General features: G+C 35.3%; 1 protein-coding gene across 1 annotated transcript; it reads left to right on the forward strand.

The window, feature by feature from the left end:
* Positions 1-89,543: 89,543 nt before the first annotated feature.
* LAMC1 (laminin subunit gamma 1) lies at positions 89,544-230,326 on the forward strand. Its single transcript, XM_031937014.1, has 28 exons — positions 89,544-89,937; positions 177,860-178,164; positions 180,859-180,989; positions 186,136-186,302; positions 189,600-189,788; positions 190,507-190,624; positions 191,766-191,864; positions 191,953-192,089; positions 192,404-192,526; positions 192,618-192,807; positions 193,120-193,232; positions 195,423-195,644; positions 195,775-195,963; positions 199,963-200,208; positions 201,075-201,228; positions 201,895-202,037; positions 202,948-203,126; positions 203,964-204,120; positions 210,942-211,147; positions 212,756-212,835; positions 214,468-214,605; positions 216,253-216,397; positions 218,426-218,575; positions 218,713-218,827; positions 219,178-219,377; positions 220,144-220,302; positions 225,158-225,257; positions 227,217-230,326. The coding sequence occupies exons 1-28, from the start codon at positions 89,544-89,546 to the stop codon at positions 227,471-227,473; spliced, it is 4,806 nt and encodes a 1,601-aa protein (XP_031792874.1). The 3' UTR covers positions 227,474-230,326.
* The last annotated feature ends 24,576 nt before the right edge of the window (positions 230,327-254,902 follow it).

Raw genomic sequence — 254,902 nt, forward strand, 5'->3', positions numbered from 1 at the left:
TTTTCTAGCTGGTGGTAGACAGCATATTTCATCTTCCATCCTTTGGAATTGTGGTGGGCCATTGTATTGATGAGAATTACTAATTTTTCACAGTTGATTATTTTTATAATATTGCTGTTATTTGTAAATTGTTCTCATTTTGTTCACTTCACTTTGTATCAGTTCATTACCTAGATTTTAGCAAAGCATTTAACAAAGTTCTCTCCTGCTATTCTTGTGGATAAGATGGAGATAATAGCTAGAGAACAATGCAATTAGCTAATTTAGTACTAGTTGAATGATCAGGCTCAAAAAGAAGTAATTCCATGTCAACTTTGCCAGTGGATTCACAGGGACTTCTGCTTGATCTTCTTGGTCCTCTGCCATTTAACATTTTCATCAGTGATATAGATGAAGGCGTAGATGGATTGTTTATGAAACTTGAAGGGAAGGTTAGTTAGTGACACAGTCACAATCTCAAAAAGCAACAGTGAGGTGACTGAGAAAGTCAGGGGATTTAGGCTAGGAATTAGGAGGACCTGAGTTTAAATCCTATTTCAGGGAGTAATTTAGCTGTGTGAACCTAGTCACATCACATCACTTAATGTCTCAGAGTCCTGGATTTCATTACTCATAAAATATGGATGATAATAATAGTATCTACCTCACAAGATTCCTGTGAGGATCAAATGAGCTAATAAATGCAAAGAGCTTTGCACATCTTAAAGCTAGTTTTTATTATTATCTGAACAGGGTTTAATATATTTAATAAGATGAAATTTGGATGGGATAAAGTATAGTCTTATACTTTGGTTCAAAACATCAACACTCCAAGAACAAGATAAGGGAAGTGAGAATTTCTCTGAAAAAGATCTGAGGCCTTTAATAGACTACAAATTCAATACCAGTCAATAGGGAGCCATTCTTATTCCAATTCAGTCAAAACCAATGTGATCTTAGGCTTGTATTATGAGAATCATAATATTCAAGATTCTGAGACCCACCTTAAAACTAGACTATTCAGAACACAACTGAAATATTGGTTATTGGATCAGAAATTTAGGGATAAAAAAGGACCTCAGAGGCCACTGAATCCAATCGTCCCATTTTTCAGATCAGGAAAAGGAGGCCCTGAGAAGTTAAATGAGTTGCCCAAAGTCACATAGATTATTAGGGAAAAAATTATGGTTTGAATTCTAAGTCTTTCAACCCAGCCCCCGCACTGTGTTACATTGTTCATTTCTGAATGGGACATTTTAAGGAGGACAAAGATGACCTCGAGAATGTCCAGAGAAGAGTGACCCCAATGGTGAAGGGCTTAGAAGTTATATCATTTGAGGGTTAATTGAACGAATCGATTATGTTTAGCCTGGAGAACAGAATACAAGTTTGCTGTCTTTAAATAGTTGGAAGGCTGTTTTATAGAAAAGGGATTAATTTTATTCTGCTTAGTCTCAGAGAAAGGAACAGAGTGACAAATTTCAGAACTATATAAAGGAAAACTTCCCAACAAATAGGGCTACTCAGAACTTTAAGAAATTGGCTGGGGAGGTAATAAGGAAAAGAAAGGAAAAGAAGGAAAGGAGAGAAAAGGAAAAGAGAAGAAAGGATGGATAGATGGGGAAGGAAAGGAAGAGGATTCTTCCTCCCTTGGCAGAGGTTTTCATTGAAGGCTAGCTTATCACTTGTTTAAATATTATAGAGGGTATTTTTGTTCACATGTGCCATAGACTAATTGTCCTCTGGAATTCTTATTCTGAGGTTCTATGCGGTACTGTGACTGAAAAAAAATTCCTTGCCCCATGACTAACCTTATAGTGATAAGCTTTTTCAAACATAGCTGAGCTGATCCTCTGATGACAGACATGCAGTAGTTCCCTTGGAGCTCATGCTCAGAGGCTTTCCAGCTTTGGAACTGTCAAAGTTCTTGCTCTAGGGGCAAAACTTTTGGGAATCCAGAGTCATCTTCATGCCAAGATGAAGCTTCAGAGTAGGACATGTTTATTTTTTTCACTGTACAACTTTCTAAATGGAAATATATATAACTTATCTGTTCATTTTCAAGAAGCTGATGAGAGAACACTCATTTTTATGAAATGACACAGACCTTTTCAAAATGGCATCTACAGTAGAATAACTGACTAATCTGTTCCTAGCCTATCTCAGCTATGTTTTAATGTGACCTGCTCTAGGATAGTATCTTGGCAGAGCAAGTTATTACACAAAAGGCAATTAATTTCTTGACAACACAGCAATCTGCCTTTCCAATTATAAATATGACTTAGCATAACTCATGAGGAGATAATGAAGAAATTCACTGGTATTGGTCAGGAGAAGCTAGGACAATCCTATACAGATGGAAGCCTGGTTATCATCATCAGAGAGACTTGTAATCTTAGGAGCCTGAGGTATTTTGCTCATATGTAAACTCTTGCCTTCATTTGAAAGCTGATGGATGCTGTTGAGTGGATAGTCCCTCCTCATATCAGATACCTGGCATATAAATGGTAGTAAGACTAAATCAAGAAATACCAATATGCTTTTTAAAAAGTCTTAGGCTTTAAGAGAATAGTGAATTAGTTGAGAGAAGAGACACATAAAAATTGTTGGAATGGAGTCCATGCAGAGCAAGGGACAAACATGATTCCAAACCACATTTTTTAGTTGTATTCAATCATGCATATTTAAAAACACTGCAGCTCTAACAGCCTCAACAGGAATTCTCTGTACACAGAACACAACTCTGGTCAAACAGTCAGGAGAGATGGATGGGAAAATATGGAAACCCCCCTCCCAACCAGAAAACCCCAAAACACCTAACAAATCACCTGGGTTTTAAGCACTGGATATATTTTCTCTATTGAATTCAATCTGTTTTCTCTACTTCACTATTTTGTGCAGTATACAATGCCCTCTTCTCCTATTAACACACATCAAGAGCAGGATTTCACAGGTATCCAACAAGGCTTAAGTTTGGAAAATAAAGCTACTGAGCTATTTTTCCATTTCTCAAGTTTCTCTTTTAGTTTTTTAAGTGACCCATGCATCTTCCTTCTTTGATTTTACAATACTTGGAGACCAGGGATCAACCCTGTGTTCCCTGTGAAGTTGGAGTTGCCTTGGTAGCTAAAAAATAAAAGGGGTTGTGAGTGGGGAGGAGTGGAATTGGAACAACCAGGAACAGATTGTTATAAACTCCTCCTTCTAAGGTATGATGTTTAACTTCTTGACAGCAAACATTTGCAGGTCACCAAAGTCACGCATCAGGAGTTTAAAACACAGCTTCAGAGAGTAAGCTAAAAGTAAACTTTAATAGTAAACTACCAGTTTTGCAAATGTGAATATCACATCTTTTTGAATTAAAAGATGCAATAGGAATTGAACTTTTTAATGGAATGAATCACCTAGTCTTTAGACTTCAGATTAATAATAAAAAGCTGAGAAGGATTTTGTTTTCTGCTATATCTTTCAATAGAATTTTTGAAGTTAATTCACACACATATAACATAGCACATTAAGAGCAACAACACACTAGGCAGGAGAAATTTGTCCAATTTGAGGGAAGTTTAATGTTACACCTTTTGTTGCCACTTAATTTTCCAGCACAGTAAAAATTCAAACAAGTTCAGTTCAGTAGAGACTCTCTGGAAATAATTACCTGAATGGAGATTAACACCTCTTCACTGGTTAGTCCTACCCTATTGTTTGTTGTTAAAGGTGCTATTCATTCATAAAGTTGAGCCCAACCAACCAAACAAAGAGACCTTGGTGCATGCTCAGGTGAACTATGAGCCAAGAGAAAAAGATTGACTCATTTCCTCATGGCTGAACATTGCTGTGTAGTCAAGCTAAAAAGTTAGGATGGAATTTTAAAAAAGGTTAATAATGGGAAAGTTTCAGAATTAGGCATCAGAGCCACCTCCATTTTCCATAGGCATCAAAGCAAAGAGAGCAACAAGTACCCTTGGGCTGGGTCTTTAATAATAATGGCTGGCATTTATATATCACTTAAAGGTTTACAAACCATTTTACATAAATTATATCATTTGATTTTTGCAACAGCCCATGATTAGATTCTATTATACATTTCATTTTACAGAAGAGGAAGCAGAACCCAGAGAACTTTAGAAACTTACCCATGCTTACACAAATAATAAGCATAAAAATGGCATTAAATCTGAGGGTCTCTGATCCAGATACAGCTTTCTGCATTTCTTTTTTCTATTTTGCTGAGACAATTTGCTGGACAAGTGACTTGTCCAGGGTCGCACAGATAGGAAGTATTACGTGTCTGAAGTCAAATTTGAACTCAGGTCTTCCTGATTTCAGAGCTGGTGCTCTATCCACGGCACTACCTAGTTGCCAGCTAGCTGCCCCCTAGATACAGCATTCTATAAACTTTAGGTAGAGAGCTGATTCTCTACTTGATCAAGATCACATTTTAAGTGCATTCTAGAAACTACAGACTAATGATTTTAACATAAATCCCTAATAAAATTATAGAATTAATGATAAAATAGGTAACCTGAGCCTGATTGAGTCAGAATAGCAGTAACTAAATTCAGTAAGCATTTGTTAAGTGCATTTTTTTTCTGCAAGAAGTAACTAGGTGGTTCAGTAGATAGAGTGGCAGACTTGGAATCAGGAAGATTCATCTTCATGTGTTCAAATCTACTCTCAGATTAGCTGAGTGACCCCGGGCAAATCATTTATCCTTGTTTGTCTCAGTTTCTTCACCTATAAAATGAGTAGGAGAGGGAAACGGGAAACTATTCTGAAGAGGTCCTGTGTCGATAATTGAGGTTGGCAGAGAAAGCCTGAAGTACTGATAAGATTACTCCTTGAGGCAAGCAGGGAAGGGCACTGATGGGGATCAGCTCAAGTTTACAATCCCACTTTTGTGGAGGTCTTGGGTAACCCCACCTTACTGTATCCAATCTGAAAGCCATATTATGTCAAAACCCCAAGGTTAAAATTTCCCTATGAATCCATCCATGGCTCAAATCAACTTGGCTGAATCCCTTTTGGGTTCGCCCTCCAAGGTGGTCTGCCTCTTGGTATCTTTCCTCTTACTCCTCTTCCCCATGCTTCATGATATCTTTCTCTTTACCCCATCCTTCCCCATGCCTCATGGTGTCTTCTCCTTTTTATAGTTAACTTAAGACTTTTAGGATGCTAAACTCTATGGATTTAGCCTGCTAACTAATGGCATACTCCCACCTCATGGTTTGTTCCCTTTCTCCACTGGGGAACTTGTCTTTTCCATTGTTAATTGTTAAAACCTCTTTCCTTACTTAACTATATGCTCTCCCAAATCTATTTCATATTTACCATTCCTGTTGTCTTTTGTATCTCTTCATTTTGTCTGTAACTTCTCATAAATAAACTTACCTTTTAACATAAAAGAAAGGCCACTGTGAATTTGTCTGAGACTAAACCCCAACATTTGATACATCAGTTTCATCAATTCCAGTATCTTTGCTAAGAAAACCCCAAATGGGGTTATTAAGAATTGACCATTACTAGAACAACAAAACTTTTTGCAAGACATCATTCTAAGAACTGGGTATACAAAGATAAAAACAAATAAAAAATGCTAAAACAGACCCACCTTCATGGAGCTTACATTTCTGTTGGTGGGATCACCAACAGCTTTTCACAGATAAAGTAATACATGATTATTTGAGATAGAAGGGAGCATTAGCAATCAAGGAGCTCAAGAAAGACTTCCCAAGGAGGCAGTGTCTGAAGTGAATCTTGAAGGAAGATGAGGATGCTAAGAGGTGGTGATAAAAAGTAAGAAAAAAAAAGGATGACCTTATACAAAGGCAAGGAGGTGGGAAATACAAGTCACAAAGCAGCAAGTAGGAAAGTTTCATTCGAACAGATGGTGTGGAAAGGCATGTGATTTGAATAAGTATGTTAAGATAAACTGGAGCCAGAAAATGAAAGGTTTAAAATATCAAACAGAGAGTTTGCAGGAGAAATACAGAGTCACTGAAGATTTTTGATGAGGGTCTGACTTGCTCTTTAAAAAGGCTATTTTGGCAATTGTATAGAGGATGGATAGGAGAAAGGAGACACTGACTAGTATGCCATTTTAATTTAATGGTCCAGGTGAGAGATTATGAGGATTTAAACAAGAATAGTAGACATATGAAATCAGAGAATATGAGATATGTTATAGAAGTAGACAAGAAATGGGATCATACGGCTATAAGGTGGCAATGAAGAAGGAAAGAAAAGTTCCTAGGATAGAGATTTATGGGATACACAAAATTATGAGTAGGACATAGATAATGATCCAATAAAGGGGGAGGAACAGTTAGATAGGTAAGAGATCGAGGTAAAACAATGTTATAAAAACCCTTGAAAGAGAGAGAGTCCAGACAGAGGGATGATCAGCAGTGTCAAAAGTCCCATTATCTTCCTCATTAGCCTGTGAGCTTGATAGCTGGGACTAATTTTTGCATTGTTTATTTATTTATTCATTCATTCATTCGTTTGTTTGTTTTTGGTATTTCCACTGTCTGATAGATGCTTTTTGACTTGATTTGACTTAAGAGATAGTTGGTAACTTGCAGAGTGCATATTCAAGTCTGAGATGGAATAAATACAAAGGGTTAAGCAATGATTGGGGAGTATGGACAAAACTTCAAGGGTTTTTTTCTAGTTTGCTTGGAAAATGGATGAGACATGTAGGAGGGTGAAGAGAAAACAGGGCAAGAACAGGTCAGGAGACAGGGAAGAGCTGAGCATATTTGTAGGCATCAGGAAAAGAAAGATTACAGATGAGAGAAGAGGTCTGGCAGAAATTAGGTTTAGACCAATATCTCATACCATATAATAAGCTATACTGGATATATGACTGAGATATCATAAGTTATATCATAAGCAGATTAGAGGAGCAAACAAGAAATTATGTTTATGACTAAACAAATAATAGAGATTCACATAAGATAAAATGGAGAAATTTGATTATATAAAATTAAAAATGTTTTATACAAATATATCTAATAGAGTTAAAATCAGAAGAGAAACAAATAACTTGGGAAATCTGCCTAAAATATACAAGATTCAAATACATAAAAGTAAGAGCCATTCTCCATTGATGGCATAGGAATATGAAAAGGCAGTTTTCAAAAGAAGAAATTAAAATCATTAATAATTAGAGAAATGAAGATTAAAGCAACTCCTGTGTTTCACCTCACACCCATTAGACTGGCAAAGATAACAAAAGAAGAAAAGGACAAATGTCGGAGGACAAATGCACATCAGTATGCTATTGGTAGAATTATTAATTTATCTAAACATTTGTCACTATATCCCAAAAGTTACAAAATTGTGCATACTGTTTGACCCAGATATTTACTACAATTAGGTCTATACCCCCAAAGAAATCAAAAAAAGAGGAAAAGGATCTATATGTATAAAAATATTTATAGCAGCTTTTTTTTTGATGGTCAAAAAATTGGGCGATGTTCTCCTGTTGGGGAATGACTAAACAAAATATAGGATGCAAATATAATGGAATAATTATTGTGTCAATAAGTAATGACAAAATGAGCAGTTTCATAAGAAAGTGGGAAAACTTATGAATTGAAATAGAGTGTTGTGTGAACTAGAAAGTAGGAAAATATTCTCTGCAAGGATAACAACATTATGTAGAAAAATAATTTTGAAAGACTAGATATGTGATCATTGAAATGATTATGAAGGAAAATGAAGAAAGTCCAAAAGAATGAAGATAAAATATGAAGTCCAAATAATGAAGTCCAAAAAAAAAAATGAAAGTGAAATATAACACTCATTTCTTGCCAGAGAGGTTTTGTTGTTGTTCAGTCATTTCAGTCTTCTATAACTCTTCATGACTCCATTTGGAATTTTCTTGGCAAAGATAATGAAATGGTTTGCCATTTCCTTCTCCAGACAGGCAATGAACCTAAAATACAGAGACATATATTTTCTGACATGACCAATGTGAGAATTTGTTTTGCCAGACTATTCCTGTATTATCAAGGGCTTTATTTCATTTATTTTTTTTTTTTTTAAATTAGCAGAGTAGAAGTTAGGGGAAAAGAGAGATGAATAAAAAGAAAAACAAAAGTTAAATAGGCTTTTTCTCTTTCATTCATGACTTCAAAGTGTAAGAATGTCTTACAGAGACTCTGTTAAGGAATAACGCTTCAGGTCCAACCCAAGCAAGTATTTATCAGTTTCTCACAGAAATAGTTCATCATCTGTGGGGTATAAGAAGGGAATGAACTCTAACCCATAGGGAAATGTGGGGACAATTGATTGTTTAGATATAAATATTATGCTTGCTCATTAGTTCAGCATAGATCTCTATTTTTTAGTTGCATCTGCAACTCAAAATGGAATGATGTGACTGTGATACTGAACAGGAAAACCTGTTCTATTATCTATTGGTCTCATGAGTTTGATATTATGCTATTATGGATGGTAAAGAAATTATCCTTTTTCATTCTTTAAGGTTTGGACAGATTGAAAGACTCCCTCCAGTCAGTCCAGAAGTAGGGAGGGGAAAGAAATTGTAAAAGTAAAACCAGCAACACAGGTCCGTGGTGTTGTTCAGTCATTTCAGATATGGCTGATTCTTCATGACCTCATTTGAGGTTTTCTTGGCAAAGATATTGGAGTAGTTTGTGATTTCCTTCTCCAGCTCACTTTATAGAAGAGGAATTATGCAAACTGGTTTAAATGACTTGTCCAGAATCACAGTTACTAATGTCTGAAGCTGGATTTGAATTCTGAAAAATAAGTATTCCTGATTCCCAGAGCCCAGTGCTTTAGCTACTAAGGCACTATTTAGCAGTTCTAAGCCCATATAATGTCTATTAAAGGACTTAAGCTGACAATATTTCCACCATGCAACCAAAAGGCTTTGCCAAGTGTTCCAATAATGATGGTCAGTTTGTATGTGACTCTACTTTGTTCACCTGGCCTGACATCTTGAGTTCTATATTGAGTTCTGCAACATAGACTTCATTTACAAAAAAAATCACTCACTATTCATAGCCAAAGCACACAATTCTTCCACACAAGTGGATATGTATTGCTCCATCCATAGCAATGCGATGACCTTGGAGATTGATGGGTTGGATTTCTTTAGCAGCTCTTTGATATGGCTTACATCATTATGATGAAACTTTTATCTTGGTAACCTGATGCTGCAAATTCCTTGAATTGTGAAAGCATGGTTCCCAGAATTAGAATAAATGTCACAGACTGCCATCATCTTAGCCAAAGTGAACAGAACAGAAAAATCAACAAAACAGTAATTCTTCATTTATCCTGTGTAGATCAGCTAATTCTTGCTCCAGATCTACATTAAACTTCCAAATTCCAGAAATATTTCTAGTACTACCAACACTAACACCATGTTGTTTCAATGTAGCTGTGACTGCTCCCCACACTCAAGGGTGATGAATCATCCTTTGGTATTAGTTGTTATAATGGACAAAAAAAGTGACCTGCTTCTTTAATAACAAGAGAATCCATTTAGCCATCTGACTCTGGGAAGACATGTGCCCTCTAATTCACTGTTTTAAACATTAAGTAAATTTGATCTTTTTTTTTCATTATTTTTTTTTCTCAAAGGAACAATCATCATGCAAGAAAATGGAAACAGATTTCTGGCAAGTTGTCCTAAAGGATGTGGGACACTCTTTCTGGTCTTCGATTTGGCAAGAGATCCTGAGAATTCTTTAGCAAACCATTCTAGGTTCTTCCAGTCTTAAGATTAATCACCTTAAGGATAACTGGAACTTGAATAATTTCTTTCCTCACAGGAGACATTTCCTGCTTGGAGTTCTAAACTAACCTTATAGAAAACTGCTGTTTTTTGGTTCTTCTGAGCTATTAAGAATGCTATCCATAAGGAAATTGGGATCTACCAGTGATCTCATTGATGGAAGATGTTCTTTTTTCCTTGTTTGCTGTGAACTGCTGAAGTGGATCAAAGCTTGAGAAGCAACTTTCATCATTTTTTGGCCAAGTCTACGTATAGAAGAATAGTGATTTGCAGCCTTTTAGAAAAATGTTTTAGAGTATTCATGACAGGAATGGGTTTCACCAAACAAGTAGTCAACAAGTATTGAATTTTAAAATGTACTAAAATTAAGTTTAAAAATAAAACAAGAAATTTCTTGTAATAAATATGCCTTAGTTATGCAAAACAAATTCCCCTAATAGTTGTACACAACAATGCACACACACACACACACACACATACACACAAATGTCTTATTCTGTACCCTATATCTATTACCTTCTATAATGGATATCATGTTTCATCCTGGAATCATAAATGATCTTACAATATTCAAAGTTACTTACTTTTACAGTGTTGTCATTGTATAAATTGTTCTACTCATCCTTTGTTAGTTTACAAAAATCCTTTGATGTTATAGGATAAATACTTCTGATCCTGCTCACTTTACTCTATCAGTTCAAACAAATCTTTCCATGTCTGTTTTGGAATCATCCATTTCCTTATATCTTATAGTACAATAGAACTTAAACACATTCATATCCTCTAATTTATTCAGCTATTTCTCAATCATCAGATATCTTCTTAGTTTCCAAGTTTTTTGTTTTTGTCACCACAAAAAGAACTGCTATAAATGTTTGTACCTAAAAGATTTTTTCTTCTTTATCTGATGTCTTTTAGGCATTGGTCTAGTGGGGGCCATAATCTTCAGAGTTGCCTCTACTGTGTGATTTTTTTTCCTATTGGGCTAATTAACATTGCTTCAAAATACCACTGCAATAAAATAAAATAACTCTGAGGCACCACCTCACACCTATTAGATTAGCTAATATGACAAAAATGGAAAATGTTAGTGATTGGAGGGGAGCTATTTGCCCAGTAAAACAACTGTATCCAATAAGAATGAATTTGAGAGTTAATCAGTTAGAGTTTAAGTTACATAACCTATAGGGAACAGAGATCATTTTCTCTAGAGATATAGACATATAAAGGAATAGCATTCTTGGCTAGAAGTAATTTCAAGGAATGAGATTCCTGGCTTCAGAGAAAAAAGCTGGTTTGGGATTCAAGAGAACTAATTCCAATTTGTGAAGTCAAAAGAAAGAGAATCAAGAAACACAACTTATTTAATGGAAATGCTACAACAAGGACATAACAAAGTATAAGTCCACTAAAAAAAGAGACATGGGGAACCTTCAGCATTGGAAGCATGAATTAGTTCCCAATATTATCATGCCACACTAACATTACTCTTAAGTTTGTTCTCATTTTCCCCATAGGCACTATGTGCAATTGTGTAAAGATATGGTCCAGGTTAAGGGATAGGGAAATTTTGTAGTTATTGTTCATATTATGTCATTTCAATAAATGCCCTTGCTTTGAGTTAATTGCATCTATTAATTGACTATTAAAGGTAACCTCTTTAAGTAGGGAATTGTGAGCTATAATTTAGAAGTAGAGAAATTTTGAACCCTAGAACCTTGAAGAGAAGCAATCCATTGGCTAATCCAATCCTTAATTTGGAGTGCAAGTCTGGGAGGTACTAAAATAATAAATCATATAAATCAAAGAAAAATTAAATGGTGTATCATATCATTGGATAGAAAAAAAAGTCTTTAATAAAAATAACATTCATATTAAATATACTATAAACAGAATAGTAGGATGTAGCTTTAATATGATAAAATATATTTAATATAATAAGGCAACATAATATTTAGCAGAGAAACAGTAAAAAAATTCTTAAATTTAAAAGCTACAAACACTACAGTCTATTGCAGTCACATTCCTATTTGTCATCCCTTATAATGCCATGAAAAAAGAAACTAGAGGAATAAATATTCCTTAAATTTAAGGAATAAAAATTTAAAAAACCCTTGTTTGTAAATGACATAATTATATATCTAGAGAATACAACTTACTCAATGACAGAAATTGAAATGATTTATTATTTTAGCAAAATAAATAAAGGTAAGATAAAATAATTTCTGAGTTTGCTTTGGAATTGCTATAAACCACCACAAAAATCAAAAGTAACCGTAACTGATAGAGAAATACTAAATACAATGAGCAAAAAAATCAGTTATTTTTATTAACATATCACCCCACATAATAATAAGCATTTACTAAGCACTTCCTGTGTGCTAGTAATAGTGTTAGGTATACAAAGAAAAAAGCAAAAAAGACATCAGATAAATATTTCTCTAATCAGAGAAATATAAATAAATTCAATCTTAAGACATTGTTGCCCCCCATTAAATTGGATATGTGTGTGTGTGTGTATCAGGAAATGACCAAATATCATGAGGCTAAGGAAAGACAGTTGCTTTATTTATATTGTTGATGTCATAAAACTGATTATACTCTTAGACTCAACAATTCTTTTGCTAAAACTTCCCTTTAATGATATAAATATATCAAAATATGGAAGAGAACTACTAAAAGGGAAAAGATACTATAATTATGAAAATATTCAGGAATTGCTTCATTCACAATAGTAAAAAGTCTTGAAAAACTTTTATATTTGAATTGGATTTGGAGAACAGCTGAATAAGTTAAATTGTTTGCAATTAACATAATGGAATAATAATACCATAAAATGGTAAGTATGAGGAATATATGGAAAAACATAGATGCCCTGATGTAAAATAAGATCAAAAGAAGAATAGGGAAAATATTGACTCCTATTAAAAAAAGTGATACCCAAGGGATTCAGACAGGAACATAGATAGAACACAGAGGAAACATATATTTTGTTTGTTATTCAATTGCTTGATCATCTTTAACTATATATAATACATTATTTCCCCCTTCCATATCTAATTATGGTAAGAATTATTCCATTTGGAGGATCAGAGATTTAGCTTACATTTGTTTTAATTATTTGATTAATTAGCACTTGTTATAAATATCAAATTGATATCAAGCAACAATACTTAATTAAATTAAAAAATAGCTGAGATATACATAGTGCCCTGATGTTTGCAAAGGATTTATATCATTATCTGAATCAGGAAGCCTACCAATAAGTGTTTATAGAATACTAACAAAATTAGTATTAAAGGAAGGAAATGATGCTTTAAATGTTTTTCTACTAATGTTCACCATAGTTTTAAACCTTAAGAGTATGTAAAAATAAACTTGCTTCCTTTTAAATATGGCAAATCCATTATATTTACTTTTTTAAAAAAAATTAGTAGATTTTGAAAGCTAGAAAATATTTATATTGCTTGGGGAAGCACTTCCCCCCATCCCTAGATATACATGGTGCCCAGAATAACTATCATAGGTTTAAGGTCCTCTGTAGATACACATCCTTTCTAGACCTTCATTCATAATACTCCAATGAGGTATTTCTGATGGATTTACTTTTCCTGTAGGTAACCAAAAGTTGTGGTTTTTTCAAAGCTAAATTATTGAATAAAGTTGCATTCTAAGTGTATTGTAATGGAGCATCCGCACACCTACTCACTTCTAAGCCAAGGCCAAACTCTCCAAAAAACACACACACAATCATTACTGGAGGGAGTATACACACATATAGACAATGCTAGATAGATAGATAGATAGATAGATGATAGTTCCTGCTGGCAATTACTAAGGTTGTACTGTCTACTGAGCATTGCTCCTTAATATTAGATAATTCTAGTGAGAGATCGAGGGCTTCTTTTCAGACTTTGGGTTAGAAGTTCCCATGATCCTCTTCAGATGTGCATGAAATGGAATTTCAGATAAAATAAAAAACAAGCTAAAAAATCAAGAGTATTCTTTTTCACATTTATAACTCTTATTCCTGTAAAATATCTGGGGCAGCTAGATGGCTCTGTGAATAATCATGTGGCCTGGAGTCAAGAAAATCTGAGTGCAAATCTGGTCTCAGACACTTAGCAGCTGTGTGACCCTGGACAAGTCACATTTGCTTCAGTTTCCTCAAACTTAAAATGGGAATATTAGTTCCCAGCTCTCTGGGTTGTTGAGAGGATTAAATAACATATTAATAATGCATAGTGTCTGACACAAAGTAAGTGCAATGTAAATGTTATTTATTATTATTTTCCTTTCCCGGGAATTACTTTACATTATCTTTGTACATATTTTATATTTACGAATTTGTATGTGTGTTGCTTTTCCACAAGAGAATTTAAGTTCTTTGAGATTAAGGACTTTTGGTTTTTGTCTTTTTATCTCTAAAGCCTAGCATAGTGCCTTGTTTAATAAATGGTGATTGAGTTAAATTGAATTTTTTTAAGGGAGTGTTTTGGGTGGATAAGTGTACTGAATTATTATAACAATGTAAGCTCCAAATGGGGTGGGGCTCTTGAGAAACAGGCACCATGTGTCAGATGTGAATATTTGAGTGCGTGCATGCTCTCAAGCCAAGGGACTTCACCACTAGCCAAGGCCTGGAAGCAGCAGCAGAAGGACTCAGCCTGTTCAGCAATGTCATGTACCCATTGACAAAACTGCACCACCCCCCCACACTGCATTCACTTTTTACCTTATTTCTCTTTCTCTCCCTTCTGCCTTCTTTTCCTCTCTCTCTTCCTCCTTCCCTTTCTCTCTCTCCCCCTCTAAAGATCTAAAACTGTATTATAAAGCAGCAATCATCAAAACTATTTGGTACTGGCTAAAAAATAGAGCCATAGATCAGAGGAATAGATTAGGAACACAAGATACAATAGTAAATGATTACAGTGATCTATTGTTTGATAAACCCAATGATTCCAACTTCTGGGATAAAAATTCATTATTTGACAAAAATTGCTGTGAAAACTGAAAAATAGTATGGCAGAAGCTAGGCAAAGACCAACATCTCACACAGTATACCAAGATAAAGTCAAAATGAATACATGATTTAGACATATAGGATAATACTATAAACAAATTAGGATTTTTGATCAAACAAGAGATAGAAAACATCATAAAGTTGATTGCATTAAATCAAAACCAATGCGCAAAAATGTGCAAAAACAAAACCAATGCAACCAAAATTAGAAGGAAAGCAAAAAGCTGGGAAACAGTTTTTACAGCCAATGTTTTTAATAAAGGCCTCATTTCTCTTAGTCAAATTTATAAGAATACAAGTCATTTCCCAATTAATAGGTAATCAAAGGATATGAACAAGCAGTTTTCAGTTAAAGAAATTTAAAATATTCACAGTTTTGTAAAAAAAAAATATAGAGAAATACAAATTAAAGCAATTAAAAAAAAATTAAAAAAAAAATTAAAGCAGTACCACCTCATCCCTATCAAATTGGTCAAGATGACTGAAAAGGAAAATGATAAATGTTGGAGAAGGTATAGGAACATTGAGATACTAATGCATAGCTGATGAAATTCTAAATTGATTCAATTATTCTGGAGAGCAATTTAAAACTATGTTCAAAAGGCAATCAAACTCTGCATACTTTTTGATCAACGATATGACTACTATATCTGTATCCCCAAGAGTTGAGAAAAAAGGGAAAAGGACCTACCTGTACAAAAATATTTATAGCAACTTTTTTTGTAGTGGCAAAGAATTGAAAATTGAAGAAATTCTCATCAATTGGGGAATGACTGAACAAATTCTGGTATAATGAATGTAACGGAAAATTATTGTTGTACAAGAAATGATGAGCAAGATGCTCTCAATGTCAGGGTGGTGAAGGAAAGAGGAAGGGAAAGAATTTGGAACTCAAAGTTTTAAAAACAAATGTAAGAAATTGTTTCACATGTAACTGGGGGAAAATAAAATATTAAATTAAAAATTAAAAAAAAAAAGTGATGAGCAGGCTGATTTAAAAAAAAAAAATCCTGGAAAGAGTTATATGAACAGATGTTGAGTAAAGTGAGCAGAACCAGTAGCACATCATACACAGTAATATCAATATTGTGTGATACTTAACTAAGATAGACTTAGTTCTTCTCAGCAATACCAAGATCTATGACAATTCCAAAAGACTTAAGATGGGAAATGTTCTCTGCAACCAGAGAAAGAACTATGGAATCTGAATGCAGATTGAAGCGTATTATTTTCATTTTGTTTTTGTTTTGAGATTTCCCTCCTTTTTTCCTGTTTTATCTTTCACAAAATAACTAAAGTGGAAATATTTTCATGATTGCATAGGTATAACCTGTATCAGATTGCTTGCCATCTTGGGAAGGCAGAATGAAAGAGAGGGAAGGAGAAAAAATATGAAACTCAAAGTCCTATAAAAAAATGAATGTTGAAAATTATCTTTACATTTAACTGGAAAAATAAAATGCCAATGATTAAAGATTTCCTCCCCCTTATATAGTTTGAGAATTAGAATATCATGCCATGTTGCATATTTCTAGAAGGTTCATAGCTTTATGAATCAGGGTACAGCATGGCAAAGTATATGCAGACCTGAGTCTTACTGTGATCACCAGACGTGTTGCTTGTATTGATAGCTCATACATGGCCTGGTACAAATAGAGGCATGAAAGGAATGTGTTTGTAGAAGGAGTTGTGCTAGTGCACCCCACTTGAAAGATTAAACTTTCATACATCACTATGACATGAAAAATCTCCATAAGCAGAAATACCACAGTTTTAACCATTACTTCAAGCAAAAAGGGTTAGTACAGAGACCAAAAGGGCATTCAAGAAACAGATTACATTAGGAAGCTCAGAAATCACATACTAGACAGTTAAACTTATAAAATGGATTTATCAAAACTCCTTTGTTTCAACTAATGTTGTCAGTGGGTATCATCAATACATCCAGGAATAGAAATGGAAACAATTCTAAAAATCTAGTCTTTATGACTATTAAAGAAATGTTTTTATTCATTATACTTTAGAGATTTCTAGTTTTTTTAGTGGGAAAAATGATAATAAAAATAATATAAGGGTAGAATTCTACCCCAACCCCCATCAATGTAATTATAAAATATTGGCTAAGAGTGATCAAAGCTAATGAAGTCTTAAATACATAAAGAAGAGGCTTTTATTCTATGATCTCTTCACAAGATATAAATTCTTTTTTAATTGGGTCAAAGGAAAGCATTATGATTAGTTAACCAAGTAAATTAGGCCTGATCCTGGAGACTTTAAATAGTGGAGGAATTTCAGCAGTCCAGCTTTGAAATAGAAAAGTGGTGAAAGAGAAGAAGATTCTGGGAAGATGGTGGACTAAATTTCAAGCTCTCTCTATTTCCTCCACAAATTGAACAAATTTGTGCCTCAGGGCTAACATAGGTTGGTGAAAAATCAATAAGACTTGAGACAGAATAAGGGTCCTCCTGATGCAATCTGAGAAAATGGGAAGAAAGATCCCAGGCTGGGGAATAATTGGTGTGAAGTGCAAACACCTTTGGGCTAGCTCCTCAGAAACACAAATAGAGAGATTGGGGCTAGTTGGATGTGGCTGGAGCCTCAGTAGGAACTAAAAATCATCCAAGAAAAACCAAAAGATTATGGGGAAAAAAGCTAAACCACTAGAAAAAGAGATACAGAATTTCAAAACTGAAAATAATTCTTTGAAAATTAGCATTGGGCAAGGGGAAGCCAGTGAAGCTATGAGAGACCAAAGAAATAATAAAATGGATTATAAAGAATGAAAAAATAGGACAGTGTAAAACATAACCAAAAAAAAGACAGATCTGGAGAACAGATCAAGAAGAGAAAATATAAGAATAATTGGACTGCCTGAAAATTGTGACCAAAACAGGACCTTGACACAATAATGCAAGAAATAATTCAAGAAAATCGTCCAGAAGTGATAGAACATGAGGAGAAAGTAATAATAGAAAAAATCCACCAATTACCTCCTTAATGAGGTCCTTTGTGGACAACACATTGGAACATTATTGACAAATTTTAAAACCCTTAGATCAAAGAGAAAATTTTTCAAGATACAAGAAAAAAAGTAAAATACACTGGAGCTACAATTAGAATTGTACAGGATTTTTCAGCAGCCACATTAAAAGAACACAGGTCCTAGAATCATATCTACTAATGATCAAAAGAACTAGACCTGTAGTCAAAAATATCATATGCAGCAAAATGATCTATAATATTGAATGAGAAAAAAATAGATATTCAATGAACTTTCAGATTTCCAGAAATTTCTATCAACGAAATTTGACCTTAATGGAAAATTTAACCCATAAAAGCCAATATCAAAGATCAATTTCAGGGAACTCAACATAGACAAATTTTTTATTTTTTTCTAGCGTGGGAAATGTAAAGCATAGTTTGATTAACACCAACAATAGGACAACTCAAAAGAAATACTGGGACAGACTTAAAGTAAAAATAGTAGTAGTAGTAGTATAGTAGTAGATTTTATTAGATTCTGTTTTATAATCAATTTTGCTGTTATCCTCCATTTTATAGGAATGTTTGTTCCATTTACATTATGATAGTTAATTGTACATTTTCCTCCATCCCATTCTTCCATGTTTTCTCTTTTCTTTGTCGTTCCCACAACCTTCTCCACATATATTTTATATCACTTGCAGGTATGTTCTGATTGAACATTTCCTGTTCACTTAATGAGTGGTGATGAAAGGCTCATTAATTGGCTACTGAGCTTTAACTGAGTATGCTACCTCTTCAGTAAATATTATTTTGTAAAAGATAATTGATATTAATTGGCTAACTGATATTAGCTAATACATCAGTTAGGGCTTATTCAAGGATGCAATATGTCCATATGACTGAAGATTGAGAGAGTCAGTCAGAGCTTGTGCTACTTAAGAATTATCCTGTTTTTCACATATACAATATAACATTCTATTTTTTAGTTTAAAAATGATTTATTGCAAATTAAGATTATTGAGTCACTTGGAGTTTATTGTAGAATGTAAGATGTATGTAGTATGAAATATGGTTCTAACTCCTTCTCCTCCTCCTCCTCCTCCTCCTCCTCCTCCTCCTCCTCCTCCTCCTCCTCCTCCCTTCTTCTTCTTCTTCTTCTTCTTCTTCTTCTTCTTCTTCTTCTTCTTCTTCTTCTTCTTCTTCTTCTTCTTCTTCTTCTTCTTCTTCTTCTTCTTCTTCTTCTTCTTCTTCTTCTTCTTCTTCTTCTTCTTCTTCTTCTTCTTCTTCTTCTTCTTCTTCTTCTTCTTCTTCTTCTTCTTCTTCTTCTTCTTCTTCTTCTTCTTCTTCTTCTTCTTCTTCTTCTTCTTCTTCTTCTTCTTCTTCTTCTTCTTCTTCTTCTTCTTCTTCTTCTTCTTCTTCTTCTTCTTCTTCTTCTTCTTCTTCTTCTTCTTCTTCTTCTTCTTCTTCTTCTTCTTCTTCTTCTTCTTCTCCTTCTTCTTCTTCTCTTCTCCTTCTTCTTCTTCTTCTTCTTCCCTTTTCTTCTTCTTCTTCTCTATTAGTTTCTCATAATCTTATTTTATGACTCTGCTAAAGCCATGTACTTCCACTGTTCAGCAAATATTAAAAGATTGTAAAACTTGTCCCCCTGTCCCTGACTCCTTCAATCTCTCTCTCTCTCTCTCTCTCTCTCTCTCTCTCTCTCTCCCCCCCTCTCTTTTGTAAAACTTGTCCCCCTGTCCCTGACTCCTTCAATCTCTCTCTCTCTCTCTCTCTCTCTCTCTCTCTCTCTCTCCTCCCCTCTCTTTGGCTCTTGCTCTCGTTCTCACTTTCTCTTCTAGCTCTTTTCTTTCTGTATAAAATTATTGTTTGGTCTTTAATATTAGGAAAAAAATTTTGAGCATCCTGCCTCCATTCTATCTTCTCTTCATCTTTAAACTTCTTGACAAAACAATATAAATTGGCTCTCTACTTCTACTCATTCTTGAAATTGTTTGTCATCTTCTTTCCTTTCCTTCCACACTGAATTTGTTATCTTTAAGGTATGATAATGTGCCTGATTGTTGTGGGGGAAAAATAAAGTTTATCACCATTATTTTCAAAAGCCCAAGATGCAGATCATAGTCAGATATTCAGAGCTAGAAGAAGCCTTAGAGATCCCCTAGTCAAGCCTCTCCATTTTGAAATGAACTCAGTCCAATAGACAAAAAATGATTTAACCAAGATCACATGAGCAGATAAGTGGCAAAGCTGGTGTTTGAACCTAGGTCTCCTGATTCCAAGATCATAATTTTTCCCACTACAAATCTGTTTTCCAAAAATAGTGGGATTGCTAAATAATAACCCTCTTGATAATAGAAATGTGTAATAAATGCCAGGAACTCGCCTTGACTTGGCTAGAATTAGGGGGATATGGAGAGGCTAGAGTTGGGTAATCAAAATATAGGCAGGGAGTGTCCACATATTTTCACATATTATTACATCAACAGGAACTAAGTACTCAGAAATATTGTGGCAATAGCCACAATTGCATAACCAAGGAGAAAATTAGGTGGCTCAGTGGGTAGAGGACTGACCCTGGATTAAGCAAAACCTGAGCTCAAATTTGACTTTGGACAGTGACTATTTGGGTGATCCTGGACTAGATACTTAATTTCTGTTTGCCTCAATTTCCTCATCTATAAAATGGGGACAACAATAGCACCCAGCTTCTGGGGTTGTCATGAGGATTAAATGAGATCACATTTGTAAATTATTTGGCACATTGTAGTGCTATTTAAATGTTAGCTATTATTATTATTAGTGACTTTCAGGGTCCATGCTTTTGAACCAATATCACCACATCAATTCCAGTGTCTGTATTCAGTGACATTCTCCTTATCTTCTTTTTTATAGTGCTAATATATTAAGGGACTGTGTAGTAAATTGGAAAGAATGCTGAAGTAAGAGTTAAGTGCCTAGTTTTGCCACTTACCAAAGAACAAGAATTTATTAAGTACCTACTATGCTTTCAGACATTGTACTAGGAGCTGGAGATATAAATAGGAAGCAAGAAATAACCTCTGTTCTCAAGGAGCTCAAATTCTTCTGTGTGGGGAGACATCATGCAAATATATTTAATTATTTAAGTGGTTCTCATTTCTTATCACTTTAGGAATTATCTTCAATGATTCAAATCACAATCCATCTATACCTCTGGGACTCTTGTCCATGTTTTCCCCAAAGTTCAACATGGGGGTCTTACCCAATCTGCCAGAGGCTTTCCTCAATTTCATGAGGACATCTTCAATGACACTATCTGGTTGTTCTTATATCATTCCTTACTCTTGTCATGTGAACTGTCCATCTTTTCTCCCTGTTATGCAATTTCTTGAGAACATCTTTTATTCTTGTTTTTGGCATTTCATCTTGTTCTTACTCTTTCCATTATGTCCTTAGAGTCCATTGACAACCATTTATTAACCATCTCTTATGAGTCAGGTACTATGCTAAGTGTTGGAAATACAAAGAAAGGCAAAAACTAGTCTCTGCACTCAAGAAGCTCTCAGTTAAAGGGGTTGGAAGTAGGGGAATTGGATTGGGTGGAGGGGAGACTTGCAAATAACAATTTATAAACAAGACGTATATGTGTATATAAACAAATTAATTATGATATATAATATATAAATTGGATATATATTAGCAATAATATATAATATACATTGCCTATGTTATATACATATGTATATATATATATATATTTATATATTTTTTTTAACCACACACACATATACATATATATGCTATAATCTCAGATGGAAAGCATTATCCTTAAGGGGAATTAGGAAAGACCTTTTTAGGTCATATTTTACCTAAATTTTACCTACCAGGGAAGCCAGGAAAAAGGCATATGAAAGAAAAGATTCAAAATATGGTGCATAACCAATGATAATGCCTGGAGTCAGGAGAGTATCTCTTGGAAGATCTATCAAGATAGTCCGTGTCACTGGACTGTAGCTGATGGGGAGCAGGAGAGGAAAATACAAGAAGACTGGAAAGTTAGGCTTTGAAGACTACACGGGATTTTATATTTGATCCTAGAGATTTTAGGGAGCCACCAGAGTTTATTTATATAGGAAAGTGGCAAGGTAAGATAGGCTTTAGTTTTAGCGAGATCAATTTGACATCTAAGTGAAGGATGGTATAGAGAAGAAAGAGATTTGGAAGGAGACCAACCAGGATGACACTCATCTTTAACCCTTTAGAAATAGTGGTATCAATTTAATCTTGCTACCATATAGCCGCACTGAAAAATGTCAGCATTGAAAAGATGCACCATTGCTTTCAGGGACTGAAGCCCTTCAAAGAGATTTGCAATTTCATAAAAACTATTCAGCCTGTTTTCTTTCTCCTTTATAGCTCTAGTCCCAGTTCAACGTTCATCTGTACTAACTAGCCCAAATATATATATTGTGGGGCAAGTGTACTTGCAAATTCTTGTTGAAATTTGAGAAATATACCTTCTTTATCCAATTGGTTTTTACTGTGTGGATAAGCAGAACAATCTCCTTTGATGATTACATATCTCTTCCAAGCACCTCTACAGTGTTTGGAGACTAAAGGCAATCAAAACAATATCATTTGCCAACAGGAACAACAGGAGGACCTGGCTAAGGAGATCAATAAGGAACTAATAAAGTCCTTGCAGGAGATTGCCTCCATCCTAATGGTAAACATATATCCCTTGTTTTTATACTCCCCACTTGAGGTTTATTTTTAAAGGGTCTTTGAGCTGTGTTGTTTCTAATATTGCATCTTCCAAAAAAATCCTAATGATCTTAATGTGTGAATGTGAAATATAGTATTATAAAGGATGCTGAAAGGAAGCATTTTGTTTTATTAAATCAAATGCATACTCAACAGATAATAAACTCATATTCCATACACATTTCATTTAATTTTAAGAGGATAAATATATGGTCTATTGTCAAATAATGATAGTAGAACCTCATTTGTTTCCTTTTAATATTCTCATTGAAGATACCCTTGATGTATATATACCCTTATAGAGATTATGTATAGAGAATACAGACGATACTGGTAGTTATTGATACTCTTTTCAGTCATCTTTTATAAGTTTTAATAAGGTCCAAAACTTTAATTTATTTATATACCCTCACAAAGCTTTACATTGATGCCTTATCATGTCACACAGAAAATATTGGATTTTCAAAGGTATTACCAACAGATGCAACACCATGCTGGAAAGGTTTGAAATATGGGCCCAATAGACCAAGTCTGTTTCCTAAGGAAAAGCTTAGCTAATGTCTTTCACCAGTAAGTTGGCCACAAAGAAAATTGAAAAATGTCCTTCAGATCGGTACAGTCCCCTTGGGGGAAAAGAAATAAGCATTCAAATAGTACCTACTATGTGCCAGGTACTTTACAAATATTACTTCATTTGATCCTCACAGCAACCCTGTGAGATAGATGTTATTACAAGTGAGGAAATTGAGACAGTGAGTAAGGACTTGCCCAAGGTCATACCACTATGTAAGGCTGAATTCAAGTCTCCAGGACTAAGACTCCATCCACTGTGCCATCTAGGCTGTACTTCTGCAGTGACAATTTCAGAGTGATGAGGAAAGGGACAGAAAGCATTAAGAATCACACAATTTTTAGATTATTAACCAACTTAAATTTAACTATTAGTACACTCTAAATATGAAATCTTTGTCCAATGACCTATAGATGGATATATTGGGAGTGGAGCTGAATTCTATCTACTTTGATATTCATCCTCTTATTGGAAGGAATCAGATGGGAAGAATAATTTTTCTTAGCTGGAAGGAGGCAGTAAAGGATGATGGAAAGGGGAAGTCTAGAGGCTTTGGAGCTCCTCAGAATGATGAGGGCCCCGGGGGCACGTGCAGATATCTAACAGCTCCGAGCCAGTGGCCAAGTGATTGAAAGAGAAGGTATTGCTGCCTTGAACTGAATGAAATTATGAACAATTGGAGCCTTGTCTGGCTCATTGACCTGTTTAAGGAGTGACCTTCCTAGTTAAAATTTGCTGCACATAGGGTATAGGTGAATTTATCTTTTCTCCACTTCCTCACCACTGCTGGCACACTGACATTGCTTAGCTTTAGCTCTTGTTTGCTTGCTTATTTTGTCTCCAAATAAAGATAAGCTGATTTTTATTGTATTCTGAGTCAGTATTTGCTATAAAAGAGTGGACAATGCAATGAAGAAAAACAAAAGGGAGCATCTGAACAAATAGCTCTAGCCTTTATCATCAGCCTATGTCCCTCTCTCCCTCCTCCTCCCTTGCCTGAGGGAGGCTTCAGTGCTATAAATGAAACCACATAAAAGAAAGAAGGAAGTTGGAGCTAAAGAAATAGCTGTCTCATAGATTCTCCTCAGAGCAATAAAGGAGCTTAAAGGCTATAGAAAACATTATTACATTAGGACATTCAGTCACTGTGTATTGCAGCATTAATCAAAAGTATTTGCAAAAAGGCCATCATGAAAATAATTGTAATATATGTTAGATATGTATATATATATATATATACATATATGTGTTTATCTATTTATATCTAAATTTATCTACCTTTCTATTCAAATGGAGTCATGAAAAGTGGGATATGAATGAAATTACTGAGCAACAATTCCACCAACAAAGGGCTTCCTCTTTTCATGATCCTTTACTGCTTTCTTCCAGTTAAGAAAAAATTATCCTTCACACCTGATTCCTTCCAATAAGAGGATGGATGTCAAGGCAGATAAGATTTAGCTCCATTATCAGCATGCCCATCTGTGGGTCACTGAACAGAGATTAACACTTAGAATATTAATAGTCAAATTTAAGTTTGTTGATAGTCAAAAAACTGTGATTCTTAATACTTTCTGCCCCTGTCTCCATTACTCTGCTATTGTGTATATATATATTTATAATTATATCTATGTATCTATCAATCTACTTTTCTAACCATCTATCTAGGACAGCTAGGTAGTATAGTGGATAGAGTGCAAGTCCTGGAGTCAGGAAGACTGATCTTTCTGATTTCAAATCCAGCCTCAAATACTTACTGGCTGTGGAACTCTGGACACTGTTAGTCTCAGTTTCCTCAATTGGAGAAAGACGTGGCAAACCATTTCAGTATCTTAAGAAAACCCCAAATGGAGTCACAAAGAGTCGGACATGACCAATACCAACAATATGCATATATATTGTAATACTTAGTGATATTAGTGCAAAAGTGGGAAAAGGTGAGAATGGGGATAAGTAATTAGGAAAGACTGATTCAGGAGAAAGAAAGAGGCCAAAGACTTGTATATACAAACATCTCAAAACTTGGTATCATCAATATTTTTTTAAATAATAAAAAAAGTTGTCTAGGCTCTAGCCATGCTGAGCATCAAATAACATCATAAATAATGAAAATCACTACATTTTAATAGACAGGAAAAGACATTATTGATTTCAGAATTAGAGTCTCTTACTCCAAATAAATATATACAAAATAATAAAAAAAGAACACAAAGAAGTTAAATACAGATCAGTGACAGAGGACATTAGCAGTTGTGGGGATCAAGACAGGCTTCATTTAGAAGGTAATGTTTGAGCTGTATCTTGAGGGATTCTTAGAGGCTGAGATGAGGAAGGAGCACATTGCAGCCATAGGGAATGGTATTATATAGACACAAAAATGGAGTGCTTGTGAGAGGAACAGAAAAAAAGCCAGTTTGGCTGGATTGTAGAGTGTAAAGAGGGCAACAATGAGCAATGAGAATGGAATGATAAATTGGGTCTAGTCTGTGAGGGGTTTTAAAGGTCAAACAGAGGAGTTTATATTTCCTCCTACAGTCAATAGGTAACCCCCCTGGGGTTTATTGAGTAGGAGAGCAACAGGGTCCAAATTCTAAAGAAAATCACTTTGGCAGTTGTGTGGAGGATGAATTGGATGAGAAGAGACAAACAAAGAGACCAATTAAGAGACCACTGCAATGATCTAAGCAAGAACTGTTGAGTGCTTGAACTAAAATGAAGACTGTAAGAAGAAGGGCTCAGATGCAAGAGTTGGAGAAACAGAAATAATAAGGTTTGACAAGTGACTGGAGTGAGAGAAAAAGCTTTGGCAAAAAGTAGCACAGTCCTATCGGAGAGTTTAGTAAAGATGTAGAGAGTGGAGAATAAGGTTCAAGGGGTTTTGAGATTGAAAAAGAAGGGATGTAAAAGGAGACTGTAGTTAATACTTCAGATAAACCATCTAACATTTCAGGGCTTCCGTTTCTTCATTTGTAAAAAGAGAACATTAGATTAGATGACATCCTTCTAGCTCTAAATCTATGTTGCCATCTGTGAAAAGGAAGAAGATTGTGTGTGTGTGTGTGTGTGTGTGTGTGTGTGTGTAATTAATGTGTACATCCTTAAAGTGGGTAGGAAGACTCACCCCAATTATTTGCCAAATCTTCCTGAATTCAAATCTAGTATCAGATCCTTACTAGTTGGGTAAGCCTGAGCAAATCATCTAACTCTGTTTGCCTCAGTTCCTCATCTGTAAAATGAGCTGGAGAAGGAAATGGCAAATTACTCCAATATTTTTGCCAAGAAATCCTCAGTGGGGTCATAGAAAGTTAAACATGGCTAAAATGACTGAACAAAAACAAAAAAAGTCACAGCTAAAGGACCAAAGGAACAAAAGGAGTGAAATTACAAAATGTTCAGGATTACAAATGAAAAACAACCTTGAGTACAGCCACAACTGTAAAGCAAAATCTCAAATGAAGAAAAGTCTAGAGAAAAGCAGAATTCATTTTAATCAACACAGATGGTTCTAGGGTACAAGGAAATTTAATCATAAAGCAGAAGAATTAGAAAGAACCATTGAAAATCAAATAAGTAAATAATACCATTTCTTGAAGACATCAATCAACAAACATTTATTAAGCACCTACTATATATTAGGCACTGGAGATACAAAGACATCCATTCTGCTATTCCAGAAAGCACTCAGCAAAAGCTACAGCCAAAGAGGGCTTATTTGAGTACAATGGGAAATCTTTAGCTAAGGAAAATAATATCTTCTGAGATTATAAAGGAGGAAAAATGATGTGTGCAAAAATATTTGTAGCAACTCTTTTTGCAGTGGCAAGGAATTGGAAATTGAGTGGATGCCCATCAGTTGAGGAATGGCTGAATAATTATGGTATATGAATATTATGGAACGTTATTGTTCTATAAGAAATGATGAGCAAACTGACTTCAGAAAAGCCTAGAAAGAATTACATAAACTGATGCTGAGTGAAGTGAGCAGAAACAGGTAAACATTGTACACAGTAATGACAAGATTATGTGAACAATTGGGATGGACTTAGGGGAGGAAGGAGGCAAAGGAGAGAGGGAGAGAAATCTGGAACACAAAGTCTTACAAAAATGAATGTTGAAAACTATCTTTACATGTATTTGGAAAAATAGAATATGATTGAGAAAACAACTCAATAACTTCTGAAAAGACATTTGTAAGTCATAAATGAAAATAACAATTGCTGTCAACAGTTTTTAAATATATATTCCTCACTATACATGAATGTGCCTATATATTCAAATCTAGCCACTATTTTTAAAAATACCCGCATGGTACAAAGGCAGTGTACTCGCCACTGGGTATACAGAAATGCAAAAAAGTTTCCTGTTCTCAGGTAGACCATCCTGGAAGATGACAAATATAACATACCTGACCTTGAGGCAATGAACCCAGGATTGTCACTGTTACAAATATATACATAATAAGTATGATATAAGATTTTTAAGGGTAAAATAAAATTCTAGATAAAATATTGTTAGAAAATGGGATAATGGAGGGACCATTTTCAGTTGGGGAAATGAGAAAAGTCTTCATGAAGGAGATGGCACTGCAGCTGGACCTAAAATAAGAGAATTTCAAATGATGGAGATGTGGAATGAATGTGGAAGGTGTGGGGGAAGAAGACTGTCAATCAATGCAAATGTACAGGGCTGCAGAAAAAGGGATCTTTATGGCTACAATTATAGTTTACCTGGAACATAAAAGCTGCAGTGGATTAATGTCAAATGGAGTTAGGAAGGTAACTTGGAACCATATTTTGGATGACCTAACTTATGTCGGTCAGTCATTAAGCATTTATTAAGTATTAGACTAAGGAATAATCATTTGTTCAGTCATTTCAGTTGCATGAAACTCTTTGTGGCCTCACTTGGGGTTGTTTTCTTGGCAAAGATACTGAAGTAGTTTGCCCATTTCCTTCTCTAGCTCATTTTACAGATGAGGAAACTAAGGCAACTAGTACTAAGTGACTTGTCCAGGATCACACAGCTAGTAAGTATTTGAGGTCAGATTTGGACTCAAGAAGATGAGTCTTCCAGGCATTAGACTAAGCACTCTGTGCCACCTTAGCTGCTCCAAAGAAATAATAATACAAATGTGTTTTATCGCATATGCAATAAAGGAGCAGAGGATGTTGGATATTCAGCAGGAAGAGAATGATTTGTGCTTATATAAATTAATTTGGCAGTTTAGATAGAGTAAACTGGAGAGGAAAAAGAATAAAGGCAGAAAGACCAATTAGGAGGCAGTCACAGTATAATAGATGAAGTGATGAGAACATGAGAGAACATGAGAACACCCACAATATGAATAGGTGCCAGAAATATAGTTTTACTATTTAGTATCGTTGACTGTATGAAGAAAAAGAAAAAGAAAATCTTCCTGCTGTCTCTAGCAGGCCCTCACTCTTGGAATGTCAGTGGGCTGGACTTTCCAAGACAAGCCTTTTCCTTCAACCACTGGACTGGAACTACATTCTAATCAGAGACCCACCCCACCCCACTCCTAAGGAGTGTCAATGAAGTCTGCTCGCTGAGTTTGAGGCACAAGCTTGACAGAGTTGTAATTAATTTAATTGATTTAATTATTTTAACTATCTGTTTAAAAAAGAAAAATCCAAAGGGACAGAAGTCCAAGCTGCTTTTGAAAATCTCTCTTTGACAGTTTATTTTCAAGTCACAATTTATAGTATTCTCAAAGACACAAATTCTTCAATAAGATAAAATGCAATAACAAAGTTCAGGTAATTCTTGGATTCATCAGATAGAACAATAGTCGCTTAGAAAGTCAGCTCACCCTGGAGAATCATTTTCTTGAACAATTCTATACAGTCACAGGTAGAGATTAGCAATGACCAATACCTTAACTAGATTAAGGTATTCCTGCTCTATCAGTTATCTCCACCCCCTTTGGTTTACCTTTTAGGAATTTAGAGCTCCCTTTTGAACTTTTACCCAGTTTCCTAACTGAAAGTCACCAGGCCTTTAAAATGAGAGAAAAGATTTAATACCTGGCATTGTTTTCTAGAGAAAGTCCATAAATTCTGATAAGATTGTTTTTATTCAGGTAATTCTGGAAAGGATTCCAGACTAAAGAAAAATCTATTCCTTACATTTTATATAAGAAAGAGTGTGTCTAAGGGGTGGGCAACAAAGGAGAAGCTGTTTTATTAGGGATATCCTCTGAGATTACTAGTTGAGAACTCAATGAGGAAGATGTGATTTAATTATGCCCATCAATGCCGAGTGACTTGCTTTATTTAGCTTGAGGACAAAAGAATCCGACTTTCCCCCTTCTCTCCCCTCCCCCTATCTAGCTTTACTTTGCTTTGGGACTTTTTTTTTTTAAAGAATATATTAAAAGCTCCTTGAAATTCTTTCTCCTTCTCTTGGAGCGCCCAGTAAGGATTTTCATTTTAACCACTGTCTGTCTTTTACTTTGTTCACAAATAAGGATATATATACCAAGAGTTTGTAATCAATCATGATTTTATATCTAGAGTGAGTTAACTTTAAATGTGTGAACTAAATCAAGAATTATGAATAGACTTAAAAAAAACCCAGAGAAACATTTCAGGAAATCAATACTGTTTAGGACTCATTGGGAAGGGTGGGAAAGCACATTTTGGTCTTACTCAGATTTCCCAGAGAGAAACAGTTCCATCTGTTCCAGCCCTACCTCATATCAGGATACCTCAGAGGGCAGGCAGAGGCAGAGGCCAAGAAAACCAAACTGCCTCCTTTGAGGGAGTCCTGGATTACTTTTTTGGAGTTCCTCCCCACCCACCTATGAGCTAGAAGTTCAGTTTGAACTTTTGAGTTTGGGGCTCCCTTTGAAATGGCTGGACTACAAGCATCTTCATGTCTCCTTCCATATTCAGAGTCTCCTCACCCTTTCATCTTCCAGCCAAAAGTTGCCTTGTAAAGAATCATCACTATACTATACTACCCAGAAGTTCTTCACGCCTGGAGAAGTCCTTAAAAGCTACCTACATAGATATTATTCAAATAGGACCCTAGAGTCTCAGGTGAATTGTCTTTATAGAGCTTCAGCTCTGTCAGTGTCAGAAATCTGGCTAGTATCAAACACAGCCACAATTAGCAAGACTCTTGTAAGGGAGAAAAAGAAATACTGGGGCTTTTTTCAGTTGCTTAGAACATTGGGTAGAGCCCACGGAAATGCTCCTATTAGGTAAGACTTGCTCAGGAAATCCATTAGGGCAACAGTATCCATTCACGTGTTAGAGAGTTTGCTTGGGTCAGTTACGCTCTCTTTCCACTGGGAAGCCAGTTATGCCTAAAGACAACAGGTTTGTAAACAATGTTAATTCTACTGGCAGTAGTCACAGTCATCATTTCCCTTTAAATAGCCCCTAGCTAAATATTGCCTATGAATGCCAGAAAGGCAGTTTGATTACTTACCGGGCGGGTCACCTGTGACTGCTAGGTCTACTTACAAAATAGCAGTTTAAGACCATTTGTTTCTCATTCCCTTTTCCTGAAAAGAGGAGTATGATCTGGTCTCCCCATGTATACTCTAGGGAAAATTTGTTCACACTGGCAAAAGCACAGCTTCCCTCTGCCTACTGGAACCCAGTGTATTGCCAGTGTATATGTAACTGGGATGGTGCTATCTGAAGAGTATTTCTAAAGGCAGAAAGTATCTTCTGGCTCATTCTCCTAGAGTCTGGCAGGATCTATTTCCCCTTCAGGGTTCTAGAGTATGCTAAGAGGTTTTATAGTCCTCCATAATGGTTGAATCAGTATACAGTTTCACCAACAATGTCTTAATGTTTTATCCCCACATCCTCTCCAACATTTGTCATTTTCCTTTTCTATCATATTAGCCAATCTGCTAGGCTCAGAGTTGTTTTAATGTACATTTCTCAATAGTGATTTAAAGTACTTTCTTCCCCCACATGACTATAGATAACTTTGATTACTTTGTCTGAAAACTGCCTGTACATATTCTTTGTTTTTTTTTTTTTCTTCGTTTTCTCCTTCTTGAATTTTTTTTTTTTTAATTTAATAGCCTTTTATTTACAGGATATATACATGGGTAACTTTACAGCATTAACAATTGCCAAACCTCTTGTTCCAATTTTTCACCTCTTACCCCCCCACCCCCTCCCCTAAATGGCAGGATGACCAGTAGATGTTAAATATATTAAAATATAACTTAGATACACAATAAGTATACATGACCAAAACATTATTTTGCTATGTACATATTCTTTGACCAAAAAAAAAAAAAAAAAAAAGATTTTAGCTATGCTAAAGTGATTTTTTCTAGTTTACCATAAATTAGAGACCCCACACTGGCTGTATTTCTCCCATTCTTAGGAACAATGACTACTATCTCAGTTCTATTTAACCACTTAATATTAATTAGCCTTTACAAAGATATATTTATTTTGAAGCAATAGCCAAGTACAAACATTTCTCCCAACATGTTGGAAACATACTTTCCCCTCTCTCATTCTCTAGGGAGAATAGGTTCACTCTTAGTATAATTTCTACAGAACATTGATCCCACCAAGTTTATGTACAAATATGGCATGAGTGCAGAGTAAGAACTTGTCACAGCTCTCATGCTCTGGGTCCAGAAGATCATTCCTAAAAATCACTCTTTACTGTGAGGGGTATTGAGGCTGGTCTGGCTGTAAAACTCTGTCTGGTTTTGACATCCCAGATTTCTGTGGTTCCCTCTCCTGAGCTCCAGATTAATCTTCCTGATCTAAAATGAAAAAGAACAGATGCAGAGACCAATTTATTTTTCATGGCCACATGGCCTTAATGGTGAGATGGCCCAAAGATGTGTCTACTTACAGCATTGTCTCTCACTGGATGCTGAGAATGAAGGCGTCTATGAACAGGGCAGCTAAAAAAGAGCTTTAAAAAAAAAAAATTAAATGCCTTGAATTAACCAAAGAAATCTGGTTAGCTAAATGGAATTAAAGAATGTCCATGCAAGTTCCATAGTCTCTCCAAGTCTCTTTCATTCTAAATCATCATACCTGCCATAAAAGGTTTGCTGAATGTGTGAGTATCCTATTATTTATATCACTATCTATTGGTGGTTGGTCATCTCTCATGTTTGAAAGGGATTGTAGAGGTGTTAAGGTCAAACATTTAGAATTGAAGAGAACTTCAGAGACCATCTCATCCAAATCTATCATTCTATAGGTATGGAAACTCAGATAGATGAAATGTTTTGCCCATATTGAGAGGGAGAACTGAGATTTGAACTGTGCTCCCTGAATTTCCTTTCCATTGTACCATATTATCTGTTCATATTCCTCAAGATATCTATCACTCTACTTTGTCTTCTCCTGAAGAGCTGATTTGCCATGTCAAGTCAACAAGCACTTATTAGTACTTACTAATTAGTACTTACACAAGATACAAGAAGCAAAAGATAGTTTCTGCCTTCAAAGAGTTTACAATCTAGTAGGAGGGGCAACTAGATACAAAGCTATAAGCAGGATAAATAGAAAATAATTAACAGAGGGAATGCACTGGAAATTAGAGAAGCTGGGAAAGGTTCTTGTAAAAAAATGGGATTTTCCCTTTTTAATATATATTTTTATTTTGTCACTAATTATATAAAAAACAATTTTAGCACTCTTTTCCCCCTCAAATTCTGAGTTCCAAATTCTCTTCCTACTCTCTCCACTTCATTGAAAAGGCAAGACATTTGACATAAGTTATATATGGGTAGTCATGCAAAACACATTTCCATATGATTCATGTTGTGAAAGAAAACATGAGAAAAAAACAAGAAAAACATAAAGACAGTAATGAAGAAGTATGCTTCAATCTGCACTGATTCCACCAGTTCTTTCTCTGTAGATGGACAGCATCTTTCATCTCAAGTCCTTCAGAATTGTTTTAGATTGTTGTGTTACTAGGAATAGTTAAGTTATTCATAGTTGATTTTCATACAATATTCTATTATTATGTACATTTTCTTGATTCTACTCATTTCACTGGGCATCTGTTCAAGTAAATATTTTCCAATTTTTCTGAGAACATTCTTGTCATTTCTTATGGCATAATAGTATTCCATCACAATCAGATATAACAACTTGTTCAATCATTTCCCAATTGATGGACATCCCCTCAGTTTTCAATTCTCTGCACCACTAAAAGAGTTGCTACAAATAATTTTGTTCTTGTAGGTCCTTTTCCTTTTTTTTTTTTTTTTTAATCTCTTTGTAATGTATACCTAGAAATGGGATTGCTTGGTCAAAAAATATCCTCTTTTAAGATAATTCCAAATTGCTCTTCAAAATTGTTGAACCCTTAAACAACTTCACCGAAAGTGAGTTAATGTCTTAATTTCCCCACATTCCCTCCAACATTTATCATTTTCCTTTTCTGTCATATTAGCCAGCCGATAGATATGGGGTGGTACCTCAGAGTTGTTTTACTCTGGATTTCTTTAATCAATAGTGACTTAGAGCATTTTTAAAAATATAACTATAAATAGCTTTGATTACTTCATCTGAAAACTGCTCATTCATGCTCTTTGACAAAAAAAAAATAGGATTTTAATTGAATATTAGAAAGGCAGGGAAGCCAATAGGCAGAGATGAGGAGAGAGAACACCTCGGGGAGAAAATATAGGGAGCTTAGAGGTAAGACTGTCCCATATAAGTAGTAACAAGGAGGTCAGTATCATAGATAAGAGTATATAGAAAGTGTAAGAAGCCTGGAAAGGTAGAAAGGGTCCAGATTCAGAACAGCTTTAAAAGGCAAATAGAAAATGTTTGATTCACTTGAATAACTACAGTTCATTGAGTAATGGGGCAACATGATCAGGCCTGAAGTTTAAGACAATCATTTTGACAACTAAACAGAAGATGAAATGGAATGGGGGAAATAGTACTAAATGTATGACCTTGGCAATTCACTTAATCCTGTTTGCCTCAGTTTCCTCATCTGCAAAATGAAGTGGAAAAGGAAATGACAAGCCACTCTAGTATCTTTGCCAAGAAAATTCCAAATGGGGGATGTGAAGAGTCAGATGTAATTGAAAACAACTGAACAACAGCAAATACAAATACAAAAAAATAAAACAAGAATGTTGCTACTATGATTCCTCTACCTTTCTCCCTGAGATTTAATCAAGAGAATGTTGCCTTTAATTTTTTTAATTTTTTTTTGAATGTTGCCTTAAAAAAAAAAAAGAGAGAGAAGGAAAGAAAAAGCTTTGAGTTCACATGGCATTAAAGACAGAAGAGCAAAGAAGGGAGGAATACAGATAATGGTACTACTTTGAATGACTGTTTCAACTCAAGACATTAATGGTTAAGTTCCAATTATTTAGTGATGAAGAGAACCATCTACATTGAGAGAAAGAGAGGACTGTAGGAACTGTGTGGTTTGCAGCATAGAATTTTCATTTTTTTTATTGTTTGCTTGTATTTTATTTTGCTTCTGATCTTTTTCTCTGGTTTGATTTGATTTTTCTTATGCAGCAAGATATTTGTATAAATATGTATGCATATATTGGATTTAACATATATTTTAACATATTTAATGTATTGGATTACTTGCCATCTAGGGGAGGGAGTGGGGAAAGGGGGAAGGAATGGAACACAAGGTTTTGCAAGGGTCAGTGTTGAATAATTGCATATGTTTTGAAAAATAAAAAGCTTTAATAAAGAAAAAATAATAATTTTTAAAAGACATTAATGGTCAGCAGCAGAGGAAGCATAGAGTTAGAGCCAAAATAGAGGCAATTGAGTCAAGCTCTCCTCCCATTTTGCAGATGAGGAAATTGAGCCATGGAGACATTGTGATTTGTCCAGGGTCACATAGCTAATAAGTGTCTAAGGTAGGATCTGGCCCCAAGTTTTTCTCATTCCAAGTTAATGTACTCTCTACTCTGTTAAGCTGCCTCTCACGTTGCTCATTACTGAGCAGTGAGCAACCATTTGGGAAGTTTCCATACTGTACTCTCTCCTTTTTTTTTTTTTAAATACTGTACTTTGTCTTGTAGCAAATGTACCCAGACTATAACATGAACACGTTTTTCTTTTAAGTCATGAGAAACCATAAAGGTAATGAGACTTTAGGGAGGTTGAAACACAGGCAAGTCTACTTAAGCTATTTTTGGAGATGTTCCCAGAGCTTTAACTTTTGGGAGGGGATGAGAAAATAAATGAAATTGTAATGTATATAGGAATTATTCCATGTGAATTGTAACGGAGTCCAGTGCAGGTGCAGAGGAACTCAAATAGCATCTCCAGATGGAGGAAGTGAGGGAGCTGCTAGGAGACTTATGATGATGTGTAAGAAAAATGCCTTGGGGAGACTCCAGCAGGTCATTCTTTAAATGGTTCCACTTGGCTCCCCATATGGTTGGGAAGAGTCCTTTTTTATTGGTTGTGTAGTCAGAACTATTGGAATTTTCAAAAAGTCCTGAATCAGCTTTGGCCATCTCTTTGCTTCCTTATCTTGAAATACATTCTAATTGGTGTGATGGTGCGCTTCATTAGGAAGTAAAGGGAGTATGCATTTATAGAGCTTCTACTATGTCAGCTGATATTCCAGAGTGATGGGCCAGTAATATTATTATATAGGAATTTTTAGCACTTTAAAAATATTACTTTATTTAATGAAAGAAACTATGTTGTATGGATCCAGGTATTCTGGAGAGCAATTTGGAACTATGCTCAAAAAGTTATCAAATTGTGCATACCCTTTGATCCAGCAGTGTTACTACTGGGTTTATATCCCAAAGAGATCTTAAAGAAGGGAAAGGGGACTATATGTACAAGAATGTTTGTGGCAAGAAACTAGAAACTGAGTAGATGCCTATCAGTTGGAGAATGGCTGAATAAGTTATGGTATATGAATGTTATGGAATATTATTGTTCTATAAGAAACAATCAGCAGGATGATTTTAGAGAGGTCTGGAGAGACTTACATGAACTGATGCTAAGTGAAATGAGCAGAACCAGGAGATCATTGTACACAGTAACAGCAAGATTATACAATGATCAATTCTGATGGATGCGACTCTTTAACAAGGAGATGATTTAGGCAAATTCCAATGATCATGTGATAAAAAAGGTCATCTGCACCCAGAGAGAGCACTGTGGGAACTGAATGTGGATCACAACATAGTATTTTCACTCTTTCTGTTGTTGTTTGCTTACATTTTATTTTCTTTCTTAATTGTTTTCCCTTCTTGATCCAATTTTTCTTGTGCAGCAAGATAACTGTATAAATATGTATACACATATTGGATTTAACATATATTTTAACATTTTTAACACGTATTGGATTACCTGCTAGCTAGAAAAGGGGTTGGGGAGAAGGAGGGGAGAAATTTGGAATGCAAGGTTTTGCAAAGGTCAATGTTGAAAAATTACCCATGCATATGTTTTGTAAATAAAAAGCTTTAATAAAATATAAGATCATACATAATAAAAATGGGGAAAAAAAGAAACTATGTTGTATAGGGAAGAGCTGAATGACCTTTTCCTGCTGAAGCCATGTGTTTCCAAGAAACAGGACTTTCTTGACCTTTGTATTTCTTCTTTTCCATTCTGTGTGAAGGAAAAAGAGTCTTTGGCCTTTGCTGAGAGTGAGAGACACAAGAATCCAAGCCAGGTTCAATAGCTGAATAACAAGGCCCCAAAGAGCCAAGAGCACTTTGATATTCCAGAATGCCAGCCAGTCATCTGACAGTAGTGCCATATCTAGACACAGACTTGATGGGCCAGTAATATTATTATATATGTACTAAATTTGGAGCCTATTCCCTACACCAAGATAAAGGAAGGAAAAGTATGTCTTGGGAATATTGGAGGAATGTTTGTAGACGTATTCTTACTGTATCTGTGAAATAAATATCCCTTTGTAAAAAATCACCCAGTGTTAAAAGTGGTTAAATAGAACTGATGCTAGATTGTGTTCTCCTAAAAATGGTGGGCTTGAGCTGATAGCAAAGATGAGGGATATCTCACAAATCCCTGAAGGTACCTGAAAACTCAGAGAGGGAAAATATAGAAAGTCTAGTCCTAAGAAAGTGGGGCCAAAGTATGTACATTGCAGACTAATTCTTTTATATCTTTTAAAACCTCAGCCTAAAGGAGTTTGGGCTAATGTGGAGAGGAGCATTCAGTTATTTGTTGTAGTAAAGATCATTTCTAAGTATCCTCCTAGACTATTTACTTCCTTTGGTTGCTGTTGTTTAGTCGTTTTCAATCATGTCTGACTCTTTGTGACCCATTTGGGGTTTTCTTGACAAAGATACTGGAGTGATTTACCATGTCCTTCTCCAGCTCATTTTATAGATAAGGAAACCAAGGCAAACAGGGATAAAAGACTTTCCTAGCATCACATATCTAATAAGTATGATGTAGAAGACTTCAGGCTGACTTCAACCTCAGCACTCTATCCACTGTGTCATACAGCTGCTCCCATCTACTTCCTTTACTTAGCATTATAATTTGAGAGCAAAATCTTCAATTATTAAAGAACCCTCCATCCTCATCAATTTATATGGATTTTCCTTTATTTTTGCATAAATAAATAAATACAAAATATACAGAATACTCCCAACATTTTAGTGTTTACTAAAAATCTAAGTTTAATCACTTCCATGCACCAAGATTTTTGAAATACCCTGTGTATAAACCACTTGTACTGCCATGTACAGATGACTTGGTTGCATTAGTTAGCTCTTCTTTAACTAGTGTTAGGTGAAATCCTGGCTTTCCCAACATCTTCTTTGGAACGTTCTGCCCCAGGCCCACTAGTTCATAATTAGACAGGACACCTCAGAAACCTAGACTGTGGCAATCCCAACTTCTCCAACCCTCAGGGGATTGTAATCTTGGACTAACACCCAAATGTGTGGGCCCAAGCTCTTTTGTCATCTGAAAGGGTTGTTTTTTATTATCTTCCAGATCCCAAGCCCACTCTCTCTTATGCTCTGAGTTCTTCCATCCTTCAGGCAGTGACTGGATCAAACAAGACTGCCAAATTCCTGGGTTTAGCATGTACTAGAATAGCTTCTAAGTTCTCATTTAAGTCCTTTGGGGAAGTGCTCATAGGTACTGCTTCCTTATTACCCAAGATCACTCTCAGTTGGCAGAAGCATTAACAAGTAAATTCTTTATCAGGGCCCAAATATGGCTACTATCTGTATTACTTCAGTAACATTTCCCATGTATGTCCCCTTCTCTCCTTTAACAAGGTCATCTGATTCGGGTCCTCATTATTTTATACCTGGATTATTGCAAAGGTCTGCTAGTTGGTCATTCCCACCTCAAGTCTCTCACCATTCCTGCTCATTCTCCACTCAGGTATCAAATTGATCTTCTTAAAAGGTAGGCAGGTCTGATCACTTCTCCCCTGTCCTCCTCTGCATCATCAAACATAAACTCCTTTCCTTACCAAGCCATCTTATATCTTACTCCTCCTCCCGAGCACTCAGCGACTCAGTTACACTAGCTTCTCTGAGGTCCCTCATTCAAGACACTCCACCTCCCCTTCCCTGTATTTTTTACTGGCTGTCCCACACACCTAGGATGCTCTCCCTCCTCATCTCTGCTCTCAGCTTCCCTAGCTTTCTTCAGGTCCCAGCTAAAATCCCACCTTCTACAAGAAACCTTTCCCCAGGCTCCTTAATCATAGCATCTTCTCTCTACTGATGTATCCAGTCTGTGTCCTGGATGTTATTTCTCCCCATTGGATTGTGAGCTCCTTGACTCCAGAGGCTTATTTTTGCCCTTCTTTCTATTCTAGTGCTTACCACAGGGAATATATACTATATACCAGGGTATATAGTAGGCACTTTAAAAATATTTGTTGACTGGCTAATTGACATCCCACTGAGTAAAGAGGCATCCCCAATGGCTTAAATTGGCAACAGTTCCCCAGCCTAGACTCTTTTCCTCTATTAAAGAAGCTGTCTGCTTCAGGGTGGCCTCCCCTGATTTTTCCATCACAAAAGGCATCTACAATAGAGCAGCAATAAAAGGTTGAGTCTTTTGGCTCGTTCCCACTGACCAAGCATGATAAGTGTCTGATCCTGTGGCCCTTTAACTCTGTAAGGCAATACCAGAGGGAGAGGGGGATCTGTCCCAGTTTGTGAAGACTCAGGGCAGTCCAGGAACACAAGCAGCCCCTGCTTCCATTCCCCTGATGTTCCCTGCGAATCTGGCAGTTTGTTCCTGTGCCTTCCAACAACTTGCATCAATAGCTCCTGGAGGGAGCCTTTCCCAAAGTGTGGGTGGAAATCTAACACCTGGGCACGTTTGGAAAGGGATGCGGCAATCAGATCAATTGCCTTTACCCAGTGCTGCCCACACAAAACTTTGATGTCATAAATCAAGAGCCCCCCAAACTCCTCCAGGGCTCTCTTGTCCATCTCCTGTCATTTAACCCTTGCGGAAATAGATGCACAGAGAGTTTAAGAGGCTTGCTGAAAGCTCTCTGGGCTGAGTCAGGAGCTCTCAAGATCATGCTGTGTCACTGAGTTACTATAGATGATACTACAGAAATACTATATAGATGTGTCATTACTGACATACTTTTAAAGACCTAGATTCCTTATTTCAATGTATCAAGCACCACCATAGTGAGATATAATATTTATACATTTATGTGTAACATGTATAATATAATGTGTAATATATAATTATATTACATATTTGTGTAGATCTAATATATGTATATTCTACAAATTGATATAGGGAGAAAGACACAGGTTTCCCTCTCTACTCTGCGCTCTTGCTATGTGATCAACAAGTCAGTGTACTGAAAAGTTTACATTTAATTTTATTCAATTCAATAAGCATTTATTAAGCACCTAATATATCCTGTACTTTGACTCAATACAATAAGCATTTATTAAGCACTTAATATAATCCTATATTTTGACTCAATTCAATAAGCATTTATTAAGTACCTAATATATCCTGTACTTTGCCTCAATTCAGTTATCATTTATTAAGCACCTAATATATCCTGTACTTTGTCTCAATTTAATTAGCATTTATTAAGCACCTAATATTTCCTGTACTTTGTCTCAATTCAATTAGCATTTACTAAGCACCTAATATATCCTGTGCTTTGCCTCAATTCAATTAGCATTTACTAAGCACCTAATATATCCTGTACTTTGACTCAATTCAAAAAAGCATTTATTAAGCACCTAATATATCCTGTACTTTGACTTCAACATAGTGATGTCATTTTGGTCTTCGTCAAGAACAAAGAATAGCAACCAAACTTCCAACCAACTACTAGCAACTGTGCTAGGTACAGATGACACAAAAATAAAAGCCTCTGAGGAGTTTTGTTTTATTGAGGTTGGGTAGTACAATGTGGCCACAGAAAAGCAATAACAAGGGAGAAGCTCTCTAAGATTCCTACAAAATTCAACTGTGCTCATCACCATGCCCCAAAGATTTTCTTGAATCAGTTCTTTTCTCTCCTAAAAACAATTTTCTCTAAACAGTCTTGACTAATATTGCATTCTCTGGCAATAATCATTGCCTTTCCTTTTTCTTAAATATATAAGCTAAATGCTACTGTCACAAGCTGAAAAAGATACTGCTACTTATCATACAATTTGCTTGCTCTATGCAATTCTGTTGGATACTTCTAATTACAGTGATTAAGCAGCTATGTATCAAAATGGGCAGAGCACTGGGCTGGGAATCAGAAGACTCATCTTTCTGAGGTCAAATTTAGTCTCAGACCTGTAGTAGCTGTGTGACCCTGGGCAAGTCACTTAACCATGTTTGCCTCAGTAAATGAGATGGAAGGGGGAAATGGCAAACCACTCCAGTATCTTTGCCAAGAAAATGGGATCATGAAGAGTTAGATTTAAAAATAATTCAACAGCAACATCAATTATAATGATATCTGAATAAAGACAAAAATATGTCTAGGAGAGACATTATAGGTGCAAAATCGTTGAAGTTGGCAAATTACCTGATGATAGATGATGTATTTGAGGTAGGAGGTAGGTACCAAATGATGACATTGGGAGAGCAATTGGCACCAAATGTTGGGGTTTAGTCATGTGATGAATTCACAATAGTCATTCTCTTTGCCAAAAAGGGACATTTATTTAGGAGAAAAGGTTGCAGACAAAATGAAGAGGTACAATAGACACAAGAGCGGTAAATATGAAATAGATTTGGGAGAGCAAATAGTTAGACACCATGAGACATAGGAGAGGGATGGGGTGAGGAGAAAGACACCACAAGACAAAACCCATGGCAGGCTAACCCAGAGGGGATTCAGCAAAGGAGGTGTGACCTATGGGGATTGATAGGGGAAATTTAACCTTGGGAGTTTGACATCACTTGGCTTTGTGATTGTGTAAAGTGGGATTATCCAAGACCTTTACAAAAGATAAAATTGTCAAGTTGAGCTGATGCCCATAGGATCCCTTCCTGCTTGGCTCAGGGAGCAATCTTATCACTACTTCAGACTTTTTTTTGCCAACTCCACCGAGTGACCTGGAACCTCATCAATAGGGAGGATGAAAGGGAAGAAGGAATCAAAGATAACTAAGATTTTTAGTCTGGATGACTAGAGAATGGTTGTTCCATCAACAGAAGAGAGAAACTGGGGAAAGGATCACTTAATTGTTAGTTTGGGATATATTAAAATTAAGTTTCATTGGGACACATAGATGTCCAATAAGCAATTGAATACATGGACCCAGAGTTCATGTAGATTTAGTAATTATTCACATAGAAGTTATAATTTAAGTAATGAGTATAAATAAGACCATCAACAGAAAGATTGGAAAAGGGAAAAAAAGACTGAGAACATTGAGTTAGAGGGCAGTTAGTTATTGGCTGAGAGAAGAAAAATCAGCAAAGGAAACTGAGAAAGAGTAGTCAGAAAAAAAAATGAAAGGAAAAAAAGGAGATAGCAGAGTCATAGAATCTGAGGGAAGAATAATTGTTAAGAAAGAGGGAATGGACTTCCAAGCAAGATGGCAGAGTGAAAATTGAAGGGAGCCAAGATTCCTCAAATTTTGTTTGGAAAACAGACTGATGAAAAGAAAAATCATTAAAAATAAGGAAAGGGAAGCCTTCCTCTATTCCCCCTCCACATAAAAACACACAATAAATTAAATGAACAAAGAATGGAAAAGTGCTAACATGAACACTCCTAAGGAACTGAAGAAGCATAGCATAGCACAATGAGTTGGCTACCTGGTAATGACTTTTTTTTTTTTTAATCTATGACAACCTGGGAATTTAAAAAAATGAGAAAGGGTCCCTCGTTCTACATGACTCTTTCTTCTGCTGTGATGGTGGGAGAATAGTGGTAAAGGAGATAAAGGGTACTAAGAAGTTCACATTTGTAAGAATGTCAACTGACTTCAGTTTGACTATTGGTAATTTAAAAGTTGAATTCCTTGTCCAGTGACCAAGTGGGCATATTACCAGAGGAACTGAATCATATCAATCTTGGCATTTTTTTGATACTAGAAGAAAGAAAGAGATAGCAATTAAATAGAAGAATGGTATCCAGATATATGTGAGACTAATGCAAAATTAAGATCTGTATTAAAACATGCTAAAATGTTAATCAACATAATCAATGTACTATATTAATATAATATCAAATATTTATCAATGTACCACCTTCCAAAGGCAACAGTGACAAAAATAAACTATGATAAAATTCAGTATTGATAGAGCTATGAAGAAAGAGTAACTCAGCTATATTGTTAATGGGCTTATACAGTAATGCAAACATTTTGGAGAGTAATCTTAAATTTAAAAACTGAGATTATCTTTTGACTTTGAGATTGTCTTGCTAGGAATTTATCCTAACATATCACAAAAAAGATAAAAGAACATCTGTTCCAAAATTTTTGTAGATGCTTTATTTACATAGCAACCTCCCCCCCAATAAGACCCCTTTAAATCCTAAAATAAGAGGGCTGAATATGTTATGATATAATAATGTAATAGAATATTATAGTACTATAAAATTATATTAAGAAGACTGGGAAATGTGGAAAGTCAGAGTGATACAAAGCAAGATCATCAGAGATATAAAAGCATAACTACATTGAGAGGTAACTACAAGAGGCAACCAAAAAGTTCTTTCTGATAGAGAACTAGAATGTTTGTGTGACTGACTCAGCTTTCAAAGATTCCATCTCTCAACTAGTTCCCGCCACTGGTTTGATGTGAGTAGGGAACAATGGGAAGTTCTGGCTGTCAGTGGAAGGAGTGTTGTTGGACCTTTCCAATCTCCTATTTCAGTTTATAGTTGAGAAGACTCTCTCATCCCCAGAGGTAGTTCTGAAATACCACCTCCTGTTTTGCATTTGAGGAAAGCATAGTATAAAGGGGGTGGAGGGTACTAAGAAGTTTTTTTTGAATTGCCTGGCTGTCTCATTTTTTACCAGCAACATAGGCCTTTCAGTTTACATCAATTGTAAATCATTAAAATTTCCTCATTGGTAGCTCTCCAAACCAATGAAATCATAGGTTCAGATAAAAAAAAAAAATCATTAAAAGCATTAATTGAGCAGCTGTGGATAACACTAGACTCTTGTGCTATAAAAAGTAAGTTAATTAGATAAAGTCCCTGCTATCTAAGATTTATCAGACCAACAATAATGACATGCATATTGATATTCCAGACATCTATTAAGCAAATAATTAAATTAAATCAGTTAACCGTTTCTCTTAAAAGCAGAAGGGTAAAGCCACACACAGAGGAACACACAGGCAGATAAAAGGCAGGGGGGAGGGGAGACTGAAGACTAAGGGTACAGTTCCTCCACTACATGATTTTAAACACTTAGCCCAATCATCAATATAGCTAGCATTTATATAACATTTTAAGATTGGTAAAGCACTTTACAAATATTATTTCATTTTATATGAAAGAAAAAATTTCATTTTTACCTTATATTAAATAAAATGTTATCTTGCTTTATAGTAAATATTATTATCTCAGTAGTATTTTAGCTGAGGAAACTAGGGCAGGCAGAGGTTAAGTGAATGAAGTAAGTATCTGAAGATTAATTTAAACTAATTCCAGGTTCCATAGTCTAACCTCTAGCTATCTAACTCCCTCACAGTATTCAACGTTAGATAGAGAGATAGCCAGATAACTTGGTCATATGATGTGATAAAGAAAATACATCAGAAAGCATATTAGAGTTGGAGTCACATCATATCTGGATTTGAATTCTATCTTTCATTATCTGTGTGACCATTGGCAAGTCACTTAGTTTCTCTTGGCCTCAGTTCCACCATCAATGAAATAAGGATAATGAATACTTGAAATAGTTGTTGTAAGGATCAAATGAAATAACTTTGTTAATTTTAAAGTATTTTTTAAAATTTTAAAAATTAATTTTATTTTGGAAAAAGCAAAAATATATTTTTTCTCCCATCTATTACTTCCCCGTCAAAAAAAAAAAAAAACAGTCTTATAAAAGATATGTATAATCAAGTAAAACAGATTCCTACATTGATCATATCCAAAAAACGTATTTTTAGTACTGTCTTCTTCATCTAACAGGAGATGGGGAGCAGGTTTCATTCTTAATGCTCTGTTAAAAGTATTTATATGAGTACCATTTGCATTAACACCAATCCCACCGCTAATTTACTGTATGACCCAAGGCAAATCACTTTCTGTTTCAGATTCCTCACCTGTAATGGAAAGGCATTGTTTCAAATGATCTTTAAGGTACCTTTTAATTCTAAAGTTCAACGGTTGGGATATTGTTACCATTCTGTTCTTGCTTGACTACTTTCACTTAGATTTGGAGTTTCTTACTCACAGTTTGAAATCATGAGATCAAGTGTAGGTTTCTGAAATTATTAATTCTCTAATTTTCTGTTTTTTGATTAGAAGCATGTCAGGGAGTTGTGTTAGGATTATCAAAGTAAAGGAAGTTTAATAGTAAATATCTCCTTTTTCCATCAAGAATGGTGATTTATTTATATCAATTCACTGGAGGGTGGAAGATGAGAACTCCAGATGCTCTTTTTATGGATGACATTATACTAATTACATCAAGCCCTATAATACTTCATGCACAGTTTTCTAGAAGATATATATATATGTGTATATATAAATTAATCACTCAAAGAAGTTTGTCTTGTTCATCCACACAAGAAAGACCAAGTGGATAAAGACTATTTATCACCCAGATTTCAGGGTACATCTTAGAAAATTGTAAGTTCTTTTACTGACCCAAACTTCTTATGAAAGCTCTAGCTTGTCTTTCTAATATTAACATTTCCCTGTGTTGCAATATAGATATGAAGAATGGAAAGCCACCATTTATGAAGAATTAAAAATGAGAATCACACAGAAGCCAAGGGAGAGGTTCATGTTGGGTATAAATAGATTATAATAAATAACCAATGAATAAAAGAAGATCAGGAATAAAGAATATTATTATAGAATAATATTACATGAAAAGAGCATTTTCTGTTCCAGGACAAGAGACAGACAAATATGATAGATAAGACAACCAAAGTTTCTCTTAACACTCTCTGGTTGGAAGAAAGTGATATTGGGGGAATGCTCTATGGAGAACTTTGGGACAAATATGAACAAGGGTTCCTTAGAATGCGCATGTAAACTGCATCACTGGGAGGAACTCAGATAAACTCATGAACCCATTTGATTATCATTGAACTTGATTATTTCACCATGATAAAAAGCAATATTAAGCTTTCTAGTTTACTATAGTATGCCATTCTATAACTGGATGAAAAGTTCAAGAATCTTAAAAGACTAATCAGTACTAATGTATCAGAGTGATCCCACTGGAAAAATGTGCTTTGGAACTGTGGAGAATGAAACAGGAGTTTTGGCTATTTGCTAAAGGACACAAACAGTCAGAGGCACCTAATTGGTCCAAAGAGGTGCTTCTCTCCTTCAGCCTTACACCCAGAACCAGAGGTTGTCTCAAAGAAGAATGGCCACTGAACCAGGAAGAATGTCCCAGATGATAGATTTTAAGAGACACTCTACTCTGCTAAACCATTTTGGGAGATCCTTGATGTAAATTCACCCTGAGACATGCTTAAGAGATTGTCCTCAGAGGTCTCCTCTAGGGTAGAACATAATGAGCTAGAGAAAATTAGGAAAAAACCTGTGATTCTGTTATCATAAGCAAGAATCATTTATTTTTATGATTTCACAATTCCACAAATTATTGTTTTTTATTGTTTTAGTTACATATATATTTAGTTTAATATAAAACTAAATTAGTTATATTTATATTTAGTTTAATATAAAACTAAAATAATCCTTTCCTCAAGGAACTTGCACTTCTACCAGACAGATACTTCCCCTTTTACAGCAAATCTTTCACAACTCATTATTAAATTTCATTGAATTGAGGGATTGATGAACATGATAACTTGAGTCACAGACTGGAAATATTATTTCAGAGAATCTTATTTTCCTATGGAAAAACTTGAGTAAGAGGTCCTAACAAATAGATTTCCACCCACCAGAGTCCAAAAGACTATTTGTTGTAACACATTTAAAACCCAAACTTACAGATGGAGAAATGTAGAAGAGGCAAATCTCATGAGTTTTTATTTGATTCATTTTCGGAGCTTGAACAATTTGGCCCTCTATAGCTCTCATTGTTTTTTGGATAAAGCATTTTGAATGGATGCCCAGAAGATTGATCCTTTGGGGCTAACTGCTCTTTCAGGATGAGAGATTATGTTGTTACCTGTCCAGTAATAACAGGAATTTAATTGTATCCCCAAATTCAGTTAAGGACATGCTAAAGAACTTATCTAATGTAAAAGAAGAGAAGAATAGTCATGTTTGACAGAATCATAATGCTTGTAGAACAGTCATTAAAAGAATACTATGGATCATAATGGAATTCTATGGAATATTATTGTCTATCTTTGTGCAATTAAGGATGTATGTTGTAACATTTTGTAGATGGTAAAATTATGAAATTAAAAAATTATTTTTACAATGCTTTTAAAGGAAGTAGTGAAGAAGTCAAAGTTTGGCAACATAACTGGGTAGATTAGTGGTACTAATGATACTATTAAAACAAATTCTATCCATAATATTATGGAGAATAAGTGTGCATATTTAATTCAAAAACCCTTTATTAAGTATTTTTAAATGCCTTACACTGTACTAGGTTCTGGAGATAATGAAAAACAGTGCTTACCCTGAAACTTACATTCTTTTGAAGGGCAAGATATTTAATCAAGAATATATACTTTGAACAAGGAAAGAGAACAAATGAATGACCATGAGAGGTTTTCCATGACCTTTGTGTTGAGTCTTCAAGGAAGCTGGATACCCTAGGAGGTACAGAGGTGAGAAATGTTTGCTCAAATTATCTGAGCAAAGCAAAGGCATAGAGGATGTTATGTTGAGTTCAGAGAATTGCATGTAAGTCAGTTTGACAAGAATATAAAATTCATGAAAGGGAATAATGAGAAATGAGTTTAGAAAGATGATCTGGATTCTATTCTAGACCATGCAACATGATGCAATGGAAAGGACCTGAGCTTTTACACTTGCTACCTACATGACTTTTGAAGTTCATATTTTATCATCTATAAAATGAAGTGATGCCTCCAAGAATGCTTTCAGCTCTAGATTTATGTTCCTAAGACCCAGATTTAAGTCTTCACACAGAGACAAAAGCTCTTTTTTGGGTAAATAAGTACATACAAGGTGTTCCAAAAGCCTCAAGCTATTAAAGATTAAAACTGCATTTTATAACACTCTGTGTATGTATTAGGATGATTATTGGACAGTATGTTGAATAGAGTTCCTTAGAGTCTTATACTGTGTGAGTTTCCATAGTTGCTGCTACAATGATTTTTATAGTGGTTCTGTAGTTGTAATGTACTTATGTTAAAGGCCTTCTGATCTGTTACCTGTTCCTAAGACTTTGAATTGTTTAACCCACATTCATTTCTCCCGTTAGAAGAAACAAAAATTATGTATTGCAAATCAACAACTCATATAAAAAATCACCTCACCTTGAATACAAATAATTTAATAATTTTATTATCATTAGAAGTTAAAAAAATATACTATACTATAGTTAGATATAGTTATTACTTCAGGTGTGTTGTTTTATCCCCTGGGGGAATGGTATACAAGGAAGCTTAGAATATTGCTACTTTTATCAAGTTATTGGTTATTCATTTTTATAAGGAAAGACTAATGTATTCACTCAATCATTTTTTTTTCAAAGAGGAATACAAAAGAAACTCAAGATGTGGACCTTGGCCCTTTAGGAATTGCCCCTATGGTAACAGAGACAAAAGTGACACATGAAATTGTTAAGAAATGATGTAAGGCAATAATGATTAAGTGCCAAAATGTATGACACAGGCTCACATGCTCATTGTAAAGAAAGAAAAATGCCAGCTAGAGTGGCAAGGGAAGGAATCCTGGAGAAGGAGGCATTTAACTCTAATTCTGAGACATGGCCAAAAGAATGATGATGGGTTAGTGCTAGGAAAGGCACTCCAGATGTGAGAAATAAATAATGTCTGCAAATGTATAGAGGTTGGAATACACATGGCATGGTTGAAGATAGAACACAAATTAGATTGGCTACAATAGGCTTAATTTTGGGGATGGTAGGAAAATAAGATTTAAAAAGTAATATGGAGCCAGATTCTCTCTGTCATGAATTCCAGGTTAATAATAAGCTATGAGCTAGCTAATAATGCTATTATAATATTATAATATGGTAACATATTGTAATGGTACTTTAACATTTGCAAAGCATTTTACAAATATTTTCTCACTAGATCCTCATGACCCTTGAAAGTATATGTTACTACTACCCCCATTTAATAGACAAGGAAACTAAGAATGAAGTTAAGTGGCTTGGCCAGTCATGTCACAAGTTTCTGAGGCTCCATTTGAACTCAGAGCTTCTTGGTTCCAGGTTCATGATTCTAGCTCTTTAAGATTTACAGAGCACTTTCCTCACAGTAACTCTAGAGGCATTGATATGAATATTACCATTTTCATTTCATAAATGAGGACATGAAGAACCAGTGACTTACCCTTGTTCATAAAGTTAGTAGATGTCAAAGCAAGAGTGAGCAGACTAGATCTTATGATGCATATATTTATTATGTATGTAGGTGGCTGTTGCAATTTGTTCAAAGACATAGTAAAAGTGTTTTTAGAAAGACTAAATTGGTAATATACTTTATTGTCTCATCATGGAATAGAGGCAACCCAGGATTCTTGAAGTTTATGCCACTGGAATCCAAACACTAGCCGGGCCAAATATTTTGAAAAGATTTTCATTATAAACCTAATGGTGTTCTATGTTCATTTTCTGAGGTCCAGTTTGGTTATGTTTTGAGACTCCTTTCACCAGCAGCTGATCATTTTTACTTATTCATTTATTTGGCACAGAAGTTACAAAAAACTATTTATTAAGGTGTGAAGATTAGTTGAGAGGATTATAAGAACTCCAGTTTTTGTACTGGAGGATCTTGGCTCTGAAACTGCTTCTCCCAACTATTTATTTTAGATTTAGCCTTTCTTTTTGACAGCTTTTCCTGGTACAAGACTATGAGAGCCCTAAATCTAACTTACAATTCTACCTTGCAGATTATTGTGAGAAGCAAATGATCTAACAATTGTAAAGCGCTTAGCATAGTACCTAGTATTTAGTAGATGCTAAATTAATGCAAATGTACAAATGTGACCATATTCAAGCCTAAATGTTGGATACCTTTATTTTTCGATGACTCCTTAGCTTCTCCTTACATTCTGCAAATTTGCTTATGGAGAATAGACTTCCAACAGTAATCAGGAAAGACCTCAAGTGAGAGATAACACTTGAACTGAGCCTTTAAGGGAGCTCAGAGTTCCAAGAATTGGAACCCCAGGTATTGGGAACAGTCTCTGCAAAAGATGGAAACGTGCAGGAATGGCAAACATACCAGTTTGAAATGAAGGGAATCAATGTGATATCAGTCTCAAAAGGTAGACTGGAGCCACATGTTAAAGATAGTTTCTATCTGAAAAAAAGATTATTTCTCTTTTATATTAACAACCAATTATTAACTGAGATTAAAGTTTCCCTTTCTACTTCTTCATTCAGAATTAAACTCCTATAGTTTATTTAGCCAGTCTCTGAAGGTCATTGTTGATGGATGAGCTTGCCCAAATGCTTGGGCTACATGCTTTTCTATCTTGAGTGGGACCTGACTCAGTTTGGAGACCTTACATACAGAATCCTTAGGAAAAAGTCCCTTGGAACCTTCCATTAGAATTTAGGATGAACCAGTTTATGGAGGAAAAAATCAACCAATAAGGTCTGAGTAGAGATGGATTCTTTTACTCAGATTGCTGAAGGTAGCTGGATCTTAAATCAGTTCACGTTTTCAGCAGGAGAAACTAAAGACTTTGTCCACCTCTTCCTTAACATGACTATCTCCTCATTGCTTGTTAGCCAGTCGGAGTTTATTTCCATCCTCAGGGAAATGTCCTTTTTCAAAAGCATTTTAGACATTCAATATCCTTTGAGGGATTTTTCTTTTATGAAAGAAAGCCAAATGACCATCCTTTTGTTAATTGCTAGCCATGATTAATAAAATGACTATTAATTACCCAGAAATTATGTCTCTCAGACTTTTCATACTTTACATATTTCATTCTAGAAGCAGAAAAGAGATCCTGAAGCTTTTATTTATTTATTTTGCTGAGACAATTGGGGTTAAGTGACTTACCCAGAGTCACACAGCTAGGAAGTATTAAGTGCTTGGTGACAGATCTGAACTTAGGTACTTCTGACTTCAAGGGCTGGTGCTCTATCCATTGCAGCATTTAGCTGCCCCATCCCAAAGCTGTTAAGTCAAGAGAGTAACAGGGTCAGATTTACTTATATATTAGGATTATCAATTTGGCAACTGTGTGGAAGGTGGATTGTAGAGGGAAGGGATAAGAAGTAAAGAGACTAATTATAATATGCTACTGAGTAGCCCAGGCGAGAGCTGATGAACACCTGAATAAGGGTGGTGGTTTTGTGAATGAAGAAAGTGTGATTATTTCATTTCTGCTAAAGCCCTATAAAAACTAATGACAAATGTGGTAATTAAAAAAAAGAAGTTTGCTGGGATTCAAAAGATAGTCTTTTTCTTGACAAAATACTGCCTTATAGACATCATGAATAACCTATTTAGTAGGCATGAATAAGGTGTAAATTTCCTAGGATTTTATTTCCCATAATGCTTCAGGCTGAAAAAACATTACTCATTACTTGAATTACATAGCCCAAAAGGTCATATTTCTCTACTTCTCTATAGACAAGGAGATTGAGGATTACCATTGGCAAGGAATGTTCTTAATGCTATCAAAATTTTTAAGTGGAATCAGAGTCCAGCCCCAAGATATGAAGAGTTAGGGAGGCCTGAGGGAGAGGTACTGCCATTAGTTATATCCTGGAACCCAGAGTCCTGGCAGTGCTATTCTTAGAGTTGAAATGAGAGTCCAAACAGAGTTCCAATTTGCCCTAAAGGACTCCTACAAATCTCCATGAGCTAGATGGCAATGAACTCTTAGCTTTTATCATAATTCTGAAATGACTGGATCTCTTTTCTACTCTGACAGGGGAATTAGTTAGGATTAGATTGCAATTCTCCTGGAACCTATAAGAAATTGAGTCCATTTGTGCAAAGGAGCAGAGAATGACTGAACTCCCTATTATCCTTCCCTGTTCTTGACATTGCTTTTCCATCATAGTTAAGTGTGTTTACTAGTAGATAGGTATTTCTTAAACAATGTGGAAATTGGGTTGTTTTAGAAGGGGGCTGATCCTGAATAACATCGCCCATAACAGCCAGATATTCTGGGAAAAATAGGAAGGGATTCAGAATTAGCATTCCCAGCGACTTCAGGGTCCTTACATTACATATAAGGCATTTATATTACATATAAATACTAGCATTTAGGTTTCTTCATCAGGACTGGGTGTCTGCAGCTGCAAAGTCACATGGGCCAATAATCATGTAAAGGAATTGTGCATTTATAACTTCAGGGCGAAGATTAAAGCTCAGAAAATAGAGAAAAACAAAAGGGAAAGGGGATGATAATCTAGAATTTTTCTTCCCGAAGTTGGGTTTAGGATTTATTATAAATAGAAGTTATAGAAAGGATTTTTTTTTTGGTATGTGTGTCAGCTGTGAGTTGGACTGGATGACTTCTGTGGTTAATTCCAGCTCTGAAATTCTGTGATTCCCTGATCCCTGATAGTTGAAATTGCCCTGTTCTCTGGCAAGGACCTATTATGACTCAGATGTTCTAGGAGTCAGCTTCCTCAACTTGAGAGGTGCATGTGCTCTTAGGTGGGGCTAGGGAGTGAGTGGGTTTTATATCTTTGGAGCACATGCAGCCTCTTTTTCTATTCAATAGGAGTTTCCAGTTCCCTATATTTTCTCCCTGAGATGTTCTCTCTCCTCATCTCTGCCTATTGGCTTCCCTGCCTTTCTAATATCCAATTAAAATCCTATTTTTTTTTTTTTTTTTGGTCAAAGAGCATGAATAGGCAGTTTTCAGATTAAGTAATCAAAGCTATTTATAATTATATTTTTAAAAAATGCTCTAAATCACTATTGATTAAAGAAATCTAAATTTAAACAACTCTGAGGTACTGCCCCATATCTATTGGCTGGCTAATATGACAGAAAAGGAAAAGTGTTAGATAATGCAATTTATGTTTTAGGCTCTAGACTACCAGCCTTGGGGGAAAGTGGAATTATGGTTACCTCTTCTGACTGGGTGTCTCCTTCTATAATAGTCCAACCTTAAAGTATGGGAGACCAATAGCATTATTTAATGGACAACAATCAATCTACAAGAATTTATTAAGCTATTAAGAATTTTTCTGTGTCAAGCCTTGTTTTAAGCTTTGAAGATGCAAAGAAGACTAAAAACAATCTCTATACTCAGAGAATATTCTACCAGGAGATCCACATTAGCATTTATTTCCCTCACATTACTATTTGAAATTCTACCATTTAAGAGTAATTGGAGTTAAAAAGAAAATACCACTAAGAGAACTAAGGGGGGGGGGGGGGAGAAGAAAATGCCAGTGACACTGTAGTTGATTCAGTTGAATCTCTTCTAAGAGCATCAGCAAGGTGGCACATGAGTTCAAATTTAACTTCAGATACTAGTTGTGTGACCCTTCTTAGGTAAGTCACTTAACTCTGTCTACCTCAGTTTCTTCATCTGCAAAATGGGGCTAATAATAACACCTACCTCCCAGAGCTATTATGAGGATCAAATGAGATCATAATTATAAAGTTCTTAGGCAGTGCTTGATATGCAGTAAGCACTAGATAAATATTAGCTATTTTAATAATAATACAGAGATGGTATGGTACGGTGGGTAGTGCTAGTTTCATAGAAAGATCTGAGTTCAACTCTAGCTTCTGACCAACTCTGGCTATATGTAAGTGCTGTAGATAATTCTCTCAGAATATACATTGCAGAGTATTGCTTCGGTAGAGGGGGTCAGATGCCTCACTGAGGGTTCCCTATGCCAATCTGGTCTAAAACTGGTCTAAACCATAGATTTGGTCTAAAACCAACATGCAAACAGACCAACCAACCTAAGTAAAACTCAGTTGCATTGAGAAAATGAGCATTTTGATGGGAGATTTTTGAATCATGGGACTCTGAGTGCAGGGGAGGACAGGGTGGAGGGAGGCTGGGCAGAGCCACTTCTTGTTGTATTGGGCATGGTTTTGCCTGTGTGTAGCCTAGAGGCTGTTATGCTCACAATGGAAGGGGAATCCCCTGGGACATATTAGAAGGCTACCACAGAAGGACAGGGCAGGGTGAGAACAAGGATAGAGTGGCAACAGCTGCATAAGCATGAGACAATGGATCAGGAAGGAGGGAGAGATTGGCTTTGCCAGCAGAATGAGGGAAATGAGCAGTAGTTTGGAAGGAGAGGTGCTGGGGGAAGCAGAGATACATGATGGGGACAGAAGGACAGTGGAGTCCAGAACCTAGTGTTCCTATGTTATCACCAAAAATGTTAGCTCCTTGTTCTGCTGTTGGCAATGGTTTTTGTAGACAGCTCCAAGAATGCTCAGAAGTTTCCTGGCAAGAAACCAGAGATCCCTGGATGCGTTTGGGAGCTTGTGTGAGAATTTAAAAGTGTGGTGAAGCAAGAAGAAAAGGGGTTTGCAATCAGAAGTCCGGGGTTTGAATTGTGAGTTTGCCAAACTTGTTTCATTTGCCTGCTTTGGAGATTCCCTTCTACCTACTTTCTATCTAGGACAACTTAAGGGTGCAGTAGATAAGAGTGCCAGGTTTGGAGTCGGAAAGACCTGAATTCTAATATGAGTTTACACTGTAGTTGTGTGTTCCTGGGCAAGTCACTTCACTCTGCCTCAGTTTCCTCATCTGTAAAATGAAATGGAGAAGGAAATGGCAAACTATTCCAGTAACTTTGACCAAAAAAAAAAAAAAAAAAAACTATAGAATTGGACATGACTGAACAACTCTCTCTATATCTTTTATGTACCTCTGTAGAAGGAACTAGGTGGCTCCATAATGCATAAAAGCACTGAACCCGGGGTCAAGAAGCTCTGAGTTCAAATCTACTCTCTATTAGCTGTGTGAGCCTGAGCAAATCAGGCTGTCTGTCTCAGCTTCCTCAATTGTAAGATGAGGATGATAATGGCATTTATTTCATAGAGTTGCTGCAAGGATCAAATGAGATAATAGTTGTAAAGTGCTTCACAAATTGTCTAACACATGGTAAGAGCTCCCTGAGTGTTGTGTTATTATTATCATTGATCACCACATTCATCAGAGTTCTTGGATCTTTCAAAGACATTTTTTGTGACAATGTTGTTATCATATACATTGTTCTCCTGATTCTGCTCACCTGGCTCTGCAATAACACATGTAAGTCTACCCAGGTTTATCTGAAAAAGCATTCACAATAACAGTAGCTAACTCTGATAGAGTGCTTTAAGGTCTGCAAAGCACTTTATGCGATTAATTAATTTGAATTTCACAACATTCTTATGAAATAGAAATTATTATTATTATCACCATTTTACAGATGGGGAAATTGAAGCACAGAGAAGTTAACTGACTTGTCCAGTATTACAGCTGAGGACGGAATAGGACTCAGGTCTCCAAGTGCAACCCTTTAGTTATTACATCACAAAGTGTCCAGTTGTCTAGATAGCTGCCTAGAACTAGAGCTAGAGACTTGGGAGGTGTACAAAAAGAGGTAGTAATTTAACTCACAAAAATAGATCAGTTATCCAAGAGAGAAATGTCGAGGGCAGAGGAGAAGAAAGGATCAAGGGGCAGGCATAAGAAAAAGAATAAAGAAAGGGTGTCATGGATGGCCAATAAAGAGAAAAGTGAGGTTCAAGAAAGAGAAGGGGGGTTAATAGTGTCAAATGCCACAAAGATCAAGGATGGTGACTTGAGAAATGAGGGGAAATACCATTGATTTGGGATAATAGCGATTTTCCATAGTGTGGTTTTAGTGGCTAATTGAGCAGACCAGTAAGTAGAAAGGATGCCAAGGAAATGGAGAACCAGAGCACTCATTTAAGAAGTTTGACATTAAAAGGAAATGGGTCCCAGGGAGAATGAAAAAGTGCCATGAGTAGCCTTGCTCCGTACTTCTACAGTTCCCACAGCTGGGTTTCCTTAGCCTCACTCAAGACCCTGGAAGCAATCCCTAAGTAAAGGAAACAGAAGAAACATTAAATTGTAACTCAGCTGACTCATCATTGCTGCTTTGGAACTGCTCTACTCCTACACATCAATCCTTTTGTATTTTTAAAAAAATAAGTTTGTATTAATCTTTTGTTTTAACTCAGCAGCATTTCCTCCCTTAAAAGCTGTTAAAGCAAAAAGGAGAAAAAATTAGCAAAACCAATCAATACATTGAAAAAAATCTGAAAAAACACATGTGGTGTTCTATATCCATATACTTCCCATTTCTTCAAAGGAGGAGGATAGGGTGAGGGTTATCATCTCATATATCTTCTTTGAGGTCATGTTTCTCCTTTCTAATTTTGCAATATTGGATTTTGGTTGTTTTATGGTGGTGGTTCTTTCTATTTACATTATTGTAGTCATTGTTTATGTTTTTTCCTTGGCTCTGCTTATGCTTCACTCTTCATGTTCCTTCCCTAATTCTAATAATGTTTACTATGACCAAATCCTCTTTTCACTCTCTGTTTCAGTTTTTCCAAGGTTTTATTTTGATTTTCCTATGTTTGGTTCCTTGCTGGATACCCAAATTGTTTCAGGAACCTCAGTCCTGTTTCTTTCCCATGATATTACTGAATTCTAATACCAAGCAGGGACCTCACTTCTTGATTCCAGACTTTTCTGATGCTAATCATTTGTCTATCAGGATCTCAGCTTGTTGTCATCTATTGTTAGACTTCCCAGCTTTTAGAATGCTTCCTGCTCTGAGATATCCTTCCACCTTTTGCCCTTTGTGAGACCTCTGAGATTCTGGGTGGCCAGTCTGGCTGGACTTCCTGATGTTCAAACCAGCTACAATTGCATGTGTCATCCCAGGGGGTTTATCTAGTCATTTGATACCAAATATCCCTGGTTGGTATATTCTATCATCCACACAATCCTGGTTCTGACAACAAGTAGTGATAATAGTATATTCACTAAAAAAAAGTACTAAAAACATGATGGATCATAGTAAATGTCCCTAAATCTAAACTTTTAAAATCGCACTAAGAACTATATTTTGTTTATTTGAAAGGACCTGAGCAACTATTTTTTCCCCTCTTGTAGATCTTTTTAAAGTTGATTCATTTACTCCAATAAAATGTTAATAAAAAGCACCAGGTTTTAATAAAAAATGTGATGTTTGCAAAATTCATTGTGATGCAGAAAACAGAACAATGATTTTATAACTAGAGAACCTGAGTTTGAAAACCAGAATTCAAATCCAGCCTCAGATATTTACTACTTGTGTAACACTGGGCAAGTCACTTAACCTCTGCCTGCCTCAGTTTCCTCATCTGTAAAAATGAGGATAATAATAATATCACCTACCTCCCAGGGTGGCAGTGAGGACAAAATGAGATGATATTTGTAAATTGCTTTTGAAACTTTAAATTTCTGTACAAATGTTATAATTGTTGTTATCATCTTAGCTTTGCCACTTACTGTATGATTGACCTTTAGCAAATCTATTTCTTTCTCTGGGACTCAGTTTTCTCATCTGCAAAATGAGTGAGTTGTAATTTATGACTTCTAAAATCTCTTCCATTTTTCAATCCTATGTTTTTTCTTTTTCTCCCAGGCAGTAGATTCATTTTCAATTTTCATGAAATCTTGTGGTGTTCGTCATTATGAGTATCTCCTAGCTATTACATACATCATGAACTAATACATCTAACGTTGTCTCTTAAGGAAAGGACAACTCAAAACTCTACCAAAAGAAATCTCCTAACTAAATTCATTAAATCTTTCTAGGGGAGCACAAAATGACAAGAAAATAATTAATCAATCAATAAACATTTATTAAATGCCTGCTCTGTGCCAGGCACTGTGCTGAACTCTAGGGATACTTAAAAAAAAAAAAAAAAAAAAAGGAACAAGATAGCCCCTGCCCTGGAGGAGCTTACAATTTAAAGTTGGAGACAACATTCAGAGAAATCCATACAAAGGAAGTTATATACAAGATAAATAGAGAATAATTAACAGAGGAAGACACTGGAATGAAGGATGATTGGGGAAAGTTACCTAGAGATATTGGATTTTAATTGGGATTTAAAGGAAGCTGTGAAGTCTAGTAAGAATCATTAACATTAAATTCATGACTGAGTTAGGATAGTATTCTTATTGTTCCCTAATGAAAATAACTAAAGAAGATTTTTTAAAAAAAAATGTCTTTAACAGCTTGTAATTTCATGTGGTTTGAAAGTAAAAATGAGTGGTTTTCCTTTCTTTCAAGATAAGAAAAGATGTCTTTTATTTCAATTGTGTATTTGCTTTTTTGGTTTCAGTAAGTAAAATTAATCTATTTAATCTGTTTGTTTCTTAAGGGCAAAAATAAGGACTGGATTATAATCAAATTAAACAACATAGAAATATTTAGTGTCATCAGATTTGTAAAAAAAATTTAAATGCTCCTCAAATCATTCATATGGAATTTTTAAGGCACCTTTTAAAATTAAGATAATTTCTTAAAAACATTTCCTTATCTGACTTTCTTCATTACCTAAGATGCAAGGAGTTTCTATACAGACATTTCAAATCCCTTGTTCAGTAAAAATATATGTTATTGATTGGAGGATCTGTGTCTTGATAGATAAATACTATCTGTGGGATCCAGGTCAAATCATTTTACCTCTCTAGGTCTCAATTTACTCATCTATAAAATGAAGGCACTGAGCTAGATGATCTCTGAGGTCCCATCAAGGTCTAAATGTTATTATTCTGTGACTCAAAGAACTTTTAGTCCTGACTAAGTTCCACTCAACATAAGTTCTAGTTTTGACAAATAGTGGTTACAAAAGAATTCACATGAATCTGATTTTTTTTTTGAATATCATGTAAATCTCATTTGCTTGAGTCTTCATCCTAACTTAAATGGGAATTTCTAAACTCATATAAACTTAATTTGTTTATGCCGGATTGGCAGACCAGGAAAGAAACATACATTTTTAAAAGTAAAACACTTAATCAGGACTAAAAACAATTAGTGAAGTAATCAGGAAAATAAATATACACATACCAATTCTAAGGATTAGGTTTCTATCTTCCAGCTAATAGTGTAAAGAACAACCTAATCTGAGACATACTTTGTTTGATGGTGAACTTGGCAAATATTCTTTTTGTGCTCAGAGGGGGAAAGAAAGGTATGTGCACTTATACAAGAATTTGAATCTCTGCCCATGCTGTCCCATGCTGTAGCATCTCCTGCCTTCTCTTATTTTAGTCACAGTACAAAATTCTGTCTATCTGTCCTTCTTCCCTCCTTCCTTCTCTCTGTTTCTCTACCTCCTTTCCCCATATCCCTCCCTTTCTGTATATCTCTCTCTGTCAGCTTAATCTTAGCAGCGTATTGGAAGGTTGAAGTACTGCCATCTCCATTTCTGAACCATGATTACTCCCCTACACGGCTCCCTTTCTTCTTCTCTTCCTAGACATTTCTGTTACTTCCATAGTTCAAGTACTTTGCATTATTAACATAGAGAGTCATGGGGATTTGAATCCTGGAAACTTTATCCAGATCTGCCCTTGAGTTCTAGAGCTTCGTAGGAAATGAAGTCCTTTTCTTGCACATGTCCCTATTATAGTTTCATGTGTACTCGATGCAGCCTCAGAGGCTGAGATGCTACAAAGTATAGATCGCTTCTCTGCTATTTGCACTCATTTTAGCCTAACAATGAATACCAGGAAAACAGGTTCTCTACCACCTAGCAAAGTGCCATCCATATGTCAAACCATCAGTTACAGCAGATGGATAGGTTCACTTATTTTGGCAGTCTACTTTCCAGGGATATACACATAGATGATGTGTTTGGGAAGCTTGGGAAAAAAAGTGTGAGAAAGAAGAGGTAATAGGCTGATTACCAAACTGAAGGTCTACAGAGCCATTGTGCTGACCTCATTTTAGTATACCTATAAAACCTAGACAGTTTACCAGTGCTATGCCAGGGAACTCAATCTCTTCCATTTGAATTGTCTTAGGAGGATCACCTGGCAAGATAAGGTACTCGACACTGAGATCCTTTCCTGAGCTGAGCTGCCAAGTATTCAAACTCTGCTCCAGAGAGCTCAATGCTGATAGGCTGGCCAGGTTGTTCAAATGCCAATCATACATTTGCCTAAAATATTATTTTATGGAGAACTCACACAAGGCAAGCACTCGCTGGAGGTCAGAAGAAGTGATACAAAGACACTCTGAAAGGTCTCTGAAGAATTTTGGAACCAACTGTGGAACATGGGAGACACTGGCACGATGTGCCCAATGGAGGAAGGCACTGCTATATGAGTAAAGAAGAATTACTCAGAGGTAGCCCAAAAGAAATGTGAGATGTCAAGTTTAGAGACATCTCCACTCCAAATGTCCATATGGATTATTGTACCTGACTTGTGGAGCCTTCCTAGCTTGTATTGGTCTGCTCAGTCACACTGTGAATTGGCCACAACATAGTGATATAATTTGATCTTCTTTGAGGATGAAAAACAACCAGTTTCAAATTGCTTTCCTAGGCCTGGAGAGACTTACACGAACTGATGCTGAGTGAAATGAGCAGGACCAGGAGATCATTATATACTTCAACAACAATACTAGATGATGACTAGTCCTGATGGATCAGGCCATCCTCAGCAACAAGATCAACCAAATCATTTCTAATGGAGCAGTAATGAACTGAACTAACTATACCCAGAAAAAGAACTCTGGGAGATGACTAAAAACCATTACATTGAATTCCCAGTCCCTATATTTATGCACACCTGCATCTTTGATTTCCTTCACAAGCTAATTGTACAATAATTCAGAGTCTGATTCTTTTTGTACAGCAAAATAATGTTTTGGTCATGTATACTTATTGTGTATCTAAGTTATATTTTAATATATTTAACATCTACTGGTCATCCTGCCATCTAGGGGAGGGGGTGGGGGGGGGTAAGAGGTGAAAAATTGGAACAAGAGGTTTGGCAATTGTTAATGCTGTAAAGTTACCCATGTATATATCCTGTAAAATAAAGGCTATTAAAAAAAAAATAAAAAATAAAAAAAAAAAAAATAAACTCAAGGAAAAAAAAAAAAAAAAAAAATCAAATTGCTTTCCTGAAATGCTTGGTCAATTCAGAGCCTTACCAATAGTACATTAGTTTGCTTTTCCTCCCATAACTACCTTGTAATTTTCTCTGTTTTTGTCATTTTTGTCAATTGTTGAGGGTGAGGTAGACCCACAGAGTTATTTTAATTTATATTTCTCTTATTACTAATGATTTGTGATCATCTGTAACACTTATTTCATCATTTTTCTTCATCTATATAATTATGAAAGGTATTTCCTAACTCATTTTTTTTTGCTGGTGATAGTCCTACTGAAAAATCCACTTACACTCCTTGGAGAAAGTGTCTTAACTAGAGAAGAGAGGGGTTCCCTGTTGATGAAGCACATGGTTCAGACTCTGGCCCTGATATCAGTAACTGGAGGTCCTAGTCACAGCCTTTGGTTAGTAGTCAGCACTTTCTAAGAGGAAAAGGAATTCCCTGTTGCTAAGGTGCCAGGTTTAAAGCCCCAAGCTTTTGCTTTCATTCTGAATCACAGCTGCCATGCTCATCAGAATATAGGTGGGGCTACCTGACTGAGTGATCTCTATTAAGAACAACAGTTCTCAGTACAGATAGAAGGCAGCAGTGAGGCTGACTATCCTCTGTATGTATGGGTGAAATGGTCAGGATGGTTAATCACAGCTCTGATCAATGGCTCATGAGCTAAAGGAAGTCACCAGCTAGTTTGTTTGCATTGGCAAAAATTCAAAGTCCCTGCAGGAAGCTTTATTAGTGGTACACGATACTCACTGACAGTGACACTACCATCGGTAGTTAGGCAGGCAATAGTGATTCCAGAGCAACCCCAGAAAAACCTAAATGAGGAAAAGGGAGAAGGGCAGAGCCTTACGCCCAGTACGAGAGGAATAAATGATTCTCAGGGCTGGGGAAGAAGATTTTTGGGCATCAACCAAGAGTGAGAAATAATCAATGATTACTCTGTTGGCTGAGGTTTCAGTGTAGTTTATACAGTGTATATATTCCCCCACTTTGGCCATTTGGAGTAGGGCATTTCTCTTCACCTCTGAGAGAGGAGGGGGTATTTTTCCCTTGAAGCAAGAATGGGCCATTTTCCTCTGACTTTAAGTCCCTTTATCTCCACATGTAAAGTGTTAATGGGCCACCCAATATCCCACTTCCTGGCAACCTTGGAGTGCTGGTTCTGTGTCCTGGATGGTCGCCTATTAAGGTACCTTGTCACTAGCTTGTATCATAGAAAATACTACCTCTTAATTTTTGATTTTTGCATTTTAAATTATTCCTGTGATATTTTTCCTTTAAAAATTTTTTAAATTGAATTTTTAAAATTATGCATGTATTTTTTCCTCTCCCAATTCCTAATCCCTGTACTGGAAGTAAGAATTGATAAAACTTTACAAAAAATAATTTCTATAGCAGACATGTCCAAAAATGTATTTAACTTCATATTAGCCTATTACCTCTCTATCATGAGATGGGAAGTATTCTTCATTATTGGTCCTCTGGATGATCAATGAAATAATCTGTTATATGAGTAAAAACTTTTTTTAATGATAGTAATATTATAGTATAAATGAAATTTTTGAAAGATATAAATTTTCCTTATTGAACTGTTTTTGCTGTATCTCAACAATTTTGACATTTTGTTTCATTATTGTCATTATGGTAGGTTAGACATGTTCTATTTCCAACCTCCTCTGGAGTACCACTGCCTTTGCAACCTAGTGGCCCCATATTTCTGAGGACTCAACACACTAAAGTCAAAATTAGTGTAGTGTAGGCATAAGATCAACTTAGCCCACTATAGCTCAGAAGTCCTGAACTCTAGAGATATGCTCTTTAGTCTCTCTAGTAGCAGGAGATAGAGACAAGTAGCATCATGTCTAGCTATCAGTCACTTATATTATTTGTTTTTTTGACCTACAAATTCTTTAGGATTAAGTACTTAATATTTCATAGTGTGTGTGTATGTGTGTTTATTTTCATTCTCTATGGCACCTTTAAATATAATATAATCTCCCTGTTTATTTCTTTAAATTATGTCTTTTTTATTGTTGCCTTGTTTGATATCTGATTTTTACCCTTACTTTTTTGAATTCACCTAAATTATTAATAAATTTTGTTCCAGTCCCTTATTTTACCTCTGTGACTCTTTATGTCTCAGGTAGATTTCCATCTAATTGTATCCATTTTTTAGTCCATTATGATCAAATGTAAAGAAAATAATTGTAAAGCTTGCTAAACTGTTTAATTAATTAATTAAACTAAACATTTAATCTCTGCTAAATAATTGTTAGCTATTATTATCTTCTATTTTATGAGTTAGTTTATGGTTATTAGTTATTAGCAAATGTTTCATCCTTTCCATCATATTCTCATACTTTTTCTTTTCTTTGTTCAGTTTCCCTTCCTCCTCCTTCCCTTCCTTCCCCCCACCTTTATCAAGAAGATAGTGAAAAATAAGCAATGTGAACAATACTGGTAATCTATAATTGAAGTATTCTGCTATCACTCCATTGGTCATTCTCTTTTCCAGACTCTAATCATTAGGTATTACATTTTTTTTCCTTTTCCTTTTAATTTATCCTTTATTATTCAGCCTCTGAAGCTAAAATCTGTTTTGCTTGTGAATATTATCTCCTTGACTGTTAAAAGAAAACTAATATTGTTCTCTATGTTTTAGGCACAAGTCTACTAGAATAATTTTTATTAATTGATCATTATTCTAAATTCAAACATTTTGTAGACTGTAAGTCTTTATCTTTTAGAATATCATATTCTCATATTTTACTTCCTTTATAGCAGTTACAACATATTATTGTATGCTATTCACTATGGTTTCTTGCTACTTAAACTATTTTCTGGGTTTGCTGTATTTTTTATTTAACTTGGAAGCTAAGGATTTGGGCTGTGTCTTTGCTGAGGGTTTTTTATTTGGAGTTTTTTTCAGGATGTAAATAGTGGATTTTTTTCTGTTTTCTATTTGTCCTCTAACTCTAATTAATCTAGGTAGTATTGTTTATGTTTTATTAAAATAGTCTAACTAGGGTTTGTTTAGGTTTTTTTGTTTGATCATTGTTTCTAAAATATTCTATTGATTATCCAATTATACATATCCTTAATTTGTTTTCTGAATCAATTGTTTTTAATAATAAATTATATTTTCTTCTATTAAAAGTTTTTTCAAGTATTTCTTGTTTTCTCCTGTAGTCAGTGAGTTCTTTTAATTTCACTCTTTTTTTTTTAAAAGAAAATCTGCTGAGTAAAATTTAATACCCTAAATCTACTATCAACAAGGTATACAAGTGCTATCTATTAGACTTCTAAACACAATCTAGCAATTTGGGCAAGCCTGAAGAAACTAGGAGATTTTCTAGAATATACAGGTCAGGTAACTTTTCATCCAAGTGATTTTTCTTTTTGGTTCTTCCAATGATTCATATACCTATTCATAAAAGATTGAATTTTGTAATTATAACTATTATTGGTAATAATTGTTTTTTACTTTTATTTTTTCACCAGACAACAATAATTTCATAGTCCTGATATTATGTTTTTGAAAGGACTAGATATTGTAATCTTTATTTCATACTCAGTGAAACAATTGGTAATGGGCCAAATGGTTTATTTGGTCGTATTGTAGGCTTAAATTAAAAAAAAAATCAGTATCATAGGATTATTAGTAAAGAATATCTCATTTTAAAGCAAATCACACAGGTGACAGAGCCAGAATTCACATTTGTGTTCTCTTAATCTAGATTCAAAAGTCATCTTGCAATACCAAATGTAGGCCTCTACTTATCATGGAGGATAAGGGTCAGGTGTGTACAGGAAAGAATCATAAAAGTAAAAGGAATTTACATAAGAATAAGAAATTGTTTTGTTCTAATTGTACTCTAGTATACCTTAAGTAACAATTAAATATTGAAATGTTATCTTATATAAACATTAGAAGATAATTTTGGGGGAAAAAAATTGAAAGCTCAAGTCTAGCAACTGCTTTTCACGTGCTATTTTTGTTTCCTACACATTATTTTAATAATGCAGGATATAACCTCCCATGAGATCTTCATGGCGGATGTGAGATAAGCAGTAGATAGGTTAACTTATTTTGGCTTGGATAAGGAAATGTGACTTCTCCAGATGCTTCCATGTTTCAAACACTTTGGCTCCAGTGGTTCAACATAAATGGGCTTAGTATTAAGGAAAAAGTTTTTTTTTTTTTTTAAGTTAACAGGAGACTTGTTTGCTTGTTTTAAGAAATAAAGCCTTTCCTCCCACTCTACTCTCCCAAATTAGTATAATATTAGATGCCATTAACTGTCAAGGACAAGTATATGTTAAATCTGAGAAAATACCTTTAGACTTAGAAGGAACTTTGCTAAGTCATAGCTAGTTAAGTATCTGAGACATTTTATCTATTATATCACATAACTACCTCTCCAGGCATAATTTTGTATACATTATAGAACTTTAAGACTTAGAAAAGGTTTTGACATTCATTGTTCCATTTGGTCTTTATAAGCATACTCTGTGTTTGGGGAAGAGAGGGGAAAGAAAATGGTATTCCTACTTTATATTCAAGATAACTAAGCAAGGAATAAGTTAAATGATTTACTAGTTGTGTAACCTCAGAAAGCTAGGATTCAAAATGTGATATTCTGGCTGCATGTTGGCTACTCTTTCCAAAAACTGTGTTGCCTCTGGAGGCAAATTAAGGAGTTACTTCAACAGCTTGTGATTTCATTGGCTATTGTACTTGCTCCACAGACATCAATAACAATCCTCTGTGATTTAGGAGGCCTAGTGATACCATAGTTAAAACCATAATTACCCTATAGCCAATCTTCTGATACTTGTCTGATTCTAGGTGAGGCTTTTCTTCAGATGATAGGTATAGTGTTTGCCTTTTTGTTTTTTAAAGACTACCAAGTAGATCGAGTTTATGAACTTAGATCTATAGCAAAAAAAAAAAAAAAAAAAAAAAAAAAAAAATGCAGAAAAAAAATTCTTCAGAGAGCCAGATAGGACCCTCCAAATCAAATAAATATATGCTTTAATACTTCCTGACTTCAATGCAAAGGAGAGCAAAGTTGGAAAACAGTGTTTTAGGCATAAGAACAAGAGGGTCAAAGACCTGTATTCTAAATTCAGGAATGTTGTGACTATATATCATGGGTGCTTTTTACAGTAAGAAAATTGGAAGGTGCTGGACAGGATGAGGACTGAATAATACCACAAAATAAATAGATTGCAACTTAACAGGCAGGAGGGAAAAAACAACCAAAACATTTGGTCATTAATGTGGGCATCATTTCTGAATTGGTTGAATATATTCAGTCAGACCACTTACTTATTAAAGGAAACATTAAAAACAATACCATTTAGAAGAAAAAAAAATGAAAAGTTATAAAGTATCTCTAACATAACTAGTAGGCAGCTGATGCTGAAAATGTGGAATGATTAAAAGACCAGAGACACAAAATATCACCATTTCTTAAGAAAGTTTAACAAGTATACAGCAATTGCCACAATGAGACCAAAAGATCCTAGAAAACATCTCAGCTGGGAAAACCTTAATCTTTCCACTAAACCACTTAGAATATAAATTCCTTTGTATGTAAAGAAGGTATTTTCTTCAACTCAACCTCTATCTAAAAAGAATTTACTCTTCCTAAAGGATTGATAGAGATAGGGTACAACTAATACCATATAGGGAGTTTCTGGTGACTGATGAGATTTGCCTTTGGCTCCTTGCAGAAAAGCAAGTTGTCCCCGCTCTGTAGGAAGGTCATAGTGGTAGTTGTTCATACAAATTAAGCTCCTAGAATAATCTTTCATCTTTCCACTGATGTCTCTTAAAGAGTACATACATCAAAGGAGCTGGAAGGGTTGTCATCCTCCTCCTCCTCTCCCATCAGTAATAATGTCTTATAATAAAAACCTTTGGGAATAGGAGATAATGCATTCCTCTTCTGTAGAAGGTTCAATTGTGGAGTTGGGAAGAGTATGAACAGTATTGCTTCATGAAATTCCAAAAATACAAAGTAGTTCTCAGTCTTCTGTGATCCTCTTTAACTTCCACAGTGATGGAAAGGTAGAAAATTGGGCAGTAAATGCTCAGAATTATAGCGCATAGGCTTTCTAGAACTACTATTTTACCTGAGATTATACACAATGTGCAATCTTTGTCCAAATCCCAATGAGTTGATAAGTTACTCTGTGAACCAAATCATATACACGTTGAGATGTTTACCATAAATGAAACAGAATAAAATAATTGTTAATAAATGGAAAATAGTTCACATGCTCTACAAGCAGTAGCAAATAAAGGAGTCCGTGGAACTGATGTTTATCCTATGTTCCAAACACCAGGAAACATAGTTTACAAAATCCTTTGTCATTTTGTGTTACAGGGCTAATGATAACCATATCTGAACAGGTCAATAGAAACATAGTTTTAGCATATGCAACAACACATGTTTCAGAGAATGAAGAAAGAATATCTATAAGGAACTCGGCAAGATCCTTCAAATTAAGTAAAAATTTTACTTTTATACTTATTAATTTTAATGTGATAGTGGGTGCAGATAAAAAACACATAGAAACACATTATTTGAAATAAAGAGAAGAAGGGGAAATTACTTAAAGACTATTGGTAACTTCCCATCTGTATCTCATGAAATTTTTTTAAAGGTCAGATTTTAACAGATTTGGCAAGGACCAAATGAACCCCCCCCCCCCCCGTCTCTCTGTCTCTCTCTCTCTCTCTCTCTCTCTCTCACTCTCTCTGTCTCTCTCTCTCTCTCTCTTTTTCTCTCTCTGTCTCTTTCTGTCTCTGTTTCTCTCTCTGTCTCTCTCTATCTCTATCTGTCTGTCTGTCTCTCTCTCTCTCTCTCTCTCACTCTCTCTCCCTCTCTCTCTGTCTCTCTCTCTCTCACACACACATAATTAAATTGATTGGGTCTTAGCCATCAATTAAATTTTGTACAATTCAATTTAAATCAAGCATTTATTAAGAAACTACTCTGAGCAAAGTGTCGCTAAGTATACAAAGCCAAAAATAAAACAATCTCCGTCCTCTAAGAATTTATACTTTACTGTGTAGGCAGAATATATTATAAGCTATGTAGTCTGCCCCTTCTCTGGGAGGGTTTATACTTATAGACGGTTTCACAGGAGATAGTTCCTCGGAGTTCAGAGTGCCCTGTAGGACTGCATTCTGCAATGATAGTTGCATAAGTTTCTATGAGTGCATTTATCTTTAACAATCAGTAGAAAAACACAATTAGTTCAAAGCAAAGATATTTACTTTAATGGAACAATAAGAATACTAGTAACAAAATGTCTCCACCACTTTAATCTTGGGGTTTTACTCTTCTGTGCAAATACGCATAGGATGGTGGGAAGAGTAGGAACATACGTAAATAAGAATATACTAGTAGAGAGACATATACACAAGGAATTCATGCCAGGTTTATACAAAGAAAGTTGCCCAGGTAACTCTCACCTCCAGCCCAGTAAGTTACCAGCATCTTTTTCTCCTCTGGTGGTATCTTTATGCTGCTTCCCCTAGATGCAGTGTATCTGTTGGGATGCTTACTCAGCTGTTTTCCTTGGTCCAGTTCCTTTTTTGCAGTCTACATCTTTCAAAATGGGTCAGGTTGGGTCAGGAAACCTTTTTCAACTCAACAATATTGTGTTTCATGTACTACTATGTGCTAGATACAGTGTTTCTTGTTGGGTAAAACTGCTACATTGTGCCTTGGCTGTTGGGGAAGGGAGGAAGTGAGGGAAATCTTCCTTTCACTTCCCCTTAGGGATATAAAGGATGATTCTCTTTGAAGGGCTAAACTATTGGTCTCTAAAGGATTATCAAGAATACAGTTTAGCCTACAGACAGCCCTCTAATTCCATTATTTAATTTGCAAACTTCTTTAAGCTTTATGAAGGGGAAATAAAGTATACACATATTTTTACACTTCTGTTTAAGAATCTAACACCACAGGGCAGCTAGATGGTGCAGAGAATAAAGAACCACCCCGAAGACAGGAGAACTTCAAGTTCAAATGTGGCCTCAGGGCAAGTCATTTAACTCCAATTGCCTCAGCCTCTCCCCCCCACCCCATAATAATAATGGCCTGTCTAATCTGCTCAATACATTCTGTAGTTTCTGGAGGGAAACGAATTGGTCAGGATGTTCTGATCATTATCTCCATTATGAATTAAGTAAATAATAATATCTAGCATTTATATATCCCATTCTAATGTTTTTGAACCACAGTGACAAATATTACCTCATTCATCTTCACAACAACTCTTCAAGGTAGATGCTATTATTATACCCATGTTATAGAGGAGGCAACTGAGGCAGATTGAACTTAAAATGACTTGCCCAGCATTACCCAGCTAGTGTCTGCAGCTAAAATTCAGCTCAAGCCTTCTTGACTCCAAGACCAGTGCCCTATCCCTTTTGCTACTCTGTTCATTATTTTTCAGGGGGTAGGAGAATACTAGATTCTGGGTTAAAAAGGAAAGGTCTGTAGATGACACCAGCACTAAGATTGGAAAGGAGCTAAAAATTCTACTACTTTGAGAAGAGGAAAGAGAAAATCCCAGGTATGGGGAATAGCTTGTGAAAAGTCACAGAGGTCAGGAGATAGGAATGTCAAGCAAGTAGACCAGCCCAGCTGGAAACAGAAATCATGATAAGGAGTAATACAAATTCAGTCTGGAGAGATAGGTTAAGCAAACCAATTGTGCAGGGCTTTGAATGCCAGTCTGGGTTGTCTTTTTTTATATCCTAGAGGAAATAGAGAACCACTTAAGTTTTTTTTGTGGGGAGCTGAGGGAATTGTTGTGGTAGAAAATGTGCTTTAAGAAAATACAATTTTGATTCTTCTTGTGCAACAAAATAACTGTATGGATATGTATACAAAAATTGTATTTAACATATACTTTAACATATTTAACATGTATTGGTCTACCTGCCATCTGGGGGAGGGGGTGGAGGGAAGGAAGGGAAAAGTTGGAACAAAAGGTTTTGCAAGGGTCAATGCTGAAAAATTACCCATGCATATATCTTGTAAATAAAAAGCTACAATAAAAAAAAAAAAAGAAAGAAAATATAACTTTGGCAGCAGCTTTGGGGAAGATAGATGGAGGAGGTATTCTCTCTTGAATCCCATTATCATATTGAAATTACATCAGCCAAGCCTCAGTCTTGGATCACCCCCACCATTCATAGCATATGCTTTTACATACAATTACAAAACCATTCTGATTGGGTTCCCAAAGATTTCTGTTATACAACCTCAATTGGGCCCTCACTGTTACTAGGTAATCCAACTATACCTTACTTATCACTTCATTATCTCACTCTCCACAGTAGCTCTTCTAAACCTTTTTACTTCTCAAACTTTCCATGGATTTTTCTCCATTCACTCTCTTAGCTGAGGACTTTGCCTCATATTTTGCCAAAATATGAGGCCATTTACTATGACCTACTGCTTCTCCCCTCTTCCTTATCTCATAATTCTCAGGTACCTTCTACCCCTCTCTCTTCCTTCATTCCTGGATCACTTTTTGGAGACCTTACTAACCCTTTTATTTGTTCTAGTGATCCCATTCCATTTTATCTTCTCCAAAAGATTGCTGCCTGTGTCATCCCAATTCTTTCACTTATTTCCATTTTTTCCCTTTCTACCAGCTCATTTTCTACGGCTCATAAACATGTCCATATTTCCTCTATCCTGAAAAATCCCTCATTTGATCCTTCCATTCCTCCCTATTATGACCCTACATTTTCTTTGCCCATTGTAGCTAAAATCCTTGAAAAGGCCTTCCACAGAAAGTGTCTCTACTTTCTCCCCTCTTATTCTCTTAATATTTTACAATCTAGCTTCAAATCTTATTATTTCCCTAAAATGCTTTTCTCCAAAGTTACTGATGATCTTAGTTGTCAAATCCAATGGCTTTTTCTCAATCCTCATTCTCTCTTTTTTTAAAAAAAATTTTAATAATATTTTATTTACAGGTTATATATATGGGTAACTTTACAGCATTGACAATTGCCAAACCTCTTATTCCAATTTTTCCCCTTCTTCCCCCCATTCTCTCTGACTCTGCAGACTTTAAAAATGTTGATCGCCCTCTTTTCTTTGATTTTCTAGAGCTTTTTTATAGTATTTTGAGACACCACTCTATCCTAGTTTTCCTCCTTCTCATCTAACCATTCCTTCTTTGTCTCTTTTGCTGGATCTTCCTCCTTTAACCATAGGTTTTGTTTTGGACTTTCTTCTCTCCTCTGTCTATACTATTTAACTTGGTGATCTCATCAGCTTCCATAGATTTAATTATTATCTCTATGCTGATGATTCTCAAATCTACTTTTCTTGTCCCAATTTCTTTCCTAACTTCTAATCTTGCATTTCCAACTTTTTTCTTAGATATCTCTAACTGGATGTCCAATAGACATCTTAAACTCAATACATCCAAAACAGAATTTCCTAAAATATCCTCTCCTATTTTTCCTATTAATGTAAAGGAGAATATTGTCCCCTTAGCACCTTAGGCTTGCAACCTATAAGTCATTCTAGCTACATTCTTCACTATCTCTCATTTCTTATATTCAATCTGATATACTAAGCCTTGCAACATCTTTTGAATATGCCCCCTTCTCTCCTCAAGCACTGCTGATATTCTAGTGCAGGCCCTTATCATTTTATACCTTGATTATTCCAACAGACTGTTGGTAGGTCTGCTTCTTCAACTCTTTTTCTCTACTTCAATCCATCCTCCATTCAGGTTATGTTCCTAAAATGCAGGTCTGATCATGAAATACACACCCACCTTGCAATAAACTCCAGTAGCTTCCTATCATTTCCTATTGCTTCCAGGATCATATACAAAATGTTCTGTTTGGCATTCAAAGCCCTTCATTCAAAGCCCCCTCCTGCCTTTCCAGTCTTCCTACATCTTATTTCCAAACAGATATTCTTAAATCCAGTGTCACTGGCCTATTTATCTTGTGTGTAGCTTGCTTTGCATATGTTTGTACATGGTCTCTCCCATTAGATTGTACGTTCCTTGAGGGAAGGAATAGTTTTTCCCCCATCTTTTTGTTTCCCTAGCTTTCAATACAATGCCTAGAACATAGTAGACATTTAATAAATGTTGATTGATTGATGGGGAAACTCAGATCATAGAGAGATTTGAAGCTATTATAATAGTCAAGGTGAGAAATAATAAGTTTGTGAACTAGATGAGTTTGTGAATAAAGAGAATGGAGAATTCTCATCATTCAAGGAAGAAATGGTATGGAGGTATGATAAGACCTGACAAATGATTGGTTATAGGAAGTGAAGAAAAGTAAAGAGTCCTAGATAACTGAAGTTGTGAATCTGAGGTGAGTGAAAGACAGAAATAAGGGAGTTAAGAAGAGAATTGATTCTGGAGAGAAATTTGGAACTGTGCCCAATGGACAATCAAACTGTGTGTATACCCTTTAATTCAGCAATACCACTGCTAGCTCTTTTTGGCTAAGATTAAAAATTGAAGGGATACTTATCAATTGGAGAATGGCTGAACAAGTTGTGGTGTATATATTGTGGCTTACAAATGTAATGGAGCACTATTATGTTATAAGAAATGATGAGCAACTCTTCTTAGAGGGAAAAAAAGGAAATTGAGGGGATGCCCAATAATTAGGGAATGGCTGAATAAATTGTGGTATATACTAATGATAGAATATTATTGTTCTATGGGAAATGATGAACAGAATGCTTTCAGAAAAAGCCTGAAAAGTCCTCCATGAACTCAAAGTGAAATATACTATATACAAAGTAATAGTAATGTTCTGGGATAATCAGCTATTCTCAGTGGTACGATAATCCACAACTACTCTGAAAAACTAATGATGAAAAATTATATCCATACTCAGAGAAAGAACTGATTGTTTCTGAATACAGATTGAAAAATACTCTCTTTCTTTCCCTCTCCCTCTTTCTCCCTCCCTCTCCCTCTTCTCTCCTCCTCCCTCTTTTTCCTTCTCTTCTCTTCTCTTCTCTTCTCTTCTCTTCTCTTCTCTTCTCTTCTCTTCTCTTCTCTTCTCTTCTCTTCTCTCTCCTTCTTTCTTTGTCTCTCTCTGTGTGTCTCTATCTGTGTGTATCTCTCTCTGTCTCCTTATTTTTCTTCAGGATTTTTTTTTAGGATGGAGATGTATGTTTTCTTTCATAATATGACTGTGATGGAAATATTTTGTATAACTTCACATGTGGTTTCCTAATGGAGGCTGAGGGTGGGGATAAGGGAAAGAATCTGGGACTCAAAAGTTTTAAAAACAAATGTAAAAAAGTTATTTTAAATCTAACTGGGAAATATTAAATTAATCAATTTAAGAAATGATGAGCAGGCTGATTTCAAAAAAAGCCTGGAAAGACTTTTATGAATTGATACAAAGTGAAGTGAGCAGAACTAGGGGAACATTGTACACAGTAACAACAGTATTGTGATAGGATCAACTATGACTGACTTAGTTCTTCTCAGCAATACAATAATCCAAGAAAATTACAAAAGACTCATGATGGAAAATGCTATCCATATTCAGCAAGCAATTTGTTATAAGGGTACTTTGCCTCAGGAAAGAGACTAGGAATGAATATATAACTCTGGGGGTCATCAGTGTAGAGATGGCAATTGAAAACAAGGGAGACTCGATAACTAAGAATGTGTGTGGGATGGAGAGCCAGATATCTGTGATTGTAAGAAAATAGAAGGAATGTAAAAGAAGATGTGAAAGGAATGAGAAAGGAATAAGACGAATGTAAGAATTCCAGCAAAAGCTTGACTGGCTGCCCTGCTATAGGTCCTAAGTCACTAAAAATCTTGGAAGGTATATTACTTTCCACAGAGGGAAGAGAAGAAATACCTGAAAGGCAGAATTTTCTCCAATCATGGCAGTTTCTAAATCTCTCTGTAGAGGAGAGAAGAAAGAGGAAGAAAGAGAGGGAAGGGGAGACAGAGACAGAAACACACACACACACACACACACACACACACACACACACACATGATACAACAGCTGAAGGCTGAATTTAGAAAACTGACCCTAAGACTCCTACTACTGGAGATTTTTCCTTAACTTGTCTTACAATTCAGCTTTTTAAGAAAATCCAGTAGAGTGTGACTTAATTCTAATATCTAGAAGAAACCATTGGAATAATGGTAAATATATTCCACTTTTGCAAGGCAGCAAGGTTCATTATTAAGAGTTTCTTTCATATTGGCTATTTATATTTTTAAACAATAGTTTACCAGATGAAGATATTTTGCATTGTATCCTGGTTGTTGGTGGCTTTGTTTTTGTTGTTCTTGTTATTTTCTTTTTTCTGTAAAGAGTGATAAGGAAGGGTAAGAAAAATCTGTGAATAATTGATTACACTAAGTTCAACTAGCTGGAAGATCAGCTAGACAATCAAGCTTGGGGACTCAGCATTTTATGAAATTTATTTATGACTTTATTTTTAATTTACATTTTAAAGCTCCTTTAATGTTGCAGAGAAAGGAAGCTATGTGAAACTGGGACCTTTGCTCTAGACTAAATCCCATTATCTCCAAGTCTGAGGTCTCTTTTAACCTAAGACCTTTGGGTCTCCAACCAGAGGTAACAGAAGGAAAAAGAATCAGACACTTCAATGAAATTTTACAGGCTGAGCCGACAGTAGACAATTCCCTTAATTTTCTCTGAGAAGTGAGTAAAAATTAGTCTTTATCCAAACTGCCCTCCACAGTGACCTCTATGCCATCCTAACATGTTAACTATAGGAGGGTAGTTGCAGGGAAAAAAATAGTAAGATAGGGCAACAGTGGCTATAGATGCTGAGGTGTATTGGGAATAAGGAGTAGACAGTAGTATCAGAAGAGATTTTTCTTGTAGGAAACTTTCAGCTTTGAGTCACAGGAATTTGGAGATTTAATCTCAGTTTTCAGTGTCTGCATTGATTCTCTGTTCAGTTATCCCACAAAGTAAAATTTCTCTTTTCTGTCTCTCTCTGTCTTTGTCTCTCTCTTTCTATTTGTCTCTGTCTCTTTTTCCTTCTTCCCTCTGTAGTCTGTTTGAAATGATGAGGGACAGTATAGTGGTGTTGGTTAGATTATGAACTCCTTCAGGGCAGATTGACCCTTTGATTGGTAGCTGTTTGAGTAAAGAGAAAGGAATATTCACACAGACACATATTCATAAATATATATATATATATATATCGCAGCAGTGTGTGAATGTGTATGTATTATGGACTGCTGTTTTGTCTTCTTGATTCTTTTTCTCTTTATTTCAGTCCATTCTCCACTTAACTGTCAAAGTAGGTTTCCTAAAGTGCAGGCCTGACCATGTCACTCCCACATACCCATCCCTCCCTTGGCTCTTTATAACTGCCAGAATCAAATATAAAACCCTCAGTTTGTCTTTTAAAGTCTTTCACAACTTGGTTGTTCCTTTCACACACTTCCAATCTTAACAGTTTACTCACCTCCAGGTATTCTAGGATCCAGCTACAATGGTCTCTTTGCTTTCCCTCCCATTTGACATACCTTCTCCTAATTTCATACATTTTCACTGACTGTCCCTCATCATGCTTTCTCTCTTCACTTGTTTCGTGGCTTCCCTGATTCCTTTAAAACTGACAAATTTCCTTATTTATGAGGTCTGTCTTGTCCCCTTCCCCCTCTTGATGCTTTACATCAAAAATTACATCATATTTATATTGTATATATCCTGATTATGCATGGTTGTTTGTATTTTGCCTCACCCATTACAATGTGAGCTCCTTGTAGCTTTTTTTTTTGGGGGGGGGAGAGGAGTATCTCATCCTTCACTATAGTATTTGGCATATAGTAAGCACCTGAAAAATGCTGCTGATTATATTTGTGCTTTCTTATTAAAATTAATGCAAAAGGTCTTCATTTCTGCCGTTAATCAGTAAGTAATAGATTTATATTCAGCAACTACTATTTCTCATTGGTTTTTGTTTTTTTTTTGATGAATTTTTTACAGTTGGAAGTTCTTTTATGATTTTATTTTGGCTTAGTCTGTGATTAGTTTTATTTGTTTTCCAATGAAGTTTATAAAAAGAAAATGGAAGATCAAGACAAATAGGAGCAAAATTTAATAGACTTGCTAATGTTTTAAAAATAATCTTTTATCATATAATGATAAACGGTCACCCTATTCTGTGATGGCCTATCTACCTTACTACTCAACTTACTATATATGGCAGTGGCAGTAACAAGATGATGTCTAGAAGAGCGACTAGACCAGATCAAGTGTACACTCTCAAATATATAAATGGAATAATAAACTAATTAATTTGGTGGTTATTTCCAACAGTGCAGATCACATCCCATCAATGCCTACCTATCTTATGTGACTCTTGTTACAAATATTCTCTTTTCCACCCAAATTTTCATCAAGAGGAGGATCCTTTCACTCTTCTCAAATGCTAGAGGACTTTCTTGCTTTCTCCTAACAGTGTAAGGATACAAGTAGAGCATTCTGGATACTCATCCATCATATCTATCCCTTAAGATATGACCAATCCATCTTCTCTTCCTATCATATTTTCTTGATGACATGTTTTATTTGAATTTTTCTTCAAAGTTTCTTATTGTTTATGCAGTATAGTGAATGAATTTACATTCATAGCCTGCCACTCTATAGCTCTCCCTTTCTTGGGACATCATTTTTACTTTTTCTGAGATTGTTGTATTTTATGTCTCACTGCTTATAACTATACATGGTATACATCAGTGATGTCAAATGCAAATATAAATAGGTACCACTAAATCTTACATAAGGATCCCTGTGGGACATATACTGACTTAGAAAACCACAAATTAGCATTATATATGTTTTATTGTGTTTTTATTTTGTTACATATTTCCCAATTACTTTTTAATCTAGTTCAAGCTGACCTGGGAGGCCACATGTTTGTTAGTTTTAAAGGAATCGGGGAAGCCAAGAAACAAGTGAAGAGTGAAAGCATTCCAGGTATGAGGACAGTCAGTGAAAATGTATGAAGTTGGGAGGGAAAACATATCTCTGATCTAAATTCAACAGAAATCTGTTTTAAAGATAGTCAAGGAAAGATTTTTTGAGGTATCTCAAAGAAGAAAAGGTCCCAGAAAAGTGGAAAGATAATAAATGAAACTTTCATTAAAATAAGAAAACATCAGCAACTCTTATCCAATATGCTCACTTTCTTACTTCTACAAAAATCTTTATGAATTTGAACAAATTGAAGGTAACGATAACAAAAATATCTAAGAAGAACAGTCTTTTACAAATAATTCTCTATAGTAAAGAACATCTTTATACTATACAATCATGAAATTATAGCAAATATTGTGTCTATTGTTTGCTGATTTGTAAAAACATAATTTGATTTACTAGAACATGTGATTTTTAAAGGCTTTCACTAAATAAGGTATCATAACATACACATTTTATAACAAAACAGTTCTGTCAGCAGTTATTTTATCTTCCTCAAGTCATTTTTTCAATGATCCCTGAGTATTAACATCATAATTTAATACTTGAAAATATTTTTGATTTTGTCTATGTGGATACTCTTTCTACCAGTGTTGATCACAAGGCTTCTAATCATTAACGGACAGTTTGCATTAGGTATTGTGGCCAGAAAATATGATTTTCTACTAGTTAACCTTCTGTTGATGAGATTAATATCATATCATACATCAAACAGTAAGGCATATGTTCATTTAACTTGTTCACAGATATTAAGGATGTCCCACACAGATTTCTTTTTTTTTTTTAATTTATCACTTATTTTTAAAATACATTTAAATTTTTGGTGTTCTGAATTCTCTTCCTTCTTCCTATCCCTCTCTACCCATTGAGAAAGCAAACAATATAAAATTATGCAAAACATATTTCCATATTAGTCATGTTCCAAAAAAGAAAGAAAAAGAGAAAAACATTTTGTTCAGACTTCATCAAATCTGCACTTAGTACCTTCATTAGCTTTCTCAAAGTGAACAGAATTTTTCATTTTAAGTCCTTCAGAATATCTTAGATTACTGTATTGATCAGAGTAACTTTTTCAGACTTGATCATTAAAATATTGTCCACACAAATTTCAAAAGAATGATTCTTCATTGATAGAAAAATACTTCAAATACTCCTACTTTTAGGTATATATTAATTGCAGTGTCTCAGAAAACTACAGTTTCCTACGTGAAATTCACAAGTATGTAAAAGAGATAAAATATAAATCTATTCAAGAAAAAACAAAGTGTATTTAAAAATGCCTCTTATCTTGATTATGACCTACAAAATAGGCAGATCATTAAATTAGTCTTTGATCTACTCTATCTTTAAATTATTTGTCTTTCGGACAGGTTTTGCAAAGAAACAATTAGCTGGGACCAAAGCTGAGGAGGATACTACATTTGAAAAATTGTAATCATATTTCTCTCCGAGAAAATGAATCTCGGTCATCTTATAGGACTTTATCTTTGATTCTTTAGTAAAATGTATACCCAGAATTCTATAAAATCATTGACTTATGGACACATAAGAATTTCTAGATCATATTTTGATTTTTACCATGTTATATTGTCTTAGTCGTGATTTAAATTGAATACCTACAATAAAAAGATGTTTAATTCATTCCTTAGATCTTTAATGAAAAATTACAATCACATAACACTATTTGATAAATGATGAAGGATTATATAAAATTATTTAACTATTTGAACTGACATAATAATATTATAATTTAAAAAACTTATGATTTAAGCGTTTGCTTCTTTAACAACCCAATCTCTCTCATGTCACTATTTTCCTCCTTATACTTTATAACTATGTATCAAGAATCATTCATATCAGGGCTTCTTAAACTTTGTCTGGATCCTTTTCATCTGAGAAATTCTTATGCAATTCTAGGTATTGAGATATATGAAAGAGGTGTACAAATCAAACATTTACTGATAATAAATCATAAAGAAATTTATTTTAAAATGTTTGGTATATGTATAATTTTACCACTTATTAAAGACAAAAGCTTGGCAAAATAATTGATATCTTTTACTGTTGCCAGATTTTTTTGTGGACCTCCCCCAGTTTGTTACACAAGCCAAATGAAAATCATCTTAAAGGGAATAAAATTAAAGTTGACTCAATAAGAAGTAATATATTACTACTATTACCAATAAATAATTGTCATATTATTAATAATGTGCATGAAGTAGCTTAAAAAACACTATCTAATACTTGAATGGCTGGGGAAAGAGTTGGGTTAGTCATGTAACACGACTGAGAAGTGACAAATGGGTAGCTCAAATGTTGCATTAAAATCCATAAGACATTAAAAGTATGAGAAGACTAGTACATTAGGTAGATCATTACAATGGATCCTCTATGAAAAACTTAAAAGGCAACAGGGCAAAGAAATTATAAGATAAGAGACATGGGTTACTGATCAACACTGGTGGAGGAGTACTCATAGCAATGAGCTCACAAAATTCACCTAAATAAGTTTGATCACAAAATCTAATTGAACTCTTATTCTCAGGTCCTAAGAAAACTAGAACTTGCTATTGACGAGCTACTGTTTGTGATTTTTGAAAGACTTAAGAAAAAGGAGAGGTCCTGTATGTGCACGAATGTTTGTGGCAGCCCTTTTTGTAGTGGCTAGAAACTGGAAACTGAATGGATGTCCATCAGTTGGAGAATGGCTGAATAAATTGTGGTATATGAAAATTATGGAATATTACTGTTCTGTAGAAATGACCAACAGGATGATTTCAAAAGGCCTGAGAGACTTAACGAAATGATCGAGGAAATGAGCAGGACCAGGAGATCATTATATACTTCAACAAATACTAGATGATGACCAGTTCTGATGGACCAGGCCATCCCTCAAAGCAAGAGATCAACCAAATCATTTCTAATGGAGCAGTAATGAACTGAACTAGCTATACCCAGAAAAAGAACTCTGGGAGATGACTAAAACCAATTACATTGAATTCCTAATCCCTATATTTATCACACCTGCATTTTTGTTTCCTTCACAAATTGTACAATAATTCAGAGTCTGATTCTTTTTTGTACAGCAAAATAATGTTTGGTCATGTATACTTATTGTGTATCTAAGTTATATTTTAATATATTTAACATCTACTGGTCATCCTGCCATTTAGGGAGGGTGGGGGTAGAGGTGAAAAATTGAACAGAGGTTTGGCAATTGTTAATGCTGTAAAGTTACCCATGTATATATCCTGTAAATAAAAGGCTATTAAATAAAAAAAAAAAAAAAAAAAAAAAGAAAAAGGAGAGGTCCTACAGGATTAGAGGACAAATGTCCTAATTTTTATTAGGTGTTTACTATGTGCAAGGAATTGCTAGGCTCTGAATGGAGGAAGGGATTACAAATATGAATTAGATATTGCCTCAGCCCTGAAAGAGCTTATAAACTAGTAGGAGCACAATGTAGGAAAAGGAATATTATAAAGCAAAACAGAATATAAAGACAAAGAAGGACCACGCCTAAGTAGCTGACAAAATCAATCCCTTGACAAATGCTATATGATTTTCATTCATTCTATATACTCTGATGTACCAGTTGCCCAGCTGCTTTGTAGAAGGGTATCTCCGTAACATTAGTTTTAGTTCTGCACCCTTGCTTTGGATAACCAATCCTATCTAATGTATCACATGAACATGTAGTAGGAAAAAAAACCCAAACATTAATCAAAGGTCAAAGGTTAGTGGGAAAAGTTTTTTTTCTCTGAGCAAAAGAGGAATTGATTACAGATTTAAAGGGACAAACTTGTAAATTGGTGGTCTCAGGGCTCAAATGGAATAATTTTCCTCCATGAATTAAAAAAACTGAAATAAAAGTATATGAAATTATACAGTGTTAAAAAAAAATGTGGCAAGGAGACATTCATTTAATTTTTGGCTAATTTAGTCTTAAAGGATGACCTTTTCAAATGACTTAAATGTGAATTATTCTTATTGAATTAAACCTAAATTTTAATGAGTTGTGTGTAGTAGTTATTCATGAAGTTTAAATTGTTTAACTTTTAACTTTTAAACTTTAATCATTTAGTTTGCAGGCATGGTAGAAACAATCAATGAATCTCATTTTAAAGACAAACTGAATTTTCTTTCCATGGTTATTAAGAACTCAGTCATAGTACACAGATCATCTTCTAGCATTTCCTTCTGTAATGATTTTTCACTTATTGTAGGATATCTAATAAGATTAAGTATACACAATTCTGTAATATAATTGGCTTCAAACATTTGTTCATTTGGCAAAGATTTATTATTCTAAAAGAATACTTAGCATAGTAGCTGGCATACAAATACTTAATGAATGTTGATTGATTGATTGTATACTTATACACTATTTTGGGTCATTGTACTCATTCAAAGTTAAGATAGGATGCCTGAAGGAATGAGATAAAAAAAAAAAAAAAAAAAAAAAAAGAAGAAGAAGAAAAGTCACATATGTACATAAATATTTATAGCATCTTTTTTTGTGAGTGTATTCAAATGGGGAATGGCTGAATATGTTATGGTACATGAATATGAAGGAATACTATTGTATTATAAGAAATGATGAAGAAGATGAGTTCAAAAACTTGGCAAGACTTGTTTGAATTGATGCAAAGTAAAATGAACAGAATCAGGGGAACAATGTATACAGTAATACACACACACATGCACACACACACATATATACATATATAATAGCTTATTTTTCAATTTTATTATTTATTTTTCAAAATACATGCAAAGATAGTTTTCAACATTTCACCCTTGCAAAACCTTGTGTTCCAAATTTTTCTCCCTCACTCTTCACCTTCCCTCTCCCCTACAAAGCAAGTAATCCAATATAGGTTAAACATGTGCAATTCTTCTAAACATTTCCCCATGTATCATGCCGCACAAGAAAAATCAGATCAAAAAGAAAAAAAAATGAAAAAGAAAAAAAAAAACAAGCAAATAACCAACTACAAAAAACAAAACAAATAAAAATACTGTTACACTCCGTATTCAGTCCCCAAGTCCTCACTCTGGATGCGGATGGCTCTTTTCATCATAAGGCTATTGGAACTGGCCTGAATCACTTCATTGTTGAAAAGAGCCAAGTCCATCATAGTTGATCATCACATGATCTTCTTGTTGCTGTGTAATACCTATATCTTAAGGAATATCAGTTGTGAAAGACTTAGTAACATTGATGAATACAATGGCCTACCACAATTTCCAGAGGACTGATGATGAAGAAATATGTTCTACACCTCTAGATTGAGAGCTTAATGGACACAATGCAGAGTGAGGTATATTTCTTCTATTTCTTTCTTGCTTGCTTCTAAAATCCAGAATAAAGCTTCAAGTGTGATGTCAATGGACATATTTACATCTTGTATAAAGATAAAGATACAGATTCAAAGCCAAAACAAAGGCTTCATACTTTACTTTGCTAATTTTGATCATGATGTCAAAATTTTTTTTGTTAGTGGTTTTTGATAACTTTAGGTAAAATTTCTCAAAAAATTATTTGTTTGTAAAAACTTGGAATTATTAGAATATTTTATCATTCAATCAATTCTGTTTTTCTCCTCACCTTTCTTTTTTCTCTCCCTCTCCCTTCCAATAAAAACTATTTTAAAAATTATACCTTATGACAAATTAAAAAAAAAATCAGCCATTATATATTATAAAGAATCTTAGTTTTGGAGCTGGAAGTGAACTTAGAGGGCATGTAATTCACCCTCATTTGAAATATTAAAAATTCACATGATTTGTCCAAGGTCAAAGCATCAGGAAGGAAGGTCAGCATCAGGAAGGTCAGCATCAGAATCAGGATCTAAACCTATGTTCTCTGAGTCCAGACTCCAGTATTCTTTTCAATGTACCATGCAAGGGGAAATTGTTCCTATTAGTTGCTTTTTAGTTTGTCAAAAATTTCCAAAAACTTTGTAGTTTTTTAAAGTTAGACAATACTTGAATAGCTATTAGCTACAACTGTGTTGTTCGAAACTATTATTTTTAAGGTTTTTTTTTTTTTTCCTAACTGAAAACAAATTATATTTTTGCTTACCAGAGAAGTTGAGAAAAAGAACAGTGAGGTAAATCCTAGATACATGACATATACCCTTTTGAAAGGTCTAATTCTCATCCCCCACACACCTTCATGTATCTCCACAAAGAATGGAGTTTGCTTAATAGACAATGGGCTCCCCAGGAAGATAAGAAGTATATACAAAGACTTAAAGAGAATTAGAATTGGATGGAAACTTTTAAATAGAATGCTCTAGCCAATTGCATTCCTGATGTGAACAGGATAGTCCTTATTGTAAACCGTTCCAATAGAATAACTGAAGACAATTTATGGAGTAATTTAAGGTATTCTTATGTTTTTGAAATATGATAAAATAAATTCTTCTAGAGGAAGAGAATAAGGATTTATGTAGTGCCTACAATGAATAAAGTACTGTGCTAAAGGTAAGCATATTATCTCCTATGTTCCTCAACACAACCCTGCAAAGTATTTGTTAAAATTCTCATTTTTTCACTTGTGAAAAGTGAGATTCAGTTATGGGGGCCATATTTAAACTCACAGCTTTTTGAGTTCAGTCACAGTATAATATGCACCATTCCAGTTAGTAGTCTTACTAGTGAAGTGATGGAGCAAGAAAACATCAGTCAAGTTGGTAGTAGTTTAGGTGTACCATAGATACTAGAACTCAACAAGGAAACATGTATTTCCGATTTTTAAGTTTTTAGGGATATTTAACTTATAGTATGTTTATAAGGGAGAAGAATAGAATGGACTTTTAATTTATTAGTGCCACTTTTCAGTAGTGATTGTAGGACACCTTTCTTAAGAAATAGCTCCCATGTCTTTTTTGCCCCTGAGAACTAGTCCAGAAACACGACTATATGACGAAGGTTGGGAGTTTCTTCCGGAGTACCTTTCAATTATTACTTGCCTAAAGACCCATAGGAAATGATTGACTTATTTACTTTGATCTAGTATGAGGTGACATTAGAATTTAGTTTGAAAGCCATCTAAGAATTACTGAATCCTTGGAGAAATTCTAGAACACAAATTCTTTCTTTCTTTTTTTTTTTTTTAGGAAAAAAGGATGACACTAATAAAAGCTTGGTGATAAACAAGCTAATTGATAAATATTATTATTTTTGTGCAAGCCTTCAAACATTTGTTCATTTGGCAAAGATTTATTATGTTATAGGATACTTAGTACAGTACTTGGCATATAGATACTTAATGAATGTTAATTGATTGTATAAATAACATATTGTATTGGGTCTTTGTAGACACCTTGGAAGATGCAAATAGATGTAATGAAAACATTATTTCTTAGAATCTAGATGAATTAACAAAATATACACCCATGAAAAGGTTTTTTTATTTTTAAATAAAACAAGTTCAAAAAGCAAAAGAATGGTTTTAAATAGATAGAATCTGATCAATTGCTTGAGGTATATAGACAAGTGCTATGAGTTCAGAAGGTGAAAAATACATTCAACAGAAAATATTATATAAACATTAGTTATTATTATGATGATGAGTGGCCTCTGAAGATTTTATGGAGAATTTGAGATCCTTTTCCCATATGGGGTTGTAAAGTGAGTTTCATAGAAAAAAGATGCTATCAGGAAATTTCTGATACTTTGAAGAGTTATGTCCACTTATTTCTTTTTTTAAATTATAACTTTTTATTTACAAAACATATGCATGGGTAATTTTTCAACATTGACCCTTGCAAAAACTTCTGTTCCAAATTTTCCCCTCCTTCCCCTTCCCCCCTACCCTAAGCTGGCAGGTAGTCCAATACATGTTAAATCCAATACACACACACACACACACACACACACACATTTATAGAGTTATCTTGCTGCACAAGAAAAATCAGATCAAGAAGGAAGAAAAAGAAAAACTGAGAAAGAAAACAAAATGCAAGTAAATAACAACAAAGAAAGTGAGAATGCTATGTTGTGTTCCACACTCTGTTCCTATGGTTCTCTCTCTGGGTGTAGATGGCTTTTTTCATCACTGAACAAGTGGAACTGTTTTGAATCATCTCATTGTTGAAGAGAGCCATCAGAATTGATCATCATATCATTTTGTTGTTGCCATGTATAATGATCTCCTGGTTTTGCTCATTTTACTTAGCATGTTCATGTAATTCTTTCCAAGCTTCTCTGAAATCATCCTGCTGGTCATTTCTTACAGAACAATAGTATTCCATAATATTCATATACCACAATTTATTCAGCCATTCTCTAACTGATGGGCATCCACTCAGTTTCCAGTTTCTTGCCACTACAAAGAGGGTTGCCACAAACATTTTTACACCTGTGGGTCCCTTTCCCTCCTTTAAGATCTTTTTGGAATATAAGCCTAGTAGAAACATTGCAGGATCAAAGGGTATGCACAATTTGTTAACTTTTTGAGCATAGTTCCAAACTGCTCTCCAGAATGGTTGGATCTATTCACAGCTCCACCAACAACGTATCAGTGTCCCAGTTTTCCCACATGCCCTCCAACATTTGTTGTTATCTTTTCCTGTCATTTTAGCCTACCTAACAGGTATATATAGTGGTATCTCAGAGTTGTCTTAATTTGCATTTCTCTGATCAATAGTGATTTGGAGCACCTTTTCATGTGACTACAAATAGTTTCATTTTCTTCATCTGAAAATTGTCTGTTCACATTCTTTGATCATTTATCATTTGAAGAATGGCTTGAACTATGATAAATTTGAATCAATTCTCTATATGTTTTGGAAATGAAGCCTTTATCAGAACCTTTAACTGTAAAAATGTTTTCCCAGTTTATTGCTTCCCTTCTAATCTTGTTTGCATTAGTTTTGTTTGTAGAAAAACTTAACTTGATATAATCAAAAATTATCTATTTTGTGATCAGTAATAATCTCTAGTTCTGCTTTGGTCACAAATTCCTTCTTCCTTCACAGGTCTGAGAGGTAAACTATCCTATGTTCTTCCAATTTGTTTATAGTATCATTTTTAATGTCTAGATCATGAATCCATTTTGACCTTATCTTGGTATATGGTGTTAAGTGCTGGTCAATGTTGAGTTTCTGCCATACTAGTTTCCAATCTTTTCAGCAGTTTTTGTCATATAGTGAATTCTTATCCCAAAAGTTGGGGTCTTTGGGTTTGTCAAACACTAGATTGCTAGAGTTATTGATTACTCTGTCCTGTGAACCTAACCTATTTCTATGTCCACTTATTTGAAATATATCAGGAAATGCACCAATTAAAGGAAACATTGAGAATCCATTTATAAGACAAATAACTCCGAAACTTAACTTTTTACAAAAAGTCTTGAGTTTGTTTAAAGGACTTTTCAAACTCTTCAGTGGATTCCTGAAGTTTTGAACTAGCAGTCATTCGACAAGCATTTAAATGCCTATCTTTTGTTTAAAGCATACTGTTAAAGTTCCCTGGCACAAGTGTATTTAGATCAGAGGTATTTAAATCTTTTTTTGTGTGTTATGCACTCCTTTGACAGTTTGGTGAAGCCTATAGCCCTCAGAACAATGTTTTTTTAGATGCACAGAGTACATGCTATTGAAAAAGAAACCACTTACACTGAAAGAAGTTACATTGAATTAGTTATCAAAATATTTTTAAAAATTATATTTAAAATCCCTGTTAAAATCATTGATTAATCTGATTTTTTGATATGTTATATCTATAGTTTTATAATTGCATGGTACTGAATATACTGGAAATTCTAAGGCCTGAGTAGCCTTATCGGGTAAGCATATAGTATTTTCTTCTTCTTTTTTTTTTTTTTGTGAAATGAAACTTTTCAGATGTTAACTTTAAATGAAGATATAGTTTCTGAATCTACTTATCTTTTTCAAACTCCAAATCACTTTCACCTGCATCTATTACACAGAAGTCAATGGAAATGTATTGTGGGAATGGGATTTCATACTACTAAAGAGGAACTTTAAAGAACAAAAGTTAGGGATGTGATCAAAGATTTGTATGGGAGAAAGAGAAGACTAACTTATCTTATGGCAAGAGAGATGGATACTTATGTGGGAGATTAGTGTGTTCCACTTGGTACTTTGCCCTTTAGCGCTAAGGAGAATGAGATGAAGGCCTCCTGCATGCTGAGACTTCTCCTATGGAAATTTTGGTAGGATATTGAGGAGAATCATATGAAAGAGATTTTGATCTACATGTTGGAAAGAATTCCTAAGTCTGAGTCTAAGTATTTTTTTTTTTTTTTATTTAATAGCCTTTTATTTACAAGATATATGCATGGGTAACTTTACAGCATTAACAATTGCCAAACCTCTTGTTCCAATTTTTCACCTCTTACCCCCACCCCTCCCTAGATGGCAGGATGACCAGTAGATGTTAAATATATTAAAATATAAATTAGATACACAATAAGCATACATGACCAAAACGTTATTTTGCTGTACAAAAAGAATCTGAGTCTAAGTATTTTCAAACTAAAAGCTATAGCTTTGTTCTGAGAAATGAAAATTCAGGCTAGAAACATAAGAATTACAAATGTTGCTATCCATAAATGAAAACCTTATTTTTTGACATAATTCAGGTAAGGAAATACCAAAAACAAATTTTTTTAAACTTTGTATAATATTTACCTACTCCAGACTCCTCCCCCAATATCCACTATTGACACAAATTTGTATAAATTTCGTTTCATCATTATTTGTCATATCTAGCTATATCCATATATGTACATGTACATATATCTATATCTATAGATACATATGAAATCAAAATCTTGCTGCTTGGTCTAGATATCCAGAAAACATTTCAGAGTTGCTGAGGATCAAATGAAACTACAAGAAAGAGCTGTGTACTTTAAAAGTTACATAAATGTAATATTTTTTCCAAAAAGTTTTAACATCATTTAAAGCAAAGTATACTTAAACTTTGGGCTCTTCCCTTTTCCTTGCAACATCAGCATTGGAAAAAGGCCCAAGTTCTGGTCTGGGACTAGAACTCATGGTCTTTTGGCGTCGAGTCCAAGAACTGAGTCATTCTGGCATAGGAACTATTTTGTGACTCAGCAGGCCTAAAGAGGAGGATGTCGGAATCTAGATTAATTTCGAGTCTTTAAAGGCAAGAGAGAGAACACAAACAACACAGTGGAATAATTTTGCAGTTGGTTTGATGTACCCTGGGGAAAAAAGTTAATTCCATTCCCAGCCTTTTCACTTCCTTCCTAGCCACTGGTAAAATGATTGAAATTACACTTTAACTCCGGGACAGGAAATCACGGCTCAAAAAGTATTGGGATGCAGCTGCAAGGTCCCGGATCTCTGGGAAACCATTTCTGCCCGTCCGATGTCCCGACACATCCCCCTCCTCGGAAAGACTGTGGGGGTGGTGACTCTCGAGCCCCGACCTCCACCTTTGGATTTGGCAGGAATCGCCCAAGATCGGGGAGGGAGAACGGGCTGGGGGACCAGTGAGACCCTTACATTCGGCTGGGGCACTCCCAGGTGGGTGGAAGGCTAGTGACAACTCCCCCCCTCCACATTTGTCTGGAACAGTCCCCTTAGATTTGGCTGGGACCATAGCAAGCGGGTGGAAGGTTAATGACAAGCCCCTTCCCCGATTTGGGGGAAACGATCCCAGAGGGAGGAGGAAGGTGTGAAGATACTGACACCCCAATTTGGCTGGGGGGAGTACCGTTGGGCAGGGATAGAAAGACGGGGGCGGAGGGGGAAGGGGCTGCTGTCCGCCAGGACTCCCCACCCCCACTTTCTCCATCCTCAGTTGGGTTCCCACCACCTAATTTAGGGGATTACGCCTCAGAAACCCCCAAGCTTTCCCCGGCCCCGAGGAGACTCCTCTCCAGCCCGGCCCCTAACTTGCCTTTACTCCCTCTTCCCAACTTTCCCTTCCCTCCCAGCATGCCCTGCGAGGGCCGACCCTCCCATCCTCCCTGCGCGTCCCTTCCCCCTCCCCTCTTCACTCCACCCTGCCCCGCCGACCCTCACAGCCCCTCCTCCTCTTCTCATGCTCGCCCCCCTGGCTGCGATCACGCGCGCGCACTTCGAGGCGCAAGACGCTTCCGAGCCCGCCCCCCCTTCCCCCGACGCGGCCGCCAGGGGCGCGGAGGGCGCAGGAGGAGCCCGAGGGCCGCCGCCGGCCCCAGCTGAAGGGCTCTCGGGCGACCTTTTCCGCCCGGCCCTCCAGGCCGAGCATCTTTTTGGGTGCTCGGGGGCGCGCGCGCGGGCACGCGCGAGGAAGTCCGGGCCGGCGGCGGGCGGGGGTGTGGGCTAGGGTGTGGGACGGCCGTCCCTGCCCGGGGGGCGGGGGGGAAGAGCGGAGGGGAGGGAGAAGCAGGAGGAGGAGGAGGAGGAGGGGGGCGGCGGCGGCGGCCCGAGGAGGGGTGGTTAGAGCGAGCTGCGGAGCTCTGCAGAGGCAGGCGCGCCGGACGCAGCTCTCCCCGCGGCAGCCTCCGCCGCTTCCTAGAGCGCCTCGCCCGCCCGCCTCCCTCGCCCGACGTCGGGCTCCCTCCCGGACCGAGCCGCGCGGAGCACGATGCGCGGGAGCCCGCCGAGGCCCCTGGCCGCGCTGGCCCCGCTGCTGGCGGCCGCGCTGCTGGCGGGCTGGGCTACGGCGGCCATGGACGAGTGCGCGGACGAGGGCGGGCGGCCGCAGCGCTGCATGCCCGAGTTCGTCAACGCCGCCTTCAACGTGACCGTGGTGGCCACCAACACGTGCGGCGCTCCGCCCGAGGAGTACTGCGTGCAGACCGGGGTGACGGGGGTCACCAAGTCCTGTCACCTGTGCGACGCCGGGCAGCCCCACCTGGCGCACGGGGCCGCCTACCTGACCGACTACAACAACCAGGCCGACACCACCTGGTGGCAGAGCCAGACCATGCTGGCCGGGGTGCAGTATCCCAGCACCATCAACCTCACCCTGCACCTGGGTAAGCCTCCCGGGCCGCCGCGGCCCGGCCGGGAAGGGCGCCTCCGTCCGGGAAGGGCGCCTCCGTCCGGGAAGGGCGCCTCCGTCCGAGGAAGGGCGCCTCCGTCCGGAAGGCGCCTCTCCAGGAAGGAGCGCCTTCCGTCCGGAAGGCCGCCTCCGTCCGAAGGGCGCCTCTCCGAGCCCAACGTCCCTCCGCCCCTTAGCAGCCGAGGCGAGGGCTTTCCCTAGACATCGCTGGCCTCGGCCGCAGAGAAGGCCTCTGCCCCAGTCCTCCGTCCGCGCCTAGCGAAACCAGAGCTTTTAAAGATTGTCTTGCTTTTCTAGCCTGATTAAGACAAAACCGCTGTAAGGGTAATCTTCGCACTAGGGACACAGGTCGGTACCTGGTAAGATGAGACAGTTTTCCATGTCCAAACGGCCATCTTACCTTTCCATGCTTTGATTCAGTAAATGGAATATATTAAGTAATCTTTGCAATCAAAAGTTGATGTGATCTCTCTATGCTTTTGAGCCTTGATTAAGGACCACAAAACCGCTGTAAGGCTAATCTTCCTACAGGGGAGACAAAAGGTCGGTACCCGTGGTAACGGATGAGACAGTTTTCCGATGTGTGCAAACTGGCCAGTCTTACCGTATTTTCCCATGCTTTGATTCCAAGTAAATGTAGAAATATATTTAAGTAATTCTTTGGCAATCAGCAAAGGGATGGCTGGAAATCTCTTCACTGCCGGGGGAGGAGGTTGGGAACGTTTTATGCTGATGTATCCGAAATAGTTTAAAATGTTTCTTTAAATTTGTAAAATATGTTAGCAAAAGAGTAATCGGTAACAGTAGTTAAAAGCATCAGTGAGTTACAAGTATCTAAATCGGTAGAATCAGAAGTCCTTTAAAATCAGAGACCCGATTGCATCATAGCTACCACTTAATGAAATTCCAGAGAACAAATACTCCCCTGACCGAGTCTTGCTGTTAGTCCTAGGCAGTCTGAATCTATAAAGCCGATATTTATAGATGTGGTATTTCGAAATGGAAGTTTGGTAGGGGAATGCCGCTTTTGCTCCTGATTTTTCTGTTCCCTTCTTTCATTAATGCACTTACTTTGGTACTCTCTGCTATCCTGAGCACCCAAAATTCTAAGGGAAAGTATCCGGAGTACAGGAAGTGCTGCCTCCCCCCCCTTCCCCCCCCCTTCCCCCCCCCCTTTTTTTAAGTGCAACTAACAAATTGTAACAAGTTGTAACTCTCGTTTTGTGAGGGGAATAGAACTCATCTCTATGAAAATAAATCGTTTTGGTTTTGAGGAAATCGAAACTTCTTCTGATAATATTCACCAAAGAAAAAGAAATCTAAGACAGATAGAATTTCAGAAATGGAGGAAGAGCTTTTTGAAATGCACCAGAAACATCTTAAACTATGAATAGATAACTTTCAACAGGTGCTTTTCGGATAGTCTAGGGAAGAACTCTTACACTTGTCCTTTATATTATTAGTATTGATTAGTTTTTTTTCCTCCCAATGGCATTCTTGACTTTACACAAAAGCATGTTTCTGTATTTTTTTTAAATGTCATTTTTATTTTAAATTTTAGCTTAAGGAAATTCTAAGGTTGTTTTCAGTAACAAATATAAATCTCTGCTTGTCCATTTGTGGATTGAGAGATATATTGTCCTCTTATGAAAAGGACCAAATTTATGAAGTTCTTTGTTGGAATGCCTTTTCAAATTGAAATATTTTGCCAAAGTGAAAATGGGCCTATGTACATTAGTAGATTTGGGTTTTTTATGTTAGGATCTATGTAGACTAAGGTTTTTCATTCAGACAGAACTAAAGTTATTCTGTTGATTGCTTCATTACTTATTGATTACTTAAGGTTGGGTAGAGAAGATAATTGTTCAGCTGTTAAATGACTACTTGGAGTTTGATCAAAAATTGGTTAACCTTTTAGATTGTTAATATAACATTATGCTTATTTAACTCAATATAATTTTTGGCATACCTTGGACTAAGATTTTTCATTTTTTGAGGGTGTTACAAAAATCAGTACAGTTTAAAATGTTGTTAAATGTAGTCTTTGTATATATGAATTTAAGATACTATTTGCTTACTTGTGACTTTTCATCCATGAAATGTTTTGTCTCCATGTTCAGAATTATTATTTTACTGATTGATTTGTGAAAACATTTAATCCTACACATCTATGTTGAGTAAATTATGGGAAAAAAGCTATCTTGGAAACAGTGTATTCTTTAATATTTATAGTTTTAAAAACTGGAGTTTAAAATTAGGAGGTAAGAGATGATTAGCAGGATAAGAATGGAAAAAAATAACTGGACAAGGAGTCAAAACCCCTGCAATCAGATTAGACTGTCTAGTTTGACCCCTGGACCACTCTCCTTTTAATACTCCTTGCTTCTTTGATGTAAAATTGTTATACTTTAGTGTTTAAAAAATGTTTGGGTTGTGTTTTTTTTTTTTTTTTTTTTTTTTGGTGGGAAGCAAAATGTGGGGTGAAGAGGGGAAAATTGTATTTATTAAGCATTTACAATGTGTGATCAGCATAGTACTTATAGTCACATAGTAGGTATTCAGTGTTTATTGACTGAGAGACAGATCAAAAGGATTTTTTAAAAAATGGGAATGTATAATTAGGTATTGTGTTTTAAAATTAGTTTGTTAGAATTTGCATTGAATGTATGAATTCTAATATTGGATTTTTGAGACTCCTTTGGGAATTAAAAAAGTAAAATAAGAAATTGCAAATGAATTGAACATTAGATTTTATTAAATTGATGTTAAATAGAGCTTTAGATGCCAGCTTTCATGTTGATTTTAAGAGCATTTGATATACCTTATGAATTTAGGTTACATGACTATTTGACTATGCAATTATTAAATCTTCTGTACCTTCAGACAAATGTACTATGTTTTTGAAAACATACAAATTTGAATCCTTCTAGATCCTGAAAACTTATTTTTCTATTATTTCAACTGAGACTTATTAAACATTGAATGAACAACTCTGAAGTGAGCAAAATTGGTTTCTTGGTGGCCTTGGTGGCCACTGATCACAAAGTTATTTGAATTGGTGCCTTTTTTTCTTAGAATGATACAATGTTTCCCAAAGGAAAGCAAGTCCTAATTATGTTATTGTCATATTCATCACCACCTGTTATATGAAAGCCAGAAAATCAACAGTTGATTCTGCAGGAGCCTATCTTAAATGCCATATACAGTAATCCATAGAGCTGTGTATTGTTGGATATAATTAGCTACCATTGCTGTGGGAGCCAGCACTGTACTTTCTTAACTACTAGATATTAGAACTCTCAGGCAGACGCTGTTCTTTCATAGGATTCTTTTTTAATTTTTAAATTTAATTTCTACCTTTAAGAAAAGTTGACCTCTCTCTTTTTTTAAAAAACCCATATCAGAAACATAATTTATAGATAATATAACTGGAGATTTTCTATTATAAAATAACCCCATTTGTTAATGTAATAGGTCCTGGATGAATACTTGGGATAAGGGGTCATGATCTTTGAGAGAATTCTAAAAATAATGAAAAATGAGGCTCCTTTTTAAAGATGAAAGTTTTGAGAGGTGGTGGTACAGTGTAGAACTGACATCTGAAGATTAGGAAAAAACATTAAAGCTAACATTAAAAGTAGATCAAAATGCTTTGTAGATACCTATTAAACATGGTAAGGGGATGAGGTATTTTTAGCTACATCTAAATGTCTCTGAGTTTAAATTGGAATGATTGATATGTAACAATGACTTATTCTGTATTTGGTTCAAGAAATGTTTAATTGTTGAAGAAATATGATTTTTCAAGAAATCTTTTGGAATCAATCTCGGTTTCAGAATGACTTGCAGAGCATTTTAGTAACTTCACTGAAGTATTTGTAGAGCCCTCAGGGAAACTCTATTTTTGTTAGTCTCACAAAAGCTTGATTTACATTTTACAGGTTTCAACAGGAGTAAAGAGATCAGCTTCTTCAATGGTAACCAGTTCAGTGTAGTTATATAAAGCTGTTTTAAGATTCCTTCTCTTCTTTGATTTATCATTTTCATTAAATTTCCTCATTTTTCTAAGTCAGAAAGACATAGCTGGGGGGTGGGTATAGAGCCAAACATTTTATTTCTGATGGGTTAGCATAGCACCCCTTCACTTCCAAATAGCTGCATTATTCTGCATTCAAAATTCATTAAATATTTGAAGTCTCTTTACATGCATGTGTTTGTAGTGTCTTTGCAAGACATTGAATTGTTTGTCATGGGCTCCTGTCCTTGAGGAGTTTGCAGATTTAATAATCTGATTAATAATTACAGATAATAATCAGAAGACATAATAATATGCCTTCTTTTACTATTTGCAATAGCCATTTTCTAAACTAATACTCAGCAAAAAAAAAAAATAATCTTTATTTATTTATTTTGACAACAGATTGGAATTTTAGTCCCAGGCTAATTAAAATACTATAGAGCCAGACTTTTGAACATTTGGTTTTTGATTTTGAAATTTCTATGTGGTTCTTATTTATCATATTATTGAATTAAATGCTTTGTTATTAGCATTATCTTTCACTTAGATTTTTCTGAGATTCACCATCTATAATGTCTAGATTAAATATAGATTGTAATAGATTTGTAATCTATTACATGTAAATAGATGTAAATAGATTTAGTCATAGTTAGTAAACCTTTTTTGGCAAAAAAATAATTCATGTTGACATAGAACTTTTATATCCTTCTGCTCCATACCCTTAAATCTTGATGTTCGATTTGAGACTATTTTTCCTTAAAAATGGACATTACAGAATTTTATTTTTATGGTTCACTCATGCTCAATTCTTGAAGTAGACACTTAACAGGGCAATGTTGCTTTAATTATATATTGTAAATGATATTGCTTTTATTTTGTTTATAGGTAGGATTTAAGGGAAGTCTAGGGTATTAACTTATTTTAAATTTCATCACAGATAAGTTTTAACGTTCTGAAAGAAGTACTTTAAATTTTATAGTGCTTAGTAATTTCCACATGATACTTCCTGATTCATTAAACAAGTCTTACCTTTGCTCACTCTATTTAGCTGTGTCTAATAAACACTCTTGAACTACCTAATTTTAATTTTAGGGGGAAAGTGCCAAAGCTAAGAGATGTTTTCACTTTAAAAAAATTCTCTAGAGAAGATTAAAAGAAAAGATGATTTGCTGTCTTTAAGCATACCTTGGACATGTTAAGGAAACTCTTTTTCCCGTTCTAATTCTGTTATCCTCTTTTGGAATAACTATTTCTAAATGATATTTATGTAGTTTTTGTTACTTTACCTCTCATTTGCAGTAATGTACTAAAAAAAATTACTTATTTGGTTGGATGTCATTGGATCATAGATTTAGAATTGGATGAAGATTTGGCTTGAGTTCAGATCCTCATTCTGATGGTTATAACTACATGTATGAGCCCAAGTTTCCTCTTCTGTAAATCGAGGGTGTGGGTTAGGTAGCCTTTTCGACTCCTTCCTAATCTAACTCCATTTAATCTATGATCCTTTCCTTATCTCATTTTGCTAGTGAGGAAACTGAGGCCAAGAAAGATAAGTATTAAATTGGCAATCTGGATTCCAACTCTGATCAAGTTCAAGCTTTCTACTATTTTCCTTTCCTTTCTATAATATTCGTAGATAATAAAATTAGATGTTTGCTCATTTTGGGCTAAATTTGACAGCTGCTAAATTAGTAGAAGTGACCAGAGAAATCATTTATAGGATTGTCTCTGAATTCTTTTAGTGTTGTACCAGACTATAGTGTGACACTAACTGCATCTGCTTTTCTTTGAGTAGAATCTGCCATGGAGCCAGACTAAAATAACCAGCGGCACAGTCACGCTTATGTTCCAAGTTACATATTCACAAAACAAAATAAAACAGACTATCTTTTTCTTAGAGGAGCTCCAGTATCTCTATGGGTAGAGAGGAGGTGAGATGATGGCAACAAAGGGAAATGAATCTGAAAATTTTATTTTTTTTCTCTTAAAACTTTAAAGAGTGATAGACTTCCTTGTTTTTAAGTTTATAGTTTTCCCTTGGTATTTTTTTCTTTCTAAATGTGTTTTAAAATGAGTGTTTTCACACTCAGATAGAAATTGGGACTACCAAAACTGTATAGAAAACCCTGGTCACTTAGAAAACTACGTATTAACATTCTGTTTTATTGCATTTTTATTTATTTTATTAAATATTTCCTAATTACATTTTAATCTTGTTTGGTCTTTGCTTAGGAATATTGTGGACATGATGCTTGATACCTCTGCTTTTGTAGTATGAGGAAAGCTTTGAATCCAAGTTAGTAAAATTTGTACTTCATCATGTGAAAGGAAATGCAAGTATAACTTTGTAATATTCTTGATTAAGAATTCTCTTTAGTGTGGGAATCACATGGGAAATTGGGTACTCATTTGCTGACTGTGGAGGTGACAAGACAATTCACAGGATGCTTTCTGTCATCAACTTGACTTCCACAAAATAGGGTCTGTGGACATGTTCTGTTTTCTGCATTAATTTTCCCAGAGATGAATTTTAGCTTATTTCTTTCTTACACAGAAAATAATTTGGTAAGCATTCTTTGTATTAGCAATGCTTTCCTTTGTGTAGTATGGATAAATTGATCTCTACTTGCTATCAGGGGCAGGAACTAAATCATCTTTTTGATTTGGGGACTGAGGGGAGGGAAAGCTGAAAAAGTTATAAAATGAAATATTGGTTAGGACTGGAAAGGTAGAAGAAAGAAGTGTAGAACAGTAAGTCAACTATATACTCTTCATTTACTCCTTGAAAACATTGTATAAGCTCACTATTTATAATTTATATTTATTTATAATTTTCTCATTTCTCCATCTTTTGCAATGTGGCTTTTGACTTCATCACTCTACTCAGCCTCTCTTCAGAGTTGCTAAATCTGATGACCTCTTCTAAATTCTAATTCTTCTTGGTTTTTCTCCTATATTTGGCATTTTGGCTACCTTCTGCTCTGTAGAGTGTTTCTCTGAGTTTTTGAGATTTTATTCTCCCCTATCTTGTTTTCCATCTGTCTGACTGCTGGTTCTCAGTGTGTCTACTTTTTTGGCTCATCATCCTTATCACACTGGCTAGCTATGGATATTCCCCAAGGTTCTATACTTGTTCTCTTCTCTTATATACTCTTAGTATCATCATCAGCTCCCAGAGTTTAATTATCTATCTGTTATCTCTATGCAGATTGCTCTCATAGTCTCTCCTAAAAGCATCAGTGGCACCAACTGCTTATTTGTCTTTTTAAAATGGATATTCAGTAGACATCTAAAATTGAACCTCATTTTCTTTCCCTCTTTCATCCTTGAAGACATCACCATTTTTCTAATGTCTCAGGTTACTAATCTTGGCATTATCCTTATCTCTATGCTCCCTCATTCCCTATATGCAATCAGTGAAGTCTTGCCATTTGTACTTTCAGAATATTGACTCCTCTCTACTTACACAACTACTACCATAATTCAGGCCTTCACAAACTGTTGCTCATATTATTGCAACAGTCTTCTCATCGGTCTCCCTGTCTCAAGTCTTCGTAATTCCACCTAAGGTATTCACTGTTAACAAAGTCATTTTCCTTAAGTGCAGATTTGACCATGTGACTGCCTTGCTCAGCCAATTCTAGTGGCTTTTTTTGTTGTTATTGCACTTAATATAGTGATTTTCTATTCTAAAATAAAATAAAAACTTTTGTTTCTTGCTTTTTACAACCTTGCCCCAACCTATCTTTCTAGCTTCGTTGGACAATATTCCACCTCCTGCACTCAGCATTCTAGTCTAATTGGGCTTTCAGTCTGTTCATCACACATGACAGTCCATCTCTTGGTTTCGTGCTTTTTGTTCTGACCCTTCCCCCATGCTTATAACATTCTCCCTCCTTATCTCCACTTCACACAGTGTTTTAAAGATTGAACTCGGGCATCATCTTTTTGCCTGAAGCCTTGGCTGACTTCTTCCTCTCCAACTGCTTGTGTCTTCCCTCCCAAACTACCTAGTATTTACCTACTTGGTGTGTGTATATATTTTTGAATTTTATGCTTTGTTATATATTTTTATATTATCACCCTCATTGTGAATTTATGATTATTATTATTATTTTTTGGTAGTGCATAATGCTTGGCTTATAGTAAGTGCTTAATTAATACTTGTTGATTGTGATTGAAAAGACAAGTTGAGTTTGAGTGATCAGTACATTTTAGAGTTTGCTTTTAGAAATCTTATCCCATTTTTGAGTTTTCTCTGTTTTCTATATAGTATTGCATCAGAAGAGGAAACCTGGGATTCACAGTTAGCTATCAAAGTCATCTAATCCAGCCCCTTACTATTACTGATGAGGAAAACTTAAAGAATTTAAGTGATTTGCTCAAAATTGTGGGGCAAGTTAATGATAGGACTCCTACTATAAATTAAGTCTCTTGCTGTTCCTGCAGTCTACTCTTCTTTCCGTTATACTATGCTCTTTTCTCTAGCTCCCTACTGACTGGTGTTTTGAGAATGTACCTGGAGAAAACTTATGGAAAAGAATTCAAGGTAAGCACCAATTTATTGTTGAGAGTTAACTAGCTGAGGCAAACCACTCTATATTCTATGTAGGAAGCTGTGCTGAGAGTACAGCTGCTTTTTGTCTTTTTGCCTTCCTTTAAGCAGGTTATGGCTTTAGTTGATAATTGTGGTTTGAAGTGGTAAAATAACAGGTTTCTCTGTGGTTTCGGTGCACATTCATGAGATTCTTTGAGACTGTTTCTGTTTGGTATGTGTTCTGGTTAAAATTGTGGCTTTTATATGACTTGTCATTTAACTCTGTGGTTAAAGCCAAAATATTTTTTTCTCTTAAACTATGGAAGATGCTTTCCAGACAATAATTTTGTTCACTAGTCAGTCAACTAACATATATTAAAAGGTACTATATACTGGGAATATAAAGACAAAAATAAAATAATACTTGCCCTCAAGATGAGTATAGTCTTTTTTTTTTTTTTTTTTTTTTTTTTTTTTGGAGTAGGAAGACATGCCATAAATATGCGAAAAGTAAAATGTAATATTTTTCGAGGAAGACACTAGCAGGTAGGGGATTAGAACAGACTTAATGTAGAAAATAAACCTTGAAATGAGTTTTAAAGGAAATATAGGAGTTCTTTTATTCTGAATTTAACCAAGCTATGAATTAGTCCAGCATTTCCATATTCCTCCCACATTTTCTCCAACTTTCTTTCCAAATTCCATTGAAATGACAATAAAACCTTTGTATACAGTATGACTTTATTGACTATGCCTGAAAATATATGCATCATTCTGTATCTTAAATTCTTTACCTGTCAATCATTGAGGTGTAGGTAGCTGGTTTCTTCATTGGTCCTTTGGAATGGTGCTTGGTCATTGGATTGATTAGTTTTTATTTATTATGTTGTTATTGTATAAATTGTTCTCTATGTTCAATTCAATTTACTTTCTGTAAATTCATATAAATCTAACCAGGTTTTTATCTGAAACAGTTCCTCTTGTTTATGTCATAGCACAATAATATTGCATTACATTTCATATAACATAATTTGTTTAGACTTCAGTTGATGTTATTCTCTTAATTTCCAGTAGAAGGAGACTTAGGGTCAGTTTTCTAAATTCAGCCTTCAGCTGTTGTAGTGTGTGTGTATGTGTGTGTGTATGTGTGTGTGTGTGTGTGTGTTGTGGTGGTGGTGGGGGGGTTTCTGTCTCTGTCTCCCCCTCCCTCTCTTTCTTCCTCTTTCTTCTCTCCTCTACAGAGAGATTTAGAAACTGCCATGGTAGCAGAAAATTCTGCCTTCCAGGTATTTCTTTTCTTCCCTCTGTGGAAAGTAATTTACCTTCCAAGGTTTTTAGTGACTTAGGCCCTATTAGCAGGGCAGCCAGTCAAGCTTTTGCTGGAATTCTTACATTAGTCTTATTCCTTTCTCATTCCTTTCACATCTTCTTTTACATTCCTTCTATTTTCTTACAATCACAGATATCTGGCTCTCCAACCCCCACACATTCTTAGCTATTGAGTCTTCCTTGGTTTCAATTGCCATCTCTATCTACACTGATGACACCCAGAGTTATATATTCATTCCTTGTCTCTTTTCTGAGGCAAAGTACCCCTGTAACAAATTGCTTGCTGGATATGGATGGCATTTTCCATCATGAATCTTTTGTAATTTTCTTGGATTATTGTATTGCTGAGAAGAACTAAGTCAGTCATAGTTGATCCTATCATGATACTGTTGTTACTGTGTACAATGTTCCCCTAGTTCTGCTCACTTCACTTTGTATCAATTCATAAAAGTCTTTCCAGGCCTTTTTTTGAAATCAGCCTGTTCATCATTTCTTAAATTAATTAATTTAATATTTTCCCAGTTACATTTAAAACAGCATTTTTACATTTGTTTTTAAAACTTTTGAGTCCCAGATTCTTTCCCTTATCCTCACCCCCAGTCCCCATTAAGAAACCACATGTGAAGTTATACAAAACATTTCCATAACAGTCATATTATGAAAGAAAACATACATCTTCCATCCTAAAAAAAAGCCCTGAAGAAAAATAAGGAGAGAGACAGAGAGACCCACACAGATAGAGACACACAGAGAGAAACAGACAGAGAGAGACAAATAAAGAAGAGAGAGAAGAAAAGAGAAAGAGGGAAAGGAAGAGAGAAGGAGGGAGAGGGGAGAGGGAAGGAGGAAAGAGTATTCTTCAATCTGCATTTAGACACAATTGGTTCTTCCTCTGAGTATGGATATGATTTTTCATCATAAGTTTTTCAGAGTAGTTGTGGATCATGTGCCACTGAGAATAGCTGATTATCCCAGAACATTGCTATTACTTTGTATACAGTATATTTCACTTTGCTTGAGTTCATAGAGGACTTTCCAGGTTTTTTTCTGAAAGCATCCTGCTCATCATTTCCCACAAAACAAAAATATTCTATCATAATTACGTACCACAATTTATTCAGTCATTCCCTAATTATTGAGTGTCCCCTCAATTTACTTTTTTTTTTTCAGTTCTGAGAAGAGTTGCTCATCATTTCTTATAAAACAATAGTGTTCCATTACATTTATACGCCACAACTTGTTCAGCCATTCTCCAATTGATGAATATTCCTTCAATTTTTAATCTTAGCCACCACAAAAAGAGCTAATAGTAGTGTTGCTAAATTAAAAGGTATACACACAGTTTGATTGTCCTTTGGGCACAGTTCCAAATTTCTCTCCAGAATCAATTCTCTTCTTAACTCCCTTATTTCTGTCTTTCACTCACCTCAGATTCACAACTTCAGTTATCTAGGACTCTTCACTTTTCTTCACTTCCCATAACCAATCATTTGTCAGGTCTTATCATACCTCCACACCATTTCTTCCTTGATTGAATGATGAGAATTCTCCATTCTCTTTATTCACGAACTCAACTAGTTCACAAACTTATTATTTCTCACCTTGACTACTATAATAGTTTCAAATCTCTCTATGATCTGAGTTTCCCCATCAATCGCATTTATTAAATGTCTACTATGTTCTAGGCATTGTGTTGAAAGTTGGGAAAACAAAAAGATGGAGGGAAAAACTATTCCTTCCCTCAAGGAACTTACAATCTAATGGGAGAGACTATGTGCAAACATATGCAAAGCAAGCTACACACAAGATAAATAGGCCAGTGACACTGGATTTAAGAATATCTGTTTGGAAATAAGATGTAGGAAGGGGGACTTTGAATGAAGGGCTCTGAATACCAAACAGAACATTTTGCAAATGATTTTGGAAGCAATAGGAAATGATAGGAAGCTATTGGAGTTTATTGCAAGGTGGGTGGGTATTTCATGATCAGATATGGCAAGTAAGGGATCATTGGTAATTTTTGAAAGAGCAGTTTGATTTGATTCAAGGTTGGATGGAAATCAGATAATCAAAAGATGGAAAAGTAAGGTGAGGGGGAAGATTCCTCTCCCCCCCCCCCCCCCCCCCCCCCAGCACTTTGGCTGTGGAAGGAAAAAGAGATATAGGATGATTATTTTGAAGAAATGGAACTGTTTAGTGAACTTTGCTAAGTAATAGTTCTTAGACATTTTGGAGGCAGGCACTCTTTAATTGTGAAGTTTTACTCCAATGGGCTTCCTCCCCAATTCAGCTTTGTTAAACTTTATTTCATGTCCAACAAGATGCTTTTAGGATTTCCTCTCATCCCACATTACATGTTCTTTATTGTCTTAGCTTGTAGTGACAATAAAAATGGTGGACAAAAGTCTTTGGTTAGGTATTTAGACAGCTGGTGTGAAAAGTTCTTCAAGAATTTGTATATAAATTTATGGACAAAAGCTTCATAGTATATAGTGTTGTAGATGGTTGTTGTCCTTTGTTCTTGAAGAGGACCAAAATGACATCACAATGTTAGAGTCATGTTATAGTGTGTCTGACTGTGGCTGATCAGATTAATAGGAGTTTGGAATGCTTTGCCACAGGTCAAACACAAATCGTCCTTATGAACGTTTGGGGCAACTTCTCTAACTTTGCTCATCTCACATTTCTTTTGGGCTAGTAAAATTCTGCTTTGCTTCTAGAGCATAGCACCTTCTGTGATGAGGGCATGCCATGCTGCGTGGTCCTGTGCCAGTGTTTCTCATGTCATACAATCAATTCTAAAGTTCTTAAGAGAAACCCTGAGAGTGTCCTTGTATTGCTTTTTCTAATCATTTTGTGAGCTTCTCTATTGAAGATATAAGTTGTAGCTTTATTCCTTACCCTTCAGGAACTTACAATCTATTTTGAAAGGTAAAATGATCTCCTCTAAGTTTAGTTACTCTAGTCTTAGAAAGGTCATGTAGTAAGGACTTTATAAAATAATGAAAATTAAATAGCATGGATTGAGATTAGCCAGAAAACACATCTTGGGTTGACTATTCACTTGGTTTTAGAATAACTAACAAATAGATCAATAAGACATTTTCATAGCACTTAATTTGGGCTGGGGCTTGAACAAGAATGAAACAGCCTTTTCTTTTAAGAAACTTAAGTTCTAATTCTATTGAGGGAAATGACAAATATATACAAAGTAAATATGTGGTAATTTTGAGATAGGTAGGAAAAGGAATTAACTCTGGTGGAGTGGGGTGGGTTGGAGAATCAGGATATTCTTTTTTGTAAATAGAAAGCATTTGAGGCAGCCTTGAAGGAAACTAGAGATTTACTAAGAGGTGATAGTGAGGTGGCAGTCCATTCCATACATGGTAGAAAGACTTAGTAAAAGCATAGTGACAGGAGATGATATGTTGTGTGTGAGAAGTTGACCTGGCTAGATGGAGTATGTATCTGTGGATAGGAGAAATTTCAAGCAATTAGTTTTTTTTTTTTTTTTTTTAAGGAATTTGCAAGGAATTCCTTGAACTGTAGTTTAAAACTTTGGGATTTGTCAGCATATGTTAATAGGTAAAGGTGTTACTGTAATCCATTTCCTGAAGGGTACTCAATGCTTTTATTTTAGCCAAGGAAATGTTACCTTATCTCCTTCCTAACTTATCCAAGACTCCTTCCTGACAGTTAGAGTTGCAGTCTAGTTCAGTTTCTGCCTCTTATCTGACATCGCTAAAGATAAAACCACCTTACTCTAGTGCCCCAGGATCTATTTAGTTAACTCTTTATTGCAAGTTAATTCCAATTCTTAACACAGTTTCAGGCAGTTTGATGCTACTTTTCTAACTGGAATAAAAATGGGGAGCAGGAAAGAAAAGAGGAGAGAGAACAAATAAGTGAATAAAAAGATCTACCACTATGATCCCCAAAGACTTGTACTAACACTGCCCTTCTAGTTTTATTCTCCCCCCCCCCCCATTTCTATTGTTCAAACTAAAAAATCATGAAAAATAGTGGTAGCCTTGTTGTGTATATAAACTCCATAGAACTGACAAGCAAAGAAAAGACAACAGAAGATCTGACTCCTTAATATCCAGTTAATGTTCAGCTATATTTTGTGTATTTTAAAATCATTAGCTATATTTTTGATATAGTTCTCATTGCTAAAATTTAATTATTAGTTTTCTCTTTCTTCTCCACCTTATCTTACTAGTAATCAAATATGTCTTTTTCCTTAACCTTTTTTAAAATTAGGAAATAAGACTCGAGGACTGTTGGTTGTTTTTGTTTGTTTTTTTTTTTTGGTAGCATTTTCTTGTTCTCCCATTAGCTTCTTTTCAACAGACTATTACAAGGCCTGAGTTAGCTTATTGTATGTCCAGCAGTATAAGAGTCAATGATCTGCTTTTAAACAAACAAGCTATATGCATATTACACATACATTTGTGATATATGCTGTCACTTTCTCACTTCCTAGGGTAATTTTTTTTTTCCTTTCGAATCTCTGGACTTATTTTCCTTTCCTTCATTTTGTGGAGGAGGATGAGATGTAGGAAGGACATGAGTAAGGATGCCCATTACATACAGTTGAAAAAGGAGTGCTGACCACTGAGTATCTGCATAAAAAGTTTGCATCTGAAACACTAGTTATAGAAAACTATGTTGATTTTCATAGAACTTTTTCTTTGGCTTTCTCAAAAGAGAACAAAAGTATTGTAACTGATGCTTTTACCTAGGATTGTGAAATAATTAATGGCTGTAAAGGATAGTAATTTAATTTTAATAAAGCCTCATTTCATTAGGATTCTGTTTTTCCAAAATTAAACATTTAAATTCCTGAGGTTCTACAGTATTAGGCACCATCTATATAAAGATGAATAATGCTTGTTATTTACGTAGTGTTTTAAGATTTACAAATCAGTGTACATAAATTCTATTTGGTTCTCACAATGGTCCTTTAAAGTCATTATCCCTATTTAGGGAAACAGACTCAGAGAATCTCAAAGTCTTGTTGGGAGATATAAGACAAGTGTACAAGCAATATATAAATTAAATGCTTAAAAGAGGTACAGAGTTTGTTGATTCAGAGAGAGAGAGAGAGATCACTTCTGGTTAGGAGAAGATTGCATTAGAGATGAATGTTCAAGAAAGAGAAGAGTTTTACTAGGCAGAGATTTGTTGTTGAGAAGTTGGAGTTGGTAGAGGGAGTTCATTCCAGGCATAGAGTATAAAAGAGCCACCTGCAGTAGAAAATTTAGGGGAATAGCAGGTAATGCAATTGGGTCTTAAGAGAGGAATGCATGTGTGAAAAGAGGTAGCACATGAGATACTTCTCTCTCTTTTTTTTTTTTTTTTTTTTTTGGTTTCTTATTGACAATGGAGCTCCTGTTCTAGACACTTAGTAGCTGTGTGACTCTGGGAAAGTTATTTTACTTTTTTTCAGCTTTATTTTTCTTATCTGTAAAATAGGGATTATTGCACCAAACTGACAATTGTTATGAGGACAAAATGAGATGATATATCTAAAATGCTTTGCAAACCTAAAAGCACTAAATACATGCTCATTTTGACTCTTCTATTATTTGAAATCTTGTAATTATTATCAAATATTTAGGATCCCCCATTTTTATGAGAAATTAGGAAGGTTATGTGTGTGACATAGCTTTCATAAGGATTTTTAAATTTATCCTTATTAGACTTCGATTCAGTATCTGGCCAATAAGTTATTTTTTGAAATAGGATTGGGGTTTAAAAGGAATTTATTTAATTTAAAGAGATTTTTGTGATTTTTTTTAAAGGAACATTCCTTAAATTTTTATATTTGTTAAATAATTTTCCCTGGTTTGGCTGCCTTTTTCCAAGTAGTACTTAATTTTGCGAAAGCCACAGTCATAGTGATTTTTCCTTTGTTTTTGGTTATTTGTTTATAAAGAGGAAAAGTTAAATGTAAAAGAAAATGGTTTATTTTATTTATCTTGATTTTGTGACAGCCTTTCCATAGAAAAAGGATTATATTTTATGGGAATAAGTTTCTGGTAGAGCATGCCTGTGAAGAGTTTAGGTTTTGACAGAAAATCTCACTCAGATCAATTCTTGGGTTAGGCAATACAGTTGTAACTTGTATGCATTTTCGTCTGCAACAAAATATCAAAACTTTTTTGAACATCTGCAAAACAGCTGATATGAACTTTTGTTTATTCAGTATTGCTTTAGAAACTCAAAATAGTTTGTTTATATCTTTTACAGAAACTTAACTTACAAAACCAAGAAATGAGCTACCTATTGGGGCTCCTGGTAAATGCTGGCTTAATTGTATGAACATTGGTGAAGAATATAGATTTCGTTCTGAATTTGTTCATTTAAGAAGAACATCTATTCTTGGTTTATGGTGCTAATAATGAGTAGTTTTAAGTGGTTCTAGATATCACCAAACTGGGCTACTTATGGCTTTTAACATAATTTCAGGATGTTTGGAAAACATAGAAAGGTTTTTGATGATGGATCCTCTATATGTGTATGCATTTATGTTTTCCTGTTTCTGTACTCATGTACTCGTGGCCCCGTGGGAAGTCTCTATTTAAGCTGGGGGGAAAATTTTTTATCATTTAGAAAAATAAAGTCATTTGAGCTGGTACTGATATTGCTATAGGAGAAGGGGGGAGACAGCTTTTGAGTTCCCAAGGGGATATTGTTGGAAAGGTAGAACTTTTTTTCAGGAATGATTAGGAGCAAACAGAAGTCATTAACTAGATGAAATAATTTTAGATTATTAAATGTGCAGAACATGTATAATGATAGTACTATGAAGAAAAAACTTATACTGTGTATTAGCAGTCTTTAAATCATGCCTGACTAAATAGACCTTGTCTTTGAAATTCACAGCAATGTCTAGATCCCTGCTGGCTTTTTGTCCCTCCTGCTAACACACATCTGTTTTTACTCATTCACCATTGTGTGTTCAATGACTTGGTCACTTCCTTAAGTCTCTTTTATGGGAAACAACTCATGGCATTTAAGGACTTCGAACACCCAAGTGTGTGGTTAGTTGAACAGGAAGTCTCAGGGAAGCACAAGGTAAGCTTGCCAGAGGAACAAATGATGGTTAAAGAAAGACTGTGTATTAGTGTTACACCTCAAACTTGGGAGAAAAGCAGCATGGTAGGTTTTTTTTTTCTGGACATTTACAGTTTGCAGAGATTCTGGGTAATTTGTAAATCAGTAGTGGAAGTCACCACGTGTTTGTTTTTTCCTTTCTTTTTTGTCATTACAATCGTAAAACAGATTTATAAATTAGAAAAATAATAATACTAGTACATTGATATGTTGAGTAGGCTTTTTTGGGGTGCAGAGTTCTTAAAACCTGTTGTCTTTGACATTGCTGTTTATAATTTTCCTGCTACTTAAAAGTTTCTTTTACCCCACCTTTTCCCCACCTTTCCATTGAGCAAACCTAAAAAAAAAAAAAAAAAAAGAATAAAGCTCTCACTACATGCATGCATAGTTCAGCAAAATGAATTCCCATATTGAATTTGTCCAAAAAATGTTTGTTTTTCTGCATTTGAAGTTCATCTTCTCCCTGATGGGTGAAGAAGAGCATGTTTCATTTTTATTCTTTTGGATTCCTGGTTTATCATTGAGTTGATTCAAATTATAAAATCCTACAAAGCTGTTTTTTCTTCATAATGTTATCACTGTATATCTTCTATTACCTTGGCTCACTTAGTGCTGCCTTAGTTCATAGAGATATTCCCAGTTTTTTCTTAAACTGTTCCATATATTCATTTCTTGTGATACAGTAATATTTTATTATATTTCATAGACCACATTTTATTTACCTGTTCCCCAGTAGGAGGACATCACTTTAATTTTTCCTCTATTAAAATTCTTTTGCAAGGTAGAAACCTGGTAAAGTTGTATAGCTGGGTGATTGGTTTCCAAGCTAATCCACAAAAGCACGTTTAATCTGTAACTATATTATAGTTGACACGGAAGAAAAATAAGAGAATACATTCTGTGCTTTTGAATGTAAGAGTGTGTGTGTGCATGCATATATATATGTGTTTATAACCATATATTAAACTGCCGTGTGGATGAGGATTAGCTCTCTGAAGAAGCAACCTGTATTTAAATTCAAACTTGGGAAGCTATTTAGGCATAGGAAGAAATGCTTTATGATGGATTCTGCCACAGGGTACATAATTATTTAGGTCTGAGATGATTAACTAGGAATTGTGCTGTACTACTGAAGCTTTTTTTTTATTTTTTTATTTTTTTTTATTTTTTTATTTTTTTATTTTTTTTTTTTTTATTTAATAGCCTTTAATTTACAGGATATATACATGGGTAACTTTACAGCACAATTGCCAAACCTCTTGTTCCAATTTTTCACCTCTTACCCCCCCACCCCCTCCCCTAGATGGCAGGATGACCAGTAGATGTTAAATATATTAAAATATAAATTAGATACACAATAAGTATACATGACCAAAACGTTATTTTGCTGTACAAAAAGAATCAGACTCTGAAATATTGTACAATTAGCTTGTGAAGGAAATCAAAAATGCAGGTGTGCATAAATATAGGGATTGGGAATTCAATGTAATGGTTTTTAGTCATCTCCCAGAGTTCTTTTTCTGGGTATAGCTAGTTCAGTTCATTACTGCTCCATTAGAAATGATTTGGTTGATCTCGTTGCTGAGGATGGCCAGGTCCATCAGAACTGGTCATCATATAGTATTGTTGTTGAAGTATATAATGATCTCCTGGTCCTGCTCATTTCACTTAGCATCAGTTCGTGTAAGTCTCTCCAGGCCTTTCTGAAATCATCCTGTTGGTCATTTCTTACAGAACAGTAATATTCCATAATTTTCATATACCACAATTTATTCAGCCATTCTCCAACTGATGGACATCCATTCAGTTTCCAGTTTCTAGCCACTACAAAAAGGGCTGCCACAAACATTCGTGCACATACAGGTCCCTTTCCCTTCTTTATAATCTCTTTGGGATATAATCCCAACTACTGAAGCTTATTATTGGGAGTTTGCCATCTCCTTAGGTTCTGCTTCAAATTATGTCTAGAAGATATTTGAAATGTTATGTCTAGTGATTTTAAAATTTTGGTCAGATAACTAAAGGAGTTGGGGCCTCAGGTAGTATTTTCGTTTCCTTAAAATGTGTGGTTGTGACTTTGGAAGAGAGGAAAGAATGGGGAAATGAGCAGCTAGATCTTTAGATTGTGTCAAACAACAGGATTTTGTTTTCTGGTGCCTATCTTCTGATGGGAGCAAGAAGAAAAAAAATTGAGTGAACCTTACAATGACTAGAAGAAAGAGCATGTTTGTCAGTAAAGACTCATTGACTACTGTTCAAGAAGGCTGTTAGGTAAAATCTGAGAGAGGAGGAAAAAAGGACCCAAAAAAGTAGTAAACGAACTATTACAAAAGATATTGGGTATAGCTATAGAAGGGAAGAATCAAGACAAATTTTTAATAATAATAGTTGGAGGATGGAGATCCAGTAATTCTTAGTTATGAATAACTGGTAAATGGGATAAGAGCAATATTTCTGACCTCATGTTCTACAGAATATGGGGGGGGGGGAAATGAACATTTTAGCCTAAGGAGCATATTAATGGGATATGAATAACATTGGAATTGAATTTGACACTATTTTTTTTATTGAGGGAAGAGATTTTTTTTTTCCTCCTTTCTCTTTGTCCTCAACATTTAGCACAGTGTCTGGCACATACTAGATGCATGGTAAATATTTGTTGACTGGTTCAAATCTTATTCTCTCTCTCTTTTTTCTTTAATTTAATAGCCTTTTATTTACAGGTTATATGCATGGGTAACTTTACAGCATTAACAATTGCCAAACCTCTTCTTCCAATTTTTCACCTCTTACCCCCCACCCCCTCCCCTAGATGTCAGGATGACCAGTAGATGTTAAATACATTAAAATATAAATTAGATACACATTAAGTATACATGACCAAAACGTTATTTTGCTGTACAAAAAGAATCAGACTCTGAAATATTTGTACAATTAGCCTGTGAAGGAAATCAAAAATGCAGGTGGGCATAAATATAGGGATTGGGAATTCAATGTAGTGGTTTTTAGTCATCTCCCAGAATTCTTTCTCTGGGCGTAGCTGGTTCAGTTCATTACTGCTCCATTGGAAATGATTTGGTTGATCTTGTTGCTGAGGATGGCCTGATCCATCAGAACTGGTCATCATCTAGTATTGTTGTTGAAGTATATAATGATCTCCTGGTCCTGCTCATTTCACTCAGCATCAGTTCGTGTAAATCTCTCCAGGCCTTTCTGAAATCATCCTGTTGGTCATTTCTTACAGAACAGTAATATTCCATAATATTCATATACCACAATTTATTCAGCCATTCTCCAACTGATGGACATCATTCAGTTTCCAGTTTCTAGCCACTACAAAAAGGGCTGCTACAAACATTCGTGCACATACAGGTCCCTTTCCCTTCTTTATAATCTCTTTGGGAATCTTATTCTCTTTTAAAGCCTTTTTTTTTTTCCCTTTCAACTTAGTGTTTCGTTTTTTACTTTACAGAGAAAATTCAGACTGACTTTCAACATGACTTTAGTCTTCCTTTCTCTTCATCTCAGAATTTCTTGGCATTCATCATTCCTCACCCTCTTCTCCTTTTCTTACACAGATAATCCATCTACTCGACAATGTTGAAGAAAATTCTGTGCTTATATCTTAATTAAGCACAAGCTCAGTGGAAAGAATTTTCACCAATTTAGATTATTATAGCCTTAAGTAGTTTTGCTTAGAGAGGATAATAAAGATGGACAGAGTTCACTCTATGGGTCTGAAAATCTCTTGATGATGACATTATGGAGTTAAATTTATATTATTCTCAGACAATAGATAAAATTTTTTAGTTAGGATTGAGCAAGGGTTCAGTTTAGGTAATAGTTCAGCTAACAATTTGCTTCGTCAAAAAGAATAATAGTCACCTAACTTTGCACACATTTTTTTTTAAAATTTAAATTTAAATTTTTTATTTTATTAAAGCTTTTTATTTACAAAGCATATGCATGGGTAATTTTTCCGACATTGACCTTTGCAAAACTTTCTGTTTCAAATTTTCCCCTCCTTACCCCCACCCCTCCCCTAGCTGGTAGGTAGTCCAATACATGTTTTAAATATGTCAAAATACTTGTTAAATCCAATATATGTATACATATTTATACAGTTATCTTGCTGCACAAGAAAAATCAGATCAAGAAGGAAGAAAAAGAAAAACTGAGAAAGAAAATAAAATGCAAGTAAATTACAACAGAGAGAGTGAGAATGTTATGTTGTGTTCCATACTCTATTCCCACAGTTTTCTCTCTGGATGTAGATGCTCTCTTCATCACTGAATAAATGGAGTGGTTTGAATCATCTCATTGTTGAAGAGAGCCATGTCCATCATGTATAATGATCTCCTGGTAATGCTCATTTCATTTAGCATCAGTTCATGTAGGTCTCTCCAAGCCCCTCTGAAATCATCCTGCTGGTGGTTTCTCACAGAACAATAGTATTCCATAACATTCATATACCATAATTTATTCATCCATTCTGCAATTGATGGGCATCCACTCAGATTCTAGTTTCTTGCCACTACAAAGAGGGCTGCAACAAACGTTTTTCCACCTATGCTTCCCTTTCCCTCCATCTTTCTCTTTGGGATGTAAGCCCAGTACAAACACTTGAATCAAAGGTTATGCACAGTTTGATAACTTTTTGAGCATAGTTCCAAACTGCTCTCCAGAATGGTTGGATTTGTTCACATAGTTTCACCAATAATGTATCAGTGTCCCAGTTTTCCCACATCCCCTCCAGCATTCATTGTTATCTTTTCTGGTCATCTTAGCCTATCTGACCAGGTGTAGAGTGGTATCTCACAGTTGTCTTAATTTGCATTTTTCTGATCAATAGTGATTTGGAACACCCTTTCATATGAGTAGAAATAGTTTCAATTTCTTCATCTGAAAATTGTACGTTCATATCCTTTGATCATTTATCAATTGGAGAATGGCTTGAATTATCATAAATTTGAATCAGTTCTCTATATATTTTAGAAATGAGGCCTTTATCAGATTCTTTGGATGTAAAAATGTTTTCCCAGTTTATTGCTTCCCTTCTAATCACGTCTGCGTTAGTTTTGTTTGTACAAAAACTTTTTAACTTGATATAATCAAAATTATCTATTTTGTGATCAGTAATCTTTAATTCTTCTTTGGTCACAAATTCCTTCTTCCTCCACAGGTCTGAGAGGTAAACTATCCTATGTTCTTCTAATTTGTTTATAATATCATTCTTTATGTCTAGATCATGAACCCATTTTGATCTGATCTTGGTATACGGTGTTAGGTGTGTGTTTATGCCTACTTTCTGCCATACTAGTTTCTAATTTTCCCAGCAGTTTTTGTCAAATAATGAATTCTTATCCCAAAAGCTGGGGTCTTCTTTGCACACATTCTTGCAGAATCATTTTTCTAAAATTATTCAATCTCTTTTCAACCACTCCATTTAAGAATTCTCCTTTTGATCTGGTCCAAGGTGAATTGTAGAGATACTTCCCTAAACTGAAGTAATTAAAATTTTCTTCTACCTTCTTTTGAATTAATCTTTAATCTAACGCAGTCAAGATTTTGTCATGGCAGTGAACGACTTTGATTATATTGATCTATTTCTTCTTCTAAATTGGGTTACTACTCTTAATCCATTTCTGATATGTTCTTAAGATTTTTTAAAAATAGTCTCTCAAAAAAGTGTGGTTAGTTTTTAAATTAGCACATTGTTTTTTGTTTGTTTTTATTTTCAATTCTTCTCCCTTTACCCTGCCCTCACCCATTGAGAAGAGAAGAAATATGATAACCATTATACCCTTCTGCTTGTACAACTACTACCTTAGTTCAGTCCCTTGACACCTGTTACCTAAATTTTAGCCTCAGCTTTGTAATGGTCTCTCTGCCTCGAGTTTCACCTTTTTTTGATGCATTCTACACACGTTTCTGCCAAAAATATTTTTCCATAAATTCTGATCATATGACACCCCCACACAACCAATTTCACTGAATGAATGAGAATAAACTTTTCTGTTTAGATTTTAAAGCATTTCACAACTTAGCTTCAAATTACTTTTATAGCCCCATTGAATATGATTGTCCCTCCTATACTGTGCAGGCCAGCCAAGTTGTCCTTTTTTCTATTCCTCACATATTACCATGGGTGAAAAGGACAGAGAGAGAGAGGGAGAGGGAAAGGGGAGAGGGAGAGGGAAAGGGAGATACAGAAAGGGAGAAAGAGACGGGGGGAGGGGGGGGAGAGATGGGGAGGAAGAGAAAAGAGAATAAGGGGGAGGGAGAAAAAGAGGGGGAGAGAGACAGAGAGAAGGAAAAACAGATAGAAAATAGGATTTTAAAAAATTTTATTTTTTAAAAATTAAATCCTATTTTAAGGAAATACACAACTAGTAATCATGAATGAATGTGAGTGCGTTGAACTGACCCATAAAACAGAGGCAGATAGTAGAGTAGATTAAAAACCAGAATCCTGTAGTATGTTGCTTACAACAAATACATATGAAGGCGAGAGACAGAGTGAAAATAAAGGACTAGAGCAGAATCTGTTATGTTTCAACTGAAATAAAACAGTAGGAGTAGCAGTCATAATTTCAGATAAAGCAAAAATTGATTTAATTAAAAGATACCAGCAAGAAAAGTGCCTCTTACACCCACACCTATACCCCAAATGTATATATACATTCTTATAAGAAATGTTAAATGAGTTACAAGAAGAAATAGATTATAAAGCTAGTGGGGGACATCAACTTTCTCTTCTTAGAACTAGGTAAATTTTAGCACAAAATAAGCAAGAAATAAATAAAGGGATGGATAAATTTTAGAAAAGTTAGATGTGATAGGTCTCTGGAGAAAACTGAATGGGAATAGAAAGGAATACACCTTTTCTTAGGTGGTGTATAGCACCTACACAATTAACTTCACAACCAAATGCAGAAAAGCAGAAATATTAAATACATCTTTTCCAGGTAATAACACAATAAAAAGTTTCAAAAAAAGGTCATGGGAAGATAGGATAAAAATTAATTGAAGACTAAGTAATCTTATAGAAAAGAATCAAGAATCTGCGACTTTCTTCTTTTAGTTCTGCTTCCAACTTTTCCATACTCTGTTACTTGTACTATTTGGCTGTCTTTTTACTGAATTTCTCTCAGCAACTGGAGCCTTTTCACACTAGAACATCCTTCTGTTCTCCTATGGTCTTTTTCTTCCATTGATGAGTTCTCCAAGGGCCTAAGAAAGTCATTCTTCATTCTTTTAACTCTCTGACTCTGGATTTCCCTGTCTTCCCAACCCCAACTTTCCAGTTCCCTTTTTTGTGTTATCTTCCCCTTTATAATGTAAGCTCTCTAAGTAGAGGAACTGTCTTTCTTTTTGCTAGCATCCCTAAGCACTTAGCATGTATACACCTCTCCCCTCCCTTGCGGGTGCTTAACACTTAGTAAGTTTAATAAGTATGTTCTTATTGACTAGGGTTAAAATTGACAGAAATAAGTTCAGGAAGAAACAGGTTTGGGAAAAATAAGTTATATTTTTAGATAGATTGAATTTTAAATAACATCTAGTGAATATGAGTTCAATATCAGATAAAAAAATGTGTAAATGATAACTATAGCCACAAAGAAATGAAGAAAAAGAGAAAACATTCAATATGAATGAAATCTAGAGAAAACAACAGAGATATTTCAATATAAAACCTGTGTCACACTTTGGATGTGACAGTACTACTTCAGTTAACACAGAATATTGATTTCATGTTGACTATCCCCTTGAAAAAGAAAATTTAAGATAACAATTATTTTGAAGGCAACTGAAACAGCTATTTTTTGTTTTTGTTTTTGAACAAAGAGAATAAATAAGTGCAAGTATCATTGGGAGAAAAATAGGGATATTAATAGTCAAAACTGGAAGTGTCAGAAATGTAATATTTATAAATTTTAAAAGATTATTTAGGATTTTAATAAAAATTACATGTGAAAAGCATAGACAACCAATACTTTAATCTGACGTTGATTATATTCTTCAAAGAAATTAGTCTAAATTTTGGGCTTTACAATTTGATATGGAAAACTTAGAGCAGAACTTAAATGGAATTTTTCAAAATAATTAAGGCTGGAAGAATCTAAGATGACATGGCAGTATAGAAAAAGCACTGGATGTGAAATCAGGAGACCTTAGTTGTAATCTAGGAGTTAAATACCTCGTGGATAGGTTTGGGGGACTGAAGTTCAGAAGATATGAATTCAAATCCAACCCCAGATACTTACTGGCTATATGAGTCGTGTATTCCCTGTTTTTCCTTCATTTCCTCAACTATAAAATGAAGAAAATAATTGCACCTACTTCTCAGGGTTATTGTAAGGAACAAATGAGGTAATATTTGTAAAGCATTTAGCACAGCTCCTGGCACAAAGAAGGTGCTATATAAATGCTAGTTATTATTGTTGTTATTAATCTAGATATACTCTACTAATTAGCTTTGTGAAAAACTCACTAGACTTTACCTGGATCTCAATTTCTTTATAAAAAGGGAAAGTGAGAACTAAGAGATAACTACAGTAGTATAATCTTATGAATTATTTAGCCTAAAGATACGGATCAAGATAAAGCCTGGTCCCTTTAGGTCATTTGTACAGGTAGTTCTTAAGTTATGAATCTCCTCTTAAAGCAGATCAAGGCTGTCTCTGCAACTAGGCAGTTTTAAAAATGACTTAAAGTACTGAGAGGTTGACTTGCTCAGTCATACAGCCAGTACCAGAGGCAGGACTTAATAACCCTAGGCCTTCCTGACTCTTAAGGCCAGCTCTCTGTCCATTATGCCATATGGCATGAGTCAAAGAATAAAGGACAATATTGGAGTACTTCATTATTTTAGGTGCTCAGAGACAAGTGAGCAGAACAGAAAGAGTTGCCAGAATTTGTCTCAACTCTATATCCTTTCCCTATGTGATAATTTTTATGTAATAAAGACAAACCCATTTTTAGTTAATTCTCAATACATAAGAAATGTCTAACAATTAAGGATATATAAAAAGAGAATATAGGCTGCTTACCAGGAGGTAGTTCATTCATGGCAGGAATATCTTTTTTTTTTTTAATATTTTTTTTTATTTAATAGCCTTTTATTTACAGGTTATATGTATGGGTAACTTTACAGCATTAACAATTGCCAAACCTCTTGTTCCAATCTTTCACCTCTTACCCCCCACTTCCTCCCCCAGATGGCAGGATGACCAGTAGATGTTAAGTACATTAAAATATAAATTAGATACACAATAAGTATACATGACCAAAACGTTATTTTGCTGTACAAAAAGAATCAGACTCTGAACTATTGTACAATTAGCTTGTGAAGGAAATCAAAAATACATGTGGGCATAAATATAGGGATTGGGAATTCAATGTAATAGTTTTTAGTCATCTTCCAGAGTTCTTTCTCTGGGCATAGCTGGTTCAGTTCATTACCATGGCAGGAATATCATAAAAGGCTTTGATTTTTTAGGTTGAAGTTGGACTCTTGACAGCACCCAAGCTTTCTTCCAAGTGTAGAATTCTCTTCACTTGTTCGAGATGTCAGCCTAGCATTATTCTCTTAAATTTTTTTTTTACCATCACTTTTCCTTGGAGAAAAGTCCCATTCTGACTGGAGGAAAAATGTTTATGGAATTCATTTTAAGGATTTCCCCCTCTTCCTCCTCCCTCCCCCCAATATTAAGCAGTTTATTATAAGTTATGTATGTTCAATCATGTAAAACATAAATACTCTATCAGTCATTTTGGGGATTTCTGGTGGTGGAGCCAAGATGAAGGAGTGAAGCCAGGAAATTTTTTGAGTTTTCCAGTTTCCTTTGAAAATCACATGAACCAATCCTTTGAATAGAATCTAGAACAACAAAATCTATGAAGACATAATGAAACTCTTCTGTAGATGGATTGGAAAGTCTTCAAGAAAAGTAGTTCTCACTGGGGTGAAAGTGTGTTCAGCTCAGCTCAGACAGTTTCCAGAAAAGCCAGTAAGGGGGTCTTTAATGCTCAAGCAAACTAATGGGACAGCCACTAGTCCCAGCGTAGAAGACAAATTGCCAGCCCAGGAAACCAGGCAATAACAGCTGGGACTAGATTGGACTGATTACCCCTTGTTGTGAGCAGGACACCAAACATTGGGAACCCCCATGCTCAAAGCCAAGGCTCAAAGCTGCACAAGAAGCTTGGGATAGAGCTCTCTGTTCTCAGGAACAATGCTTGATCTTAAAAGTCACAAAAAATGGGGAAAAAAAGAAGAAAATGACAAAAAACAAAATTTTAACCATAGAAAAACTACCTTTGTGACAAAGATCAAAATACCAATTTAAAAGAGAACAAATGCCCACATGTGAAACCTCAAAGGATCTTACGTCCAAAGAGCCTTCTTGGAGGCTCAACTCCTCAAAAAGGGATTTTTAAAGTCAAATAAGAGAGGTAGAAGAAAAATTGGGAAAAGAAATGAGAGATATGCAATAAAGAATCAACAGCTTGGAAAAGGAAGGGCAAAATTGAAGAAAACAACTTTTTAAAAAATACTATGGACCAAATACCAAAAAAAAAAAAAAAAAAAAAAAAAAAAAATCCACTGAAGAAATCAATTCCTTAAAAAACACAGTTGACCAAATTAAAAAAAAATCCATGCAAGAAAACACTTTGAAAAGTAGAATTAATTAAATGGAAAAGGTGATACAAAAGCTAATTGAAAAAAAAAATCACTAAATAAAAAACTAGAATTGGGCAAATGAAAGCTAAGAATCAGTTAAATGAAAAAGTGGAAGAAAATGTAAAATAACTATTGGAAAAACAATTGCCCTGAAAAATAAATCTAGGAGAGAGAATTTAAAAATTATTGGTCTACCTGAAGAACATGACCAAAAAAAAAAAAGAGCTTGGATAACATTTTTCAAGAGATCATCAAGAAAAACTGCCCTTGATATACTAGAACCAGAGGGCCAAATAGTCATGGAAAAAATCTATTATACTCCTGGGAAAAGAAATCCCACAAGAACCCCACCCCCACCCCCCATGCAAGCATTGTTGCAAAACTCCAGAACTATAACCTCAATATAAAAATACTGCAACCTGCCAGACAAAAGCAGTTCAAATATCAAGGAGCCACTGTCAGAATTACCAAAGATTTGGCAGTTTCTACAATAAAGGATCAGAGGGCCTGGAAAACCATGTTCCAGAAGGCAAAGGATCTGAGATTACAAGCAAGATTCAACTATGCAGTGAGATAGCGCGTCATCTTTCAGGGGAAGAGATGAATCTTTTAAGGAAGTAGAGGACTTTTAATCATTTCTGTTGAAAAGACCAGAACTAAATAGAAACTTTGATTTATAAGTACAGAACTCGAAGCATAGAAAAGTGAATAGGAAAGAAAAAGAAAATTACTTAAAGGTTAAACTGTTTACATCTCTAGATGAGAAAATGATACTTGTAATTCTTGAGAACTATATCTTTTATTAGGGCAATTAGAGGGGGCATACAGAAACAGGCTGTGGATATAAATTGACTGTGATGCGATGTTATTAAAGAAAAAGATGTTAAGGGATAGAAAAAGGGATGTAATAGGAGAAGAAAAAAGGGGAGGTAAAATGGGATGAATTAGATCACATGAAGAGACACAAAAGACCTATTATATATTATAGTAGAGGGAAAGAAGGGGGACAGGGATGGCATGGTCTGAAGCTTAATCATATCAGTCCTTTTGTGAAAGAGAACACGGACTCACAGGGGAGAAAACCATGAAAAAAACCACAGAAAATTAAAAATAATTAAAAAAAAAAGAGCATTTAGACTCCATAAGTTTGTTCTCTGGATATCAATAGCACTTTTCATCGTGAGTCCTTGATGGAATGATTGGAACATTGTATTGCTGACAGTAGCTAGGTTATCACCAGACAGTATTGCTGTTACTGTGTGTGATGTTCTTCTGGTTTTGCTCACTTGACTTTGACTTCCACTTAAGTATTTCCAGGTTTTCCTGAAATCTACATGCTCATCATTTTTATAGTACATATGCTACAATATGTCCACAATTGATAGACATTTGATTCCCCAGTTGATCAACATCTCAATTTCTCAATTCTTCGCCACCACAAAAAGAACTTATATAAATTTTTTTTTGTACAAATAGATCCTTCCCTTTTCTGTCCTCTCTGTCCTTTTGATCTCCTTCGAATGCAGATCTTAGTAGTGGTATTGCTGGATCAAAGGATATGCCCATTTCCAAATTGCTCTCCAGAATAGTTTGATCAGTTTACAACTCCATTAACAGTGCAAATAATGATCTTTGTTGCCATATCCAATGGCCTATATGATTTTGCCTTTTTTCTGTTCCCATTGCTTAGGCATCATATGCTGAGACTATTAACATTTATAAGTGGTTGATTTTGTTTCTTTTCTTCTGTTTCAGCCTTCAGGCTATGCATTTTTGTATGAGAATTATAGCTAGGTAAAAATCCAGGCTGACTGCCTAGTTTACTGAAGGAATCTGGTGCCTGAAGGAATAGCTTCTTCTGTGTAGCAGTAATAGTCCTCTCTTGTATCTGTTGGAGGAGGAGCAGGAGCAGGAGCAGGAGCAGGCTGTCCCTGTCTCCCTCTCAAGTGGAGGAGAAATTAGTCTTGACCTTTGAGGAACTTGAAAATATCAGCAGAGTGACCTAGTTCTGTGGTCTCTTAAAACAGGATCAGAGACCCCGAACTGGAAGAGATCTCAGCAGCCATGGAATCTCACATTTTACAATTGAGAGGCCTGAGTCCTGTAGATACTAAGGAACTGGTTCAAAATCACAAAGTTGGAATAGTGGGGATTTAAGTCTAGTCTCAGTGGAGAGAGTGCTAGGCCTCAGGTCAGTAGGACTCAAGTTCAGATGTGGCTTCAGACATTACTCAGACCCTGGGAAGTCACTTCACCCTCTTTGCTTCAAATGAGCCTGAAGAAGGAAATGGTAAACCATTCTAATAGTTTTTTCAAGAAAATTCTGAAGAATAAAACATAGCTAAACACAACTGGACATGTTTTACTCCAAATCTCCAAGTATTCTGTAACATATAACCCCTGTAACCAGTTTTCTTTTTCTACTTATTTCATTCTTCACCCTTATTCAATCTTATTATTTTATTTCTGGACTATTATCTTCTTAATCAGTTCCTACTCTCCATTCCATTCTTTTTTTTAAAAAATTGATACATTTACTTTGGTACTTCAGTTACTTCCTAACATATCTCCTCTTCCATAGTGTATTCTCAGAAGAATTCAGAAAAAGCATGTAATAAGAGTGTGTATTCCATTTTCTTTTCTTTTCTTTTTCTTTCTTTCTTTCTTTTTTTTTTTTAACAGATACTGATCTTTGAATTCTGTGGTCTGATCTTGTCACATAGTCCCTTGCTTAAAAAAAGCTTCTTTCTTGCCTCAGTACTCAAATGGATTATGTAATTTGGAATAGAATAGAAAATTACATTTCACTAATTTTTTTTTTTTTACTGACATTAGGTTAATTTACACTAAATTATTCCTAAAGTTAAGGTTTTGTTTTTATCTTTTTCCTACCCTGCTTTATTGATTTTTTTTTTTTTTTATAGCTTTCTTTATGGAGAGAGAACCATGAAAGGTATGAGGGGAGATGAAAAAGTTTAGAGGAACTTATTTGGTGAATGGGAAGGTTGAATTAATTAAGGAGGTATAAAAACTTTTGTCTTAAAGAAGTAAGGTCCCAGTTGAAATTATAAGATAAGATAAATGTGTAGTGGATCCAATGATAGTGTGGTTATATGAGTTTTCCAGCAGGATTATAGGAGCTTAGAATGCTCTAGCCATGGAATATTGGATCTGGAGGAAGACCCTTCTTGTAAAAGGTAGGATTTGATCTGAGTCAAAGTGTGAGGGCTGAGGAGAGGGCATCCTGTGAAAAGGTATGGAGTTCTGAGAAGAATAATAAGCAAGCCATAATAGTTAGTTGGTCATTAAGTGCGTGGAATAGGGTAAAGTCTGGGAAGCTTTTCTCAAGTAGTAATGGACCAGGTTGTGAAGGAATTTTAAATTAAAATCAGAGGATTTTATATTTTTGAGTCCGGCAATAAGAGGGAGTCATTGGTCTTTATTGAATAATAGAGTGATATGGTCACACTTTCCTTTTTACTTTTGGCTATTTTGATATTGAACCTTATGGCAGTTTCATGCACTTTAATGAAAACTTTCTTTTTAATATCTTCCATGACTGCTATGGAAACAGCAGAAGTCACACCCGCAAAAAGCTTGCTACCTTAAATGTGACCTTAGGGAGTTGAGTCCTAGGAGTATTTCCGATATAAGAGTATCTTCCATCTCCTAGTCGGTTTTGCTGAAGTATTTGTTTGAAAAACACAAATTTTTTTCAGCATGATTAATATATTAGGGGACATTCTGAGCATAACACAAATTTTGATTTTTCTTCTGCATGGTTATTTTCATGAGAAATAGTGAGAATGAAGAAAGCTGTATTATTATTATTAATCACAAACTGCAAGCTTTCCCGAAGCCCACAAGCAAAAATCTTCAGGTCTTTGTCAAGACCACTATACACACTTATTGTATATTTTCTGGTAGTCTGCCCAACTCATATAAGTCTTTGCTAGCTTAGCTCATGAAAGGCACCTGACTAGCAGCCTGAGACTATGTTACCACTATTTATGTAGTATTTATGTATTTCTTAAGCACTTAACATAAAAGTGTGCTACTATTTTTATTAGGTTCCTATCTTTTTTATGTGTTACTGACAACAGTTTTGAAGCTATGCCCTTAACCTCATTTCCCTCATAAGCTCTGTAGCTTTTATTGTATGATTTTGCATACTGTGGTGCTTTTTGAAAAATCCCATACAGCAGAAATGACTGTACCAGTACAGTAGCTTCTGAGCTTCCTTCGGAGTTTCTCACTTACAGGCAATGTATTATCATGACTCCTTTAACTCTTAAATGTAAAACATTTACTAAGCAGTGTAAAAGCAATAATAATAATCATAGCATTTATTCAGTAAAATGAGTTAAGAACAGGAAAAATCATGAGTCTACCTAAACTGAGTAATGTTCTATCAATGCATACGAAAGAATCTATGGATATATCTTTAGAGAAACCTATCAAACAGGCACATGAATTGGGATTGCAGATTTTGATGTCCTTGGTGCTGTTAATTTGTATCATATGAAATTGCTTCTCTGCTAGTTGTTCTACTGGTCTTTTGGGCAAGGCTGGCTCATCTGCTCTTGAACTAATGAAATTCAGGTGACAGGGTCTTTTAGTTTACAAGCATCTTTAATAAGAGTTTGAACAAAATGGCCTGATATTTTAGTAAAACAAAACAAAACAGCTTCTCACCTCCCCCAGTTAACATTGTAAGTGTTCAATGATGATCAGTGATATTTTAGTAAAACAAAACAAAACAGCCTCCCACCTCCCCAAGTCAACACATTGTAAGTGTTCAATGACAATCTAGATATTTTAAACTAGATAACTACAAATTTCAACTCTGCAAACAGCAAGGGTTTCTGCTTTGTCCTCTGTTGTAAGTGCAATGTCTATGAAATTTTCTTTTTTTCTTTAAATTTTGCTAAATCTAGTTGATTAGATACTCAAGATTAATCCTATCATTCATTATCAGATATTTATTGATGAGTTTCATGAGAGAAATGACTTGATTATTAGGAGAAGGTATTGTGGAATAATCATGGTAGGATCCTACCAAGATTTATAGCTGAGAGGGAATTAAAAGCTCATCTAGTCCAGTTGTCTCATTTTACAATGAAACTGAGGCTAAGGAAAGTCCAGCTAAGATTAAGGGTTGGATTAATATTCAACTTCAGGGACTTTGGTTCTGTATTTCATACATTCTAAACCATATTCTCTCCAACTTTTAATCTGGGCACATAATTCTTGAAGATTTCTGGTCCTTTTTCCAAAGATATCTTCCTGCCTTCTCTATTTTTCCATGAAAGAGATTGATTCTGAATATATGAATTTCAGTCATCTGCAGGAGCCAATGAGAAAATGTGTAGACCAAGAAGAAAATGGGGAGGACAAAATATTGCATTTAATTGGGGGAGATAAATAATACACATTAGAAGGGACCTAGAGAGAGTTGTCACACTGGAGGGAGCAATGTCATAAATGCCAAGAAATGAGAGAATATTCAGGACAAAGGAGATAGTTAAAGTTGTAAGAAGCTGTAATGAATTCAAATATAATGAGGACTAAGTAAAGATCATTGAGAGATAATTGGTAATTTTGGGTGACCACTTTCAGTTGAGTCATAGAATATTAAGCCAGGTTTTAAAAGGATGAGAAATTAGGAATGGAATGAAAGCAGATAATGGATATAGAGAACTCTTTTAGAAGTTTGGTTATGAATAGGTGAAGAATTACAGCATGGTGGGCTAAGGTGAAGTAAAAGTCATTTAAAAAGAGGAGACTTGACCATATTTACAGGAGATTAAGAAGGACACAAAGGCTGAAGAGAGAATAATTTTAAAAACGGTTTCAAATAGAACATAGCATACTTCTAGTAATGACCAATACACAAGAAAATGGTGTAAGGAATAATTGAGAAAATATGATTGAAAAAAGTGGTGGGGCAGATTCTTGAAAATGAAAGATAATGCTGGATAATGAAACCTATAGGAAAACCATATGGGGCACATCCTCTTTTGAAGATGCTATTATAGAAAACCATAGCCCAGCATTGCATGGGATGAAATAGTTTGGATTTAGTCACCATCAGTGAAGGTAGTCATGCCCATCTCAGTGAAAGCACAGATCCATTGAAGTATTGGATGGTTAGCTTAATGGAATGAAAATAGTTCCAGAACTGAACTCAAAAAAGATTTTGTTGTTCCATCGGGTCTGACTTTTTGTGATTCCATGAACCATAGCATTCTTGGTTCTTTTACCCTTCCCTTGTCTCCTGACACTTGTCCAATCTTGTGACTTTTAGTGACACTTTCCTTATCCTCTACTGTCCCTTCTCCTTTTCCTTTCAGTTTTTCTCAACATCAGGGTCCTTCTTCCTAAGTCATGTTTTTTCATTATTTGGCTTAAAGTATTTAAACTTCAGTTTCAGTATTTGACCTTTCAATGAATAGTCTAAATTAACTTCTTAAAATAATGACTTTTTTGGTCATATATATTATACATATGTTTGTATTACATATGTCTACATGTATATGCGTTTGTGTGTGTGTATGTTCTTTAAGGAGAACTTTTTAGAGAAATCTTTTTTAAACATGGAAGGTAGCTATTTTGTGTCTGTGATGTTTTCTAAAAATTAAGTGCCATTTGCTGTTTTTAATTTTGAAAATTTTTACAAGTTTGCTAAAGGAGGCATTTTAAGTATAGTTCTACCTGTATTTTATCTGATTTTTTTCCACAATAATAACTTTTGCCTTGTTAATTTTGGGCATGCCGCCCTTAACAAATTCAGCAATGTCACAAAATGGTCAGAGTTTATTTTCTTTCTAAATTGGTCCATTATTATATATGTTATAGTGAAAACATATTTGTGCTTTGCAAACTTACCTATTTTCCTATATGCAGTTATTTTATGGTGGAAAACCATGCTGTTCTTATTTTCTTTTATTGAATTCAAGATTGTAATTCAGTTGGTTGTGTAGTCAGATAAGACAGCTAAGGATTTAAATTTAACTTTACTACTTATACCTCTTTCCCAATCCTTTTATTTCTTATTCCTTAAAATATAACTATTTTTCTTTCCTCTTATTAATATCCGTTAACTAAATTGTATTAGAAGATTATTTATATAAGTAGACTTGAAATAATTCTACTTGTAGGTGTGGGTGTTCTAAGTACCTCCTAGAAGATTTTCAGGAATTTCTGCCCACCTACCAAGTTTTCCCTGGAGGGTGTGTGAGAATTTTTTTAAAACAATCAAACATACAACACACAAGCAAAACACCTATTTAGTCTGGTTATTCAGATATAACCTATTGAATGTGAAAATACTGACCAAGGGCTCTTTTGATAAAGACTTCTCTTGAAAAAACTAGGAGAAAATACCCACTAATCACAAATGTTTTAATTGAAGTTGATTTGAAAACTGTTAGAGCTGTTGCTTACTTTATCCCCAAGGTCAGAAGAAGCTATTGCTTTTTATTGTGCTGTATATCCTTTATATTTTCTTAGTATTAGATCTCATTGAAGTGGGCTCTCTTGATGTAAATACAAGTTCTCACTAGCTCCTCATGATAGAATAAATGATGTGTTCAGAAATGTAGAAACAAGGCTCAGGATAAGCTCTTTGGTCTGCATGATTGAGGGGATAATAAATTCCATCTTAGTGGGCCAAGGCATCTTCAGAGTCCTAGTAGAGACTGCTACTAAGGAAATTAAAACAAGAGAGGTGAAGTTCAGGCTTGAGAAGATTTTAAAAAATTGAATTCAGGTATTAATTTAACTTATTTTATGTCTAGTACTGCTATAATCTGTCAAATATAAAGAAAAATTATGTCATGGAGTTATTTAGAACAGTGGTGTCAAACTTAAATAGGAATGAGGGCCACTAAATCATTTATAGGAATTTTCAAAGGCTATATGTTAACTTAGGAAACCACATATTTTATATTAGCTGTGTTTTATTCTGTTTTTGTTTGTTAAATATTTTTGCAAATGCATTTTAATCTCTTTAGGCCTCAGTCTGGAGTGTTGTGGGCCTCAGAGCCTTGTGTTTGACACCTCTAATTTAGAATATTGGTATATGTTGGGAATGTTAGAGGACCTACTCTTACCTCTTCATTTTACCAAAAAAGAAATAGATATAGAAAAGTTTTGCCTTGCTCAGGACCACAGTATCATTGGTGATTATGTTGTGTAGAACCCAAGTGTCATTGCTCATTTCAACACTCTTAAAACACTATCAGTACTCTTAGTACTCTCTGCCTCTCTCTTTGGAGGACTTCAAGGAAGAGCAAAGAATTCCTCCCAAAACCTCCATTTAAAGAAGGCCTCCCAGACCAGCCATCTTTTAATTTTCCATCAGCTATATTCTTTTGGACTGGACACTGTTATACCCCTTTTGATGAATATTTCTTTCCCTACCTTTTTCTCAGCCTCTTATTTAGTTTTGTCTTATCCTTTTAAATTGTAAGCTCTTTCAAGGGCACTGACTCTTTCATTTTTGTATTTGTATCCCCAGTACTTATGAGCACAATGCCTGTTATGCTATAGGTGCTTGATAAATGTTTATTCACTGACTGGTTAAGGGACCTAGATTCTCTTTGAGAATTGACACACCAGGAATATTTAGAGAACAGTACAGCAAAGTATAAAGTTAAATGTTAAATTGCATGATCCTTATACTTTAAGGATCTTTGATATTCTTTTTATTAGTAGAACCTTCTTGGTTCTTTATGTAGTTGATGGTCTTTTTAAAAATTTTTAATTTAAAAAATTTTATTGAAATTTTTTATTTTCAAAACATATGCAAGGATAATTTTTCAACATTGATCCTTGAAAAACCTTGTGTTCCCATTTTTCCCTCCTAATACCTACCTTTTCCCCTAAGTGGCATGTAATCCAATATCTATTAAACATGATAAAAATATATGTTAAATCCAATATAGACATACATATTTATACAATTATCTTTCTGCATGAGAAAAATCAATCAAAAAAATCAAAAAGTAAAAAAGAATGAGAAAAATAAAATTCAAGCAAACTACAACAAAAAGAATGAAACTGTTATGTTGTGATCCATACTCAGTTCCCATAGTCCTCTCTCTCTGGGTGTATAGATGTCTCATTCCATCACAATTCTATTGGAACTGGCCTGAATCATCTCATTGTTGAAAAGAGCCATGGCTATTTGAATTGATTCTCATATAATCTTGTTGTGCATAATGATCTCCCGATTCTGCTCATTTCACTGAGCATCAGATCATGCAAGTCTCTCCAGGCCTTTCTGAAATCATCCTGCTGGTCATTTCTTATAGAATAATAATATTCCATAATGTGCATATACCACAATTTCTTCAGCCATTCTCCAGCAGTTGGGCGTCCACTCAATTTCCAGTTTCTTGATACTATAAATAGGTCTGCCACATACTAGTCAGTGGTCTTCTTGAGTTTTCTCTTCCATAAATTTATCACCCGAGAGTCAAAATTCTAGTTTATGAGCCTATTGACAATCTACATTTGAATTCATGATCTGAAATCAGATTGACATTGAAAGCCTTATAGTTTGGTGGGACATTCTAGAGTCTGGTTTCAGCTGTTACAGTAGGACATCTATAGTTAAAATTGTATAATACTAGACTGCATTGTAGTTCAGAGAAGGCCAAGAATCATTTAAGAAAGGCTTAACAGAGGTGCTATAAATAAAAAGTGATTTTTGATTTTTAGTTTTACTTGGGATTCCTGTTTTTGTAGGTTAATTTGGAAGATGATGAAGGGATAGTTTCCTCTCTATGCTGCCTTAAAAAGAAAAGACTTTAAAATGTCTTCATAAGATTGCATACCCACAAAATATGCATCTCTATTTCTTTGTTGGCAGTAGCATTTTTATTAAATGTTTATTTTCTCTTACAAAGATCTTCAGGATCGCCCTTATTTTTTGATATTGGGAATATTATAAAGAGTAGAAAACTTTAAAAACTATCTTTTTTGGGTAGATGTGACAGGTGGAGCTGTTAAGATGAAATAACTGTCAGAAAGAACTTTGTTTTTGAAAATAAGAATTCTATTAACATTTACCAAATTATATTTGTTTTAAAAGATTAGATTGCATTATTAAACTAGTTTCCTGTAGCTGAGTTGTTGCCTGGTTCCTTATTTCTTAGAGAAATATAGCATGACCAAAATATAAAGAGTAATTTAACAGCCTAACCTTGCTTGTCAGAACACATATTTCCCTCATTTTACACTGGGCTTGTTGTCATCTCTTACCCAACTCTTAGATTCTTCAAGCGACAAATTTACTTCATGAAATAAATGACAAAGTCAAAATAAAGTGAATGGTATATATTTATTGAATACCAAGTTTGTACCAAATTTGCTTCTGCTAGTGAATGAGCTTTCTTTTTGAGTGAGTATTCATTTCTTATTGCCTGAACTTATGAATTTCCATGGATGGGTCCATTGTGTACCGTGGTTCAGGTGAGTGAAGAAAAGAACAGGAGATTTTTCAAACTATTCATATTTTTCTTCGGATGCCAGCAGAATTTAATGTTTGAGGTAGTTATTTTTAGGCATTTGAAAACACTGACATTTAGCAGCTTAACAGTATAAGGTAAACATTTAAAAAACCATATAATTATAAAGGACAAGCAAAGGAATAATTGTATATATGAGGTTGCTAGTAAAGAAGAAATTAAAAGATGTGTTCAGAATTCTGTGGGAGAGAAGGGCTTCTTTCCCCTAGTCCACCAAATTGTCTGTAATTGTGGATGAGACTTTTAATGAGGGAGATTACTACTATGTGATCCAAGTTGAAGTATAACATCTCTAAGGAATATTAAGAAATTTTTTTGACCTGTGTCCAGCGTTTGCAAAATTGTGTCATTGGGAAAGGCACATTTAAATTAAACTTTTTGCAATCCTTGCATCACCACCCTCTTGTAAACTTTTTCAGACCCAGATAGATCAACAAGACTGAATTGATTTTTATAGAACTCTGTGTCGTGGTCATAAAACTTTAAGAGAGAGTCAATACTTTAAATAGACCTGTGATTTCCCTAGTGTGTTTTTCCCCCAGGGGATATCACGAGGATCATTTTTTATCCTGTGCTGTTGTTTTTGAATAACCTTGTATGAATCCTATTAAAGATCTACCCAAGTAGTAGAGACCTGCAGATACTGTGAAGTATTACTATTTTGCAGTGCTTATTGAACCATTAAGGTCAATGTTTGGTAAAGAAAACTTAAGATTTAACATTTTGAACTTTTTGTTTTGGCATCCTACTATAAGCACTAGCAACTCTGGGATGTTTTGGATTTAAGGTTAGGCTCAAGCTTAGGTTTTTAACTTTAAAATAACACAACAACAACAATAAATAAAATAACACAACTTTTCTAATTAAGTAAATTAAAGATGAATTTTTCCTTCTTTTTTTTTCAAGCTTATCTGATTAAACTGCATTTTCAGTATTACATACAGATATAATTCTGGAAATGCTAGAAACCACATTGAGAGGTATAAAGGTTTCAAAGATAGGTAGAAAGAAGGTAAAACCATTTTTGCTTGCTGATGGCATGATATATACTACAACGCCATACTTGGAAAATCTCTTCAACACAGTGAATTTTAAAAATTCTCCTTTTCCTTAGGAGATTTTTTTAGGAGGCACAGAATATTAGCACTAGTTTGTTACAGACATATTGTCTTTAATTACATTACATTACATTACATTAAAGGCATTTTGTGTTTTAAAAGGGATAGCTAGCCTTGCCTTCTAGAGGAAGCTTTGTTTTTGCTTCTGGTTTTGTCTGCTGTTCTCAGATCTGATCCTCACACTTTCCTTCTCCCCTTTCCTTTAATGAGGAAGACCTTCTGATTTGTGGTGAGAAGGAAGGAGAAGCACAAAGGCAGTATAAAGAGCGTAGATCTGACTGGCAGCTCTCTTGTTCGTGTGAAATAAGACTATTCTGGTCTTGGATGTTGAAGGTTGAAAAATAATGTTTGAGGCTGAGAAGTAATTTTGCAAGCATGAGAAGTTAGGGAGAAATGGAAGAAATGTGATTAACGTGATGGGGTAAGGCCACTTTCTTTGGAGCAGTTTTTTATGTCTGGTTATTGGATGCAGTCCCTTTGAAAAGTAGACTTTTATCCAAAAACCTTGTTCTCTCTTCCTTATATAACTAACAAAAAGGGAGGGAAAATATTCTTAATTATTACATATTGAAAATTGGTAAAAGCAATTTTGCTATTTGTTAAGCTCTATAACTGCATATCTATTTTGAAAAATAAAATATATTTAAAACTACATATAAAATGAGGAAAAAATCAAATAGAAAAGAAAAAAAACGAAACAAAACATTGTCATTGCCCAGCAGAACCAAGAAGGATTCAAAATATGTAACAATTAAATTTCCATTTCAAGAAACCATATATAATAATAAAAGAAATTATTGTATCAGTTTTTAAGTAGCAGATTAAAAATTTTCTCTGAACTCAGATTGCCAGAGAATTGCATATGATTTTGTTTTTAATGTCTAAATATTTTATGGAACATCTAGTAGATTGATGCATGGAACAAATAGATATTTGAACTATTAATTAGAAAATTATTTTCATTAAATTATCTTAGAAATCATGATTTTGCTTTTGGAGGTGACCTTTTCTCAGTAGATATAATTTAGAATTTTTAAAATTTATATCCAGATTTTGGTTTTACTTCATTTCTGAGTCAGCAACTCTGTTCTTTACAAATAATGAATATTTGAAAAGAAGCTCAGTCAAGCAAAACTAACCAAATTAATCAATTGTAATTGTATATATAGTATTCAATGTCTAGTCCCCCACCTCAAGTAAAGAAGGTTCATTTTAAAATTTCTCTTCATTCTTTGTTAGACTATTAAGCTCTAATATAGAACTATGTCCAGAGGGCTATAGTTGTATATACTCTTTGATCCAGGAGTAACTTTACTGAGCCTGTATCCCAAAGATACTATAAAAAAAGGAAAAGGATCCACATGTGCAACAATGTTTGTAGCAGCTCTTTTTGTAGTAGCAAGGGGCTGGAAACTGAGTGGATGTCCCATCCATTGGGGAATGACTGAATAATTATGGTATGAATGTTAAGGAACATTATTGTTCTATAAAAATGATCAGCAAGATAATTTCAGAGAGGCCTGGAGAGACTTACATGAACTGATGGTAAGTGAAATGAGCAGAACCAGGAGATCATTGTACATGGCAACAAGATTATATGATAATCAATTCTGATGGATTATCAATTCTGATGGACATGGTTCTTTTCAACAGCAAGGTGGTTCAAGGCAGTTCCAATGATCTTGTTATGAAGAGAGCTATCTGCACCCAGAGAGAGGAATGTAGGAACTGAGTGTGGATCACAACATTGTAATTTCACTTTTGATGTTGATGTTTGCTGGCATTTTGTTTTTTCTCATTTTTTTCCTTTTTACTCTGATTTTTCTTGTTCAGCATAATTATGGAAATATGTTTGGAAGAATTGCACATATTTAACGTATATTGGATTACTTGCCATCTAGGGGAGAAAGTGGGAGGGAAGAGAAGGAGAAAAAATTTGGAACCGCAAGATTTTGCAAGGGTGAATGTTGAAAATGATCTATGCGTATGTTTTGAAAATAAAAAGTTTTAATTAAAAAATTAGCTCCATGAGACAACTTTTTTTTTTTAAATTTAATAGCCTTTTATTTACAGGTTATATGTATGAGTAACTTTACAGCATTAACAATTGCCAAACCTCTTGTTCCAATTTTTCACCTCTTACTCCCCACCCCCTCCCCCAGATGGCAGGATGAACAGTAGATGTTAAATATCTTAAAATATAAATTAGATACACAATAAGTATACATGACCAAACCGTTATTTTGCTGTACAAAAAGAATCAGACTCTGAAATATTGTACAATTAGCTTGTGAAGGAAATCCAAAATGCAGGTGGGCATAAATATGGGGATTGGGAATTCAATGTAATGGTTTTTAGTCATCACACAGAGTTCTTTCTCTGGGCGTAGCTGGTTCAGTTCATTACTGCTCCATTGGAAATGATTTGGTTGATCTCGTTGCTGAGGATGGCCAGGTCCATCAGAACTGGTCATCATATAGTATTGTTGTTGAAGTATATAATGATCTCCTGGTCCTGCCATGAGACAACTTTTAAACTACCACATATAAATGAGATGTAAACAGGATTTCATGTCTTTTAAGTTTTCTATATTTTGAAAACTTTCTGTTGTATTTAATAACACGCAGTTGCTGAAAATTTCAGCAGTTGGCAAGATTTGAATGAAAACCAGAATTTTCTTGGCAAGTTATAGAAAGCACCAAAATCATCTGTGTCCAGGAAAAGAACTATGGAGACTGAATGTAGGTCAAAGCATAGTATTTTCACTTTTTTGTTAGTTTACTTTTTCTTTCTCGTGATTTTTTCCCTTTTGGTCTGATTTTTTTTGGTACAACATGACTAATTTGGAAATATGTTTAAAAGTATGTATGGCCTATATCAGATTTATTTCCTGTTTTGGGGAGGAAAGAAGTAAGGGAAGGAGGGAAAAATATTGGAACACAATATCTTACAAAAATTATCTTTACATGTATTTGGAAAAATAAAATATTGTTGAGAAAGCAGTTATAAATAGTATAGAGAACAGTATAATAGAAAATAGTATAAATTGCTATTGAGAATAAAATGAAAACAAAACAAAAATTAAAATGTTTTTCAATAAGCTTATCTTATTTGATCTCATAGTAATTCAGTGAGGTTCACAGACCAGGCATTATACCTGTTTTGCAATAGAAGAAACAGATTCACAGAGGTTTTAAGATATATATATATATATTTACATACACACATACACACACACACACACACACACATACACACAATAATCAAATTGGGATTTGAAACCCAGTTGCTTTTCTGATTCTAACAACATTTCAAGTAAAGTACAAAACAGTTAAATATCTCTCTAGAGGAGTTTTTTTTGGCATTAAAGATGTGATTTTAAAAAACATTATTAAAAAATGTCATTCTACATGTTGTGTCCTAGGTAGTTCTACCTTGTCTATTTCTAGTCTTTTGTCAAAATCTAATTTCTGTCTGCCTGTATCTGATAACGAAGACAAACTTTTGTTCTTATTATGAATTTTGTCTTTGGATACTAAGCTGTAGACAATAGGCCAGAGAGTAGATCTGCTTTAAATTTATGAACTTTAAAATTATGAATATGAAAATTATGAACTAATTTTGAACATCAGTTGACTAGTGGATAGGAAAAAAAGAAAGTTTTTACTACTTAAATGTATGAAAAGATTTGGGGAGTTAAGGTCATAGGTTTAGAGCTAGATTGACATGTAGTCAGTCATCTTTATTTTACATAGGGGGAAACTGAGATCCAGGAGATTAATTGATTTATCTTAAGTTCACACAAGTAGTAAATGCCAGAGGCAGGATTTGAAGACACATCTTTGACTCTAACATCAGGTGCTGTTTTCCCAGATGTGTTACCAATTTCATTTGGTCTTACAAAGCAAAATTTTCTTATAGTAGCAATTTACTATGCTCTTTAGGCATTAGGAGCAAAATTGGTATCCACCTCAAATTTAAATTTTTTGACCCCCCCCTCCCCTTTATGTATAAGAACATTGCACTTGAAATCAAAAGGAAATGTGTTTTTTTTTTTATTATTTATTTATTATAGCTTTTTATTTACAAGATGTATGCATGGATAATTTTTCAGCATTGACAATTGCAAAATCTTTTGTTCCATTTTTTCTCCTTCTTCCCCATACCCCTTTCCCCAGATGGCAGGTTGACCAATACATGTTTAATATGTTAAAAGTATAAATTAAATACAATATATGTATACATGTCCAAACAGTTATTTTTCTGTACAAAAAGAATTGGACTTAGAAATATTGTACAATTAGCCTATGAAGGAAATAAAAAATGCAGGTGGACAAAAATAGAGGGATTGGGAATTTTATGTAGTGGTTCATAGTCATCTCCCAGAGTTCTTTGACTGGATGTAGTTGGTTCAATTCATTACTGCTCTATTGGAACTGATTTGGTTCATCTCATTGTTGAAGAGGGCCACGTCCATCAGAATTGATCATCATATAGTATTATTGTTGAAGTATATAATGACCTGGTCCTACTCATTAAAAGGAAATGGTTTTAAAGGGTTGGACCAAGTGGGTTATAAGGTCTCTTCTGGCTTCAATATTCTGTATGCATATGTACAGTGCTCTGCTCAGAGTTGACATTTCAGTTCATATTAATAGTAATTTATTGGGTTTTTAAAATTATTATAAATATTATTTATTTATTGTTCTAGTTACTGGGTTTTACATAGGCAAGTGGTGGTGCAGTGAATAATAGAATAATTGGACCTGGAGTCACGAAGACTTGATTTCAGATCTGGCTTCAGACACTTCTTGGGTAAGACACTTAACCTGTTTGCTTCAGTTTGCTCAACTATGTAAGATAGAAATAATAATAGCTCCTATCTTGCAGGGTTCTTACGAAGATCAAATGAGATAATATTTGTTTAAAAAAATAGCACTTTGCATAGTGCTTGGAATATAATAGATCAGTGCTCATTTCCTTTCTTTTTCACTTTTTAATAAAATTAAACAATTCAGTTCAGTCTACTTTTCCTCCCTGAATATTATTCTCCATGTTTTCTACAGTGAAACTGAAAAGTGGTTTTTCAGCCTTGGAACTTCTCCTAGGTGTGAGAAATCCATTCCTTCCCAGTTCTACACATTCCACTTTTGGATATCTCTAATTGTTAGGAAATTTTCGCTCATTTCAAATCTGAATTTGCCTTTGTGTGACTTCTCCCTGTTACTCCTAGCTCTGCCCTGTGGGATAAAGAGAACAAACCAAATCTCTCTTCCCATAGGAGCCCTTCAACTAGTTGAAAGAAAGTTATCCTGCAAGCCTTGCTTTTCCCTGGCTCAACCCATCCCTATCTTCTGACTAAATATCTAATCCTTATATGACATGAACTGAAGAACCTTCCCTCTTTATTTGCCTCCCTTGGATTCTTTCCAGCCTCTCCATGCTCTTCCTAAAGTATAGTGCTTAGAAACGCAGTATTTAAGCACAGTCTGACCAGGATAGAGGTAATCGGGAGCTATCTCCATCTTTTCCCTGTAAATTAGACCTTTCTTAATGTAGCCCAACATTACATTGACTCTTGACAGCTGTTGATTCATAGAGGATCTCTCATAGCATTTTATTTTATATCTTATTAATGTGCTTAGTCTTCATTATAGTTACCTTATTTCTCATTAGATTATAAAGTATTGGAGTTCAGGGACAGTGCTTTTTTCATTTATTTGTTCATCCATCCATCCATTTATTTATTTATCTATCCATCTATCTATCTATAGCAGCCCTGCTAGCACCTAAATGAATATATACTTGTATATACCTTTGGATTGAGTTTATTTACTCGACCAGTTTGCTGTTGTTTTAAGACATTTATTGATGGTTAGAATAAAGTTCACAGTTCAATTTGGGGTATTTATCCAGAGTTACAGGGAATAAGATATAAATAAGATAACCTACATGTCAAGAGTTGTTTAATTTTATAGGATACCATATACCTTTCATATGACTACATTAAAGTCTTAGGAAGGGAATGTTATGTCCATATACCTGATAGAAAAACGTACTCTAATATATCTGTGATCTCATCAATTTGGCTATGTATAGCAATGCAAATTGTAACTTCACCCTGGAGATTCCATCCATTCTTTGTTACCTTGCTCATAAAAGCTATTGTTGATGATGGTATTGTTATTGTTTGTCCGTCGTTCTGGAAAAGGACCATGACATCAGGGATGTGATGCCATGATGTGCAAATGAATTGGATTTAACTAAGGGAGGGCTGTACAAGGTCACCTGCCTCACTTTCCCCTCCAGGGCTGCCATCTCTTTTTTCATCTGATCTCGGAGAGGATGCTAGTTTCACCATCTGTCATCCCTTGCTATTTGATCATCTATCTTTTTCTACTATATATTTACTTAATGACTTTTTACTCTTGTTTTTTTTGTTGAAGTTCATTTGTTATATGCTGCAGCTTGTTCACAAGCCACCATGTTCATTTCCATTAACCTCTGTATTGTATTCTTTTTTTTGGCACATAGTCCAGTAGTTAATGTTCTTGTGATTGGCTTTTTTAATATATAAATTAGGTCTAAGAATTTCTCCATATCTTCAATATTTCCTCCCCTGGTATCTTGTGAATTGATCCCTCAGTGCTTTCACAGATTTGGTACCCCCACTGTGGATATCTTGTGAGATATACCTGGACCTAATTTGATGGCTTTTATCTTATCTTTTTCTCATTGACAGTATTTCTATCTCCTGTAAGCAGAGCAAGAATTATGACAAAGTCCAAGTATGATGATTCTGCTGTTCTCTCCAGTGAAAAGTTGTAACATTCCATTTTTCTCCTGTTGGTTATTGTCCTTCCTTTTTTTGGGGGGGGGTGTATTTAAATGTCCTTATCTTTCTCAGGTCTTTTACCAAGCTCTCTCTTATTGAGCCTTGTTTTTAGGAGACAATCTTCATAATCTTTAATATTTTTCTTGGTAAGATTTCAAAAACTAGTTTATATAATTGATTGGTGGTATTATCTTTGATCTCCCTCTCACTATGTTTGGCAATTCACTATTTTCTGAATGAAACGGTTTTCAGGCTTTGGATTGAAAACTGTAGAAGAAATGAGGTTTAAACTATGATTCAGGGAATTGTGTTTTTAGCATATGAGTCAAAGAAGGAAAGTATGTTAATTTTTTTTTTCCAGTTTTGTTTAAGTAGAATCCTATCTCAAGATCTTTGCTGAAAATCTTGAACTCCTACATTGTAATCCTACCCTGGCAAAGGCAGCATTCATCCTGTTGACTAAATTGCTATTGGACAGGTGGCAGAAAGGGATGAAAATTCATTAAGGGAAAAGAAACCTCACATTTAGCCTAGTGGAAAAGATGTGGGGTTATAGTTTATATATTTCCTGTGGTCCACTGCAGATTTGTGTGGGAGTCATTTGTTCTCCTTATTTCCTGTTCTGTCATAACCTGCCATCTGCTATGTGGCTATACAAAGTAACACTTCCATTATGGATTGATGTTTAACCAATTATCTTTTATTTGATAGGCAGCTGATTTTGATCACATTAAAACAAATTAGGAAACTTATTTAAATAACTAAATTCAAAAGTTGATGGATTTACAGACACATATATAAGCTTGTAACATCGCAATGAGGGAAATGAAGAATAATTTGTAACTATGTGATTATAGTTGTTTTCTTTTGCATGAGTGGAGGGGGAAAGAAATTCTCTTACCCTGTTTATGTATCTAGATTGAGAACTAGAACCATTTTCAGGTACAGCTAAAAAAAAAAAAAAAAAAAAAAGACCAAATCAGCAAGCCATCAAATTACAGTACAGTTTGTGCTTTTTTATTCTATCTTTACATCAGGAAAGCTCATGTAGCAATTGTGCAGCAGATCTGATGATAGCTTATCTGGCAGGTCTGCTAAGTCCTCATGTTTTGGCATTTGAGTGAATATGGGAAAATTTTATCCTTAAAGGAGTGAAAAAAACAAAAACCAAAATCATCAAACTCCTGAGAATAAAAACCATTGTTCCACTTTGAAACCAAGAGCAACTTAGTAGCACTTGGGGAAGTGTTTGGGTCACCATTAGTGATGTGCAGGTTGATGTGATTACATTATTCTTTTGAACATAGACCAGATCTCGTTTGAACAGATTCTAAGAGTTTATCTAAAATTTCAGGCTTTGTGTATTTATGTGTATAATATAATTTGAAAAAAGATATTGTCTTCAATTTCAGAATTATTTTGTTACAGAGATTTTGTTATATTGATCTTTATTATGCTTATTAGAATTTCAGAAAGTCTTAAGTTTGTTCAGATTCCCAAAATATATTTTGGGATTTTGTCATAACCAATACCAATTCTGGGTGCTCCTATTTTAATGCTTAAACTAAGGTGATAAATTATTCAATTAGGCATTCAATTCTAGATTATAGCTTCAGCAGTTAACTGTCAGTTGTCGTCTTTATCTCTGAATTCCTGTCTGGCTTTTAAAACTCTTAATGGCCTAGTCTTTTATGATACTTTCAGTCTTTTAATAATATCACTTCTCTCCATGCACTTTCTAGGGTTTAGCTGTACTCACTTATTTGCTGTGTCTCACATATCTCCATCACTCCATCTACCTTCTCTGTATTTTTGTGCTGGTTCTCTCTCACATTGAGTATAGTCTCTTTCATAGTCTCAGACTCAGAATCCTAAGTTTTCTTTAAAACTACTTCCTGCATGAAGCTTTTCTATCCTACCAGTTCAGGAGCTCCAAACTTTTTTTTTTTTTTGGTGGGAGCTGAGTGGTATAATGGAGAGAGCACTGGATTTGGAGTCAGGAAAGCTTGGTTCAAATGTAATTTAAGACACTTAATGGTTGTGTGATCTTGAGTAAATCATTAACCTCTATGCCTCTTTTGCAGAGATAATTATAGCACCTATCTCCCAGGGTTGTTGTGAGATTAAATGATCAAATTAGATAATTATTAAGAACTTAGAAAACCTTATGTTATAGAAATGCTATTTTCATTATCACCATCATTACTATAAACTCTTTTGGCAGTACAGTGAAACCCTTGAGCTCCTGCTGAATATTTGTAAATACATCATCAATAGTATTACAAAAAAAATTTTTATTGAAACAGGTTTTTTTGTTTTTGTTTTGTTTTTAATTCATAGGCTCTGGGTTAAAAACTCCTCCTTTCTCTTGCCAGTAAATTCCTTTCTCTTTAAGGCTGCCTTCCATCAACTCTGAACTTATCTATTGTGTACTGAATTTGTATGTGGTGTTTCCCCCATTAGAATGTAAGCTCAGTGAGGAAAAAGACTTTTTTCAGCCCCCTGATTATAATATTTTACACTTATAGTTATAAAGTAACTGCTTATTAAATACTTGTTGACTGATAATTTCCTCTTTGGTTCCAGACTGACAGATGGCCACAGCCATACTCACTAATTCAGTTTAAACAGTTAAGTCACCACAATGGGCTTTTTAGAGATAGAAAGGTAGTTATAAGGCCTGATTTTAAGAAGTTTATATTCTATTAGGTAAAGGACAGATTTATAAACCATGATAAAAGGGAAAATAGTTTAGGTTGAAGTAGGGTCCAGGCTTACTTCCTTTGAGAAACTATAAAAGGGAGAAATAACTTTTTTCCTAGAAGCCGGATTAGTTAGGAATGGTTTCCTGAAGGAGATGAAATTTGGTGATATATATATATCATATTACTAAGAGACTCTTTTTTTAACTCTCAAAAACCATGTAAAAAATTGAAGTTGTTGGGTACTTGCCTCAGTGGAGAAGAATCTCTACTTCAATGAAAATAAAACATGCTTAATGTATAACATCTTTCAACATATTAAAATGAATAAGAAATGATAAAAATTGTCCAATCTTGTCTATATTAGTTGAAAATATCTATAGCACCTTCGGTATCTCTTCTAACAATTCGAATGATAATGCTTTCAATCTTTAGATAAACAGCTATGTGTAGTCAATTATGGTTGGAAGATCTGTTCCAACCAATAGTTTTAGTTTTGATTTCTTTTGACACTTGATTATTTTTGTTACATTTGAAGTATAGGTGGATGTTTAGTTTGGTTCTTTTTATAGATGGAGAGAATGTGGCATTTGTTCAAGATTATATAATGAAAGAGGAGAGTGGTTAATACTAGAATTGGTTATTTTAGTCCTGCCTCCAACTCTTATTCAAAATTGTGCGTGCATGTGTGTGTGTTTGTAATTATTACAGGAAAAACTTAAGATGGTTTGTGTGATCATAGATCAAAATTTGAGATATGAGCTTTCCTACTTCTTTAGAATGGAATAAGTCATAAAAGGGGCAATAAAGTCATTTTTATGTGTGCATGTGCATGAATATACCCCATAGAAAAAATAAACATGAACATTTCCAGAAAATGGGGATTGTAAATGAAATGTATTACTAATGTTAATATCGTTTTAATGTGTATATATATGTTAATAGTTTTAATATATACACATGTAATATAGTTTTAATGCATATACTTATATAACATATAGTTTCCAGACATGTAAAATTTATGTGGTAATACCAACATTGCCATGCTCATTTCTGTCCCCTTCTGAACTTTATTCCATGCTCTTCTCTATATTTTTTAAATGTTTAATTTATAATCTTTTCCCCTATTAAAGTCTTTCCTTGTAACAAAAATATAATAAGTAAAAAATAGATGTGTTGTAAATGATCCTGTCTGAATGTATGTGTATGTTTATTTGTATTATTCTGTAACTATTATTTGCTCATTTCATTGATCATAATCTTTCAGTGTTGTTTTCTTTTACAGTTTTAAGGCCATTTTATAAATAGTTCTGCTAACATCATACTATTAATTCATTTGTCTTATGTTTCTCTGAATCTCTTTTCATTTCTTATGATACACACTAAGCCTAAAGCATACTCATATTGTGAGAAATTCCTTTCTTTAAATAGCAGCTATTCTATGGACTTATTAGCAAATTATCATAGAAAAGTCTTAAATTGGTTTGTAAGAGCAATCCCTGTTCACAGATGAGGTTTGCGATATCAGTTTACTTACTCCTTAGGGATACAGTGATAAAAAGCAGGTATTAAAGAACCCTATATCATAATCAATAAGCATTTGTTTAGTACCGTGTGACAGGCACTGTGCTAAATACTGAAGATAACAAATACAAGATAATGACAAGTCTCAATTTAAACCTCTATACTTAAACTTGTAATTTCTTTTAGTGATGCTGAATCTTGTGGATCATGTGCTCAGGACTTCTTAACTACAATAGGACTTAATTTTCTTGGTGTAGAGAAACTTTCTGACCCACCTTAGTTACAGACTGTTAAGATCTGAAATATTCCAGCAAAAGTTGTAGAAGGTGAAGCCTAAGGAATTGATCTGTGATGTTTTCTTAACTAACCTCTTGGGTTAGGAAGATCAGAAAATTTGAAGCATCCCTTTCTCTCTCTCTCTTTTTTATCATTTAATATTCATAGTAATTTTATTTTTAGTTTACCAAATGATAAAATATTACTGTAGTTTCCCATAAATGGTTCATATTTCTTTGGCCTCATTTTTTTTTTTTATTTAATAGCCTTTTATTTACAGGTTATATGTATGAGTAACTTTACAGCATTAACAATTGCCAAACCTCTTGTTCCAATTTTTCATCTCTTACTCCCCCACCCCCTCCCCGAGATGGCAGGATGACCAGTAGATGTTAAATATATTAAAATATAAATTAGATACACAATAAGTATACATAACCAAACTGTTATTTGAAGCATCCCTTTCGCAACAGTTAATTTCTTTGCAAACCAAAAGACTTTCCTAAAATTCTCATTGTTTGGCAGATACTGATATTAATAAGTCTTTTGAGAAATTAACATAGAATAGATAATGAGGTTTCCTGGAAAAAATCTCAAGTTTAAAGAAATGTACAATTTTCATTTGGAAATTAGTCTCACATTTGAGTTTTAAGGAGACTCTAGAAGGTGAAGGAAGTTAACATTATGAAGTTTTGAATATCTTGTTTTGTGAGAACATGAATTAAGGTTTTGACCATGAAGTTGGAACACTTGGACCCTATCTCTGACAATACGTGTGTGATCTTGGTTGTCACTTAATCTTCAGGAGCCTCCATTTTCCTCCTCTGTAAAAGCAAAGAAATGGACTAGATGGCCTTTGAGATCTGCCCTAGCTTTAGACCTCTGTTACCATGAATATGAGCTTTGTACTCTGTGTTTCTGTTTGTGCATCTAAGATCAACAAGGATGTCTACCAAAAACCTGAGAGATTGATAAAGTACAGATTTTTCTTTTCTTAATTGGAGAATTTGGTAGTCTATCGTGGAATAATTGAAAGAAAATTTAAACATATTGTTCTAAACAAATTGTAAAATGCTTGATTATTCTTGTGAACTCAAATGTTATTGTTACTCTACTAAAAAAGTCCCTGCGATTTCATCTGTTTTAGCTACTACTTCCACTAGCTGTCCATAATTTAGTATGTGAGTCCTAGAGAATTGATTAAAGCACATAAAAGTTATTGTAATTAATTAGGTTTAGAAAAACCTGTATTCAGATTTCCCCACTGTGAGTCACTGATATTTCTGTGCCTCTCATTTCACCATTTGTAAAATAAGGATATTGGGCCAGATGCCTTTTTAATATCTCTTTCAGCTGTAAATCTGTGATCCTGTGATTTTTATTGTATCTTTTCTATGTGTTTTTATGTATTTCTACGTATTTTAGGTAAGACGTAACTTTAGTTTGCTCCTTAACAAAAATTTATTATGAAATCAACATATATGGACAATATGCATGAGTGAATCATGAACCAAATTACTACCATATCTTTCCAGTGATGCCCTAATCCAGTTGTATAAAGTTTGAAAATTTTGTGACTCCACATACACATTAGTAACTAAAGTTCTTTTTATTTCTGTTGCTATTTATTGACTGCCCTCTTCATTAAGGTTGATAAAGTCTCTTAAAAATAGCATGAAAGGTTGTAGAGCTCTTTTTTGTAAGTAGTGTAATTAGAGGTGCTTTGGAGAATAATGTAGATTGTTCCTGTCTTTTAGAGAAAACTGAAAAAAGAAAGGACTTAAAAATGAAAAAAAAAGCTTCAAACTTAATTTGTTCTTCCATTTCTTTCTTGTTGTAAAAAAGAAAAAGAAAGTACCTAGACTTCCTGCTGAAGGCTAAGGGCTCCTTTGAAGTACCAGGCAGTATAATTCTTTAGCATTTTCTTTTAACTGTGTGATCCCAGAGATAATCCTACTGAGTTGCTTTGAACAGAAAAGACTAATAATACCACACAATGCTGACTGCCTGCTGAAATGCAAGAAGGAATTAATTCTTTGTTTCTTCTCCCCCCCACCCCAATCCCATCCCTAGCAGCTTCATTTTTTTAGTTTATAAGGATGGGCTCAGTGACATTTGCTTCATTTTTCAATCAGTTGTCACCTTATATATTTTCATTTTTTCCTTTTCCAAATGCAGTCACCTGTTACAGCTTTACTAGTTCAGAAATTTAATAATTGGATTTAGATTGATTAATCATTTGCACTATGATTTTCTTAATTAAAAAATGTCAGCGGGGGGAGGGAGAGTTAGGAAAGACTATATCTATGCAGTGGAATAGTGAGTGACCAGATCAAAAGGGATGGTGAGTGGTGCCTTAGGTACTTTATTAGTGAGACCTTTCCAAACGGTCTTGACTCATTGATTCTATATAACTCTTTTCAGAGTAAGAGGTAGAAGGATAGAGAATATATATTTTGTTTGTGATGGATTATGCACCCAGATGAAGGGGGGTGGGGCAGAACAGATGGCACATTGTCCTGCATAGATGAGGTATGAAGTATGGTCTTCATATAGTATTAGTTTGTACTCATTCCAACAAGACCATTCAGTCCCTTGGCAGAATTAAAAATATAAATGAATTAGCTCCTTCAAGGGAAGGGGAAAAGGTTCCTGAAGGTCCAATACAGAGGCTATTGATCCAGGTGAGGAAGAGGGGCAGTAAGGCAGATGACAAGATTAGAGTCTAGGGCATTGGTTCTCAAACTTTTGTTTTCAGTATCTTTATCCTATTAAAAATTATTGAGGGTCTCTCCAAAGTGTTTTTGTTTATCTGGGTTATATTTATAGACATTTACCATATTGGAAATAAAAACTATTTTTGAATTTGTAGATCCTCTAAAAGGGTTTCAGATATCCCCAGGATTCTCTAGACCATACTTTGAGAACCACTGGTCTAGGGTGTAGGAACAAATGATTGGATAGGTTGCACTACTCATTGGGAAAGATAATGAAAGAGATGTTAAGGATAAAAAGACATGATTTCTTGCTAAAAGGAGTTGCAAGCTAGTGTGTATTTTTTTTTTTTAATTTGTGCCTGTTTCTTTTTTTATAAAGCTTTTTATTTTCAAAGCACATGCATAGATAGTTTTCGACATTCGCCTTTGCAAACTCTCGTGTTCCAAATTTTTTTTCTTCCTTCCTTCCTCCCACCTCTCCTGTATTTCACACTATGAGGATGCTGTAAACTTTTGTCCATATGGGTGCCATTCCCTTTTCTATGATCTCTTTGACATAGGCCCAGCAGAGACACTGCTGGATCAAAGAATATGCACACTTTGCTAGCCCTTTGGGAATAGTTCCATATTGCTCTCCAGAATGATTGGATTAGTTCACAACTTCACTCACAATGTATAGTGTCTCATTTTTCCCACATCCTCTCCAACATTCATCATTATCTTTTCCTATCATCTTAAGCTAGTGGTTTTGATTAGACATTCATACAGAAAAATATAACACAAATAGAATTGACAGAGTATTGTGACATCAGGTGAGAGAAAAATCACTTGTGTCTAATAATTGGGAAAGACTAAATGAAATAACTGTTTATCATATTTGCAGAAGGCCAATTTAAAAAAAATATCATTGTCCTCCCCTCCTCCCCCCAGTTACATGTCAAGAAAATTTTTAGCATTCATTTTTACAGGAATTTGAATTTCAAGTTTTTCTTTTTCTTCCCTCCTCTTTCCTCTTCCAAAGATGGTAGGCTCTTTGATATAATTTGTACATGTGCTATCATGTGAAAAATATTTCTATATCAGTCATAGTTGTGAATGAAGAAAAAGATCAAAAGAGAAAAAAATGCAAGAATTTTTATTCAGAATTCAGTTCTTTATCTAGTTATGGATAGCATTTTTCTTTATTGAGTCCTTTGTACTTGTCTTGGGTCATCGTGTTGCCGAGAAGAACCAAGTTGCTGATACTGTGTCCAATGTTTTCCGTTTCTATTCATTTTACTTTGCAATTCGTACAAGTACAATATATATACTACAAGTTATTCAGCCAGTTTCCAATTGATGGACATCCCTTCAATCTTACTACCACAAAAAGGGCTACAATAAATATTTTTGTATATGTAGCATGGTTTGGTTGTCCTTTGGGCAGATTCTGAATTTGCTTTCCAGAATAGTTGGTTCAGTTTACAGTAACCAACAATGAATTAGTGACCCAATTGTCTCAATCCTCTCCAAAATTTATCACTTTCTTTTTTGTCATATTGGCCAATCTGATAGATCTTATGTAGTATCTCAGAGTTGTTATAGTTTGCATTTTCCTTAATCAAAAGCGATTTGCAGCATTTCTTCATATGCTTATAAATAACTTTTGAGTTCTTCATCTGAAAACTATCTTTTCATAGCTTTTGACCATTTATCGTCAATTAGGGAGTGATTTCTATTATAAATTTGATTCAGTTTTCTATATATTTGAGACCTTTATCAGAGATCTGCTGTAAAGATTGTTTCCCAGCTTTTTATTTTCCTTCTAATTTTGGTTGCATTGGTTTTGTTTATATAAAAGCTTTTTAGTTTAATGCAATCAAAATTATCTATTTTTCCACTCATAATGTTCTCCATTTCTTGTTTGGTCATGAAGTATAGCAGTTTCTGATACTGCTACAAACCTCATACAGGTTTTTATTATTACCTCAAACCTGGACTTACTGAAATAGCAATAGTCTTCCAGTTGATTTTCCTGTTTCAGGTCTCTGCACTCCAGTCTATCCTTCATATGACTGTCAGTTGATATTCCTAAATTGCAAATCTGACCATGTCACTCTTTTATTTAATCAATTTCAGTGGTTCCCTATTGCCTATAAAATTACCTATTCCCCGTTTGGCGAAAGGCTTTTACAACCTGGCTCCTTCATACTTTTTCAGTCTTATTACTCTTTTTTCCTGGTCTCTCTCACCCCCAGCATTGACTCTCTTGCTGTTTTTCTCACACAACTCTTCATCCTGCAACTTTATACACTTTTATGGGCTGTTTCTTATACCTGGGATTTTCTCTCTCATCTTCAGTGACACTGGCTTCCTGGCTATTTCATGATCAAGATGTTGCATCTCTCAGATTCTTGCCTTTTTCTTTGTCTTCAATGCCTGAAATTCTCATCTGCCTCAATCTTATTTACTGGCTTCTTTGGCTTCCTTTAAAATTCCAACTTAAATTTTAATTTTTAATAGAAACTCCCCCCTAAACTCTTGATTCTAGCGCCTTCCATCTGTTAGTTATTTTCTATTTTTTCCTGTATATAATTAACTTTGTATATAATTTGTTTGCATGTTGTCTTTCACATTAGGATTGTAAACTCTTTTAGGGCAAGAAGTGTTCCCCCCCCCCCTTTTTGAATCCCTAGCACTTAGTATAGTGCCTGGCACGTAGTAGATGTTTAATAAATACTTTTTGATTGAGTTATCTCCATCTCTAAGCTTCCTTCAGTTTAAATCCCATCTTTTTATAAGACTTTCTCTATCTTCCTTAATGTTAGTGCTGCTTCTCTCTGTCTGTCTCTGTCTCTCTATCTTCCTCTCCTCCTCTCTCCTGCTCTCTTTTTCTCGCTTATTTTATTTTGTTAATATATAGTTGTTTGCTTGCTGCTTTCCTCATTAGATGATGAGCTTCTTTAACAAAGGTAATTATTTTTCCCTTCCTCTGTATCCCCATTGCATAGCACAGTGTCTGATATATAATAATTGATTTGACTTTTTAACTAGTTCATTTTGGCTAATTAATAGGTGTTGGAGAATAATGTGAAGTATGGAAGATTTTGAGTGCCAGGTTAAGGAATTTGGATTTTATATTCAGTAGCCAGTGGAAAGCCTTAAATAGTTTTGAGTTATAGAATGGCATTATCTTCATTTAAAAAAATTACTATAGCTTGGTCTCAATAGATGGGAATAATGAATCCCTTGAAGTGATTGCATTATTTGAATTCACACTGCATATTTTCATTGGGCTGGATCCAATTGCTATGCTATATTTTGCATAATTATAACTTTGAATAATATGAATTTGAATTCATAGGATTACTTTTTTTTTTTTTTTTTTTTTTTTTCTGAGGCAATTGGGGTTATGTGACTTGTCTAGAGTCACACAGCCAGGAAAGTGTTAAGTGTCTGAGACTGAATTTGAACTCTGGTCCTCCTGACTTCAGGGCCAGTGCTCTATCCACTGCTCTATCCAGATCACTTTAAAGGATTCATTATTTGCACAAATGGAAATCTAGCTGTATTTCCTTTGGAATATAGGATGTTTGTAGTGTCTAGTTATCTTATCCTTCAGAAGGTAGAGATGATGAGGGTATTAGCTTATTTTGAAAATAGAAATGATTAGGATCCTTGGGGAGAGGTAACCTTGCTGTCTTTGTGTGACAATGATAAAAGAAAGGAAGATTGAACATTCTCTTATATATCTCAGATTTGGGCAAAGTAGATTTCATAATTCAAATAAAGAATAGGTAGGATCCTATTACCTATAGTTCTGTAATGGGAACTAGTTCAAAGATAAGCTTTTAAGAGAAACATTCTGTTTTGAAAGACTTAATAACTCTGTTTAGTGCAGTGACTACTTATGGTTTCAAAGGATTCATGATGAAATATGCTACTGGCTTCCTCCTGATAGAGAGGTGATAGAGTCATAGTGAATATTAAGACGTACTCTATGGCTAGAATAAGAATTTGTTTTGGCTGATAACACACATTTGTTGTAAGGGTTTTATTTTTATTTTTTTATTGAATTGGAAGGGACAGAATAAAATTTTGGCAAATGAAAAAACATTTCTTATTAGGGAAGTTCTGATGATGAAAGCACAAATTATTCTAATTTCTAATTCTAAATTTTAATTTCTAAATTATTCCAATAAAGAAGAAAACTATCTCCAGAGACATATATGCTAGCATATTGACTAGCCTCAATTTGTAAAAAGGTGTGTGCATTATGAACCCCATATGGCTATCTATGCATGGACTTGGTCTTAAGTTTGGAAAGACTCATCACTTGGCCTCTAATTGATGACTATTTTGACCATTATTAAAAAAAAAAAAAAAAAGGTTTCTAGGTTGCAGCGGATGAAATAAGGAGCCACATGGATGACATCACTAATCTTTGGAAGTCTCTACATATGGAAGCAAGGCCCTACTTGAATACAAAGAATGATATAGCATAAGAATGTCAGGCATACTGAAGCCCAAACTGAATTGAGTTTTGCTAGAAATTTTAAGGATAACAAAAAGAACCTTTTAGGTATGATGGTGGGCAAAAGGAAAATCATAGATGAAGGAAGACTTCTGTATGGAATTGATGGGAGGATGGTATAGCTTTCTCCCACTGAAATTGCTTGATACATATTTTGTTTTTATTTATATACATAATCCCTCCAGTAAAATAGAAGCTCCTGAAAGATAGCAAGGTATTATCTTAAAGATAGGTCACTTAACTTCTCTGAGTCCCAGTCCCCTGGAAAGTGTACAGGAACTATATACTACCTACTTCAGGAGTTGTGAGGAGAGAATTATAGACAACTTTACAGTTTACTTTGGAATTCAGATTACTCTCTAGAAATGTCTTTGTAGTTCTATTAAAGTCCTGTTAAAAAGTCTTCTTTCTCTGCAATCATCCCTCTTTCATTTTCTTCTTAAAAAAAAAAAAACAGGAAAAACATTTTTAAAGTAGAGAAAGAGAGAGAGTGCCATAGAATACATTTGTTAGTAGAAAATAGGGCTGAAGAGCCAGGAGATCATTATATACTTTAACAACAATATTATATGATGACCACTTCTGATGGACCTGGCCATCCTCAGCAACGAGATCAACCAAATCATTTCCAATGGAGCAGTAATGAACTGAACCAGCTATGCCCAGAAAAAGAACTCTGGGAGATGACTAAAAACCATTACATTGAATTCCCAATCCCTATATTTATGCCCACCTGCATTTTTGATTTCCTTCACAAGCTAATTGTACAATATTTCAGAGTCTGATTCTTTTTGTACAGCAAAATAACGTTTTGGTCATGTATACTTATTGTGTATCTAATTTATATTTTAATGTATTTAACATCTACTGGTCATCCTGCCATCTGGGGAGGGGGTGGGGGGGTAAGAGGTGAAAAATTGGAACAAGAGGTTTGGCAATTGTTAACGCTGTAAAGTTACCCATGCATATAACCTGTAAATAAAAGGCTATTAAATAAAAAAATAAAAAAAAAGAAAAGAAAAGAAAATAGGGCTGAGAATAGTTACATAATGCAGGAAAAGGACATTTCTCTCCTTTCATAGTTATTTTTGTTTAAGAAAAGGTGATGCTTGGGATTACTGTCAAGGAGAATTGGAAGAATCTTGGGTTTCCTAGGAAAGAGAGAGAAGGAGGAATTTGAATTTAATTGACTGAAAACTTACACCTTAGTGAGGTTTCACTCAAGCGTATCAAGTACAAAGAAATTGATAACACTCAAGCCACATATTAGCTTGCTTCATGCTGTAAAAATTCCATTAGTAGGTTATAATAGAAAGTATTGCCTAACAAGTAGTTCTTGTCCTAATTTATGCCACTAAGAAAAATAATCTTAGTGGGATATATATATATATATATATATATATATATATATATATATAGTAATAGAAGCTGTCATGTTTGCTACTGTTTCTAATGATTTAGACTTAGAGCTAAGATGACTGCATGAAAATCTAAGAATATAATAGGTGTTTTGCTACCTAATTCCTTGTTCATCCAGTTCAAAATGCAATTGCAGTTCAGTCTCAATTCCACCTCTACCCAAATTCTGGCTTTTTCAAAATATGTCTGTTATTGGAGGGATAGTGCCAGTCTGGAGGAAGAGAGGGATCATAAGGGATTGCCTTTCAATCAAGTGTTCTCCACCTATTGCTCCAATCCCATTTTCCATATATATAGAAAAATTTCATCTTGACAAACCTCCCATCCTTTGGTCTTTAAATTGAACAGTCTGTTGCTGTCATATCAACTCCACTTGGCGCACCAGTTGCTTCAGCATTAAAACCTATGACTAAATTTTATTTAAAAGTTCTTCTCTTTGTTTTGGAGGCCAAATGAACTTTACAATACTTTTTTCAAAGTAATTTTTATTTTGAAAAAATGAGACAATATGTGAGAAGTAATATATTGCCAAAGATTTTTTCTGAGGCCAATCAAGCAGTTGAAGAGCAAACTGGGGGAAAAAAAATCCTTTGTATCCTGCTAAATAAAATTCTCTATTGAAATTAGTCTAAAAACAAGTAATGTTAAAATGAACGTCAAGTTCTAATAATCCTGGAGAAGAAAAAAAAGAAAAACATACTCATTGAAACAACATTTTAAAAATCAGTGTAATGAAGAAAATAAAGTGCTTTGCAAATCTTAAAGGGCAAATGTGGGTTTGTTGTTCGGGGTGTGGAGGAAACCACCTCAGGAAGGGTTACAATTTAGGGTTCAGTTCAGCCCTTTGTAGAATCAGGAACTGGACTTTTATCAGTTTACTCAGTAGTGATTATTCTCTGGGTTATTCATACTAAAACTCATAAGAGAACTATTTATATACCAAAATTCAATTTTGTTAACTTTTAATAGAAAATATACCTTTTTTTCCCCATAACATACCTTTCAGATATTTAAAAATAGCAGTTCTTTTTTACATCCTCATTTCCTTCAATTGATCTTTATATAGCATAATTTCAAGTCCTCCCTGCCACTCACTCTTTTGAGAAATGTACCTAAATGTGGCATCTAGAACTGAATGTAATACTTGAAATATACTCTAACTAGAACAGAATTAGTCCACATTTCTTTATCTTCTTATGAGATCAGAGGATCATGGATAGAATGTAAGGATATCTTGTAGAATGTAAGCTTAAAGAGGAGTGGAGTGAGTGGAACCAACATGGTGGAGTTTTAGGAAGCAACACAGTGAGGTCTTCTCTACAAATTTTTTCTGATAGATCTAGAAAATACACCCAACCTCATCTTCATGGGGAAACAAACTAAATATTAGTGTCATTCAGGAGACCGAAAAGATAGGAGACAATGTAAAAGTATCTTATAGCAAAAACAACTGACCTGAAAAACAGAGTAAGGAAAAAAAAATTAAGAATCATTGGACTCTCTGAACACTATGATTATAACCTAGGTACACTGTTTTAAAAGAAATCTTAAAAGAAAATTGCTCAGACCTCTTGGAACCCAAATCCAAAGTAGAAATAAAAAGAATCTGGGGATCACATAAAAGAGACCCCTAAATGAACACTGCCAGGAATGTCATAGCCAAAACCTAGAACTTCCAGGATAAAGAACAGTTACTTCAAGCAGCTAGAAAGTACCAAGAAGCCATAGTCAGAACCAATGATTTAACAGTCATCACTATAAAGAAGCAGAGAACTTGGAGCATAATGTTCTAGAAGAGAAGGCAAAGGATTTTGGTTGACAGCCAAGAACAGTTTATTCAGCAAAATTGAGTGTAGTGTTATAGGAGTTAAAATGGATCTTTAATGAAATAGAGGACTTTCAAATAGTCCCAAGGAAGAGACCAGAATTATGGAAAATAAACACAGGAATAAAAACATATTACGACTCAAAGAACTAGTCTAATTAGACAAGGTCTAAGAGGGTCTGATATGTTTTGGTGATCTTAAATGGACGGAAAGAAGTGGTTAAAAAAAAAGGAATACACAAATAGACATCTATACAAATAAGGAAGGAAAGGGTGAAGGGAAGTGGCTGACACTTGAATCTCATTCTCCTCTGAATTAATCAAAAGAAGGAAGAACGTGCACAAATACATTTGGATACAGAAATATATTTCAACAATGAAATAAAAGAAGGGAGAAAGGAGAACTAGAAAGAGGGTAGAATAAGAGAGATTAGTTCTAAGCAAAACTAACTCCAAAGGTACACAACAATATAACTCTTCTTGATTTGCCAAAGGATAGAAATCTGGTGGGTTGTCTCTCAGATTAGGGATAAGTGAGCAAGTTATGCTATAGAATTATGATGGAATACTATTTTACTGATTTCAGATTAATAACCAACCATAATTAGAGGACTAATTCCCTGAAATTCCTTAAATACGTCTGTCTCCAGCTTCTCCAAAGAGAGAGGGAGGAAGGGGTCTCTGAGGCAGGGGGTACTTAAAAGACTGACTTTCTGAATTCTTAAATCTCTGTAGAATAAAGAGTTTCTGGAGATCTTGAAATCCAGGAGATCTGCATAATGGAAAATAATGAGGTGAACTCCCTATTTTATTTTCTCAAACAGAAGATTTATGAGAAACTTCCAAATGTTCACCCTGTACTCTTTGCAACTGGATGGTAACATAGAATAGTCTACATGTGATTTAAGTTCAATAAAAATTAATATAATAATAAAAATTAAATATAGGAGTATAAGGAGTTGGGAAAGGTATAAAACTTTGCTGAGAGATTTAATAAGGAGATAAGATAGCCTTTAGACTAGTCATTTAACTTGTCCTGACCCTTATTTTTCTCATTTGTAAGATGAGGTATTTTAGTGCCAGATCTGTAATTTCTCGATGCTAAATGCATTAAAGAATTGCAAAACAAAGTTCTTCCCCTTAAGTTAAGAAATATCACCAAATGAAGAAAATGACTGTTGGCTTCTATGGTCTCTTTCAGATCTGCATCAGTGATCCCATATGATACTTTGTTATTAATAAGATTATATTTATTAAGAATGTTTTATGTTAAATTGTTTGAAGTTTTTTGGTGAGGACTGGAGAAAGAGTCAGAGCAAGCTGCTCCAATGAGTTATCAGAATTGAATCACCATTCAGTAATGTACTACACAGCCCTGTGTTGTCCTGCACGCCTACATGAACAAGTCAATGGTGTCTTTGTTTCAGACTGTGGAAGAATGTATGAGCTAATCGAATGGTGGGAGTTTAGTTCCATGGTTTTTATAAGATGGAGTAATTCTTAAAAGGTCCTAGACATTCCCTTCACCAAATGAGCAGAAAATCCATTCTTTCTTCTCCAGGAATCCATTCTGAAAATGTCATGTGATATTTATCCTTGTCATGGACAACAATGTTTGGATAGTTGTTGGTTCATCCTTTGTACATAGAATGGAAACTAGACTTCTTCAAGCTTAATTGGCTTAGTATCTAAAAATCAGAAGAAACAGCTTGAGAAACAGCATATTCTGGCATTAGAATTTATTCATTATTTTAAAATGAATTAAATTCTACTTCGCTATTTTTTCTTGGCAGTTCTGTGTTCAATACCAGCTTACAAACATCTGGGTACTTGGGGCTTTTCTGGTTGAGTAAGGAATGTTGGCAAGGACATTAAAATGTTTTCCAGAAATTACTTTCTAAGATGTGTTTCTCAGAGCTTTCAAAAGGGGGAGTTTTGTGGTTGATCAGCTTTATACTATTACAAAAAAGGTAGTGTCTCATTTTAATTACTAATGGAATACTAAAATTACAATTTAAATTTCCTGATTTTATATTGGCATAATCATAATAAGACAGTGCTTTGCTGACAGACTGTTTTTGAAATTTCCTTTTGGTCCACCTTGGAAGCCAATGAGAAATCAGCATTTACTCTTTTAATCAAAAGATAGTCATTCTTTTGACCCTTGTTTGCCTATTTTAAACTCTGGACTATTTGGTTCAGAGGCAAGAATGCTACCAACTGTCATAGCAGTGTTCTAGAAATAGCCTAGGCGGGAAGGTTAGTGTGGTTTATGAGGGTTTATCCAGCACAACCTGCCACACCCACGTCCCAGGATATAGGGTCTCATCCTCAAACCTGTTATCCCCCTATACGTACATTTTGATTCCCCTAACTAGATCGTGAACTACACTTTTTGTTTTTGTTTCCCCAGCATTTAGTATGAATTGATCACTTCTTTTTTGGCTTCATTTACCTTCATCATTTTCTACTTATGAATTGTTCTGTCTTGCTATTTCTGCCCTGCAAATCTTCACCCATTTGTTACCCCCATCACTTGCCTTCTGTGCTTCTGTTTCTGGTCTGAACAAGTCTTTTAAGTTTGTGATAATTATAAACTCATGTTCTCTAATCTCAATTGCATCTTCACTGCAAAGCAATTTTTAAAAAATTTATCTTCGGATTTTATTACCCACTAATATTTTAAACTCTCCCTCTTCTCAAACTTTAAACTCTCTTTCTTCTATTACAACTCTGTTAGTAGCTATTCCTGCTTCTTAACTGAGAAAATTGAGGGTGTCTATTGCGATACCAGAAAGAACTACTCTATGCTAAGCCTGAGGATATAAAAAAATTAAAATGTTACATATACCCTGCCCTTGAAGAGCTTACTTATATTGTGAGCTATCTTATTATTTTTTTATTTAAACTTCACAGTATCCTCACTCATCCTTTTCTCCAATCTGAGAGAGTCCTGCTTTGCTCTTGAATCTTATTTATTCCATGAATCATATTTTCCCTCTCCTTTCCTTTTTTTTTTTTTTAAAGCAAATAAAGATTGTAATTAGCCCCAAATGGAATGAAATTGTTTAATTCCGTCACCACAACACCCAAAGAGATCTCATTCCAGCTTAATGCATTGCTTTCTCTAATATCTTCCCCTCCCCCAAATTCCATTATTTCTTTGTTTGGGAAGTGTTTTAGTCTTCTTTAAGTGCTCTTGCCACTGATTTGGCAGCACTGAAGATGTCTAAATTAGCCCAGCTCTGGAGGTCAGTCTTATGTTAAAACATTATTTGATGAATCTGTAGAGTCATCCTTCAGATTTCTAGAGTGTTGTGATACTAGTATTTTGTGTGTGTGTGTGTGTAGAATATAGAGAATGATAAAATCTAATCCAAGTATAGTCTGATCAATAAGGATTTATTAAGTGTCTATTATGTACCAGATCCTGTGTTAGACACTGAGGACATAAAGCAAAAATGAAATAATCCCTGTTTTCTGTTAGCTCATATTCTATTGTGAAAGATATATGTATATGTAAAATACATACAAAATAAAAATATAATGTAAACAAGACAAAAGCATTAAGGGAACAAATGGAATTTGAAAAGAAAATTATCAATTCCATAAAAAACATGATAGAAAAATTTTGAGACTAGTAAATAGGGAGGCTATGAAAGGCTGAAATTTTCTCTTAGTAAATGTAGATTTTTACATGTGACATCTCTTAAACATCATGAGTTCATGTTAGTTTTCTATTTTCTTAGTATTCAGTGTTTTCTGCACTTCTCCCTCTTAATCTTAGTATAGTCCTTTCTTCTCTCACAAATAACGCTTTCTTTGTTTTGTTTTCTCTTTCATTTTTCCCACTCCCTAATTCATAAACTTAAATACAAATTAGATATCAAGGGATTTTCTCTTTCTCCTCTATTTTTCTCCATATTTCTTTTATCTTCCTGGTCCCTTTATAGTGGAGCATAAGATGATTGTGAAATGGGGAGAAGTTTTAAATTTTAACCTTTGAGTATGCTTTAGAGTTCAGATCATTGATGTAGTTTTCTGTGTCTCAATTTTCCTTTTAAGTAATCTGTTTCTTCCTCTCCTATTCTGTGCCTCAATTTTCTTTTTATGTAATCTGTTTCTTCCTCTCCTATTCTTTATATATGGCATAGCAGCGGCATTAAGAATTATGAGAATTTTGAGAAATTTTGAGAGGAAGGGGAAAATTAGTGTTACTGAATAGGATGTGGTGCCATGAAAAGAGAAAGCTATTAATGGTATTTCTTCTGTAGTAGAGTCATGATGTGAAATAAAACACTTTTGTTTCATATATCATCACTGCTTTACTAAAAATTAAAACTCTTCCTTATTAAAGTATTTCCTTTGAATGTAAAACATAATGAATTCAATTCAACAAACATTTGTAAGCATCTACAATGTGCCAGTTAATATTCTTGGTGCTGGGGTGCCGAGTGTCAATCCTATTCTCCTTCTCCCCTAAAACAGTCTCTGTCCTTAAGGAACTTATATTGTGGTAAGCAAGAAGCAATTAGGTGGTATAATAAATAGAGTGCTGAACCTGGAGTCAGGAAGACATCACCCCATTTATCATCATCATTCCCATTTATACACACACATGCCCTCATACATTTGTACATACTTATATCTATCACTTAGTATGTGGTAGGCATTCTGCTAAGCACTTGACAAGTACTGTCTCATTTTATCCTGCTAACATTGGGAAGTGTTATTATTACACTATCTTCATTTATAGTTGCGGAAACTAAGGCAGACAGGATAAGTGAGACCTTGGTTTGAATCCAGCCTTATACATTGTGTGATCAGGGACAAGTCATTTACTCTCTGCTCCATATATTTTACTCAGATTACCACCTCCTCCTGGAGTCTCTACTCCTTCTAGAATTTCTTGATGCTTTTCTGTCCTATCTCTCTTGACTGCTCCTTGGGCTGTTTGCTGATTTAGCATCCATATTGTGTGTACTCCAGAACTCTATGCTGGACATATTCCTCTTCTTTTCTCTATATTTTCTTTTGATTATCTTATTATCTACCATGAGTTTAATTAGAATTTCTATTCAGATAGCTTTCAGATCTGTAACTCTAGTTCCTAGTCTTGTTCTACACCACCTTTTGGGTACTGGATGTCCTGGAGATATTTCCCGATAAGATCCTAATAGCTATTCCTGTAAATCCATCCTCTTCTAAATCTATTGAGTACACTACCATTTATCTCTTTCCCAGATTTATTATCTTCTACTCATCATTTTCCCTCACCCCACATATCCTGCTAGTCACCAAGTTTGGTTGCTATTTCTTCCACCATCACATTTTTCCTTTCTAACTCCCTTCTCTGTACTCTTACAGCCATACTATGTTTCAGGACCTCATCTCATGTCTATGCTGTTGCATTGTCTGCTGATTGTTCTTTTCAGCTTTGGTACTTTCAAGCTCTCTACCCTCCAATTTGTCCTGAACCCAACTGCCAAAGTGGTTTTCGTAAACATAAATTTAGTAGTGTCACTACCCTAGTCTTTTTTAACTCTAGGAGTTTCCTATTTCATCTAGGATAAAATAGGGATTCCTCTCTTTAAAGTCTTTCATAACCTTGCAGCTACTTATCTTTTCAGTTTTATTGTACAATACTCCCTCTTCCATTATCTATAATCCAGTTAAATTGCTCATCCATCTGCTCTTTATAAGTGATTCTCTATCTCATAATAGTGCCTTTGTATTGACTGTCCCTATACTCTCTTTCAACAGATCGCATTTAATAAAAGCTTTATATTTATTTTCATTCATTCTGTGTCTCTTTAAATACACATATACTTGTATATGCACACTTTGTGTGTGTGTGTGTGTGTGTGTGTACGTATATATGGACCCAGTTATATACTATGGGAATATCTTTTCTGTTCTGCGTCTCCTATCTCTTATCATTGTGCCTTTGCATTCACTAACTCTGTGTCTGGAATACATACTTCCTCAATGTCTTTGAGAATCCCTTTCTTCAAGGTGCCTCTCAAGTAGCACTTTCTCTATAAAATCTTTCTTGATTCCTTTACTTGCCATAACCCTCCTATTTCAAATTGCCTTACATTTATTTTTTTCCTTTACAACATCTTTATTTTTAAAATTTTATTTTTAATAGTATTTTATTTTTCCAAATATATGCAAAGATAGTTTTCAGAATACACCTTGGCAAAGCCTCGTATTCCAAATTTTTCTTCTTCTCCTTCCCTCTTCCCCCTTTTTAAGACAGCAAGCATGGTATGGCTATAAGAGTACAGAGAAAGGAGTTAGAAAGGAAAGATGTGATGGTGGAAGAAATAACAACCAAATTTGGTGACTAGTAGGATATGTGGGGTGAGGGAAAGTGATGAGTAGAGGATAATAAATCTGGGAGACAGATAAATGGTAGTATATTCAATAGAAATAAATAGATTTAGAAGAGGATGGGTTTGAGGGAAAAGCTATTAGGATCTACTCAGGAAATATCTCCAGGACATGCAGTACCTACCCAAAAGATGGTGTAGGAAAAGACTGGGAGCTAGAGATACAGATTTGAAATATAGGTTAAGTATATGTAATTCTTCTTCCACAAACATGGAAATATTCATCATGCTATGCAAGAAAAATCAGATCTAAAGGGGGAAAAAAGCAAACTACAATAGCAAAGGTGAAAAGTATGTTTTGATCCACTTTCCATCGCAAGTGTTTTGGAATTGTTTTGAATCACCCACCACATTGTTGAAAAGAGCCAAATCCATCACAGTTGATCATCACATCTTTTTGTTACTGTGTACAATGTTCTCTTGGTTCAGGTCTCTTCCTTTTAGCATCATGTAAATCTTTCCATGCTTTTCTGAAATCATCATTTCTTATAGAACAATAATATTCTATTGCATTCATATACTGCAACTTATTCAGTCATTCCTCAACATCCACTCAATTTCCAGTTTCTTGGAAAGGGCTGCTGCAAACATTTTCCACATGTGGATCCTTTTCCCTCTTTAATGATCTCTTTGGGATATAGAGTCAGTAGAGATAATGCTGGATCAAAGGATGTGCACCGTTTGATAGCTCTTTAGACATAGTTCCAAATTACTCTCCAGAATGGTTGGGTCATTTCCCAATTCCACCAACAATGCATTAGTGTTCCTTGTGTTTAACAACTTTGTATTTTTGTTCCATTTATATTTATTAATTATATGGATAATTAATTATGTGTCTTTGTCTCCCCCATTAGAATATAAACTTATGTTTATATTCCCTTTCCTATCCATTGTACTGGGTACATAGTAGACATTTCATTAGGGATTATTTTATTTTTGTTATCTATATCTCTGATGCCTAGCATGGTGTCTAATTCACAATATTTACTTATAAATACTTGTTGATTGATTGGAAATGCATCATTTCAGTTTTAACAATGCCCAAGAAAAATTAGTTTCTTTTTTTGATCAATTATTGTATATTATGGTAACCTGGTTAACCTTGAATAAAATTTTTTTACTAATTACTCGTGGACCCAGGACCATATTAACCATTATTTATTGTTAAAATAAAAGATAATTATTGTCTCTACCCATCAAAGGTTTTTGAGTTTTTTGTTTTTTTTTTGGAGAAAACATACTTCAAACAGAAAATAACACAAAATAATAAATTAGCTATTAAATAATAGTGAATTTCTGGTAAGGGCTATTAGGAACTCAGAAAAGAGGTCACTATGGATCAGATTAGTTGGAAAGGACTTCCTGTAGGAGGTGGGCTCCAAACTAAACTTGAAGGATGAATAGGATTTAGCTAGAAGTGGGAGAATGTCATTGTTTCATAGGAAACAAAATAATGAGAAGAGAAAAGAGATAGTACTGGTGAGTTAGAGATTGAAGATTCTTCTTTTTTTTTTTTTTTAATAGCTTTTTATTGAGAGAACATATGCATGGGTAATTTTTCAATATTGTCCCTTGCAATCACTTCTGTTCAATTTTTCCCTTCCTTCCCTCCACCCCATCCCCTAGATGGCAGGCAGTCTCATACATGTTAAACATGTTAAAATATATCTTAAATACAATATATGTATACATATTTATTCAGTTCTTTTGTTGCACAAGAAAAATCAGATTTAGAAAGGTAAAAATAAACTGGAAAGAAAAACAAAAATGCAAGCAGTCCACACTTGTTTCCCAGTGTTCTTTCTCTGGGTATAGCCTGGTTCTATTCATCACTGATCAATTGGAACTGAATTGGATCTTCTCTTTGTTGAAGATAGCCACTTCCATCAGAATACATTCTCATATCGTTGTTGAGGTATATAATGATCTCCTGGTTCTGCTCATTTCACTCAGCATCAGTTCATGTAGGTCTCTCTAAATCTCTCTGTATTCATCCTGCTGATCATTTCTTACAGAACAATAATTCATATTCCACACTCCACATTCATATACCGCAATTTATTCAGCCATTCTCTAACTGATGGGCAGCCACTCAGTTTCCAATTTCTAGCCACTACAAAGAGGGTTGCTGCAAACATTTTTGCACATGTGGGTCCCTTTCCCTTCTTTATTTAGTATCTCTTTGGGATATAAGCCCAGTAGAAACACTGCTGGATCAAAGGGTATGCACAGTTTGATAATTTTTTGAGCATAGTTCCAGATTGCTCTCCAGAATGGCTAGATCTGTTCACAGTTCCACCAACAATGTATCAGTGTCCCAGTTTTCCCACATCCCCTCCAACATTTGTCATTATCTTTTCCTGTCATCTTAGGCAATCTGAGAGGTATGTAGTGGCATCTCAGAGTTGTCTTAATTTGCATTTCTCTGATCAATAGTGATTTGGAGCCACCTTTTCATATGAATAGAAATAGTTTCAATTTCTTCATCTGAAAATTGTTTGTTCATAGGAATTGAAGATTCTTGAAGAAAGATGAAATGTGGTGGTCCATGCCTGTGATCCCTGACTATTAATCTTTCTAGGGAGGCTGAAATTGGTGAATCAGGTATTAGTATTAAAGCCATCACCCGTATTTGGAGTCTAGGCCAGGCTGTCTAAGGAGGAAAGGGTGGGGACACTGACCTAGATGAAAGATTCTTTGCCAATTAACAGTGGGATTGCCATTTTGTTTCCAGTGTGGGTGTCTCCCCAACTCCCTCCTCCCTCCTCAAAAAAAAAAAAAAAAAAAAAAAAAAAAACAGAGGAAGGAAGATTATTTAGAATACTTGAAGCAAGATAGATGATGTTGCAGAATTGTGTGGGTGGGTTATTATGGGTGAAATATAGTTTGATTTTTGAGAAACTTTAAAGTATAAGAAATTTGGCAAATATATTTGATTTTACATTTTATGCTGGCTCGAAGAGTTTTGACTACTTTTTTGGGAGTGGGGTGGGGATAGATAGGTTAATGTGTATTCCTGTATATAGATGCTAGATATGATGGTGTATGATGAGTAGACAATTCTCTAGTCCTTCCCAGCTCCCTCTGGACTGGGGCATTCCTGAGGGATTAATGACTATTGGGGGAGAGGGTACCAGACTTCTGGCAGAAGATCAGAGGGAAAGAGAAAGAGAACTTGATCTTACTCCAGAATGTAAATAAAAAGGTGGAACACATTCCATTGTGAATGAATGGGAAATCCTGTGGAATGAGAAGTATATAGCTTTATATCTGTTTGAAGGGTGGGAAATGATGACTTACTGGATATTATTTCTTCGGATACTGTGCTTCTAAGTGTTTGGACAAAAGATTTCAATTCAAAAAAGAATGAGAAGGGTCCCATTTTTTGAAGTTTTGATAAATTTACTCTACATTTCTGTGCTATGTGTATAACTTGTAGTTCAGGTCTTGTTATTTTCCTCACCAGTGTGAGAGAAAATTTCCTCATTCTAAGTACGTCATGCCTTGGTCTTACCTGTAAACCTATTGGATATTTTGTTAAAATAGCAATTACCAAGTTGACTCTATCATAGAAAAGTAATCCTATTGTAATAATTCATTAGAGTGAGCAAAAAATCCTTTTTCTAATAATACCAGTTATTTTGACATAGTCTTAGAAATTCTGATGAATAGCTTGATTTATATTACAGATCAGATACCTTGGGGCTGCAACAAGTCAAGGCTTAACCTGTGTTGGGTGAAGGGAGGTAAAAAGGGCAAACAGACTTCTGAAGTTTAGCTTGAAGGGAGTACATTTCCATTGCACAACATAGAAACTGAAGGGATGAAAAATGAAGAAAAGGAAGCATTAGCTTATAACTTATTTCATGAAAGCATCTGTTCACAATCAGGCACTTGTAGACAGAGTACCAGCTGGTAGGGGGGTTTTCGTGATGTAAATTGCCCATCCACTCAGAAGAGCAAAAGTACAAGGAGCCCTTGTGTAGAGGATGAATTCTTAGTCCAGGAAGAGGAGAGGGAAGTTTTTTCATAGAGATCTATCTAAATGAGATTTACTCACATTTTCCACTTTATTTACAATTTTTATTATGCCATTTTATCTCTGCTGTTATTCCCCAGTTTGAGTATCTTGAGTAATGGTTACCTTCTTTCTTTGCTATTATAACTTATTAAGCATCCAGTGCTATTATAACTTATTAAGCATCCAGTGGCGGGGGGGGGGGGGGGGGGGGGGGGGGGGGAGAATGGAGGAGGGAGTTTGGGAACAATAATAGTATTTTTTCTGCAGTAGTGTTTTTCAAATTGTTTCAACTTTACTTTTTCCTCAAAATATACAGTTGAAAGATAAAAATTGTTTCTGAAATTAATAAATTCAATTTTTTCCTCTCTGCCCTCTCCTTTGTTAACAACTAGTCTTTTTACTTTTTTTTGCCTTGGAGAAAAGGGAAAATTTCAGAGCTATAGAGCTCTGAAATAATTTAATAAGTTAACATTCTAGGTGCCAAATACTTTCTAGTCATTGATAATTTTGAATAGATGCACCAAACATGTTAATCTCTTTTCTCATTTATAATTGTCCCTAGAATAAAGGTTAGCTATCTGAAGGCAATATCTACTATAAATGCCCTGTGGAAGGAGGTAAAATATATTCCAAGAGAAGCCTTTATTACATATTTCGAATTAGTTTTATTTTTTGGTGCCCTAATACATTTTGAGTTGAGAAAAATGAGTTGAAATCAAGTGATGAGTCTAAAACTGCAAATTTAGGCTCTGTTTAATAGCTGTAAAGATGTACATGTCTTAGATGGTTTGTACTTTCCTGTTAAGCTACCTCCCCCCCCCACTTTTAAAAATTATTTTTAAAATAATAGCTAGAATTTCTGTTCTGTTAAGAAAATATTTCTGTCACCTTCCACCCAAGAGAATGTAACTGATTGTAACTGAATGTAACTAAATAACAAGGTACTTAGCATCCACTAAATGCTAAAGTATCTTGACACAAAGCAGAGTTAAACAAGTTGAACCTTCTGCAAAGAGAAAAGATAATATTCTTACCTTTTAAAATGTGTTGAAGCAGAATTTAATTATTATTTTTTTAAATAGCTTTTTATTTACAAGTTATATGTATGGATAATTTTATAGCATTGACAATTGCCAAACCTTTTGTTACGATTTTTCCTCTCCTTACCCTCACCCCCTCCCCTAGATGGCAGGATGACCAGTAGATATTAAGTATATTAAAGTATAAATTAGGAACACAATAAGTATACATGACCAAACTGTTATTTTGCTGTACAAAAAGAATCGGACTCTGAAATATTGTATAATTAGCCTGTGAAAGAAATCCCAAATGCAGGCAGGCAAAAATATAGGGATTGGGAATTCAATGTAATGGTTCTTAGTCATCTCCCAGAGTTCTTTCGCTGGGTGTAGCTGGTTCAGTTCATTACTGCTCCATTGGAACTGATTTGGTTGATCTCATTGCTGATCAGAATTGATCATCATATAGTATTGTTGTTGAAGTATATAATGATCTCCTGGCCCTGCTTGTTTCACTCAGCATCAGTTCATGTGAGTCTCTCCAGGCCTTTCTGAAACCATCCTGTTGGTCATTTCTTACTGAACAATAATATTTCATAATATTCATATACTGCAATTTATTCAGCCATTCTCCAATTGATGGGCATCTACTCAGTTTCCAGTTTTTGGCCACTACAAAGAGGGCTGCCACAAACATTCGAAGCAGAATTTAATTCTTCCACACTAGTCAATTGATGTGTTATTAAATGTAACATAATAGTTGGTATATGTGTAGTGCTTTAAAGTTTGTGAAGAGCTTTAAAAGTATCTCATGTGATTCTCACAACAACCCTGAATATCACCCCCATTTTACAGGTGTGGAAACAGACACACAGGTTAAGTGACTTGCCTATGACAAACGGCTAGTAAATTGATGAGTTTGGATTTGAACTGTCTCATGATTCTATGTCCAAACCTCTATCCATTGTACTGTATATGTTCTGAAATTATAATGGTTCAATTTTAAATAATTGTCTGAGTGGGAGGAGAAGGTATGGGCAGAAAGACAGGTACATGTTATAAAGAATAACTAGTAATCATTGATTACATCTACAAGAGGATTTACAAAATTGTAAATTTGGAAGGGAAGTGAAAAGGCATCTGGTCCAAACCATGTGAACAGTGGGAATCTCCTCTGTAGTTTGCACCTTTTCGAAGATTTCTTGGGAACCCCTAACTATCTGAAGCAGCTCATTTCACTCTAAGAATTAGATTTAGAATTAAGTATTAATTTGGATACTTAAGGGATCTTTGATTTTTGGAAAATTTGGAGGTACTCCCTTTACTGACACATCACAACTTTTTTATGGTTTAATTAGAGAATTAAATGAGAACTGTGTGACTGGAAAAAAAAATCATTGATTGCCCATTTAATGATTTTCATTAAACTTTCATTAAACTTTTTCTGCTCCTTAGGAAACAGCTCACACAATCTGTTCTTGGCTGCTATTCAAACCCTTTTTAGTTGGATAGGCACCCAAATTTGAGCCACATTTGCATAGCCCTTGAGACACAGGTTCCATCTCATGATAGAAGACATCAGAAAAGTGTTCTTTCATGAAGTTTAAAATCTGTGTTTTTGTTCCTATTACTAGCCTCTGGAGCCAAGCATAGCTAGGCTCTTTCCCTGCAGGCCAACTCTTCAGATAATGCCCTAGTGGCAATGCCTAGAATTTAGCTTCAAATATAAGATTATGAGCTCCTTTTAGTATTCAGATTTCATTAGGTTTGGGGATAGCCAAGTCACACTGTTGACTTGTCTTAGTATTTGTTGTGTACTGAAATGCCTGGATCATTTTCACATCAACTTTTATCTAGCAAAGTTATCTCCTCTGCCATGTGCTCTCCCTAAAACTTGCAACATTGTTTTTTTTTTTTTTTAAAACAAAACAAACTCGAGTAAAATTTAATAAGAATGAATGTAGATTCATTAGATTCAGTCCATTATTCTTACCTGTTGTAGCTTAACAATGAGACCTATATTACTAAAAATGACTGCTGGAGAACTGTAATTTCAGTTGGTTTTGGTTTCATTATTTCATATTATATTGTGATTGACTTGTTTGTTTTTCTCATGTATGTCTCTTAAACCCCACAAGTTAATTCAGTGTATCTACAGAGTGCAATTGTTTCAGAATCCTCTATTTGAGCTTGACTGAGTGGGAGTGAATTCTGGCTTCATTCATTTAGCTGTGTCCCAGGATTTCAGGCATGTTTGACCTACTGGCCTGATTTTGAGAGTACTGGAATCAAAATATTTTAAACATGTGTTTTGTCTTCCGAAGTGCATAACCCATAGATATTTCTTGAGATTATTTCATTTGTGGAGGTTTTTTTCCCTCTAAAATTTTTTTCAGGTATGGCTACTGGTAAGATAGCAAAAAACTTACAAAAACTTAAGTTTATTAAATAGTTTGCATATGAAAGCAACTGTTCATAAACTATAATAGTTTTTAATATGTGTGTCTGAACTCATGTCATTGTCAGATTGTTTTGATACACACATAAAAATCTTTCCTCATTAATATAATGACTTTTAAATTAACTCACTATAATTTGTTAACTTAGATAATTAATTTTGTTGCAAAGTACCTTAATTGCTTTGGTTGTGAACTGGAATGAATTGATGGAAAAAAGAACTCTGTTTATAGAGTGTCATACTGTGGAATGCTTCATATGGAATGCATAAAATATAACCTGTAAGAAATGATTATTCTTGATATAAATTACAAAGATTAGGCAAGTCGGATTTCTTTTCAGTATTAGGAAAAACTATTGCATACTTAAACTGATTCAAAAATGAAAATGGTTGTATCAATTGATATCTTTTTCTCAAATCTTTAAATGGAAGCTACATTTACCCTGTAGATAGTATTACTACTTATAACTTAGATTAGATTATCTCAGTTTTTAATTTTATTTAAAATTTTTAAAAATTTTAATTTAATTTTTAATGATAATTGTATTACCCAGCATCTTATACTACACATACATACACACACACATACATACACATGTGCACACACATATATGTATACACCCTCCCAAAATGGATGTGGCTTACATGTTAAAGGCTATACACCATTTAAAAAATGAAAAGAGAACAGATAGATAAGGATATACAGTTTACAGATGATAAATTGTGTATTTACTAGCCAGAAATTTATCCTACTTTTTAAAAAAGCTTTTTCTGTTTTTAGCTTGTACAACTTGGAGATTATGATTTGAGATGAAAGATTGTTGGGAGGCAGAGCCAAGATGGTGGAGACAACACACATTTCTCTCTGACCTTCTATACAATCCTCACAGTAATTATGAAATCCAGCCTCTGAAATAGCTCTGGACTGGCCCAACCCAATAAATATTAAGAGTGTAACAAATTACTAGCAGAAGATAATTTCAAAGATCATCAGAAAAGGTCTGTTTCAATCAGAAATGGGAGGGAAGTAGCCAGTGCAAGCAGCTGAGTACAAACACCAGTGCAGACAGTGCTGGGGGACTCTGAAGGAACATCCAGGACAATGTAGTCTCCGGTGCGGCGGTGTGGATTCCTCATAGTGGAGAATCTATGGGGAGGAATCTACAGTAATATTGGCCACTCTGCCCTGGTTGCAAGCCAGTAGATCAGCAGAGAAGTTAGAAAACATCCAACACAAACACAAAATGTAAAGAGTGAACCCCAAAACGCCAGAATCTCAGGGAACCTGGCCATGCCCACCGAACACCAGGAGTGATTAGCACTGACCCAGCATAGCCGAGGCTGCTTATAGAGGAAGCCGCCACTTATAGAGGAAGCTTGGAAAATCTCCTCTCCCCTAAGGCAGACCTTAACTTTTAAAAAAAAGTAAAGAGGACTCTTGATAATAGTTTCTATGGTGAAAGAGAAAAACAGATTTCAGACCCTGAGGAGACTAAAGGCACATTGTCTACAGATGAAGCTACATCAAAAGGTGATATAACCTGGTCCCCATCACATGAGGCTCTCATAGAAGAAATTAAAAAGGATCTTAAAAGAGAGCTAAAAGAAAAATGGGGAAAGGAAATGAAAAATTTGCAAGAGGGTTTGGAAAAGGCAACATAGAAACTATTTGAAGAAAATTCACTACAAGATAGACTTAGTAAAATGGAAAAAGCATATAACTCATTAAAAGATTTGATAAAATGGAAAAAGAAAGTAACTCCCAGAGATGAAGGGTTTTTTTATATCCCTAGAACTTCCCGGCACAGTATCTGACACTTAGTGGGCAGTTAATAAGAACTTATTAATTTACTGAGTCCACAAATTTGTTACCTATTGTGTTGTAAAATCTCCTTATATATGACCCAAAGTAGTAACTCTCTAACTTGCCTTTATAATATTTGTTCATCCTGTCCTTGCTGGTTGCGTTTTTAAGAGACCTTGAAGTGAAGTGGAAAGACTTTTAAATGTCATATAAAATGAACTGTATTTCAAGCTCATGTCTGCAACTTTACTTGTGTAAGCCAGTGCATGTTGTAGAACTTCACTCAAACCTAGTTTTCTCTTCTGAGCAATAATGGAGTTGGGACTCTCAAGATCTCCTACTTCTGATTCTGTGTGCTTGTTCCTACCCCCCCCCCCCACTTTTGAAGTAGACAAATTTTCACTTCAAACCTGGATTCTCATTATTTAGACATATCTTTGTAGCTTTACCATTTACTAAGTTTTGAATATTGCAGAAAGGCTAAGATCTTCCACATTATTGAAGTTTGTTTATAGGTGAGTAATTATAATGATGATTTGCTCAAACCCTCCCATTTTAGAGGTATGAGAATTGAGGCTCAGATGTTTAAGATATTTGCTCAAAGTTATACAATTAATAGTAATAATAACTGATATATAGTGCTTAAATTAAAAAAAAAATACTTCATCTCCATTATCTCATTTGATCCTGATAACAAATCCTATGAGTAGGTATTATGAGTATTACCTGTATTTTTTTAGTTGAGAAGACTAGAGGTTGGAGAACATTAAAATTTTAAGATTGGTACTTTTCTAGCAAATCCTCAAAGAGTTAAATGTGTAGTTGAATAGTAAACCAAAATCACAAATTACTTTCATATTCTCTAGTATTTATAAATTCAACTTTGGCTGAAAATGAAGTGCCTTTCATTTATGAAAATGCTGCTTTTTCATTTTTCATATTTTTCATTTTGGGTTTTCTAACTTTTATTGGACCGCCTACTTCTTGCATTCATTTCCATATAACCAAAAACTCAAATTTGTCATTTAAATTTTATGTGCACCCTCAATGTTTGTTGTTGTTTAATTGTGTCTAGCTCTTTGTGATCCCCATTTTGGATTTTCTTAGCAAAAATACTGAGAGGTTTGTCATTTCCTTCTCCAATTCATTTTACAAGATGGAGGAACTGAGGCAAACAGCATTAAGTGACTTGCCCACACACCTCCTAAATGTCTGAGGCCACATTTGAACTCACAAAAGGTGACTGACTCCAGGCCCAACACTACATCCACTGCTCCACCTTACCTTCCTCATTCTCAGTGTACAGTAGTAGTAGATAAGACTGCTGGGGTTGGTATCAGAAAGATCTAGGTTCAATTCCTCTTGTATTGTGTAGGTGTATGCTCATGGGCAAGTCATTTACTCTCTTTAGTGTTTCAGTTTCCTCATCAGTAAAATGGAATAATAACACCTATAGTAGCTAACTCACATAGCTGTTTGGAGGTTCAAATGATGTAATATTTGTAAAAAAAAACATTGTTTACTTGTCTATAAGGAATATCCTTCTCTGCTCCCCTCCCCCCCTCTTTTAAATGGCCATTGTGAAATCTTGTTAAAGACTTTTTGAAAATCTAAAGCATTAGCATGAGGTTTAGTGGCTATAGAGTGGCCAGCTTGGAAGTCAAGTGGATCTGAGAACCAATTTGACCTCCCAAACTTATCTGTAATAAGTCTCTTTACTTCAGTTTCTGCATTTACAAAATGAGAATAATAATAGCAAGTCACTTAATGTCTCTATACTTCAGTTTCTGTATCTACAAAATGAAAATAATAATAGCACTTATTTCCCACAATTATTGGAAGGATTGAATAAAATAATTATAGAGCTCAGTGCCTAGCTTAGTATAAGTTATATATATACACACACATACATACATACATTATTTTATATATATATATATATATATATATATATATACACCCACACATACATACATTATATATGTATATATACACATACATAATTATATATGTATATATATATATATATACATACATTATATATGTATATATATACACATACACATTATATATATATATATATATATATATATATATATATATATATATATACACACACACACACACACATATGCTGTCATTATTATTATTTACCATTCAAGTTCACACTATATTTTAGCACAGTATAAGATAACCAATCAGATATTGTAAGCTCTGGGCTTTTTCCTCTTCTGAATAAAAGTACTTGTGGTATGCATCTTAGCTGCCATTGACACAGTGTACAAATAGGGAAACAGGAAGTATTGTGCATTTCCACTTGAAAATGAATTGTTGTTGAAGTACTTTGTTGCTTTCTCTTCCACGCAAGAACTTTTTGTGATTCTTCCCTCGCCTTGTTCAGCCTTTAGCTAATTGGCAGCAGTGACTAGCAACAGTGAGCCTAGATGAGAGAGAATAGAGCTAACTGATTTTAAACGTACTTAACTCTACCTCCCTTGTGCTTTTGACCATACATTTGTGTCTGCTTCAGGATTCTGCATTTAGCATTAACTTGGCTCTAGGTTTTTTTTTTTCCTTTTTCTTTTTTTAGGGTGTGTGTGTGTGTGTGTGTGTGTGTTATGCACATAGTGTCCTGTGTGTGTTTTATGTACATAGTGTCCACTGAGTTGAAACAATAACAGCTGGTATGCAGCTGTAAATATTATTCTGGGAACTTTTCTGTAAGCCAGCTAGTTGTACCAACAAAATTGGAAACTTTTGGGGAGTACTCTTCCATGATTACTATTAACTGTTTAGAAGATCATATAGTTGTCTAAACAGCTCATCATCATTTTATTTTATTTCCCATCAATATAATTTTATAGTGTTAGGGTTTGTCATCTGTAAGTAGTCTCAAAGGAAAGCTAGCTGCATCATTGAGCAAGGTTGGTGAGAGTCCAAATTTGAGACTGTCTTAAAATCATAATGTCCTAATTTTCTTAATCCAGAACAAGGAAAAACATATCTGAAATGCTATTTAAAAACAACAACAAAGAATAGCCATTTTTATTCAGTACAGAATTATAGTGGTGGTTATATCACTAAACCTTATGGAATTTCTCCATGCTAGAAACAACAGAAGCATTTATAATTCTGAGCATCCAGCACTTGAATATAATTCTGAAAAAGGAAACCTTTCTCTCCTACTCAAGGAGATTAGAAATGCTTCATTGTGTAGGAGGTTTAATACTATTTCTTAGGAGAAAAAATTCTTTGGCACTCTGTGAACAAGGACCAAACTTGCATTGTTAATTTTTAGGCATTCTTATTGTCTGTACTCTATTTTCTCTGCTTGAGTTGCATCTTTCAGAAGAGAAAGTGTTGCTTAATTTTTTGTGCTTCTTTTCTAAACATCTGCCCTTCAGCTTTCATGAAAGGAATGTTACATACCCTAAAGCAAAAAATGTAGTGTAAATGTTGAAATGAAGTATTTTCTTGTGTGTATGACTCCATACTTTGTGAATATGGAGTGAGAAATAAAAATGTTCCAGTTATTGAAACACTTGTTGATGTACCCTAAATTTTTTGGGTTGCTTTTCCTTTTCCCTGAAGACAGAAAAGCAGCATGTTGGAATTTTTTGTTTGTGATTTTTTTGGTTTATGACTTAGTAGCTACTATGGTCAAAATTTGTTGAAATTTTATGTTTTGTTTCAAACATGTTCTTAGGAAAAGTATCTATCATTGCTCTTATAGTGTGGTATAGTGGGAAGAGTAGTGGAGGAGGACTTTCTTCAACATTAACTAGCTGTGTGACCTTGGTCACATTGTTTTTTTCTCTCTGTGCACTCCAAAAGATATAATGATAGTTGTATAGCATTCATTTCAACTTTTAACTCCTCTTAAAAGCAGGACAGAATTTTATTTGGAATCAGGCCATATGTAATGTTCTCTGGTAGTTTTCTTGGGGTCTCTGGATTCTTGGGGGCAGCCTTCGTTTCAGTTCAGTAATCACCACAAATGCAGCCAGGTGTTAAAGTCAAATCCTTTATTATCTCTTTCAAAGTCTTGTCTCCTTTTCTGGGGCCCAGTTAGCTTTTCTTAGAAGCCTATCTCTCTCCTTGGTTCTAAGAGCTTGAGCTCCTGCCGCCAGTCCTTTTTGTTCTCTGCTTCTGAATCTCCCTGAATTCAAAGGTTTGTGTTTCAGCCTCCAGCCACCAGAAAGGTGGACGATGGAATGAATGTCTCAGCCTCCAAGAGCTTCTAGTGCACTTGTCTCTTTTGGCCCTGAGAGCTTCTAGCTTGTATGCTCTCTTAGTGTGAATCTTGTAGAATTATAGTAAGTACTCAGTACATGTACTGGACTAGAGAACTGTTAAGCACCATGCTAAATTAGATAACTATTGTCTCTATCAATTCCACTGACTTAGCACCTTGTTTCAAGTTCTGGCCCATAACAGCTATATACATAAGAAATGAAGCATGTTGTAATAATATACAAGCTTAATCAGTATTTGTAGAGGTGGCCTTGAGTTGTAGCAGTTAATTAAAGAAAAGAGAAGATCCTAGGACAGAGTCTTGGGGAACCCACTCAATTAGTGCATTTGTTATGAATAAATGAATTGATTATTTTTTTAAAAGCCTATATTAAATGCTTATTATATGCCTATCAGTTCCTGCATTCAAGTTTATATTCTTATAGGGAAAGACAACATATAGAATTGGGAGAATGGGAATAGGAAGCAACCTGATTTGAAAATGGCTGGGAAAGATAAAGGCAGAGGCTCATCTAAGCTCTTAGTACTCAATTTCCAGTGGGAGGAGGTTGTAGGAATGGGCAGGAATTATCTTGGATAAAGGATCCACAAAAGAGACTGAGGAACGTTCAGATAGGTAGGAAGGGAATTAAAGGAGAACAGATTTGGGAAAATTCAAAGAAAATAGAATAGCCACAAGGGAGAGGATAATAGTATAAAATGCTACAGAGAAATTGAGAATTATGTAGAATTAAACTCATTAATAAATTATCATGAATTTTGGAGAGAGCAGCTTCAGTAAGGAGAGGACAATTGTGATTATGATAGGGCTTGCTGAAGATTTTTTTTTTCTGAGATGGAAGGAGACTTGTATGTATTTATAAACAACAGAGAAGGAACTAGTAGATAAAAATTGAAGATTAAATCAGTGGGGTGATGGAGGAGACATAAATTATTGGAAAAGAAGGGGGTCAGACCAATGGTATATGTAGAGGAATTGGCCTTGGCAGACAGGCTACCTTATCAAAAGAGATTATGAAGAAGTGAGGTGGTAGTAGATGAAAAGAAAGGTGAGAGATGGAGAAGAGTGAGAAAATTGAGCAAATAATTTCTCTTCTGTGAAGTCTCGGGCAGAGAGGAGACATATTTGAGTGAGGAGGGAAGAGAATGTTTGGAATGGCTATTATGGTCAAAGGTAAATGGCAGTGTTGCTTTGGTGAGGGTCAAGCTGAAATTAGCTGGCACAAAATTATAATTTGACTCCTTCAGGGCAGAGACTATAGTTTGCTTCCTTTTATATCCCCAACATTTACTAGTGTCTGGCATAGAATAGGCACTTAATCAAAACAGTTGGTCCTTCTTTTTGAAGAGAACCAGTAGTATCAGGGGGTGATGAGACTTGCATATTACTTTAATTTAAATGAAGCAGGATTAGACAGAGTTTTCAGCCCCACTCTCTTTTAGAGTCATTAAGGTCCAGTGGTAAGACAAAAGTTAATATTACTGGCTTGGGATGCAGTGGATGATCTTGGCAGCTTTGATGTTTTACTAAGTTCTAACTTCTTCATAGTACCTGCTTCTGCCACTGTTGTGACCTTTGGAACAAATTGTTCTCATCTGTCCAGTTATGCCAGAGGAAGTAATTAATGCTGCGGGTGGATACCCCTCCCCCCCCCCCCCCCCCCCCCCCCACTCACCAACAAGTTTGAAGCCTGAAAGATACTTTCAACTTAATCCATTTACCAAGAAGATGTATGGGGTATTCAGTGAGAACTAGCATCTCTGGTGTGAGAGCTTGCTGAGCCTTTTTCAGGGCTGCTCATCTATCTTTGGTATTCAACTTTCTCATAACTCTTGCCTATGGTTCTAAGAAGCCATAGCATATGCAGCTGCTATGTACCCAATAAAAAACTCTTTGAATACATGTTTTTTTGATTGATTGACTTTTGTGATTTCTTCTAGATTAGGCTAGCAGTATGTTATTAGGTGCAAATGAGATGTATTGTTGGGGTTTAGTAAGCTATTAGCAACAATAGACAAGGTAGTGATTTTTCTCCATCTTCTATTGGGTCCAAACTTCTTACCTTGGTATATGAAGCCATTGAGCTTCTTACCTACACAATCCTGGTTTTACTATTCCTTAATACATTTCCTCTGTTCTGGTCAGACTTGCCTTCCTAGTCATACCATATTCTTTTTCATTTCCTTCTCCCTCCCCTGCCTTTGTTCATATTATTTCTCTGGGTTCTGGGAAATTTCTGTTTTCCCTGTCTGCCTAAATCCAACTTATCTCTTTCAAAGTCCAGCTCATGTCTTGCCTCTTCCATAAGATTGTGCTTTTCACTGACCTCTCTTTTTCCTACTTACTCCTCTTACATGTACAATTTATGCAACATAATTCAGTGCTTAATGATATGTCTTCTATTTGTTAGTTGATCATAAGTTTTACATGGCAGATGGATTAGATGACTTGAATAAATGTAAGCTTAGAAACACTTTTAGTTGAAGATTTCAATGTCCTTACTTATATCAGAATGGAGTTTGAAACCCATATTAATTAAAAGCTAGTAATGCAGTACAGACTTTTGAGCCGTTTCTCCCTAGTTTTTATATTAGCATTATCTAGAAGGAAGAGCATAGTGAATAGAGCTGACTTCAAATCCAGGGAGATCTGCGTTCAGGTACTGACTGTCACTGATACATGTACTGGCTGTGTAACTTTGTATAGATTACCTGACCTCCCATTATCTCATCTACAACTATAAGTAGTGAAGAAGGTGCCAGATTGCCATGGAGTAGCTAGCTGGTTTTCTCACTTGGACATTTCAATATAGTGTGTGGTTGTTCCTGTCAGATGTATCAGTTTGACTTTTCCTCTTTGGACAGATGAATCATGGGTCTATTAATAGTGAAATAGTACTTAGAAGTTTTATATTTTTTAAGGTAAATGGGGATTTTTTTTTAAATTAGAAAAGTCTCCTTAAGTAGTCTGTTCCATGTAGCTGCGTGCATCCCTGAAATCTTGACAACAACATATAAGACTGGTTTCTTTAAAAAAAAAAAAAAAAATCAATGTTAGGATTTTTGTTCATTTGATCATTTTGTTCAACAAAGCTAATTGAGTTTAATTTTTGAGTCTTCACTTTTAAGTGGTTTTGTCAAATTGGTATTGATTGTTGTTGTTACTCTGGGTGTTACTCTCTCACAGAGACATTGTTTATGTTACTTTAACTACAGTGTGGCCCTAGGTTTGTTTCAGGTCTTAGTAAAATTAGAGGAAATAAAGGTTGGGGTGTCTTCTTTCTTCAACTTGACTCAAAGGTTGTGTAGCCATAACATATTAAAAGGAAATATTCTATAGTCCTTTAAGTAAGTGACTACTTTTCATGTCATGCTTCTTGACTGCCTGAGTAAATGTGATAGGAGTTAATTTATAGTCTCACAGATCACAAGTTGGAAGGAACTTATGAGACAGAGTTCAACTCCTTCATTTTACAGATAAGGGAATTTCAATCCTGAGAGGTTAAGTGATTTTTTTCCCCCTCAAGTGTAAAGAACTTGAGGTGTAAGGTAAGATTTGAACTATGACCTCTGACCCCAGAGCCAATTCTCTTTCCATTATATTGCAGTGCATCAAAGCCTAGTTGTGGCATTAGAGAAAAGGCTATTCAGTTTTCATTGTCATAAACGATACAGAGATTGTATTTTTCAAGGTATCTTTTCTCTTTGATGGCCTTACCCTTAATCCCTCATGTCCTCAGTTACTCTCTGTAAAATGAGACCATACTAAATACATTTTAATTCAACAAACATGAATTCAGTTCCTGCTGAGCCCAAGGGACTAGGTACTTGATGGAACAGACAAAAATGAATGAGCTCTTGTTCTCATGGGGCTGCCATTCCTGAAAGGGGGGAGGGATTGAATGTGCCAACAGGCAAACATAACTAATAAACAAAATTGTGGTGTTCTTCTTCTTTAAAATAATATAAGGGTTCTCTGTGAGCAGGTTTCTTGGGGAGGTTTTCTGGAGGCAGCCTTAGTTTCAGTTAAAAGTAATAATCATTCCAAATGCAGCCAGGTGTTAAAAGTTCAGATCTTTTATTACTTCCTCCAAAATAGCCCGGTTAGTTTTCTTGGTGGCCTATCTCTCTGCTTGGTTCTAAGAGCTCCCTGCGAATGTCTCCAAATCCAAAGGTTGTCCTTAAGCCTCCAGCCAGCACAAAGGTGGAAGATGGAATGAATCTCTTGTCTCCTTGCCTGGGGCTAGGCAGCTTTCTGGAGAGCCTTTCAGACCAGCCTGGGTCTCAGTGCGGGAAGTTACAGGAGCCCAGCCACCACTGTGGTGTGAGATGGTGAATGAATCTGACTCCATTTCTGAGAGCGGGTTTGTGGGCTTCCTCCCAGAGTCCTTTGTGTCTGCCCCAGAGTGCTCTCTGGCCCTAAGAGCTTCTTGCTTATATGAGTTCTCTAAAGGTGTGAACACAAGCATTGTTTCTATCAGTTCCACTTAGTACCTTGTTTCTTCTGGCCCATAACATTTTCTTGTAAGATCAGATCAATCATACTAAACCATGCTAAATTAGATAATCATTGTCTCTATCAACTCTGAGTTAACACTTTGTAAGGATTCCAACACAAAATAATTCACAGAAATGTCATGACAGAGAATCCCCAGCTAGAATGAACCGGGTAGATCCTTAGGCTGGGAGGTATCATCTTGAACTATGTTTTGAAGGAAGCAAAGATTTCTGTGTGATAGAATTGGGGAAAAGGCATGTTGCAGATAGAGGACCATTTATGCAGAAACCCAGAGACAAAGGACACATTGTTGTTTGTCCTTTGTTCTTGAAGTGGACCATGACATCAGGGAGGGGATACCATAACTTGTAAGTAAGTTGGATTGAAGTGAGGGAGGCTGTGCAAGCTCACCTGCACCTGCCTTACTGTCCCCTCCAGAGCCATTTGGGTCCAGTGGTCAAATAGGATCAGGATGAGTGGAGATGGCCCTGGATGCAGTGAGAGAGGTTGGGCTTTTTAAGCTAAGATCTTCAACGGTCTCAGTTTGACTGAGGCCACATCCATTCAGTGATTAAGGCTTAGATAGTAATTGAATGCTGAGAATCAAGAAAGAATTGGGTCAGTTTGTCTGGAATGGAGAGATCATTCAGGGGAATTATATAAAATAATATTGAGAAACAGCCAAATTGTGAATGGCTGTCAGCCTGAAGAATTTCTGTTTTCAGGTTACAGGATATATCCACTGAATATATAAGCCAGACAATGACACAATCAAGCTATACTATAGGAATCCAAATTTGAAAGAGGAGCAGTGGGGCAAGAATACAGGGAGACGATTGGCAATTGTAACAGTCCCAGGATGTCCTAATAAAGACCTGAATGAAGGTGGAGACCACATGGAGATAAGGAATGAATTTGAGGAATATTGTACAGCTGGACTAAATTCTCAAATCAATCATCAGCCAAGTTTCTAGAAGTATTTAATGTGTTCAAAGCATTAATAGGCATAAAAAATACAAACATAAAAATTTTGGTTGTATTTTGCAGGAGTCAACATATATACATACAAGTATATACAAAAATTGCACAAAAAATACAAAACAACTTCTTAAAAAATGACCACATTGTAGCAATTGGGGGGGAGGGAGGGATCCAGAAAGTTCTTATGAAGGAGTGTGCATTTGACTTCAGCTTTAAAGAAACTATGCATTAGGTGGCAACTAGGTGGCACAGTGGATAGAGGACCAGCCCTGAAGTCAGGAGGACCTGAGTTCAAATCTGGTATCAGATACTCAATACTTTTTAGCTGTGTAACCCTGGGCAAGTCACTTAACAACCTAATTGCCTCAGCCAAAAAAAAAAAAAAAAAAAAAAAAAAAAAGAAAGAAAGAAACTATGCGCCTTAAGAGGAAGTGGTAAGGAGGAAATCCGTTAGTACCATGAAATAAATAGAGGGACTTGAAGGGTCATGTATGAGAAACAGCAGAAATGGTTTGGATGAACCTCAGAGCAATTGAAAGGGAGGAAGGCATGCTACAAGTCTAAAAAGGTAACTTAAAGCCAGGTTGTAAAGGATTTAAAATGCCAAATAAAAGAATGTATTTGATCCAAAAAGTAATAGGGAGTCACTGGATTTAAGCAGCCTAATAACATGGTTAACCACACTTGTGCTTTAGGACTATCAATTTGGCAATTCCACGGAAGTGAGACCATTTAGATGGAGTAGTGGGAAAGAGTTTCAGATTTGGATTCAGTGGGCAAATCACGTCCCTGTTTGGGGACTTGTTTTCCCTATCTTTAAAATGGGGTGTTTGGATTAGATCAGGAACACTTCACCTGTTGTTTATGAAATTGCTTTTAAAAGATTTTGATAATTATATTTCCATATAATTAGTTTATTTTGTAATTCTGTGTATATTTTGTGTATTTAAAAACATTCTGAAAAAAGATGTATAGTTTTCAGCAGAGGTCCATGTACAGAAAAGGTTAAGAACCAAGAACTACTTGTTTAGTTCATCATTAAGGTCCTTTAGCTAAATGTAGCAAACGGCCAAATCAGGCTTTTGTGTGCCAGTCTAGTAATCTGTTTATGAATTTTTAATTTGGTAAATGTGTTGAATTCCCCCAAACTAAGTTAAGAAATAAACTTTTAAAACATAGGTTGAAGACAACCTGTGTAACTTGACCACCATATTTTATTATCAGGCTTGTTTTTCTTTTTTGCATTAGAGAGCAAAAATTTATATCCTCTATATCTTTTATTAATATTGGTATGTTTGATCTATAGGAAAAGCCTTTGACATCACATATGTGCGCCTGAAGTTTCATACCAGTCGCCCTGAGAGCTTTGCTATCTACAAACGGACTCAGGAAGATGGGCCCTGGATTCCATACCAGTACTACAGTGGTTCCTGTGAGAATACCTACTTGAAGCCCAACCGTGGTTTCATCAGGACAGGAGGAGATGAACAGCAAGCATTGTGCACTGATGAATTCAGTGACATTTCTCCTCTCACTGGAGGCAATGTGGCCTTTTCAACACTGGAAGGAAGGCCCAGTGCCTACAACTTTGACAATAGCCCTGTGTTGCAGGTAGGGTGTCTGAAAAATATGGTTAGCTTTGGTGGTGGCAGATTTTGCTATGGGTTCAGCCCAAGAAGGAAATTGAGGAGGGAAATGTTTACAAAGGATTTGTTTCTGAGATGACAGCATTATTTCTGAGATGACAGAGTAGATTAAAAAAATGCCTAGTAGACAGTGAGTTTTACTATGTGTATTATAAAGTTAAAGCAAAATTATTTTGTTTTTACTATTGAGGTATGTTTTGAAAATTTGTTTGTTCTTTTACCACTTAAAAATACATTCAAGAACTGAATCCAGTAATTATTTCTTGAGTAGTTTTAACATTAACCTCCATAGTTGACACTGAAAACTTGTGTTCTGACTTCTGAAGGCAATGCATTTGACTTATTTAGTTTATTAGCCACAATTCCTTTTTCCTCTTTCATGTTTCATATGAAGTCAGACTTATTTTAAATATTAAGAGTCATTCAGATAAAATCAAGAAAAGTTTCAGTGAATGTTATTAGTTCTCTTATAAATCTGTTTACTTTGAATCTTCCATAAAAGTATTGTAAAATGGCAAATGAGAAAATTCTGCCAACAAATGAATTTCTCAATTTCTTATGATATGGTTGACCTTTTGTTGATAGATTACTACCACAATGAGAAAAAAAAAGTGATTCTCAGTTGCATAGGGAAGAATTCCTCTTTTGAATTACTTTTCAAAAAGGAGACATTTAGTCAGAGTAATTTGTACATGTATGGTAAACATACAAATAATATATCAATATCTAATATACTATCTGATATATTTTGTGCTTATACTATGATCTAAATTAGTGTAAGTACGATAGAAATTTTTCTCTATAGAGAATGAGGAATGAAAGGTTAAAGGTGTTTTACTGTTTTGTGCTTTTTGATACTTCTGTCAATAAACTATATCAATATATCAACTAATTTTGTTTCATAGTTCTATCTGCACATTATCAGCTTGTGTTTTTATATTATAGAACAGTTATGTAGTGATTGGCTGGCCACCTAGATATTTATGTGATTTATGTGCCTGAATTTTGACTAGAGATTTATGGAAAAATGAGAGAATCTTACTGGCAGTTAGGGTTTGGAGGGAGGGTTGGCTTCATTTGGCCAGTGGACATGTGAAAATAGGACAAGATGTATTAATTTGCAGACAAGTAAAAAATTGGACTTGTTTATTTTTTTAAATATTATGTTAACATTATGAAAATGGTTATTGTTTTACTTGCTTTTGCTCTGAAGTGCCTCCTTGATCTTGAAAACTTAGTGACATCTAGTTTTGGAATTTTTTTCTAAATATCTTTTCCATTATAACTGTGTGCTTTGTGAATGAATGCATAAGGCAGGACTCTGACTTTCTGTCTCTAGTTCCCTTCTTGTTTGTATTTCTTTTGAAATGTGTTTGCCAGTTTTTATTGTGGAGTTATTTAATAATACCTTAAGATAAACAGCTTTTCTCAAAACTTTGTTCCAAGTGAATATTCTTATATCTGATGATAGTACAAAGACACATAGGAAATATTTGACATTGAACGAAGTGAAATATTCTCAGATGATGGAACAGATGGCTTCAAAAGATGGAAAAAACAGAAAACAATGAAGAAGGGACTAGATTATGCATAAATTTTTTTAGTTAATCAGGAAAATGTCTTAAAGCCTTTAAAGCATATACACATGCAAATATGTATATGTAGATCCTTATTGACTGGAGTATCAGTGGTTGCCTTATAGAGTAGTAACATAAACAGTAGTGACACATTATATATAGCAACAGATAAGTTCCAATTTGCATCATTGTAGAGAGTTTCCAAATTGATGAAATTACATATCCATTGGGACTTGTTAATATTTGTGTTTATGTATATGTGTTTGTGCATTTTTAATATCTTAGAGAACGAACAATACAATTTTTATAGGAAAAGTAATCACTGGAGTAGAAATTGTGAGTGATTGTTATTTCTTCCACCACCATATATCTTTGCTTTCTAACTCCCTTCTCTGAACTCTTACAGCCATATCATGCTTGCTGTCTTAGAAAGGGGGAAGAGGGAAAGAGAAGAAGAAAAATTTGGAACAGAGAGTTTTGCAAAGGTGTATTCTGAAAACTATTGTTGACTAACTAGTTGAATTGTATGCAAATAAAGCAAGTGAAATTGTGAGATTCTAAGTAGGAGTTGTTTTTAAAGTTCTGCTAAAATCAGGGTAATCGTCCCCTATTTAGGTGGTTATCTTTAGAAATAAAGGAGGGAGCAAAAAAGGGAAGGGAGACAGAAACAGGGAATGGATGGGAAGAGAGAGAAGACAAAAGATAGGAAAAGGGCAGAGAGATAGAGAAAATGGGAGAGATGGAAAAACAGTTCAAGAACTGCTCAAAATGAAAGAAGAAAATCTATGTGTAGCAGGATAATCTTTGTGTGTAGTTTAGGAAAAGATTTGAATCAGTTGATATAAGGGAGACTTTTAAATAGATCTACTAAGAAGAATGGAAGCAAAAGTGAGAAAGTAGAAATATACCATAAAGCTGAAGGTAAATGAACATGACTAGAGAGTTAATATTGGAAGGTAAGTATTTTTATATAAGCTCAAGATTGTGCTGTGAATTTGGTAATTTCATACCAAATCCTTTTTTTTTTTTGATTTAAAAAAAATATTTTGCCTCTATATTTCTCTCCCTTTTTTGTTTTTTAGGAATGGGTAACTGCCACAGACATTAGAGTAACTCTCAATCGCCTAAATACTTTTGGAGATGAAGTATTTAATGACCCCAAAGTTTTGAAGTCTTATTATTATGCAATTTCTGATTTTGCAGTGGGTGGCAGGTAAGTAGTTATTACATAATTAAAAGGAAGTGAACATTTATTAATTATGTCATTAGATTTTTATTCTTTCCAGATAAGGTAGTATATTTCTTATAAGTCCTTTTCACACATTGTTTTTCCCACCAATCTCACCTACTAGCTATTCTCTGAACTTGATATAACATTGCTTATCTCTATGCCTTTTCACAATCTATCCCCTTTTATGCAGCTCTTTGCCTTACACACTTAGAATGTTTTGTTTCTCTCAAGGCTTAGCGCAGCTGCCACCATAAACCTTGTCTAATACACATAAACTAGAATAACCTTTTCTCATCTTGAAATTATTTTTTTATATAACTTTTTATTTTAAATCCCATTTTTAACTCTAGCTTTTTACATGATACTTTATACACAATACTTAATATCTATTTATTATTGTACAATGATAGAAACTGTAGACATGCTAGGAGAGTTATCTTGAGAACTGTTCTTTGGTTTAGAGTTTTAATTATTAAAAATTACTAAGTTTTTAAAATGCTTTATGAACTAAAGTTTGCATGTTAATTGCTTATTGTGAATAAACCCTTATGGCAGCTGTTTCTTACTAAAAATAATGAGATATTGTCATTCCCCTCTATTCAACAAGTCAACAAGCACTTATTAAGTACCTTTTTACATTACCAGGTACTGGGCTAAGCTCTGGAGATACAAAGAAAAGCAAAAAAACAGCCCTTGATCCCAAGGGGCTCACACTCTAGTAAGGAAGACAATATGAAAACAACTACGTGCAACAAAAACTATATACAAGATAAATTAGAGAGAATTAAAAAAGGAAAAGCTCTAGCATTAAGGGGGATTAGGAAAGGCCTCTTGGAGAAAATAAGATTTTAGCTTGGACTTGATGGAAGTCAGAAAGCCAAGAGATAGAAAAGAAAAAAGAGAGAATTAATTGTAGGCTTGGGAGGCAAGCCATGAAAATCCAAGCAGTAGGAAGGTACAATATTATAAAGAAGGAATAGCAGGGTGGTCGGGAAAGGACCTTATTGTAGAGGACTTTAAAACCTAAACAGGATTTTATGATTGATTCCAGAAGTAACTGGGACCTACTGGAATTATTGAACAGTAGTGTGATATGGTCAGACTTTAAGAAGATCAGTATAACAGCTAAGTGATTGAGAGTGGAGTGGGGGAGAGACTTGAGGCAGGGTGACTAACTAATAGATTATTCAGTAGGTCAGGTATGAGGTGCAATGGCAGGAGATAAGGGGTGTGTACAAGAGATGCAGATAAGATAGAATCACAAAGTTGGGCCTTCAGATAGGATATTTTAGGTGAGAGAGAATGAAAAGGGAATTATTAGGATAGCAGTTAATTTGTGAGTTTGAGTGAGTAGTATGCTAGAAAGTTATAGCACAGCAAGGAAGAGGGGAGGGTTTGGATATGTTGAGTTTAAGAAATCTTTGGGACATCTAATTTGAGGTGGACAATAGACATTTGAAGATGTGAGATTGGATATCACAAGAGAGAAATTAGAGCTGGATAAGTAGTTTTGAGAATCATTTGCTTAGAAATGATCAGTGAATCCATAGAAAACAATTATATCCATGCTTAGCAGATATGACCTTGAGAGACTTGTAGGGAGTGGTCAGATAAATGAGAGAAGAACTAGGAGAAAATAGTGTCCCCAAAACCTAGGATGAAACCTAGGTGGATAATGGCAAAGACTGCAGAGAGGTTAAGAATGAAGTTTGGAAAAAGACCATTGAATTTGACAATTCAGAGATCACTAGAAATTTTGGAGAGAGAACTTTAGGTGGAATGATGAGGTCAGAAGACAGACCGTATTGAAAAGAAGTTAAGAAAACAAGAGAAAAGAAAGTGGAAGCATTTATTGTAGATGTCCCTCTCAAGGAATTGAGTCACACAAGGGAGGGGAGATAAATTACAATACTTAGTGGATATGAAGAACTCAAGCGGGAGGGTTGTGGATTTTTTGTTTATTTTTTTGAGCAGAGGGAGACCTGGTCCTGTTTGTAGATGTTGGATACAGAGACCCTAACCCAAATTGACTACTCAAGAGTTCTCTCAAAGTGCAGGTAGAAAGTTTTTATTAGAATCTTGTGAGAAGTGGGTAGTTTGCACTCCGCATAAGTCAGAATGAGGAAAGCTGGATCCAGGAATAAAGCACGGTTAAATAGACAAGCAGTACCCAAAACCTACCAACTCACCTCCACCCCCCCAGCAAAGCATTTTGTCTTGATTGGTTCTTGTGGTTACTTTTCCCTGATATGGCAAGTGGGGTGCAGATGGGCCAACTAGGAATGAGGTAAGCAAGCAAAAGTTACAATTTTAAGATCACATGATTTCTAGGAAATCGAAACTAAGGCCTAAGGCTTCACTTACTTTAGTGGGTAGTCTCTGAGAAACTACATTGCTTGCTTCTCCACATGCATATAGGCAGTAGGGAAGCAGCTTAGTACATAGCTTGAAGATGAGTTAAAGTGGGCATGAAAGAAGGAAGCAGTTTTTTTTTTTTAAAAATAAAAGCTTTTTATTTTCAAAATACATGCAAAGATAGTTTTTTTTTTTAACATTCACCCTTTTAAACCTTGTGTCCCAAATTTTTCTCCCTCCCTTCCCTCCATCCCCTAGATAGCAAATAATCCAATATATGTTAAACATGTACAATTCTTTTACATATTTCCACATTTATTATTCCATACAAGGAAAATCAGATCAAAAAGGGAAGAAAAAGTGAAAAAGAACAAAAAAGGTGAAAATACTTATGTTGTGATCCACATTCAGTCCCCATAGCCTTCTTTTTGGATGCTGATAATGGGAAGCAATTTATTGTGACAGGCTGGAATAGGGTTACTTATGCTTGTTAGACACATTTACAAGAAGGGTCACCATTTCATTTGTGATGAGTAAAGAAAGCAAATAAAAAATCTGAGAGAGTCCTGAGGCTTCTGTGAGATGAAAAATGGGGGGGGGGGGAGCTCATGGAAAATGGCTTTGGTTTTTTCAGTGAGGCAAGGTTTCCAGCTGAGAAAGTGGGAAAATAGGATACATAGGAGACTTTTGGAGGGATAAAAAGGTTTAGAAAAGTTGCTGTGGTGATAGTACATTTATTAAAACAATATAAAAGTACTGCTTTTTTTTTGAAATTACATAAGATATTTGTTATGGACCTGCTTAACACATTTTGTAGTTTTCTCCAGCTTTATTCAGAAAAACAGCAGATGGTGGAATTATTCCAAAGCTGAGGCTGGGTAAAACAAGATTAGCACTAAGATTAGCATGCTAGGGACTCGTGTGAGAAGAGACCAGTGTAAAGTTGCACTGCTTCAGCAAGTGGTCAAGATAAGAGAAAGAAAGAGAGAGCTGAGGGTAGAGGATGAGGTAAGGACAAAAACAAAATTTGGGCTTACAAGGCAGAGGGAGTGGTGAAATGACTTTAAAGATTGAGATCAGAAGGGAATTTCAGGCTTTATGAATATAGAAATGGAACACTTGTGGGTAATGGCAAGATCAAGGATATTAGCATGGCTGACCAGAACTGATGTGAGGTGGACAATATTGAGTAATGAAGAACTGTGAATGTTAGATATTTTTTTCTTTCTTCTTTTTAAAATGTATTTTAAACATAAATAAGAAAAGAAAAAATTGCTATGTGCATAGCAGAACATGAGGATTCAAAATATAAAACAATAAATTTATATTTCAAGCAAGCCTATCTAATAAATACTACACATTGTGTTTAGAGCTGTCCCATCTTTTCCTTGCTTCATTTTAGGTTTTCTTTTGTTCTTTGCACTTTTAACTTTTTTTTTTCCTGCCTTTCTCTCCTATCCCCTGGGATAATTAATCATGGAGATACATAGATATAATCATACACATATACATTTATATGTGTTTATGTAAGACTTGTGGTATGCTTATTTGTCCTCTGTTCTTCTAAAGGTGGATGATGTCTCTCTTCATGAGTCCCAAGCCTTTTAACCTTTTTTGAACTTCATCAGCTCATCATTTCCTTCGCTACTGCAATATTTTAACTTTACTTACTCTAGTTATTTTAAATAGGCTAAATCATAATAGATTCCTATGACTGACATACAGTGTAGTTTGTTCATTTTTTCTTTTGATTAAATCTATTTCAGCTTTAACTTTGTCTGAGATCATGATTAGTATTCCTGTTTTTTTTTGTTTTTGTTTTTTTAAAAATAAATTCTATTCCTCATTTTTATTATATGTTTGTATGTACAAATGTCAGATGTTTAAAGGAAGAATCATTGTGTTTGTTGGTAAACTTGTGAGAGAGTATCATTGGAGGTTGGTAGATTACAGTTCCCGGAGTTTTCGTTGGGTGGTTTCTGAGTAATCTGGGTCTGAGGTTTGGCATAGGACAAAAGGACAAGAGCAAGAAGTAAAACTGAAATAATGAAGTTTTGGGTTGAAGTTTGAGAAAGAGGAAAGGGAGATAAGAGCAAGAAGTGGTGGCTTCAGAAGGTCCGAGGTGGAGGAGATGGTATGTAAGACAAGTTTGCTTTATTGACTTTATGTTTTCCTTTATCCATGAAGATGTTTTCGCTGGCTATCCATTGAACATGGGCTTTGAAATGTTGCTTCTTTGAAATGTTGCTTCCTTGCTGGCTTTGAAATGTTGCTTCCTTGCTAATGACGGGCTTCATAATCTTTAGCCTACTTTTCTTTTTACCCACTCCTTTGTGAAAGTTGTTGATTAATATTAAGGTTCTTATTTGTACTGGTTTTCTTTCTTTGTAAAGATCATTGATTTATTAAAACTGAACCTTGTAGTGCTCCTGCTTTTGTAGCAAGATAGTAGTAATTGAATTTAGTTTAAAATAAATGCTACAATTTATCTCATATCCTTTGGGTAAATAGTAATACTATGAGTCCTTTGTGCATAATCATGTCAGGTAAAGATTTAAACATTGGAAAAGGTACTAATAGTGACCACATATAATCAGTTCTGTTATTGGCTATCATAAATTATCTCTGCTCAGAACTTTCCCTTTATCCCTGATCTTAGAAAGCTCCAAAATCCTCTTCAGTTCTGTTCTTGCTTTGTAACCTTACCACCTAGAAGCATCATTTTCTGAGGTTCTTTGGGAGTTGTATTTTATTAGTTTACTTTTTTCTGCAGGTGTAAATGCAATGGACATGCAAGTGAGTGTGTGAAGAAGGACTTTGATAAGTTGGTATGTAATTGCAAACACAACACTTATGGAGTAGATTGTGAAAAGTGTCTTCCATTCTTTAATGACCGGCCATGGAGGAGAGCAACTGCAGAGAGTGCCAGCGAATGTTTGCGTAAGTACTCTGCATTTGATACCCACTAAGAAATCTAGAGGTTGTCTTTAAAATCCCAGTAGAGAAAAAGGGAGCATGTGAATTGCTTCATTTTATTTCTTTGTTAAGAGGAAAATTTAGGACAGTTTTCCATTTGAATATTGAGGGAGTTTAGTGGGAAAGTGCAGTCATGTTAATAGAAAATTACAGACACAAAAGAAGCCAATTATATACAAATGTTTAAATCTCTGTGTTTTATTATAATACTTTGGGCATGCCTATAAAATGAAACTTAAGACATAAGAATTCAAAACTTTGCCTAAATTCATGTTATTCCTGTATTACCTTATAACAATAACAATGTTAAATTGCTGTATCTATTTTGTGAAATATTCAATACAAACATATAATTTTGAGGTAGAATTATAATCGTATGTAGTGATATTCAACTGTTTGAAATTATTTTGTAGATCAAGCATCAACTTCCCCTCTTACCCTTCTTTGGATGCCAGGTTACTTGGCTTGGTGATGTGGGAAGGTGGCAGAATATGAGTAGCTTTTGGTTTACCTGGGAAGAAATAAAGAAAGAACCCAGAAATTTTCCAGTATTCTTTCTGGGAATTATATTTATGTCTGAGTAGGGGTAAGGTGGGGGAGAGGAGTATGAAACCATATAGACACAGTTTACTAAGTAATGAAATAGAAAACAACTTATATAAGCCCTGAAAGAAGTCATATTTGTGTTTCATCGTCCATTTGAGTTCTTCTTTCTTGGCAAGACATTACAATTTAAAAAATAATATGTTTAATTTAGAGCTAAAGGAATTGATACAAAGAATTATAAAGCTCTAGATCTGCTTGGCCTCAGAGGGTGGAACATAGGCTTAATAGAGATTTGTTTAAGGGAGGTAAATTTCATCTTAATAGAAGGAAGAATTTCATTGTAATTTGAGCTGTCCAAAAATGGAGCAGTTTGCCTCATGAAGTGGTAAGTTTTCCATCACCAAAGGTATTCAGGCAGAGACCATGGTGGGAATTGTTTTTGTTGAATTCCTTTTCTACATCCTTCCTTTCCTCTCATATGTCTAATTTGACAAGGATTACAAAATCAAAAGATTTAGATGTCATCTCCTCTTTATCTTATCCTTGTCCTCTAAAATAGTTTGCATACTTTTAAAAAAAATTACTGAAGCAGGCTTTTTCATTGTAAAAAACTAAGTCTCATTGCTAGTAACTGGGCAGTAAAGGAAAATCATGAAATACAGAGATAAACACAGTTAAAAAAATATAAAAAAGAACATAAGACTATTCCATTTATAAGTCAACTATTAATCTAGGACAAAGGAATTTTATCTAACTATGCAAATATTTTTGAGTTAATTTGCTTTGAGGAGGGTGGGGTGGGTGGGTTATGACTTAGATTACCCTTCAGCAAAACTAGAATATATATTTGTGGAGCTATCACTTATCATTTTAGGTGTAGAAAGAGGAGAATAGGAAGGAGGAATAGAGGATTATATATAGAATATAGAACAGAATATGCTTATTTGAAAGAAGAAAATTGTCAACTTATTGACTTAACAAAAAAGTAATGCATAGATTTATGCATATCTTATGGGGGGGGAAGAATTATCTGTGACAGTGTGTTGTCCTTTAAACATCCCCCACTCCTCAAATAGGCAATTATTCATTTACTGAGAATTATTCACTCTTCTTCAGGAAACTTTCTTGATTTAAATGAAATCCAAAGATCTATGGTTTGTTCATTCCTTCCCTTGGTACAGATTACAGTTCTTTTGTGAGTTAGTGGATGGTTTTTGACTCTTTACTATGACTGAAAAATTTATCAGTATGTATTCAGTCTACTTGATACCAGGTCCTTATTTAAAATTAATCTATCATGGTGGCACCTACCAAAACTTTTGTTTCACTGGTTTAAACCTTTGAGAACCCAGGGTCACCCCATTCTATGATGCAAAATAAAACTAGGACTTTAATAAGTAGAATAGAGTAAAATAATTTTATTCTACTTCATCATATATAGTGTTTCTTATAATTTTGCTTACATGAGGATGTAAAATAACTTGCTGAGTACCCAATAAATGATGTGGCTTGCTATATAATGTGACAGTGGGTATCATAATTACAGTGGCATTGGGAGCAGCTAGTTGGTGCAGTGGATAGAGCCCTATCCATGAAGTCAGGAGGACCTGAGTTCAAACCTGGCCTCAGACACTTAACATTTCCTAGTTCTGTGACCCTGGGCAAATCACTTAGCCCCAATTGCCTCAGCAAAAAAAAATAATAATAAGTATAGTGGCATTTAGGGTTCCAGGTTGCCACAGAGAGGTCTATCTCTATTCTTTCTTTATTATTTTTTTAAGAGTTCTTTAAAACTATTGTGGGGCGTGTGAGCAAAATGAATTCCTTTTTTTTTTTTTTTTTTTTTTTTTATTTAATAGCCTTTAATTTACAGGATATATACATGTGTAACTTTACAGCATTAACAATTGACAAACCTCTTGTTCCAATTTTTCACCTCTTACCCCCCCCACCCCCTCCCCTAAATGGCAGGATGACCAGTAGATGTTAAATATATTAAAATATAACATGAATTCCTTTTTGCTTTGGGTTTTCAGTCTCTGTGTATTTCCAGAGTGTCTTCAGTCTTTTTTTAATTCTTCAAGAATAATACTGAATCCTGAAAATTTGACCTTAAGACCCAAACTTTCTCAAAACAGTCAATATTTGTGAAGATAACAAATTTCCTATGTTTAAGAAGTTCTGGATGTCATCTGAACTTTACCTTTTTGCCCAGTCTGAGTTATAGGAACACTCACCTTACCCTTGTATTATACCATGGTTTGGACACAACATTGATAAGTTCATGGCTTGTCATTGGTTCATGTTTGTTGGTGCCTAAAATATTTTTAAGGTAGAATCTTAACTTGGTATACATAAGTGTCTTGTTTTTGGATCAGGGACCAAGAGACATGGATTTGGCTTTTAATGAGAATGTGAATACCTACTAAATTAAAAAGTTTTTCCCATTATAGGAGCTCCTTAATATTATATGGTAGCATTAATACTGCTTTTAAACATAACTAAGCCTTGATAGTTTAGTAGCTTAATGAATCCACAATGATGCTTCCTATTAAAACATAGATTAATTATTTTAACACCACAGATTTAACAGCAGACTCTATAAAAATTAATCAGAGGGAATATTGGAGAAAAGGAATTGCCTGTTTCACATTCCTTTGATTGTCCCTTTTAAAAAGCCATATGTCTAGTTAACTTAGATGGTTTATTCTTCAGCTTGTAACTGCAATGGAAGATCACAAGAATGTTACTTTGACCCTGAACTGTATCGTTCTACGGGCCATGGTGGCCACTGTACCAACTGTCAGGATAATACTGATGGTGCCAATTGTGAAAGATGTCGGGAGAATTTCTATCGCCTTGGAAATGAGGAAGCATGCCTGCCATGCCATTGTAGCCCTGTTGGTAAGTAAGACGGCAGGACCTTCTTTCAGATCAAGGTTGCCCTTAGCTGTACTGTTACTGTTTAAAGCCACATTTTAAAATCTGTACACTGTACATACTTCATAGGTAAAACTTTGGTTATCAGAACATCCTAGGAAACAAAGGATAGAATGTGTACTTTTCCTTTTAAATTATATGGGATTGCTCCTGTCCTTATTCATGTTAAACTTTAATATAATTTTCTGGCATATTTGAAAAGTGTGTGTGTTGGTTTGAATAATAATTTTTGTAAATTACTATAATTCATATAATTTAATAACATAATATAAAATTATAAATAGAATTGGAGACTATTTTTTTTTGTGAGCTTTATTAAATAAAATAAAATTACAGAAAATTTTGTGATCTCTTAACTGTTAAATCATCAGTAACAACGTTCATTGTTGTGACTGTTTTCTTAAGATTGGTAAGTGAATGCTATTATATATCTGAAAGATGAAAATGATAGCTAATCTCACATTTAGCTTTAAAAACATAGATTTGAAATTAGTCCTACTTTTAAAATTGATATTTGATATACCTGTAGCCATTTGAAAGTTCAACACAATCAATTTTCAGAAATAGCTTTTGTTTAGCTAATTTTATGGGAGTTTATCTGATACTTTATTTCACTGCTCCTTTTATGACACATTTGTGATGGATAACAGAGCTTTATAAATTGATCTCTTGTTCTACACAGGCTCTCTCAGTACACAGTGTGATAATTATGGACGATGTAGCTGTAAGCCAGGTGTGATGGGTGACAAATGTGATCAGTGCCAGCCTGGATTCCACTCTCTTACTGAGGCAGGATGCAGGTAAGGAATTTGAAATAAATACCGAGTATACAGATAGGAAGGAAATGTATTTCTTTATCAGTGTCTTTTTTTTTCTTTTCTTTTCTTTCTTTCTTTCTTTTTTTTTTTTTTACATCACTTCTGTTTCCAAATACATTATCTTTGTTCCCTAGTCAGAGAATCATCCCTTGCAACAAAGAATAAAAAAGAATTAAAAAAAAAAAGTAGTAAAACAAAACTAGCCAACACATCTACTATGTATGCAGTTTTCTACACCATAGTTGCCCAGCCATCTTGAAAAAAACAAAAGCCTCATTTTTTCATCTTTTTGGGGGGGGATCTAGCTTGATGATTATTATAGTTGTTTATTATTCATTTTATTTTGGGGGGTTGTCTTTCATTTTCCCTGTAGTTAACGAAGTATATTGTTTTTCTGGTTCTACTTAGTACCCAATTCATATACCTCTCATCCTCATGTTTCTCTAAAGTCTTCATAATTATTATTTGTTATGGCACAGTAATCTTTCATTGGGGGAAAACATTTCTAATATAGTTAGTTTTTTTTTTTTAACTTTACATAATACTTCCTCAGTGGAAATCCCTTTATAATTATTATCTCATTTATTCCTCATAACAGACCTCAGATACAGAGGCAAAAATGACATTCTCAGGTTCACAGAGCTGTGAAGTGCCCAAGGCCAGAGATCTTTCTGACTTCAGATCCAGTGTTCTATCTTTTTTTCATTTTATGCCTCATATATTCCAATATATGAGAACCCTCTCTTCTCTGTTGTTGGTCAGGTTCTGATCTCCTGATAGCAAGTATTACCACGTAGATTGTTAGGTTGGAAGCAATGTAGTATGAAAATTTCAGTCTTTTAAATGGAATATCTCCAAGTCCAAGCTAGAATGCATTTCAAAACCAAATACGTATTTGATTTTGAAATGTATTCTGAATTATCTATGTCTATAGCTATAGTTATAGATGGTTTTTTAATTTGTTGTGTTATCTGTAAATTTGTTCATTAACTTGTATTATTAAAAGCTGACTTTGTTTCAAAGTGAGATTTCTTTCTCCAATTTATAGTGTGTGTGTGTGTGTGTGTGTGTGTGTGTGTGTGTGTGTGTAAATTTGTATCTTTTTTTTTTTTTTATTTAATAGGCCATGTTCTTGCAACCCTGCTGGAAGTACAGATGAATGTAATGTTGAAACTGGGCGTTGTGTTTGTAAAGACAATGTGGAAGGATTCAGTTGTGAGAGGTAACTAATTTTTGTTGCCCCTACACTATATTTTCCCTGGTGACATCCTAAACTGTAAATAGCTAACTCTTTTTCCACTCATCTATAGGTGCAAACCTGGATTTTTTCACTTGGAGTCATCTAATCCTCGAGGCTGTACCCCTTGCTTTTGTTTTGGGCATTCTTCTGTCTGCACGAATGCTGAAGGATACAGTGTCCACTCTATCACTTCCACTTTCCAGATAGGTAATTTGGGTCTTTCTATAGCAGAACAACTAAGACTGTAGTTTAATTATTGAAAGGAGGACTCATAATGATTTCTGAGATTTGATGTGTTTTGGTGATAGAAACGCCCAATGATGAGAGTGTGGTTTTTACTTTGCTTAGCTTTTTTATTTAATGAAGAAAATTATGATTGAGAAATTTTTAGAGTTTTAATGGCAGGTATAAATTATATGCTAAATAGATGAAAGTAATACACAAGAAATGTAGCATAGTCAGTTACAGTTTTTACATGGAAATACTACAGAAGCACTTTTGTTTTCATTCTCTGCTTCTAGATAAGGAAGGATGGCGTGCTGAAGAGCGGGACGGCTCTGAGACATCACTCCAGTGGTCTTCTGAGAGCCAGGAGATCTCTGTGATCTCAGAGAGCTACTTTCCCATATACTTCATTGCTCCTGGTATGTGAAATTAGAACATTTATTTGGTACTTTCATATATCCATATTTCAACTTTATTGCATATCTTTGGTGTATTGTTTCTGTATTTCAGACAAGTTTTTAGGTAACCACCTGTTGAGTTATGGTCAGAATCTCACTTTCTCCTTTCGAGTGGAAAGGCGGGATACACGACTCTCTGCAGAAGATCTGGTCCTTGAAGGAGCTGGTCTTAGAGTATCTGTTCCTTTAATTGCTCAGGGCAACTCCTATCCTAGTGAAACCACTGTGAAATACATTTTTAGGTAAGGCGATGCATCATATCCATCTTTGCTGTTGGAATAGGGGAGAAAGGAATGAGGAGTTGTGATTACTATGACTTGTAGATCTTATCTTGAGTGGTGTGTGTTTATATAATATCTTTCATGTAAAAGGATGACATCCTACTGTTTGCCTTTTCCAAGGATTGTGTCAGACTAACCAAAAGGTCTGGATTTTTTTTTTTTTTTTTCATTTGTGCATTTACTGTATTGCCTTGGTTGTAGAATGAGCAAAGAGTACATTGTGAACTTCCAGAGACTATGACTACAGAAGCTAATATGAACTTTTCCCCATAGACTTCACGAAGCAACAGATTATCCCTGGAGACCTACCCTTACTCCTTTTGAATTTCAAAAACTATTAAATAATTTAACTTCTATCAAGATTCGTGGGACATACAGTGAGAGAAGTAAGTTATAGAAAAATTTGGAAGGCTCTCAGGGGTGGTGATCAGGTTATAGAATTCAGGGTAACTTACACTTATAGTAGTATGTAAGTTTTATTGCTTTAGAATCCATAATGTTCTGTGATAATACTACAAAAATACATATTTTAAAAGTGCTTAACAGAATTACTGCAGTTTACAAATTCTCTGAGTTTTTAATATGAAATTTAGAATTCAAGAAAAGTATATAGCGTAAAAATGTCCATTTTCACTTGATCCTTATATATTAGACCTTTGACAATTTGTACAAAACTACTTTCACTGATAAAGATTGTGCACATGTGCACATCCATCTTCTACTACCTTAGAAATTGACTTAAATTAATTGCTTTGACCAAAATAATTCATCAGCTGGTGCCCCACTTTCTGAAGAACCAATTCAACTAAAACTTAGCACTCAAAGAAAACTTTTACTTCAAAGACATAATAAATCTCAGTTTAAAACTACAGTATTTGATTTTTTGAAAAATAAGAATCTTTTCATCTGAAGATGTAATAAATCTTTAGAGGGAATATGATTACAATGTTTAAAAACAAACAAAAAAGGCAAGAACAACATAACTTAGCTCACATATGCTTGACGTTAGTTGATTAAATCAGTATTTGTTGTATACCTGTTTTGTTCTAGGCATTGTGCTATAGCCAGGTTGTGAGTTGCAGATATGGGATACAATCCCTATCCTCAAGGAATTTTTGTTTTAGTTGGCAAGATAACACACAAACATATAACAAGTTAGATGACAGTAAAATATTTAAATAATAGTTTGAGATCTTGTCTTTGCCTGGATTTTACTTCCTTCTTCCCTTTGACACATAAGAATCCTTTTTTTAAGACAAGCTCAGTTACCATCTTCTGCATGAAACTTTATGATCTCTCCCACATGTACCTTCACTTCCAAATTACCTAGTATTTAAGTTGTGCAGGTTTATTTCATTTTATATTTATACATGTATTTGTCTCCTCTATTAGAAAGTTACTCCTTGAAAGGAGGAATTGTTTCATTTGTTTTACTTATATCCATTGTGCCTGGCCATAGTAGATGCTTTAAAAAATACTTGTTGATTGATTTTCCATAAAACTCTGTGTGATTAACTTCCAGATTATTTATTCCTAACTCATTTTCATTGACATTTTGCTGAATTCAACACTGTTGCATTATTCTGACATGATCCCTTCTTAATGACCCTATCTTGGTTTATAGTGATCACTATTTTCCCCTCTAGAGATTTACAAACTATCTTTTTAATCATATATTCCCAAAATGTCAATAGAAATAAGAGTCAACTTCACAGACTTATAATTTGACAAATCCTTTTCCTTCTTGTAAAAATCAGGACAGTCACCCACCTTTTGTCTTATGAGATCTAGTCTTTGTTCTCCATCATTTTGGAGGGCTCACCGACAATAGTTAGTTACTAGCACTCTGGGATGTGTTTAGTTCTGCAGGTGCAATACTCAGATTTCACATAGTGCTTTATACTTCATTTGTTATGTATTGTTCTTTAATCATTGTAATCTTACAGAGAAGGTTGTCTCAGAAGCCAAGGGAGGAGAGAGTTTCAGGAATGATGAGCAGTGTCAGACGTTCATGAAAGAACAACCAGGAAGGTTAGGAAAAGAGAAAAACCCATCCTAATGGAGCATTATATTAAACCATTTTTTCCAAATTAACAGTATCCCACATTTATGAGTCATGTGCCCTCAAAATATTGATTCTATTCAACTTTGTTTATATAATATACTTTGTTTCACAGACGGAATGGGAGATAATATTTAAAGTTATAGCAGAGTTACTGGTAGACTAAAAATCAGAAAAAAATTAATTTCTAGTTGCCAGTCTTCTAGCAATCATTTTAAACATTAGATGTCATAAATAGAATGATTTTCGTCATGTAAATAGGCACTCATTTCTTCTAGGAAATAATTTGAAAATTGTATCTCACAAGTTTGGAAAGCATTAAATAACATATTTTTGTGTAATACCTTGATATATTATCCATAGAAGTGTAAGTAATAATGTTCTATATAGCCTTTTCTTGGGCTACTATGTATGTGAATGGATTGACTTAAGGGTCTTACAAGGTCTTATAATCCAGTGAAAGCACACTGACTATTATTGTTTATAAATTGCTTTGTTTTACATCCATACATAGGTGCTGGATATTTGGATGATGTCACTTTGGCAAGTGCTCAGCGTGGACCTGGGGTCCCTGCAGTTTGGGTAGAGTCCTGTACCTGCCCTGTGGGATATGGAGGGCAGTTTTGTCAACTGTGTGTCTCAGGATACAAAAGGGAAACACCTAGTCTTGGACCTTACAGTCCTTGTGTGCTTTGTACTTGCAATGGACATAGTGAGACCTGTGATCCTGAGACAGGTAAGGATGTCATCTGGTACAGCTACAAATTTTGAATTTTCTGGGTTTTTTTTTTTTTTTAAAGAGACGAGCCAGGGTGAGAAGTTTTATTTACTATGTGTATTTATTTATTCCTTTCATTTCAAATTAGGTGTTTGTAACTGCAGAGATAACACGGCTGGTCCACACTGTGAAAAGTGTGTTGATGGCTACTATGGAGATTCAACAGCTGGTACTTCCTCTGATTGTCAACCTTGTCCATGCCCAGGAGGCTCAAGTTGTGCCGTTGTTCCCAAGACAAAGGAGGTGGTATGCACCAATTGTCCCACTGGCACCACTGGTAATTCTCCATTTTCAACTGTCTTCACTGAGATTGTTTCTTCACAATGATGCTGATGAGTTTATCTGGAAGTTTTTTGTTTTAAATATTTTAGTTGTCCTGATCTTTAAGAGTTTATAGCAATTTTTAAATTTTTAAGTAATACCAAATCAGGTGAATATTCATTGTTATTAGCTTTGTGTTCAGTATATCAAGATGAGAAAGGCCATCTTCAGTTATATTAAAGGTGATAATCTCATATATTTTTGTAAAATTTAGACTTTAACTAAAATTTTTTATAAAGCTTTTTATTTTCAAAACATATACCAAGATAATTTTCAGCATTCACACATGCAAAATCTTGTATTCCAATTTTTCCCCCCTCCCTTTCCCCTACCTCCTTCCCTAGATGGCAAGTAATCCATTATATGTTTAACTAGAATCTTTAGACTTATTTATTCCTTCTAATTTCTAGAATGAATGCCGGGACTTCAGTAATTACTTGCTTCATTTCTTCAGGCGATTTTAATCTGCATAAGTAGAGAAATTCTCTAGAAATGTTCTTAGACTCTAGATTTTTGGCTCCTCCAGACTGTTTTTGTGTTTGACAAAATCTTATTTAGTATAGATGGAAAATCAGAGAAAAAGAACAGGAATACTAATACAGAATTATTTGATTTTCTGTCAGTTGAGTCTTACTATCAGGAAAATCATTGATGATCTCATTTATAAAAAATGTTTTTAAAAAATGGAACTTCATATAAAATTTTAAATTTCTGTTTTCCATCTTGTTCTGAACACTAAAAAGAAAAACTATACAGGCTTAAAAATAGAATTAAGTCCTTTCTGGCTGACAAGTATCTCACTTACTGTTCTAAATTCTTCCTGATTTGATTTTCATTGTTTAGAAGCCGTAATCTGATATTTTAGATTAAAATGCATAATTATTCAGAAGAGTAAGAGCCCAAGAATGGGATAGTCTAAGGTGAATCTAGAAAACAAACATTTTAACTTCTCCCCCATGAACATTAGGGTATTCCCTGTTTTAATCTGCTTGGCTTTGGAGACTGAAGGCTGCAAAGAGAACTTATAAACCCAGCGTGAATCTGGTAGTGGAAAGACCATTGGCCTGGAAGCCAGGACCTGTGACCTGTTGACATCTCTCACTCTATGACTCACTTTGGGTGAATTATATCATATCTCTCCACCTTGGTGTCCTCTTTTGAAAAATAAGGGGAGGTGCTAGATCAGAAGTTGACAAACTTATTTTCTGGGCCAATAGGCAATTTAGAGAATATTTAGTATATAGCTATATAACAAGGAGGAAAACAAATTTCCACAAATTGTTTTATTGTCAAAATTGAAAATATAATAATATTTGAGTACTTTTAAAATTTGCAATAGAGATCTGCTAATGAGAGAAATGGAACTCTTTTTTTTTGGGGGGGGGCAGTAATATTGTTTAATTAAAATTTAAAGTTAGTATCCCCTATTATCAGAATCAGTTGCAAATGTTCATCTGTTGATACCAATCTGTAATGGAATTTTGTGTATTTGATCTTTGAAAATTTTTTTTTAACACAGTTAGTTATTGCCAAAAACTGATCCACAAACATACTTGACTTTAATTGAGCCAAAAAGTTAATAGGCTTTTAAGTTTATTTTCTCTGGATAAATTTCTTTGGCTGTTACAATCAAAACATGATTAATTAACTCATCAGTAAACAATTGTTGCTTGAATAACATAAAAGGTCTGGTTGTAGCCTCATTTTCACATTTTTGTCAAGAAATTCTGTTGTGGTGAGATAGTACATTTTACATTTTCTAATTTTTCTGACTTGCTCTCTTATAAGTAGTTAGGAATATATTAGCATGAGTGCTTAGTCTCATAATGTATATTGTATTCTTTTAACATAGGTATAGTGTCATTGCATAATAAACACAATAGTTTGCTACCTCTTTGAAAACAAAGTGATCCATACTCTACTGTGCTTTAAACATTCAACATTCCATCTTTTACTTCTTGTTTTGATATGATGGATATAGACTCATAATTAAAAAAACAAAATGTCATCATAAAGCAATATAAATAGTATTGAAATACTGAGTTATAATTGAGGTACTGCAGTTTTTAGCGTACTGAGAAGTAGCATGAAGTCATTGTTCCACATGTTGTAGTGCAAACAAATGAGTATGACTTTGTGCCAATAAAACTATATTTACAAATACTGAAATTTGACTCACATAATTTTAATGTGATGAAATATAATTCTTTTGATTTTTTTCCCCCTTAAAAATGTAAAATCTATCCTTACTTTATGTCATCATACAAAATAAAGACAGCAAGCCATATGTGGTCATTTGCTCATCCTTGGTCTAAATAGTGTTCTTTCGTCTTTTTTTTTTTTTTTTTTTTTAACATAAATCCCATTAGTAAAAGAAAATTTCAAATTGAACATGTTTTAAAACAAAATTTTAAAAGGATGAAATAAAGAATAATTTAAAATAATTTTTATTTTATAAATTTTAAAGATTATTTTCCTTAATATCAATGCTTTTAATGTGCTTCATTAATTTTAAAACTTTTTAGCAGCTTATGATAAATACATTTTACATTTTCTAATTTTCCTGACTTGCTCTCCTATGAGTAGATAGGAATACATCAGCATGAGTGCTTAGTCTCATAATGTATATTGTATTCTTTTAGCATAGGTATAGTGTCATTGCTATTCAGAAATCTAGTTGTATATTCACTTTATTTTGATACTTGGTTTTAGTGGCTGTCTTAATTAAAGAAGATTTTTTTAAAGATTATAAAAACAAAAATAAGAAGTTGTGTCAGTAATTGTGTCAGTACTCTGACCTGATATTCATTTTTCTGCCCCATCCACCAGTCAGGCAGAAGTTTCTGTTTAATTTGCATCAAATTGCATCGTCTCTGTGGCTCTTGTGAACTAAAGAGAAGGGTTTTTTTTTGTTTTTATTTTTTTTGAATAAGCGGGTTCAAAAACCAGTGAGACTCTTTGGAAGATAGTAGTATACACTAGGAGATTCTGATTTCACATTTAAGTGCAAAAGTAATGAGAATTTTGTAGGTGACACCAATCTTTTTGAGAACTATTATTAAATAATACCTCAAGGCATAATTTATACTTGGGTTGAAGTTTATCATTATTCCTAGCTGTTATAAATCCTGTTCCAAATTTTAATTATTTCAATTTGGGGACTGCCTTCTCATCAAATCTAATTAAGTTGTTGATATTTTTGCCTTGTAATGTGGCTGAACGGAGCTTGTATTATCATTTCTGCTACTTTCTTGTCAACTTGTGTGTATATCTTTAATATTGTCATAATTTTAATAATCCATGGTTCCTTCAGAGGAATCTTTTTAACCTACTTGCCCATTTTGTGAAAGTTAGCAAAAACTAGATAATATGATTTATAAATATCCTTAGCTGGGCATACCTAAGCTATAATATATTGCAGTATGCTCAAAGAAAATAAACAAATAAGAATGCCATTTGACAGTCTTACATATCTCACAGGGTATGTGACTGACAAATGAAATGGAGGTCTGGTTCTATTCTACATAGGAATATTTGACACAAATACTTAATAAAACTTAGGTGCTTTCTTTATTTTCAGTTAAAAGTTTAAATGGAATTTCTGTTATTTTACCACATCACAGTAGAATATCTTGTGTACACCACTTTGGAAACCACTATTCTAGACCTTCAGGGCTCTTTAAAAATGTCATTGTTCTATAATTATAGCTTAGGGTCCTCCTGTGAAGAAATCAAGCTTCTCTCTGGCTATTTGGTATCCTTTCATTATCACTAGCATCATTGACAGAATTCAATGAACTTAGTATGTCCTAGGAGCCTTTTATCCAATAGCCTATGATCATAAAATTGGATCATAATATTTAATAGCCATTTGGCAAGGGAAACTTGAGAATTATCCAGTGACTTTGTTTTTGTCCTTATTTTAATCTGTAATATTGAATTTTTTGCTTTGCAGGTAAAAGATGTGAACTTTGTGATGATGGCTACTTTGGAGATCCACTTGGCGAAAATGGCCCCACAAGACTTTGCCGACTTTGTCAATGTAGTGACAACATTGATCCCAATGCGGTTGGGAATTGTAACAGATTAACTGGAGAGTGCTTAAAATGCATCTATAACACTGCTGGCTTTTATTGTGACCGCTGCAGAGATGGGTTTTTTGGGAATCCCCTGGCCCCCAATCCAGCAGACAAGTGTAAAGGTAATAGTTTTTGACTTAGAACCTAGTGACATTATACATCAAGGGATTCAGTTTCTGGAGCCATTAACACAGTGCTTGGCTCAGAGTCAGGAGGACTCGAGTTGAAATGCAGCTTCAGACACTTATTAGCTATGTGACCTTGGACAATTCACTTAGCTGCTTTTAGCCTTGGTGTAACAGGGTCTACTTGTCAGGGTTGTTGAGAGATCAAATGAGACAAAAATTATAAAGCAATTAGCGTAGCATTTGACACATAGGAAAAGCTATATAAATATTTAGTCTCTTTTCCCTGTCATCTTGAGTATTATATTGCATTGTCTACAAATGGTGTTGGACAACTCTGTGATGAATTTATCAAGGGAAGGGAAGAAAGGAAATTTATGCAAATACAAAATATGCTATTTTGTATTATATGTAATTTATAATTTAATTAATATAATTCATACAAATTCAAAAACAATACATTCCTCCTTACCTTCAAGGACCTTACAGTTTTCAGAGGAGGAGACAGTAAATAAAGGGTAGTGACTGGTAGCTAAATTGAGGGAGTAAGGAGTATTTTCATTTGGGAAGCCAAAGGGATGATGAGTAGCGCTTTAGGGGACTTGATAGATATGCTTTCTGGTATCTATACACTAGTAAATATCAGTGGCAAATATGGATTTGAAAACAGTTTCAGCTGAAAATTGTGATAGGTTTAGAATTTGTAGGCAGCAAATACATGCACAGCAGTAAATCATGTGGCAAGAAAATGGGGGGGAGAATAGTCTTTTGAAGATGATATAATATTCACATAAAAGAGATTATATGTAGGCCCTCTTATCAGCATTTTCTCCAATTAATCTGCAATTTTTTCTCTCTCTCAGCTTGTAGTTGTAATCCTTATGGTACTGTGAATCAACAGACTACTTGTAATCAAGTAACTGGACAGTGTGAATGCCTCCCTCACGTTACTGAGAGGGATTGCAGTATCTGTGATCCTGGATTCTATAATCTACAGAGTGGACAAGGATGTGAGAGGTAATGCTGAGCCCTTTGCACACCCAATGGGGTGCAGTGATTCAGGCACTGGGCTTGGATTTAGGACTCGAGTTCAAATCCTGTTCTAGAACACTTATTGATTATAGAATTTTGAGCAAATCACTTATCTCTCAGCCTCATTTCCTGATCTATAAAAAGGGGATAAAGAAGAGCCCTTTACCTCACAGGATTGTTGTGAGGATCATAAGAAATGATAAAAATAAATGCTAATTGTTATTATCATCCCTTAGTTATATCATTTTTTTCTGTGTTTTAGAGATGATGATTTATAAGTGAATATACAGAAATGATACTTAATTGGAGCCATCAATGTCTATTTAGTTTCTACTCTGTACAAGACACATTGATTGGCTATGTTACCTTCTTTTTTTAAGGGAGCTGTACTTAACATTGAGAAAGGAAAAATGAAAGAGTCCACATGTCACTTTGATAGAGTGAAGGTCAAAGTTTGTGTTAAGGTAAAAAAAAAATTGGATGGGACTCATTAAAATTTGAATCCTACTTTTTACATATGGAAACAACTCCTAGTCAGTGGTATTTATCCTTTCATAATAGAGAAGGACAATTCTTGTCTTTATTTAGAAAATTGTTTGTTCAAAGTCTGTTTTCTACCTGAAACAAGATTGTTTTTTGTTTCATTTTCAGATGTAACTGTCATGCTCTCGGTTCCACCAATGGCCAGTGTGACATACGCACTGGACAATGTGAATGTCAGCCGGGCATCACTGGCCAGCGCTGTGAGCAGTGCGAGCCCAACCACTTTGGCTTTGGACCTGAGGGCTGCAAACGTAAGAGACTGGTGGGCCAACACTTGAAGCATCTTGTCCCATTCTTTGCATCTAATCTCAGGTCTTGGATGGGTCTCCACCTCTGTGGCTTATTGCCTTTCTGATACAATAATTTACTAAGATCATCTGTAGATGCACGATTATATAGCCTATTCTTAGTAGTCTAGAGAGTTTAATAGATTAACTTTGTAATCTGTTTTATTTGTTTCTTCTATTTGTCTTACTAAATATTTGTAGGTGACAGTTTTTACTTTTTATCCAATAAATTAAACCTTTGATTAATCTACCTCTCTTTAGATATTCACTGGACCTTTTTTGTTGATTTGTTTATAGTAGTTGTTTCTCCTAATTCTTTGGGAGAGCAGATCTAATTATAAAAATCTTTCTTTCCTTGTTATAAACAGTTCCTTGCAATCAAGTCCCAGTTTACATAGGGTTTTCTGCTTCCTGAATTCGTATATTTCTTCTATGGAGTGTTAAATGTTATTGACTTAAACCAAGGAATAACATTAGTAAACATACCATAAAATCATGCCATAACTTCATTTTGTTTTGGGTTTTCTGGCTTCTTAATGAGGAAACCTTGAAAGCAGAGGATTTATGAGGATAGAGGTGACTGCTCAAGTAAAAAGCATTTGATGGAATGATTTTCATCATCCTAGGTTACCATTTAATAATGTATCTTACGGGGCTTTTTGCTCTAACTTTATTTTTGCTCTAAAAGTTTTTGTGTTACCTGCCTGGGAGACATTTTGTTTAAAATCTGGTTTTTTAAAAAAAAAAAAGTCTCTTGTAGGCAGTGACTGCGATAATGGTGCAGTTTCTTGATAAGCAATAGATAAGTTTAGAGAGAGTACTTTTTCCTTCCTTAGTCCTGTTTTGATTGTGATTTTCTTCTTTTTCTCTGCAGCATGTGACTGTCACCCTGAGGGGTCACTTTCACTCCAGTGCAAAGATGATGGTCGTTGTGAATGCAAGGAAGGTTTTGTGGGAAATCGCTGTGACCAGTGTGAAGAAAATTATTTCTATAATCGGTCTTGGCCTGGCTGTCAAGAGTGTCCTGCATGTTATAGACTAGTGAAAGATAAAGTAAGTCTTAGTTATGCTTTCTTAAAACTAGGACCACCTTATATGAATGTTATGGAATATTATTGTTCTGTAAGAAATGACCAGCAGGATGATTTCAGAAAGGCCTGGAGAGACTTACATGAACTGATGCTAAGTGAAATGAGCAGAACCAGGAGATCATTATATACATCAACAACGATACTGTATGAAGATGTATTCTGATGGAAGTGGATTTCTTTGACACAGAGATCTAACTCAGTTTCAGTTGCTCAGTGAGGGACAGAAGCAGCTACACCCAAAGAAAGAACGACTGGGAAATGAGTGTAAACTGTTTCCATTTTTGTTTTTCTTCCCGGATTATCGCTACCTTCTGAATCCAGTCTTCCTGTGCAACAAGAGAACTGTTTGGTTCTGCACACATATATTGTATATAGGATATACTGCGACATATTCAACATGTATAGGACTGCTTGCCACCTGGGGGAGGGGGTGGAGGGAGAAAGGGGAAAAATCGGAACAAAAGTGAGTGCAAGGGATAATGTTGTAAAAAATTACCCAGGCAAAATTTTTTTTAAAAAATAAAGAAAGAAAGAAAAAAGAAAAAACAAAACAAAACTAGGACCACTTAAGGTAGAAAAATATCTAAATTTTTTGGCATACTGCTACCTGCTAAAGGCAAAATGATACACCAGTAGGTTGTAGATTACATGTAATTTTGGTCTGTGTTTTTATCTGTTATGTACCTGCTAAGGAAGGAGTAAGCACTAGCTGGAATCCTATCTTTTCAGGAATATTTTTGGGAGCAGGCTTGAGTAAGCATTTTATCTGTGCCCTCATTTCTTCTTTCACTTTGTTAAGGTTGCTGAGCATCGAGTGAAGCTCCAGGAGTTAGAGAACATTATAGCAAACCTTGGAACTGGAGATGAAACAGTTACAGATCAAGCTTTTGAGGACAGACTGAAGGCAGCTGAGAGAGATGTTATGGACCTACTACGTGAGGCCCAGGACATCAAAGGTAGGTGTTATTGGTATCTTCCATTGGACCTGTTCAATTGATTAATCTAGTTATTACCCATGGCTAATATATTGTATTATGAATTTCATAAATTTAGTAGTCAAAGTTTTTAAAAAATATTTTATTTTTCTCCAATTATGTGTAAAATTTTTTAAACATTTAAAAAAAAAATTTAAGTTTCAAATTCCCTCCCTTTCTCCCCTCACTGAAAAGGCAAGCAATTTGATATAGGTTATATATTTCATTGTTACTGTTCCCAATGCTCTCCTGGTTATACTCATATCACTTTGTCTCAGTTTTTCTGAGAACATCCTGCTTATCATTTCTTATAGCATAATAATACTCCATAACAATCATATATTACAACTTGTTCAGCCATTCTTCAGTTGATGGACATCCCTTCAATTTGCAATCATTCGCCATCACACACACACACACACACACACACACCCCTGCTATAAATATTTTTGTATATATAGCTGCTTTCTGTTTTGATTTTTTAAAATTCTCTATGCATTGAAGAAACAGATAAAATTAATGAATCAATACTAGCTTTTCTGTTGCTTACATATGGTAAGTTGTAGACACTGGTCCTTTTTGACATGGGCTAGCAAGTCTCCAGATCAGGGGTCCTCAAACTACAGCCTGTGGGCCAGATGCAGCAGCTGAGGATGTTTATCTCCCTCATCCAGGGCTATGAAGTTTATTTAAAGGCCCACAAAACAAAGTTTTTGTTTTTACTATAGTCCAGCCCTCCAACAGTCTGAGGGACAGTGAACTGGCCCCCTATTTAAAAAGTTTGAGGACCCCTGCAGATGGATAAATCTAAAGAATTAAAAGCTTTGAAATTAAAATCAAATTAAAGGGTAAAAATGTAATGCAGTGTGATAAAATAGTTTGTAATGCAGTGTGATAAAATATCTATCTATCACTATATAGGTTCAATAGTGATAGGTTCTACTAATAGTGTAAACTTTTTTTTTTTTTTTTTTTTGCCAATTTCAAGATATGGTAAGAAACTTATACTGAAAATTTGGTCTCAAATCTTTGAGACCAAATTTTTTTAATTCCCAGAGTTCTTTATTTCCCACAACTGTTCATCTTGGCTGTGCCCAGCATATTTTTTTAAATCTCTAAAATGTAGAAAATCTAGTATGAGCATAATGCTATTATAAGTTATCAGTCAGTTCTGATTGTAAATAAACAATTTACTTTGTGATCCTTATCTCTTGGTATGCCCCAATTTCATGTGAAATTTTTAATATTCGTACTATGTGGCAGATTTTTATTCAGTTTGACTCTTTATGACACCAGAAATATGTACCAAGTTGATTCATTTCAACCAGCCCACTGAATTAATTAAATAGTTATTCTGTGCAAAATGTTAGAGATTCTAAGACAAAATAAAGCAATCCCTGTGTTCAAAGAATTTACTGAGGGAAATAAAACATATTCTCATTTGAAGGGATGGAGAGAAAAGGAGTGGGGGTAGTAGAGGGATAGGAGAAAGGAACAGAAAGACCTGTCTGAAAGACAGGTGAAAAGGGTTCAATTCAGGCATGAAATTCTGCCATGGAACAAAGATAATAAAAGAAGATATATTTAATTTGGAGAAAAAAAACTAGGAGACCACTTTAGCTGGAACATAGATTACGAGAAAGGGAATAATTTGAAATATTTAGAAAGGTAGGTGTTAACCATATTGTGCAGATCTTTATATACCAAATTGAAGAATTTGTGTATTATCCTGTACAAAACAGGAAATCCCCTAAGGTTTTTGAAAAGGGATGTGCCATGGTCAGACTTGTGCTTTGGGAAGATTAACTTGGTAGCTGTGTGGAGAATGGATTGGCGGGAGGGAAGACTGAAGTAGGGAGATCAGTTAGGCAGTTCTTGTCCTATTCCTGGTGAGATGTTATGAGGCCTGAAGTAGGATACTTGAGAGCTGTTGTAGAGATAGAATTGACAAGATGTGAAAACTGGTGAGCTGTGTGAGATGAGAGGGAGGAAGTCTCATGGAAAAGAAAAATTACATTTTTCTGTGTAGCCTCAGAAGGCAGAACTAGAATCATTTGGTTCAAGTTACAAAGAGGAAAATTTAGAAATGATGTAAAGAAATGCATCCTAATAATTAGAGCTGTGTCTCGAAGTAGAATGGGCTACCTTACAAGATGGCCACCAGTCTTTTTTAATGAAGACAGTTTGAAGCAATGACTGCTAGGTGCCTGGAAGGAAGGTAGCAATATTTTTAGAGAAATATATAGGAGGCTGAACTAGAGAAAAGAAGAATAGTGGTGATTTGAGAAGTGAAGTAGGTGGTAGATAACAGATGATCTCATTTTTTTCAATCAAATAAAGGATATACAAGGCAAGTGGTGTAGGAGGAAAAGAGAAGAGAACATTTGCACTGTGATTATCAATTGGGGAAGAATAAAAAGATTGCCATGTAGTGAGAGCCAAGTTGAGATTAGATAGTATGAATTTGTAAGGGGATCCACTTAGGAAAAGTTGTATGACTTAATCCAGTGATATTAATTAGCATTTAAGTAAGAATAGAAAAGTTCGGTGGTGAAGTATCTGAGAGTTGTAATATAATAGGTGACTGGGGGTAAAAGGACAAGAGATTGAAATGCTCTTCAGGGTTCAGTTGAAGTGTTTTACTGTAGAGTCAAAAATTAATAGACAAAGATTTAAAAAAAAACCCAACCACTACATATTTCACAAAGAAAAAATTAAATCAAAAGAATTAGGAAAAAAAATGCAACATTGATTTTAAAATGATTTTAAAATATCATATGATTTGCCAAGATGGAATTGCATCATCTTGAAGAATGTGCCCTATTGCTTGATGATACCTTTAGTTAATATGTTTATATTTATGATAGCAGCTATATCTTAGAATGGTCTTGAAGATAAAAAAGTTAAAGTAAGATGTTGTTCACTTTGAAATACCAGCTCAGTTGTGTCTCAGTGAATTTTTTAAAATTATTTTTATTAGAATTATCTGATGGCAGAGCCAAAATGGTAGAAAAAAGCCAGCAACTGCCCTGAACTCTCCCTAGAACTCCTCTGAAAATTTTAAAATTATGCCATTAAAAAAATTCCTAGAACAGCAGAACCCACAAAAGGATGGATTGAAATAATTTTCCAGCCAAAGACAACTTAGTATGTTAGCAGGAAAGCTCTGTCATACCTGGGTGAAAGTGGAACATAGAGTAAGCCACTGAATCATCAGTGGCAGCAACTGCTTTCAGAACTCGCAGCCATTGATGGTAAAAGGGTTGAACAATTGGTCAGAAGGAGATTTACAGGCGGCTTTTTGCTAACAATGAGGCAGGACTCTGTTGCATTGCCCATACTCAGATCTAAGTTGCAGTCCTGGTGGCAATCCCAGAACAAGAAGGAACATTAGCTTGCCAGAATTTGTGACCACAGAGGGGCAGGGATCCTCATCACAGTTCCAGCCATAGCAGAAAAGAGTGCTTGTGGTCACTTACAGACCAGAGCTTAGGACAGGAAAATAGTAAATATACCTCTCCTTACATCATACCACCTTGTATGAACTGAAAACTTCCCTAGGAGTAGCTCTGAAAGCAGCTGTGCAAAATCCCTGAAAGCTGAGACAGTGCACCCTCCATCCTGAAAGCAGAGCTTCACTTTAGCAAAGAGTTAATAGTCAAGAAATAGATTTGGAAAATGAGCAAATAAGAACAAAAAAAAAATCTGATCATAGAACATTATTATCGTGTTAGCTAGATGGCACAGTGGATAGAGCACTAGCCCTGAAGTCAGGAGGATCTGAGTCCAAATGTAACCTCAGATACTTAACACTTCTTAATAATGTGACCTGAGGTAAGACACTTAACCCCAATTGCCTCTCAAAAATTATTATGATGACAAGGAAGATCAAAACACATATTCAGAAGAAAACAGTGTCAAAATTCTACACCTAAACCTTTCAAGAAAAATAAGAATTGGTCTCAGGTCATAGAAGAACTCAGAAAGGGTTTTGAAAATCAAGTAAAGGAGGTGGAGAAAAAATTGGGAAGAGAAATAAGAGTGATACAAGGAAACCATGAAAAAAAGAGTCAACAGCTTAGTAAAGGAGACACACACAAAAATACTGAAGATAATAACACTTAGAAAAACAGACTGGGCTAAATGGTAAAAGAGGTATAAAAGCCAATGAAGAGAAAAATGCCTTGGAAAAACAGAATTGGCCACATGGAAAAAGAAGCACAAAAATGAACTGAAGAAAAAATCTCTTTTAAAATAAACTGAAGAAAATTCTTTTTATAAGAATTAGCTAAATGAAAAAGGAGGTACAAAAGCTCACTGAAGAAAATAATTCCTTTAACAATTAGAATTAAGCAAATGGCAGCTAATAATTTGATGAGAAAGCAAGAAACTAATAAGCCAAAAACCAAAAGAATGAAAAAATAGAAGAGAGGATGGAATGTCTCACTGGAAAATAGATCCAGAAGAGATCATTTAAATATTATTGGACTACATGAAAGCTGTAATCAAAAAGAGAGAGAGAGAGAGAGAAAAGAAAAGAGAGAGGGAGCAAGTGCTCATGCACCTAAGCATCATCTTTCAAGAAGTAATCAAAGAAAATTGCCCTGATATTTTAGAACCAGAGGGTAAAATAGAAGTTGAAAGAATACATCCATTACTTCTGAAAGAAATCCCCAAATGAAAAATCCCAGGAATATTAATAGCCAAATTCCAGTGTTCCAGGGAAAAATATTTCAAGTAGCCAGAAAGAAACAAGTCAAGTATTATGGAGATTAGAATAACACAGGATTTAGCAGCTTCTATATAAAAGGTTCAAAGGACTTGGAATATGATATTCTAGGATTACAACTAAGAATCATATACCCAACTGAGTATAATATTTCAAGAGAGAAAAAAATGGATTTTCAATAAAATAGAGGATTTTCTATTTTTTTTATTTTTTATTATAATAACTTTTTATTGACAGAACCCATGCCAGGGTAATTTTTACAACATTATCCATTGCACTCACTTCTGTTCCGATTTTTCCCCTCTCTCCCTCCACCCCCTCTCTTAGATGGCAAGCAGTCCTATATATATTAAATATATCGCAGTATATCCTAGATACAATATATGTGTGCAGAATCAAATAGTTCTCTTGTTGCACAGGGAGAATTGGATTCAGAAGGTATAAATAACACAGAAAGAAAAACAAAAATGCAAATAGTTTATTCATAAATAGAGGTCTTTCAAGCATTCTTGATGAAAAGACCAAAGTTAAAAGGAAATTTGACTTTCAAATATAAGACTCAGAAGCATAAAAAGGTAAACAAGACAGAGAATTATAAAAGACTTAATAAGGTTAAACTATTTACATTACAACAGGAGAAATTCATAATTGTAACTCATAAAAGCTTTCTCATTATCAGGGCAGTCAGAAGGAATCTACATCGAGAGCACAGGTGTGAGTTGAATATGAAGAGATAACATTTAAAATAGGAAAATGAAGGGGTGAGAGAAAGGGAGAGAGGGGGAATCATCTCACATAAAAGAGGCAAGAAAAATCTTCTACAGTGGAGGGAAAAATGGGAGAGATGATGAAGTGAGTGAACCTTACTCATTAGAATTGTTAGCTCAAAAAGGGAATAACATATGCACTCATTTGAGTATAGAAATCTATCTTAGGATAGATAGTAGTGCACATTAGGATAGGTAGTAGTAGGGAAAAGGGGTAAAAGGAGGGGTGATGGAAGGGCAAGTTGGCGGGGAGCAGGTGGTAGTCAGGGAAAAAACATGAGGAGGGATAAATTGAAAGGAGAAAGAATAGAATAAACGGGGAGTAGTAGGAATATAGGGAATATAGTTAGCAATAGTAACCAAGAAAAATTTTCTTTTTTTCCCCCAAACATAGAGCACTGAGTCAAATTTATAATAATTATTGCCATTCCCCAGTTGATAAGTGATCAAAATATATGAACAGTTTTTAGATGAAGTAATCAAAGCTAGCTATAGCCAAATGAAAAAATACGCTCACTGATTGGAGCTGATTGGAGAAATGAAAATGAAAATGATTCTGAGGAATACCTGATTTGTGAACCATTCTGTAGTACATATGCCCAAAGGACCTGTATACCCTTTGACTTAAAAATATCACTAGGTCTTGTATCTCAAAAGAGATTAAAAACAAAAACAAAAAGGAAAAACAATACATATACAAAAATATTGATAGCAGCCCTTTTTGGGGGGCAAAGAATTGGAATTCTCCATCAATTGGGAAATGGCTGAACAAATTGTGGTGTGTGCTTATGATTGGGATACTATTATGCTAAAAGAAATTATGAGTAGGATCATCTCATAAAAAGCCTGGAAAGACTTCCATGAGTTATTTCAAAGTGAAATGTTCTGTGTACAAAGTAAGAATAATATTGTGAGATAAGTAGCTGTGAGTGATTTAGCTATTCTCAGTAATACATTGATCCAAGACACCTCTGAAGAACTTAAGATGAAAAATTCTGTCCATCTACAGATTGAAACATAAAACCTCTTTCCTTTTTTATATTCCTTAATTTTTTTGTCTATATTTTCTTTCTCAACATAATATGGAAATGTTTTTTGCACAATTACACATGTATAATCTATATTGAATTGTTTGCTATCTCAATGAGAAGGTGTTAGGGAGGAAGGAAGGGAGAAAATTTGGTACTCAAAAGTTTTAAAAACAAATGGTAACAATTGTCTTTACATTCAATTGAAAAAATACTGATTAGAATGATCTCTCCCACCCTCAAATAAATTATATACTTTGCCTCCACATCCATTTGTAGATATAGACCAGAACCTGATGGATCGCCTCCAGAGGGTCAATAATACCCTGTCCAGTCAAATCAGTCGCTTGCAGAATATCCGTAACACTGTGGAAGAAACCGGAAATTTAGCTGAGCAAGCCCGCACTCGAGTTGAGAGCACAGAAAGACTTATTGAAATCGCTTCCAGAGAACTGGAGAAAGCAAAAGTGGCCATTGCCAACGTGGTGAGTTTCTCTGTTGGAGTTTGTGCTGGGGATGTCCGCCATATGGACTGGCAATGTATTTATTAATGGGGGAGAAGGGGAAAGTCATGAGCTAATTTTACTCTTATTTCTATCTATAGATCTCCATAATCACAACTTTAGACTTTAAGAGCTTGAGTGGACCTAGGAAAGAGTGTCATCTATCTTAATTCCCTTTGTGTTACAGATATAGAAATTGAGAGACCTCAGGCAGTTGAGAAACTTGTGTGAGGGCACCCACTAAGGCCTTTCAGAATGGGCCCAGCATTCTCATTGCTCTTTTCCTTATTTTTCTACATAGCCTTCCTTTTTGTTATAATGAAAATAGAGCTTTAATAGCATTGCCCATAAAGCATCCAAGAAATAAGCCTTGTTTTGTTTTGCTGGCTTCTCTTTCTATGCCACAGAGAAATTAGCATTCTTCTCTCCTTTTGTGAAAATAGGAATGGTACTTGGGTTCCATAAATATCCACTATACAAGTATGGGAGAGGAGAGACCTGGCTAGGCAACACTTTATTTAAAGAAGATCTGATTCTTTTAATTGACTTATAAGTTCAATGTGAATCAACAGATGATACAAAGTTAGTTTTCTTTTGCTTTCTAATGGGTTGGAGTAGGATAGAATGGCATTTATTAACTCACACTCACCATTTATTGAACACTAAATACAAGTCATTAAATTAAAATTGTCCCTGCTGATTGGGAAAAAACACCACAGGTTTGAATTCTGGCTCAGGAAAGTTGGAAATACCTGTTGATCCCTTTGGATTTTGTGATAATTTATTGATAGCAAGTCCCAGTCTTTTGGGTACACAGTTGGAAAGGATAATTGCTGGTGAAACCTGGGTAGGTGGGGTTTGGTCTGGGCTTCTTGAAGAAAGAAGGGAACGGAAGAATAGTGTCAAAACCAAGAGAATTGTTAATCTCATGATAGTCTGTACTAGTCATATCACAGTATGAATTATTAAATTTACTTTAGTGTGCCATATTTTGAGAAGAGCATTAAGCTAAAATATATCTGGTGGAGTGTGATTAAGATGCTAAAGGAACTGGAAACTGTTTCATATGATGAATAGCCAAAGTTACTAGAGATATTTAGCCTAGAGAAGGGACTTAATGGGGCTGGAGTCACTGACATCAAATACTTATTTGAAGAATTAGTGTATGGAAGAGCCTAAAAAGGAGAACTTGGAACTGGTAGTATTTAGAAGTTAAAATTCAGCGATATCAGTTCAATATGCGGGGAAACTTCTAATAATTCTGTCTAAAAATTGAATAGAATATCTCTCGATGCTTTGTGTTCCCTTTGCTGACTGTATTCAAGCAGAGGTTGGGTGAATAGTTATTGAGTATGTGTTGCAAGGAAAAGAGGCTCATGTTTCAGAGGTACAAGAATTGGGTTATCTATGAAGTTTCTTTGAACTCTTATGATTTTGTCATTTCTATATACTAATATAAATCTTTGGAAAGGTGAAAATGTTGCCAAATAATACTTAACATTGACATTTACAAACACTTTTGTTATTTAAATTTATACAGTTCAGTTTTCTATGAAAGTGAGTCCAGTTTTTGTTTTATTTCGTTTTCAGTCAATTACCCAACCAGATTCTATTGGCGATCCTAACAACATGACTCTGTTGGCAGAAGAAGCTCGTAAACTTGCTGAACGGTAATTTATAGATTTATCACCAAAGTTTAATTTCTGTCCACTCACATTTCTATATTTTTCCCCTGTGTAACCAACTTTTAGCAAGTTAGATTTCTTTCCTAAATTTTTTTTTCTTTAGACACAATACAATTATTGTTACTGTTGCTGTTATTCTTTCCTTTGTAAAATCAGTGTAAAATATCTTCCTTAGAACTCAGAGTGTTTGGGAGCATTTAGGGCATTGACTCAAACATGGCTAAACTTAGAAACTTCTAATTCAGATATATTTGTTCTTGGCTGTGTAGTATGCAACTCTTTGTGGATTTCTCTTCATGTATAATTGAGTTCTTAATTGTTGAATCACCCAAAGATTCACAATGGAAATCTTGTGTTCACTTATATGATTCTGAGGTGCTTTTAGGGAGGGGAAAGAGGGAAGGGAAGACTGTGAATGAGGAAGAAATCCATCACACAAAAACTAATAACAAGGAACCAGATCCCTCATAATAGTGTCAGAAGAAATTTTTTAGGGACCTTCATTGTTGAGATAACACATTTTCCCTGACATCCAGTTCATCTTGCATTGAGAGAGGGTACTGAAGTAGTTTTTCCCATAGGTATAGAGCCTCAGTAAATCAGGCTGAAAGATGTGAAAGCTAGTCTACTTAGAATAGAATTTTTAAGAAATGTCATTATCTAGCTCTGGAACATAAGCAGTATTTTCAAGAAGGCTAACAAAGTGGTAAATATTTGGGGCTTTTTGGGGACTTATTTGTAATTTGTTTTAATTATAATTCATTGCTTCTGAATTAATTTTGGATCCTTGAATTTAGCTTATCTCAAGTTTAGAGATTTAACCCAATATGTGTTTTATTTTGTTTATACTGTTAATTTTCTAAAGAAATCATTTCACCCAACAAAACTAGTTAAAGGAATTAAATTTATACCAGCTTCTGTCCAGATTATTATAAATTCCAGACTGATGAGATTTTATAGTATTTCAGGAGTTTTTACTAAATTCATTGATTTTTTTTTTTAACATTAAGAATTATTCTGTTTCCAGTTCATATTTTTTAGATAATGGTACAAAATTATGTAATATATAAGTAATATAAGAACTTAGCTCCTGTAATAATTTATCTTATTTTGACAGACATAGTTATTGCTAACTGTACATGATTTTAAAAAAAATAGGATGTTTTGGGATTTTGCTTGTTTCATGAGCATCTAATCTTAACCATTTATATTTATGTATTTGCCTATCTGGATTTACTGATGTAACCTAAGAGTTAGCTGATAAATATTTCAGTCATGTTATCTTATGATCTCTGAAGTCACTGATGATTTTGGAAAGATATGTTTATAACTGTTCATTTGTGAAACTTTTCTTAATATACTATTTTTGGGAGCAGGGTTGTCTTAGTTTGATTGATAGTAAAATCAGCCTAGGAATAGCATTAAGAAAACCATAATCTTAAATTTTTGTTCTAATACAAGTTAACATTTTATTCTCATTATGATACCTTTGTCTGAGACACTTTTTAGTAGTTTTATTGAAATGTTTTATGAAGCTGGGATAAGCATTTTCCCCCCCAGGGACATTCTTATGCCTGCTTCTATTTTTATGGAATTATTTATCTTTTTCTGTCACAGACATAAAAAAGAAGCTGATGACATTGTACGGGTAGCCAAGACAGCCAATGATACATCAACTGAAGCCTATAATCTACTCCTAAGGACTTTGGCTGGAGAGAATCAAACAGCAAATGAAATTGAAGAACTTAATAAGAAGTGAGTCTAATTTAAAAGTGTTTAATGATGATTTTATGTGTGTGTGTTTTACTGACAATGCAACAAATAATTAAATTCTGGTATACCTGGAGCATTTTCTGAATAATCTTTTACTTGTGCTTTTGAAATGCCCTGTTAACAGTTACGTTAGGGAAAGTGGAACTAAGACAATCTACTTGCTTGCTTATTGGAATTCCAGTTAAAAGAATAAATAATCAAAGCATTTAAGCTGCTAAAAAATAAATTAAAAGAAATATATGAGATAGCCATAGTAGATATGGAGGCAAGAAGAAAATATGATAATGGACTGCAGATATTGGTCATTGAAAAAAAGAAAAGTAATCTGAATTTTAAACTAAAATAATAGGATAAAATTTAAATTTAATTAGGTATTACTATTAAATATAATTTTAACAGATTACTGGCATTTGGCTGTGTTATATTCTGCCAGTTGTATTCTAACCACGTTCACTAGTACCTAGGCACTTTGTTGAGAACAATTGAAATGGCCGAAGATGCTTTCACAAAGATTGAAATCTGTTCCAGTTCTATTAATATTTTCTAACTGTATCATTAGATTAGAGAAATTTGTTAAAATGTTTCCTCTGGTTATTTTTGTTCTGTTTTTCCTGCTTTTTTAGTCACGTTTTAAATTTGCCTTTTAGTTTATCCCAAAGTTTTCTCAAACTTAACAAGTGCTATCTTTATTATTAAGCAGGTAGATGTGGCATTGTCTGGAGTTTTGGACTTGAAATCAGGAGTTGAAATCCTGCTCTAGATATCCTAGAGGCAGTCACCTAACCTCTCTCAGGTTGTTTTCTCATATAAAATGGGAGTAACAATAGTACCTACCTCCCAGATTGTTGTGAGGAAACACTAAATAAATGCTGGTAGCTGTCATTGTTTTTTTCTTTAAACCCACCCTTCCTCCTCACTTCCCTATTTCTATTAGGGGTAACTCCCTCCCCCTCCCAGGAATCTCCATCATCCACTCTTTATTTTCACTTCCATCACTTTCTTTCACAGGCCAAAGTCACCCTGACCTTTCACCCAGATTATTGCAGTGGCCTCCTAATTATTCTCCCTGCATCTAATCCATCTCCCTTGTAGCTGCCAAGTGGATATTCTTAAAGTATTGCCCTCTTTAAAAAGCTTCAGTGATGCCCTGGGACCCTTAGCCAAAATTCTGGCTCCTATATTTGTCATTGAAAACTGTTTGACTCTTACTCTCTTTCCTCTCTTGAATGCTGTGTTGTATGCAAATCAGCCTGCCTGCTGTTCTTCTTGCATGCTAGTTTGTCTCCTGCCATTGTACTTTGCACAGTTCCTTTCCTCATCTATAATTTCTCAACAGAGAAACTGCCATTGGCTTTGGAAGAGGGAACTCTCTTACCTGAAAATTCCCTGTTCCAGTGAAATTCTGTGTCTGTCCCTATCCCCATATGTACTTATCTTAACATATTGTCTTTCTACCTCTACCCTCCTCCTAGTAGAGGGCAAACTCCAGCTTTAATTTAAAGAGGTGGGGCCTTTTTCAGTTTTGCACAGGACCTAACAAGAAAGCAATTAAATGTTTGTGGGTTGATTGTATTACAGAGACTCTTAAGAGTGCCAATTATTAGTTAAATTCTATTTTTTCTTCCTTAGATATGAACAAGCGAAAAACCTCTCACGAGATCTAGAGAAACAGGCTACCCGAGTACATGAAGAAGCAAAACGAGCTGGAGACAAAGCTGTTGAGATTTATGCTAGTGTTGCCCAGCTGACACCTGTGGATTCTGTGGCTCTTGAGGTGTGGAGTCTACATGCATATGTGCATGCACATATACATATGAAGGGGGGGGGGTATCAAGTACCGTGATGCATAAGAAATATTCTTGTCTTGTTTCCTCTGTGCACATTGGCCACATCTTCCAAGAACTGAGCCCAATTATTATTACAAATATAATAACATTTTGCAGTTTCTCTGTTCCTAGAAAGTCATTCACACCTAACACTGTCTTAAACAAAGTTTGTTAAAAAAAGCAATATTTATTGAAGTCATTTAAAAAATTAAATCATATTTTTAAATGTAGCAATGCTATTTCAGATCATTTAAATAATTACTATTGAATAGTAAAAAGCCATTTAATTTTGTGACAAAAACTTTTACAAAGGCAAAATACTTTTATCCAAACAAATAGGTTCCCTAAATCTCTAGCGGCTTGCTTTATATGCCCACCCAGGATGTCCTGCCTATACCTTTACTGCAACATGTCTGAAATCAAACCTCTCTTTCTCACCAAGTCTGCCCTCTCTTTAAATTTACCCATTTCTTTTTTATCTATAAATGTCCTTTAAGCAAGCCAGCACAGAGGTAGATTATTGGGTTGGGATTCAGGTGCAACTAACTTTAGATTATGTCTCAGATACTTAGTAGATGTATGATCTTGGACAAGTCATTTAATCTCAGTCTCAATTTCCTCATCTATAAAATGGGAATAATATTAATACTTATCTCACTGGGTAGTTCTGAGGATCAAAGGAAATTACACATGTAAACCTTTTTGTTGACTTTAAAGCAGTTCTCTATCAGTATCATCAAAGTCATCCAGGCTTGTAAAGTTTAAGTCATTCTTAACTCTTCTCTTTCTCTTGTTCCACATATCCAATTAGTTGCCAAATTTTGTGAACTCATTCACACATCTTTTGCTTTCTCTTCTCTTCTGTACATTAACATGTATACTATGCTAGTTCATGCCTTCATTAACTCTTGTCTGCCCTACTATTATAGATTCTTAATTGATCTTGCACCTCTACTCTCTTTCCAATCCATTCTAACTTAAAACACAATAAACTTCTTCATGGTACAAGTCCATCACTTGGTCACTTTTCTGCTCACACATCTTTAATAGTTCCCTATTCCTTGACAATAAAAAATAAATCCCTCGGTCTCAAAGACACCCTGCAGTCTTTCTGCTAGTTACCTTGACTTTCATGACTGACATGGAAGGTTTGTTCTGGCAACACAGCCTATTTCCCTCTCCCACATTTATAGATTTGTATAATCTTTATCCGGTTTTAAGGCTTAGTTCAGGTGTTGGTTTTGGGTAGACTTCTGAGTCCCACCCCTTCCCACCACTTTTGGCTAAAATCGTTCTCTTCCTCCTCAAAAAGCACTTTACCTAACTCTTTTCTTTTGCCCATTTTCATATATCTTACTTATTTCATGCATATCATGTTTCACCATCACTCTCCAGTGAAGTACAAGTTCCTGGAAGGCAGGAAACTATATTTTTATTTTTTTATCCCCAACTATCTAAGCCCACTGCCACGTATTATAACATGCTACTGAATTGGATAGGAGAGTATGTAAATTTGTGTTTTAACATATCAGCTCTGATTAAAGCTACCACTAAGAATTTTAGCAAAAACTTTAGCAAAAAAATAAATAAATAAATAAAATCCTGTCAGGATGCTTTTTGACTGTATCAAAAGAGATGGAGCCGTACGGTGCGTGACTTCGTCTCTGCATTCTCCTAATTCCCATCTGTATCTCAAAGACTTGTGCAGCTGAACCCTCTTCAGCCTACTTGTTAATGCCCTGGTGGGTGCACACGCTCCGCGCTTAAAGTTAGACCTTAGCGCCCCCCGGAGATTGCTTGGCATTTTCATGGGCCGCAATTTTGTCATTGAAGCTACTTCGGGAAGGCCTGGCCCTCCGACCGGGACCGGCGCGTTATGGGTAGAGGTGTACCGTGAGCTCAGGGGGTTCGGAACTAGGCTTCAGCGGTGTCCTCGCCTTCTAAACAAACGGAGTGTTTTTCTTTGGTTTTTGAAGAATGAGGCTAATAAGATAAAGAAGGAAGCAGAGGCCCTGGACCAAATGATGGACAAAAAGCTGAGCGACTACGAGGACCTCCGGGAGGACATGAAAGGCAAGGAGCTTGAAGTGAAGGACCTCCTGGAAAAGGGAAAGGCGGAGCAGCAGGTGAGCCCCGGGGCCACGCCCGCGCCTGTGGCCGGTCTGGGGAGCGCTGGCCGGCGGGAGGGGCGGGGCCGGCGGGAGGGGCGGGGTTTGGCGTCCCTCACGCGGTCTCTCTCTCCCCCCCCCCCCCCCTGTTACAGACAGCTGACCAACTCCTGGCCCGCGCCGACGCGGCCAAGGCTCTGGCCGAGGAGGCTGCTAAGAAGGGGAAAAACACCTTGCAAGAAGCCAGTGACATTCTCAGCAACTTGAAAGGTAGAAGAGAAAACTCCTGGAACCAGGAGAGTTGTCGGGTTCCTGGACTGGGCCACCGCCCTCACGTGGCTCAGAGTTTTGTAGATGGAAGCGTCCTTGTAAATGTCTTCTGCTAGCTGCCGCCCGCTGTTCCCTCCCCGCCCCCTCCCAATGCACGCCCTCCCCCCAGCGGTAAGCCGGGGCCTGTCCCTGGTGCTCCTGCCTGTCTGCGCCTGCGCCTCGGTGCCCCGCCCCCTGCCTCTTGTAGGCGCCGCGGGGGGCGCGGGCATCTTCCGAGCTCTCCTCGCCATGCCCTGTTTGTCCTTGGCCGCCGCGTTGCCTCCCCGATAGTAACCGTTGTGTCCGCTTAGATTTCGACAGACGAGTGAATGACAACAAGACGGCAGCCGAGGAAGCCCTAAAGAAGATCCCGGCCATTAACCGCACGATCGCCGAGGCCAGCGAGAAGACGCGGGAAGCGCAGCTGGCCCTGGGCAGCGCGGCCGCCGACGCGTCCGAGGCCAAAGCCAAGGCCCGCGAGGCGGAGCGGATCGCGGGCGCCGTGCAGAAGGTGCGGAGGCGCCCGGCACAGGGCCTTGCGGGGTTCCGTGCCGCTCTTCTCCTTTCCCGGAACGAGCCCGTGCCCTTGCTTCTAAACATCCGCCCTTTGCCCTCGTGGGCCCGAGCGCGACCCCCAGCCCCCGCTCTGCCGGGATAGCGTCTCCCCCGGGCTTGGTGCGGGAAGGAAGGGAGAGAACGCACGCGGCGCCTTTCCGAAGTTGTGCGCGCCTCGCTCCACGAGATAGCGCCCGGCCAGGTGCCGTTTTAGTGAGCGCCCTGGCCCTGGCTGGGCCCGCGGTTGGGGCCACACGCAAGGGCCATTCTTTCATTGAGGCGTCTTTGTTGTGGGACTTAGTTTCACTGTCTTAAAGGTCGTTGTGAAAGCTAAGAAATAGAGGTGACCGGAAGCGCGCCTTATTCGCTGTTGTGCAGCAAGTGACTATTTGATTGTTCTTTAGGCCACTCAGTTTTTGTGGGTACTTAGATTGTAGGGCTACCATCTGTTTCTCTTATAATAAATGATCAGAGCCACTATTGGCTTGGCTGCAGACAGTGAGATAGAAATAAACTTTGTGTTCTGCTCTCAAACTCCTTAGGAAATCAGTGTGCATAAGCGTCTCTTTGGTTTCAGAGAGTGCAAGGCTTTCATGAAAGATTGCATAGTGAATTATACTCTAAAAAAAATTGAGGATTGTACACTTTATTCATCTCATGAAGAATAGAAGGAAAATGTTTTAGGTCAAATAAAGAGGGTGACATTTGTGTGTTGCTCCTAGAATGCTACCAGTACCAAAGCAGAGGCAGAAAGAACTTTTGCAGATGTTACAAATTTGGATAAAGAGGTGGATGACATGCTGAAACAGTTACAAGAAGCAGAAAAGGAACTAAAGAAAAAGCAAGATGACGCTGATCAGGATATGATGATGGCAGGAATGGTGAGTAATTTTTGGTATCTTTGTCCCTGGTCACTACATGAAAAAGGATAAGACTGCTCAGTGGGAGTCAGAGCTTATCGGAAACCCAGGCTTCTGCCCTCCAAGCATTGCTTTAAGGGCCAAGAGGTCCCATCGCTTCCTGGTGGATATTTGTGGTTCAGAGATGCACACTCCCATAGTTATTGTTGCCCTACCCCCAAAAACTGGTACTCCTAGAGAGAAGGAGGGAGGGAGGAAAAGAGGAAGAGAAGAATAGACTGCAAATATTGCACCCTGCAACGTCAAGATTCTCTCCTTCATGATGATATATAAACAGCTTGTGTAATATCACATAAATAGAAAACTTGTGTTTATGAAGCTCAAGAAAGGACAGAAAAGAGATTCTTCTTGCTCTGTCAAAGCCAAGGTTTATCATTCTGAAGCACTTTTTTATAATTCAGGATCAATGAGGTGACTTTAATATGTGAGCTTAGATGATGAAAATCATCCTAATATAAGTGTTCATTTCTAAATAGGCACTTTGAGGGAGCTCAAAAGATGTTCCCCATCCCATGAGTTAGGATAAAGATGTTGTTATGTGGGAGTAATTGACTAGGCAAAAGCACTATGTTTATTAATACAAAAATCAGCTGTGTTTATGTACTCCACTTTCTACTTTGCTTATTTTCCATAAAAAGTAGAGATCCTATTGATCTAAAGTTTGACTATTTAAAATAAGTGTGCGTATATGTGTGTTTGTGTTTATGTGTAATATAAATATTAAAAAGAAACATAAATTATGTGAGAAAAATAGCTTTTACAAAAACTGAAGAGAGGCAGTTAGGTGGTGCAGTGGATAGAGCACCAGCCCTGAGTCAGAAGTCCCTGAGTTCAAATCTGGTCTCAGACACTTAACCACTTAACACTTCCTAGCTGTGTGACCCTGGGCAAGTCACCTAACTCCAAATGCTTCAGCCAAAAAAAAAAAAAAAACAAAAACCAAAACTTTAGAATTAAGGAACATTCAATGTAGAAAGGAACTTAGAAATCATTTAGTCCATATCCCTTCTTTAATAGATACAAAGACTGAATCTAGAAATACACCCTCTAATCTCTGAAGAGAGACAGTTGTACAGACCTTGCTGTGTTTATTCTATGATTTTGTATATACACTAAGGTGCTTTAAATGTCCATGTTTACAGTGTAGTGAGGGAGAAATACTGCATCCTGATATGATTTCTTGTGACTGAGAACATTGTCTCCGAGGACAAGATAGCACTTCCACAAGGGGCCCTTAGAGGCCTAACAAAACCCACTGAATTGAAAAAAATAACAAAGATATTATTCTCAGGGAATTGCTTCCGTGTTTCTGTTTTGTTTTATTTTCCTTTGCTTGTTTGTTTGTTTTCCTTTGTCTTTTTCAGAGGAGTAAGTAAGGTGCTGGGAAGCAACATGGTTCACTAGACAGAGCACTTGGATCAATGATCTGAGTCTGAATATTAGCTGTTATATCAGATCTTAAGGATCTTTCTTATTCCTTTTGAGCCTCAGTTTCCTCATTTGTGAAATGAGAGGTTTGAGGTAGTCTATAATGTACCTCTCTAGAGTTATTGAACTTTGTTGCTAAATTTTTGGCAGATTTTTCAACTGAATTGATTTGGGGATAATTTTGGAAGCCATGATTGCTAGAAATCAGCAGGGGAGCTCATTAAAAATGTTGTGTCCATCTGACTTAGATTAAGGAAATGTCATGAGCCTAAAGTAACCAAATAGTATTGAAGGATTTGACAGTCAACATTCTACAATCCCAACCACAGATGGGTAACCCACTTTTCCCAAAGAATTGAGATCTCAAGCAATGGGCCACTGTTACCCCAATATAACCAGTCATATCTTTTCTTGTATATCTTTATTATATCTCTTATATCTGACAGTCACTTTTTATCCTCCATTCCATGCTATCATGTTGATACTGTCAATACCACTTCCTTCTACAATTGAAACTACTTCCTCATATTACTTCCTATTGTCAGATCTCTCCTTACTTTCAGACTGTTTTCCACTCAGTTGCCAAGTGATTTTCCTTAAGTATAGATCTGATCTATTGGCTCTAGGATTAAATATAAACTCCTTTTTAAAAGTCTTTCATATCTTGGACCCCAGCCTATTTTTTAGCCTTTTTTTTATACAATATTATTAGTAACCCCTCCTCATTCCTCTGTTGTTCAGTCTAGCTAAAATAACCCTTTCTTGTTTTCTTCACAATCCTCCATTTTCCATCTCTATACCTTTCTTCTGATTATCCACGTCTACTTCATAACCTTTGATCTCTTTAGTTTTTTGTGGTCTTCACCCCTCACCTTCCTCACCAATTTTCAAACCCTTTGTATTTGTTCTCTTAGGTTTGTTTCTCCCCTGGAGTGTTAGTGCCTTATGACTAGGAATTGTTTTTCTTTGTATTGGTATCCTCTGTGCCTCATGTAGTTATTGGTTTACAGAAGCTATTTAATAAATGTCAACAGATTGCTTGCCAGGTATGGGAGTGATTTTTAGTGGACTATCACAGGGTTCTGTTCTAGTTTGCATTCTTGTCAGTGACTTGAATAAAGTTAGTTAGAGGTGGTATACTTATCAAAATTGTAAGTAACATAAAACTGGGGAGAGGAATAGCTCATATATTAGATACTTGTCTAAAAAGATTCTGAGAGACATGAATTGAGATAGAGACAGTATCTAAATTGATGAGATGACATATCCATTTGAGTATTTATATACAATCCATCCAGACACATTAAAAATCCAGAACAAAACACCAGTACTTTTGTTGACAGAGAATATTGGAGGAGTGTGGTAATGGGAAAATTCAGGACAATTGAATAAATGTAAGCTCCAGTTTTTAAGCAATGTGGATGTCTTTTCTCTCAGAGAATGGTGCTTTGAAATGTCATAATGCCTTTCAGAAACACCTATGTTTCTAAGAATCTATATTGGACTTTTATTGCCCCAATCATATCACATGGGGAAATAGATCTTAAAAATTGGAAACTTGAAAATTAAAGCTGGCGTATAGTTTTCCCCATACTCATGGTGAAAATGCAGAAAGGACTGTCTATAGAAATAAAGTGCTGCTAGAGCACTCAGCATTTCAATTTGCTTAGATATATTTACTTAGATATACAGAAACATTGGTCTGATGGTAATTTTCTAAAGTGTTTTTTTTTTCCCCAGTGACAAAATACCCTTAGAGGAGGTAGCTAAATATGTTTATGTGATCTTTTCCCATTAATTTTAAGGAATTATTGAAATGAAAAATACTCAAGCTCAAATACTCTTGCCTTAGAAGGATTAAAATTACGAATCTCTTAGAACAGTAATGTCAAACTCAAATAAAAATTGATTCATACAGACTACTTTAGTGACTTAGAAAATAAAAGTAACATTTTCTGTGTTGTATTTTCATTTATTTTGTTAAACATTTCCTAATTAATTACAATTTAGTCTGGTCCTTGACATCAGGAGTTTATTAGCTTTGAGTCTTAACTAGTTTTTTTCAAGTTGTTCATGCTGTCATTTACTAATTAAAAGGTAAAACAGTTCCCTTCCTTTATTTAATTAAAATTTAGTAGTTATCAAATGAAAAATTCTAAAAATGAACAATGGCAATAAAAGTCCAATATAGATTCTTAGAAAGCATCCTCAGTTATCTGAACCCAGGGTTCATCATAAGGATGACAGAGAATGTAAGTAGAGCCTTAGATTTAATGGTCAAGTAAAATTTTAAAAGTTTCAGAAATTTTAAGTTTCATGAAAATAGAACATGCTGATTTAGGACATCTGCTAAAACTTGGGGGAGGGACTAAAACTATATCTTTGTAAACCCTTTATTCTGGAATGTTTTCTTATGCCAACCCTAAATTGAAAACAATAGAATTATACTCTGTTATGCAACCTTCTATCCTGTTCCCTGATGAATATTAAGGGTCTTACAAAAAGAAGTGGGTGATAGAAATTTCAAAATAAAAATACTGTATAAAGTTATCATGAAGCATCAAACTCTCATGTCAGGTATCTCAGAAATTACTCATTTCTAACCTTGCTGCATTTATTTGGATCAGTGAAGCCATCTGTTTTCTTCTTTTACTGGCTTCCTCTTTGATCAGTTTCCTGTGAGTCATGTACATTATATTTGTTCAGATTACATGGGATTTTCCTAATAAATTCACCTTTAAGCTTATTCTGAATTCTAACAGTAGTGTCATGAATGATTTAATTTTAGTTTAATTTTCTTTGGAGAATTGGGGTGAAGAGACTTATTTAATTATGAAAATATAAAGAGTTAGAACAATATGGTTCTAGTAAGTGTGACTTCTTTGATAATCCTGAAGAATATCTCTGCCCAAAAGTTGTTTTTTCACATAAATCTTTGAAAAAAAAAACTTGTTCCACAATAGAACCTTTCCATGTTTTAAGAATAAAATAGTGTTGGTTTCTTGCCACCTACTTTCCACCTACTCTCCCACCCTCACCCCCACATACTGGAATGGGTTACAGATATCTTGATTTATTGATAGGGGTGACAGATGGGACTAATCTTCATCTCTAAAAGATGACCACAGAGAGTGTAAGTATTATATGAACAGCATATTTAACAATGTTATTTTGGGATGGATTTTAATGATTCATACTTCTTACTGAGTGATCTAGAAAGATCTAGAAAGAACCCACCTTCCTGAAGGGAGAAATTGGAATTATATTAGCTTGGAAAGAGAGTATAAATCAGAAAGCAAGGTCTTTCTGTGTACTGAGAAAAGAAAGAAGTAAGGAGATTAAAGTCTATTGATGTTATTTATATATTTCACCCACTTTTTCCCTCCAGGCTTCACAGGCTGCTCAAGAAGCAGAGATTAATGCAAGAAAGGCCAAGAACTCTGTTAGTAGCCTTCTCACCATCATCAATGACCTCTTGGAACAACTCGGTATGTAGCAGGAGTATGACCATTTCAAAAAGTATAAAATACATATGGAATCCAGGTTTTTTGACATAAAGCAGATTATATGGTAAAGGCTTATCTGATCAAGTTGTCCTAAATATATAGTTTCACTCTTTGTTTCTTTAAATTGCTTCATGACATGACTGTCAGTGATCTAAGAATTTTTCTTTGAAGGTCAGGAGTGGATAGGTATGCTGGCAAGGGGGCTTATTTCTCTTAGGAACTGTGTATCTTGCCATGTCAATACTTTCCTTATTAAATTGGAATTTTATTAGATGTCTACTTGGAGCCAAATCTCATTAATAATAAAGGGCATATCCAGATCCATGTTGCTAGTACAACAATATATAGTGAGAAGAGCCCACAAATGAAAGTCAGGAGGGCCAAGTTTTTGTTTTAGATTTGCCATTAATTAATTGTATGATCTTGATCAAGTCACTTAACTTGAATAAGTCTTAGTTTTCTTATTTGTAAGAGAAGAGGACTTTGGTAATAAGGAATTAGGTCATCTCTAGCATTCCTTCATGATCTAAAAATTAAGTGATTCTGAATATTTTATACTCAATCCAAAATTTAAAAAATTATCCTAGCTGGGGAATGATATCAGCATTTTGGATAGAATGAACCAGTCTCAAAGGATCCTTTCAGAAAAGTCCTAGACCTGGCACCCTTGTCCAAAATCCCTCTTGGTGTTCGTTCTCTCTCTCTCTCTCTCTCTCTCTCTCTCTCTCTCTCTCTCTCTCTCTATCTCTCTCTCTCTCTCTGTCTCTCTTTCTCTTTCTCCTCCCCCTCGCTCTTTCTCCCCCCCGAAATGAAAATAGATGGTCAAAGGAAAATAAAGTTTGTAGGAAAATCTTAATATCCTGGAACATTTTTAATACTGTTTGAGATGGAACAAACTTCATTATGTAGCAGAGCTTTCTTGGACTCTGCCCAAGTGGATTTGGTGATTAAACTACCAAAATATGTCATTACAAAGTAGTTCTACCTATAAGGGAGTCTTATAAGAGAGTTTTATAAGCTTCCATTATCTTTTCATTTCTTACCTTCTGTTTTCTTAAATTAGGGGGTGTTTGAAGTCTTGTCTTAGGAAACTGAAGTCATTAGTTTGCCAGCAAGAGGGACAGGGGCTGTTCCAGGATACTGTTTTTACTGTTTCATTAATACTAAAAACATATCTTTTAAACTTTTTTGCTAAGCTTATTAGAGAAAACTAACCTATCAATTTCCCCTCCCCCTAGATTTTCAATCAAACTTAAATGCACCAGCATTCTTAAACTGGTATCTTTTGTAGGGAGTCATTTATTTTCTTCTGCTGCTTCCGATTCTCTTAAAACATTATAATCCTGAGAATGGATCTACCTTGCCTTGAGAATATCTTTTGGGAGTGAGAAAGTTTGAAAGTATATCCAACAGACTAAAAACTATCATGCTACACTGGAGACCATTAAAATAACAAGCCAATCATAAATAGAAACTAGACTAAATATTATTTAGCTGTCTTTCCATTGTGGAAATTAAATGGCCTATGAAATTCACGTGTAAAGTTTGAGGTCCAGCATACTTGTCCCCAAACTGGAGCTTTTTGAGTCATTGTTGTCTTATCAATAAACCTGGCATACAACCAACATGTAATCATGCTTGATTTGCCTTGAGAGACTACAGAAAACAAAAGTGAATGTTTCCTCAGACAAACCAATCCAACAAGTGTTAGCTTGTGGGTTGTGAATCATTCCAGCTGGATTCGGGTTAGCCTGTGTTTTACACTTTGCCTACGTTGTTGTGTCCCCTGTACAATCTCCCTTATTTAGGAGTCACGTTCTGTGGGCGGCTGCTGCCTGGCTCAGGTTGTCACATCCACTTTGTTAAGGGCTTTGGGACTGTCTAGCGCTCAGTCTTGTCCCGGAATGGAGTCCTTAGTGTCTGTACTTTGTTACTCCATAGGACAACTGGACACTGTGGACCTGAACAAGCTCAATGAGATCGAAGGCACCCTGAACAAAGCCAAAGATGAGATGAAGGTCAGTGATCTCGACAGAAAAGTAACCGATCTGGAGAATGAAGCCAAGAAACAGGAGGCTGCCATTGTGGACTACAACAGAGATATTGAGGAAATCATGAAAGACATTCGCAACCTCGAAGATATCAAGAGGAGCTTGCCCTCAGGCTGCTTCAACACCCCCTCCATTGAGAAACCCTAAAGGCTTGTCAGCAGGGCTGTGGGGGGTGGGGAGGGGCTGGCCCTCCCGCAGTGACTGGTGGAGTGATGGTGAAGCTATGGAGCTCCTTCACACCCAGACGACCTTCTTCAGACCCCAACTCTCCGCTGCTCTCGGTCACTGTTTTTTATGAACCAGGAAAAGTTGCAAAGTTCAAAGAGGGGCAAATTAAACTTCTATTTTGGGCATCAAAGGGTTTTCTTTTAATAAAGTCTCTCTCTTCCACCCAAAATACCTTACCTTACCTACACTCTCCCTTTTTGATTTGCACAATGCCACAAAGTGTCCTGGATTACAGTACAGTGGTATAAATGCAACTTTAAGTGAACCATTGTATAACAGGGCACAAGAAGCACATGCTCTTGCTTCTTTCTTTGCCACCTAAAAGACCCTCCTCAGCCCTAGTCAGATCTCTTCATTTTTTTTTTTTTAATGAAGGAAACAGAGTGGCTACTAAAGTAGCAGTGGAAAGGCCAGGATAGCCCCACTTCCAGGGAAAGAAATGATTCTCTGGGGCCCTGCCCTTGTTCAGCAGACTTGTAAAGGAAATAAACATCCCTGTGCCAAAAGTAGTGTCCAGTTAGAACTTTGGTAGCAGTCTGTCAAATGTTTTACCATCTGATCTGAGTGCAATACACTGAGCCACCTGCTGATTAAAAGACGCTATTATTTATAATATTGTATAGCAGGCCCCAGGACAGAAAAAGTGGGCTTAAAGTTTTCCTCAAAAGCCACTCGTGGCCTGGAAAATGAACCATTTCCCAAATCTTTGGGTATTTGGCTAGTTTTCTGGGTTGGCAGCTTGCAAGATAGGGACCTGTTTTGCATTTACCAAAAGACTTGCATCCTTGTATGTGGAATTAATATAGAGAGATTTTATGCAAGAATGAAATAACCACTAAGTTTTGGGATTTTTTGTTTTTAAGAAAAATAAACAAGTCAATACTTAGCCATATTTGAGGGGGGGGAGGTATATAATAGTCTTGGAGGTAGCATTAAATTTTCAGGCAGAATAATTGGTCACTAAATTCTTGGTTTCAAAAAATCCTTTTCATTCATACCACTTACAGAAGAATAACATGTTTTGCTCATTTGGCATTATGTCAAGTTCCCTTGTATTCTGGAGAGAGATGAAATACTAAACCCTTTAGTCCTGTCTTCTTCCGGTGTTTCCATGTCAAAAATCACACCAGAATAGGCTATTTGTGTCTAAACCTTGTGCGTATCAGTCGCACCCTTAGTATGTCCCACAGCTGCCACCATCACCTAGAAGCCTCCACCTCATAACTATAACCTATTGCAAAGTCTCTCTCCTTTATATTGAGGGAAGTCAATTTCCTACTAAGCTTTTTAACTTTTTGTCCTCAACCTATGAATTTTCTCCATAGTTCACAGTACAGTGGCTCTCTTCTTACTACCCCCTCCCCCCCACTCCTTGCCTTGAAGATTCATATATAGCCTTTAACACTATGCAACTTTGTACTTTGTGTAGCGGGGAAGAAACTATTATCTGACACACTGGTGCTATTAATTATTTCAAATTTATATTTTTGTGTGAATGTTTTTTGTTTGTTTTGTTTATCATAATTATAGATTAAGAAATTTATGTAAATATACTTGTCCGGTTTCCAGAATATCCGTGTCTGTTCTCCTCTTCCCTTCATATTTCCTTTTAACCAGCACAACAGTTTGCATCACGCTTTCTCATGCCTCTTGCTATTTCTTCTACTTCTAATTCCTCTAAATTAGGTTCTCCCCTCCATTGCCCTCCCTTGTGCCCATTGCCTTGTGTTTGCAGTATTTGTAGTCTATAGTATTGATAGATAATTGTTTACCTAAACACAGTCTCTGCAGATAAGAGCCCTTTAGACATCCCACCCCCCAGATACCATGTCACTCTGCATGTAACTTCTTTGTGTCTGTTATGCAATAGCAGTGCATAAGGGGTGCAGCTCCCAGCGTCTGCAGCATCGTCATGGGTCCAGGTAGAAGTGCATTTCCTGGATGTCATCTCTGTGTGGGTACCTATGAAATGTGAGAGCCTGATTGTTAGATTTCCATAAGGCATCAGGGACAGTGCTATAGGAGGGTAGATGGGGAGGATGCTTAGTCTTTGAATACGCCTCTCCCCCCGCTATTCCCTAGGGCAAGCTAGAGTTTACCAAAACTTGTGTGACTTGGCATTCCTCTGCCCTTTGACACCTTTCCATCTCCCAGCCTCCTCTTACTACCATAAAACTCGCTGGTTTGTTTTTTTTTTATGCCAAGTTTTCACATCAGTATTTCTTGACTAGCTTTTGTAGTAAGGTGGTCATATCTTAGCACTCATCTCCTGGTCAAGGCTGCAGGAAGAGACAAAAGAATCTGCCAGCATCAGATCCTCCCTCCCTTCTACCAGGTGCACACCAGCCAGTCTTGGGCCAAGGTCAGGGATAATTAGCTTTATGTTTTTCCTTTCCTCAACTCTGTGGTGGTGTGTGTTTTTTTTTAAACAGAATTTTACTTTTTTGAATAAAGATTCTTTCTAAGAAAGTCCTTCAATTACATCCCTGCATTACAGCCATTATTACATTGTAGAGCTATCTGTCCTTTATGTAATGGCATTGACAAAGTGGCTGTCATGGGGAATGTATGAACACAGCTATTTTTTGCCTGGAATTTGCTCCTTTTTGATCTTGACTGTGGCCTTTTTTACGTGCCTTCACTTGAGCTGCTCGCCTTAATCTCTGCAGTCTTGCTGTCTGGGGAGGTGAACAAAATGCAACACTTGGCGTTTTTTTATGTATAAAACAGTATTTTTATTTATAATAAAGTCTGAATATTTGTAACCCCTCATATACTTGGTGTTGTCTGAATGTCGCTTTGCAGGAAGAAAGAGAGGAACTTTGTCATAGGAGTAGAAAATTTTTGAAAGTGGTAAAGAATAAAGGGTAAATAAATCTTGTTAATGTGGATGTTGATTTTCTGGAAGAGTGATTCCAAAGTGGGTTTATCTTCTCTGGGGACTTGATAGTGAGTTCCATGTTAACTGAAATATGATAGCATTTTAAGTATTTTACATATAGTATTTTATTTGATTCTTAATACAGTTTTGTAAGGTAAGTACTAGAGTTGTCTGCTTTTTACATATAAGGAAACAGACGTCAAAGAATGACTTGTCCATATGATGATAGAACTAGAAAGTATCACAGACAGATTTTGAATTCAGTTTTCTTCTGATTACAAGGTTAGCCCTATGTTACAAGAGTAAAGAAGGGTATGTCTTCCAGTGATAAAGATTAAGAGATTTCAGGGTTAGGGAAACTTAAAAATTGAAGGGCTCATTAAGTTGTCTTAGTGATTTTTCCATTTGTCACACATTTCGTCTGTATGCAAGACTTAAGATACTCGTATATCATGCTCTGACAGGATAACTGGCTAGCATGTTTCTCCAGGAGAAACAAGTTCCAACACACCCTGAAATGAAAGGGCATATATTGGTAAATGGGTAAGTAGTGCCCTCTAAAGCTTTCTTTGCGGAAATTTCCATAAGAAATGCCCACAATATGTCTCTACATGCCTCTAGTACTTATAACCATGCTTGGTCCCACTTGGAGAGTCAGTCCACAGAGCATGCTAAACCATGGGGTGCTCTGTCACAGAGCAATATGAACCTGAAGTTTCCAGGTCTTCCAGATTTACTTGTAGCCTCTGTAAACACCAGTAAGTCTTAAATGTTTGTTGTTAACCCAAATGGGCTAAAAAGTGACATTATGAGTTTTTATAGGGTATTAAAAATTTTTTAAAAAACAGAATGATTGTTTGGGTGACTTCATCTTTCCAAGTATTGTAAGATCTAAAAGTTCAGTGATACTGATGAAGAAACCAAATACTATAAATACCTTTATTACAAGGTTCTTCCTAAATGTGCTTTTAGTTTCCCCCCCCCCAAAAAAATGTGATTTAAATGCTGATACATATTATTTATACTTATATACTTTAAGCAGTTTCTTAGAGATTAGCTGCAACATAAACTTCTGATTCTCAATATCACAAAAGCTAAATTCTTTTCCAAAGCGCCTATTGGGATAGCTAGATGGCACAGTGCATAAAGCACTAGTTCTGAAGTCAGGATCACCTGAGACACAATGCCAGCTGTCTCACCACCCCCATCTGCCCACCCAAAAAAACACGTACTGTATCCAGAGCTTGGTGTTATATACTTAGGGAGATATAAAACCAAAAGTAAGTTTACAGTCTAGTACAGTACTAGTATTAATTAATGATGCATGATGAAAATTTCAAAAACAAGCAAAGTGTGAGATATGAGGGAAGAACAGAGATCAGGGAAGGAAGGCTTTGTAATATAGGTGGCACTCAGAAGGACAGTGTTTAATTTCCTTCCTGCCTTTAAAAAACTTGTATGAAACACTTTCTATGTGCAAGGCACTGAGAATGTAAAGACAATAACCAAACAGTTCTTGGCCACAAAGAGCTTATGTTCTATTGGATGAGTCAGAATTAGAACAAAGTTTCCCTAAAATGAACCAGTGAAGAACTTTATCGTTTATAATAGGAATGTGTTAACCCTCTCCTGTTTGTAGTAGGGCAAGCATCAGATTCATTCCGTGGAAGGAATAGGAAAGAATTTTTAAAATTTATTAAAATGCTAACCTTAATGTGTAAAAAAGAGGAATTCATTTCTTCCGTTTCTTCCAATCAGAATTAAAGTACTGTGGTTTTAGAAGTGTCGGATTTTCTGCTAGCTATGTCTGTTTGGGACTCGCTTGGCATGTGGAGCTCTTCAGCCAATACAAAATGATCATTGTAGTCATTGGATTTGGAATTTTAGGGATTTTCAAGTTTGTCCAAAACGAGATATTCTTAAAGCAGAACACTTGATTGTGTGGCTTCCCGTGCTTAGCAAATTCCCACCGCTCTCTCTTACCTCCAGGTTCACATCTCTCTGTGAAGTCTTCAGCCCTCGGCCCTCCTCTGCTTTTTCCTTCTGACTCCTTTCTCTTCATGTATTCTTTGGCATAAGCCAGGGAGCGTTTTTGCCCAGCTTTCTGGGGAATTGCCTTCTTTCCCAAAGGAAATTGGTTCTTTGCTAAGAATATACAAGCTCCTGATCTCTAGCATTCCCTCCCCCAAACATACCTTGTATGTATACCTTGCTTTGTGTGGAATCCGTTGACTCCTGGATTGAGGGACTCTCATTTCTGCCTCTACATCCCAGTGCTTAGCATAGTCACCAGCATCAATGCTTAGCAAACCAATCCAACTCCATGACCTCAAATGAGCTTTGGGTACACGAGGACAGAAGTGAGAGTCGGCATGCACGGGGGGGTCCAACTGCCAGGTGAATAGCAGATGCCAGTAGTCCTAAGGCTGCCTGCTGTAAGGGAGGTGTTGGGCTCCACAGACCTCCAGGAGCAGCCACATCTGCCCCACAAGGAGGAGGGAGGAATTGAAATCTTAACAGACCTTTTATTAGCTACAGCTTCTAGTCCCGCTTACATCCTCCTCCCTTTCCAAATCCCCAGTGTCTGAGCCTTAGAGAAAGCCACCTGCTGCCAAACCAGGTTTTCTTCTGTGGTGTCCTCTCCAGATCTTGACAGCAGGCTCAGGCCTTTCCCAGAGAAGGTTAAATAAAATTAAATGTTACACAGTTAGCTAATGATTTTATATATATATATATATATATATATATATATATAATATCATATTATATATATGTGTATGTGTATAACACATATATATATGTGTGTGTGTATGTGTATAACACTGATTTCCATTAGATAAAATGGTAATATGTGTTTGTGGTCATACCTGTAACAAGTTGGGCAACAGGCAGTTTGCTCAGGAAGATCACATAATGTTGTTTTATGAGAAAATTGATTAACATTGTTTTAAAAGGGTCTTTTCTAGGTAGATAATTTGCCATAAATATATAGAACAAAAAGATTTAGACCTGGAAGGGATTTAGTCCAAGGCCCTCATTTACAAGTGAAGGACCTTAAAGGTCTCACAAGTTAGTAGAAGCAGCAGATTTTTAATTCAGAGATGGTTATCCAAACTTCAGCTCTCTTCCCTTGATACCATCCTACACAGGATGTCTATATAATGTGTAATGTAATATGACCCAGAACTAAATCTCTATATTGTCATGGATCAAATTCAGTCTTGAAGAATTGTCGCAAAAATCATTTCTCTCATTCCCCAGTTTCCCTCGGAATACTTGAATGGTTCATTGTTAGGTCTCCTCACTGAAAGAAAGAAGTCTCTCAACACTTGTATAAGCATGTAGGTCAATAAAACATAGACTCTAAGACAGACTTGTATATAACCTAACCTAACCTATTCATTAAGAAGCTAATAAAAATAACATAAATAAATGGAAATAAGAATTTCTAAAGAACCAATCATTTGAGAAAATCCAGGAACAAAATGGAATAAGCATGATGAAGAGTTTTTGAGTGTAGGGGAGGGGAAACAATATGGAACTGAAAATAAATGAATATTTTTAAAGTGTTTGTGTGAAGGTCAATGGAAATAAAGTTAGATATAAGCAGTTGGAAGAATATCAAGTGCTGATGGGTAGGCCTAGCTAATATTATAAAGATGGCAGTTCTACCTGAATTAATCAACTTATTCAGTGCAGTCCCAGACTGCCAAGAAATTTTGGAGCTAGAAAAAATAAAAATCATCTTAAAGAACAAAAGGTCAATAATTTTAAAGGAATTAATGAAAACAAAATGCAAAACAAAAGTGGCCTAGCTGTATTAGACCTAAAACTATATTATAAAGCAGCAGTTGTCAAAACTACTTGGTTTTGGATAAGAAACATAATAGTGGATCAGTGGAATAGGTAGGTTTACAAAATAATGGTCAATGGCCATAATAATCTAGTGTTTGATAAACTCAAAGACTTCAGCTTTTGGGATTAAAAATTCACCATTCAACAAAAACTACTGGGAAAATTGGAAAATAGTCATTGAACAACACCTAACATCCTATATATCAAAATAAAGTCAAAATGGGTTTATAATGTAGAGTAAAGAGTGATACTATAAGTAGATTAGAAGAACAAAGGACGGTAGACCTTAGATCAGATTAAATTCACTCTCAAGCGATTTGGAACTATGCTCAAAAAGTTATCAAACTGTGCATGCCCTTTGATCCAGCAGTGTTACTACTGGGCTTATATCCCAAAGAGATCATAAAGAAGGGAAAGGGACCTGTATGTGCATGAATGTTTGTGGCAGCCCTCTTTGTAGTGGCCAGAAACTGGAAGCCGAGTGGATGTCCATCATTTGGAGAATGGCTGAATAAATTGTGGTATATGAATATTAATGGAATATTATTGTTCTGTAAGAAACGACCAGCAGGATGATTTCAGAAAGGCCTGGAGAGACTTACACGAATTGACGCTGAGTGAAATGAGCAGGACCAGGAGATCATTATATACTTCAACAACAACATTATATAATGATCAACTGTGATGGATTTGGCTCTTTTCAACAATGAGATGATTCAGGCCAATCCCAATAGATGTATGATGGAGAGAGCCATCTGCTTCCAGAGAGGACTGTGGATATTGAATGTGAATCATGATACAGTATTTGCATCTTTTTTTGTTGTTCTTGTTGTTTGCTTGCTTTTTTTTTCCTTTCTCATTTTTGTTCCTTTTTGATCTGATTTTTCTTGTGCAGCATGATAATTGTGGAAATATGTTTAGAAGAATTGCACATGTTCAACTTATATTGGATTACTTGGTTTATACGAGAGGTAGTGTGGAGGGAAGGGAGGGAGAAATTTTTGGAACACAAAATTTTGCAAAGGTGAATGTTGAAAACTATCTTTCCATGTATTTTGAAAAATAAAAAAGATATTATAAAAAGAACATTTTAAAAAATAAATAAAAGGGCTAGGTTTCCCTGACTCCAAGACAAGCCCTCTATCCTCTGCACCATTGGTGTCAAATTCAAATAGAAACATTCTTATGGGCTTCATATTGACTTTGGAAATCCAAATTAACATTGTTAGATACTGTTGTTTTTTTGTAATTTTGTCAAACACTTCCTAATTACATTTCAAGTTGAACTCAGGGAATTTTGTAGGTCACCACACTATGTCTAAAGGACAATGCTTTAAACCAAAACCAATCTGGTTCTCATGGACCACCAAGCCAAACTCCATTTGATCATTGTTTGGGTCCTGATTGACTCAGATTGAATGTAAATAGCAGTCATTTCTGCTTTGGCTAGAAATCTTGAAGGTCTTCCCCTCCCAAATTCATTCATTCATTTATTTATTTAGATTTTTTTTTTTTTGGACTAGTTGAAAGAAGAAAGTCTTGGTCTCAATTACTGCCTAGTTTTCTTAATCACTGAATGGGTGGTCTGTCAATCTGAAACCTATTGAAGTCCTTAGCTTTAAAAAAAACTCCCATTTCATTGAGGGCCATCTCCAGTCATCCTGATCCATATCTGGCCACTGCACCCAGATGGCTCTGGAGGGGAAAGTGAGTCAGGTGACCTTGCACAGCCCCCCTCTCACTTAATTCCAATTCATTTGCATGTCTCGGCATCCCCTCCCTGATGTAACAGTCCTCTTCAAGAACGAAGGACAAACAACAATCGGGAACTCTTGCCAGCGTTTCTGGGAGTTCTGAATACCTTATGTTACTGAGGGGTCCTTACTTTGCTAAGTTAATTGATCAAGGAAAATAGTCTAATCTCGCTTCCTGACCAGAGTCTTCACAGAACACAACTTGGAGGGGGAGCTGGCTGGCTGTCCTGGTGATGGAGATTACAAGCTTCAGGATTGCTGAGCTATAATGTCTTGGGATCACGTCTATGATTTTGGTGATTACATGTTAACGTGATCAGAAAGGATAGTGTTACAACTTGCTGACCTTGAATGGATCAGACTTCAGGCCTAGACAGTCTGTTCCCTGTGTTATTTCTGGTCTGATGTAGACTTATCCTAGAATTCAAATCTGCTTTCACATAGGGACTCCAATTTAGGGCTGTCTCTTTTCACACGGCATAATACATTGCTGAGCCATGAGTTTTCCTTGCTTTAATTACAGTTATCCCTTCCACATCGCAACTTTCCACATCAAGGTTTTGACATATAATGGGTCGGCATAAGAAATTAAAGGGGAATTTTTGGGAAGTTTTATAGAAGCCGTAGGCAATACACCAAGTTCAACAGATGACAGAGAAGTTTTAGTAACTCAAAAATGCATAAAATATATGTATGGTATTGTATACTATCAACATATTTTATCTTGTCTTTTAATACTATAAATACCACAAAAAGAAAAAAAATTCAAACTTCTCTGATACAAAAGGAAGGCCAAAAAATTTTACTTGGATTGCAGGGATACCATACCTCTAAGCTCTGTGATGTGGAGGAGATAGCTCTACTTATAAAAGACTTTTAAAATGGCATATAGCCCTATAAAGATGTATTATATTTGTATGTAGGTTTTTTTCAAGTGTATTTGAATCTTGTCCCTAATCTGATTCCAGACCAATCTAGCAAAAAAGGATTTTTCCCCTTATTGATAAGGAATCTAAGATACTAGAAGATAACAAAGGTTGATTAGGTTGATTCCTGAACCAATCCAGCAAAGAAGGATAAATATTTATTTGGCCTAAAAACCTTTCCAGAATTGTGAGTTAGTGAAGGCCTTTTTTTTAGGGAAATAATTTAAGGGTGAAAAACAAACCTTAAATTTATTAAATTCCTGGCATTCCCTAGCCCCTGAAGGAATTGGCTTGTGACCTATCTAAATAGAGGAAGTGCCCTCTTTTCCAGTTAGAAGGAAATGCCCTGTAATGTTATTATTAAAAGACAGATATTGATCAGAGGGAGGAGAGCCTTGCAATCTCTGAGGGAAGTAGTTAAGGAAAAGAACTGAGTAATGACTCTAGTTCAGGAATGTTTACTCAAGACAGTACCTTTAACATGTTATGACATTTTCCTTGTTCAAGATTCCTATAAATGTTACTTCAAATTGTCTTGTATTAGAGAGATGTTCAATGGCATGGGAAAACTGTCATTTTGGACATTTCTTTCTAGGCTAAATACTCTTGGATTTAGTGTGTCTGTTTCTGATGGACTTTTGTCTAAAAGAGAATATATTATTTATAATTTTTTCCTCCCACAAGATGCCAATATGTGACCTTGGGCAAATCCCTTAATAACTCTGTGCCTCAATTTCCCCATCTATCTGTAAGAGAGGGATCTAAACAACTCTACCTTACTACGTTAACTAGATGAGAACATGTCTCAATAAACTACTCACAATTCTTGGACTAAATGCCAAAGAATTATATTTAGATAGGCTGAGAAAATGCAGACATAATCCTGGGATCATCATGGATGATCAAATTACAAATCAAATTGAGAAATAAGAAAAAAAGAAAATTTGATCTCATAAAATGAAGTTAGTGTGGATCTTCTAAGAAGCCTCCTGAGGGTGGAGGAAAAGCATTAAGTTTGAATTTGGCTGAGTTTCTTTAAACTTGCAGGGTCTATGTGTAGAGATTGGACTTGATGTCTTATAAAGTCCTCTCTAGTCTTAAATCTATATTATGCTCCTATGATCTCCTTTGGAGAATAATTCATTCTATTCTTTTCCTCAGAAAAAGCTGGGATAGCCATGTCTGTCCTTATATTACTCCTGGAGAGGATACAGAATAAGATGTCAGCCACATTTTTTCTTTGGATATCATTAGGATGGAGTTATGTTTTATTAACCATATAACCAGGTTTGTCTGAGGGATGTACCTGAATAAAAGCAATACTGTGGATTTTTTCCCCCATTTCCTTTAATGGGAATGATTAGTGAAATATATCCAGCTGTAACAAGACAGTTCCATGGAAAATGACGTTTAACTCTGAGGGCATCATTGAGTTGAAAAGATATTATCAAGTTTAATCAACTTATCAGAATGTTGCCAAATACCAGTATAACTGAAGTGTTTTATTATGTAAGTAGCATTGAAAGGTTGAGTAAGTATGATATAATGCATTGAGATCAAATAAGAAGTAATTAAATTTCAAAAAAAACTTTTTTATATTAAGGATAATTTCCAAGATAGTGCATAACTATAATGCATATTATAATGCATATATAAGAAGAAATGCAGGGGTGGGGGGGAAAGGAAGGGAGGAAAGACTTTAAGGACGTCATTCCATTCATTTTAATTTTATTGAAATCATTGGTTATTTAATCTTGGCAGAGAACATTTTATAACTTTATTATTCCATTAGATTGTGAGTAACCCACTGTCTTTTACTTTCTTTTATATCCCCATTGCTTAGAACAGTACCTGGTACATAGTAAATGCTTAATAAACTTTTATTACTAGATTGATTATTTCAGTTGATGCTTTTCAGGGTAGAAGAGAAAATACAATTAATGCTCTTTAGTGAGACTTTCTAAAATCAGTATCCCACCTAACTCAAGCTCCCAGTCACCTCAGTGTTTTGAGTGATAAGAATTATTGAAATATAACTCAACTCCTTATGTAGAATGTGCTGTATTAAAAAGACTAGCATTACAAAACAAATAGTAAAGCTTTCACAAATTGGAAGAGAATAGCAAAGCTAACAAAGTTTCATAGCCCTAACAAATGAGTATAAATTTCCATATTTTCACTGTGGAAATTGCCCCTAAAATAAATCATAGTTTTAGGGTTCCATCTTGGCCAGATCATCACTTCCATCTCAGTATCCCTTCAACTGGTTGTATTGTTTTGCTTTCTATATTGTTTCCCCTTCCACCCCCCTCCAGCCTTACTCCCAATTGTCATTCCTCTCTTCTCCTACTGCTACCATTTGCTTTTTCTCTACCATGGTACTGCTGCTATCTGTTGCTAGGACTTCTTTTTCCTTTGGGAGATGGCTAAGTGGCTAATCAATGTATTTTCAGATTTTTGATAAATTAGGCCCATGGTCCCATCCAACTGGTACACCAAGAGGTCTTCCTTACACTGATGTGGATTTTACTAGTACACTTTAGTCCCACTTCCCTACCTTCCTATAAGAAGACCCTCAGATTTTCTTGATAATTTAGGTTGAGCACACTGGAGAGCAATCTGTAACTATGTACCAAACTGAGCATATCCTTTGACCCATCAGTGTTTCTACTGGGCTTATATCCCAAAGAGATGCTAAAGGAGGGATGGACCCACATGTGCAAAAATGTTTGTGGCAGGTATCTGTAGTGGCCAGAAACTGGAAACTGAGTGGATGCCCATCAGTTGGAGAATGGCTGAATAAGTTGTGATATATGAATGTTATGGAATACTATTGTTCTATAAGAAATGATCAGCAGCATGATTTCAGAAAGGCCTGGAGAGACTTACATGAACTAATTCTGAATGAAGTGAATAGAATCAGGAGAACATTGTATATGACAATAATAAGATTATACGATGATCAGTTCTGATGGATATGACTATCTTCAACAATGAGATGATTTAGGCCAATTCAGGTCTTGTGATGAAAAGAGCCGGCTGCACCCAGAGAGAGGACTGTGGGAACTGAGTGTGGACCACAACATAGTATTTTCACTCTTTTTGTTGTTGTTTCCTTGCATTTTATTTTCTTTCTCATTTTTTCCTCTTTTTGATCTGATTTTTTTTTTTTTTTTGTTCAGCATGATAACTGTGGAAATACGTATAGAAGAATTGCATATATTTAACATATATTGGATAACTTGCCATCTAGATAGAGGAGGGAGTGGGGGGAAAGGAGGGGAAAAATTGGAACACAAGATTTTGAAAGTGTGAATGTTGGAAATTATCCATACACATGTTTTAAAAAAAAAAGATAAAATAAAATTGCATTACAAGGGGGGGAAATGTAGCTTCAAAACATGATACAAAACTTTTTTTTTAAAGATACTTTGAGTTGGGGAAGTAAATTCCTTCTATGCCATTATTTCTCTCCTAGCACCAAGACCAAGCAAATTGCTTTGAGGCTTTGATAAGCATATAAGAGCCATTCACCAGTAATGAAGGGGAGAATAGAATTGACGACTTGTATCCCTGCCTCCTTGCATCTATCTACTCCAACATAGAAAAAAGTTAATTTCATATAAGAGGTACCATGGTGGATCTGAATAAGATAAGACTAAAACTGGGAGAGCTAATTTTTGGCATGTTGAGAAGTAAAGGCATTGATATCAAATTCCCTGTTACCTCCTAAATTTATTCTAACGAACAGGGAAACTTTTCCTGAGGGAGATGGTAGACTTTACTGGTTGCATGACTTGCCTTTATGTTTTATGAAGGCCAAATATTGAATAAGATGTTTATTTTCCCTCCAAGAAAATCAGATAAGAATTTGTAATCCTTAGCATCCAAGTTGGACATATTGCTTACAATTTTTATATGTAATGTAATTATTATTTTTTCTATGTTTATTGTTTCCTTTCAAAATGTTATTGTTGCCTTTTTTCTAGTATCTAACTTTAACCTCCTTTTAAAAATATTTTCTATTGTTGTAGTCATTATTCTCCTGGTTCTATTTTGCTCTTAATCATTTCATGTAGATCTTCCTATATTTCTCTGAATTTCTCATATTTCTCTTTTCTTATTGGATGATAATATTCCATTACATTGATATACCAAAGTTCAGTCAGTCCCTATTTGGTGAGCACTCACTTTGTTTCTGATTTTTTGCCCCACAGAGAGTGTTGTCAGGGTTATTTTAATAGCTATTAGATCTTTGTCTGACTTCCCTAGTTTAGTCTAGTACTGCAACGTACTTCATGAACAAAGAAACATACTGTATACAAAGTTTTGAAACTTCCAAATTGATATCTAAAATGGTTCGGCAATTTCACAGCTCCACACCAATTAGTGTGCCTCATCTTTAATTTTCTTGTTGGCTTTGCTATATATTTCTGCTAGATTTCAATTCAATAAACATTTTTTACGGGCCTACTTTGTTCCAGGTACTGTGCTAAAAGCACAAGGGATACAAAAAGAGGCAAAAGACTGTTAGTCTTTGTTCTCAGGAATTTATAATCCAGGAAGGGAGACAACATGCATACAAATATAAACAAAGCAAGCTATGTACAGGAGGAACAGGAAATAATTAAAAGAAAGAAAGTACTGAAATTAAGGGATGCATCATAAATTTTTCTTGCAATTATTTGAAGTTGTGATATTTCTTTGCTTGTCTTTATGATCATTTAATCCTTTGAAAGATAAAGGGAGAATAATAAATAATAATAAAATAAACAACAAAGGGAGAAATGGGGAACTGCTCTTCTGAATTTGATTCCCACCAATAAAGAGCAGCTGGTTGCTAAAGTAGAAATTATAGCCACCAGGGAGAAAGTGACCACTCCAGAATTTGTAATAAGAAAAAGGAAATCCAGGCATGGAGAGGTTCAGACCCACAAATTGGAGAGAACAGAATTCAAAGTGTTCTAAAGAACCCATCTATTAATTCAAAATTCTACAGGAAGGGTCAAGCTAGAAAGTGTGAAAAGCTCTCAAAAATGATATTTTGAGAATACTAAAAGAAATAATTTTGGTGAAGTATGATGATATAATGAAAAGTACAATGAATTTCAAGTTGGAGGACTTGGATTGAAAAAGTCCAGCTAGTGATCCAAGACAATCCCAATAAATTTTGGATGGAAAAACCCATCCACATCCAAAAAGAGAATTATGGAGACTGATATAAATCAACACATGCTATGTTCACTTTTTTTTCTTGTGATTTTTCCTTTTTGTTCTGATTTTTCTTTACTAATATGATTCATATGGAAATATATATATATATATAAAAGCAAATGTATATATATAACCAAAAAAAAACTATTCTTTTATGTATAACTGGGGGGAAAAAACCCAAACAAACAGAAAAAGCCTAGCCCTGCCATTTATTGTCTCTATAAATTTAGCCGACTTCTTTAATCTTTGAGTTTCATAATCTGTAAAGGAGGAAGTTGGACTGGGTGACCTCTGGGTCCTCTCAAGCCTGAAATCTATACTCCCTCCTAGTAGAATCTTGTCAGGAGTTAGAGAGACCAAGTTAGGAATCGACTATGCTAATAGGAATCTGTTATTCTCTTCTCCCGGGGACCCAAATGACTAGGAAATTCACTGCCTCTTGTAGCCATTGAATCAGATCCTTCAAAGTGGGAGGCTATGCCTTCCGGTGGAGAAAGGGGGAGAGAAAGTAGACTCAAGAGAAGTGGGTTGGGAGATGGGCAGAAGATCCGGGGTTTTTTGTTTGTTTGTTTTAAATGGGAATAGACTGATCTGTCCTTTTAAATCTTTAATTTTGTGAATTTTCTATATTACTCTGTTTTGTCAGACTTCTGGATACTAAAAAAAGTTTTGCTCCCCATCTGTTTGTTTGGAACTAGTGGTCAGAACAAAAGGACTTGATTTTAAAAGGTCTTTTCCATGACATACATACTCAATAGGAGTATAGAAATCTATTTTACCCTGCAGGAAAAAGGAGGGGAATGGGAAGGGGGAAGAGAGGGCCTATTGGGGGAGGGAGTGGTCAGTAGCAAAACACTTTAGAGGAGGGACAATGAAAAGAGAGAGAATAAACTGAGGAAAATACAATTAGCAATAGTAATTGTAAAAATATTTTCGAAGCAAGTTTCTCTGATGGAATATTATTGTTTTCTGGGACATGATGAGCAGGAGGCTCTCAGGAAAAAAAAAATGCCAATCTGGAAAGTCCTCCATGAACAAAGTGAAATATACTATATACAAAATAATAGCAATGTTCCGGGATGACCAGCTGTAAATGACTTTGTTATTCTCAGTAGTATAATCATCCACAGCTACTCTGAAAGCCTTATGATAAAAAATCTTGTTCATATCTAGAGAACGATCTAATTGTGTCTGAATACAGATCGAAGCATTCTCTCCTCTTTCTATCTCTCTTTATGTTTAACTTAATTTTTCTTGAGAGTTTTAAATTTTCATTAGGATGGGAAATCTATGTTTTCTTGACTTTTATGGAAATGTTTTACATTTTTAAAAATGTACAATTCTTAAAAAAAATCTTTTCCAGTCATAGAATAAAATTGTAGCCCAACTTCTAAGGCTGATTTGGGATTCCCCAAAGAGCAGCCTTGAGATGTTGCAAAGGTAGGGAAACATAATCTGCTGACTCTTAATGATTTAATAATAAAAGTAGTTAGCATTTATATCATGTTTTAAAGCTTACAAAGCACTTTATAACTATCTCTTTTTATCCTTGCAACAACACTGAGAGGCAAAGTGCTATGATTATCCTTATTTTACAGATGAGGGAACTGAGGCAGTCAGAGATTTCTTACCCAGGGTCACACAGCTGGTATGAAGAAAGAAGGGAAGCACAAACTTTCAGTGGCATGGGGGGGGGGGGGTGAGATATCCAGATTTATAAACTTGTGGGAAGGAGTCAGCACCCAATGATGTCTTTTGATTCCCAGTGATTACAACTCCAGAGACTATTACAACTAGACAATCTGATGAGCATATTCTCATTATCATATACAGTATATTTCACTTTGTTCACTGAGGATTTTCCAGGTTGTTGCTTTTTTCTCCCTGAGAGCCTCCTGCTCATCATGTCCCAGAGAACAATAATATTCCATCAGAAAAACTTGGCTTTGAGTTTTTTTTTTTTTGGTTTTTTTTTTTTTTTTTTTTTTTTTTTACAGTTACTATTGCTAATTGTATTTCCTCCCATTTATTTTCTCTCTCCTTTCACCCTGACCTCCTCAAATTTCATTTCACTCCTGGGTAAGATTCCCTTTACTCTTGTATATTCTATCTAAATTAAGCTAGTGGCTTTCCCAATTACTGTATTACTGCTTGCTTTGATAAATATGTTTGCTCACTATTTACAATTATCTTTGTGTTATGAGTATTTGGTGGAAAGGGAATTAAATTAGAACAGATTGGACTATTATTACCTTTCAGGTCACCTAGGCTATTTTCCTGCCCCCCCCCCCCCCAAGGCAAACATCTAATGAATGACGGACGGATGTAATTCCAAGCCCTATAACCCTCTTGAAATTAGAAGAGTGGAGGAGTGATTATTAAACCATGGTACAGGTTATGACCTTCTTAACAACAATACTCATAGGGTGTTACCCAGAGCATTAAGATGTTGGGACTTGTCTAGGGTCCCACTGCCATGTGTAATGGGGTTCTGGCACAGGGAGGACTGGCCGGAAAAATTTGTCTGGTGCAACTTCCCTGCTAGAGAGCTTATTTACAGTAGAATCGGGGTGATATAAAAGCTATTACAGCCTGAAACTACAGTAAGACTTTCAGACAACCTGGATTAAGGCAAGCATTTCTCCAAAGATCTGAGTCAAGTCCAGGACGCCAGGCCAGTGGAAGGAGTCACCCAGCAGTCTTGGTGGCTATGTGAGAACTGAAATGTTTGGAGTCCCCAAACTCAGGTCGTCTAAGGGAGAATTTGCACCTGAGGTATTAGGGGAAATGTTGATCTGTTACAGCTTACTCTATAGTGGAACATAAGTGTTGAAGCAGAAGACAAGACATTGGAGTCGGAAATTCAAATCCACCCTCAGACAATGATTAGCTTTGAAATCCTGGGCAAATCATTTAACTTCTATTTACCTCAGTTTCCTCGTTAATAAAATGGGGATCATAATAGGACTTACTTCCCAGAGTTGTTATAAGGAACAAATGAGATAATATTTGGAAAGCACTTTAGCACAGTACTGGCATTCACTAGGTGCTATATAAATATTATTTTTATTATATAATAATTTATTATATATATATTATTATAATATATCTCTTTGTAAAAAAAAATACTCTATATTATGTAGTGAAATGAAATTAGGGTTCTAGGTAGAGGTCCCTAACAAGGTGGGAGAGGGGAACATAGCCAGTAAATCTTTTGATGATGGAAGTAGGGAAAAGCAACATTCTCAGGGTTAAGCCCTTGAAATTCCCAGCAGATATGTAGCTGGTTTGGCCTTGAAAGATTGGGTATAGGCTGTTTATGTTACATTTGTCAAAGATTTGAACCCAGATCTTGCTGGCTTGGAGGCTGACTCTATCTGCGGCACCCCTTAAATTGCCTCTACCAACTTCAAACATTGCCAAAGAGCTTTACCTAAATCTTCTCCTTTGAGCCTTATGAAACACCTCATGAAGTAGGAATTATGAGAATGATTATCCCCATTTTCCAGATGAGGAAACTAAAGCTTAAAAATTAAGTGATTCACCCGTATGTCACCCAGCTATTTGAGGAAGGGTTCAGACTGAGACTTTCTGATGCCCAGAGCCAGCAGCCTTCTTTCCCTTGATGCCATGTAGCATCTCCATCAAGGAGAACCAAAGGCCCCTTGAAGACCCTGCCACTTAGCATTAAGGACAGCTTAGTGTTACAGCAGCCATGGTGAAGGAGGGGGGGAAGGGAAGCACTTTCCTGCTACCTTTATCACCTGGGTCTGTCCACTGGCCCCGGGGTGTGTCCCGAGGAAGGGCAGACATGACTGTACTTCCCTTCTCCCTCTGACACCTCAGCCACAGTCTAGCCAGGTGAACCTGCTCACCTGCTCGGCGTCAGAGGGCGAGGCTTCAAGGAATGTGTCCAGAGGCTGCAGAATCAGACTTTAGCTGGATCTGGAAAAGCAGCCCTCAGGCGATGGGCTCTGCAGAACAGCAGAGCTCTGCTGTCCCTTCCAGTTAAATGAGAGGAAAATAGAAGGGACCTCAAGGATCAATTGTAAATTCTACTAGTCACTTGTAAGCATTTAGTAAGCCCCTAATGTATGCTAGCACTATGCTAAGAACTGGGGAAAAACTGGAAGGGACCTCAACTAGTCAACAGTAAACATTTATTGAGCACTTACTATGTCCCAGGCACTATGCTAAGAATTGGGAAAGAGCAGCAAGGATTAACTAGATAATCGTCAGTATACATTTATTTGGCACCTACTATGTGCCAGGCATTATTTTAAGCTCTGGGGATACAAAGAAGAAAAAATAAAGACAGTTCAATCCCTTCTTTTTGAAATCAAGGAAATTGAATCCAGTAGCTAAATGACTTGCCCAGTGTCACCCAGTAGAAAGCATCATAGGTGGCATTTGAAATTCAGGTCCTCTGACACTGTGTACTGGTAAACTCATCATACATGGATTCTTAAAAATTTTATTTTAATATTTAACAAATATTATTTAGTTATTTATTAATTACCATCAAACATTTAATTATTTATAATTTATAAAATTTATATACACTTTGCATATTCATAATTTATAATTAATTATTTAATGATTTTTATATTTATTTTCAGTTACAAATTCTTCCTCTTCCTCCATCTATTGAAAAGATATAAGAATTACATATGGATGGAGGCCAAGTTTAAAAGCTCACCTATGGCTAGCCCCTCATCCCATTCCTCCATATATACACATAGAAAACATTCTTTGAACGCTAAAGAGTTATGTAAATGGTAGCTGGTATTATTATTATTAGTTCAAACATTGGAAAGAATACTTTGGGAACTAAAATCTCATTTCTCCCAAATGACACAACAGATTTAAATGACATCTTTCAAGAGAATACTGGCAGACTGCTTTCCCCTTCCTCCCCTCTACTAGGGTTCTGCTGACACTATTAGTCCCCTGGAGTGAGGAGTTCATTGCAAAACAAGTTTTTTTTTTTTTTTTTTTTTTTTTTTTCCTCCCTGAGATATCTGTCAAATGGTATGGAATTATGGCTGCGCTGATGGTTAGAAGGCACCTTCTACAGAAGTGTTTTAAAGATCTTTGCAGACATCCGAAAGTTCATTATTCAAACCTAAGAAATCCTGCGGTTTGAAAGATTGGTAGGATGGGGGTTTGTAAAGGAAATCTGTCAATTCCCTTCTATTAGGGACAATAATTTTTAGCATCCATTGACCTGATTCCAAACTAAATTAATGATCTTTCATTTGCATAGTAGAAATTCGTCTTTCAGTATATAGCTCACTATATAGCTAGCATCATGCTAGATACTGGGGATACAAGTACAAAAAATAAAGTGATGCTTATTCCCAAGGAGCGTTGCAGACCACACAAAGATTTCTGGGACACCTTATGTATGCTTGTCTAACAAATTAGAAGGTTAACTCCTTAGGAGTATGCACTTACTAAATACTTATTGATTGATTTCTAGTATGCTAACAACAGGTCATTATTTCAGTTTTCAATAGCTTAAACTACAGTAAGACTTTTTGGAGTATCTTAAAATATAAGAAAAATAGACATCATAAATATAAAGCAGATAAAGACAAATACTCAAAGCAATTAAATACAGGGCAGTTTGAGTAAGAGGGCAGTTATATGTGTGTTAGGTGGACAGTGATCAAGAAAAACTTTGTGCGTAAGATGGTGTTCAGTGGTCTTAAAGGAAAAACTTTCTGAGGCAGAGATGTAGAGGGAGTGCTTTCCAATCACATGTAAGAACCACTTCCAAGACTCCCAGTTGGAAGGTAGATTGCTGAGTGTAGGAGAAAGTGTAATGTCCAATGATCCCGAAAGGTTATGTAGAGCTTTAAAAGCTAAGTGATTAATAAATCTAGTGGAGTGTCATGCAGTAGATTAGAGCTCAGTAAATTATTAACCAGGAATCATGCTAACATTATTACACCTTATGTGTCCCTCATGTTTCCCATGATTCAGTGTAACCCAGCATTCAAGAAGTGGAGGGGCATTTCTCAACATAGATTTAGGTTTTTTATTTGGTAGAGGAGGAAAAAGAAATCCAGGGAGCTTAGATAAGCTAGCCAAAATCAGAGCTTGGACCCGCTATTCCTGGCTCCCAGATCAGTGCCCTTTCTAATACTGTGGCTGCTTCTGTGGAATTTTCATGGTATCTGCATTTAGAAGCATTATGGCAAGATAGAGTTGCATCCCATTATAGCAGGTCTCTTACAAGTCAGGTATAATATAAGTCAAATCATGTTCTCTCTAAAACATCCTAAATGTTTCATAAATACAATAAAATCACAAAAACAAAATCTAGTATAAAGTGACATAGGATTCAAAAAATTTATTCATGAGACTTCTCATCTTCATAATGTAAGGTCACAGATCTAGAATTGAAAAGGACTTCAAAGTCCAATATTCTCATTTTGCAGATGAAGAAACTGAGGTGATATCTCTGTGGTCACACAAATATTATATCACTAGGGGATTTGAACTCAGATTCCTAAATCTAAGGATAGCACACTCTCCACTCCATTATATCACACTGTTTCTAGTCCTAATCTAATTTTTGCAAATGAGGAAACCCAGTTGGGTCATGACTTGAAAAGATCATATATTTGGCAATGAAACCAGGACTAAGTCTCCCCTGATTATAATTAGTTCGGTGTTCTTTTCACAGTGGAGCTCTATAACATATCTAATTAAGGCATCACTTGTAGGGATAGAGAAAATCTTTTAAGTAGCCCAATTTAAGGGACACAGCAAGGTTTTTTCAGTTATGTCAAAGGCAATAGGTTAAGATACAGGAAAGGATAGGATCTTTGCCAGAGGGAAATGTAATGGTAAGAGATAAGAGAAGATGAATGGTCATTTGTTGTCTCTTCTAAGGAGGATGATCTTTGATCTAGAGAGAAAAAAGCCAAAATGGCTAAAAGGATGTTAAAATTAAGAGTAAAGGAGAGCATCCAGTTCCCTTTATAGGATAAGAGGCTCTGATAAACTAGATTCTGGTGGATATGATTGCTGAACTTCTGTGATTAATCTTCGGAAAAAGGGAGAAGTGCTATGGGAAGGGAGAAGGACAAATGTCTAGATTTGTTAAAAAGGGAGAAATGTGACATCTTTACAGTTTAGGTCAGTGAATTATTTCTGTTCTTTGTGAAATTACTATAATTAAAAGGATGGTCTGTGAACAGTTAGTCACAAGCATTATAAGTGCTTATTATGTGTTAGACGTACATATTTTGGGTATATAACTGGGGCAAACAATAAACATTATAGAGGATAAATTGGAGATAATAGAGGAAAGACACTACATTAAAGTAACTGGGAAAAGCCTCTTGCAGAAAGTGGGACTTAAAGGAATCCTGGGAAGACTGGAGATGAAGATGAGGAAAGAAAGATGGAAGATAGCCAATAAAAAGGCCCAAAGTTGAAAGATGGAGGATATGTGTGAAGAATGACAAGGAAGCCAGTGTCAACCAGAATGTAGAATATGTGGAGGCAGAAGAAACTAGAAAGGTAGAAAAGAGGCAGATCCTAAAGGGCTTTGAGTACAAAAGAGAGGATTTTATATTTGATTCTGGAAGCGCTGAGAAAGGGAAGAAATGATCATGGAATATGAGCATGACTTCATCAAGAATAGGGTTAGCACGTATGCAAAAAATGTTTGTAGCAGTTCTTTTTCTGGTGGCAAGAAATTGGAAAATGAATGGATGTCCATCAATTGGGGAAATGGCTGAATAAATTATGGTATATTAATGTAATAGAATATTATGGTTCTATAAGAAATGAGGACAAGCTGATTTTTACACATATTATTTCAGTTGATCTTTATAAAAGAATAGGTAAGCTAGGTATTGCAAGTATTTTTGTCTATAGATGAGAAGACTGAGGCTTGGATGGGTTCCATGATTTGCCAAAACTCACATAGTTTGTAGTGAGTAAAGGAGCCATAAACTGAATTTAGGTATTCAAATCTGATAAACAAAATGAACAAATTCCTGAATTGTCAAAGAACTACTAAATCATATTCAACATTTCCTACTTCAGAAGACAGAGACTAAAAAATGTTCAATAAATGTTGAAATAAGTTAACTAGAAAGAAAAAAAAAGTTGAATATTTGCTTACTTCATCAATTCCTTTATCATTCTACTTAATTTGTCCAATCTAACAATTGATAAACATTTATTAAACACCTACTATGTGCCAGGTACTGTGATAAGGTAGATAAACAGACAGTCAAGAAGGTATGCTAAGTGGTTTTAACATTTGTTTTTTTAAATCTTTTTACCCATTACATATAATAGGATTCCCGCTCCTCTGCTCTATCTCATCTCCCTTTTAATGGCCTGAGATAATAAAACAAAAGACCTTTTCCTCAACATATTTGTAAAAACAGGGATCAAACAAACAAGGTAGGGCAGGAAACAAGAGCTGCCCCAAGATCTCATACAATATACCCTCAATGCACCAGGAGCTAGATGAGATTCCCAAAGTTGCAGTGTCAGAGCTTTGGTATGCACTGACTCAGGCTCTGCCCCACGGAAGGGCAGAGGAAGTCTGAGCAAATAGGAGACCATAAAAGCAACCTCTCTCAAATCTGCTTTCCCCTCCTAACTTATTGATTCTTTAGAAGGCTATTGCTTTAAGAGAAAAATATCTTTACTGCATGAACCAGGATGGCTAATGCCTGATTGATAGACTTTGATCATGGTACATTGGTATAAAAAGTACTGGATTTTGAGTAAGAGATATGAGTTCAAATCTTATCTCTGGTGCTACCTGTGTAAAACTGTATAAATCATTTAGGTCTAAGGGGCTTCAGTCTTCTCATCTGTAAATTATTTTTCCTAGTTCTAAACATGTGATATCATAGGATGTTGACAGTTGAAAAGGACTTCAGTGATCTAATCCATATATGAAGGAAACCCCACTATGACATTCCTAAACAGGATTCATCTAATCTCTGCTTGAAGACCTCTAAGGAAAGCTAGCATGTTTATTTATTTTTTTAATTTATTTTAAAATAGCTTTTTTTATTTTAAAAATATTTTCAAAGGTAATTTTCAACATTTACCTGTACAAAACCTTGTGTTCCAAATTTTTCTCCCTTTCTTCTCTCCACCTCCTCCCCTAGATAGCAAGTAATCCAATATATGTTAAACATATATGTAAATTTCCACATTTATCATGCTGCATAAGAAAAATCAGATCAGATAGGAACAAAAATGAGAATGAAAGAAAAAAGCAAGCAAACAACAACAGCAAAAAGGGAAAAATACTATGTTGTGAGCCACATTCAGTCCCCACAGTGCTCTCTCCATCACAAGTCTATTGGAATTGGCCTGAATCACCTCATTGCTAAAAAGAGCCAAATCCATCGCAGTTGATCATTACATAATCTTCTTGTTGCCATGTACAATGGTCTCTTGCTTCTACTTAATTCACTTTGCATCAGTTGACGTAAGTCTCTCCAGGCTTTTCTGAAATCATCTTGCCGATTGTTTCTTATAGAGTAATAATATTCTATTACATTCATATACTACAACTTATTCAGCTATTCCCCAACTGATGGGCATCTAGTTTCCAGTTTTTTGCCACTACAGAAAGAGCTGAAAGCTAGTGTCTTAAAACAGCTCATTCCACACTTGGACATCTCTAATTGTTATGAAGTCTTGCCTGATGTCAAGTCAGGAACAAATTGAATCCTTCTTTTGTTTGATAGCTTTAAAAATATTTGAATACATCCTTTTGAGTTTTTTCTCCTTCTGATTAAGCATTTCCAGTTCTAATCAATAAATAATCACTTAGTAGACATTTATATACAATAATTTCACAGCTTAATTCAATAATTGTTTAGTCAAGTTTCTTTAAAAATGAGCAACACTATATACAGAATTGTAGCATTTGATAACTGAATGGGACCTCAAAGATCATCAAGTCCAGACTTCTACTTTCATGAATCCCCTCAACAAGTGACATGTTAAGTAGTCATTCAACTTTTGCATCACTAATTCCAGTTACAAGGAAAGGAATTAAGTGTTTATTGAGCACTTATTATGTGCTAGGCCCTGTGTTAAATACTTTATGATGATCTCATTGGATCCTTACAACAATCCTGGAAGGATTATTATTCCCATTTTATGGTTGAAGAAACTTAGAAAGAGTGACTTGCCCAGAGTCATACAGCTAATAAGTGTCTCAAGTCTTCCTGACTTCAAATTCATCACTCCATTCCACTAGGAATCTGCCATAATAGCGAGCTTAGTTTTATATATATGTATGTATGCTGTGTCCCAAAAAATTCATCACTTACCTTAGTGGTTATCAATCAATAAACACCTATTAAACACCTACTATGTGTCAAATATAGTGCTAAATGCTGGGAATATCAAAAAAGCTAAAAATGGTCATCATTCTCAAGAGCTCACAATCTAAAAGGGGAGATAGTATATGAATGACTGTATTGTATTCCCTCAATTTCCAATTTTTTGCTGCCACCAAAAGAGATGCTTATAAATATTTTTGCATATGTAGTTCTTTTTCCTTTTTCTTTGATCTCTTTGGGACACAGATTTATTAGTGGTATTTCTGGGTCAAAGGATGAATCATTCTACTTAATTTTGTAGTCCTCTGGGTACAATTCAAGTTTCTCTCCAAAATGGTTGTATCAGTTCACAACTCTACCAATAGTGCATTAGTTTCCTAATTTTTTCACAACCCCTCCAACATTTGTCATTTTCCTTTTCTATTTCATTACTCAATCTGATAAATGTGAGATTGTATCCCAGAGTTGTTTTAATTTGTATTTTTCCAATCTGTAGTGATTTAGAGCATTTTTTTTTCATGCAACTGGATACTTTGATTTCTCTTTTTTGAAAACTTTGTTCATATCCTTTGACTATTTATCAAATGAGGAATGGCTCTTATTTTTTATAAATTTAGAAAATGGTATATGTTTTAATCCCTTTCTGCTACAGTCCTGAGATTTCACTATGGCTTTGAGGTGTGCCTGGATTGTCCAGAATGTTGCCACTGGATTGGAATTTTTGACCTTGAATTCTGAGTGGTGAATCTCTGCCTTAGCTTGTCCAGTATCAGGCCCATCACACCATTTCCTGGCCACCTCCATACCATGTCAATACTTGTATACCTTCCTCAATCCCTTTCACATCTAGCTCTGAGAATGATATAGAGAAAGCATTATGACTTGGAACTCCAAAGGTGCATTTATGCGGTAGGCTAAGTTTTACACGTTTAAACATGCTTAAGAATTCTTGTCTGTTAGCTCATGGCAATTCATATCAATTTTGACTGCCCCAATCTTTTTAAGAAATCCCTTTACCATTTTCCCCTAGACATAGTCAGTCCTTTCTTTGTATGAATAACTAAAAATTTCCAGTTCTGGAAATCCTGTTTGTCGAACTACACTTGAAGGCTAACATGGATTTTTAATGCTTTTTTTGTATTCATTATCTATTTCCTCCTGCCCTAGCTCAAGATATAATAATAATAATAATAACAGCAACAACAATAATAATACAATGATAATAATAATCAATTGAACACTTACCCAAAATGGTGATTTTTAGACAGTTGTTGCAGGTAGGGAGATTTTAAAGGCAACAATAGGGATATGGGATAGGATGAGCCAAAAATAAAAAAATAAAAATAAAAGAACAAGAGAGGTTGGGATGAGAACAAAGATTGTTAAATAGTCTGGTTTTTACTATGCCTTGCTCCTACAGATACTAAGCAAATATTTGATGAATTCAATAAAAGGAAGAACACCTGAAGAAATATTATATAAAGTTGAAAAGGTTTTTATGGACACAGATCTATCTAGAATTTAGGATTTACAAAAGTTAGTATATTTCCTCTGTGTGTGTTTTTAGATGTTCCCTCAAAGTTTGGACTCTAATTCTCTTTCCCCTATTATTTATGATATAAAGTTAATATGATGTATTGAATAGAAAGAGTTCTGGATTTGGAATCAGAAATCCTTGGAATCCAGAGTCTTTTTCACCCTCCATTTACTCACCCTATATCCTTCTTCATCTGTATAATGAAGCTGATAATGCTGGTAGAACCTATGTCCTAAGGTTGTCATGTAGAAAGCACTTTATAAACTAGAAAGTGTTATATAAATGTGAACTGTTATTATGATAAAGTCAAACTGTACTTACTGATTGACCCCGAGGAAGGGAATTTCTTAAAATACAGATAGCCTTCTAGGAAGCTGTTAGAAGCTCTAACTTCTTTTCTTATTAATAATGTTAGATGAGTCAAAAATACTTGATTGATTTTTTAAAGGTAGAAATGACTAACTAGGTAAAGAATTAATAAGTAATAATAATAAGAATAAATAAGTAATTATTTTTCCAGAATAAGGGCCTACCTAAACAGGAAAGATATTCTATTCTGCCTAAATTCTCTCAACCAAAATCAGAGCTAATTCATACTCTTTTGTCTGTCTTATCTGTGGAGAAAACTGCCACTTGAAGAATATTTTGCTTCTGTTTTAAGTAAGGCACAGAGACAGTTGATCCCTCGTTGTGCCATTCATACTTGTCTACAATTAAGAGACAAATGATTATGCTACCTTTGCACGGTCAGGATACTGCGGCCGTTAAAGTTACAACTCATCGGGCAAGGTAGGGATTAAAGTTTTCCCAAAAGAGTTAAAAACTTACCCTCCCG

The sequence above is a fragment of the Sarcophilus harrisii genome, chromosome 4 (assembly GCF_902635505.1).
Source record: "Sarcophilus harrisii chromosome 4, mSarHar1.11, whole genome shotgun sequence".
NCBI lineage: Eukaryota > Metazoa > Chordata > Mammalia > Dasyuromorphia > Dasyuridae > Sarcophilus > Sarcophilus harrisii.

Bases quoted from the DNA above. Each gene is read 5' to 3' on its own strand.
- LAMC1 (XM_031937014.1), top strand. From the start codon at position 89,544: ATGCGCGGGAGCCCGCCGAGGCCCCTGGCCGCGCTGGCCCCGCTGCTG. The intron at 189,789-190,506 runs GTAAGTAAGACG...TGTTCTACACAG, and splicing joins ATGCCATTGTAGCCCTGTTG to GCTCTCTCAGTACACAGTGT. The intron at 195,964-199,962 runs GTAATTCTCCAT...TTTGCTTTGCAG, and splicing joins TTGTCCCACTGGCACCACTG to GTAAAAGATGTGAACTTTGT.